Source organism: Anolis carolinensis, chromosome 4 (assembly GCF_035594765.1).
Source record: "Anolis carolinensis isolate JA03-04 chromosome 4, rAnoCar3.1.pri, whole genome shotgun sequence".
Taxonomy (NCBI): Eukaryota; Metazoa; Chordata; class Lepidosauria; order Squamata; family Dactyloidae; genus Anolis; species Anolis carolinensis.
This window is the reverse complement of record NC_085844.1, coordinates 150,889,853-151,178,210: the sequence shown is the minus strand read 5'-3', so window position 1 is coordinate 151,178,210 and position 288,358 is coordinate 150,889,853. Positions and strand designations below refer to the sequence as shown.

General features: G+C 40.5%; 4 protein-coding genes, 1 long non-coding RNA gene and 1 other non-coding gene across 13 annotated transcripts; 3 read left to right on the top strand and 3 right to left on the bottom strand.

The window, feature by feature from the left end:
- Positions 1-25,099: 25,099 nt before the first annotated feature.
- gfi1 (growth factor independent 1 transcriptional repressor) lies at positions 25,100-70,905 on the bottom strand. 3 transcript variants are annotated; one of them, XM_062977992.1, is made up of 8 exons: positions 69,731-70,905; positions 55,978-56,142; positions 46,522-46,772; positions 43,114-43,329; positions 32,038-32,441; positions 30,053-30,190; positions 28,347-28,512; positions 25,100-25,792 (listed from the first exon to the last, which is right to left on the bottom strand). In XM_062977992.1, exons 3-8 carry the CDS (start codon positions 46,631-46,633, stop codon positions 25,614-25,616), a joined length of 1,215 nt encoding a protein of 404 aa, XP_062834062.1. In that variant the 5' UTR covers positions 46,634-46,772; positions 55,978-56,142; positions 69,731-70,905; the 3' UTR covers positions 25,100-25,613. The 3 variants fall into 3 exon arrangements, with proteins under 3 accessions (XP_062834062.1, XP_062834063.1, XP_062834061.1); XM_062977993.1 differs by lacking the exon at positions 55,978-56,142; XM_062977991.1 differs by lacking the exon at positions 69,731-70,905 and having other exon boundaries at positions 55,978-56,337.
- A 12,387-nt stretch (positions 70,906-83,292) lies between these two features.
- evi5 (ecotropic viral integration site 5) lies at positions 83,293-182,423 on the bottom strand. Of its 5 annotated transcripts, none has more exons than XM_008109238.3 (20): positions 182,324-182,423; positions 147,145-147,353; positions 139,310-139,499; positions 137,227-137,451; positions 128,597-128,671; positions 126,330-126,455; positions 125,565-125,708; positions 125,185-125,274; positions 124,988-125,085; positions 124,453-124,513; positions 121,813-121,866; positions 116,461-116,493; positions 115,782-115,928; positions 109,019-109,153; positions 107,842-107,982; positions 106,901-107,059; positions 104,093-104,239; positions 103,677-103,772; positions 98,515-98,610; positions 83,293-84,529 (listed from the first exon to the last, which is right to left on the bottom strand). In XM_008109238.3, the coding sequence occupies exons 1-20, from the start codon at positions 182,357-182,359 to the stop codon at positions 84,230-84,232; spliced, it is 2,562 nt and encodes an 853-aa protein (XP_008107445.2). In that variant the 5' UTR covers positions 182,360-182,423; the 3' UTR covers positions 83,293-84,229. The 5 variants fall into 5 exon arrangements, with proteins under 5 accessions (XP_008107445.2, XP_062834059.1, XP_008107447.2 ...); XM_062977989.1 differs by lacking the exon at positions 182,324-182,423 and adding an exon at positions 172,462-172,671; XM_008109240.3 differs by lacking the exon at positions 115,782-115,928.
- On the top strand, positions 94,808-127,781 carry LOC103278653 (uncharacterized). 2 transcript variants are annotated; one of them, XR_010005326.1, is made up of 4 exons: positions 94,808-95,626; positions 112,872-113,067; positions 113,481-113,687; positions 127,281-127,781. It is a non-coding gene; the product is annotated as an uncharacterized LOC103278653 (long non-coding RNA). The 2 variants fall into 2 exon arrangements; XR_010005325.1 differs by lacking the exon at positions 127,281-127,781 and having other exon boundaries at positions 113,481-113,918.
- Positions 182,424-186,965: 4,542 nt separating the features above from the next.
- rpl5 (ribosomal protein L5) lies at positions 186,966-202,153 on the top strand. The gene is made up of 8 exons (XM_003220082.4): positions 186,966-187,122; positions 190,034-190,103; positions 190,201-190,316; positions 192,993-193,127; positions 194,083-194,285; positions 197,677-197,854; positions 198,853-198,941; positions 201,995-202,153. The coding sequence occupies exons 1-8, from the start codon at positions 187,120-187,122 to the stop codon at positions 202,092-202,094; spliced, it is 894 nt and encodes a 297-aa protein (XP_003220130.1). The 5' UTR covers positions 186,966-187,119; the 3' UTR covers positions 202,095-202,153.
- LOC134299076 (small nucleolar RNA SNORD21) lies at positions 197,493-197,588 on the top strand. Its single transcript, XR_010006215.1, has one exon. It is a non-coding gene; the product is annotated as a small nucleolar RNA SNORD21 (small nucleolar RNA).
- Positions 202,154-208,735: 6,582 nt separating the features above from the next.
- dipk1a (divergent protein kinase domain 1A) lies at positions 208,736-237,809 on the bottom strand. Its single transcript, XM_008109237.2, has 5 exons — positions 237,402-237,809; positions 215,556-215,690; positions 213,822-213,929; positions 212,376-212,552; positions 208,736-210,057 (listed from the first exon to the last, which is right to left on the bottom strand). Exons 1-5 carry the CDS (start codon positions 237,453-237,455, stop codon positions 209,245-209,247), a joined length of 1,287 nt encoding a protein of 428 aa, XP_008107444.2. The 5' UTR covers positions 237,456-237,809; the 3' UTR covers positions 208,736-209,244.
- Between the last annotated feature and the right edge of the window lie 50,549 nt (positions 237,810-288,358).

Genomic DNA, 288,358 nt, shown 5'->3' with positions numbered 1-288,358 from the left:
CTACACGGTGCAGCTTATTTCCTAGTAAGCAGTTTTAAGACTTAAACTGGATAGTATGAGATTAAGAAATGGAAAGCAACAACAACAAAAAAGAAGATATTTGAGAGTCAACAGCATTTCTTTTGTCTTCTGTAGCTTCAGGTATATGGTTGCATATAGTAGCTTAGTTCTGCTATTGCAAAGCTTCTTGTGTTTGCAATATTTGCTCAAGAGGCAAATCCAGTACTTTGATTCCACTTGCACAAGCCATTGCTCAAGTTGCTCCACAATCCGTTGTAGAAAATGTTCTGCAACCTGTCCCACAAGCCATTAACACCAACTGTTTTTATTGCACATTACTTTTAATGGTATTCAATGAAGACATTTTTCCGAGGTACTTACAGTCTCTGAATCTGACGCTTAAGAAGTAATATATCTAAGTTTGAGGCTAATAACTGCGACATAGGTACAGTTGGATTGTATATAGGTATGTAATTAATTAATCATTAATAAGACTGAAATAGGAATTAATTTACAATCAAGACAGTAGATTTCCAAAACAGTTGAATTTTGTAGGGGAAGGTGGAGTGAAATAACAACAACAACAACAACAACAACAACAACAACAACAACAGGCATGATATGGAAGAAATATATGATGTGACTAACATTTATTTCATAGAAAGTTACACAAATAAATTTGGCTAGGGTGAAAGTGAGTATTGTTATGGATCCCAGTTTTACCCAGTTACCAGGAATGGTGCATATACCCCAGCTGTACAGGAGGGTTGGAATTGTGTGAGTAGAAATAACATTGTCATTTGCTGTGTCCTTATCATCACTGTCACCTGTCATCCCCACTGGAGTTTTTTAATCTATGGAGCTGCAGTAGTGGGTGGTGCAAATTATAATAGGTCTTATGTAGCAAAGAAGAAAGATAGAAAAGCGGGAAGGCCATGTGCCACTTCCTGGAAGCTTCTGGGCAAAGGGGCCGAGAAATGCCAGCTGTATAGATAATGCGACACAAGAAGAAAGATGATAAAGATGTAAAGCCTGGACAAGAAAAAGAGATAGGCAGAAGGAAAGGAGAAGAGAAACAGGAGAAGAAAAAAGAAAGGAAAGAATGTACAAAGTTGGAGAATATGAATTGTTAATAATTTGCAGGGTTACAAGTAGTATCGCATCCCATACATTTAATGGGTCAATTTAAAAGCATCTGAAAAAGTGGGATTAATCAGGATTGTCCCTGCTAAATCTAGACAGCTAGGGGAGTATGATATCTACTTTTGTTTTGCTGCAATGCAGCACCTTGAAGAAAAAACTTAAAATATTTAATACATTATTGTTTCTTATAGTACGTGTCATTACAACTCTGTTAGCCTTTCAGATAATATGGATCTTAACCTCTCTTGTGTTTCCCCAAACTCTCTCCCTTGTGATAGTGTGGTTAATAAGCTGTTTGGGTTGTGTGTGTGTGTGTTTAATGAAAGAAAACAAGGAACTCAGTTATCAATGGAGTCCAAACAAGTTAGATGCTGTTCACAGTTGGCAGCTATACTTTGACTTATCAGAAGCCCTTTTTATGGTAGACAGATGCTGAGCCTGTCAAGAGCTCATGCTTCAGGCAAAGAAGATGATAACGGTTTCCTAATCAGGATTTGCTACTGAGCAGGATTTCCTATAAACATTGTAGGCCAATAAACTTTGCCTGCACTGAGAGGGAAAGCACTGCTAAAGTAAAGAGGCATAGACATAAGCACAGGTCAAGTGTCACCACCAATCAGATATTGACTGTAACTGAATTGTGCTGTCCTCCCTCTCCATACACAAAAAGGGTATTTGCATGATGACTTGGATGAGTCACTGGCCAGAGTTCATTTGAGCATTATGCCATCAATTAGCTAGATTTCATCCCTGGAAAATGGAAAGTAGAAATTGCAAAAATGTTTGGTTTCAATCAGTAAACTAATAAATGGAAACAGCAGTTGATTCATTGTTGGAAAAGCCATTTTAACTCCTATGGTTGTAAGTTGAGAAGATAGTTGACTATTTTGTAAAAAAGATAATTGAACTATCAGTCTTTATTCACTTGAGCCACGTTGAGTCTCCCTTGTGGAGAGAAAAAGTGGGATATAAATAAACAAAACAACAACAACAACGGAAAATAACTCACAGCGAGGTCATAGAGATGGCAAATGGACAAACCATAAAGTGCAACCAATCTGAAGCCTATAAATATCTGGGCATACTACAGCTGGACAATTTCAAGCATGGTGATGCGAAAAATGTGGGCAGCAAAGAATATGTCCAAACAGTCAGAAAAAATTTGAAGAGCAAATTAAGTGGCAGAAATATGATCAAGGCTATCAAAACCTGGGCCATCCCCATCATCAGATACACTGCTGGAATTGTGAACTGGACGCAAACAGAGCTGGATGATTTGGACAGAAAAACAAGAAAAATGATGACAATCCACTGCTCATTGCACCCACATAGTGATGTCAACAGACTTTACCTGCCTAGAAAATCAGGAGGCAGAGGGCTTCTTCAAGTGAAACAAACAATAGAGGAAGATAAACATGTACTGGCAGATTATGTGAAAGACAATCAAGAACCAACATTGATGGAAGTTAATAGCAGAAAATTGCTTAAAGTGCAAAAGACAAAGAGTGAACACCATAAAAAAAATACAATGCTGAGCAGAAGACAAAACTGGCGAAAGAAGGCTCTCCATGGCTAGTTCCTGGAAAAAATTGAGAGCGAAATTGACAAGCCAAAAACATGGATGTGGCTCATAAATGGAACTTTGGAAAAGGAGTCTGAGGGTCTGATTCTTGCAGCCCAAGAACAAGCAGTTAGGACAAATGTCATCAAAGCCAAAATTGAAAAGTCGTCTATGGATTCCAAGTATTGGCTCTGCAAGGAAGCAGACGAAACGATGGATCACATACTCAGCTGCTGCAAGAAGATCACGCAGATGGACTACAAGCAAAGGCATAATACCATTGCTCATATGATCAATTGGAACTTGTGTCACAAATACCATCTGCCTGTGACAAAGAACTGGTGGGATCACAAGCCTGAAAAAGTTACAGAAAATGAACATGTCAAACTACTCTGGGATTTCCAAATTCAGACTGACAGTTTTTGAGCACAATACTCCTGACCACACAATTGTGTTAAAAAACGAAGTGTGGATCATCAATGTTGCAATCCCAGGTGACAACAAAAACGATGAGAATCAACTGGGAAAAGATCGAACTACAAAGACTCTGGCACAAGCCAGTAAAAGTGGTCCCAGTGGTGATCAGCACATTGGATGCAATGCCTAAAGAACTTGGCCAGCACTTAAAAACTATTGGTGCTGACAAAATTATCATCTGTCAGCTGTAAAAGGCAACCCTACTCGGATCTGCACGCATTGTTCGCCGATACATCATATAGTCCTAGACACTTGGGAAGTGTCCGACATGTGATCCAATACAACAGCCAGCATAGTGATCTTATTTGCTGTGTACTAATCTTGTTGTGTATCTAGTAGTAGTAGTAGTAGTAGTAGTAGTAGTAGTAGTAGTAGTAGTAATAGTTTATGACGGGGTAGTGGAGTGGCTCTGAGGAGGCATACATTCAAGCCCCCCTTTTAGACAACGTTTCCGACATGGTAATCATGAAGTTTGTGTAGCCAGGGCTATAGAGTTAGTGATCCAAAAGATCTAGCCCTACCATTTTACAAAGTAAGGCCATAGATGATAGATTCCAAAATGTATAGAATAGAAGAGAGGGGTTGAAGGGCAGAGCAATGTGGGCTCCCAAACTACCCTGCTATCATCAGGTGTGGTGGATGTAGGGCTCCCGTATCTCAGACATGGCTCTTAGGGTGTGACCCTTCTTTCCTAGTCTGAGTTTTGGAGAGAGTGAGAGCACTGCCTTGTGAAACATGTGGTGCATATATATTTCCTCATTACTTACAGCTGGTATTTTATTTTATTGAACAGCATACTTCGGGCGAATGTGGATGAGGCATGATGCCTCATGCATAATGGCACCATCAGGTGCCATTCTCTCATCTCATGTTTTGACTCTGAAATGTCAGGGCCTGGGATATTACAAACCTGCCAGCTGTCCCTTTATCGTTTCTCAGCCATCAATCAGATCAGCTTCCTTTTTCTGTAACTTGGGAAAAGAGTTCAAGAATAAAATCTGAATTATTTGCCCAACTACCATGGAAATCATCAGCTATTCCTGGCCCAAACTCTAAAATAAAGGATGGATACAAGTAAAATCAAACCTAACCAACCAACCAACCAATCAATCAATCAGTATAAGCTAGGCTTTCCCAAACCCATCTTCTCTAGATGCACTGGACAACAAACTCCATCATTGCCAGCCAGTGAGACCACAGGAAGGTGTCTAACTCTTCTGCAGGGCTGAGCTAAAAACAGCATTATCCAGCATCGCCAATAGTAAGGAATGCCTTGAGCTGTAGTCCATCAACATCCAGAGGGCTGCATGTTTCCTGTTCCTGGTATAAAGAATACTGAACTACATTGAACCAATGGTCTGACTCAATGTCCACAATGTATAGCAAACACATTGTGATTTTAGTTGATTTACAAGGAATGGTGGTTAAACCCATTTGAAATTGTGGCTGCAATTGCCTATTTGTTTGGGAACAACGTGTGTGTAATTCTCTCATTCTAAAGTCAATGCGCCTCTCCCATGTTAGCCAGACTGACCAAACTCCAGGAAGTTTGTGCAAAAAAGGTTCAGATTTGACAATCACAGCCTCAGCACGCTTTTGCCTCTAGCCTCCTGTGAAAGCTTAAATAAATAAACAGTCAATACTACCAGGCCAAAGAGCATCCAGTTCTTTCCAGGTGGATGCATTGAAAACATGATTTTCTGGTGCACACAGGCATCTTTAGAGGACTTCAGTGTCCAGATTTCCAGTAAAATGGCCACAGGCAAAGAAGCACTTAATCTACATTTTCCATTCATCTGGAATTCCCTAAAAAGCATACAGTACCTGGTTGTAGTAAGGGTATGTATAAAGGAAAAGCAGTTCTCATAAACTGCACTAGGGTTGCAACATCATGCACACCTACTTGAGAGTAAGTCCCATTACATTCATTAGGACCTCCTTTTGCATAGGATAGAAAGTAATCTTCTGACAAGGAAAAACCATATCCTCTACCATTTAGCTCTGATGGGCTTCTTCTGAATCCATATCTATAGAAGACTTGTAGGCATTTGCCTTCTATTGTATCAAGACTCTTCAAGTGGAGCCAATCATGTTGCACTCAGTGATTTTTAGAGCAGGGGTAGAGAACATGTGCTGACCATGTGGTTTAGCGAGACTAGATAATGCCAAAGAAGCATGTATGGTGCAGCCCAACAACTTGTGATGGCCCACATCTTCTCTATCCCAGCTGTAGAAGCTCAAAGATAAGTATTTTGCACCAACCACCTGCTATTTCTTTTTGACCATGTATACATATACACAGTCAGAGGTTGCCTATCCATTGTGGATCTGATGAGCAGTTAGCAGTTGATCACATAGTGACAACTGTCAGTTTAAACAACATCAATCACCTAGTCCTCATGGATGGCTGAATTGGATTCCTGTATGAATGATTGGGCCTAGAACATCACAGGTGAAAATGCTGACAATGTGAAGGGTAGAATTTAGAAAAGATACTGTTTTGGAATATAATTCTCACAATCCAATGTTGGACTAGTTGGAGAATTATATGTGTAGCATTTTAAAACCTGAAATTACACACACTTAATAACAATTGCGGTATGATTTCAGCTCTGGTCCAACAAGCAGTCCTGACTTCCTAATTTCATCAAAAAGAACAGAGAAGTATGTTTCTGCCCTTTGATGGATACATTTCCCAAATCAGTGAGATGGGAGACCAATCATACTAACACATTCTAAATTGATTTATTTATCAATTACATTTATAATTACATATCCCTTACCCAAAATTCTCAGGAACAGAAGTGATTTAGTTTTTTGGATTTTGATTTTTGGAACAACTGTATTTGTATATAAGTACACTAGCTGTGCCCGGCCACGCGTTGCTGTGGCGTTGTCTGGTGGTGTTGGTGAGAAATTGTTGAGGTAGTGGTGGTATTGAATGTCTGTTGTATGGTTGTCTTTATGTTTGGTATGCACACTGAAGTAGATTATATGGCAGTGTGGAGTCAAGATAATCCAGTTCAAAGCAGATCATATAAGATTCTAAATGGGTTATATAGCTGTGTGGAAGGGCCTTGAGTCTACACTGCCATATAATCCAGTTCAAATCTGATAATCTGTGGAAGAGGCCTAAGTGAAGCCTAACTGTGCCTGTCCCCTGGGCTGAGTAGGTTGCTAGGAGACCAAGTGGGCGGAGTGTAGCCTTCAAACTGGCAGCAATTGGATAAAAAACTATTATTCCTCTCCCTGTAATTAGGACTTTATTTTTCTTTTCTTTTTGTTGTATCAACCTAGAGCCATGAATGATGGGTTGTGTTGTCAAATTTCAAGGTTGGGGGGCCTGTAGTTTTGTTGTTTTGTCCGCTGCCCTGATGCCATCACTCTTATATATATATAGATTACAAGGTACATTGGAGCTCCTGGTGACGCAGCGGGTTAAATCGCTGATCTGCTGAACTTGCTGACCGAAAGGTTGGTAGTTCGAATCCAGGGAGTGGGGTGAGCTCCTGCTATTAGTTCCAGCTTCTGCCAACCTAGCAGTTTGAAAACATGTAAATGTGAGTAGATCAATAGGTACCATTCTGGCGGAAAGGTAATGGCGCTCCATGCAGTCATGCTGGCCACATCACCTTGAGGCATCTACAGACAACGCCAGCTCCTCGGCTTAGAAATGGAGATGAGCACCAACCCCCAGAGTCGGACATGACTAGACTTAATGTCAGGGGAAAACCTTTCCCTACCTTACATTAGAAGATATATTAGAAATGGGATCCAAAATTCATTTATGTTTCATATTCGCCTTATATACGTAGACTGAAAATAAATTTATACATAATATTTTCCATAATTTTGCACATGAAACAAAATTGTCTTCACTGAATCATCAGCAAGCAAAGGCACCACTATTTCAGACACACCATTTGAAGTATTTTGGAATTCAGAATTCCAGGAAAGAGATGGTCAACCTGTGTATCCTGCCTTTCTTCCCCTGAGTTCAAAGATGCATGGCTCTTCTCCTCCCCACTTAATCCCCACAACAATTTCTGAGGTAGGTCAGACTGAGGAAAAAAAAAAAGAATGATTGGTTGAAAGTCACCCCATCAGTTTCATTCCTCAGTGCAGACTTGAATCTCTCAGCTCCTGATCCAGCCCTCTACTCACTCCATCACAGTGCCAGGACCACAGCACTTGGATGATGCTGCAAAGATAAAGCACGTGGTTTGTTTTTGTTTTTTTAAGAAAATCTGAAAATGCCACGACATTCAAAGGAAGTCAAGAACTTCCACATGTAACACAAAGAGGAAAGAATTGAGCCATATTCGTAGGTGGTGCAACTCTTGATTTCAGAAGAATTACAGCAGTAACTGTGCACTTGGCTAATCTAACTGCAAGGACTTAACATGGGAGAACACACACATACCAGTGGGGAGGATTTAGTAAGGAAATAATAAGACTTCATTGATCTGAATAGTTTCCAAAAATTCTACACATTTACTTTGGAGGACACAAGGAATGAGGGGTAAGTCTGTGGTTCAGTGGAAACAAGAACAATACATTGCACATTGATAGCACTTCATAATCACCTTAGTTGTTGGGCTCCATTCCATACAATTTTGGGGTTTGTAATTTGATAGAGTATTTGAAAATCTCTACCAGAGAACTCTAGTGTTGTTGTTCAGGAAGAAGTCTAACTACAAGTCCTGGGATCCTGAAGGATGAAGCCATGATAGTTAAAATAGTATCAAATGGCTGTAACAGTGTATTGGGGAAATAGATATACAGATTATAGAAATGTGCAATAAATACAGTGTGCCTAAGTGAGCTGAGGGCTTGTTACATCATCATCATCATCAAACAACTCTGCAAACTACTATAGCAATGATTCCCAAAGTATGATTGCCCAGGTGTTTTGGGTTTCATCTCCAAAAACCATTATCTGACCATTGGCCAAGCTGATACTTCTGGATGTAGAAGTCCAAAATGCTAGGAGGACCTTCACTTGGAAGCCTCTGTGCTAGAGGAACAACAGAGCAGACTTATCTGATCTTTGTTTTATTTTTATCTTGCCTTTCTGTTAATTAATGTATGTTGTTATTTTATGTTATTTAATGTTGCTCATTGATGTGGGAAAACTTTTATGTATTTTATATGTTCTGTATTTCACTTTTATTGCCATGTAAGCCGCCCTGAGTCCTTTCTTGGGAGATGGTGGTGGGATATAAATAAAGTTATTATTATTATTTCTCCCAACACTGAGTTCCAAATTATCAAAAAAAAATCAGTTGAAAACACAATGTCTGATATCCTTCAATACAGAGCTTGTGAAATAGAAAACTGTGAGCTAATTTACAGGGTTTCTCAGGCCCCATTTACATTGCCATTATAACACAGATTGAAAAGGATTATATAGCAGTGTAGACTCATATAGTCCAGTTCAAACTGCATTATATGGCAGCACATATGGGATCCCAGTGCCAAAGTGTGCTACCATGGCCTTTTCATATCCTGGGGAAGGAGAAGAAACCTCAAGCATCCAGCTTCATTTCTCCTGACAGGGAGGAGACAAGTTATTGGCTTCCTGAGTCTGCTTGAGCCAAATAGCTTCCCCCTCCAGCCACTAAATGGCCAAGGGAGTGCATAATCTGCCTCGTATGGGAGCAAAATTGCAAACAAAGGTATTGAATACTGTACTTCCTTGCATAACAAGGTTAAAACCCCATACACTCATACCAGAATGCATTTGGTTAGTCCCATCTAAAGTAGACCCATCTAACCACTGTCTTAATGGTGCGTGAACACATAGCTAAATCCAGTTGACCCAGTGAGTTTACTCTAGTTGGGCCTAATAATAGGTTTTAGGTCATTAGAGGAAAGAGGTCCCAAATGCTTCTCTGAGTTTTGAAAGTGTGGCATTACAGTTGAGCAATAGAAGAGGAGTTCAACTCCCTTTTCAGAAGTTTAGGAATGGGCTGGATAGGGTTTTGCAAGGCCCTGCCTTCCAAACAGAGTCGCAGAATCAGCTTTGAGATACCAGCAACAGCAAAACTGGCATTTTGGAAGTATGGCGCCTTCTACACTGCCATATAAAATCCAGATTATGTGCCTTGAACTGGATTATATGGCAGTGTACACTCATATAATCCAGTTCAAAGCAGAAAGTTTAGGCTATCTGCTTTGATAGTATGGATAATATGACAGTGTAGAGAGGGGCCCTCACAGCTACGCTCATTTTCAGATCAGAGTGTCTCAACTTGGTGAAAAATACGAGGCTGTGCCAGACAATTGTGTTGGTTTTTGCTGTTCTAATGAGAGTGCAAAATCTGTTTATGTGTAAAACAGAAAGGCATACAGGCTGAAATCTCTTTGGACAACTGATCTGATTCCTTGGGCTCTGAAGTCACTGCCTAAGCAATCCCCAGATCAGCTAATGCTATTGATGAGCTTCCTCTTGAGTTAGCTCAACCAAAGTATGTGGATTCAAGCCACTTCATTCCTATTGATGGCAGGAAAGCTCAGCAGGCTTAAGCATACATATGGCTAGATTGGATGGGCCATATGAATGGATGATAATTCTTCATAGGACCTTTGCCATGGATTATGGGGTTAATCTTTCTGGTATTGTTATGTGACATGCTGCTTTTCAGACCACAACATTAACGTAATGAGTTTGAAGCATGAAGAAATGATCCCGCTAATAAGATAGACATAAATCCTTTCTCTACAATGGCACGGTGTGTTATGTTTACAGCTGGGAGTGACTCCCAGAGGGAAGGAGAGATGACTGAGAGGACTGTCAGTTACTGGAAAACAACTGAAGCGGTTGAGTTGAGGAGAATGGAGCAATCATTCTGCCTGCAATGGGTACAATTCAGGTTGAGTATGTGTGCATGTGGGTTCACCACAATATAACTGTACATGTCTGGCACTTATGTCATTCCACTTATACTACTGATATTGTTAAATTATCTTCTTAGGTTATACAGTCGGCCCTCAACGTTCACTAAGGTTAGAGGTGCAGGACCCCCAAAAAGTGGGAAAAAATATGATATTTTTGACCTAAGAAAACACTACTCTATGCTCAATGTCCACCAGTCAATTTTTGGAGATTTGATTTTCACAGATTTTATTATAATGTTCTCTCTAGGAATCTCTATATCCTCTAGTGCAATTTGATGGTCAACGTTTGGCAGAAGTTGGCCATAGAGTCCTAAAGGGGACCTATAAGTTCCTTAAGAGAATATTTTGCTCACATCTGAATGACATCTGAATGACACTATGTAACAAAATTTGAAACATTTTCTGTTTCTGATTTGGAAGTGTTATTTCCTGTTTATTTGTACAGAACTTACTTTGAAAGTTGTTGTTATTCTCCAGAAATTTTGTTTTTGCGACTGCCACAAACTATATTGAAGTAGTTGAGATTCGTATGTGATATTCATTGAGTAAGTATAACAAAATGTGATGCCGGATGTGCCGGAAAAACAAAGTTTTTGCAGTTTAATAAAGCTTTTCCGTGTTTTTATGATAGAACCAATTCGGAAATGACATTTATTGCCCAGGAACAAGAATTGTGTTACATAGTGTAAGCAAATCTGCAAAAGTCAAATTCACAAATATGGAGTACTGGCCGTATATGGGTTGTCGACCAAGGAAGCATGAGTTACTAATTAAATTTTTGGGGAGACCAAACTGGGTCAAATAGTTTGAGAAATGGAGACCTGCAGTGAACCATTGGTATTAAAAGAGCCCACCTTTTACCCCAGGATGTCCGCAAATATGTTTGTTGTGCAGACTCCTGGGCTCAAATCCAACTTTGATAGATAGCTGCCAACAAGCTGATAATAGCCTGTCGACTTTCCTCCCAGCTCAAGAACTTCATAAAGTGCCTCTGCAATTTCATGTGCAAATAGTAACTTTGCGATCCAACTGACTGAAAATGTTTGGTTTGCAGCAGATGTGTCGCGTGGTATATCTTTGAAACATTAGCTAAGGGAGTGATTTGGGAAAATAAAACTCTGGGTGGGGTATGTTTGCTTTGCAGAGCTGTTTGCTTTATGTTCATATCCTGAAATGATAGCCTGAGAGTTTTTACAATGAAAAATCTAATCTGAACTATGGCATGTACTCCAATTTGCTTTTAAATTCATTGTGTCCCCAAAGTATAGGAAACAAACATGCTAACTTATACTTAAACAGCAAATAAATTCTAACACTGTTGGGTTGCTGTGAGTTTTCTGGGCTTCTAGAACATGGCCCAGAAAACTCACAGCAACCCAGTGATTCTGGCCATGAAAGCCTTCCACAACACATCTAACATTGTTACTTGCTGTCCGCCAAGAGGTAAGTAGAACAGTATGCCCCAGTTTGGAGACAAATGCGGATACATAAATGCATATGTGCACACAGAATTCCTCAAATGTGTGTTAGGATTTTGTTTCCTTGAAATGAGGTTGGGTATTTCAATGATATATATCATACATAGGTATGTGTATATGTATGTGTACATGTGTAGAGAAGCATGCGCACACAAATATTCACACTGGAAGGTTTGGATCTGGAATCCTACATATCTTTATTTGGAAGTATGCTTTACCGTGCACAATGGATTTTACTCCAAAATGTAGGAGCATTGGTTTGCTATCCAAAACAATAATCCTGTGCACAATTTTTTGGATCACACTGCAGTAAATTAACTTTTAATAATAAAGAATGTCACACTAAAATAAATTAATTTTTCATAATAAAAGAGAATGTCTGTATGCATGTGTATATGTCTTCATGTCTGTCTGTAGGAGCCATAACTCACTAGGGCATCATACTAGATGCCTGAAAATTGACAGAATGATTTTGGTTATCATGTGCTGAGTTTAAAGCTGATGATTCAAACTGGTTTAGAGCTGGTGATTCAAAATCTGTCATTAAATAGAGCAGGGAGGGAAAGAAATGATAGCGAGGAGTGGAAGGACAGAGCTTGATAGAAACAATACAGCCTGATCCTCTCCCCCCCCCCCCCCCATGAACCTGATACTTTCAAATGCATAAAAGATAGTCAGTGTCAAAATACAATAATCTAGATCTCTTCTGCACACAATAATAGTGGTGGCTTCTATGTCAGTAATGCCTCTTGTAGCTGGGTGAAGATACTCTACTATAGGATACTCTACTCCGGCAGCTCAAAAATGGCCAAGCTGGAAGGACCATGTGGCTTAAAAGAAAGGTTTTTGGAAATCTTTTGAATGTTGTGATGGTGAAACAACTGTAAAAGCAAATTGTGATGTTGTAAGTCAGATTTATGAAATCATAACTGCTGAGCTGTTCCTTTCGGGGACTAAAACTCCCTTTTCCCTGTCACAGGCATTGCTGAGTGGCTGGCGAAATCTGGAGAGTGCAGTCCAAAAAAAATAACATTTTGCTCTGCAAGCTTGGCAAAAAACAAAACAGTAAATCGGATTTTTTTTGTACTATAGCTTTAAATGAAGCCCCAGGTGGTGCAATGGGTTAAACCCTTGTGCCGGCTGATTTGAAGGTTGGTTGCTGACCTGAAGGTTATCGGTTTGAATGCAGGGATAGCATGGGTGAGCTCCCTCTGTCAGCTCAAGCTCCACATGCAGGGACATAAGAGAAGCCTGTCACAAGGATGGTAAAACATCAAACATCCGGACATCCCCTGGGTGATGTCCTTGCAGACTGACAATTCTCTCACATCAGAAGCAATTTGCATTTTATCAAGTTGCTCCTAACATGAAAAAAAACCTATAGCTTTAAAAATGTCGAGATAAAAAGAAGCACATTTTTCATGAGCAGAATATTTCATTGTGTTGTTGAAGGCTTTCATAGCTGGAATCACTGGGTTGCTATGACTTTTCTGGAAGCAGCCAGGCTTTGAAGCTGCAAGGCTATTCAATGCTAATCAAGGTGGCCAATTGCAATATTCACTCTTGCCTCAAACAGACAAGACTTCTTTCTCCCACCCTGGACTTTCCATATATATATAAACCTCACTTGTCTAGTTTCCAAAAGACCTCACAACCTCTGAGGATGTCTGCCATAGATGTGGGTGAAATGTCAGGAGAGAATGCTTCTGGAACATGGCCATACAACCCGGAAAACTGTGAAATAATGCTTCAACATTGTAGATTGAAATTAATCCATTGGAAAATCTACTGGAATCAATCGGGAAGATTATTTTGTTGGATGATAAATAACCACATTGGGTGGAGGATTCTGGCAGTTGTTGTCCAATAAAGTAACACTCTAAGTATTCTCGGTTGCCATTGGTTTCAATTACTGTGTGCTTCTTGAAGCATGTTTTGAAAAATTGTCATCACAGTTTATGCTACTCTGTAATGCATGTGTATTTTTATTATGGATTTTTAAAAATCTATCACATTTCTGCCTGGTTTAAGCTGTGACACAACAAAGGGAAACAAACATTTCAAAGATGTTAAGTGTTCGGTAAACAAAAGGAGAGTTGCAAGATCAGATATGAAAACCACAAAGCCAACATTCCCCCAGCCAGATTGGTGTAGCGACAAGATACACTTCAGTCAAGGTTTGTCACCTACGGAGCCCAGGAAGCCTTCTTCAGGCCCACCACACCTGTGACAGTTTTCAGAAAAACCCATATCAGGATTTCACAAGGCATAAAAAAGCACCACAATAAAAATTCAACCTTCAAAATACATTGTTCCCGTGAATGCCGAACGTACCCCAGTGTCTCAGCACATTTCCTTAAGTCGTGGTCAGGACAGACCCAAGGTATTTTGATATCTGAGGCAGAAAAGCAAATCCCCCATTTCTCAACCATCAGCCTTCAGTCAGTAGGACCAGGAGCCCCCAGTGGCACAGTGGATTAAACCTGATGATTTGAAGGTTGGGTTGCTAACTTGAAGGTTTCCGGTTCAAATCCAACCCAAGGAAAGCACAGATGAACTCACTCTATCAGCTCCAGCTTCATGCAGGGACATTAGAGAGGCGTTTCCACAAGGATGGTTTAAAAAAAAAATCTGGGCGTCTCCCGGGCAACATTTTTGCAGATGACCAGTTCTCTCACACCAGAAGCAACTTGGAGTTTCTCAAGTTGCTCCTGACATTAAAAAAGTCAATAGGACCAGGCAAATATTTTATTTTATTTTTCTTGAGGCAAAGCTGAATGCACTATGAGATGGCATTCTCCGTCACAGATGAGCATTAGTTGAGGAGGCTTAGGTCAAACCATGTGGTTGAACTCCAACAGTTGGGAAGCTGAAATGTCTACTGCTCTTCCCCAAAATCTGCAACCTGAAACAGATTCCTGAAAAAGTATAACATAAAGTAATCTAATAGCCAGAATACCACCAAGCAGTTGCAGATGCATAACTACAGTAGTTACAGGGCAATGCAGTAAATTCTGACACAACCCCTTACCAAAAAGCAGCTGTTGTGATCGACAGGAATCTGTTTCTCCGTTGTTCAGAAAGCAGCTGATGTTTCCTTCCCCTCCTATAAGTGCAACAAGTATATGTGGGGACCTTGTCACAATTCCCCCTTCATACTGGAGATTGCTCGCTCAAGATATGGGGAGGGAATGTCTATCAACTGCTTCCTAAGCAAAAGCAGAACAGACCCCCATTGACTGAGCAGCTGCTGCCTGATAAGTGAGTGTTGGTGGACTTCCACTGACCCTATATGTCTCTTAAACTAGGGGCTTTGTAAGGATCACAAGTGCCATGCAGTTGCCAATGTATAAGTCAATATTATGCATTTGCAACTTCCCCACAGGATTACAGCCATGAATAATTGAACAATGAATGGTTTCCTACTCTTATATGACACCCCATGTTAACTGCCTGAGGCAGTCAATTGAGTCTACCAAATGTTACCTAATGGAAAGGCCAGTTCTCTTCCCCCTATAGAGACCTGAATCATCTTTCCTCATTTCAGTGTGAGACCCAGGTACAACCTAGCACACAATCAAGGAACTGGCTTCGAAGGAAAAAATACTTTTTCATCACATTGTCTGTGTAAGCAACCATATGAGCCTGTACTGTATATGCATGTGAAGAATTAAATGTGTATTAGTTGTTCATTTGCTTTGCATAGTCTATATAGTTTATTTTTACAGTGCACCTTTACCATAGAACCATCACCCTTTGAAAAAAAAAACACTGGCCAATATATATTTTGATACCTCAATAGACCTGTTTCTCGGTATATTTGACCTGCTAATTCCAAAAATGGCACCAATTTCACCCTATCCGCTCAATTTTTTTAGATACAGAACATATGCTATCTACAAGTTGTCATCTGCTCGTCCATAGAAAACCATGATATGGTTTATCTAGGAAAGTAGAGCTGATATGTCTGTCCAATGAATTTTTCTGAATCAGTGCCCCAAACAACCTCAGGGACAGACCTAAAACCAAGACCAAGAAAACAATGTTTTGGTTGGGCTGTCTAATTCACCATCAAAGATTTCGTAGTTAAGGAACATCCTTAGCCAGGATGGTACAGCAGGAGTGAATGTGGTAGAATGGTGTGTGCGTCTGACAGTATTCCAGTTCCCTTGTTCTGTGCTCAGATTCAAAGCTCTGCTCAGCTATGGAAACCTGCTGCATGACCTTGGGCAAGCCACACACTCTCAGTCTCAGGGGAAGTGAATTGCTAAGCCTCTCTGACTTCATCTTGCCAAGAAAATCCTGGAATTAGGTCTTGATTAGTTGGCGTCCATTTGAAGGCAAATAACAACACCAAAGGAACATAACTTCCCTTGAATTGAGCCCTCAGTTAATATTGAGCAGTGATTCCCAACCTGTGGTTCGTGGACCACCAGTGGTCCCCAAGAACTAAGATATGGTCCACGATCTCACTATTACTACACTGTTGCAACGAGATTGCCTGGTCTCGCAAATCCCTCTTATAGTGCCGAGGCAACGAGGATGTCAGGGGGGCGGGGGCTGACTACCCACGAAAGGTGCAACAACAAGTTTCCTGACTGCTGCTTCTCTTCCTCCCTCTCTCCCCCTGAGCGGAGCCATTCTATTTGGCACTGGGAAGCGGGGATGCCTTGATGTCTTTGTTTTCAGGCCTGTTCCTGGGGTTATTTGGGGTGCTGATTCAGAAAATTGCATTGGATGGACCACATCAGTTCTAGATTACTAAATATGGCTTTCTGTAGGCAAGCAGATGGCAACTACTGGATGGCATATGTTCTGTATCAAAAACTGGAGCTGATGTAGTCTATCCAATGCAATTTTCTGAATCAGCATCCCAAATAACCAAACCAAATCTAAAGTTGACCAAAAACTGATTCGTAACCCTTATGGTACTAGTGTTGGAGAGTGGTTTCTGGTCAAAGTGGTCCCTGATCAAAAAAAGATTGGGAACCACTGATCTTGTGAACTGATCTTCCAGTCAATTAATGTGACATTTTCATTAGTTAACAATAATCGTGAAAATATTACATTAAGCATTTTTTTTTCACCCAGCAGTGTTTCCGTTATTAGTCAAGCATTTAACACCATAATTCCTTGAGTGGAAAATTTTGCTTTGCCTTGATCTGAGTTTTCCCTCCTAAGTATGAAGAGTTGAGTGGGTTTTCTTTTCATCTTATTTCCTGTGTGACTTTCCATCCCATGCAATTTCTCTGAGTTGTGAGCCAATCTGTGGGGGCAGAACAGTTCAGTTGGTTCACTGTCAGGTGCCTGTGGAAGGGGCCTCATGAACATATCATTTCCTACAGGTTTAAGCAATCCCTAGATTGATTTTCTGGCCAGTAAAGATAACATGATTGCTTCGTCGTCCGTTACACCTCTTCTTTGATTCCTGTCAAACACCGATCTGCTTTAACATGTATTTCCTTCAAAGCTTCTTCCCCAATCTTGGGTTGCATCACACTGCTTCAAAGTGGATGGGACACAACCGTTGCCTTTCTCCTAGGCTTCCCCTTTGCCAATTCTTTGGAATCCAGCTCACTTGGAGTTTTCACATTGTTCTTCTACGGTCTTTTTCTCTCTAGCTACAGTCTAGTTTTATTATTGATCCTAATTGCTACAGTATGTATCGATAGTGTTGGAAACAATATGACTGGTTTGAGTAATTGTTTCTTAGGCTAATCAGCGGTTCTCAACCTGTGGGTCCCCAGTTGTTTTGGCCTTCAATTCCCAGAAATCCTAATAGCTGGTAAACTGACTGGAATTTCTGGGAGTTGTAGGCCATAACACCTGGAGGCCCACAGGTTGAGAACCGCTGGGCTAAATCCACACTACAGAATTATAACAGTTTGATACTGCATTAACTGCAGTAGCTCAATGTGATAGGACTATGGGATCAGTAGTTTTGTGAGATATTTACCTTCCTCTGTCTGAGAGTTCTGGTGCAACTATAAATCCCATGATTCCATAGAAATGAGCTAGATAGATCATAGAAATATAGATTTGGAGTGGGTTGGCAGAAGAAATATCAACATGATTTGCAAATGACACCACACTAATAGCAAAAAAATAAGAAGACTTTGAGTGATTCCTGAAGAAAGGATGAAAGCGCAAAGGTGGATTTACAGCTAATTTGAAATGTGGTGCTGGCAAATAAACAACACTACGGACTGTTGAAAAAACAAATACATGGGTCCTAGAGCAAATTAGGCCTGAATTCTCCGTAGATGCCGAGATCATTAAATCAGGATTGCAATATTTTGGACATACTGTTGGAAAATTTGACTCATTATAAAAGGCTGTAATGCCCGATAAAGTAGAAGCTAGTAGGCAAAGAAGACGCCTGCATTACAGATGGATAGACTTAATCAATGAAGCCATGTCCCCGAATCAACCAAACCTGAGCAGGGTTGTTGATGACAGCAACCACTGAAGGAGGTTTCCCAATGACAAGGCCATCCCATGTCACTCTGGGCAGGGGCTGGAAGGATGGGCACATGTAAGACCCCAGTCCTGTTGAACAGTCTGTGTTTATGGGAAAGGAATAGGAATACATAGGATTACTTATATTCCATATCAGTAAAATATTCATAACTGGAAGCAATTCAGTAATGCAATTGGAGCCCCAAGCGGCTCAATGGGTTAAACCCTTGTGCTGGCAGGACTGCTGACCAACAGGTCAGCAGTTCAAATCCAGGGAGAGCAGGGTGAGCTCCCTCTATCATCTCCAGCTGGCATGAGAGAAGCTTCCCACAAGGATGGTAAAACATCAAACATCCGGGCATCCCCTGGGCAACGTCCTTGCAAACGGCCAATTCTCTCACACCAAAACAACTTGCAGTTTCTTAAGTCGCTTCTGGTGTTGTAGATGACGGGAGAGATAACGCAAGAGTGATCCTTTGAGAGGCCAAAAAGTCTGGTTTATTATATTCAGCTGAGTCTCTGGAAGTGGAATCTCTTCCAAAAAGCAAACCAGAGCTCCGATCAAGGCGTTGACTTGCCTTTTATACATTTTCAGACAAAGAACATGCTTCTACATACATCTCGTCATTAGTACGTCACTTCACATGCTTACATACATGGGCACAATCAGCATTTTCCTATGTTAAGCACTCTTAAAAGCCTGTAGCAAGTTACAGACAGCAAAAGAGAGATCCATCAAGAGGCCACTTTTGACCTGTCAAGCTGTACTAGGAACCAATTCACACTGGAATGTATAGAAAACAGGCCCCCCTTCTCCCAGCTTGTCCTGTCAGCTTGTGCATCCCTAAAATCTAACACAGAGAGAGTCTGATTTTTCTACATTTCACTGCTTCTAATGTGCATACAATATATGTCTAAAAATCCATATTTTTCAGTTCCTCATCACTGGCATGAATAAAAAAGTAATGCAATCATATGGTCACTGGACAAGCATCCAAAAAGCAACTTGCCATATTAGATTCTTCTCCTTGTCAGTAAAATTCATGCTTCTGGAGAGGTTTCAGATAGCTCAGGTAGTCTGATGTTTGGATTCTCTGAGAAAACAAATGTAATTGATGTTGTTAAAAGGTCCAAAACCCTGTATCTGAAGGAGAGGAACTTAAAGGTGGTTCAGGCCTACATTTTTCTTCTCCTTTTATGCCAAAGACATAGTTAGCATAAACTTTTGTAGACTGTGGCTGTGAAATCTGCATCCGATGAAATAGACTCAGTCTACATAAGCTTGTTTTACCAATGAAATTCCTTAAGTCCCTACGATGCTACAATATCCCTTTACAACACTGCTATTAAGGTAAAGGTAAAGGTTTCCCCTTGACATTAAGTCTAGTTGAGTCCAACCCTGGGGGGTGGTGCTCATCTCCATTTCTAAGCCGAATAGTCAGTGTTGTCCATAGACATCTCCTAGGTCATGTGGCTAGCATGACTGCATTGAGTGCCATTACCTTCCCACCGGAACGGTACCTATGATCTACTCACATTTGCATGTTTTCAAACTGCTAGGTTGACAGAAGCTGGGGCTAATGATGGGAGCTCATCCCACTCTGTGGATTCGAACCATCGACCTCTTTGTCAGCACGTTCCACAGCTCAGTGGTTTAACCCACTGTGTCATCACCGGTATTAATTAGTGCTAATTGTGCTCACTTTGCTATTATGCCAGATCTTAAATTACTTTGTTATTTTTCTTTATTAAAATCATTATATTATGGGGGGTGGCTTTTTCTGCATTTTTATAATTTTTTATTTCAAGAAAGGCAATATACTTCTACTGCTGCTGCTACAATCATCCCCTTTGCTAAACTTTCCCTTTGAAAGTGAACAGACCTGAAACACTTTGCTTCAATTAATATTTAAGTTCATGAGCATGGACATTTTTGACATCTGTTACAAAACAGATTCAGGTTCAATTTACCTGATAAATTTACCTGTAAAATGTTACCATTTTACAGCAGCAATTTCCATCAACTTCATTACCCTCCCTGCCCTTGACCTTGTTTGCCCACTTTATAACAACATCCATGATTTGGGGTGATAATATCTTTAACCCAGGCAAACAAAATCAAGTTGGTTCCTCACTACAGATTACTGGATTTCGCAGCAAGGTGTGCAAATAACGCAGTGAGGGAAAAATAAACAAATAGTGTGTGTGTGTGTGTGTGTGTGTGTAAGCATTGTATCAACCAGGCAACAACAATCAACTGGCCACAATCAAAGCAATGGATATACTTTGTGACATCTTCCATTGTAATTTGTCCTGCTGGTTTACTATGGTCATTTCAAGGCAAATATAATGAGAAATACAAGAAGATAAGGTACATGAACATTTGATAATGCTATACTGAAGCTGTCATCATTCCTCAGCTACACTTGATGGGAATTGCAGGCCAAAACCATCTGGAACATTACACAATTCCCATTTTAGTGCCACTGTTGCTCCTCATTGCCTCCTCAATAGCCTTCTTCTCTCTCTTTGTCAACCCCACTAATCTAGCTTTAAGGAAAGAGTTCCCCTGTCCTTAATGGCAGCAAGGAGGTATTGGTGTTACAACTGGCAAGGGAAGGGTTTATGACTTCAGACATTTTTTTAAGTGCATAAAAACGCTTGAGTTGCAACAGAAATGATATAAAGATTCAAACCCATAAACTAACACATCCTTTCATTTATTTGGACTCTTGTTTTTAATTCATTGCTGTTGAAGATTGCAAAGAGGGGAACATTAGACCACTTATCCGTCCAGTGAGCTCCCCTTCCCCTCATTTTCTTCTGAAAGATTTGTACATGTAGCACCAAGTTAATCTTTGTTAGACAATGGGCTGTAAATGTCCCCATAGGAGGTGTGCCTCATATTTTTATTGATGCAGGCGTCTTCTCCTCTAGCTTAATGTTTGCTCTCCATATATTTTATATGTATTCAATCAACAGGTATGATAAAAATCCAGCAGAAGAAATTAGAGACAAGCTAGATTTAATACCAGGAGATTTGGCTCCATCTATGCCAGTGTTTCTCAACCTAGAGAACCCTGTGGGGGTCGCAAGGGGGGTGTCAGAGGTGTCTCCAAAGACTCTCCAGTGGTAGGGGAACCACATCTCCCCTAAACCATTGTCAATTCCTCCCGAATCCCTCCAGTATTTTCTGTTGGTCATTGAGGTTCTGTGAGGGAAGTTTGGGCCAATTCAATCATTGGTGGGGTTCAGAATGTTCTTTGATGGTAGGTAAACTATAAATCCCAGCAACTATGTCAAGGTCTATTTTCCACAAACTCCACCAGTGTTCACATTTGGACATATTGAATATTTGTGCCAAGTTTTGTCTGGATCCATCATTTTTGAGTCCACGGTGCTCTCTGGATGTAGGTGAACTACAACTCCAAAACTCAAGGTCAATTCCCACCAAACACTTCCAGTATTTTCTGTTGGTCATTGGAGTTCTGTGTGTCAAGTTTAGTTCAATTCCATCATTGGTTGAGTTAAGAATGTTCTTTGATGGTAGGTAAACTGTAAATCCCAGCAACTACAATTCCCAAATGATAAAATCAGTCCCCGCCATCCCCCACTCCCAGTATTCAAATTTGAGTGCCTCGGGTATTTGTGCCAAATTTGGTCCAGTGAATGAAAATACATCCTGTATATCAGATATTTACAATTTATAGCAGTAGCAAAATTACAGTTATGAAATAGCAACACAAATAATTTTATGTTTGAGGGTAACCACAACATGAGGAACTGTATTAAGGAGTCACAACATTTAAAAGATTGAGAACCAGTGATCTATCCAGAGGTCCCAGTCTCCATATGAGAACTGCGGTGTCACTGTATCTTATCTCTATGTTTAAGAAAGCAGTTGGGGCAAGACAGTGCTGCCGGGAAAGATAACTTCATTGGACTGGAATTCATTGGACTCTGCCCCACTTCTGCCCCAATCAGATTATATGAAAGTGCATTTCAGTAAATTTTACCCAAGGATTATCATGGATTTTGCACTGGGGTTGTAGAAAGAATTGGACTGAGATCAGGGAAAGCTAGGTTCAGCTACTCTCTTAAACTATGAAATTCATTCGGTGACATTGGCTCAATGAACCAAAAATAATATTTCAGTTGAACCTAGGTTGCCTCTAACCTGATGCCTTCCAGTTGGATTCAAATCATTATAATCTTTAGCCTGCATAGTTACTCCAACAGATCTGGAGGCAACAATTTAAGGCAGGTTGATTTAACCCAGAAGCAGGAATTGTACATCCTTCCAGTTGTTGTTGGTCTACAATAGCCAGGATTTCTTACTGTTATGTTGGCTAAGGGTGCTAGATTGTAGACAAATAACATCTGAAGAGTAGCACAATTCATATCCCAGCTTAACTAGCTTCCCTTGTTACTCTCAGCTCCAATACAGGTAGACTATTCACTCCACAGATGAGAAAATTAAAAGATGAATGAATAAATGAATGGGTGACATGATAGCCATGTTTAAATATGTTAAAAGAAGTCAAATGAAGAGGGAGCAAGTTTATTTTCTGCTGCTCCAGATAATAAGACTCAAAGCAGTGGCTTTGAACTATACTAGAGAAGAGATTCCACCTAAACATAAAGGAACTTACTTGACAAGAGCTGTTTGATAGTGGAATATGTGGCCTCAGAATGTAATGTAGTTTTAAATCAGATGGTCATCTGTCAAAAGTATTTTGATCGTATATTCCTGCATGGCAAAGGGTTGGATTGGCCGATGCTTCTGGTCTCTTCCAACTTCTATAAAATGTGGATACTTGCAAGGTAGAAAAATCATGAATATTCCTCTGGGACAGTGATTCCCAACCTTTGGGCCTCCAGATGTTTTGGACTACAACTCCCACACTTCTTAACAGTTGATAAGCTGGCTGGGATTTCTGGGAGTTGAAGTCAAAAATACCTGGAGGCCCAAAGGTTGGGAACCACTGCTCTAGGTGCTTTCCAAAATAAGATCATCATGCAAAAGATGTCTTCTTCTTTGTTGTTTCTTTCCTCACTTCGTCTGTTCTTCACTCCTTTGTATTTCAAATCAATCAGGTGAAATCCACCTTGCTTTTCAAAGTCCTGAATCATGATAGCACGGCACACTTGATAGGTAATTTAATCACCGCTGGCGTGAATGAACACAAGCTCAAATTAGCTCCTGAAAGGGTTAGTCTTACTAGGAGAGCTCTGCCTTTCCACTCTTATGTGGGCACAGAGCTTCACCAACTGGCTGGCTGGAGGCGCCATTAAAAATGCAGCAGGAGGAACAAAGGTGTGCACCACACCGTCTCCTGTTACCTTTTCCTTCAATTACTCCGGCAGACAAAAGGTATGGAGCCCACCTCATGAATAATGAGTCACGTAATATACACAATGCATTTTTAATGCAAGTAAAGTAATGACATTAAGAAAGGTATTGACAATCTTCAAATTTCACACCATAACAGCCTCAATAATTTGTTCTGATTCCTAGAGGGTTAGATGATTGAGATATTTGTCCTTTATTTTTCTGTTTAAAATGTCTTCTTTGAAACAGTTATTTTGGTTACTGTGTCTATAGTTCATATCATTGGGGCAAACCTACAAATGCCTTCCAGAGTTTTCATCCAAACTTCCTAGATAATTACCTGCATAGTAAAGAGGTGAACTTGAAATTAAGATATTGATTTGGTGGTGTTGTTGTTGATGGGGTGAGGTGGGGGTTGACTACTTATTCTATACCTCTAAATTAGTTCCATGTTTAGGTCTGTACAAAGAGCTGGACAAGTGCAAAGCTAAGTAAGCCAGAGTTTAGGGCAGTGTTTCTCAGCCTGGAGGTCGGGACCCCTGGGGGGGTCATGAGGGGGGTGTCAGAGGGGTCACCAAAGACCATCAGAAAATACATATTTCTGATGATCTTAGGAACCCCTTTGGCAGAGAAGGCTGGATGCTGGTGAACTACAACTCCAAAACTCAAGGTCAATGCCCACCAAACTATTCTAGTATTTTCCATTGGTCATGGGAGTTCTGTGAGGGAAATTTGGCCCAATTCTATTGTTGGTGGGGTTCAAGAGGCTCTTTGATTGTAGGTGAACTATAAATCTCAGCAACTACAACTCCCAAATATCAAAGTCTATTTTCCACAAACTCCACCAGTGTTCACATTTGGGCATATTGAGTATTCATGCCAAGTTTGGTCCAGATCCATCATTGTTTGAGTCCACAGTACTCTCTGGATGTAGGTGAACTACAACTCCAAAACTCAAGGTCAATGCCCACCAAACCCACCAGTATTTTCTGTTGGTCATGGAAGTTCTGTGTGCCAGATTTGGTTCAATTCCATCATTAGTGGAGTTCAGAATGCTCTTTGATTGTAAGTGAACTATAAATCCTACCACCTACAACTCCCAAATGACAAAATCAATTCCCTCTCAATCCCACCAGTATTCAAATTTGGGCGTATCAGGTATTTGTGCCAAATTTGGTCCAGTGAAGAAAAATACATCCTGCATATCAGATATTTAGATTACGATTCATAACAGTAGCAAAGTTACAGTTATGAAGTAGCAATGAAAATAATGTTATGGTTGGGGATCACCACAACATGAAGAACTATATTAAGGGGTTGTGGCATTAGGAAGGTTGAGAATCACTGGTTTAGGGGCTCTGATTATGAAAAGCTCTATACTCATGTTGTTGTTCTTTATTTGCATGAGAAGGAGAAGGTCCATTTTGCTAATGATCCATGCACAGGTGAATAATGTTCCAACCACTTTTTGTGGGGGACAAACCAGAAGAGATTAATTAGGTAAGTATACAGAACAATGTAGACGATGTAGAATAATGGCGAATATGTTAGTGCCTCCATATGACCCAATTGGTGCAAACAGGGGTAGCCTACCATTCTTTCCATAGCAGAAAATACTATTTGTTGTAACCTCTATATCCTTGAGGGAATGAGTCCATTGGTTTGCGGCTCTGGTTTCCAAATAAATCCATTTTAGTACTATACTACCAGTTTGAGTAATGCTTTCTGTATAAATAAATACTACTCATGAACATGTTCTATACTTTATTAATTTAAAACATATTTCCAATAAATATTCATCAGTGAACATAAGAACACACAGAAAAACTAAATAAAAGAATGTACAGTCTTTGTTGTTCCTCCCTCCCCATGAGGTATGCAAGGAATTAGTTAAGGCAAATCCACAGGGAGAGAGGACTTTCTGGTTTGCAGGCACCAGGTAGCCTTATCCATACAGTGTCTTTGGGATTTCAAGCTGGTGGGGAGTATATTATTTTCCCTCAATGTTTTAAAGGGAGGGAAAAAGAGAAGAGGGTTCATCCTGCCTTTCATCAACCATGACGTTCTCCTTTCATCCCAAGACTTATTGGGTTAAGTTCTATCAAAACCTGGCCAACATGCTGTGATGTCCCATTTAGTGAAAGTATGGCCGGAAGTGTGTCAAACATCCAGAGAGTTGATGAAAGGAAAGGGCAACCAACCAGGAAAAAGGGAAAATGTATTGACATAGTGTTTCTGTTGATTTCCCGATTCCATGTAGCTCTCACTTCAAGCCATGTTGTGTCTCCCGATGTCTCCGCAAATCCACCTTTCTCTGGAAGCCTTTACCACAGAGATCACAGCCAAAGGGCTTAAATCCAGTGTGTTTCCGACTGTGAGTGATGAGGTTGGAGCTCTGACTGAAAGCTTTGCCACACACCTGACACTTGTGAGGCTTCTCACCTGAGAATAAGGATAAGAAGATAATCCCATTACACAAGATAACTTCACCGGTGAACTTGCCTGAATTGAAGAAGAGAAGGTGCGCTATAAGCTCTGAGGATCCCATGTGGGGTAACTGGGCATAGATGCCCAGAGAAGACAACATCATAAAGAGATATCCTCAACTAACATGATCCTGGGATGTAGATTTGATGCCTCCTAAGCCAATAACATTATTTTCTGTATTTCATAAAAGTCTTATTAGCACAAGTCTTCCTCAACAAAATCCTTACAAAAATATGTCCTTGTTTTCTTAGCACTTCCCAAATTGATTTTGAATTTTTAAAAAATTTTATGTTTTATACACACTTCATACATATAATCCAAAAATAATTTTGTATACAATATTTTGAAAATATTTTTGCCTATGAAACAAAGTTTATCTATACTGAATTATCAGAAAGCAAAGGTATCTCTATCTCAACCACCCATGTGGACAATTTTGGATTTTGGAGCATTTTGGATATCAGATTTCTAGATAAGGGGTGCTCAACTCATAATGGCATATTGTTATAGCAACCCCATTAAAGAATGTCTAGATTTAGTCTCCACACTTAAAGTTGCATTGGATAATGTATGAAAGTGTTCACAATGAGGAAGGACAGGAAGAAAATTGTTATCCAGGTAAGTGTCCCAACTGCATTTCCACAGTTTGATTCTGCTTGGAACACTGGACACTGCATTGGACACTGTGAGCTAGCTTTGTCAACAACTGCATTTCCCTGCAGTACAATGTGTACCAGATAACACTGTTTCAAAAGCAGTCGTTTAGAAAGGCTTATATAACATATGAGCAACACATGATTCTCTACATTTTACTGGACTGCAGCTCCCACAATCCCTCAAATCTGGCTATGGTAGCTCGGTCTGATGGGAGTTGCAACCCAATAGCATCTGGAGGTCTCACCCAATCTCCATCTCTGGACTGTAGCTTTGAACCAATCATTTAACCGAATTGGAATATCTTTGCCATTTATCCTCACTGAAGTCAAGACAAGAGGATGCTGAACAGCTCTGTATCCCCAAGGAAAAATCAGAACATCTGCAGTAGTGCTTTTCTCATAAAAGTTTGACTCAACTTGTACATTTGCATTTTATTAACTTCCGCCTAGACCACAATTAAGATTTATGCCATGGTTCCTCGTCTGGCATCACTAAAAGCTATTTCATTAGAAAAGCTCAACAAACAAGAACGTTCCTGAGCAAACACAGAGGCTGACAGTTGGGGCCCAGGTTTTCCAACTCTCTTCGTGTTTAATCAAGAAGAAGATGCTATTGCAGCTGCCATTGTTATAAACTGCTAATATGGGATAAGTAGGTGTGTTACCGTTACCACCATCCCCAAGTCATAGATCTCGAATGCAAACTAGGGCTACAGAAGTAGACTTTGGACACATACAGAACAGCTTTTATGAGTAAAGACAGGAGAGTGACCCAGGTGTTTTGTCCTACAACTCCCAGAAATCCCATCCAGTTTGCCAGCTGTTAGGATTTCTGGGAGTTGAAGGCCAAAATATTTGGGGACCCACAGATTGAGAACCACTGTATTAAAGTAGTACTGAGTGCACTGTACGGATTCCAGTGACTAAGTAGATGCTTTTTGTAAACACACACTTAAGCATTGCAAATGGGCCAGGAGCACCAGATGATGCAAAGCTGAGAAGGGAGTCAAACTGATCATTGCCCAGACTGGTGACATCTAGGAACCCTACATGAGCTTTCAAGAAACGAATAGAAAGTATGTACCATATTGCATGTAATTTTTCAAAAAGCAAATTAAGTCCATATCCTTTTTCACACCCTTCTTATGTTCTATCTTTTATGAGTGGTGAATTGTTTGGATTACAAGTCTGGAAGCCATGGTTCAAATCCCTGCTCAGCCCTGGAAGTCCACTGGTGACTGTCGGCTTCCAGGGCTCGCTAATATTCAGAGGAAGTCTTGTTGTGTGTGCCTTCAAATTGTTGCTGACTTATGGTGATCCTAAGGCAAACGTATAATAGAATTTTACTGACAAGATTTGTTTGGAGGAGGTGGACTGCTCCTCTGAACAAATCCTGCCAAGAAAATGCTGTGACAGAATTGCCTTAGGGTCATCGTAAGTTGGAAACAATTTGAAGACACACCACAACAACTAGAACCTGTGCTATAGGAAAAGAAGATAATGTGGAAACATTGGTGGTCTTTAAAAATGAGAGTGAGGGGTGTAAAAAAGTCTCTCTGACAAATGTTGAAATTTCAAGTGCCATCACCCTCAGCTAGGAACAATGTGAGAGCTGGAGTTCAAAACATCTGGAGAGCATTAATTTGAGGAAAGCTGAAATGATGAACCTTGTTTCTCACCCCACTCTCTTGAACACCCCTACAATGTTCACCAATGACGCATGTGTCATGTTCTGTTTGGAGTTTGTACCAACAGAAGAAGCCATTAATCAGGTTACAGTGATACCTTTTTAACCCCAAAAGCAGGAAAGGAACATTACAATGATTAGGAGATATAAAGAATTCAGGACTCACCTGTATGGATAAATGTGTGCTTCTTCATGTCAGATTTTTGGTGGAATCTCTTCCCACAGTACTGACATGGATAAGGCCGGGTATCTGAGTGGATGAGAAGGTGTGTAGATAAGGTAGAGGATCTCTTGAAGCTTTTGCCACAGATCTTGCAGTCAAAGCTACGCTCCTACAGAAAGAAACCGGCTTTAGTTCACTGGACAAGGCACATGGATACCCAAAGGAGGATTCATTGCCTCCTTTCCCTCACCAAAACGTTTGCAACGTAAGAAAGGTGAATGGAAAGTCAACTGTTTAGACAACATATACAAATCACAACCGTGTTAAATATTTTCCAACCGTGCTAAAATTCCCTACAGATTTGAAAGCATGTGACAAACTAAGTAATCTGAAGAAGAATGAACTATGAGCTTTGGAAAATATATATTTTTAATTACCATCTCTGGAATCTCCAATCATAGATGTCCTCACTGCGAAAGAACATGCAAGTCAAAGATACAGTCGCCTATGGACCCACCGCCAAGACTCTACACTTGGAAGGCAATCATACTCGGCCACGAGTGATAGCCCATGATGACATCCAAAAGAGGGGTTTATTTAATGTTCTGAAACCAGTTAGACTGAAAGATTCTGGCCACCCACTGAGAAAATTTCTGTCACTTAGAAATGGAATCATGCTGCCCTCCAGATGCTATTGTACTGTAACAACCAACAGTCCCAGCTAGCATACTCAATGATAATAAAAAAAAACCTCTAGGTGTTTCAGTCTAACAGCATCTAGAGCAGGCATGGGCAAACTTTGGCTCTCCAGGTGTTTGGGACTTCAATTCCCACAATTCCTAACAGCCAAGTAACATGTTCACATTGCAACCCCCTTTTGGCTATAATTTACATGTACAGCTGAAATCAATAGGATTTCCCTGAGAAGAAATTATGCCAAGTAAATCCTTTTTAGAGTACCTTTATAAACTGGGGAAAAATAAGCTGTTATACCACTTACAGCCTTTGCAATTAGAAGGAAGTTTTAAAGAAATTGTGTTTGGGGTCTGTCATCATTTGACTTGCTACTGAGAAATGACTGGCTTTCTCATTGAGTTTTTATGGAGTTTACAATTCTACTATAAAGAGAATTTGCTGAGAGCTAAAACATAATGCTAGGGACTTCTTCCTCAAAAAGGCCATCAAAAACCACATGGTGGGTTTTCAAGGAAAGATTATTGCAAGCAACCTTCTCTCATCCTAAGACCACTAGATATATGTTGGGCTGCAAGCCACATTAATCCCAGATAAATTGGAAGTTTTAGACCATCACATCTGGAACCATGTTGGAAAAGACATTGAGGACCTCCATGCCAGAGATAAGAAACAACGTATTAATTGAAGTAGTTAGTTCACATGGACTCCCTCCATTTAACTAGACTGATGTAACTATTTTTCCAGTAACAACGTATTCTGGCTATGTGGAATTCTGTCACTGAATCATGGAAGGTGGGGGAAGGACTATAACATAGGAAATGTTGCTAGTTTGGATCTTTTGGATAACTACAGTCCAATCTGACTGCTAGTTGTGCAGCTGGGCTAAGCGGAGTGACTCCAGGCTTAGTCCCCAGGTATACATGATTATCTTCACATGTTCTCCATCCAAGGGATTCCTAAATTTGTGTGCCCATCCCATTCTAATCCTTGCTGTGCTCCTTCAGCATTCTCACCTGTGAGTGCACTGCTTTATGCTGCTCCAAGCTAACAGCATGGCCAAAGGTCTTGCCACACATTTCACAGGCGAAGGGCCTGGTGCCACTGTGTGAACGGCGAACGTGCACCTCCAGGCCATGTGGGGTGGAGAAGACCTGGAAAAGGACAGTGACAAAAAGCAATGTGGAGATTCAGGATTGAAAATTGCAGCAGGTTTTGAACTCAACATCTTGGAGAGGATGAGCACAGAGTTTGCTTTCTATTAGTTTAGTTCCACGTTGGTATTAACCCAAGCTATTTGGCTGACTGAGGTAGAGCAGCAAATTGTAATGCACACATACACACCCAATGAAGTCAATATGAGGTAGAAAATGCAAGAATCATCTCTTCCAATCCCAAACAGTAAAATTTCAGCAATAATGAAATATACAATAAGACCCATGTGATCATGAAGGATATATTCTCACCAGGAGAATGCTGAAGTGAAACCACAGATACAAATTAATACCATTCTATTACATCACTTCAGATCTCAGCATACCACATTGGAGGATGTTGAGATTCCTAGGGAGGTATCATCTCTAGAAGTCTGTTGCATCCTTCAACCCAGCTTTATGGTAATTTCCAGAAGATGTATACCATAGAATCACCTGGAGGAACTAGTAAATTCCTAGAAATATCATGGGTTTCATGATTATGACAATCTTCCTATATAAATAATATTCCTAGAAAACCATGAGTTACATGGTTTTGGCAGTCCTTTCTCTATAACTAATAATTTACTGACATGTCATGACAATCAAAATCTGCTTCCTAGGGCGTTACTTAATTGTGCTTAATGGTAGGGTCAGAGCTGACCTAGCTGTAGGAAACTACTAGAAATTGAAATGCTAAAGTAAAATGGGTCTCCTATTGATATACTCATTTTAGATGTTCTTTGAAGGTATTTTACTTGTCTTAGCATAATGATTGTATTCTTATATTAATCCTTGCGAGCTGTTCTTAATGCTGTGTACCCTCCTGTGGTTACATATCTTTTTAACTGACTAAAATTGAAGAACATATGAAATTATTCCATTTGAAAAAATGTAAACTATTTGTTTATCTCTTTAAAAGGTTAACAACATATTACTACAATATTCTCAAGCAATCAGCCAATTTCGTAAGCAGATGCATGTCCCTTAGTATCACCCCTTGGGGATGAAATAATGTGTGAAAATTATTGTCCTTCAACTTTGTCACACGCGCCACCAGAATCGGCCAGTCTTGCAGACGATTTTGTGGCGCCTGCCCAGAAGGCATGGGGACCTGTCGCCCTGCACCCTGCAACCATTGTGGTTTCCCCCACGTCATCACACAGGGTGAAGCGTCCAAAATCTGGCTCAACCCATCTTTCCTAATGGAGCCTCCCGTCGTCTGCTAGCAGCTTATTTTCAGTGGTGACAGGGCTTTTTTCCAGTACTGCTACAGTTTTACTAGGTTTGATGGGAGTTGTTGGGCTCCATGGCCAAGCTTACAAAACGCCAATACCGCCACCAAAAAGAAGTGTGTGTGAAGAGGTCCTTGTGTTCTGTTTGTAGGCTCCCCAAAAGTCATTTGAACAAAGCAAGGTGCTGCACTAGATAATAGGCCTTTGGTCTGACCCAACCTTTCTTATACGCTCAACCTGTGGGTCCCCAGATGTTTTGGCCTTCAACTCCCAGAAATTCTAACAGCTGGTAAACTCCTGGGGTTTCTGGGAGTTGTAGGCCAAAACACCTGGGGACCCACAGGTTGAGAATCACTGCGCTTAAGTGAGCCATTAAGGAGAACCATCTAAAGTATCACATTTCCCAAATTAGATCTTTCAAGCCAGACATCTTAGAATAGCCTTTTTGTTAACCAGCCTCTCCTTCGATCTGGCTTTGTTCCTCAGATATTACTACCCCAACCGAAACTGTTTCAAATGGACAGAGTACAAAATGCAAAGAATACAGAAGGACATCTAGAACACTCTTTGTACCTTGCTGCACTTGACACACTTGTAGGAACCACCGAGCAATAGAGGACGACAAAGGAGCTCCGATTCCAGTTTGATGCCACTTCCATTCTTCTCCTGGTGGAGTCCAGAGGAGGCCTCTACATAGATGCCAGGGGCTGCAGCTGGGCGCTCAAAGAGTCCAGAGGAACCAAAGTCCCCATAGAGTCCCAGTGCTGAGCTTCGTTCAGATCCAAAGAGACTGGGCTCAGATCTCCGCTCACAGAAGAGACCGAGGGATGTGCTCCTTTCCAGAGCTGGGCAAGGCCTGTAGTTTTGTACTAAATGCCTCAGCTCAGAGCTTCCCAGGCTACTCCATGCGTAGGGTTTCAAGGACACCGAGAAGGGGGATGCTTCATCTAAGGATGGGCAGATGGAGCGCTCAGAAGCTGTTAAGACACAAATTGAGCTTAGGTTGATTAACAGGATTCACGGTAAACATGAGTAATATAAAGCTCCTGGTCTGCATTTTGACAAAGCATGCTGAAAGAGTTGGAGACATTTAATTTCAGACTGAGTGGTCCTCAAGGTGCTACATGTCACATCACAATTTTGAAACATAGAACCACTCTTTCTTGTGTGTCTCCAGATATGTTGGACAGCAGGTACTCCAAGTCTGTTGGATTGAAGTTTCAGTCCAACATTTCTGGAAGACTCAAAATTTTGCAAGTTTAGCTTGCTATTTGAGTTAAACACAGAATATTCTTTCAGAATTACTGTGCTGGGGCAATAAATGCCCCGGAGACAACTGCCAAAAACGAACAAGCTTTCTTGTCATACATGTAAACAACTGAATCATGGCAATCTACTCCTTTCATAATATCTACAATGTTTTGCAAGATTTCATTATCATCCAATGTAAACAACTCTACATATTCATTTCATTGTTATGTTAAAAAAAACAGTTGCTTTCCACTATGCGATATCTGCTTCTCAAGTATTTCAAATTAAAGAATTATCCCCCTTAATTCTCCTTACTTCTGAGAAGCCTGGCAAATCATGACATTCTGTCATTTTTCAAGCCTCATCTCAAAACTTGCTTCCTGAACAAGTGATTTAACACTCTGTTGCTTGAAAACATTGAACTCACTTTGTAATAATCTGAGGCCCCTTCCACACATCTGAATAAAATCCCCAATTATCTGCTTCAAACTGGAATATATACAGTGTGGACTCAGATATGCCAGATCAAAGCAGATATTATGGAATTTTCTGCGTTGATATTTTGGGATATAGGGCTGCATGGAAAGGCCCTGAGAATTTGCAAAGTTGTCACTGTTTTCAGAAGCACCAGGCATTTTAGAGTCTTAAAACTTTCAGGGGAAAGGGTTATTAAAAAGTTATATAAAATAGCAAACTCAAGGGGTGTGTAAATTTTAAAAAATATTTTCAAGCTGTAGATGGTTGAATCTATGGATGCTGGATCAGTGGAAATTGAGGACCAACTGTATGTCTAATCTAAATTAAGTTCCACTGAGTTCAGAGAAGTTCACTTCCAGTTCCAATAAGAAAACTCCCAAGTATCCCCTTCCACTGACACAATGAAGTGTTAGTCGCTTAGAGACTTAGTGTTCATTCCTGGAGCCCAAGAATCATACAGATAAACTGTTTGGATTTGTGGGTTGCCTTGAGTTTTCCAGGCTATGTGGCCATGTGCCAAAAGCATTCTCTCCTGATGTTTCGCCTACATCCATGGCAAGCATCCTCTGAGGTTGTGTTTTGGATTTGGCTGAGATGCTCCCAATTAATGTCATTGTACATTTTCAGCTGCTTTTAAAATGTCCCATTTTCTCTTGCCTCCTTTTACATCCTTCACCATTGTACTTCAGTTGCTGCAAATAGAGTTCACATTAATTCAGCCAGAGGGAGCTGGTAGCAAAGGAGGGAAGGAATCATGCTTTTCCCAGGAGGCTCAAGCAAATGCAAAGCGCTGCTGCCTTTCCTAGCTTCTACATTCTTCCTCCATAGTAACGTTTGCCATCTTATTTGCAGCCTTATATTGTTTGGCCACATATGTCCCAGTTTGTACCTGTGAAATTTTAGAGGAACTGCAAGATGCTTTGAGTTAAAGCTATAGGATTAATGTGGAGTAATGATAGACCACAAAATTCCTATGTTGTTGTTTTTTTAAATTAGAATATTTATCAAGTATAGTTAATTGTGTTCTCCTTCCTCTTGATTCCATTTTTTCTCAGTTTCTGTTTGTTATATGTTTAGCAAGGAAACTTTAAAAAAACTGCAGCATAAAAACAATAATACAAAAACCGTCCCCAGTGGTGCAGTGGGTTAAACCCTTGTGCCAGCAGGACTGCTGACTAAAAAGTCGGTATTTCGAATCTAGGGAGTGGGGTGAGCTCCCATCTGTCAGCTCCAGCTTCCCATGTCAAGACATGAGAGAAGCCTCCCACAGGATGGTAAATCATCCAGGCATCCCCTGGGCAATGTCCTTGCTAACAGCCAATTCTCTCACACCAGAAGCAACCTGCAGTTTCTCAAGTCGCCCCGACACAAAAAAAAAGGAAAATGTGATCAAATATACATATCCTATATAAAAAATGACTGATACTTAACCTCTGAATCAGATAGAAAATCCCATTGCAATCATAAATACTTTATATGGAAACATGAGAAGAGGTTCACCACTTTTTTACCACTTTCTCTTACACAGATTTCTCTTTGTAATCTCATGCTAGAGGATTATCATGCCCACATTTGATCAGTCCTTCTCAAATGATCCACAAAGCCCCATTTTGACCATTTTTAACATGCAAAAGAATTGTGTGACATGAAGGCAACAGCTCCCAAGGGATGGGATGTTGAGCTTCCAGAAACAAACAAGGACATAAAAGTAGGAGCAAATGCTACCATAAAGTTGGATTTACCTCTACGTGGACCTTGTTCGGATGTTCTTCTAAAATAAAATCCTTTTTAAAATATTTTAATGTTGTTTTAAATTGTATAATTTACATGAATACTGAGTAAATTCATGGAGCAACTGTCTCATTCAAATAACCTACTTCACAATAGTAATATTAAATATCATTTAGGCTTTTTAATGTTGTGCCAAAAAGTCCTACATGTTGGCAAATCCTCAGCCACAGAGCTTGAGTATCTCTGAGCAAACTTGAAACCACAGAATGCCATTGGATGTTGCCATGGCAGTCAAAACAGAACATCACACTGTAGTTGTGTAGTGCGGAAAGGTCCCAGGGCAAGTGTTTTTCACTTTGCAGCATCTAACTTGGTCAACCAGGCTCGATAAAGAAAAGGCAGTGTGACAATGCTAATATCCTCCACTCTCACCACAGTGTAGCGCCTGTCAGCGATTTCCACTTCTGACCAAAACTGAACATACAAACAACAAAGAAGCCTACACAAAAAGTTATTTCTAACCCCATTCCTTTCAAATGTTTCTTTTATCTGATGGGCTTATACTTATGTAATGTCTCCTAAAATATGGGAGGGGAGGGCAGCCCAGGGTTTAGCTCTGCAGTGCCGATCCAGAAGCAATGGTAGGCAATGAAAGGTGGATTGCAATGCCCACACTCCCCAGTTATTAGTTGTGCTGACTAGACCTGATGGGAGTTGATGTCTAACCCTGGGATAGGATGAAGGCAAGCAAAAAATGACTTGAAATAGATATACATACATTGGAAAGCTTGCATATGGAAAGTCCCAAAGGTCCATGTTTCTCGTCTTCCCTCTTCATATCCCTTAGTAGTATGCTATCCTCCAATCTGTCACCCTGAAGTTACATTGAACTATATCTTTTTAAGGTCATATATAATGAATTTTCCATTATTTTATTTATATCAAACATTCTCCACGATATGGGAATTTGTAAACAAATTGATCCTGTCTCCCAAACCAACTCATTTCCATGAGTAAGAGAGATTGAGGGAGACCTTGCCATCCAGCTCAAATCTAGAAAAGTACACACACACACACACACACACACACACACACTCCCAGAAGACCCCATAAACAAAAATCCAAAAAAGTTACATTTTTCAAGCTCTGCAATTTTGCAATGCTTTCTTCTGACAGTACAAACAGGTTTCCTATTCTTAATCTTAGCACAAGGTGTTTTAAAAATGCATAACACAGTCATAACATTGGAAGCACCCTTGGAATCTATAGCCACTTTTGGAGACTAATAGGTTCTCATCTATATATCTATCTATCTATCTATATCTATATATCATATTATCTATATATATATAAAAGAGTGATGGCATCACGGCGACCCACAAAACAACAAAACTACAGGCCCCCCAACCTCGAAATTTGACAACACAACCCATCATCCACGGCTCTAGGTTGATACAACAAAAAGAAAAGAAAAATAAAGTCCTAATTAGAGAGAGAGGCATAATTGCTTTTATCCAATTGCTGCCAGTTAGAAGGCTAAGCTCCTCCAACTTGGTCTCCTAGCAACCCAATAAAAATAATAAAAAACACTAAAAATAATTAAAAACACTAAAAAATTAATACAATAAAATACTATAATAACAGAAAATAACTAAAAAATATTACAAGAAAATAATAAAATATAATAAATAAAAAGATAACTTACAATAAAATTAATAAAAAAATACAAATGTCAAATAAAAATTACACAACAATTTTTAACCAATACCACCACCACTTTGCCACAGCAACGCGTGGCCGGGCACAGCTAGTCCATAATAAAAGTGAAAACCCGTATGTGTGTATGTGGCACAGGTGTCTGCTCACACAGACAGCCTCTGGCCTCCACAAACAGGCTCTAGTTCCCAGTGCTGAGGAGCCACCAAGTCACTCCCTTCCACTGACATTGCGGTTACAGCAAGCGCCATGAACATGTAGCCCAAACCTTGCCAATGTTCTCCCCAAACACTACGGCCCACCCCCCAAGGAATGCTTTCATTTGGGGACCATTTCATCCTAGATTGTGGATTTTCCTCCACCACAGGCAGCCATCTCAGGGTTCTCCATTGGTGTGGAATTTGCATGACCCCACCTACTGCCCTTCCCTTTCAAATCTGTCTGCATAACAAACACAGCACAGCTAGATTTACTGGAGGAGTTTGGGGAATTGACTCTACATGGTGGAAGTTGTAGTTCACCCTGCATCAAGTCAGAGCACTGTGACTCCTACTGGGGAATGTAGAGGAGTTATAGTTCACCTACACTCAGAACACACTATGAACCCAAACAATGATGGCTCTGGATCAAACTTGCCATGCATATTTGATATGCCCAAGATTTAAATACTGGTAGGTTTGGAGGGCAATTGGCCTGGACATTTGGGAGTTGTAGATACTGGGATTTATACTTCACCTGCAATGAATGAGCACTCCGAACCCCACCGATGATGGACAAGGACCAAACTTGGCACACGGAGCCCCACATAACCAACAAAACATATTGGACAAGTTTGGAAAAAGGGGAGTTATAGTTCACCTGCATCCAGAGAAACAGTGATCCCCACTGACAATGGACTTGTACAGAGAAGCCTCATGACCAACTGAACATACTGCAGGGGTTTGTGGGAATGGGCCTTGATTCTGGGAGTTATAGTTCACCCACATCCAAAGAGCACTGAACCCAGCCAGCAACGGATCTGGACCACACTTGGTACACAGAACCAAAATGGCCAACTTCAACAGACAAGACTTCTTTTTCCCACCCTGGACATTCCACAGATATATAAACCACACTTGCCTAATTTCCCGCAGACCTCACAACCTTTGAGGATGCCTGCCATAGATGTGGGCAAAACGTCAGGAGAGAATGCTTCTGGAACATGGTCATACAGCCTGGAAAACTCACAGCAACCCAGTGATTCTGGCCATGAAAGCCTTCAATGACACATGTTTTAGCTATTAGTCATCTATGTTGTTGCTGCCCAATGTTCTGAGAATCACAAGCCACTGACATAGTAGTGATCATTTTCTGCTCTGTACTATTTGCTTTTTATTGCAAGGCTAACAGAACAAATACAACTGAATGAAAAAAATGGTATGTATTTTATTGACATGGTCCGCAAACAATGAGCAAAAACATCCTGATGGTGCAAATGCCTTCACAAACCTATATGGTTGGCACACATGGAATACCAATACCTATTGTACCTCTTACTCTGCATAATTAGCAGTAAGACCCATTATATTTAAGGAGGTAGAAAGGGAGACAGAATGCATTAGCCTGTTGAACTATTATTATGTAAAGGTGTTGCAGAAGGCTTTCATGGCTGGAATCACTGTGAGTTTTCTGGGCAGTATGGCCATTATTTAAAGAGTTTGGGGAAGGAAGATGACATTGGAAATTTTACACACACACACATGATTTTAGCCAGCTGGTTTCCTCCTTCTTTCTGCCACAGAGATTTCTTACATTTTTATAGTATGGTTCTTGGAGGCTGCCAAGAAATACCAGGTGGCATCCGCTATGTTTCAGAGAAAGGAACTGGTAAAACCACCTAAGAAAACCCTAAGAGATTTATGGGCTCTCCATAAGTGACAGGCAACGTGAAGGCAATATACAAGCCAGGTCTATGTTTGGGGTGGCAAATCTACCATGAAGGGCAAACATGGGAAGCAGCAACGTTCTACTTCTATGAAAAGGGTTCAATATCTCACTTTTGACCATACTAAAAAAATGGGAACCAAAGGAAAATATGTCATGGGGAGGAATGGGACGATCCTGTAGCTACAGGCCTGCCCCCAGTTTAGTTCATCAGGCTCTCTGCTACGTTGCCTTCTCTGGTTGTTAGTCTGCAGTGCCTTTCATGTTCCTTGATTTGTGTTTGAGCAATGCTGCCTTTGGTGGTACTTATGTAGACTTCTTGTCCACAGCTGTATGGTATACGGTAGGCTTCTCCAGAGCGAGAGGAACCCTCTTGTCCTTTGCTGACCGTAGCATTTGTTGATTTTTCTTAGCGGGTCAGTAGTCATTTGTAGGTTGAGTTTCTGTATCAGATTCCCTATGTGGTCAGTTGTTCCCTTGATGTATGGTAAGGACACTTTTCCTCCGGGTGGATCTTTGTCTTTGCTCTCCTGGCTTATTATTGGCCTTGCAACTCTTCTGATGTCTATGGTGGAGTCTCCATTAGCCTGTAGAGCCCAGTTTAGGTGGTTCAGTTCCTCTTGGAGGAGGTGCGGTTTGCAGATTCTTTGTGCACAGCTTTGATTGTGCTTCTTTTTTGACTTGGGTGATGGTTGGGGTTTTTATGTAGGTATCTATCCCTGTGTGTAGGTGGGTTTTCTGTAAACTGTCATGCCGAATTGTTGATTGGCAACAATTAGGACATCTAGAAGTGGAAGTTTTCCTGCATTTTCTTTTTCCATGGTGAATTGGATGTTTGGGTGGATGCTGTTGAGGTGGTCCAGGAACTTGTTGGGTTCTTCTACATGACTCCACATGGTGAAGGTGTCATCCACAAATCTGAACCATATAGTGGGCTTTTTGTTGCTGTTTCCAGGAATTGTTTTTCAAAGTGTTCCATATAGAAATTTGCTATGACTGTCCAGACTGAGAGGATTCCCCATGGCTGCTCTATCTTTCTGTTCATAGAATTCATTGTCCCACTCAAAGTAGCTTTTGATGTGGCAATTATTTGTGGTGAGGAAGGAATTATGTTTGAAGGAATGAAGAAAAGAAGGAAGGAAGGATTTATTTCTTGGTGGAAGGAGGGAAGGAAAACAAAGAAGAAATTCTTTGGGTGCTGTGAGTCTTCTGGGCTGTATGGCCATGTACTAGAAGCATTCTCTCCTGATGTTTTGCCCACATCTAGGGCAGGCATCCTCAGAGGTTGTGAGGTCTGTTGGAAACTAGGCAAGTGCATTTTATATATCTCTGGAAAGTCCAGGGTGGGAGAAAGAACTCTTGTCTGTTTGAGGCAGGTGTGAATGTTGCAATTGGCTACCTTGATCAGCATTGAATAGCCTATCAGCTTCAATGCCTGGCTGCTTCCTGCCTGGGAGAATCCTTTGTTGGGAGGTGTTAGCTGGCCCTGATTGATTCATGTCTGGAATTCCCCTGTTTTCAGAGTGTTGTTCTTTATTTACTTTTCTGATTTTAGATTTTTTTTAAAAAATACTGCTAGCCAGATTTTGTTCATTTTCATAGTTTCCTCCTTACTGTTGAAATTGCCAACGTGCTTGTGTAGTCTGACATGGCAGGTTGTTAGAGTGGTCCAGCATTTCTGTGTTCTCCATTAATATGCTGTGCCCAGCATATTATTTGAGCAGCCAGGCCTTGAAACTGAAAGGCATTGCTAATCACGGTGTCCAACTGCAACATTCACACCTGCCTCAAACAGACAAGAGTTTTGAACCTTCCACAGATATATAAAACCCACTTGCCTAGTTTCCAACAGACCTCACAACCTCTGAGGATGCCTGCCATGGATGCTGGCGAAACGTCAGGAGAGAATGCTTCTGGAACATGGCCATACAACCCGGAAAACTCTCAGCAATCCAGTGATTCCGGCCATGTCAACAACACAAAGAAGGACCCTTTCTTACTTGAGGAAAGGAAGTGTCTGGGAATTTGACTCAACAAAACCTGCAGTTGGGGTGATTCCACCATATATATAACAGACTACCAAAAAGGGACGAAAGAGAAGGAAAAAAAGAGATCGAAAGGGAAGAAAGAAACAAAACCGCGGGTGAACGACTCTTCCTCGTTTCCTCCCGGCTGCGCCCACATCAAAAGCCAAGGGAGGTGGTCAAAGGAGGAGCGTCGCTAGTGTAGAAGTCCGTCAGCAGGAGAGCCTCCGGTGGCCCCGGATCCCAAGGGGAGAAAGCGGTCCCCTTCGCCCACCGAGGCGTTTTACTACAGCCTCTCCTCCCCAGAGGACAAACCCAAAAGAATGGGACCATGACCCTTATGGAAGCGGACTCGTGGTGCGATGATTGTGTCCTAAACTGGACGGTCAAGGGAGGAAGCATCTGCATATCCTCGCTCACGTTTCCACAGCACTGATCTACGGCTCTCAAACTGCACTCAGTCTAAAGTGTAAACGCAGCCATAATGCCGAGTCGATATATATATTTAATTTAAGCACACCCTCTTTTGCAGAACTTTGATACACCAGAGGCGCCGGCTCTCCCAAGTGTTGCTGTTTCTTTCCCCCTCCTTCATTTTTTTCGTTTCCTGGAAGGAGCCCCGTTTTCACCCCTTTATCTCACCAAAAGAGTTTTCGAGTTCTCTCGGCTAATCCGAATCTGGTCCCCGTTGGTTACCGCGGGTAAATTAAATCCGGGTGCACACACAGCTACCACACTTTTCAGTGTTTTAAAAAATTAAAACATGACAAAAATCGTTTAGGTTTAATTATGAACTAAGGTTTAATTAAGTCCTAAATCCAGCCTCCCCGAATGCCTCCTATACTGGCAGTTCCCAAGTTAGCTACAAGAGAGGTTCTGTAGGTTTGTTCTTAAGGTGGAATAAATACATTATGTAAATGTAACTCCATCCAAATGTGTGTGTGTGTCTATGCATGTATACACACACACATATATACACAATTCCTCATGCTATCCAACGCTTATATCTATGTGTGTGTATGTATATATAACCTTTGGATAGTATGAGGAATTATAAACGCACCCCTGTGGTATTTCTTTTGCTGCCTGTTCCCCTGTTCGGAGGATTTCACCTCACTTTATGTCCCTGTGATAACTGGAGTTAGAAAAATCTGGCTTGTTGTGGAAACAAGGATTGATGATAAAACTTCAGTGGAGACACCTTTTCCCCATGATAGCAACTCTTCCAGGAGTGAATTTCCTTTCCTATGAGTAGATGTCTCTCACTCCTGTTGTCTCACCCCTGTTCTTAACTATGAGTCGTTTGTCAATCGGATGTTTGTAACTTGTAAATCGGATGCTTATAACTCCTTTGTTGAGAGGTGTCAGCCCTGATTGTTTCATGTCTGGAATTCCTCCGTTTTCAGAGCGTTGTTCTTTATTTACTGTCCTGATTTTCCTGTTTTCAGAGTGTTGTTCTTTATTTTACTGTCCTCTAAAATCAGGACAGTAAATAAAGAACAACACTCTGAAAACAGGAATTCCAGACATGAAACAATCAGGGCCAGCTAACACCTCCCAGCAAAGGATTCCCTCAGGCAGGAACCAGCCAGGCTTTGAATCTGCAAGGTCATTAAATGCTAATCAAGGTGATCAATTGCAACATTACACTTGCCGCCAACAGACAAGAGGTCTTTCTCCCAACCTGGACCTTCCACAGATATATAAACCCCATTTGCCTAGTTTCCAACAGACCTCACACCTCGGAGACTCCCTGCCATAGATGTAGGTGAAACGTCAGGAGAGAATGCTTCTGGTACATGGCCATATAGCTCAGAAAACTCGCAGCATCCCAGTAATTCCGGACATGAAAGCTTTCGACAACACATTCCGGCTGTATATGATCGGGCTTAGAGGCCCAGGGTCCCTTCCACACAGCCATATAACCCAGAATATCAAAGCAGAAAATCCCACAATATCGGCTTTGAATTGGGTTATCTGAATCCGCACTCAGATAATGTGGGATTTTCTGCCTTGATATTCTGGGATATAGGGCTGTGTGGAAAGGACCCTAGAGGAGCCAGAGTTGTATTTTCCCCATTGTTGTTAACTAGTACCTACACCATGAAAGAACTAACATAAAATTCTTTGGGAAGTATACTTCTTCTGTATGGAAAAAGTCTTGCGGTTTCCATTGGTAGCATGGTGTAGAAATTGAGAGTCCTTCTATATTGCTATATAATATCCGGATTATCTGTGGATATGGTAGTGTAGACTCATATAATCAGGATTATATGGCAGTGTAGAAGGGGGCTGAGATAAACTGGGATAAGAAGGGCAGTCTAGCTCCAGCTGAAATCATTTCAGCCTAGAGAGGGAACCTTTCCATTTTCAGGAAGGAGTAGATGTTGAAACCTTGGGGGCAGAGTCAATGCAGCTTGACAACCAGAGGAACGCAAAGCTCAATGCTATATGGACTGAAGCAGGGCAGTTGGAGGGGCGGCAACCTGCCTCCCTCCCCGTTTCCCACGGGCCGTTCCTGTGTTACCTGGCGAGGCGGAGGGCGAGGGCGGCCTCCAGAAGTCCTCCATCTCGGCGGCTCTGTCGCAGAGGCTGCCCTCGCAGCTGGGGGGCGCCGAGGAGGAGGAGGAAGAGGAGGAGGAGGAGGAGGAAGCGGAGTCAGTCCCGTCGGGGGCCTGCGAGTCCGGCGAGAAGCGGCCCACGGGGGGCTCACCCTCCGGCATCTCCACGGGAGCCTTCGCCTCTGTCCGGAAAGGAGAAAAAGACTGTCAGATCCCCGCACTTTTCCCCGATTCCACAGCAGCATCCACACTGGGGATTTCACCTCCTCTATGAAATCCTGGCGTCTGGAGTTGAGTGATGCTCAAAGAATAACAACCACAGGACTGCGCCGTGAAAGGAGTCACTCATTTTCCAGTGCAGATAATAGATATGAAGGCTCAAAGGCGTACACGTGTTCAGAAAATCCATGGAATCTGTTAGGGATGCAGACCCATGCATGCTGTCTCTTTTTAATAATAAGCAGCAGCAGCAACAACACACACACACACACACATTTTGGTGCCTCAGATGTTAGCCCTGTTTCTGGGTAAGGTAAAAGTAAAGGTTTCCCCCTGACATCTAGTCGTGTCCGACTCCAGGGTTGGTGCTCATCTCCATTTTTAAACTGAAGAGCCGGCTTTGTCCGTAGACGCCTCCAAGGTCATGTGGCCAGCATGACTGCACAGAGCGCCGTTACCTTCCCGTCATAGCGGTACATTTACATGTTTTCGAACTGCTAGGTAGGCAGAAGCTGGGGCTAACAGCGGAAGCTCACCCCACTCTCCGGATTCGAACCACCAACCTGACCTTTCGGACAGCAAATTCAGCTGTTTCTGGGTATTGCGATTATTACTATTATTATGACTGCTATTATTATTATTCTGGCCATGTTATTACTGCTATTACTGCTATTATACAGGTTATTATTATTATACTCAAATGTTAGACCTGTTTCTGGATATATTTGACCTGCAGATTCCAAATAATGGCACCAGTTTCCCCCATCAGCTCCACTTATTACTACTATGATTACTATTACTATTGTTGCTATTATTATTAGTACTATTATTATGACACATTTTGGTGCCTCAAATGTTGGCCCTGTTTCTGGGTAGATTTGTTTCTGGCTCAAAAAAGGGAACCCGTTTCCCCCCTATCAGCTCTGCTTTTTCAGGGACAGAACATATATATGCCCATCTACCCATCTTCATCTGCCCGCCCATAGACAACTGTGATAACCATATCTGAGAAGCTAGAGCTGATGCGGTCTATCCAGTGCAATTTTCTGAATCAGCACTTCCAAATAACAGCAGGAACAGGCCTTAAAAACAAAGACATTAATGTGTTTTCTTTTAAAATGACTGTGTAATAATAATAATAATAATAATAATAATAATAATAATAATTTCTCATTAATTTTCGTATTGTGTAATAATAACAATAATAATTTCGTATTATAATAATATGAAATCCAGCATGTCTATCTTGTTTGCTCTGTCATACAATGTCGTTGTGTCAATAATAATAATAATAATAATAATAATAATAATAATAGCAACAGCATTGAGTCATGGCATTTTACAAACTGGACTCATTCTATAACGGAGAGACACCCTTGACATAGACTTTCGGAAGAACCACTGAGTCGCTGGGAATCCAAGCACCCGTCAGGAACTTGCACCTGCTTTGAGTCTCTTTTAAGAGGAAAACAAAGCGGAATATAAACAATAATAACAACAATGTTTCTTGTTGTCTTGGTATTTACGCATGGTCCCATTTCTTTGGAATCAACAGGTCAAATATACCCAGAAACAGGACTAATATTTGAGGCACCAAAATGTGTGTTGGCCAGTATAAAAATAATAGTAATGGTAATAGCAATAATACTAATAATAGTACCGGTAGTAGTAGCAATAGTAGTAATAATAGTAAGTACAGGTGAAAGGGGGAAACTGGTGCCGTTTTTTGGAATCAGCAGGTCAAATATACCCAAAAAACAGGGCTAACATTTCAGGCACCAAAATGTGTGTTGGTCAACATATAATAGTAGTAATAGTAATAATAATAATAATAATGATAATAATAATAATAATAATAATAATAATAATAATAATAATAATAATAATACCTTATAGGGGGAACTAGTGCAATTTCTTTGGAATCGGCAGGTCAAATATATCCAGAAACAGAGCTAACATTTCAGGCACCAAAATATGTGCTGAGCAGTAAACTCATAATAATAGCAATAATAATAATAGCAATAAAAATAATAATAAGTATTGCTGATTAGAGTTAAACGGGTGCCATTTTTTGGAATCAGTTCAAATATACCCAGAAACAGGGCTAACATTTGAGGCACCAAAATGTGTGTTGGCCAGTTTATAATAATTATTATTTGTTGTTGTTGTTGTTGTTAGAGTTGATGGGGGAACTAATGCCATTTTGGGGGATCAGCAGGTCAAATATACACAGAAACAGGGCTAACATTTGAGGCACCAAAAATGTGTGCTGATTAGTATGCTCATAATAATAATAATAATAATAATAATAATAATAATAATAACAACAACAACAACAATAGCGCATCATCCGAAAATACATCACACAGTCCTAAACACTTGGGAAGTGTTCGACTTGTGATTTTGTGATACGAAATCCAGCATGTCTATCTTGTTTGCTGTGTCATAAAATAATAATAATAATAATAATAATAATAATAATAATAATAATGCGTTGAGACCCAGGAACATTTGTTGATGTTCCATAGAGCTGAGAGGGTGAAATCGGTGTCATTTTTTTTAAATCGGCAGGTCAAATATACCCAGAAACAGGGCTAATATTTGAGTATATTATAATGGCCAGAATAATAATAATAATAATAATAATAATAATAATAATAATAATAATAATAATAATCACACAGTCCTAGACACTTGGGAAGTGTTCGACTTGTGATTTTGTGATATGAAATCCAGTATATCTATCTTGTTTGCTGTGTCATAATAATAATAATAATAATAATAATAATAATTAGAGCTGATAGGGGGAAACTGGTGCCATTTTTTGAAATCAGCACGTCAAATATACCCGGTAACAGGGCTAACATTTGAGGCACCAAAATGCACGTTGTGCAGTTGCCCAGTATAATAATCGTAGTAGTAGTAGTAGTAGTAGTAATAGAACGTGGTTCCTGCTGCTTCTTCTTCCTTGGTGTCATCCGATGAGCCATTGAAGGCATGTCAAAAGACAATCATTCCCCGGTATAGACGCACCCACCCCAATGACAGCACTTTGGGAGTCATCTTAAACAGCCGGGAGGGGGCTCCTCGAGGTGCCCACTGGGTGCGATGCCCCTTCCTGTCTGTCACCCAAGAGCCTTTCCTTCGTTCCTTACCTGCGCAGATCTGGGCCAAGACGCTCTCGAGGCTGAGGCTGTCGTGGTCGGGCCCCCGGGGCTGGTGGTAGCTGTGCGCCTTCTTGCTCTTGACCAGGAAGGAGCGGGGCATGGTGCCTGCCGACGGGGGAAGCAGAAGCAAGCCAAGGAGGCGGAGGTGTCTCAGGCTTCTCCCTTCAGGCTCCTGGGCGACGCGGAGCGGCCTCCCGGACAGCGACTCCCTTTAAACCCCTCCTCCGGCTGGAAGGCAGCTGCAGGGACAGAAGAACGGGCACGCCATTGGCCCAGGCGCGGGGAGGGGGCGGGGCCTGGAGAAGGGGCGGGGCCTCCGCCAGGTGGCATCCCCGCAGGTGAATCCCTGCCCTCTCTCCCTTTCTTTGGCAAGTTATATTCTTATTGTTGTTGTGCTGTCGAAGATGTGGGCGAAACGTCAGGAGAGAATGCTTCTGGAACATGACCATACTGCTCGGAACACTCACAGCAACCCAGTTATTGTTATTATTACTATTATGATCGTTTTCTCAGTAGTGCATTTATACTGTGCAGTCTGACACCACTTTATATCACCCACTCACAGATATTTGTTTCTTTCCGGGCTGTATGGCCATGTTCCATAAGCATTCTCTCCCGACGACGTTTCACCCACATCGCATAATAATAATAATAATAATAATAATAATAATAATAATAATAATAATAACAACAACAACAACAACAACAACAACAACTTTATTTTTATACCCCGCCCCATCTCCCCGAAGGGACTCGGGGCGGCTTACATGGGGCCTTGCCAGATACAACAATATAATAACAACAACAAAACAATAAAACAAATATCCCAACAATAAAAACATCAGCATCAATAAAACAGTAATTAAATCAAATAAGAAACTAATACACAGATCTAGGCCAAAGTGCAGAATATTCCAAAATGGGGAGAGATAGTTTCACAGCTAAAATGGACAATAAAGTGCAATGTAATAATGGCAAAGCATCAATGATGGAGCTATTGTAGAATGGGCAGATAAATCATAAGAGAAGCCTCCCCACAAGGATGGTAAAAACATCCTGGGCAACGCCCTTGCAGACGGCCAATTCTCACACCAGAAGTGACTTGCAATTTCTCAAGTCGCTCCTGACACACACACACGTCTATGACAGGTATCATCAGAGGTGTGAGGTCTGTTGGAAACTAGGCATGTGAGGTTTATATATCTCTGGAAAGTGCAGGTTGGGAGAAATAACACTTGTCTGTTAGAGGCAAGTGTGAATGTTGCAACTGGCCACCTTGAATGGCCTTGCAGATTCAAAGCCTGGCTGTGTGCTTTCTACACAGAGAAGCCATTGAAATCCACAAGCATGGAGACAATTTCAACAGAAAGGAGGAATCCATGAAAACGGACAAAATCTGGCTACCAGTATTTAAAATATCTCTAAAATCAGTCCAGGTTGAGAGAGAAAAACCTCTTGCCTGTTGGAGACAAGTGTGAATGTTGCAACTGGTCACCTTGAGTATCATTGAATGGCCTTGCAGATTCAAAGCCTGGCTGCTTCCTGCCTGAGGGAATCTTTTGTTGGGAGGTGTTATGATTGTTAACCACCTTGAGTCCTTGTGGGGGAGAAAGAAAAGAAATATGGAGAGGAAGGAGATGATGATGATGATGATGATGATGATGATGATGATGATGATGATGATGATGATGATGATATCCTGTAGTTTAATACTATGGAATCCTGGCCGTTGTAATTTCACAAACCTTCTGTGCTGAAGAGTGCTGGTGTTGTAACAAAATGACAAATCCTAGGATCCCATAATATTGAAGATAATTATCATTATCTTCATCATCACCATCTTTATGTCGAACTGTATTTAATTGCAAATCTTAGGCCCCTTCTTCCACACAGCTCAATAAAATCCCATATTTTCTGCTTTGAACTGGAATATATGGCAGTGTGGACTCAGATAGCCCATTTCAAAGCAGATAATGTGGGATTTTCTGCCTTGATATTCTGGGTTATATGGCTGTGTGGAAGGGCCCTTAGATGCGCCTTGGATCTTCCTTGACTAAAAGCCCTTCCAGACAGGCCCTATATCCCAGGTTTTCTGCTTTAAACTGCTATAAGTCCGCACTGCCATGTAATCTGGGATAAATAGAACCTAGAATCAGATCCCGGGATATAGGGCCTGTCTGGAAGGGCCCTAAGCAAATCCTATGAAATCCATGGGATCGCCTTAAGTCAACAGGCGAAGGCATGCAAATACAAACAGTGGCGATGTCTGGGTTGCTGTGTTTTCTGGGCTGTATGGCCATGTTCCAGAAGCATTCTCTCCTGACGTTTCGCCAACATCTATGGCAGGCATCCTCAGAGGTTGTGAGGTCTGTTGGAAACTAGGCGAGTGGGGTTTATATTTCTGTGGAAGGTCCAGGGTGGGAGAAAGAACTCTTGTCTGTTGGAAGTGTGACTGTTGCAATTGATCATCTTGATTCACAGCAACCCAGTGATTCCGGCCATGAAAACCTTCGACAACACATTGAACAGGAATACTACTACGACAGATATGACATGAGCCCGAAATGTAGATTTTCCAAAAACGGGGAAAAGACAGAAGTTGCTCCTACGTTGTAGAACTAACGCGGTTTGACACCACTTTGAATGACAGGGCTCAATGCTGTGGAATCGTGGAAGTTTGATGAGACTCCGTCCTTCTTTGGCAGAGAAGGCTAAGGACTTTTTAAAGTCACAACTCTCAGGAGTCTATAACATTGAGCCAGGGAATTTAAAGTCGGGTTATTGCATAGTGTAGACGCGCCTTGAAAGAAGCATTGAGTCCCAAGTTTACAGAGAAAGGTGATATATGTATACAGTTGATGGGAGTGGAGAATAATATATACATGACCATATATACATAACATATACATATGTTGATGTCGTCACTGTCATGTGCGAGAATTGGCCTTGTACGGAGACATTGCCCAGGGGACGCTGGAAGGCTTCTCTCATGTCCCCGCAAGCTAGAGCTGACAGACGAGAGCTCACCCCGTCTCATGGATTCGAACCACCAACCTTCAGGTCAGCAACCCAACCTTCAAGTCAGCAGTTCAGCCGGCACAATTGAGCCACCGTGGCTCACAACTGCAACCGTGTCATTAAAAATCAAGTAGGCTGCAATGTAAGTCAAATACATCATCCAGGAAAAAAGTTCCTCTGAACTCATTGGGGTTTCCTTCTGAATCAACAAGTTTGGGTTGACCCCGTCAATCAAAGGCTGGGGGCGGTACCTTAAGGGCACTTCCTCTAATTTAGTATTTCAAATTCGACATTCGGCGACCTGCCCTGCATTCGAGTCATCGAATATAGATTTATTTTTTTCGTGTCAGGAGCGACTTGACTAACTGCAAGGAGACCCCGGTGGCTGGAGCAGTGAGCTAAACCCTTGTGCCGGCAGGACTGCTGACTTGAAGGTTGGGTTACTGACTTGGAGGTTGCCCGTTCGAATCCAACCCGGGGAGAGCGCAGATGAGCTCCCTCTATCGGCTCCAGCTCCATGCGGGGACACGAGAGAAGCCTTCCACAAGGATGGTAAAAACCAAGAAGTCTATATGGGGACCCCCAATCGCAGCATTGCTCAAACACGAAACAAGGAACATGAAAGGCACTGCAGACTAACTCAACCAGAGAAGTCAGCCAGAGCAGAGCACTTGATGAACCAACCTGGACACAGCGTATTATTGGAGAACACAGAAATGCTGGACCACTCTAACAACCACCATGTCAGACTACACAGAGAAGCCACTGAAATCCATAAGCACGTGGGCAATTTCAACAGAAAGGGGAGAAAAAACAAGAAAATGCACAAAAACTGGCTAGCAGTATTTAAAAACTCTAAAATCAGGACAATAAATATAGAACACCACTCAGAAGACAGGGAACTCCAGACAAGAAACTGTCAGGGTCAGCTAATCCAACAAAGGATTCCCTCAGGCAGGAATCAGCTAGGCTTTGAAGCTGCAAGGCCTTTCAATGCTAATCATGGTAATTAATTGCAACATTCACACTTCCAAGAGACAAGTTCTTTCTCCCACCCTGGACCTTCCACAGATATTTAAACCTCCCTTGTTTAGTTTCCAACAGACCTCACAACCTCTGAGGATGCCTACCATAGATGTGGGCGAAACGTCAGGAGAGAATGCTTCTGGAACATGGCCATACCGCCCGGAAAATTCGCAGCACCCCAGATAGTTAGATATATAGATATATATACAGGTTTTACTTGCATTTTGTGCACACACTCAATGCAAGCAAAAGCACACGATTTTTAAAATACCTAATTTGTATTTAGGAAGGAGAATGAGAAAGTCATAGAATCATAGAGTTGGAAGAGACCTGGTGGGCCATACAGTCCAACCCCCTGCCAAGAAGCAGGAAAATCGCACTCAAAGCACCCCGACAGATAGCCATTCAGCCTCTGCCCATGATGTTCCAGCATCACGATCTAAAATCGCATTGCACTGCCGGTTTTACTGTAAGGCGCCCTTCCAAAGGAATGGAAAAAGCGGGATTCCGTATAATGTACGCTTTATATAGGCAATCTTCTCTGCTGGAAAGGAAGGAATTCAAAAAGAAGATGTGGAAGATACAGCTGGATGATATCCCATGTGTTTCCATGCTTCTAGGGATGATCGGGGAAGAGAGGATTATGGAAGGATTGGAAGGTCCAAATACCACTAAATCGGATGAGAGATGCCCTTCCCATAGATAATAATAATAATAATAATAATAATAATAATAATAATAATAATAATAATAATAATAATAATATCCTAAGCAGACTAATATGAATTGCTATGGAAAGAGGAAGAAACTAGCCAGGACTGAAAAGACAAATGACTGCTGTTAATACTTAAATCAGGCATGGGCAAACCGGCTGTTAGGAATTGTGGGAGTTGAAGTCCAAAACACCTGGAGGGCCTAAGTTTGCCCATGCCGAAATTAAATGGTAAGATTGTTTGGAGACATTCAAGATGTATAACATAGAACCTGCTTCCCTAATACAGCCATATAACCCAGAATATCCAGGCAGAAAACCCCACAAGATCTGCTTTGAACTGGGTTATCTGAGTCCACACTGTCATATATTCCAGTTCAAAGCAGATAATGTGGGATTTTATTCAGCTGTGTCGAAGGGGCCTCTGTTGTTGAGCTCCAAAGAGAGTAGATGGGGTATCTATTGATTTATGGGGCTCCCCACCTCTTTATTGATTCCTGGCAAAATGGGATCGGGCTGGATGGCCTTTTGGGGTCTCTTCCAACTGTATGGGTGCCCCTATAACTGTTGACTTCATGACATTTAACATCACTTGAACTGTCACAGCTCAATGCCATGGGATCCTGTGATTTATAGTTCAGCAAAGCTCTTCTTTGTAGTTCTTCTGTGCCAAGGAGTGCTGAGGCCTCAAGTCTCAGGACTGCACATCATTGAGGCCCCTTCCACACAGCTGAATGCCATCTCACATTATCTGCTTTGATCTGGAATATATGGCAGTGTTGACTCAGATAAACCAGTTCAAAGCAGATTTTGTGGGATTTTCTGACTTGATATTCTGGGTTATATGGCTGTGTGGAAGGGCCCTGAGACTGGATCTATACTGCCTTATATCCCAGGATCTGATCCCAGATTATCTGCTTTGAACTGGATTATCTAAGCCTACACTGCTAGATAGTCTAACAGATAATCTAGGATCAGATTCTGGGATATAGGGAGTGTTGATCCAGCTTGAGTGGTTTAGGCAGTGTCAAGGCACTTTATGATTCTCTAGCAAAGAATTTGAAAGGTCTCAAGAATCTACAAACCAATAGACCACAGGCTGGATCTACACTGCCAAATAAAATCCAGATAATCTGCTTTGAACTGGATTATATGGCACCATAGACTCATAGGCCCCTTATAAAATCCAGATTTTCTTCTTTAAACTGGGTGATATGGTAGTGCTATGGCAGTGCAGACTCATATAATCCAGTTCAAAGCAGATAATCTGAATTATCTGCTTTGATAATCTGGATTACAGGGCAGTGTAGAAAGGACCATATAATCCAGTTATATAATCTGGGTTATATGGCAGTGTAGATCCAGCCTTAGAATGGCGCCATAGCAGTTAAAGTGGTATCAGACTGTTATAATTATGTGTCTGGAAGCTTTCATTAGGGACCTCTTACTACACTGTATAATCTGAGGGTCTGAGGCCCCTTCCACACAGCTGAATAAACTCCCACATTACCTGCTTTGAAGTGAAATGTATGGCAATGTGGACTCAGATAACACAGTTCAAAGCAGATATTGTGGGATTTTCTGCATTGATATTCTGGGTTATATGGCAGTGTAGAAGGGCCCTAAGGGCCCTTCTACAGGGCTATATAATCCAATTCAAAGTAAATAATCTGGATTTTATATGTCAGTGTAGAAAGGACCTTGCATTGCTTTGTTTCAGGAATCATGGGAGTTGCAGTTTTAGATGGTCTTCTCTGCCAAAGAGTACTGGTGCCTCATCAAACTACAACACTCCTCATTCCTTGTACATTTATAGTGTTGTGTTTTATTTCCCTTTTGGCAAAAAGGGTGTTATATATAAATGTATTATTATAATAATTATTAGTATTATTATAATTATTATTATCATCATCATCATCATACATCAACATCAACTGCTAAAACCAGAGGTGGATTATGTATGGCCCAAAGGGGGGAACAGGGATGTGCACTGTAATGTCTGGACACTAGTCACAGGAAATCCTATCATAGAGAAACAGGACTTCAGTCTGAACACTCTTTTTCTATAGGCTTAGATTTATGGAGAAACTGGGGCAGCCTACCAACCTTCCCACTCCAAATAATATCATATATTCAGGATCTCTCTTCAACTTTCCCACTCCAGGGCTATGCAGAGAAAGTTCAAGGTAGGTGAAGGCTGCCTTCTCTTTTCAGTGCAATGTTTACTATTTAATATCCTTTTCCTACCTGTTAGATCCCAAATGTTCCCATCCTTTTCCTTGGATGGAAAAGTAGCAGGAGGGATGAAAAGTGACTTTTGTGTTTGTGTTTGGAGCAAATCCAGACACCAAATGCTCTTCTACACTGGAGAAGTGATGCAGTTGGACAGCACCTTAACTGCCTCAAGGCCAGGGGATTCTGAAAGTTATGATTTGACAAGGCCTTTAGCCTAGGGCCCCCTTCTACACAGCTGAATAAAACCCCACATTATCTGCTTTGAACTGGGATATATGGCAGTGTGGACTCAGATAACCCTGTCCAAAGCACACATTGTGATATTTTTTGCCTTGATATTCTGAGTTATATGGCTGTGTGGAAGGGCTGCTACTTTGCCAAACTGCAACTCCCAGGGTGCCCTAGCAGAGAGCCATGGAAATGAAAGTGGTATTGAGCTGCATTAATTGTCCAGTGCAGATACATCCCAAAGTCTGTTCTCCATTGTAATTCCTTTAACATCATGCCAGCCCAGTTTCTCTCTGGCTCTCTCTCAAAAAAACACACAGTCATCGTTTTCAGGGCCAAAGCTGGAGCTTTGAGATAAGAAGCCTGTGAGAAAACGGTTTCCCCAGCCCATCTGGTGTGATCTCTGTAGTGGAAGTGTATGACACACAAGAGGGATTTGTAGTTCCATGCGTACAAAAGCAAAGAGGAGGAAGAATCACCCCACAAAGGAAAGGAGACAACAACCTCCCCTTTGCAGAGTTTCTTCTGAAAAGACATCTTCATCAAACAGTTTAGGTTTTGTGTTGTCGAAGGCTTTCATGGCCAGAATCACTGAGTAGCTGTGAGTTTTACGGGATGTTTGGCCATGTTCCAGAAGCATTCTCTCCTGACGTATTGCCCGCATCTATGGCAGGCATTCCCGGAGGTTGTGAGGTTTGTTGAAAACTAAGCGAGGTTTATATATCTGTGTAATGTACTGGGTGGGAGAATGAACTCTTATCTTTTGGAGGCAAGTGAGAATGTTGCAATTAATCACCTTGATTAGTATTGAAAAGCCTTGCATCTTCAAAGCCTGGAGGAATCCTTTGTTGGGATGTGTTAGCTGGCCCTGATTGTTTCATGTCTGTTTTCAGAGTGTTGTTCTTTATTTACTGTCCAGATTTAAGAGTTTTTTAAATACTAGTAGCCAGATTTGGTTCATTTTCATGGTTTCCTCCTTTCTGTTGAAATTGTCCCCATGCTTGTGGATTTCAATGGCTTCTCTGTGTAGTCTGACATGGTAGTTGTTAGAGTGGTCCAGCATTTCTGTGTTCCCAAATAATATGCTATGTCCAGGTTGATGCAATACTAATCAAGGTGAGCAATTGCAACATCCACACTTGCCTCCAACAGGCAAGAGTTCTTTCTCCTACCCAGTACATTACACAGATATATAAACCTCCCTTGCCTAGTTTCCAACAGACCTCACAACTTCTGAGGATGTCTGCCATAGATGTGGGCAAAACGTCAGGAGAAAATGCTTCTGGAACATGCCCATATAGCCCAGAAAACTGACAACAACTCAGGGCTGTTGTATGTCTTTCGGGCTGTGTGGCCGTGTTCCAGAAGTATTCTCTCCTGACGTTTCGCCCACATCTATGGCAGGCATCCTCAGGGGTTGTGAGGTATGGATAAACTAAGTAAGGAAAGGAAAGAATATATATCTGTGTAGAGTCCAGGGTGTGGCAAGAGTCCTTTGTCACTGGGAGCCAGCATTAATGTTTCATTAATGACAACAACTCAGTTTAGGTGTTGTCAGACTGCATTGATTCTACAGTGCAAATGCACCCTACCCTTCTCACTGGAGAGCTTCCATAGCTTGGGGTCAAAGAGTTGTCATCCACCACCAGTATCATGTTGATAATAATAATAATAATAATAATAATAATAATGATAGGGGTGGTTGACAATGAAGCCCCCAAATATATTTTCCTCTCTAGGGAAAAGGAACCGCACCTTGGGGGCTTTCCTTTGTCTCAGGCATAAATCAAATAGCTATTATTTTGAAAAGTTTTGACTCATGCTTGAGGGGGGAGAGAGAAAGGGGAAATAATAAGAATATTAATAACTCGCTGTGGTCTGGAGCCCCTTCTCCTTCTTCAGGGCGACGTGTGTTTAGCAAAACAGACTCTGAATCAAAGAAGCCAAGAAAGTGGGAAGGAAGCGCCCAGTTCGCCTCTTTCTGGGCCCGGCGCTCAACTTCTTCAGAAACCCGGTTTCTTAAGTATTGGGATGGAAACTTGCTCCAAATTTTCCCCAGAGCTTTGGGAAAGTGAGTCGTGTTGGACTACAACGGCTGCGGGATTCTGGACGTTGTAGTGCCAAACCAATTGCTTTCCAAGCCCTGTCTCTTCCCTCCCTGACCCTGTCCTTGGAGTTCAATAGGATGAGTGGAGGGCAGAGGGAAAGAGAGGCGCTGGGCTTACCATAGGGAAGGCAGGATCCGGTCTCTGTCCCTCTCCCTTTCCTGTCCTTCTTGGAGGGGACACTCAGCCCTTCCCCTCTCCTCCTCTTCTGGTCTCTGAAGCATCGTTTGTCTCCGAGCCGGACTTTTTTTCTTGCTTTCTAAACTCCCCTTCTGAGCTCAGCCCCTGAAACCACAAGATCCACTTCCTGAGCGTTAAGAAGCTGCTCTGGGGCTCGTGCTCCTGCGACGCCACCAATGTTACCTTTTTCTTTTCTTTCTCCAATCTCCCCAGCTGCTTGTCCGGTTTTTACCTGCTCCCTCTCCTCCAGGTATCCTTACAATCATAGAGGTGGAAGAGACCACACAGGGTGTCTAGTCCAACCCCCTGACATGAAGGAAAAGCACAATCAAAGCACCCTCAACAGATGGCTATACAGCCTCTATATCAGGCATGGGCAAACTTCGGCCCTCCCGGTGTTTTGGACTCCAACTCCCACAATTCCTAACAGCCTACCGGCTCTTAAATCTGGACAGTGAATAAAGAACAACACCGTGAAAACAGACATGAAACAATCAGGGCCAGCTAACACCTCCCAACAAAGGATTCCTCCAGGCTTTGAAGATGCAAAGCTTTTCAATACTAATCAAGGTGATTAAACACCGGGAGGGCCAAAGTTTGCCCATACCTGCCCTATATGGTTCAGATTTGTGGATGACACCTTCACCATTTGGAGCCATGGAGAAGAAGACCTCAACAAGTTCCTGGACCACCTCAACAGCATCCACCCAAACATCCAATTCACCATGTAAAAAGAAAATGAAGGGAAACTGCCATTTCTAAATGTCCTAGTCATCCGCAAACCCAATCAACAATTGGGCCACACAGTCTACAAAAACCTACAAACCCAGATAGATACCTACATCAAAGTCACCCAAGTCACAAAAAAAAAGAAGCACAATCAATTGAGATAATGTGTATTTTCCACAAGAGACCACCCTAGATTGATTCTAACACAACATATGCAGCTTGTGAAGCTTTTTAAACAAACATATTACTGAAAATATATAATCAAGTCCCTTTATATTTCACAAATGTATTTTTAAAAGATATTTTCCAGTGTTGTAAATGTAAAAACTCCAATGTCATCCAAGTAAAAGAAAGAAACCCTGGCAGACAGAGCAAAAAGAATCTGTGAAGTCCACCTCCTCCAAGTTGAACTGAACCACCCCAACTGGGATTTACAGGCCAATGGAGACTCCACCACAGACATCAGAAGGCCAAGAACAAGCCAGGAGAGCAAAGACAAAGATCCACCCAGAGGAAAAGTGTTCTTACCATAAATCAAGGGAAACACTTCAGCATAGGAGAGCTGAAGAAGAAACACAACCTACAAACTATCTACAGACCCACTAAGAAAATCCAATGAATGCTACATTCAGCAAAGGACAAGAGGGGTCTTCTCACCCTTGCAGAGTCTACCATATACCAAGCAGCTGTGGACAAGTTTACATAAGGACCACCAAACAGCATTGCCCAAACAGGAATCAAGGAACACGAAAGACACTGCAGACTAATTCAACCAGAGAAGTCAGCCATAGTCAGCACTTGATGAACCAACCAGGACACAGCATATTATTTGAGAACACAGAAATGCCCCATGTCAGACTACACAGAGAAGCCATTGAAATCCACAAGCATGTGGACAATTTCAACACAAAGGAATAAACCATGAAAATGAACAAAATCTGGCTACCAATATTTTAAAAATGCTAAAATCAGGGCAGTAAATAAAGAACGCCACTCTGAAAACAGAGGAATACCAATCAGCTAACACCTTCCAACAAAGGATTCCCCCAGGCAGAAAGTAGCCAGCCTTTGAAGCTGCAAGGCTATTCAATGCTAATCAAGGTGGCCAAGTGAAACATTCACACTTGCCTCAAGCAGACAAGAGTTCTTTCTCCCACCCTGGACATTCCACAGATATATAAACCCCATTGCCTAATTTCCCATAGGCCTCACAATCTCTGAGGATTCCTGCCATAGATGTGGGTGAAACCTCAGGAAAGAATACTTCTGGAACATGAATTCATTTTGTTGGACTTCATTTTGTTAGTTTTGGCCCAGCTCTCTAATCTGGTGTATCTCTCTCTTACTCAAGTCAAGTTCTTTCCTAAACATCTCACATCAACCAAGGCTAGTGGTAGTCATATTTCAAATTCTTTCACCTTAACAGCATAGGAAAGTGACTTGTTTGGACTAGTTCCCCAAATCCCCTCAATAACATGGTCACTATTCTGGTCCAGTTGTCAATCTGGACTAGAGTCCATCCATTAACTCAGAGAAGGGTTGGTTTACCAAGTCCTGGTTGATGTTGTGGATCAAGTCTAGTTGGAATTCACTATTGGATGAAGGCTGCTCAAAATGACCTTCTCCAACTTCTGTTCTGCTGTCCCATTCTCACATCACTTTCAGCTTTGGCCAGCAGAAAGTTCCTCAGATCCAATCAGTGCTAAATATATATACAACACCCACTCTAGCAATATTCCAAATATCCTTGAGAACTGGTTGGCATGTTGTTTCACTGATTTCTTTTATCATTTCTTGCTTTGTTGCTGTTATGTGTCCTCAAGTCAACTTCAGCTCATGGTGACTCTATCCCAGGATTTTCTTGGCAAGCTTTCTTCAGAGGAAGTTTGGCTTTGCCTGCCTTTTAGGCTGACAGAGAGCGGGACTGGTTCAGGATCATCCAGTGGGTTTCCATGGATAAGCAGGAATCTGAACCTTGGTCTCCAGGAATTCTACTCCAGCATTCAAACTATTATGTCAAGATGTCCCTTTATCAGTCTCCTCTATTTATTTGTTTAAACCAGATTCCCTTAACCAGGTGCACTACAACTCCATATGTGCAGTCCGAAACAAACTTCTCCAGGTTCTGGAAAAGACTAATTTTGACGTCATCTTATATATGCTTCAAAGCCAAAGGCAGTCCCTCCAAATTTTTGAAACTTGCAGTTTTTCTTTCCTAAGAAGAAAGATGACGACTTACAAAAAAAACCCCACTTAAGAACAAACCTACAGAACCTATCTTGTTCATAACTCAAGGACTGCCTGTAAACAGAAGAAAACACTGTGACAGGCGTGAAGGCCTTGACTCAAAGACATATAGAATCATAGAATAACAACAACCATGCCTCTTACCCTGTACTGTTTCGCTTAACACACAATTTCTCAAAACTAGACATAGGCTTCTGGCTACTGAAATTTTGCTTTGTTTACTTTTTTGATGTCTCCACCACCTGGGAAGTTTAAGGCTCTAGCAATTTTTCTCTGGACTTGCCAAAGTTGGCCAATCTACCTTCAAACTTAGTCATTTCTCACTTGCAATAGGGCCACAATCCACAGTTTGGTTCCATAATGATGGACTAATTCCCAAGTAAAACAATGTAACACGGAAGAGGTGGGCAATTGTGTCATTTTAATTCTTTTAAATAGTGTGCTGCAGCCATGCTCTCATTGTTGATCTGCAACCAAATAACCAAGCCTTGCTTGCAGGCTGTTTTTCCAGTCCCTAGCAAGTCCAACAGTGATATGTTTTTTCCTGTGGAGGTGATGCTTGCCATAGCTTTGTTGGCACTGATGGAAAAGTCCCATGACATCACTCTCAGACATGTCACCTGTTTTTTTGCACTTTTGACAACTCTGCTTTGAATCCCCCATGCATTTCCATTTCATTGTGTGATATACAGTAGATTCTCAGTTAATTGGAATTCAAGCAATTGAAACTCTTCAGCAACTGGCACAAATTGAAAATAATAATACTTTAAATAAAAATTAAAATAAAACAAATTTTGGCAGAAATATTACATTAAATTGAGTTTGTCTTTATTTTCTTTTAATTACTGTATTTTAACATTAACATTAAGTCAATACAGAGTTTATGGCATGACATAGTATGGGATATAGTATTTGTTAGGCCTATTTTAATAGTAACTCTCAAGCAACCAGAAACTAAATTTGTCAGGCACCTACCAATCCCCATGGGTGCCAGTTAACTAAGACTCTACTGTATAGATAGGAAAGGTAGTAACACCACCACCAATCTCATTCAGAGGTTATCTGCACTGATTGCCTTTAGTGCTTGAGAAGAGACCAGGTGCCACATCCAACAAGCAAACAACTCCACCGTTTAGCCTTTCAATGAGTAACAACCAGTTTTGGACAATGACTTTCTCTTGGCAGGTTTTATATGGAAAGACCCACTCAACCCACACAGCCTTTTAAAGTAGTATCATGGCTGTTTTGTTGTTTTATTGTTGTATGCCTTCAAGTTGTTTCTGACTTATGGCAACACTAAGGTGACCCATCATAGTATTTTCTGAGCAGATAATGCATGATTGGTCCAGTGGGATTTTTTCATGGTAAAGCAAGGATTTAAGTCCAGCCTTCGTTCAAACCACTCTAGTAGCAACATGCAACACAACAAGGATACAAACACAGGGAACAAGCCTTGCAGGTATAACTCCCAGAATCCCTTGTCTACTCTGTTGAGCTATAGTCCAAGCTTCAGAAACACAATCAAAGGTTCTAATAATGTCACCAGTGACACCATGAAGGATGAGATTATTAGGGGTTACTAGTCATGGGGATCGATATATTCCTTCCATTACATCATTAAAAAGCATTAAAAGGATGTTATTTTACTGGTGTCCTGCCTGCTGGCCAAGTGACTATATGAAAAGAAAAGTGGACCAGACCAGCCTATTGTCTGCCGCAGCATGACTCTTCTTATACACTCATATTTTGCCTAGGGTTCATCCTCATAAAGTGATAGAAAGCACCCTCTTTTTACATTCTGTGTGGAGACAAACAGGCCAATCTCTACCCCAAAGGAGGGAAGAGTGAAGCCTGTGGACTATTATGCAACCTTTATTTATTTATTTATTTATTTATTTATTTATTTATTTATTTATTTATTTATTTACAGCATTTATATTCCGCCCCTCTCACCCCGAAGGGGACTCAGGGTGGATCACATTACACATATAGGCAAACATTCAATGCCTTTTAACATCGAACAAAGACAAGACAAACATAAGCTCCAAGCGGGCCTCGAACTCATGACCTCCTGGTCAGAGTGATTCATTGCAGCTGGTTGCAGCTGACTTGCTCTCCCGCCTGCGCCACAGCGCAGTTTGCACCTTCCAAAGCTGCCACAATTAATATTTTTCCAAATTGCTTTTCAGCTCCAAATGTGGTAGTTTGGATTCCCTTGCCCTTTCCTATTTCCTTTACCATGTGAAAACTGACCATTTTAGTTGAAACCCAGAATTGGAAGCATCATTACATTACTTCTGTAATTTTACAAACACTAGGATGGGGATGAAGGAACCTGATTTAGAGGTATTTTAATACTGGTAGCCAGATTTTGTTCATTTTCCTGGTTTCATCCTTTCTGTTGAAATTGTCCACATGCTTGTGGATTTCAATGCTTTCCAGGTGAACCAATCTGGACACAGCATATTATTTGAGAACACAGAAATGCTGGACCACTCTAACAACCACCATGTCAGACTAGACAGAGAAGCCACTGAAATCTACAAGCATGTGGACAATTTCAACAGAAAGGAGGATACCATGAAAATAAACAAAATCTGGCTGCCAGTATTAAAAAAAATCTAAAATCAGGACAGTAAATAAAGAACAACACTCTGAAAACAGGGGAAATCCAGACAGGAAACAATCTGAGCCAGCTAACACCTCCCAACAAAGGATTCCTTCAGGCAGGCAGCACCCAGGCTTTGAAGCTGCAAGGCTTTTCAATTCTAATCAAGGTGATTAATTACAACATTCACATTTGCCTCAGGCAGAGAATTCTTTATCACACCCTGAGCCTTCCTCAGATATATAAATCTCACTTTCAGCAGAGATTTCCAGCAGACCTCACAACCTTTGAGGATGCCTCATGCCTGCCATAGATGTGGGTGAAACGTCAGGAGAGAATGATTCTGGAACATGGACGTATAGCCTGGAAATCTCACAGCAACTCTTGGAATGGATTGATGGATGCATGATATGGCAAAGATGCTCTACTCTGGGTGCAGCTAGAATGAATGCAGTTTGATGCCACTTGAGCTGTGTTATGGCTCCAGGGCCGTGGCCAGAAAAAAAATTTGGGAGGGGTTTTGAAAATTTCGGGCGGGGGGTTTGAACCCCTAGCACCCCCCCCCCCCTTACAAACCTGGAGGGACTCTTAATGTTTTGCATCTCATAGATTTAGCATGGGGATTTGGTTAACCAGTTAAAAATCACGAGTAAACCAGGTTTTTTTATAACCTGAAAAATTTCGGGGTGAGTTTGAACCCCTAAAAAAACCCACGCTACAGGCCTGCATGGCTCCATGCTATGAAATCCTGGAAACTTTTGGCCGGATATACACTGCCTTATATCCCAGGATCTGATCCCAGATTGCCTTCTTATCCCAGATCAATTTGCAGTGGAGACTCAACTAATCCAGATAAAAGCAGATAATTTGGGATCAGATCCTGGGATATAGGACAGTGTAGATCCGGCCTCAGTTTGACAAGACCTTGAACCTTCTCTGGCCTGGAGAACTGGTGCCTTACCAAATCACAAAACCCAGGATGCCATAGCATGGAGTCCAAGTGTTGTCAACCCGCATCCATTCTACAGTAGAGATGCAGCTCTAACTCCAGAGCAGGCATGGGCATATTTGGGCCCTCCAGGTATTTTAGACTTCAACTCTCAGCATTCCTAACAGCCGGTAGGGAATTGAAGTCCAAACACCTGGAGGGCCCAAGTTTGTCCATGCCTGCTCCAGAGGAACCGTGGCCTCACCCAGCCGCTGCCTGATGTCTTGTTGTGGAAACTCTTGTGGGGAGAAACACGCCCAGTGGCTGGGCTGAAAATACCTTGCCAATCCCCCCCCCAGCCCCCGCCCCTCCAGTCTCTGGTCTTGCTCATTTCCCTTGGGATTTAGGTAAGGCTTAAATTTGGAAAAGGTGGGTGGATGGAGCCCTTGCCCTGCCCCTCCAGATTTCCAGATCTCCAGAGCAGATTTCGCATCCGCCACAGAGAAGGGGGCTCGGGTGAGTCGAGGGGAGAAAAGCAGAGTCCATGCAGGGGAAAAAAGAAACGAAAAAGAGAAGGAGCCCACTGGCTTTGTCTCTTTCTGCGTCCCCCCCCCCCCTTTCCTCCTGCCCTTCCGGGGCTTCGGTGGGGAGCGCAATTTGCTCAATCTCCAAAGGTGCCTGCGGTTTGGGCAGCCCGGCCAAAGTCAGCAAGGCGCTGGAAGCCGAGGAGCCTTGCAAGGGCTGTGGCAGCGGTATCGTTATGACTACCCCCGATTTAGCAGAGCTTTGGTTAACTCCACGCATGAAATCACACCGTCTGTAAAATTAGACGTCGCAAAACCACCGGCCTCGCAGACGCACACACAGGCCTCGCCTCTCTTTTGCTCTCTCCCAGCAGGATGAGTTGGAGGACATAGGCAAGAATGGTCTCCACCCAGAGGCACCCGTCCTTAACCTAGGGCGTATCCACACCGGAGGATTAATGCTTGATGCCACCTCAATCTTTGTTCAAAGACCTCCAAAGAAAGAGAGTCCAGCATCCTATACTGCAGTCAGTTCTGATAGTTGCTGGAATGGTCCAGCATTTCTGTGTTCTCAAATAATATCCTGTGTCAGAAATGCTGGACCATTCCAACAACTATCATGTCAGACTAACCATGAAACCATGAAAATGAACAAAATCTGGCTACTAGTATTAAAAAACTCTAAAATCAAAACAGTAGATGGGAACCAACACTCTGAGGGCTAATGACTGAACAAAGGATGCCCCCGGCAAGAGACAAAAATCTTTCCAATGCTAATTAGGGTGATTAACTGAAACATTAATGCTGGCTTCCCAGTGACAAAGGACTCTTGCCACACCCTGGACTCTACACAGATATATATTATTTTCTTTCCTTACTTAGTTTATCCATACCTCACAACCTCTGAGGATGCCTGCCATAGATGTGGGTGAAACGTCAGGAGAGAATACTTCTGGAACATGGCCACACAGACCGAAAGACATACAACAACCCTGTGATCCCGGCAATGAAACCTTCGACAACACTTTCACTATTTATTTGTTAATGTATATATTTGCTAATATAAAATATATATGTGTGTGTGTGTGTGAGGCAAAGATGAAGTACTTTGGCCACATCATGAGAAGACAGGAAAGCTTGGAGAAGAGAATGATGCTGGGGGAAATGGAAGGAAAAAGGGAGAGAGGCTAACCAAGGGCAAGATGGATGGACCGTATCCTTGAAGTGACTGGCTTGACCTTGAAGGAGCTGGGGGTTGCCACCACCAACAGGGAGCTCTGGCGTGGGCTGGTCCATGAGGTCACAAGAAGCGACTGAATGAATAAACAACAATATATTTGCTAACCTGTATTCTATATGTTGATTTCCCAGTTTGACTGTACCCATTTGGTGTGGGAGAGGTTATAGACATGTGCCATCATGAAGAGTACAGTAGTTCCATAATGCAAAATAATTTAGAAATCAGGCTCCATTGATAAGCTTCAGTGGACACTCAAGACAGATAAACTTCAGTGTACACTCATGGGGATTTAGTTAATCAGTTAAAATTCATGAGTAAACCAGGTTTTTTTTTAAACAACTGAAACATTTTGGGAGAGGGGTTAACCCCTAAACCCCCCCCCCCCCCCACCCCTTGGCTACAGCCCTGTGATTGTACTGAGCATGTTCAGACTCAGGATTCCATTTTGTATTCAGTGCGATGGACTTCAATGTGTTAAGTTTACATCAGACCTCAGTGGAGGTGGATGCATGTTTCTGTTTGGACTTCAGTAGAGAAGTATGACTTATGGACTTCAGTGAGTACAACTATACCTAAAGATTATGGACTATTGATTAATACACTCAATACACAGAGAGAACTACATCCTATCTATAACTGAACTTTAATAAGAAATGTGCCTGTATGGCAGTGGTTCTCAACCAGAGGTCACCAGATGTTTTTGGCCTACAACTTCCAGAAATCCCAGCCAGTTTACCAGCTGTTAGGATTTCTGGGTATTGAAGGGCAAAAACATCTGGGAACTGCAGGTTCAGAACCACTGCAGTATGGTGAATTAATACAAGATGTTTGTGAGTAAACAAGATATGTTATTTTTTAAAGAATACTTTGTTTTTTAAATCACTAAATGCATATTTTAACTAAGAGGTTTCAAGGGAGTGTATATCTTTTGGGCAGCTTCAAGGAAACAACTATCCTCTGCTAACCAAATCTATTTTTATAGATTTGTCCTTGGCAGTTTGAAGACATGGTTCTTCAGTTTAACAGCTGAGTTACCTGTGTGCCATTACATGAATGCTTATGAATATCACTTCTTCAAAGGGTTGGCTTCTAACAAGGTCATGATTTTCTTGACTAGTGGTTTTCAAAAGGTGGTCTCCACATGTTTATGGAGATTCACATTTGCCAAATGGACGTGACATCATTTTTCCTTTTCAATAAGGTTATCATTAAAAGTAGATGAACATAGCACTGAACAAAACATGCAGAATAATCACAGGAATTATAATTTTACAAGGTCTTTATCATTCTGTCCAATAGTGCTGGTGCTTCACCAGACTAGGCTCCCAGTATTCCATAGCACTGAACCATAAAGATTAAAAGAAAATGTGTATAAAGTCATATGGAGATGGTATACCATACCGGTTAAATTACACCAGATCCATAAGAAGCACAGTAGCTACTGCTGGAGATGTAATGTGCATAAAGGGACATATTTTCATTTATGGTGGGAATGTCCCCAGTTGAAGAATTTTTGGAACAAGATATTTAAGGAAATTGGTAATGTTATAGGACTCAATATCGCCCTGGATGCTAGGTTAGCATTACTAATAGATGCCACAAAGTTGAATTTAGAAATGGAAAAGAAATAATTGGTGATTATTTTACTTGCAGTGGCAAGGCTTATAACTGTAAGAATTAGAATATAGTAATTGTATGGACCGTATCTTTAAATGACAAATTATCAATGGAAACAAGAGTACTTAGAGGAGAAATTAAAAGATCAGAATTTGATTCATATTGATTGGTTTTCATCAACCTCGTTGGAAGGAAAACTGGATATGATATTTGTTTATGTATTTATGGCGAAGGAAATGATACTTGTTCAGACCTAGGTGATAGGTCAGGTCAGTAGTTCCTGACCTTTTTTTGACCAGGGGCCACTTGACCAGGGTCCACTTTGATCAGGGACCACTCTCCAACATTAGTACCGAAAGGGTTACTAATCAGTTTTTGGTCAACTTTACATTCAATTTGATTATTTGGAGTGCCAATTCAGAAAATTGCATTGCATAGACCACACTAGATCTAGTTTCTGATACAGAACATATGCCATCCAATAGTTGCCATCTGCTTGCCCACAGAAAACCATATTTAATCATCTAGAACTGATGTGGTCTATCCAATGCTATTTTCTGAATCAGCACACCAAATAACCTCAGGAACAGGCCTAAAAACGAAGACACCAAGGTGCCTCCGCTTCCAGGGGCCACATGGAATTGCTCCATTCAGAGGGAGGGAGGGAGGGAGGGAGGGAGGGAGGAGAAACAGCAGTCAGGAGGCTTGTTTTTGAGCCTTTAATGTGTAGTCAGCCTCTCCCCTCCCAACATCCCCGTTACCTCTGCACTATGAGAAGGTTTCCTGAGACCAGTTGCTCTCATTGCAATGTGTGGCAATGGTGAGGCCGGTGAGGCCGTGGATCGTGTTTTTGTTCTTGGGGACTACTAGTGGTCCATAGACCACAAGTTGAGAACCACTGATCTAAGTGTTTGTAAAATACATAGAAATATGTGTTTTCTGATGGTCTTTGGTTACCCCTCTGACACCCCCTCCGGACCTCCTCCCAAGGGTCCTGACCCCCAGATTAAGAAATGTTGGTATAGAGCCTAAGTAACCCAAAGGTACCAGTTTCATTCTGATCTTGGAAGCTAAGTAGGGTCAGCCGTTTAATGGGAAGCCAGCAAAGAATACCATATGATGTAGGTGACATTTCAGAGGAATGAGCTGGCAAAACCACCTCTTGGGTAATCATCATGTTTAAAAAGTATTAAATTCTTGAAGGAACAGAGCACATAAGAAAGAGGTAGGGAACACATGGACCTCCAAATGTTGCTGAATTACAGTTTCTATCACCCCTCCATCAAAGTCCATGCTGGCTGGAGGATTCTAGAGGTTATATTTTCCCTGCAACAATTTTCCAAGTTTTAAAGTATGTATTCCCATGGGTGTGTATCTTAATAACTGTATTGTTCTAACTATTTCAATTTTAGCAGACCTTTGGTCAACTCTATGAAGGAAGTTATCCTCAATGCTTGTGGTCTGAGGTGGATATAAGCTACCTTCCTGTGTCTACTTCAGGCATCCTGTTGTATTCTCTAGAGTTTTTTTTTTACCACACCTGAAGAAAGATGTTTGTAAAATAGCAGAAAAGATGCAGAATGGGGCAACCTAAATCATCAAAGTGCTGGAGCAATTCCTTAGTGAGAAAAAGTTGCCATTCCTGTATTATATCAAGTAAAGACTTCATAGATAAAATATAGGGTGTTTGAAAAAGAATTCCCTATTCACCATTTAATGTGAACTAAATTCAATGTAAATGGTGAATAGGGAGTTCTTTTTCAAACACCCTGTATTGCATCCAATCAGTCTTAAAAGTGAGAAAAGAAACAAATGAATGCAAAAATCTTCTCGGAGGAAAGAAGTCAGCAAAGATGGAGATTGCAGAGGTATATAGAATTATGTAAGGTGCAAAAGGAACAGATAGGAAGATATTTTTATTCCTCTCTTCTTAAAAGCCAAATAATTCTTTACTGAAACTAAACAGTGAGAGATTCAAGATAAAGAAAAGGAAGTCCCTCTTCAGCCACTATGTTGTTAACTTGTTGAATTCTTCATCACAAGAAGCAATAATGACTACCAACTTGTATGGTTTTAAAAGGGGGTTGAATCCATTAATAGATTGCAAAATATTATCTCTGGCATTTGAGAGTGTAGAAAGAAGAGAGAACGCAAACAGGAGGATGACATGGGCTTCCTAGAGATAGAATAATAGAATCATAGAGTTGGAAGAGACCTCATGGATCATCCAGTCCAACCACCTGCCAAGAAGCAGAAAAATCGCATTCAAAGCACCCCCGACAGATGGCCATCCAGCCTCTGCTTAAAAGCCTCCAAAGAAGGAGCCTCCACCACAGTCCAGGGGAGAGAGTTCCACTGCTGAACAGCTCTCACAGTGAGAAAGTTCTTCCTAATGTTCAGGTGAAATCTCCTTTCCTGTAGTTTGAAGCCATTGTTCCGTGTCCTATTCTCTAGGGCAGCAGAAAACAAGCTTGCTCCCTCCTCCCTATGACTTCCCCTCACATATTTGTACATGGCCATCATGTCTCCTCTCAGCCTTCTCTTCTGCAGGCTAAACATGCCCAGCTCCTTAAGCCACTCCTCATAGGGCTTGTTCTCCAGACCTTTGATCATTTTAGTTGCCCTCCTCTGAATACATTTCAGCTTGTCAACAGCTCCCTTCAATTGTTGTGCCCAGAATTGGACACAGTATTCCAGGTGTGGTCTGACCAAGACAGAATAGAGGGGTAGCATGACTTCCCTGGATCTAGACATTAAACTGTTGATGCAGGACAAAACCCTATTGGTTTTTTTTGCTGCCACATCACATTGTAGGCTCATGTTCACCTTCCTATCCATGAGGACTCCAAAATCTTTTTCACACGTACTGCTGCTGAGTCAGGCATCCCTGTTCCTTATGTTTGCACTTCGTTTTTTCTACCTACATGGAGTATCTTGCATTTGTCCCTGTTGCACTTCATTTTGTTAGTTTCGGCTCATCTCTCTAATTTGTTGAAATATCTGACTAGCTATTACGGGAACAGAATGTTGGACTTGGTAGATCTTTGGTCTGGTCCAGAGTACAGCTTTAAAAACATTCTTACATGGCTAAATAGCACTTACAACTGGGATTATTACCATAAAAACAAATTAATATATAGAATGCTTCTGAAACATGGCCATGCAGCCTGGAAAACTCACAGCAATCCAGTGATTCCAGCCATGAAAGCCTTTGAAAACACAATATAGAGACAGTCCTTTGGAATCGAGATAAGGGGGGGGGGGAGGATAGGCCAAACTGTATAGGAGCATTTATTCTTAGTCCTTATATGCTTGTTTTTAACAATAATATTGGTTTGTATGGTCAAAAAACCCATGATAGAATTGTGACAAAATACCTGTATAGTTCTTTTCATGTCTGCATGATAGCAATGAAGCCATCAGTTCAAAGCAATGGACTAAAATCAGTCCTCAGCATAGATTCTGAGCAGTCAAGAATCCATTATCTATCAGAGTTCGGGAAAGTTACTTTTTGGGATGAACCTTGCTTAGTTTCCATGACCAGACAGGACCTGGTGCCTTTAGGATATCTAGACCTAGATTTTGGCCATGCCATATCACTGGGCCAAATCCTGGAGTTGGCCTAATGGAAGTTTGCCACCTCCTGGTTGCATCTGTAGGAAGCTCACGCAGGTGATACTTGAGGCCATACACTTCTGGTTTGCCTTCTCCTGAAACAGCAGTTACTGAATTAAAGCAATGTAATTAAGAAAGGAAAAAATAGAACTTTAGAGAGAGTTTTTTTTAAAAAAGTTGCAAACCTTTAAGTCTAGAGTAAGATGGCATCAAAGAAGAATCTTGTCAAGCACATCAGACACATCAAGCCGGTCCTTGTGAAGAGGGCTGCGGTGAAAGTGAAGGTTGCTGAAGCTGTAGAAGAAGATGTCAAGGTAGAATTCTAAGAAGTGGAATAGGCACTTGGATTTATTATGACACTGCTAGGAAACAAGAGTGTTTGTGGATACGAAGAATTCTAGAACTTGAACCACAAGGGAATGACTTAACAATTTGAGCAATAACAAATGTTCTTATGCTTGACCATGGATCTAGGGGACAGACCTTAAGCATTGTATCTGACTAAAACAATGGCCCATATAATAGACTTTAAAGTCTCTAAAGTTCATATTCTATGGAATATAGTCAACGACTCTATACCCTCTTGCTTTGCAAACTGCTGCTTCCACTCTGGTACTTTAAAATATAACAAATCAGCTATTTCATAAGTGTTAGAGAGCACAGTTGCAGTATTCTGATGAAGGTCATTCCTTATTTTTTATAGGTGAACACTGTTACTAAGATATGTAGCAAATTAAAAAATCAGTGGCTTCAAACTGTCACAGTTGAAAAATCTACCAATTTTGCCTTCTTTCCCTCCATGTTTTTCCTCATTTTTTTCTTCTCTATTCTCTGCCATTAGATTGCCGTTGTTTTTGGCTGAAGTTTATATACTGGGATTATGTTCACGGTGGTGCAATGGGTTGTGCCGGCTGAAATGCTGACCTGAAGGTTGGGTTGCTGACCTGAAAGGTTGCTAGTTCAAATCTGTGAGACGGGGTGAGCTCCTGTCTGTCAGCTCTAGCTTGCAGGAACATGAGAGAAGCCTCCCAGCATCCCCTGGGCAATGTCTCTGTACACGGCCAATTCTCTTACATCAGAAGTGACTTGCATTATGTTCTCATGTCACTTTTGACATAATAAAAATTATATTTTAATGTTCCATTTCTAATTAACAACTCAGAGAACATTGTTATCAAGCATAATAATCAATACTATTAAGAAGCTATGAGTGGAATCCCCTATCAGAGTTGTGTCTATAAATGAATTGATAGCTAGATTTGTTTATTGATTAGTCCTCAATCATACCAATGGTAAAAGACAAAAGACAAGTATACAATGGTGCAGCGGGTTAACCGCTGAGCTGCTGAACTTGGTGACTGAAAGGTCGGCAGTTCGTATCCGGGAAGCGGTGTGAACTCCTGCTATTAGCCCCAGCTTCTGCCAACCTAGCAGTTCGAAAACATGCAAATGTGAGTAGATCAATAGGTACTGCTCCTGCGGGAAGGTAACAGCGCTCCATGCAGTCATGCTGGCCACATGACCTAGGAGGTGTCTATAGAAAATGCTGACTCTTCGGCTTAGAAATGGAGATGAGCACCAACCCCCAGAGTTGGACATGACTAGACTTAGGGGACACCTTTACCTTTACCTTATCCTAACACTCCTGTAACAATTAGTTAAACTACATTTAAGCACTTAAAACCTGATTAAATAATATGTTTGCTAAAACTGGATTAGATTAAATTACAAAATTATTTTAAATAAATTCATAGCCATATATGCAAGAATTGGAATTGGGTAATTTTGCTACATCCATACTCAGTAGAGGGCTACTGCTACATTCTCGTGCTGCAGAGCCAACAAGTACCTGATGCACATTGCACACTGATATGCACCACACAGCATTGTACATTGTAATACACATATAAATAAGTATACATATTTTGACTATTATATATACAGGTTAATGGATGGATTAATATGCATTGGTCCTGGTGCTCATTGGGCACCCTTGCTAAGATAAATCTTCTCAATTCACTAACAAAGTTTCTTAACACTTCTGCTACTTAACTAAGTAGACATAAAGTGACATTAAATAAAAGGCGATACAGTATTTTGGTGCTTTCTAGCATTAGAAGTTTACAAAAATCATATTATATGATGGCCATCTCTTCTATTTGCCTTTAACATTTGAACTTATTGGTCTGTCTACTTTCATGAAGGTTTCATTTATCTGCTGTAACTGAAAGTAATGGTAAAAACCTATTTATTTGAATCATATGTTGCACTTACATAGATACAAATGTTAAAGCTAACAAGAGAAATAACATCTGTGAATTACAGTGCAATCCTATACATGTCTGTTCAGAAATAAGCCCAATTGAATTCTCTGCACTTGTTGCCCAGGTAAGACATAAAATTGTACTGTTGAGCAATTTTCTGCCATTGACAGGTCTCATTCTAAGATTCCCACAAAGTGAGTATTTCATCGACTCCACTAAGTAGATAAAGCAAACAGGACTTACTATATGTGTCAACATTTGACAGTAAACCACCCTGTTTCTTCACAACTGGCTTATCTTTGTCACAGTTCTGCAGACAACAAAACCATGTTGGAAAGAGATTTTTCACTTGTGTAAGGTGATTTATAGATACCATTTCACAGAACACTGTCTGAATTGCTACTGCTACTGACTTAAAAAAAAAGTTTCCTAGTTTCTAGGATGCAGAGTTTTAACTCAACAGATTATTTGATTAAAGGGTTTCATCATTATCTGTCCGGATGCTGCTTTTGTTTCACTCCAAGGCAGAGAAATAGAATTTTGCGTAAGCTGAGTTAACTGTTTTGCTTTCCACGTTTTGGAAACAGACCAAGCAAAAAGCTTTGCATTGCAATCTACGCTCACACACATGTTTTAGAAAAGGAATCCAAGGTAAAGAGAAAAGGTTTTTTCAACTGTCAGAAGTGGAGTTTAATAATATTAGTAATATATTAGGTAAAGGTAAAGGTTGTTCCCTGACATTAAGTCCAGTCGTGTCTGACTCTGGGGGTTGGTGCTCATCTCCATTTCTAAGCTGAAGAGCCAGCGTTGTCCATCGATACCTCCAAGGTCATGTGGCCGGCATGACTGCATGGAGTGCCGTTACCTTCCTGCTGGAAAAATACCTATTGATCTACTCACATTTGCATGATTTCGAACTGCTAGGTTGGCAGAAGCTGGGGCTAACAGTGGGAGCTCACCCTACTGTTAGCAGTTTAGCAGTTCAGCAGTTTAACCCGCTGCACCATCGAGGGCTCCTTAGTAATATATTAGTAATATCATTTATAGGACTACAAGAAATTGGAAGAAAGTGGTCATAGATCCATGAATTCACACTCATTTGAATCGTCCTCTCTCTTCATACACACTACCTACTTCAAAATCTGTGACTAGAATTGAAATCACAAGACTAGTTGCATGATTCCAAGAGTATTTTAGACTTATTTTCCTGAATTGTTCCTCTTCATCTCATGTCCTAATTCATGGCAAGCTTTTATTAATTTAGGGAAAATTAATTTTAAAACAACAGAACATTTTGCTTCCTGAAGGTCATGAAGAACATATGTTCCTCTGCTCCATATCACAACAGCTTTGCAGAGGCACAAGTGGATAAATGCAGCAAAAAATGTCACTTGCAACAGCAACTATGTGTGTGTACTTGAGTGGGTTTTTTTAAAAATGGTGCTGCTAACATTTGGGTAGTCCTGAATACTGAGAAGGCACCAATTCTTATCTTATATTGGAAGGTTAGCAAGTTCAGGATCAGTTGGGGAACTGCCAAAGAATAGCGGGTGCCATAGATCACTGTATCACAAGCTATCTAATGTTTGAGAGTGGCATTGCCCTACACTGCAATGGGCCAGTACCATATTTATGCCCTTTGACTACTGGCTACAATGGCTCCTTTTTTTCCTGACAACTTGCCAGGGACAGGCAGCAATGGCTTGTGGACTGGCACTAGTCTGTGAACTGCCACTTTGACCAGCGCCTCTATAGGCTATATTTTACAGAAGGATAATGGTCAACTGTTTTTTGGATTTTAAGAAAAATGATTAAATTTGTGGGGTTGCTTTAAGTTAACAGGCAACATGAAGTTAACAGGCACACATGCACATAGAATGTTCAGATACCTATTCTGTTTCTAATTTGGTGTGTTAGGCACCAGATCCGATCAGTCTTTGGAAACTAATCAGGGTCAGCCCTGGCCATTATTATTATTGTTATTATTTAATACACAACAAGACTAGTACACAGCAAACAAGATCACTATGCTGGCTGTTGTATTGGATAACACGTTGGACACTTCCCAAGTGTGTAGGACTATGTGATGTATCAGCTAATAATGCATACAGATCTGAGTTGGGTGGCCTTTTGCAGCTGACAGATGGTCATTTTGTCAGTGCCAATGGTTTTCAAGTGCTGACCAAGGTCTTTAGGCACTGCACCCAGTGTGCTAATCACTACTGGGACCACCTTGACTGGCTTGTGCCAGAATCTTTGCAGTTCGATCTTTATATCCTTGTATCATGCCAGCTTTTCCAGTTGCTTCCCGTTGTTTCTGCTGTCACCTTGGATTGCAACATCAACAATCCATACTTTGTTTTTTAACACAATTGTGAGGTCAGGAGTATTGTACTCCAAAACTCTGTCAGTCTGGATTTGGAAGTCTCAGAGTAGTTTTATGTGTTCATTTTGTAACCTTTTCAGGCTTGTGATCCCACCAGCTTTTTGTCACAGGCAGATGGTATTTGTGGCACAAGTTCCAATGGATCATCCGAGCAACGGTATTGTGTCTCTGGTTGTAGTCCGTCTGCCTGATCTTCTTGCAGCAGCTGAGTGTGTGATCCATGGTTTCGTCTGCTTCTTTGCAGAGTGACACAAATGGTAGAGGAATAGAAACATGTACTGGCAGATTATGTGAAAGACAGTCAAGAATCAACATTGATGGAAGTCAGTAGTAGAAAGCTGCTTAAAGTGCAAAAGACAAAGAGTGAATACTGTAGAAATACAATGCAGAGCAGAAGAGAAAACTGGCAAAAGAAGGCTCTCCATGGACAGTTCCTGGGAAAAATTGAGAGCAAAATTGACAAGGAAAAAATGGATGTGGCTCACAAATGGAACTTTGAAGAAGGAGTCTGAGGGTCTGATTCTTGTAGCCCAAGAACAAGCAATTAGAAAAAAGGCCATCAAAGCCAGAATTGAAAAGCCAACGACAGATCCCATGTGTAGACTCTGCAAGGAAGCAGACAAAACAATGGGTCATATTATTATTATTATTATTATTATTATTATTATTATTATTATTATTATTATTATTATGTTTATTTTTACCATGCTTTTTCTCTCCATAAGGAGACTTTTGTGCTTGGATGGGAGACCACCAATGAACAGCAGATGCTGTAAACTACATTTTAGACCTCTTCTACACTGCCCTATATTTCAGGACCTGATCCGTGATTATCTGCTTTGATCTGGATTATATGAGTCTGCACTGCTACATAACCTGGGATAAGCAGATAATCTGGGATCAGATCCTGGGATATAAGGGCAGTGTAGAAGTGTCCTTAGAGGAAGGAAGGCTTTTAAACAGAGGCTGGATGGCCATCTTTCGGGAGTGCTTTGAATGCGATTTTCCTGCTTCTTGACAGGAGGTTGGACTGGATGGCCCATGAGGTCTCTTCCAAGTCTATGATTATATGGTTTTAAGAGGAGAGTCCATCTCTGAATATTCCTTGCCTAAGAAAACCCTGTGAAATTCATGAGTCACCATAAATCAACAAGTGACTTGAAGATGCACACATACACACGTTTAAAGAACCACTACTGAAGAAACTGCAACTGTGCAAGTACTCAACACACCCTCACTCCCCCACCCACAGCCTCACACCTTGGTTATTACCAGAAAGGAGGAAATTAAGAAAAGTTTCAGTTTTTTCATCTGTTCCAAGAGATATAGAACTATTTATCTACCATGTTGACAGTAACATGCTGTGCCTTTCCCTACCTAAAATCACTTGAAGTGTCTGGCCATGGTGAGAGAAAAAGCATAATGACATTAATAATGTAAAGTATACATTTTGAGAATTCCTAATTTTGAGCACTGAAGTCTGGTTTTGTTGTTGTATTGTTTGTAGCTGCTGAAAAAGAGTCTCTTCCCTCTGAAATGTGCAGAGCCATTTGTTGAGCCATTAGTTCCTCACAGCACAGCAATTTGATAGAGCAGCTGCTTTCCCTCATCTAGATTCATTTTGGAAGAGTGGAATGCTAAAAGGGTGGGTTTCCAGAGAACACACTGCAGGTGGATTGACTTAATGAAAAAGGTTACGGCTCTGAGTTTGCAAGACTTGAGCAAGCCATTGATGACCATGGACCGCATCAGATAGCTTTAGGGCTCCGTTTCCATGCGCTGCAGAGTTCAGTTCCATAGAAGCCATTACATGACATAAAGGCACTTTCGGTAGGGCTTAACTTAGGAGTGAAAGGCCAATAGCAAGGGGGCTGAATGCACTTCTTTGGGAAGGAAGTTCCAGAGTCGAAGGGCAGCCACCGAGAAGGCCATCTCTTTCGTTCTCACCAACTGAGCTTGAGATGGAGGTGGAACCAAGAGAAGGGCCTCTCCTGAACATCTTGAGGCCCGGGCAGGTTTGTACAAGGGGATGCGGTCAGCCAAATAGCCTGGACTTGAACCATCTAGGGCTTTAAATAACCAGCACTTTGAATTGTGCATAGAAACAGACTGGCAACCATTGGAGCTGCCTCAATAGGGGGGTTGAACACTCCCTGTAGCCCACCCCAGTTAGCAACTTGGCTACAGCTCTTTGAACCAGCTGAAGTTTCCGAGCACTCCTCAAAGGCAGCCCCATGTAGTAGTAGTAGTAGTAGTAGTAGTAGTAGTAGTAATAGTAATAATAATAATAATAATAATAATACATCTTTATTTATATCCTGCTTTTCTCTCACAAAGGGATCCAAAGCGGCTTCCAACATGTTAAAATGCAATAAAATACAAAACAAAATCATCAACTGTCAAAGACCCAAATATAAAAACATAATAAGCAATCAATAAAATATAAACAGCATTTTAAAATGACATATAACTGTGGTGTCTTGTCAAATCTTATTGCACTTCATATTGCCTGGTGAAGATTAACCTTCTCGTCACTTCAGCCTAAATTTCTTCACTGAAGGCTTGCTTGAATGGGAAGGTCTTCAGCTGTTGCTTGAATGCTGTTAGGGAGGGTATCATTTTGATTTCCCTGGGGAGGATATTCCAAAGCCTTGGGGCAGCTGCCGAAAAGGCCCTCTCTCTCATCGCCGCCAACCACTTTTAGGATGGTGAAGGAAGTGAGAGTAGGGCCTCCATGATGATTTGAGGGTTACAGTAATCCAGGTGGGATATAACTAAGGCATGCACCACTATGGCCAGATCTGGATTCTCAAGGAATGGGCACAGTTGGCATACAAGTTTTAATTGTGCAAAGGCCATCTTGGCCACCACCGACACCTGGACATCCAGGTTTAGTGCCAAGTCCAGGAAGACCCCCAAACTATGGACCCATGTGTTTAGGGGGAGTGAGACCCCATCCAGCATAGGCTGGATGCCTATTCCTGCCTTCCGACTGACCAGGAGTACCTATGTCTTGTGTGGATTAAGTTTCAATCTGTTTGTCCTCATCTATCACAGGTGTTACGCGACTCCAAACGACTTAAAATGGGGAAAGATGGGCAGAAGATGAGGAAAGGATGTGAGATGGCTGGCCATCCCAGAAGATGGGAAAAGATGGTAGGGAGCGAAGGAGGACGTTCCTTCCACTTTCCCCTGCTTTCCTCCCACCTGCCTGATGAGGTCCTAAGACTCATGTAGTTGTCATAACACAACTTGGTGACAAATAACAACCACTTCTGTGTGCATTAGACAGAGTAGCTAATAACAAGAAATGCTGGAACCTGTAGTCCAAGAACATCCAGAAGGCAAGAAATCCCTGAATAGTTGTGTGGGTGGATTGACTATCTTAACCCAGAGTTGGCAATTGTGGTGCTAGTTTGGTGGCTTTTAAAAACTGTGCACTGTGTCCTTAAATTATTCATTCAGTCGCTCTTAATTCTTTTTGTTCCGTGGTGCAGTTGCATTACAAACGACACACCTTGCTTAATCAAGTAAATGTTCAAATAGAGTGCTCATTTTGACCAAATACAACAACAATTTTGGGTGGAAAAGTTCATAGGAGGTGTAATCTATCATTTCCTCTCTGCCTTTTTTTCTTATTGAACACCTCCCCTTGCATTTTTTGGGTGGGGAGTCCAACGAAGTTAAAATATGTGTTTGACTCAATGCCACAAAAGATTTGATAGGCAAATGGTTTACTAGGAAAGAATTGAGCATCGCCCTACTGTGGGAACTCCTTCTCGGGATTGTAGCCTAAAACAGAAGTGGGTAGGCCTCTCATATCATTTGACCCTCACTCAGGGAAAACAAACTTCAACATATGGCTCTTCACCCACCAGGTCTCATTCACGAGCACCTGCACAACATGGCAGTTACTGCAAGATCATTACGTTGCTCTGTTCAGGGTGTTTTATGGCTAACCTGCCAACTGAATTTCTCATGCCACTGAATGAAGAGCTTTGCTTTTGCGAAGGCCTGCAGCTGGTGCTGCCAACGACAGGCAGGCAAATACTTTCTAGACAACCTCTGCTGCCCAACACCAGGTGCAGTGGTTGCCAGCTGCTTATATCTGGATTCCCACTGGGGACGGTAGTGCAGATGCAATCTACAAAGAAAGTGAGAAATAGAACTCAAAAAACTCTTTTTCCCTCCTTGGGAGAAACTGCATTTTATATTTGAATAGTACAACATCTATTCCACAGCCTGGTAATATCCTGTTCTTTTTCTGAGAAATGCAATTTCATGATTCCTGTACACTGATAAAAATAGTCAACCAAAAACGAAGTGTTCAGGCAGCTCTGAAAGACTGTTTAAGAATTTCCTGGACACCATCTATTTATGTGAACAAATCGTCCAAACAAATCTATTCCTCCTGCTATGACAGAATGTAATTGTTCAGTAAGTCAAGAGCTTTGGCCATTCAAGCAGAAGTAATCAAAATATACAATTCAAAAAGAGCGATTGGGATGCACGCCAATCTTCTGCATATTTACATGTATTCCACTGAATTCAATGGGCCTTACTCTGAAGCCAATGCAATTCAGTCGCACATCTTGGGTAGTTAAAATGTTATAAGTGAATGAAGTGTTCCCATTATTTCTAACAATGTTTAAAATGTACGTTGTTGTCATTACTTAATAATAATAGTAGTAATAATAATAATAATAATAATAATAATAATAATAATAATAATAATAATACCGGTGGTGATTGGCACATTGGGTGCTGTGCCAAAAGATCTCAGCCGGCATTTGGAAACAATAGACATTGACAAAATTACAATCTGCCAACTGCAAAAGGCCACCCTACTGGGATCTGCACGCATCATCCGAAAATACATCACACAGTTCTAGACACTTGGGAAGTGTTCGACTTGTGATTTTGTGATACGAAATCCAGCATATCTATCTTGTTTGCTGTGTCATACAATAATAATAATCTTTATTTATATTCCTCCCTGTCTCCTCAGAGGGACTCTGGATGGATTCCAAACATAAAAGGCAAACATTCAATGACTGAACATAATAACAATACACCCATAATAACAAAAATTGAATGCCCAACATATAAAAACAAATTAGCCGGGCATAGCAAGTTCAATATAAAACAATACATTGAACATCGAACAGAAGCATTCCCAGTTCCTTGGGGGCAAATATCATTGATCATTGCTCAAGGTGTCTATTGAGCTGGTGGGCTGAACAGAGCACAGATACGGATGGTAGCTATTAATCAGAGGTATAATGGTAGCATTACCATCTCCTCCTCCTCCTCCTCATAAGCCAGTGAGCAAAGGTACGTCTTCAGCTGTCTCTTGGAGGTGGGAAGGGAGGGGGCCATCTTTAACTCCTGAGGCAGGGAGTTCCAGAGGTGGGGGCAGCCATGGAGAAGGTCCTTTCTCTCATTCCCACCAGCCATGTTTGGGACAGGGGTGGGACCGAGAACAGGGCCCCCTCCATTGACTGCAGTGCTTGAGTTGGTCTATAGTGGGAGATGCGGTTCGTCAAATAGCCTGGACCCAAACCATTGAAGGCTTTAAAGGTAAGAACCAGCACTTTGTATTTAGCCTGGAAGCAGACCGGCAGCCAGTGGAGTTGCTGCAGCATGGGAGTGGTTCTCTCCCCGAATAGCGTTCCAGTAACCTGGCTGCTGATCTCTGGACCATTTGAAGCTTGCTGTATTGCTTGCTCTTTTTAATTCCCCTTTCTTCTAATTAATTCTTAGAACTGATAAAAGGAAAATATGTTTTTAACAAGTATTTTTAAAATTTAAATCTTACAGAAATGATAGAAGAAACAGGAAAATATAAATAAGACTCAACAGCAAGACACGTATTCCCTATTCCTTCAAACAGTACTGAAAATTATGTTTAAAAAATCAGGTACTGCTGTGTCCAAAAATAACAATTTCGTTTTGTAAATGTTTCTTGGTAGATCTTCGGGTTCTTTTATATCGTCATCTACATATGCAATAAATGAGTATCAAGTGGTCCAGAACTCTGCATTATCAATATTTTAGAGTTATTTTCCCATTAGCACATATTGCTATATTGCGAGAGGAAGTCTCTTTGCTGTTTTTCTTTGCTGTTACAGCTTTACTTCCTTTTAAGTTGCCAATAATAGCTTACTTATAATGTTAAAGACATTCGCTGTTGTCTACAAATATAGAAACCGACAGCAATCTTTCATAAAATAGTAATACATTGATTTGTGTGACTTCCTTTCTCTTTCTTGTCCTCCATTTCTTCATCTATTATTTATCAGAAGCTTCTTTTGGTCACCCCCTTCCTCCATCTCCAACCTATTGGCACCATGGTGCTATTTCTCTTGTTAAGCTGGTTTTTTTTTATTTTGAAATTGTTCCATCAATTCTTCCTTCCTTATTCCATATCCACAGTTGTCCTATCTTCTAGTTCTATTTCTTCCACATAGTCTTTGTTGCATCTTTTGGGGAGGGGGGGGGGAGTGAGATCCTTTTGATCCTTTGACCTTATCTTCCTTCCTTCCCTTTCTTTCTAGAGTTTTTGAATACATGCCCTTCCAATCTCACCTTCTTCTTTTTACTTCTCCCATTGATTCTTTCCAAATTCATATTCAGTTTAGACAAACCAGAACACAAGTTTCCAATGATCTACTTCAAATGAAATCTGAGGCCTCATGACCCAATTATACAAGTCTAAACCCAATTGCTAGCCACAATTGGAGTACATCCACTGAATCAAATGTGGAAAAGTAAGACCACATTGGTGTAAACCTAGAATAAGACCCAGTGTTCTCATTCTAAATCTTTCATTAGCTCACCTTTCTCTCCTCCTTCCCTAATTTCCACAGGAGGAATATTTCACTTCCGCAGAGTGAAATATGATATTCTGTGTTAGTCTTCTTCATTGATTTTTTATTCCTTTACCCTCTTTCCTTCCATTTGGGGCCACTTTTTGTCTCTTTCAAATAAAGCAGAGAGCTCTTTGACTAAGTTGGTCTGCCAAAACTATGTCTTTAATACCGGGGACCACATTAAGGTAAAGATAAAGGCTTTCCTCTGGCGTTAAGTCTAGTCGTGTCTGACTCTAGAAGTTGGTTGGTGCTCATCTCAGTTTCTAAGCCAAAGAGCCGCTGTTGTTTGCAGACACCTCCAAGGTCATGTGGCCGGCATGACTGCATGGAGCAGGAGTGGTACTTATTGATCTACTCACATTTGCATGTTTGTGACTGCTAGGTTGGCAGAAGCTGCGGCTAACAGTGGGAGCTCACCCCGCTCCCAGGATTCGAACCACCAATCTTTTGGTCAGCAAGTTCAGCAGCTCAGTTAACCCACTCACATTACTGTAACACAATTTTGGTTTCTGGGTTGTAAATGTCATTTCCTAATTGGTTCTATCATCAAAAACATGGAAAAGGTTTATTAAACTTCAAAAACCTTGTTTTTGTGGGACACACTGCAGCACATTTTGCTATAGGTTTTCAATGAATATCTGATAGAGTTTTAACCAATTCAACATTGTTTGTGGCAGACACAAAAATGAAGTTTCTGAAGAAAAATAAATACTGAAAAGGTAAATACCACACAATTAAACAGGAAATAACACTTTCAAACAAGGAACAGATTTTTTTCAAATTTTGTTATATAGTGTAATCCTATTTTGTTCCATTTTTTAAAAAAAAATTCTGAACTTTATTCCACTCTCCTCCTGTGCTAAGTCTTGTTTTTAGTTAATTAATGTATTTGAAATCAGTTTTCTTAGGTGCGATTCAAGTTTTGTTTTATTATAGTCAGTCCTCCACATTCGCTGGGCTTGGCTAATGGCACAGGACCCATGCAAAAGTGAAAAACTACAAATAATAAAATTGCTATAGCGTTACCAGAGAGAATATTTCTCTAGGAATATCTAGTTTCTCTAGTGTGACTTTGTGGTTAACTTCTGCCAAATTATACTAGCATGACTCTAGGATCAACTTCTGGGAAAAGTTGACTCTAGAGTCATATTGAATGATCTAGAGATTCCTAAAGTGAATATTTAATCAAATATGCAAATAATGAAATGCACAAAAATCAAATCTGCAAACGTGGAGGAGCTACTATATAATTTTTACACATTAAATACTCTAATGGTTTTGGTTTTCTTCGTTCAGCCATGAAGCAGATGATTTCTTTTATTTTCTGCTTCATGTTTCAGCAACTGATTTGTCCTACATTCACTAACTTCATAATCTTTTATTTATTCTTTAATTTGGAGTGGAATTCGGGCTGCCTGACAGATGTTGCTGAATTGTAATTTCCAGGATGTGTCACCTATACTGGTTCAGGTTCTTGGGAATTGGTATCCACATCTGAAGGGCTGGACAACTCTCATCTCTGCCTTAAACCTTTTGCTATTCCTTGCAACCACTCTCCTCAATTTCCTTGCTGCTCCTCATTTACCTCCTTTCTGGCTAACCAGGACTGACTACAACACAGCTTGAGTAAAAAGGAAACTGCCAAAAATAAAGGTAATCTGTGCATGGCACAGTAGGAGAACCCGAGCAAGGTCAAAGAAAGTAAAATTCCAGAAAAGCTGAGAGAAGAGAAGTAAAGTGGAGGGGAATTCTGGGAATATCTAATTTCTCTAGCGATAATGTCTGAGGGGGATGTCCCGTCTAGCATTATTGCCCCCGGTGGCGCAATGGATTAAATCCTTGTGCCGGCAAGACTTCTGACTTGAAGGTTAGGTTGCTGACCTGAAAGTTGCCAGTTCAATTCCAGGGAGAGCACAGGTGAGCTCCCTCTGTCAGCTCCAGCTCCCCATGCAGGGACATGACAGAAGCCTCCCACAAGGATGGTAAAACATCAAAACATCTGGGCATCCCCTGGGCAACATCCTTGCAGATGGCCAATTCTCTCATACCAGAAGTGACTTGCAGTTTCTCAAGTCGCTCCTGACACGAAAAAAGTACATAAGGATTTAGTAAAAACCTTATTAGATTTATTTATCACTGAAATTTTTATATCACCCCTCAACGGACGTTCTTAGAGAAGTAATGTTGCTCAAGCTGTAGCCAAACACTTAACTGTTCAACATTGGTTAAATCATGAAAAATATTTATTATACAGTTACATATACACAAAGTTAAAATATCAGTCAATAGTGTCATTTGGAACAGATTTTAGTAAGTCATGAACCTGTGGGTCATTTGGTAAGCAAAAAGTCTTTAACCGAGAACTAGTGTTTTGCCACTTCCAGAACTTACTTGCTTATACAGAATTTCATTTTTCTTTGAAAATACAAAGACCAGTCATATTGCTACATTCATATCTCCCATACAAAAGTAAATATATAATTTTATGTTGGGGCAGAGATATATAAATATATACAAAATAGACATTATTTGTAGTTAATATACTTTGATCAGGTTCATGAGCAACACATCAAAAGCAAATGCACACAAAAGTTGACAAAAGTTTTTTTTAATCCTTTAGAACCAAGTGTGACAATTATTGTATAAAATAGCACGAGCAAAGGCTTTAGATTGGGACCTTTGGTGGTCTCCTGTAATAGAAGTTAATTTAATTAAAAATAAGACACTCTAGAAATCCAGATATATGCTATATCTGATATATTCATCTTGCATACTCTCATGTTGGTCACAATGTGCTTATGTAAAAAGGACACATTTACTCACAGATCATTAAAATATTGCACAAGAACAGCTTCTTCTGAAAAGTAAGATTCCCTCTTGTTTACAAATTGCATTATGGTTCTTGAGTAGGGAAGACATGATGAGTGCTGATTTTCTAGCATGAGAAGCATACAGAAAATAGTAATTAATACTGTTAAATTTGTCATCCATCCAATCCCTTCCCAGTCTACTCTATGGCAACAAGACACTGGGAGAAAGATTTGGCAGACGCAGATGCAGATAGTAAGATGCAAGACACAGTCAGTCCAAGAGCTGAATGCTAATTCGCTTGACCATGGAATAAAGCCACTAGAGGATGGAGGACAATTTCATCCACAGCATTCACACAGCAGTAGAATAAGGCTCCACTCTTTTTTGGTTGTTTTTCTTCTCGGTGATTGTGCTTGATGCTTCAGCATTTTCCGTATCACTGTCACTACTGTTTACTGCCGTTGGATCCAAGTCCATTTGACCAGTCCTTTTGTGCAAGTGAAAGGGAGCCCTCGGACCTGCAATGTGGTTTGATATCAAGTCTTCATCCGATGAATGCAACGAATCATCATCTAACAAGTGGTTGACAATATGGATCGCATCAAAGGTGTGTGGGGCTGAAAAGGTTTTCTGTCCTTTTAGGCATCTGATCTGTTAAATGAAAAGCAGCAAGACACATGTAGGATTTAGAAATAAGAATACTTGCATTAGTCAACCAATCACTAAATGAGTAAATTCATTCAACATCCATACTCCACAAATTTGATTTGGAGGGATATGAAGCAGATGCACACTACTATAGGCAGCAAACTAAGCATTGGCTACATTGGAATAACAACGAACCATGAACAAAATGCTTCAGATATATTTTGGATGTCTGTGATCAAGATTATGAGAATTGGGTTTTGACAACTGGGTTGATCCGGCAAAATGCACTGCAGTGATTCAGATAGAATCACGTAGATGTAATATGATGAAAGATATTACCAGTTTTGGAACTTACAGCATAAATATCGATTAAGGAATAGATAGATACACACACGCACACACACACACACGTGTGCGTATGCACACACATGAAACTTATTACATTATAATGGTAGATGACATTATAAAAAATGCTTAGTGGTAAAGATATAAAGCAGCACTGTAGAGCTTTCTAAGACCAAATGGCTAACTTGTCTCCAACAAGAATTCTGTTGCAGCTTTTTTTAATGCATAAGCAACAATGCAAACAGCTATTTAAATTCCAAGATCCATGGTCACATGCTCAGTCTCACATGCACAGTGCATAAGTAACATGTTAAAGTTTTACTGAAGGGCTACTGAGAACATGCTCAAGTTGTTAACATGCTCAAGTTGTCAGGGGTGGGCAACTTTTGCGGGGTGTTTGAAGAACACATTTTCCAGAAGAAAGGAAGGGAGGGAGGGAGGGAGGGAGGGGCTGCACTTTCTCGACTCTTGTGTTAAGACTACACAAACTCTAAAGTAGCATGGCCCTATCTTTTGCATGACATTTCTGTATACTCATGTTGAAATCATGTATTTAGGTATGAGTTCAGTTTTAAGATGCTTTCTGAAGTAGCATACCTTACAGTGTGCTGTATCTCACAATTATTTCTGACAAAACTAGGAACCATCTCAAAAGTTAATATTATACGTATAAATATCTACAAGCGGAACTCTAGCACTTTACCCAGCTCAAATTACATAGTATATTGAAAACAGCTACCAGGGCTCTTCCATTTTGACATTTCTCACCTTCGGCATTTGCCAACCAACTTGGAACTCTTTCAAAGTTAACCATCAACACATCTACAACCAAATATCCTGAAGTGATGGACATGCTATTTTTAAATATTTAAAGCTGACTAATGGAGTCAAAATATGTTTCCACTTTTATTTAGAAGGAGTCTTCCGAAACCTAATTGTAGCAGATAGCTTGTTACTCCAGGATACCTGATGCTATCTCATGTTGGAGACTAACAGGGTTTTTCCTGCCAGTGTGCCAGCATCATATTTGTGGTTATCAGCTACAACTGTTTCTTTCTTTCTGAGTTGTAAACCTGAATCTGAAAATACTGCTTGAAATAAGTTTATGACAGTACTGGCTTATCCTCAACTTGCCAGGCAATGATTGAAATTTGTACAAATTTGTAACAATTTTTTCTCTCTCTTGAAAGCTAGCTGCAGACTTGCAGCCAATGGATCTTGGCCTAGCACTGCTCCACAGATCACAACTTTAAGTGTTGTGTTACAGAATTGCACAGTACTCTTCATTCAAGAGACTGTGCACTTCTGAAGATGGAGCAAAATCGTCACCTTCTTTATTCTCAGGATTGGAAATTAGCCTGAAAGTTGTAGTGCTACAGCATGATCATAGCAGAGCCAAAGGTGGTGGGAAGGCACTTGTTAATTGTGCATTAAGATACTGTGTTCCAATATCTTATTGGGCACGATATGAATCAATGAATTTAAAAAATGATTAGGAGATTCCCGAGCATTATTTTCAAATAGTTAACCAAGGTTTAACAAACAGAGAACCACTGCACTTCAGCAGGAGTGAGGAACATCTAACCTCTAGATCAGTGGTTCTCAACCTATGGCTCCCCAGGTGTTTTGTCCCACAATTCCCAGAAATCCCAGCCAGTTTACCAGTTGTTAGGATTTCTGGGAGTTGAAGGCCAAAACATCTGGGGACCCCACAGGTTGAGAACCACTGCTCTAGATGTTTTATATTAGAAGTCCTACAATTCCCTACTATTAGCTGCACCAAGTAGTGCTGAGGGGAACTACAGACCAACATTTCTGAAAGCCAAAGATTCTTTCAATTAACATTAAATGCAAAGTAGACAAAAGGAGAACATTTTCATTTAAAACAGGGAGAGACAAGATAATAATCAACTTCCAGGCAGTTGCAGGAAGAATGAACATCCCTGATATTGATTTAAACCCTCATGGCCCAACTGTTGGAGAACCACAGGGTCAAAACAAGGGGATGGAGAACTACCAAAATTTCCTGGCTTTTACCCTAAGCTTCAGTCTTACCTCAGCACAATCTTTCCTGCTGTCTAAGTATCTCATAAAACAGAAGTGCCATTTCTCAGGCAACTGTGATAGAAAAAATATCGAAGGGTTTTGGTTCAGTTGGGGGAAAAGAACCCCCTTTCAAAGACAAAACTGAAACAAGTCATGATATTGTATTTATTTTTATTGGAAAGAATTATGCATTGTGACTTGACTAGAGGAGACCTTTTAAAAGGCTACTGCCTGAGGTGGGAGGGGTGTGTCTTGTTACAAAACAAGAATAAATCAGAATCCCTCCTTTTCTTTCTAAATAGGCATGTAATTAGGTCAAACAATAATGAGGCAAAATGTGTTGTCAAAACAGATCTCCAACCCAGAATGTCTAGGTAATCAAAGAACTGAACTGCTCCCAAAGGATGTCCAGCTAACCTTTGTTTATAAAGGAGAGTTCTCTACCCTGTCCTCTAAATTGGCAGTCTGTTTAGATCATGGTATTAGACTCTATTAAAAGTTAAATATAAAAAAGATAGATGCCAGAGCAAGATGCTTCCTGTTGCTCCAACTACCTCCCATGGTTTCCAGAGTTAGCAAATGCAAGGTTGTCTCCTCCATTATTGATCTCGTCTCCTTTTGAAAACTTGAAGTGACCCAAATTATCAAATATGCCCAACTTTATATACTCCTTCGACTTGAGATTAAATATTTTCAAACACAAATCAGCCATGCTTTTAAAAAGAGTGAAATTCATACCGTGTTTTTCACAACGTGCTCTCTTACCTGTTGTGGACTGTCAGCCCCAAGAATAAGCAAAAGGAAAGACAGCAGAAAACATTTAGAGGTTTTAATGTCCTAAATGAGCCATATTCAAACTGAAGTAGTACAATAAAATGCAAGTATTAGCTCCTATTAATGTCAAGGAAAATACATTATTTTAGAAAAAAAATCCTTGTTTATTAAGCTTGTTCCAGCTTAATAAAGTCGCTGAAGAAAATTAGCTTCCTGAATGCTAAACCTACACAAGCATAGAGCAGGATCTCAAGAAAAAAGTTACTTCTATACTCCAAATACCAGATATTTCAAAGCTGAACCTCTCTAATCTAAATTGCTTGGGACCAGAGGTGTTTCAGAATTCAGATTTTTTTTCCTTCAGTTTTGGAATACCTCTATTTGTGCGCTCTCTCTCTCTCTCTCGCTCTCTCTCTCTCTCTCTCTCTCTCTCTCTCTCTCTCTCTCTCTCTCACACACACACACACACACACACACACACACACACACACACACAAATACAGGTATTCCAAAAGATGACCCTGACACTGATTTTAACCCACATTAACAATTGCAAGGGTCATGTAAGCCGGGAGATGGGATGGGGGACCACCAACCGGATGCAGTCTCACCCTTGTATGTACAAAACAGCTTAGCAAAAATATTTTCTTGGGAAAAATATGGATAAGATGCTGAAACAGGCGTGGACAGAAGGATTAACCCTCCCCATGCCCTGAACCTCACCCTCTATCACCTACACACACTTTGGTGCTGTGGAAGCTTTTGCCTCAAAGTCTGGAGAGAAAAGGTTAAAAACAGAGACTTCTGAATTCATTTCTTGGGTCACAAGAAGATGGATGATCCGCAGGTCTAATATTTATGGAATTCCCTGTTTTTATAATGCAAACTATTTATAAGATGTTTTTGTATGGTTCTCAAGTATGAATGGCACACAAATGGGACCCAGTAACTATCTGCATATATCCTGCAAGTCAATTGTGGAATCGCTATCCATAAATATTAAACACATTTGCATATTTGGAAGAGGTTTCAATACACGGTATGTAAATAATACCTCTGTCACAGTAGTTTTGCCCAATTTACATGCTATACAGAAGTGGCTCCCAAAGTAGGATCCTCAAGAATTCCCAGCCAGCTAGTTTGATAGACTCTTATGGACCTTTTCATACATGCTACCGGAATCATTGGATATCGCTGCGGACTGTAGTGATTGTGGGGAACTCTTGCCCATACCCCACTCTGTCCCAGCTTTCCCCCTGCCTCATCACACGGGGGGGAAGCCTTCTTGAGACGGATCACCCCATCTTTCCTAATGGCCACCAGAAATTTTTCTGCCACCAAACATTTTTCAGAGGTGGCGGCAGTTCAGCCACGGAGCCCAGAAGTACTTCTCTCAGGTGTGATGGAAGCCATCAGGTTCCGTGGCTGAATTCCTGTCGCCGAAAAATAGGCAGTGTGATGAGGTCCATAGATTCTGGGAGTTGTAGTCCAGTAGCTGAGCAGCCAGGTTTAGGGGCTATCCTGTTCCATGAATTTGAGTACAAGTTCTGAAGTTATTGATGCTTTTCATTCTGAATATTAAAACAAGTTTAGCTACATTCTAGGCGGGTTTTTTTAAGCCATGCTGAGGCCAGGAGAGGGTGGCAGCTTTATCGCTTATCAAGAGCTACACAGACAAAAGGAAACAAGATGTTAAGACCAAGCTGCTGCCTTGCAAGCCTGACCAAGATTAAAACTAGTCACACCAGAACGTTTCAGAAAGTCAGAACAGGAAACCAATCACTTGATCAGAGAGGGTCATGACTTTCTGATAGCTGCACTATTACCATATAATCAAAAGTTTTGAAATCTTAATAGAAAGTATGTGATTGAAATGATAGCAAGGAATCTGAAAAATGGGTTTCCAGTTTGTGCTTGGAAGAAGCTAATTCAACTACAAATCTGACTGGTTTCTTGAAATGTGTATTATATGTATATTATATGCTTTAAAGGTTTTGGGGTTTTTTTTGTTTTGTTTTTGCTAAATTTGAGAAGTTTGAAATGAGAAAGAAGTTCAAAGGCGATCTACTTGTTTGATCATCAAACAAGATAGATCCAGAAGAAAGATGAAATAAAGAAAGGAAATAAGGAAGGTAGATTATCACAACAGGCCACCATTCAATGTTTTTCACCAAAGTTTTTTCAATTAAGGGCTGGAGTTCGGATTACATGTGAACTAAAATGTTGGTATGATGCATTTTCCACTAATGCTGTTGTGTCTCATAACTCAATAAGGAAACCAGCCCTCTAACAGTATTTGGTACTTTACATCTTAAACAAAAAAGTTTTCTACCAGGTTAAGGCAAAAAACTTCAACGGGAAGGAAACCAAGAATCATCATCATCATCATCATCATCATCATCATCATTTAATTACTTATTAATCGCCCTCCATCCACGATGCTCTAGGCGATTTACAAGATAAAATTGTAAAGGATAAAAATACATACATACAAATATTAATAAAATTAACATAGATTAAAAGCTCTAGTAAACAGCCAAATGAGCAAAGGAACTCTAAATTCATGACTATAAGCTTCATCATGTTTTACTCATACACAATACTTTTTCATACTTGTTTGCTTGCTTTACTAGCTATAAAATAGAAAGTAAAATATGGGATGAGACAAAACTTATCACAGAACACACTGCTAACGCCTCAATTTTCAAAGCTATCTAGCCTGCACAGTAGCCCCGGTTCTCAAAAACATCCCAAGCCATACCATACACAGTGGAGGTGCCATACTCATTTAAACAGGGGGTCCACAAAGCTGCTGTGTTAGATTGGATGCTTTCTAACCACATGACCTCAGAAGCACTATCTTATCACATCACAGTTTCCTTGGACTGACCACAACCATTGAAATCAGGCTCCACCAGCAGAGATGCTGACTATCTGACAAGAACTAGCAAAAACAGCAAGTTTTAGTTGCCCAAGAACTTTGCTGACTTGTGGAGGACAAATCAGGGGGTCTTGTCTCACTGTGTTTGCAAGATACCGTACGAGGAAAACACATGATTTACTGCCATGTAAGCCTTAACCACACGTTGAAAAGCTCACTTTAAATCTGAGAGCTACCATACTTCCTTTCAGTGTCAAACAGAAGGTTATGAAGTAGAAGGGGTTTACAATCTATTCAACTTCATCTACACTAAGGTACTCCACATATTTGTAAATCACGTTTTCTCTGAGCAGAGTAAACTACACATTCTTTTTATTTATTTGGGGGTGGGAATCTAATTCTTAATCTTTCAAGCAAAGCTTTTAAATCCTTATCTTAGATTATCACGCTTGAGTGCACTTCAGTATATTGAAAAACCTTGACTTATGAAATCCGGACATGTCCTGTGAGCTGATGAGCTCAAGGCCATGCAGAAGGATGAATATGGCAAATGCTTTAGTAGCTGCACACATTAGAAAATGCAGGCAGCCCCTGGGTTACAAAAAATTCACTTATATATGGCTCATAGTTAAGAACTGGGGTGAGACAACAGGAATTGAGAAAAATCTATCCATAGAAAGGGAAATTCACTCCTGGAAGAGTTAGCATGGGGAAAAGGCTTTAGCACAACTCCTTGTTTCCTCAAGTCACATTTTTCAAAACCCTGTTATCACAGGGACAGAAAGTGATGTGAAATCTTCTGAACAGGGACACAGACCACCAAACAAATACTCTACAGGGGTGTTGATCCCTCCCTATGCTATTCAAAGCTGAGAAAGAGCCTAGTCTCCAAACAGGGTATTATTACCTGACTTTGTATAGTATGTGTCTGTTTAGCACATTTCCCTGGTTTTGAATGTTTTGTGAACTCCTGTATATTATCCACTTAACAGATGCGGGCCCATGGACCGTAATAAATTTTATACAACATTAAAGTGCACCAGTTCCAACTTAAGAACAAACCTACAGAATCTATCTTATTTGTAACTTGGGGACTGTCTGTACAGGTTGAGCATCCCTCTGAAAACCTTAAAAATCCAAAACTGCCTATATGAATGACTGAGATAGTGCTACTTTTGCTTTCGATGGTTCAATGTACATAAACTGGTTCATGCACAAAATTATTACAAATGTTGTATAAAAGACCTTCAGTATATGTGTTTTTGATGTCATCAACCACTGTATACCTCTGACCATTTGGGCTTCACCCCTATTTACCAGCTTTAAATTTCTCATAAGGCTGATCAACAGCCCAACTGTTACAGTTCTGGACCAAGAGCAGTGTGCGGACAACTCTGGACAATAGTTTCGTCACACACAAGCAGCACTTTCTTTAGGCTGCTCTATGTTGAGTGTATTATCATGGTCTAATTGTGATATAAAAATAAGATGTGTCAGCTGGGCTAAATCCGCACTACCTAAGATAGAATGGGCAACTATGGGGTGATGAGGATGGTCTGGACCATTGCCTGATGTTCTCCACAGAAGTGATGCAACATCACTTTCCGGCTGGTATTCTGTCTGATTGTTTTTAGCATTTTCCCTTTTTAACAGTTTTGAGGAGCTTGGGGAGCATGGGAGGGGTTGGAGGATCCACCACCACACATACCACATTTGAAGTTGGATTTGGTGGCCCAAAACTTACATTTGGGTGGAGTTTGGGTGCTTAGAAATGTGCTTTGGGGAGGGCACTTAGGGGTTCTCAAGAGCACACTGCCCACCCTTGCTCTAGAGCAGTGGTTCTCAACCTGAGGTCCCCAGATGTTTTCGGCCTACAACTCCCAGAAATCCCAGCTAGTTTACCAGCTGTTAGGATTTCTGGAAGTTGAAGGCCAAAAACAACTGGGGACCCCAGGTTGAGAATCACTGCTCTAGAGACTACATTTTGCCTAAAGGCAAAGTGCTTACCCCAGATAAGCCCTTTGTCTATATAGTATGAATTATTTAGTCAACTGCAATTACTTAGTGTTTATAATTTCATTTATATGAGCAGGATTGTTTAAAAGCACAGCATTTGATTTCTACCTTTTGTCAATCTTCATTAACTCTATCTTATATCAGTTGCACTACAGAATGAGCTGGAGACAGTTCCAGCACACATACTAGAATCTCTTGTAGGTTGCACCAGGTTGTTAGGAAAGAAACATCAAATATATAACAGCAGAAGGTGCACAAAGATAAGAGCAACGAGTGTTTCATGATGAAAAAAGGAAGTACAGTTGTTTGATCAAAATGTTTTTATCTGAATGATTTTTGTGAGTATTTGTTGTATGGGCATCACCCAATATATTCTAGATATCCCATGAGTATTGTTTTTATATAGCTTAATTAAGAAGCTCTTCTTTTTTTCTGGAAAAAAACCCTGACCAGGTACAGGATTTGTTTATATCCAAGCTTCCTATCTTTCTGTAAGCTTCCAGGGAGTAAAGGGAGCAAGATATACGAGAACATTAAAAGAAAAAAGGTTTCTTTTCGGGATGAGCGTGATAAACTGTTTTATACAAGACAGTGAAAACAACCCCCAATTAAAAGTATTATATTGTTGATGGGGAAAGAAACTACATGCATCATCGTCACCGGGATAGTCAATAACATAGGAAATTTAGGGCCCTTCCAGACAGGCCTTATATCCCAGGATCTGATCCCAGCCAGGTTTTTTGCTTTAACCTGGATTATATGAGTCCCCACTGCCAGATAATCTGGGATAAACAGAAAACCTGGGATCAGATCCTGGGATATAAGGCCTGTTTGGAAGAGCCTTTAGTTCCTTTTAATTCACTATCAAGAATCAATCTCATAAAAATATCGTAACAAATAAAGCCAATTTAAGTACATCCAAATGTGTGTGTGTGTGTGTGTTTGTGTACATATACAGGCAGTCCTCAAGTTACAAACATCCAACATACAAATTACTCATAGATAAACAGGGCTGAAACAACAGGAAGTGAGAGAAATCTATCATTAGGAAGGGAAACTCACACCGGGAAGTTATCATGGGGAAAAGGTGTCTCTGCTGAAGCTTTCTCACCAATCCTTTTTTTCCACAACAAGCCAATGTTTCCAAAACCCAATTCTCAGGGGGATAGAAAGTAAGGTGAAATCTTTTGAACAGCAGCACAGATGGCAAAACAAACACCCAAGGGGTGTTCATCCTTCCGTCAGTAATTTTAGATATTCCAATTTAAAGTGAAAATATATGTATGAAAACTTTCAAAATGCTGTATCTGTTTCTAATCAACATTTTTATCAAGTTTGAACACAATTATAAATTTTATTCTGTAGTTTCATTTGTTTTTACTCCATGTAATTATCTTTAATAGTTTTTGAATTATTTTTTTAAAAACCTGAAAGTAGTCATATCACTGCTCTCTTGCTCTTCCCCTTTCAGAGCTCTCTCTTACATCCACTTTCTTGCTCCTCCAACGGGTATAAAAGGAAGGTATGAAAGTAGCTGTGGGTCATTCCTTACTGTGCAATTGTCTGCTAGCTTGAGTTGCTGTTCTGAGACTTAAAGCCTTGTTAGTTGCTGTTAGTGTTTCCTTTCATCCACCTGACTCCAGAAGATGCCTAAACATCTATCAAATCAACTGAATGTTTTTGAGTTCATGGCAAAAAAAAAGAAAAAGCCAAACATTGAAGACCAAGAGGCAGCAGGTTGAGAACCATCGCAGCAGCTGGTACTGATGAAGACCCCAGAACATGCACACCTGGACTACAGCTGAAAACTGAGGAAACAGTGAAAACTGAGGTGTCTACTACTGGTTCATATAATCCAAGCCCTGCCAACAAAACCATGGAACAGGAGCAAAGATAAGAAGCTGTGTCATTGTTAGACCTTGGACTTTATATGAACAAGTGTTTCTGATGACCAAGTAAAAGCTCAATGAGTTCAAAATCCACTGACTCCATTGCCAGGTTATGTATTTTCTGTGGATAAGAAGAGAGACCTAAGTTTTCAACCCAAATAGTTCACCAGATTTCCCTGGCTAGCATACTCATTTCATTTCATGTACAAGGTGCACTCTGTAAGTACTGTGTGGTGTTTGGAGAAGGAGTTGGGGGGTAAAGGTGGTCATCAGAAACTTGGTGCATTGGTTTCTAAACCATTTGTGCTATGGAAAGATGCAATACAAGTCTTCAAGTATTAACCAGGGCTGGCCCTATTTAGCTTTCAAATTTAGACAGGAGGATACACAAACAATTCTGTGTATTTTAACTAAAGAAATTTTCAAAGATAACAGAAAGTATAGTCCATGAGCACTTGAGCAACCTGCTTCTGTGGCATTTGTCCACTCCTGCACTACAGTAAAAAGCTTGCTTTGTTAACCTTCTGGGAGAAAGGCATTATATATAAGGTGTTCAAGCATCTTACCCTTCTTGTACAGAATGGCCATAAGGTCAAAATAACAGTATCAATATAATGAAACCACTTGGATACAATGCAACATGAACTTTCACAGACAGGCAGATCCAAAGTTTTCCTGAAGCCGGACAAGTGGGAACCCTATTTCTTGCTTCTGCGTCCATCAAAATAGTTTGTGGTCCGTTAGTGTAGTCTGTGGGCAGGTTTATCAATTCTAACCTTATGTACCACTCCTGTAATCTACACAACACATTTGTTCCTTGCAACATCCAACAGGAAGCCAAGCAAATGCTTGGGAATACAAAACACACAAAGGAACAGCTCAAAAAGGCATACACTTAAGACAATCAAGGTGGATTATAAATCATTCATGACCTGGGAAAGAACACAAGCCAAAGAGTAAATGTTACCATGGTCAACAATCTCTTGTAACCTGGGTTAGATGGGTCATCTAGATATTTTTGTAACTGACCCCTTCAAGATCCAATTTAAAGTGATGGTGGTTCTATTGTATCTTCCTGAAAAGAGCATTCTTTCCATCCAGGATCAAAAGCAGCAGTAAAGCAAATGCAAGAAAACTTCACATCAAATGGTAAGGACACATAGAAGATCTGCTTGGTGCTAATTTTTTTGCAATGCTTCATGAACAACAAATCCAGTTGTGGATGTGATTTCATACAGCATGCAATTACCAAGAAGAATTTTGTATTTAGCTAAAGAGCAAATGCTCATCAACAGGTCAACTTTTTTAGAAAATAATATACTGGCATTCTAATTTGTGCTATACTATGTAGGAAATTGAACTCTTGCAGCCTTGAAAGTGTTTTGGAGCTTTTGAATTCAGTGTTGCAAAGGCAGGCAAAAGAACCATGCTTGAGCCTGTAAACCAGTGGTTCTCAACCTGTGGGTCCCCTGATGTTTTGGCCTTCAACTCCCAAAAATTCTAACAACTGATAAACTGACTGGAATTTCTGTGAGTTGTAGGCCAAAACATCTGGGGACCCACAGGTTGAGAACCACTGCTAGACATTTCTAGCTCTCCTCTGGGTGTCCCTGCAGACTCTTACTACCTTGAAATTCCAATCATCTTTACCCTTAGATGGGAAATACTTGATGATGACCAGCGTTGCAATTAATTACTAGTCCAGGAACTTTCAGGCACTGGCTATTGTGCACCCTTTGAGATGCAAAATTAACGTAATTTATTCATATAGGCTTTCTGACTGATGTTTAATAGAAAATTCTAACTGCTGTACTCATTGTTTTATTTCTGTAACTATTGTAATTTGCTAGATGACTTGGAAGGAAATGAAATGTAGAAACATCATTTCTCCCATTTTAATAAAAGTTGTCACAGTCGGTATCTGAGTGAAAGCAGGAAGCACTGTCCAAAAGTTTAAAAATGCTCCAGTTACCTAATTTCTGTAACAGTTTCTGATAGATGGCATGAAAGAGATGGATCATAGCACCAGGCTCAAAACCACCTTGAATAATTCAGTTTCAGTGTTTTCCTCAGCTCCTGTGATTTCAAGCTTCAGAAGATAACCCATATACAGATGTGAGGGACGAAATTCTCAGAATCTAAAAATATATGCTGAATTTCTATATAGTACACTAAAACAATAGGACCTACTATATTTTGGTTATTAAATATTCCTAGTAAAAATAATGTGAAACTGCCTGTTTAGAATATTCTTAAGACCACAAAGGAATCCACTATTATTCTTATTCTCACACACTTCTCTTTCTATTTTTGAGATTGCTATCTAAATACCCCCATTCCCACAAACCAAATAAAAGGTTTGGGGACACATGAGCATGCAATCTGTAGGTACTACTTAATTTTACTTAATGTTAAACTGATTTGCAAATGGCCGCTCTACATGCAAAGACCAAGATTCTAGTATTTTATCAATATAGCTATGCTGATGAAACCAGTGGCAAGAAATGTTTCCTGTGCAGCAGCAGTGAGGAAGAAGAAAAATAGCACTGTGGTTCTCAACCTGAGGTCCCCAGATGGTTTTGGCTTACATCTCCCAAAAATCCCAGTCAGTTTACCAGCTGTTAGGATTTCTGGGAGTTGAATGCCAAAACGAAATGGGGACCCCAGGTTGAGAACCACTGAAATAGCGGATGGCAAAAAAAGAAGGTGGACAGCTCCAGTTTGTTTACTCTATAGGGTCTGATGTCATGACAAGTTGAATCCTGGAGACAAAGCTCTGAAGTCATAGATGCAATTGTCTAAGACCCACCAAGTGCCTTGGCTCTAAGGAACCTGCCTGAAGCCAGAAATTAAATGAATAGGTGGCTCAAGAGTGACTCTCTCCTTTCATTGCTGTGCCCCCATTAACATATAACGAGTCAAATCCCATTACTAACTCTTTTGGGAGCAGTTTGCCGTAACAGGATCCTTGTCAAAGAAAGTAGGCTTTTACCTGCCCATAGGTGGAAAACAATATGCATGCAGATATACATTGCAACACCTATTCCATTCTGGGCAATAAAAAGCAAGCAGACTGAGAAGTCAGACTGAGACAAACAAACTCCTTTTGGATCCATATCCCAGTCTTCACTCTATGCCCAGAGTTCCCAATCCAGCAAGCGATATGTAAGTCATCCGTGTAAATTGTTTGTGTGCAAAAATGCTTGGCTGGAATATAAATGTTTAATGAAAGATGTCTTGATATTGATTTCTCTCAAGTGAGTTTAGTGATTGTTAAAGGTGCTGGAACGATTACTGGCAGTACTGTTGATAAAGGCAAAGAAGGGTTCTCTACTTTTATAATCTTAAGATATGGTCTCTAGAGAAGTTCCACGTATCCCAGATTCCTTACTAGTTTCTTGTATTTTTCACAGAAGAGGTAGAAATACAGTTTCAAAAGAAATGCATTCTATTGCATTCAATTTCTGAGGAAAACTATATATGATATATGCATACTAAAATAATCATAATTCTTGAACAAGAAAAACTGACAGCCTTTATGCAAGTCTGGAATGCAAGTGTAACCTTCAGCATTGTAATAAAAATCCTTATCCTTATATCACTTCTAAGATCTTAATTTTAAATAGGGCTATAATATTAGAGCAATGAAAAACATTTAATCAACTACAAATTAACCACGGAGATGTGTAAAATTATTTTAAACATAAGCACTTGTATGAACTTTGCTTGCACAGAGAAGCAAACACACACAAAGATGAAATGTCTAGAAAGCCCACCCCTACCATGGTATGGTTGATACAGTTATATCTTTTAACAGTTCTGTCTTAACAATGAATGTAGGAGAGTGTGGTTGAGCCAAATGGCCCAGTGTAGTTTTCTACTGATCTTGAAAATTAGTCTTTCATACACTACAGAGAATTGCCAGGGTTATTAATGTTTGATCAGAAAGAATAAATACAGTAAAATGTATAAACGCAAAATAAACATAAACATAATACTGGAAAGATATGCATTTATCAAAATATGTTTTTACTTACCTCATGTTTAAGTTCTGCTATCTGATCTTTCAATTCTCTAATATACTGACTAGAGTCAGAATTATTAAGCTGCCCCTGAAATTTCCCTTCTTCTTTCTGCTCAGAAAAGAAAAGAGAACATTCAATCAACTGCTCCAGCTCTAATGTTGTAATTCTTACTATTCATATTGTTTCAGTACACTAGATCCAGAGATTTCCATGGAGACTTTATGGATCACATATTTATTGTCAGATCTGACTTAAAAACCAGCTTATATTTTCTCTCAATTTTGGAGTTGCCTCCTGAAGGCAAATTGCTTTGGTATATAGGGGTCATTTCACTACTTAGGTATCTAAAGGGCTATCAAAATTTTTTCATTAAGCACATTCTCAAAGCAAGTAGCAAAAAAATTCAGCATTTGTCTTCCTACTATGAGAAAGCCTTTAAACCTGCATTTTTGAAGACTGTTGGCAATCAATTTTTTTGTTCAAAATACAACCCAATCCTCCCAGTACGCCTTAAATTAAGAAAAAGCTAATTCTGTGCAAACTTCAGTGCAAATATTTATTTGCAGAAAATATTGTAGTCCAGGACTTATTCTTTGCAAACAAAATAGTGTTTTATGTGCAGATGATGATGACAATAACAGGAGAATTTTGTCCAGGATACTCATCATCAGAGTTTCTCAATACAGTCAGTCCCCAAGTTATGAACAAGATCGGTTCTGTAGGTTTGTTCTATAGTCAAATGTGTATACAAGTTAGAACAAATATATTTTTAAGCATAACTCTAGCTAAATATATATATTAGCTTTAAATAGCATAGGGATGAACACCACTGTGGTGTTTGTTTTGCTGTCAGAAGATTTCGCCTTACTTTCTGTCCCTATGAAAATTGGATTTTGAAACATTTTGCTTGGTGATAAAGCTTCAGTGAAAACCCCTTTTTTCCATGATAACTCTTCCTGGAATAAATTTCCCTAGATTTTTCTCAGTTCCTGTTGTCTCACCCCATTCTTAACTATTAATCAATTGTAAGTCGGGTGTCTGTAACCAGGGGATTGCCTGTGATAAAAATTTTTCCACAATACCAATGAAAACTTAAAGTAAATGAACAATATTCTGCAAACAGAAATTTCTACACTCTCCTGCAGTAAATTTCTTGAACTCCATGATTATTGCTTCAGAGGGAATTTGCTACCAATAATTCCAATCATAGAATGCAACAACTGGACCAAGTAGAGTTTAGTTTCAATGCAGGGAAACAATAGAAACATTTGGTAATGAGCCCTTTAAGACAGGGACAGGCAACATGTGACCCTGCAATCTTTTTTGCTGTTCCCAAATAATGATGGTTTTAGCACCATGCTACTTTTGTCCATCCTACCTAAGTTTATCTGAAGACACACCTTGTTCTACAGGGAAAAATGATTACAGGAAATGCAATTCTGTAAAGTAAGTTGATTCTTCCTATACAAATTTTTAGGCTTTGTCATTTCAAGGTAATGAAAGGGGAAAAATAAAATTCTGTTTGCCACTGCATTGCGAAATTTCAGCAGCACTAAGCATGTGTACATATAACCCTCATAATTGGAAGGATGGCACAATGGATATCTAGCTTTGTCAGAGTTGCTGATATTTGCCTTAGGAGCTGCGATCTTGTAAATCGCCTAGAGCATCGTGGATGGAGGGCGATTAATAAGTAATTAAATGATGATGATGTTGTAAGTTGTACCTCAGGTGAGAGACCACTGCAGTGAGAGTTTTGAACACTGTCACTCATTTAAACTACTCCTGAGCGTGTGTCTGACTACGTACATGGCAGCCCTAATAGCTGGAAAAGTCAACAACAGGAGACCAAGTTCAACATGTGGCACCTCTACTTTAAAAGATCAGGTATTCAACAAGTCCATAATTCTAATGAGGAGGGCATGGAATAAGGACTGTATATTTTCATCCCAAGATCCAGCCTCACCAAATCCCTCAAAATACGTGAATAAGGACACAGGTGAAAAGTAGAATGGAATGAATGGCAAACAGGAGAAAGTGGACAAGAATGGAAAATAGACCACTTGAGGAGGGTGAGGATGAGAAATACTTTATTTCCCAAACCATTAATCCTGTGTGAACACTAAGCACACTAATGTGGTCTAAAGAAATCAATTGCCAGTCATTTCAAATAACAATAGCAATATACAAAACCAAAATATAAAATGCAGGCTGATGGGATGGGTAACCTTTAGGTCTAAAGGGCCTAATATGTCTATTGACGCATGCCTTCCTTCCTTAATCTAACAGAAAGAGTAAGGGGGAGGAACAAATCTAACAACCAAAACTATCAAAATGTACGAATGATGTCATGCTGATGGGCAATTTTGAGCTTTTTACAGAAGTATCTGTCAACACCAGGAATATATCTTGGTTGCCTCTTATTTTATCCTCCAAAATTATCCTTCGGATAATTCAATATTAAAGTCGTGGTATGTTCTGGTACGTTTAAGAACAGCTACATTGGGATAGCCTGCCTCTTGTCCAGACTTTTTTTATTAGTTTGTGCTACAAGGCAATAAGAATATTTTTTTTACTGAATACTAAATTAGGTTTATTCATCAGGGCAATAGTGGGGGTTGTGTGGCCTTTGGGTGACCGAGGTGATTCATTCTAAGCTTTCAGAAAACACATCAGACTGCAAAAATACAAAAAATGGTTTCCTGTAATTGCGAAAATGGAAATTCTCTCTTTAGAACTTCAGGACACTAGATGTTAGTAGAAAATCTTACAGATATTAAAAGAAAGGTGATGTGAGGTTTAAAGGCAGCCTTATTTTCTTGGAATATGAAATTATTCTACGAATAGACTGTTTTGTTAATAAAATGAATTCTAGAGACCATTGACAAGTTTTTTTCTGCAGCATTTACAACATTTAAAAGACTGACACAAAACCGCAAGGTAAATGACTTATGCTAAGTTCAACACTTCCCACTTTAAAACGCAATCAATCGGAATTAGGCAATTATGTTTTTGCGTGTACATACACAATTGCAAAATTTTATATATTGTATCATTTTATCTATATTTGTTGTTGTCAGCTGCCTTCAGCTTATGACCAATTTATCTTTTAAGCAATCCATGGTATCTTCAGAACTCTTCTCCAGCACCACATTTTAAATGAGTTGATTTTCTTCCTATCCACTTTTTCAACTGCCAGCTATCGCAATTATACACAGAAATGAGAAATACGACAGCATGGACCATCCTAACTACAGACCCTGTCCATTAACTCACAGAAGTCACAGCTTATTTGCTGAAAAACAAACACTGCTGATTCCCTTGATTGTGTTCCAAAACTGTTATTTGATCTAGGAACTTGTATATAAAGTAATTTCAGTAGTAATGTGGGTGTAGTAGTCAAGCCCACTTTACATGCTTAATACTGCTAGGCATTTCACAGAAAGCTGAATGGTTTAAGATAACTGCCATAACCCCATTTTGACCCAGGAGTAGAACTTGTGGATTTCCAGATAAAGAAGAGAATCTGCTGAACTGTTACTCCACTGAACCTTTACTGATCTTAAAATATGGAGTTATGAAACTATTTCTCAAGTTTTCTCCACTGTCTAAGCAAAAAGTTGTCTTGTTTGGATGAACAAGGCCAATTCAAAATGACTTCAAATAAATTTGGAAGCTATGCTGAAGAGTCTTAGATTTGTTGTGCTTAGTAATACCAGCTAGAACACTGGCAGGACAGAAGTGGACCTCATGACTTTTTTCAGAATTTTTGCAGAAAAATAGACAAACAGAAAGCACTGTGGCTTCTTCTCAAAGAAAAACCATATGCACGGTTTAAGTCAATGATATAAAAATGCTAAATAAAGCACTGCCTTAAGACACGGTTAGACAAACATTTGCCCCTTTAGCACGCACTACTAGTCTACTCCTAGAAGTCTACTTCTTTCTGCAAATGGGATGAGTCACCACAACATAAACTATGCAACACAATGGATGTTGCAACATTCAAAAGTAGAAGTTGTATTTGCATTGTTTTAAGTTACTGGAGTTTGAATGCAAAACTGCCATAATTCAAATCCTTGGTTGAGAGTTAGCAAAAATGTTCATAAAGAGCATCAAAAGTGAGATAACTGTGAGATAACTAATTGTATCTCACTGTTGGTCCTCTGACCACTGCAGAGAACTAGCACAGTGTAGTGCTTTAAGCATTGGACTACACCTCTGGAGATAAGGCTTTGATTTCCTGCTCGACCACCAAACCTCATTGGGTAAGACTGGGCAAGCCAGACACTTCAAACCTAAACCTAACTCCATAAGTCAGAAACCATGTGAAGGTACACAACAACAGTGGATAGGTGGCATTACAACTGGACAGGAGATATGAACAATAAGCTGTCAGGATTGTTATCCTACATCTTGCATTGAGCAGATAACACAACCCAACCCCCCCCCACCCTACCCCAATTATTTGTGTCTTGGTTTTTAGGCCTGTTCCTGGAGTCATGTGGGGTGCTGATTCAGAAATTCAATGTGCCTTCAACTAGGCTGGACATCTGACGGAGTCCCTACCTCCACCCATATCCAGCCATTGCACTTTACCACTGGCCCATGTTACTGTGCCCGCAATATATGACACAACCATAGTGTGTGTCAGTCTTTGGTTACTGGTTAGGCTGCTGTCGCGCTATGTTATGATTTTATACATTTTTATGCATAAATGTTATGATAATTGAATTGTATCTTGTTGTTGTTTTATTTTATTGTATATTACTGGGCTTGGTCCCCATGTAAGCCGCACCGAGTCCCCTCAGGGAGATGGGGCAAGATATAAGAATAAAGTTGTTGTTGTTGTTATTAAAATTGCATCGGCTAGACAGCATCAGCTCTTAGATACAGTTAACATGGCTTTCTATGGGTGAGCAGATGGTGACTGATAGATAGCCTATGCTGTATATCTCAAAAACTAGAGTGGATAGAGGAAAATTGGCACCATTTTTGGAATCAGTAGGTCAAATTTACCCAGAAACAGGGCTAATATCTAAGGAACCAAAATGTGTGTTGGTCGGTGTAATTGAACTATATCATCTCTAACATCTGTTCCAACTCATAGTTCTATGACTACTTTAGAAATGAACTAATAAGAGCTACTCCATTATGTACCAAACCATTCTTACTTGGATTTCTAGTTCTGCAATATGTTGTTGGAGTTCTGCTACAGCTGCGATGCTGTCTGCCTCTCGGAGTCTTACAGCCATCACTTCTTCCTTATTCTGGAAATAAGGAAACAGGAAAAGTTCACAAAACAAAATGTCTGGTTCCTCAGCAGTTAGAAGTGATAACTTGTGCTTCCAATATGCACAACAAATGATTGATTCCAGGAGATTTTCCCAGGAACAGAGTTTTCTGGGCATGTTCTTCAAAATGTTGTGATGGGATATACAATAAAAACATTTTAAAAAATCAAATGCTTTGTCAGCATAATAGTCCTCCTGAAAAAATGTATCAGGTGAAACCAACAACTATGGATTGTTAACTCTGAAAAATCTACATAGAAAACATTGGTTACATTTTATTTTTCTAAATGATGTACCTTGCACTCAATCTCTGCTTGTTTTCGCTTTGATTCAGTTAGCTGAGCTAGAAGTCCTTTGTTTTGTGTAGAGAGATGCTGGACCTTCCCTTGAAGCTTGCTGATCTCTTGTTCAGCTCTCCTCAAATGATTACTATTTATCTGGCTCTGATATGGAGAGAAAAGGGAACATGTTATTCTTCCATCCAATACTTTTGTGGCAGCAAATACTTTTAAATCAGCACAACTCTCGTGGTTAAATTTTCTTGGCATCGCAGTCATACCAAGACATAAATATTTTCTTGCTGCCAATACTATGCATCCATCAAGCATAATGTATTTAGATGTTGAAGAGTTGTAGCACTTTTCTAGGAAAACACCTCCTATAGTTTCACTTATATGCACTGTACAAGGTGTATTCTGCCAAACATATTTATCAGTGATGGCTGATCTTATGACCAAGGCAGTTTACAGACAGTAGTCCTTAAAAAGTGATTTATTAAGCTCTTCCTTGTGTAAGATTTGCAGAGCTGCATTAAAACAAATGATGAAGACTCATAGTCATCTTACCAGAAAATTATGCCTTTGCCACTGAGAACTAAACAACACAGGAAATGGTGGACATTCGGTAATAGATGCCCAAATAAGCTAAACAAAAGTGGCTTCATATCTCTGTTTCTGGGTGCAACAACACAAATAATGAACATAGTCTGATACTACCTTAACCACCATGGCTCAATGCTATAAAATCCAAGGAGTTTGGTGAGGCACCAGCAGTGATTGCCAGAGAAGGCTAAAGTCCTTGGAAAATTACAACTCTCAGAATTCCATAGCATTGTGCAATAACAGTTAACGCAATATCAAACTGTATTCATTCAACAGTCTGTGCCTCTATCTGCCAATTGACCTAAATACATACATTGCTAGGAGACTTGTATCTTCAAGTCAGCTATGTATCCAAGCTATGTTTGTTCCTGCATGGCAGGGGATTGGACTAGATGGCTCTTGTGCTCTTGCCATGATTCTATCTGAAGGTAACTCCATAATAGCTTTCCCAAAGTGATGGCACATCTCACTGTCTGCAGACAGTACTGGTCACCTATTTCATCTGATCATTATAAATTATACATTGCAGAAAAGTTTGGGATGTGAACATGAGTTACTTAGTTCATTTACTGAAAGTAATCTTGAAGGAGACACTAGTGATCTCCTTAATCAAGCTTTGGATCCATTTGCTATAGCAGGAAAAAGTCACCAAATAAAAGAGTTAAGCTCATTTAGAATTAAGTCTTCCGAGTTTTTTAATGCAATATTTTTATCTGTAGTGCTATAGGTAAAAAATCTATTTGCATTCAATATTAAGTGGTGTTACATGTCATTTGTGTGATCACACTACACCCCCTGCTGACTGAAAGCATTAGGGAAAGTAAAGATATCTCGCTGTGAAAACATATACAGTGATATATTGGTCAAGAGCATTATTTTCAGTAGAGAATTTGAGTTTTCTGTGCAGCTAATATGGTGTTTTGCACAGAAAACAGACTGTTTGCATAAAAAAGCTACATGTTTTCCCCTGCAGAATACTTTTTGTGCAATATTTTGCTACGCTTAAATATGGGGAGACTATTGTGGAGAACTACACAAACACACACACACAAACATATATAAACATCTGACTTACAAATGATTCACAGTTAAGAATGGGGGTGAGACAATAGGAATGAGAGAAATCTACTTCTAGTAAGGGAAATTCACCCCTAGAAGAGTTATCATTGGGAGTTATCAAGGTGTCTTCACTGAAGCTTTCTCACCAATCCTTGTTTCCACAACAAGAGAAGCTTTTCAAAAACCAGTTATCACAGGGACAGAAAATGAGGTAAAGTCTTCTGAACTAGGGCACACACAGTAAAAAAAAAACACCACAGGGGTGTTAACCCATAGATATATCTGGAGTTACCCTTCAAATAATTACCTGTCCTGACTTATTTACAAATACAACTTAAGAACAATGTAACTTGGGGACTGCATATACATACACACACGCGCACGCATACACACACACACACTGTATATTCTGGGCAGAAACTTACTTTAATGATTACACAGACCAACATCAAGAAAAATTCTTGGTGTCTTGGTTTTTAGACCTGTTCCTAGGGTTATTCAGAAAGGTGCATTGGATAGACCACAACTAGACCACAGCTCTAGTTTCTTAGATATGGTTATCATGATTTCCTATGGGCAAGCATGGTGACTGGTTGACGGCTTATGTTCTGTATCACAACAACTATAGAGAATAGAGGAAAACTGGTGCCATTTTTGAAATCAGCAGATCAAATACACCCAGAAACAGGTCTAATATTAAAGGCAGCAAAGTGTGTGTTGGCCAGTGTTATCGTAAAAGAGGGTGAAGTTATCAAGGATTTCCATCCGTACTATCATCAACACAACTACTTCATTCCAAATACTTCAAGGTACTTTAAAGGGGCTTTATTCCATTTTAACATCTTGATGAAGTAAGTTAGGTTGAAAAATTGTGGCAGGCCCAAGATCAAACCCGAAGCTTCAGAAATGTGTGGATCTTTCCTATTACAGTGGCAACTTCCAGATATATTATCAAGTCCAGGGAATTCTCCCTTCCACAGGCCCTATATCCCAGGAACTGATCCCAGGTTTTCTGCTTTAAACTGGATTATATGAGTCCACACTGCTAGATAATCTGGGATAAACAGAAAACCTGGGATCTAATTCTGGGATATAAGGTCTGTCTGGAAAGGCCATCAATGAAGCTCTGACACACAGTACCCTTTAAGAAACTAGTGCTCTTACCTGTGTTTCCATTTCCATCATCCTCTGTTTTACCTCTTTCAACTCTGCTTGACTTTCTGCTTCTCGGAGTCTGACTGTCATTAGTTCATCCTGCAGCTCACTCACAGCGTTCTTTTTGGGTGTTTCTTTCCATCTTCCTGTAGTGCGAACTAGATGGCGCTAAAAACATTGCTAAATTTTAATACACATTCTGTCTTGAAAATTTTAAAAAATCTTCAATTGAGATTAAGCAAGGATCAAACAATACTGGATACAAGCAGAGTTGCAGGAATAGGAACACAATGCTTAGAGCAGTGGTTCTCAACCTGTGGGTCCCCAGATGTTTTGGCCTTCAACTCCCAGAAATCCTAACAGCTAGAAAACTGGCTGGGATTTCTGAGAGTTGTAGGCCAAAACACCTGGGGACCCACAGGTTGAGAACCACTGGCTTAGAGCAAGAAGCTTTCAGCCATAAATATGATCATATGGACAAAAGCCTGTCAATGTATGGAATAGTCTCAATAACATTTTAAAATTTTGCTCATCCACAGAAACATCTATTATGTGCTGATCTTTTTTACATTACATACAAAGATGTCTAATTTAAGACAACATTATAGATAAGAGCAATTCCAAAAGCAGTCTCACTGAACTACTCAACTGACATTACTTCTACATAACCAAGCATATGAGATGGCTGTAATTATTTCTTATTTATTTATTTATTTATTTATTCGGTTTAGGGATCCACACATCTCCCAAGAAGTTTATGACCATCTCAACTGCAGAAACAAGTTTTTAAAAAGTATTTGCTAAAAACCAGCTATCAAAATGAATACTTGTGATTTCTGAATCTACACCTAGCATACTTGTGATTCTATTCCTCTGCATGGATTCCAGCCTTGCCCACTACTAATCCAAACCTTTACTGATAAACAAATTCTCTGGTTACTTAGCCTTACCTGCCAATGTTCCTCCAAATCTTTAACTTGTTGTCTAAGTTCTTTGAGACCCACCAGAGCTTCTGCCTCTCTTAGCTTCACTGCAATTAGTTCTTCTTGAAGCCTAGCAATATTATTTTCATCAGGAAAAGAACTATTCTTCTGCAATAAAATAAGTTTTCAAGAAGGTGAGACAGCACATAACAGGAAAAGAACTCAAGAACAATAGGACATATTTTGAGGGACACACATACAAACTATCTGAGGCACCACAAAATGTTCTGCATTTTCATAACACTGAGTATTTCAATTGGTAACAATGCCAGCTAATTCCATTTCAGTTCCAGGTTGTAATGCGATAAAATGTGGAAAAGTGAAAGAGAAGCAGGTGACTACTTCTGCAAGGCACTGGACACTTAAATGCAGGACAATAATTATTTGGAAAAGTAGGTATTACGACTCACAAAAAACTCATGTGAATAAAAATTTGTTGAGTTGCTTGTCAGAAGTTTGAAAGTGCAGAGGACAACTGAACCACTCTGAGACAGAAATTTCTACTGCAGAAATTCTCATGCATCCACCAATGGTACTACTGAATCTCAATATTAGGGGAAAGGTGGAATATGTAAAAGGTAAAAGTTTTCCCTTGACATTAACTCTAGTTGTGTCCGACTCTGAGGGCTGGGGCTCATCTCCATTTCGAAGATGAAGAGTTGTCATTGTCCATAGGCACCTCCAAGGTCATGTGGCCAGAATGACTCCATGAAGCGCAGTTATCTTCCTGCTGGAACAGTACCTATTGATCTGCTCACATTTGCATGTTTTCAAACTGCTAGGTTGGCAGAAGCTGGGGCTAACAGCGGGAGTTCACCACGCTTCCCGGATTCAAAACGCCAACCTTTTGGTCAGCAAGTTCAGCATCTCAGTGGTTTAACCTGCTGAGCCATCAAGGGCTCCTTAGAATATGTATTATTAATAAATTCATAATAATACTTCGGATGTTGAAAGAAGTAAACAAGAGGAGACCTTTCATATATTCTATTTCCAAACAGTTTAATCATTGCAAAAACCATTCTTGTGTTGGCAAAGCATAAACTCTACTTATCATTAAGCAAAAGCTCTATGGGATATTTTATGCTAAGTTCAAGAGACCCAGGAAGCTCAGCTTTATTGAACAAAATATTCTGGTTCCACTTGCCTTTTCCATCTCAAGAACTTTATCTTGCATTTCTTTCAAAGCACACTGGGATTCGGCTTCACTGAGCCTCGCCTGTACTAGCTCTTTTTCCAACCGCAGCACGAAATCTTCACTATAGCGGGAACTGCACTTGTGCTGTAGATCAAGAAAATCCAACATCAATATTAAGAGAGAGATCAAGTGATTGCCTAATGAACTAATGAGCATTATATTAATATAATAAAACATAAAGCTATACTCAACAGTAACCACATATGATTTTTTAAAAATCAAGAAAGACTGGATTGGTAATTGGACAACTTCCTGAATGCTTTAGCTCTGGTGACAGACTAGGGAAGGATAGCTAGGCCATTGTATTGGAAGTGTGTGGACAAGGTTTCCATCAAAAGCTACTCAGCTATAATTTTCCAGATGTGCATTTATGCAGGCATATGATAGGTGAATCACAGAGATTACAGAGGACAAAGCCTTGAACTGTAGATATATTGGCCTATGTACTGAAAGCAAGGTAACAAGCAGGAAAAAGATGGATTTCTGGCTTGGAGAAACACAGGCTTCTTTCCTGCAGTACATGCTTAGAGCATCATCCAAACAAACAAAACAGGATTTACTCGTATTGGGAAGCAGGTACCCAAAGACAATAACTTGCACTGAATGGCTTGTGACAGTGATTTTTACAATATCCCACACACCTGAGGTTTAAATAGGACATTAGATTGTTTTGAAAGCTGTGGGAAGCACACCTCCGGTTATCCCAAGCTTTGTTTTAGTCACTCGGTTAGTCAGAATGTTCTGCATTTCGTGGCGCCACAAGAAATTGGTCTCTGTTGACAAACTGCACCTAAACCTGAAGGTATGACAGAGGTATTTTAAGACCTACATATTTTTACTTCTTCAGCTAGCCGTTAAGTCATTGTGTTTTTCCAAGTCCAAAGTTCGTGAGTCACCCCCAGTCTGCTGCGGTGAGTAATGAAAGGCCAGCCTTGCTCTCCCGGGGCATCTTTATTTGGCACAGCATTTACAACTACCCCTCCAAAGTACCACCCATGGCAAAGAAATATCACCCATGGTGAGGTTACTCATTACAGTTAACAGATTTATGTCTGTGGTAATTTGTTACTAAGGGTCTAATTCAGAAGTTGAGGCAATGCACTCTACTTCAGTTGGCATGATAACTTGCAGAAATCTTAGCCAACGCTGAAAGTTGCAACCAACAACATCTGGAAGGCTTAAAGCTAACTAAGTTTATGGGAGTTGGGTTGCTATTTCCAACTAACAGTCACCCATATTTTCTACCAGTAAAATTTAGGATCCCCCCCCCCAATCCCTGCAATTGGCAGCCATTGAATTAAGAGTGGAGAATCATACAACAGTATTGTAAAAGTGTCTTTCACTATAAAATAGCAGACAGATACTTGAATAGCAGGAAGATACTTGAATTGCCACAGACATGTATTCCTTATAAAAGCTATTATGACCCCTGCAATTACTTTTTGTAAGAACACTTTTCCTGTACATAATTTCATAGATGTTGCCAAATTACTGTACAATCGTTAAAGGCAGCTCCAATCGCTGTCTAGCCCTCCCTTAATTTGGTCTTTTCTACATCACTCTATGCCTCTTCAAAGCTATTATTGTTGTACTCTAAGAATCATAGAGTTGGAAGAGACCTTGTGGGCCATCCAGTCCAACTCCATTCTGCCAAGAAGCAGGAAAATCACATTTATAGTACCCCCGATAGATGGCCATCCAGACTCTGTTTAAAAGCCTCTACCACTGTCTGTGGCAGAGAGTTCCACTGCTGAACAGCTCTCACAGTGAGAAAGTTCTTCCTAATGTTCAGGTGAAATCTCCTTTCCTGTAGTTTGAAGCCATTGTTCCGCGTCCTAGTCTCCAGGGCAGCAGAAAACAAGCTTGCTCCCTCCTCCCTATGACTTCCCCTCACATATTTATACATGGCTATCATGTCTCCCCTCAGCCTTCTCTTCTGCAGGCTAAACATGACCAGTTCTTTAAGCCGCTCCTCATAGGATTTGTTCTCCAGCCCCTTGATCATTTTAGTTGCCCTCCTCTGGAGACTTTCCAGCTTGTCAACATCTCCCTTCAATTGCGGTGCCCAGAATTGGACACAGTATTCTAGATGTGGTCTGACCAAGGTAGAATAGAGGGGGAGCATGACTCCTCTGGATCTAGACACTAGATGGGCTTTTTTAGCAGCCGCATCACATTGTTGGCCCATGTTTAACTTGTTGTCCACGAGTACTCCAAGATCTTTTTCACACGTTCAGCTGTCGAGCTAGGCATCCCACATTCTGTATTTTTACATTTCATTGTTTCTGCCCTAAGTGGAGTATTTTGCATTTGTCTCTGCTGAACTTCATTTTGTTAGTTTTGTTACATCTCTCTAAACTGTTAAGATCATTTTGAATTCCGCTCCTCTTTTGAATTCCAAACTCACCTTTTCCCATATACCTCTGCTACAATATTTGGAAGCAGATTCTTTCTAGGTAACTAAAGAACTCAGAGAAATACAGCTATTTAATATGAATTTAAATCTCTAGGGACTAATATCTACTATGCTTTAAGATGGCATATATTTAACTCATATTTTTAAAATCAATAGTATATTTCCTAGGGAATACTTAACATCACTTATGATTATGCTTTTATTTCAATTAAACTATTCTAAAAATATGATATAACATAAAGATATTTGTAGTGCAGAAACATAACATCAAAACATCATGTTCTTCTTCAGGCATCTGGAATTTCCACTGAAGTAAAATTTCAGCGAAACCTAACAACAATTTCAAGTGAAGATAGTTAAGGTAAAAAATAGACCAGTGGAAACTAACCTTAATTTGGTGCACAGTAAAAAGTAGAGTGTCTAACATCAATTTCTGTTTTAAAATGTTCTAGTGTCTGTGGCTGTTAAGCAGGAGACACCTGAATATGTGCAGACATCTGATTTTAAAATGTTTTCTATAGCTCACTGTTCCCTCTTGTGGTGTCTGCCCTCCATTTTTCACTACAAGAGCCAATGTAATGTAGTGGTTTGGGTGTTAGAATAAGATTATGGAGACCAGGGTTCAGCCATGGAAATCTGCTGGGTGATGTTGGGCAAGTCACGCTCTTTCAGCCTCTAACAAAGGCAAAACATGTTGGAGTCTACTTCTCTGGAGTAGAAGAAGAGGCTAGATGACCATCTGTTGGGGGTGCTTTGACTGTGTGTTCATGCCTGGCAGGGGGTTGGACTGGATAACCCTTGTGGTCTCTCTTCCAATTCTATGACTTCATTTTATCACCTCAACCCAAACTGTTTTTCAATTTTCTATACCCTCAGCCCTCTAAGGACACAGTGAATTGTCCAAGGCCATCCAATTTTACTCATAGATGACAACTAAATATACGTCACCTAATCCCTATATCCTTCATCACACAATTCTGAGCATTTCAAAAATAATCAAAATGTAACTGGAATGAAAGTGAAACACAAAGTACAGAAGGTTTGGCTTCACTGGTATTAAAACCTCTAACAGACCCCCACCCCCAAGCACATTGCCGATTTGAATCCTCCTAATGATAAAATCTCATTCTCTTTCCATCAGAAACAGACTGGATACGTTCACTGATGGGTATATTTTCTCATCTATAGAAAGACATTTAATGTAATGTAATTACAAGGCAGCATTTTTTCTTTTTTGCAACCACAAGGGACTTTTTAGCACCAGAATCATATTTGCTGCAGAATTTAAACAAAAATACAACTAAAATTAAACATTTTACAACACTGCCACATGAAAGATTACAAACAAAATGTCTGCATTTCTTGCTACCCGCTATCTATATTTAGGGGCGAAACAACGAATCAACCAAATCCATTGCCCTTTACCACTGCATAAGAAGGAAATTTCCTTGCAAGGACGACTACAGCACGAACAGTGATCTGCTCTGGATAGCTGTATAGGAGCTTGAACAAAGAATGGCAGTCAGCTCTATCCCAATTGAGGAGAGAACAGATTCCATTTGCTTGCAGAACCTGATACATGGTAAGACAGTTCTGCGGGACTTTCATGATCTCTATGTATTCCCTAGACTAGTTAATATGTAGGGATTTGGAATCCATATCCGTTATGAATACATAACACTAGTTACACATTTGGAACTGCAGTCATGAATTTTATTTATTTATTTATTTATTTATTTATTGTTTACCTTATTTCTACCATGCCTTTCTCTACCCTGAAGGGGACTCAAGGCGGCTTACATATGGCAACCATTAGATGCCATAAAATACATACAAACAGAGACTTAAAACCAATTAAATTTAAAATTAATGCATATTAAACATTTAAAACATTACATTCAATATTAAAATCACAATTCTACTTAATGTTTGTAACTTTTTAATGTTGCAGAAACAATTGTTTTGCCTTATATGAATTGCTTTCTATCTCTTTAGGTCTGGACATTGGAATAGAAACTACATTCTATATCTATGTACTCTTCTAGAGACAAAGGACAGTCCATTTGCATCCAGTGAACGACACAGGAATCCCAGTGAGGTCAGAAAATACCCCAGGAATCACTCGATGCAACAAAGTAGAAGCCACTTCATTTCTGAATTAGCTCCAGTCCTATCACTTCTGTATTAAGCTATAGGGGAAGAGTAAGTGCCATTAAAATTAAAACCTATAGTTAGACCTCTATATTTGTGGCTTTAATTTTTGCAGATCTCTAAATCTCCCAGTACAACTCTGTGGTCAACTTCCACCAGACATTGTCCATAGAAGTTGACTAGAAGTTGACCATGGAAGTGCACTGGAAAACCCAGCGATTCCTAGGGAGGTGTCCTTGCGTAGAAAAAAAATAATCACTTTTTTCCCAATGTTCATGGGGATCCTGTACCCCTAACACCAGCAAATGTAGGAGGAAATATTTATGGATCACAATTAATTTCTCTTTTTCTTACAGTCTTTAGAGGAAAACAACAGAATTTTAGACAGCAGCAATAATGAAATCAGAAAAGTACAAACAAAAGCTCAGTGAATAAAGGCAAAACAAAAGATTGGCTAAAGTGACAATTACAGGGACACTGACTCAGCATTGAATAGGGCTGAAACCACTAGTATTTCTGTATTTCATGTTGCTACCAAATTGTGTGATATTAGATTTTCTCAGAAATCAACCACATCAACTCCAGTTGAGACTTAGCAAATAAGGAATGCTGTTTAATGGTGACAAAATTAAAATTCCATATTGACAAGTATTTCCACTAGATGGTGCCCTAATCCAGAACAACCAGAACATCTAACTTCCCATCATCACATTAAACTCCAACTAATCCTCATTAATATTACTCATTCCCAATATTCTATATGATATTGAAGTGAGCATCTTGAAATAGGTATTATGGCACTACTTATAAAATTTAACATCAACACAGGGCTTTAGTGGCATTAGATCCAAACACCAAAGCTCTGGGTGGGAAGGGAATTATACATGCTGAAAGATATTTTTAGATCGAGGATATGTGCTGCAGTCTCCTTTCCCATTGTTAATTGCTACGGAGAAGAGTTCATACTGCACACCTTTTAAAATAACACTAACGCCAAGGATGCTGATTCACATTTTACAGCCTAGATGTTTCTTTGCTAGTCAACTGCTGATGTTTTTGCTATTAGATTTTAATTTAAAAAACAAATCAAGTGACCTGTAAAATACCAGAACGAACCACTGAGGGTGATCCCCCCCCCCCCGAAATTAGTATAGCAACAATGATGATTAACAATACGCAAATTCTTCAAGAATCCATCCTTTGATTTGTTCTAGTTCTTAAAGTGTCAAGCTTTATTGACACTTTATTGACAAGCTGTATATCACGACACGTCAGTGTGTCGGCTGCAGAATGCAGGTGTGTTGCGCAAACATAATGAGAGATATCTTAGTCTATGAAAAATAAGCAATAACTCATTTATTAAAAATATAAATGAAAGGTTTTCATGATATATACTGTATTCCACTACATTTTGATATTACAGTTTCTGTATGTGTCTGTATCTCTTATAAGGGGTTGGTTTAAACCAGTGGTTTTCAACCTGTGGGTCCCCAGGTGTTTTGGCCTACAGCTCCCAGAAATCCCAGCCAGTTTACCAACTGTTAGGATTTCTGGAAGTTGAGGGCCAAAACATCTGGGGACCCACAGGTTGAGAACCACTGGTTCAAACTCTGGTTTGCCAGTAAAACTGAATTACTGGGTTGTGAAATGATGCATATTTAAAAAATGTCATCAACATGAAATGTTTGCAAAGCTCTGACCTAGAGATTCCTAGGCCCCTTTCTACTCTTCCCTCTAATCCAGATTATCAAAGTAGATAATCCACATTATCTGCTTTGAACTGGATTAGATAAATCTACACTGCCATATAATCCAGTTCAAAGCAGATAATCTGGATTTTATATGGCAGTGTAGATAGGGGCTTAGAAAAGTGTTTTTTCAGGTAAAAAAAACAAGCAAAGTTTTAAAAATTGACTGTTCTTCCATTTCATGGGGGTCCTGCATCCCAACCCCTCGCCTTGAATGTGGAGGCTCTACTGTATAAAAATTCAGCTCATACATAGTGATCTACTTTTTAAGTAACACAGACAGCATAAAAAAGCAACATATTCAGAGAAACAGAAGACAGATCATGCTATGATTAACAGAAGGAAAGCACAAGTGAAAGAAAAAGGTGAGCGATTAACGTGCTACCAGGTGCCTTACCCTTTGTTGCTGCTGCTGGAGCTCTCTGACGGTATTCTCAGCATGCTCCAGTTTAGTAACAGCCTCATCACTCTGCTGTTTGATAGTGGCCAGCTCCCGTTTTATGAGGTAGTTTTCCTCAGCCTCCTGGGCCCTTGTCACTTGTCCCTTAGGACATAATTTTCTTTTTAAATCAAATGGAGGACCGATCCAGGGAAGACCGAGAGTTTTACATATTTATACTGCCATATGGTTAAATTCTTGCAAATCATCACAAAATTGTTACAGGCATTATATAAATTTAGTGAAGTAAAGTTCTGCAGTATCACATTCCATTAAATTTTTTAGTATTCCTAAGGACAATTGTGACCTTACATTAGGTAGAACTTTTGTCCATGCATTTATGACTCCATTGTGCATGCGGATCCATCGCAGCTTTGTAGCGTTTTACTGAATTAGTGATGCCACAGAATTAGAACCCAGCAATTACTAAGCATTTCAAGTATCATTAGGAGTAACGTGCAGGTATATATCTAAATATTATTCTACATAGAGCTGCTATTGTCAAGTCATTCAGTCAGCAAGGGTAGCCAACTTCAGTTTGAAAATGCATGAAGTTAAGCATGCATTAAAAACAGAAAGCTGTTTTTTTCCCCCGAGAGCAGGAAACAAATTAAGGTGAAAGACTAAAGAACTATACCTGTATCAATCTATCTGCCAAGGAAGCACTTTCCTACAAAAAGGAAAAAATCAGATAGGCGTAAGAGAAAAAAAAAGAAAACAAAGTGACAAAATCAAGAGTGAAGAATCATGCTCAAATTCTACCTACTTTCATACACAATATGAACATTTCAGCAGCAAAAAAGAAGGTTTGGTTTGGAAATGAGAACTTTCCATATTCAACTGTCTTAATGAAGGAAAAGCCATGTTAAGCTTTAGAAGGCAGTTTATTAGATGGAGAATTATACACAAAACTTGTTTGATTGATGTGTCATAACTGAAAGAAGGTATAATTTGAGCATACATAAAAAGTAAAGCTAATCACAACAGGCAGAATCATTTGGGCAAAAGTAGGCTTAAGAGACAGAGTCTGGTGATGTAAAGTGAGAAGTAGCTGAAACACACAACCTGATCCAATGCTATCAGGGATTTCTATTAGCTCAAGCTCTCTCTGCCCAGATTTTGGAGCAGAAAGGAACTTTTAGACTAGTGGTTCTCAAACCATGGGTCCCCAGGTGTTTTGACCTTCAACTCCCAGAAATCCCAGCCAGTTTACCAGCTGTTAGTATTTCTGGGAGTTGAAGGTCAAAACATTTGGGGACCCACAGGTTGAGAACCACAGCTTTAGACCAACATAAGCATTCAGGCAGCTAGGGTTACTTTCAAGTTACAAGCATAATGGCCACCCCACTTTCCTGACTAGACTTATAAATCCATACAACCATAAAAAAACTGGGGAACAGTTGTACAGGACAAGCCAAACACTCTTTCAGGGATCAAGGACAGTTAAGGCAAAAATGAAATCTTATCAACAAAGTAAAGAAACAGCAAACCCTGCTAGCCATTCACTTATGCTGCCTTGAAGGCACAAGCAAGTAGTTGGCAAGCTCTCCTCCTCACTCTGTATTGTATACATTTGAATCCAGAAGCTGAATTCATGGATTGTGAGCCCATGGATATGGTTCTAAGACACTTGCGGATACCATAATGACATAGTAAAATGGTGTCCCATATTCCCGTCTGTCAGCCCCAGCTTTCCATGCAGAGACATGAGAAAAGCCTCCCACAGGATGGTAACACATCCAGGCATTCCCTGGGCAACATTTCTGTAGACGGCTGATTCTCCCACACCAAAATAACTTGCAGTATATTCTCAATTCGCTTCTGACAAGATAATAAATAATGTTCAAAATTGGATTTTCTTTGGGGGATGAGTATTTTCAAGCTGTGGACATGGATGCAGAATCCATGAATATGGAGGGACGGCTTTCTAGAAGTCTGTCAGCAAGTATCTTGATGACAATGTAGTGATCAGTAGGAGCAGCATGGATTTGCCAAAACTAAATCCTGCCAAATTAAACTTGACCCCCCCCCCCATCATGTTTAATAGATAGTGGGAATTTTTGGTGCCATTTATCTGGGTTTCAACAAAGCATTGAATAAAGTTCTCACATAACATGTTCATCAGCAAACTGATCATATGTAAGAACATATGGGAACACTGTCAAATTGATCCATTATTGGTTGGCAAACTGTACTGAAAAAGTCACCATCAATGACTCAACTTCAAACTGGTGAAAGGTCTTCAGTGCAATAGATCTGTCACAGCACCATTACTCTTCAATACTTTTAGCAGTGATTTCTATGAAGGGGTGGAGAGAATCTTTGCAGATGATACCGAATGAGGAAAGGTGGCTAACACATTGGAAAATAGGAACAAAATTCAAAAAGGACATCGATGAAGTAGAACATTGGGCAGAAATTAATCAAATAAAATTTAACGGAGACATATACAAAATTCTGCATTTAAGCCACATAGGATGGGGAAATTTGGTACCTGGTTCAGCACAACCACATGCATAAACAGCCCTGGTATTAGTGTTGATCATAATCTAAACATGAGTGAGCAATATTATGAAATGAAGGTGTATAGTATTTTAGTCTGGATTAATAATACTGTTGTTTCCAAGTTGAAGGAAGTAATCATCTCATTATGTGCTCATTTGAACTATGATTTTCCATTCTGGGTGCCGTATTTTAGACAAGATGGAGCAGGTTTAGAGAAGGACAATAAAGAAATATGGAGAACAAAGCATATGAAGTTACGCTGAAGGACCTGGGATCGTTCAGCTTGGTAAAGAGAAGACTGATAGGTGACATAAATGCACATTTTAAATAGCTCAAGGGCTGTCATAGAGAGCAGGAAGCAAGTCTGTTCTTTGCCTCCTGAGAAAGTAGGATCAGGTCTAATGGTTTGAATATTTTTGTGTCAGGAGTGACTTGAGAAACTGCAAGTCGCTTCTGGTGTGAGAGAATTGGCTGTCTGCAGGGACGTTGCCCAGGAGACACCTGGATGTTTTGATGTTTTACCATCCTTGTGGGAGGCTTCTCTCATGCCCCTGCATGGGGAGCTGGAGCTGACAGAGGGAGCTCACCCGCTCTCAGATTCGAACCGCCGACACAAGGGTTTAACCCCCTGCACCACTGGGGGTTCCTGGTTTGAAATTAAAGCATAGATTTTGATTCAAAATTAGAAAGAACTTCTTAAGAGTAAGAGTGGCTTGGCATTGGGCTCTCTTTCTCTGAGCATCTTCAGAAAGAATCAAGACAATTACATGCTGGAGACACATAACTGAGCATGGAGTTTGGACTCAATGACCCATAAGGCATCTTCCAACTCTATAATTCTATTTATATTTTGGAAATCAAGAGTACTACAGGAAATCATAGAAGTATCTGGCTCAATCTGCATTAAGAATATAGTACACAATCCTCTCTGAGTATTTGAAGAACTCTATCTCTTCCTGGGAGGAAGAAACTCAAAAGAGAACCATCAATCTCTCCAGCAATTTTTTTTCCTCAAAGAAATAAAAACAGAGTAAATTCCTAGGGAAAAAAAGAAGAAGTTACAGTGGTTGTAGTTAGAGCAGGGGTTCTCAACGTGGGGTCCCCAAATGTTTTTGCCTTCAGCTCTTAGAAATCCTAACAGCTGGAAAACTGGCTAGGATTTCTGGGAGTTGTAGGCCAAAAACATCTGGGGACCCCAGATTGAGAACCATTGAGTTGGAAGAAATAATAGCAAGTGAAGACACAGAAATGTGCTAGACTAGCATACACCTTCTCCAGCTTTCCATCATGGTATGCGATCATATACTATAGTGGTTGTCAACCTGTGGGGCCCCAGATGTTTTGGCCTACAACTCACAGAAATCCCAGCCAGTTTACCAGCTGTTAGGATTTCTGGGAGTTGAAGGCCAAAACATCTCGGGACTCACAGGTTGATAACCACTGATATAAGCAAAGGGCCAGACTCTTTCCTTGGGAAAAAGTCAAGAGTGTTTCTAGAGTGAGGGGAACAAGTCATGTCCCCATCAGTGAAGACAAGGGTATTGGGAAATATTTCCAACTTGTTAGGAATGTTGAGGTTTCTCAAAGAAATATCAAATACCAATATAACCAGGTATGAGCATATTTAAATTTTGGATCAAATGCAGCTTCAACATGTATGCAAATCAATACATTCTACAGAAGCATGTAAAAGTAGCACTTGGTTTTGATGCTTGTTTGGTTTTTTTTTTTTAAAGCAAATACCTGGTACCAAACACTTTCGATATTATTCATATCAATATCACAGCAGCAGGTATTCTAAACAACATTAAAATACGCAGGGTATTCTCCAACTTGGTTGTTTAAGGTGTTTTTGCATTCAGTATTGAAGAGCCTAATTGACAACATTTTGTCGCTTTGGAGGCTGTTCAGTTCTGGGAGCTTTGTATTCAGTCTTCCTCTACTCCTTTTGTTCTCAACCTGTGGGTCCCCAGATGTTTTGGCTTTCAATTCCCAGAAATCCTAACAGCTAGTAAACTGGCTGGGATTTCTGGGAGTTATAGACCAAAACACCTGGGGACCCACAGGTTGAGAACTCTACTCAGCCCCATATATCCTTTCATTCTTAAGAAAACAGAAGATATGGTGCAGTGGCTCTGGGTACCAAGCAAAAGGCAACAGACAAAGCTTTTGTTGGATTTTGTTCAAAAAACATTGAGGATTCATCTTATCACTGTTGAGAAAATATCATATTATTTCTTTTGAGAAAATGTGGATATTTGGAACTTCGTAGAACTAAGAGAAACCAGAAAGCTCTGCATTTGCACATCCTGAGCACGACTGTGGATAATACTGTCTTTTGGAGGTCACTCATCCATAGAGTCACTATGCCCTATGTTTTTATCCAATGACAGCACATAACAACAAGAACCAAAGCTTCACCACAGTAAAGCTTCTCTCAAGTCCCATCTATACTGACCATTTAATTCAGTTTTAAATCACTATTAAAGAAAGTGGTTTTGTTGTGCAGATAAATTACACAGGAAATCCTGAAACCAGTTTGAGCCCCGGATGGTAAAAACACAAACCACAGATCTTTCTTTTGCGCACTTTTTGTAGGAGATGGTTTTCTGGCTGCTGCCACAGCTTGAAGCTGACTTTGAACTGCATTAAATGGTCAGAACAGGTCGGGGTTTGGTCTCCTTGGGAATCAATATGGTATATGCTAAGTCTCTTCTTTCATCTACCACCATCTTATATGGTTATCTGATCTAGCCTAAATTAAAAATAAGGTCCTTCACGTTTTAGTGATTTTGTCTGATCAAAGGCTTGAATCAAAGCAGAACATTACTGAACAGAACAAAATTGCAAGTCAGATCTGTGTCTGGGTTTAAATTTAATAAAAAAAGTAGAAAATGAAAGCAAGCTTTCTGAAGGGATTTCACACTTTAGAAGGCAGTGTTCAACTATGCAGAGCGCATAATAATTTCATCTAACTAATAATTCCACAGAGCATTATATGCCTATGTGGAGAACCAAAATAAGATGGAAATGCAACTCACAAAACTGTGATGCTTTGCTAATTAGCCTCTGGTTAATGCATAATGGGAACAAACTGGCTTTTATCCAAGCTTTCTTTGAACATGGAGATTGCCTGAGGATGCTGACCTTTTCATCCAAAGTTCACTATGTACATTGACCACTTTCCCTCTGTGTATTTTCATCACTTCAAGAGATCATGCACCAATAAAACTGCTATCCCTTAAAGAGGACAGAATTCTCAGGCAGAAGTTGCAGGTGAATGACAAACTGACATAATTAAAAATTCTGAGTTGTATAATTATGTTTCCAAAATTACGAGGAATCATCATGACACCTATATAAGTTAATAATGTAGTTGTCATATTATTCACGTTAGTGTTGTTACTGAGAATTGCACTACTAAATATAAAATATTTGACTGAAAATAGTGACTGAACTGAGGACAGACATCTAGAACACTTACTTTTTCTAGTGTTTCAATTCGCTGTTTTAAGAGTCTGTTTTCTGTTCGTAATCTCTGAAAAGGAAGCAAAACTATAAAAAGCAACTGTCTGAGAAATTAAGCGGAAAATGTAATATTTTTGTTATGTGTTTCCATAGGCTTGTGCGCACTGACACTACAATATGTCTGTTCTGGATAATCACCGAAGGTCAAGGCCAAAATCTACCATTTTACTCAATGATAATAAATATTATAAAATTATCATTGTTGATGAGCATATGAAATATTGCTTTAAGGAATTCATGGATATCACATAGCCTTTCAAAAATTGTTGGAAAAACGAAGAACCCAGCCACTCTAATCAGCATGGCCAATGGTGAAGAATGCTGGATTTTTCAGTCCACCAGCTTATGGAAGTCTGCATGACCCCTACCTATTTCGATGAAATATCAAATGTTACTGGTTAAGTCTTTGAGAAGAGAATTTTTAAAGTTTTGTTCCAGGGAATGAGCTTATTTTAATTTTGATAATCATCAATTCTAAATTTTAAGACTAGCCATTCTGCTTCTCCTATCTAACTATCTATCTACAGTAGAATTTGTTCTCTTCTGGGCATATCTATTTCACAGGATTATGTTTTGTTCATATGATCTTAAGAAAACAAATAGGCTAAACTCTAGCAAAAAATTGATTGAAGCATCAAAAGTCTGTCACATAGCTTTTAATACATTCTTGCAACACACAATAATAACAATACTCCCAAGATCACTGTTTGGGCAACGTTCACATTTAGACAGTTCAGAATGTGAAATTCAGAGAAAAGGGATAAGTGGCAAGTGGGGAGCTTTTGTAATTCAATTGGTTCCAATGATCAACTGAAATACATTACTTTTAAGGCTTTTAAATATGAAGGTGTTTAAGATCAGTTAAGGGGGTGCTGTGGTTTTTAACTTTGAATGTGTTTTAACTGGTTTTAACTGGGAATTTTTAAATACTGGTTATATTTAATCTTGTTTTAATGTGCATATATTTGTGTATTTTTAAATTGTTCAGCCACTTTGTGTTCCCTTCGGGGGAGATAAAGCGGGGTATAAGTAAATATAATAAATAATAATCATGTGTTGTCGAAGGCTTTAATGGCCAGAATCACTGGGTTGCTGTGAGTTTTCTGGGCTGTATGGCCATGTTCCAGAAGGATTTTCTCCTGACATTTTGCCCACATCTATGGCAGGTACAACTTTTGAGGATACCTGCCATAGATGTGGGTGAAACATCAGGAGACAATGCTTCTGGAACATGGCCATACAGCCTGGAAATCTTACAGGAACTCAATAAATAATAATAATAATAATAATAATAATAATAATAATAATAATAATAATAACAATAACAACAACAACAACAACAACAACAACAACAACAACCACTATTTTTGCAGGAAAGTTGGTGTCAAGACGGCACAAGCTAGTATGCTTATCTTGCTTTACAATACTGCTTTCTATACCACTTTCAAAGTACCATATTAGCTTCCCATAACAAATGACTACTTACCATTGAAATCTAACAGAGGAGGTCTATTTATTTATGCATTCAAAGCAAGAGACATTGTTTTTCTCCTTTGCTATCCCACTGATCTAATGAGGATAGTAAGGCTAAAAGATGAGGGTGGTAAGGCTTTAAAATGATTGGTACAAGGCTTCTTAGCTAAGTTGGGATTGAAATCCAGATTCTCCTACCAAAAGTCCAGTGTTTCAATGGGTGGAGAGCGGTAGTTTAAAATCCAATCACTAACCCTCAGCAGAAGCTCTCATAACCATTACTTTTCTAAATAACATCATTTATTAATTTCTCTCACAACAAATGTCATTTGAATTAACTGAAAGTCTCCACCAGGGGTCCTCAAACTTTTTAAGCCGAGGGCCGGTCCACAATCCTTCAGACTGTTGAGGGGCCGGATTATAATTTGAAAAAAAAAATACAAACGAATTCCGATGCACACTGCACATGTCTTATTTGTAGTGCAAAAACAACAACAACAACAACAATGAAAGAACAATACAATATTTAAAAATAAAAATAATTTTAACCAACATACATTTATCAGGATTTCAATGGGACGTGTGCTCCTGCTTCTGGCCAATGAGATAGTCAAGTTAATTAGGGTTGTTTTTGTTGTTGTTTGCCTTCAAGTCATTTCAGACTTTGGGCGAGCCTAAGTCTAAAATGTATTTATTTATTATTTATTTATTTACTACATTTATTTACTACATTTGTATCACACCCTTCTCACCTCAAAGGGGACTCAGAGTGGCTTACAAATTATATGTACATACAATATATTATATTATTAGTATAGCACAATATTAGCATTATATATTACTATATTGAACTATACTACTATACTGTAATATTAGTAATATTATATGTAATATAGAATATATAATTAATATTATTATATGGTATTATTATTAGTGTTATATTGCATTACATTATAATATTATTATCAATATTATATGTATATACAATATATTATATTATAAAACTGAGGGCGGGGGCCAGGTAAATGACCTCGGAGGGCCGCATCCGGCCCCCGGGCCTTAGTTTGGGGACCCCTGGTCTCCGCTATCTTTGAAGAAACCCCAAAGCCTCTCCACTGCTTACCTTAATTTCAACTTGTTCTTCCATTTCCTTTGTTTTTATAGTAGTATATTCTTTTTCTAACCTGAAGGGTAAAAGCCATTACAAACATTTTTAGCGATTCAGGACTTCATATTAACTGCTGCCATTCATTCCTACAACTGCAACCTAAACTGGTAGCTTTCTCTACTTGATTAAACAGATTTTCTTCTCCCTTTACTCTGAAATTGGTAGTGCCTGATTCCCTGCTATTTCTTATTGACCGAACCTTTTTCTTCACATGTGATGTGTTCCCCACAGAAACACACCGACACCAAATGCCTCTCTCATACACATGCATGCCATGGTATAATAGGACCATACAATTCCCTCTTGAGATGCATGGTAGTCCTTGAATATGAATGTGGTTGGACCAGTAAGAATGTGGCTTGGCTAATGTGTTTCAAGTAGTTTTGTTGCAATGTGCTATTCTAATTTCTAATTTGTCTTACATTTCACTGTATACTGTCTCAAACCATTTAGCTTTGGGGTGACTAAACCATTTAAAAAAAAAACTTACTTCTTCATTTTTTTCGCATTGTATTTGACCTGGTAAGCAACTTGGATTAACTTGTCTGGCCCGCCATCAAACTGATGTGGAACAACCTTCTGAAAGTGCTAAAAACCAAATCAGAGCACACCATCACAAGTGATTAGAACTGGCATTATACTCAAACTTTCCAAAGTTTTGGTATATTAATGTAACATTTTGCCTACCTGCAACATTCCTTCCATGTCAAGCTGCATTAATTCTGCTTGATTCATCTGGAGCAGTGCTAAGCCAACCCGAAAAACAATCTCTAAACCCTACAAAGAAGGCTTGTGTTTTATTTTAGGTAGGCATTTATAGGTATGGAAACATTTTATAAATAAGACTGATAAGTGATGTCACTTTTCTTTGCAGGTATAATGAAAATGGTATAATTAAAGTATAATACAAAGCATTCTATTATAAATGGGTACCTGGGCAGGTTTTATCTGAAGCATAAAAATAGCAAATGTAACCCAAGCAAGCACTATAATATATGTTAGAAGTGGTTCCTTTGACACATATAACTCTTGACTGAATGAAAAAATGGAAACAGGCAATATCTTACCTCAGACATAAATATATCAAATATTCTTGTTGCAGCAGATAGTGGGAAAGATGTGAGAAAAATTGTTAAGAACCAGGAGGATGCATACATGGAAGTATGAAAACTCTGGGCTTGAAAATGCACATAAAGCTCTGGCAGCTGTTCCTGAAAGATTGATACAAAAAGTACCTGATTATATAGTTGCTGTAGTTAAAACTTTTAGAACAACATCCTATGAAATGTCCCCAAAAGTGACATCTATCTTTACACTAAATAAAGAAATTAAGAAATCCAACTATGTCGACCATATGACAAAGAAGCTGTCATAAGAATCAAGTGGCTCTCATGCAAAGTGGTATACTGCCTGGATCAATTTCTGATAACTGGTTGTAAACCATTTTAATGATCAAATAAGGAGAAAGAAGTAGAAAGGAACATAAAGATCTATGTATCTATCCTGGCTTTCACCCAATATGGAATTCACATTTTGAGCTAAGCAGCAACTGGAGATGAAACATTAGTCTCTTCTTCCTATGTTCTGGAAATGGGCATGGGCAAACTTTGGCCGTCCAGGTGTTTTGAAATTGTGGGTGTTAGAGTCCAAAATACCTGGAGGGCCAAAGTTTGCCCATGCCTGCTCTGGAGCCATCTTTCTTATGCAAAGGATCTAATTATGACTTCCCACCAAACCTTCCTTATCCACACCTCACAACTTTGAAACCTAGAGAGAAAAACTATAACTTACTAACTCATATCATACAAGAGATATTCAGAACTCAGATATACCTGTATCATGCATTCAAACTGATACATGCAAAGGCCCAGCTCAGCCATACTTGGTTTGAAGAGTTCCCGAAGTCGATAATCTTGCATTAACTTGACAAACACACAAAATGCTTCCTCCTCTGGCATCTGTTTCAAAGGAGATTGCAATCAAAATTTTGTAGTTGTTTGCCACTACACCATGAAAGTTCCCAAGAAAACATAGGTGCAGAAATACAAGTATATACCTGGAGGGGACAGAGGTAGATGAGAAGTTGCTAAATCTTTAACAACCCATTTAAAGTTGTGGAATATTTACACCTTAAAAACCTGCTGTTTTGAATGCTTCCTGGTTTGATGGCTTTGTGGCTCTTTTATTATGCTAGTAGTACTACTTTTCAGTAAAGGTAAAGGTTTTCCCCTGACATTAAGTCTAGTCATGTCCAACTCTGGGGGCTGGTGCTCATCTCCATTTCTAAGCCGAAGAGCCGGCGTTGTCCATAGACACCTCCAAGATCATGTGGTCGGAATGACTGCATGGAGCGCCATTCAAGCAGCCATCAAAAAATGCTATCGACCTTACACACAATGTGGGAATTTGGAATAGAAGGAGATATTGCAAGAAAAAGATGTGGAAGCTACCATATTATAAATAAGAAATAATTTAATATTTGAGATTTGTGATTACAATAGATTGATTTAGAGAGCTGGGATAATCCTTTGAGTATCTAGGTTAGCTGATGAATACGACTTATGCTGTGCTATTTGATAAAGATTACTAATGCTTCATTGGCTTTTTGTAAACAAATAAGTATATGTTTTGGTAAGCTTTGATTTTGACTATTAGTAGGTACATCCTATATAGAGGATAGATTTGTGATGAAAGAGGTATAATCTGATTATATGTTTAAATAATTGCTGAAACAAAGATTTTGCCTTATTGTATATTTTCTTTTTGTTCTTCTGTCACTTCAGATGGGCTGGAGTGACATCTCTGGCCCATCCCCTGTTTAGATATCAGCCAGTATGCCAACGCCTTAAATGAAGAAATTGTTTTCTAAGATCTACAGGGATATTCGCAGGAACGCCTCAGCAAGCGAGTCCAAAAATGGCAGACTAAAACCTGGAACCTCAAGCCATGGCTGATACCAAATGAGAGGCAGAAGACTGGGCAACTTGGAAGGCGCTGAATAGACTGTGCTTTGGCACCACCAGATACAGAGCCAATCTTCAGAAATGGGGCCACAAAGTGGAGTCCACTACATGCGAGTGTGGAGAAGAGCAAACCAAAGACCATTTACTACAATGCGGACCTCCTTATAGCAACACCAGAGGCACTCCAAATGCCCAGCTACTGGTCAAAGGACATTTAGTATAATGCCAAGTTTTAAATTTCGTTTGTTTTTAAATACATTATAACTGTACCCTGGGTTCACGTCTGATACAATAAATAAATTTTTGTTCTTTCTTTGGTTTTCCTTTGTGTTCTCTCTTTTTCTGGTTTGCTGTTTTTCCTTTTTATCATCACGTGTTGGCATTGTTCTATATTATGTGTTTTGAAAACTCTAAATAATTTCTTGAAACAAATGAACAACAAACAAAAGGAATCTAAGTTATTATATGTTGACCCTTTGCTTCCTAAAAGGGAAATCTCTAGACAATGTCAACATTTTCTTTCCAGGGGAAACTACACTTATTTTGCGGAGTTGTTCCAGAAGCTAGGAACAGAACTTAATTCTTCCAAATAGAGAAAAGTCCCATAGGATTCTTTGGAATCTCCCTCCTCCTCTCCATCTGGACAGTTTCAAAGTACAGTAGAATCTCGCTTATCCAACATAAACAGGCTGGCAGAATGTTGGATAAATGAAAATGTTGGATAAGGAGGAATTAAAGAAAAGCCTATTAAATGTCAAATTACATTATGATTTTACAAATTAAACACCAAAACATGTTTTAGAACAAATCGACAGAAAAAGCAGTTCAATTCACAGTAATTTCATGTTGGAATCACTGTATTTACAAATTTAGCACCAAAACATCTCAATGTATTGAAAACACTGACTACAAAAACATTGACTACTAAAAAATTAACTACAAATAAAGATAGAACAGCATAAAATGAGCTTACAGTAACAACACTATCAGAAGTCAAATCTGTAAAAAATTAAGTTCTTGCTGCCTAGAGAAAGAACTATGGATCTGGGCGGGAGGCAGACTGCGTTGGATAATCCAGAACATTGTAAGCAAAGGTTGGATAAGCGAGACTCTACTGTACCACATTGTTTGCTTACCTGCATAAGAAGCAATCCAACAATAAAAGCACTTCCTTGGCAATAGCCAACCTCACGATCCACTAAAGAGTATGCCTAGAAGAAAACAGAAAAGAGAGTAAGACACCAAAAGTAGAATCAATAATATAATAATACATTAATTTCCAAAAGGGATGAAAATAGGGATAAAAATACACAGCAAATGAAAGCAGTCCAACAATTTTGCTCCCTGAGAATGTCAGGTGTCACTATTTTTAACACAGGTTTATAGCTCTTTTTGCTGCATAGATGCCACTCAAAATTTCAAAGGATACCTACGTGGTTTGGATGCACAATGTTTGAAGTTATTTAAGATAAGGTTTATGAGTCTTTATTTCGATCCCAGTCCACAAATACCGAATTGTATAAAACACATAATGGAAACTGGCTCAGACTGTATTTATTTCTATAGGTTTCAGAACTCTGCTTTTACAAACACAAAATTATGACTGCAACGCCATATTCAAAAGTTGTATCAAATTAAGTTAACAAGACTGGTCTGAAGAGTTTCTTGCTATTGGTCCCAATGTTATAGAAATCTGACTGGGATGATGGAGATGAGATGGAAGTAGTAGTGGCACAAGGAGTAATTAAAGGAAATTGGATTTTAATTTCACATAATGTCAAAGCAGGACACAATGGTAAAAGACCATCCAGAAAAAGTGTGCAAAGTAATAGGCAAATATGACAGCTAGCAGAAAGAAGGAGGCAAGGGGGCAGCTGGAATAAGGAGAAGAGTAATAAGCAGCATAAGAGCCAATACACTCACCTAAGTCTCTTCTATTAAATGTCTGGTGTTTAGGTGAACTAGTCAAAGCTTGTGAGAAGGGATCCAAAGAGATGCTTAGAGTTTCACCCTTTTGTTAGGCTTAATGCATTTCTAAGCTAATGTGGATATGTGGGCCAGATTTATGATGCCTAAATCCTAGCTTAATAGGATTCAGGCATGGTGTCATGTTGTGCATCATACTGTTGCACTGCATTGCACTGTATTGGAGCCTGTTGAGAATGTTGGTATTTTGTGATATGATCTCACATAATATAGTGAGGGAACTGAACAGAAACAGTGGTACACCATTCTGCATGTAACTTGTATTTTGAACAGGGGGAAAAAAACATCACTTATGTACAAGTTTTATTATTATAAATTTTTCCCTTAACATTAAGTCTAGTTGAGTCCTATTCTGGGGGTTGGTGCTCAGCTCCATTTCTAAGCTGAAGAGCCAGTATTGTCCATAGACGCCTCCAAGGTCATGTGGCTGGCATGACTGCCTGGTGCTCCATTACCTTCCCGCCGGAGCAGTACATATTGATCTACTCACATTTGCATGTTTTCGAACTGCTAGGTTGGCAGAAGCTGGGGCTAACAGCAGGAGCTCACCCCACTCCCCAGATTTGAACAGCCGACCTTTCGGTCAGCAAGTTCAACAGTTCAGTGGTTTAACCCACTGTGCCACCGGGGCTTCACAAGTTTTATTACGAAGACCAAAACTAGTGTTCAGTCCAAACATGCCTATTATTACTATAACACTGTTCACCAGTAAATCATGTTCTTTGCCTACAGAAGGCCCCAGTTCTTAATTGTGCCATATCCAGTGAGAGCTCTGCACTGCAGAATTAATACAGCTTGAAATTACTTTGTCACTGCTCAATGCTATGAAATCCTGGGAGTTGTAGTTTGATTAGGCATTGTCACTACAATGTCTGTAATTCCATAGCAATGAGCCACAGCATTTAGAGTAGTGGCAAACTACATTAATACTACAGTGCAGATTTACCCCAAGAGTCACTACCAGTCCATAATCACTAATTGTATCAGTAGTTGGGTGTAAAATAAGACCTCTTCTTGCTTGCCACCTAATTATATTTTTCGTTTATTTGGAGATTATTAATGAATTTAATTACATACTTTTTCACAATAACACCAGGGTCTTTGAAGCATTTTGTTAAAGTTTGCAACAGTTTTCTACTTATTTGTTAAAATACAATCCTATGCACATACAAGAGGCAACTGTTGGCCCTCTGTACCCACAGATTCTGCGTTCACAGATTCAACCAAGAATGGTTTGATTTTTCAAAAAATCCAAACAGCAAACCTTGATTTTGCCATTTTACATAGAGGATACCATTTGACTACATCATTGTATACAGTAGAGTCTCACTTATCCAAGCTAAACGGGCCAGCAGAAGCTTGGATAAGCTAATATGTTGGATAATAAGGAGGGATTAAGGAAAAGCCTATTAAACATTAAATTAGGTTATGATTTTACAAATTAAGCACCAAAACATCATGTTATACAACAAATTTGACAGAAAAAGTAGTTCAATACGTGGTAATCTTATGTTGTAATTACTGTATTTATAAATTTAGCACCAAAATATCACGATATATTGAAAACATTGACTACAAAAATGGCTTGGATAATCCAGAGGCTTGGATAAGCGAGGCTTGGATAAGTGAGACTCTACTGTAATAGGACTGGAGCATGCACAGATTTTTATATTCATGGTGGTTCTGGAACCAAACCAAAGCAAATAACAAGGATTCATTGTAACCACTTTGGAAATGCCCCCCTACTTTGTTTACTTTTAATTCTGGTGCTTTCAGATTTATTTGCTGGTTTGTTTGATATGGGAGTCCCCGGTGGCACAGCGGATTAAACCGCTGAGCGGCTGAACTTGCTGAGCGAAAGATCGGTGGTTCGAATCCAGGGAGCGGGTGAGTTCCTGCTATTAGCCCCAGCTTCTGCCAACCTAGCAGTTTGAAAACATGCAAATGTGAGTAGATCAATAAGTACCGCTCTGGCAGGAAGGTAATGGCGCTCTATGCAGTCATGCTGGCCACATGACCTTGGAGGTGTCTACGGACAACGCTGACTGTTCAGCTTAGAAATGGAGATGAGCACCAACCGCCAGAGTCGGACACAACTAGACTTAATGTCAGAGGGAAACCTTTACCTTTACCTTGTTTGATATGGATCCCACTTTTCTCTCAAAATGGACTCAAAGTGACAGATAATTTGGACTTCAGCTTCCAGAATCCCTGTTTGTCATCTTGGTTAGGGATTCTGGGAGTTGAAGTTGAGAATATCCAGAGGGGAAAAAGCTGAAGAACTACAGACCCAGATATATATTTAAATACATTTGATATGTTTAGTGCATACAAGTTAGAACAATGTCAAAATAACAGGTGTAACAAATTAAAAATGGAAGTACAAGCAGTCCCTGAGTTACAAACATAATAATAATAATAACAACAGCAACTTTATTTTTATACCCTGCCTTCATCTCCCCGCAGGGACTCGGGAGTGGCTAACATGGGGCCAAGCCCAGATAATCACAATAAAACAGGATAAAATACATACAGAACAAAATAAGCATCATCAATGAAAAAAAATTAAACAGTATAAAACACCAATTTAAATAGTAATGTAGTGATTAAATAAAACCACCATAAAGAGCAAAACAGCAATTAATAACATAGTTAAGCACAGCAGGAAGTGAGAGAAATCTACCTCTACGAAGTAAAATTCACTCCTGGAAGAGTTACCATGGGGAAAATGTGTCTCCAATGATGCTCTATCACAAATCCTTGCTTCCACAACAAGCCACATTTTTCAAAATCAAATTATGACAGGGACAGAAAGTGAGAAGAAATCTTCTGAACAGGGGCACAGACAGCAAAACAAAACCACTGTGGTGTTAACTGTTCCCTATAGTCTCCAAAGCTACACACACGCACGCACGCACGCGCACGCACACACACACGGCTGGAGTTACACTTAAAATGTACCTGTTCCGACTTACATATAAATTCAACTTAAAAACAAACCTACAGATCTTGTTCATAACTTGGGGACTCCCATGTATTTAAATTACCAGTATGTATATACTCTGAAGATCACCAGTTTGAAGCATTCAATACAGATATAATCATCCATGCATTTGCTGCCATGCTTCTTTTCAAAAGGAAAGAGATGAGCAGGGCATGTTTGAGTGCATTTTATGGAGTGAAGTCAATTGACAGTGTGCATGACCTCATTCTCTCAGCTGGCTTAGATGCAAACAGCAGATGTATCCAACCTGAAACAATGGGCTAATTCTCCACTCAGTATCAGAAGTTCAAAGAGAAACCATCAGACCATTTTCAATCCCTAAGAATAGCTTCATATGGTTCTTGTTATCTTGAGCCTTCAAGTCATTTCCAACTTCTAAGGCAACTTATCATATGGTTTTCTTGGCAAAAATTCTCCAGAGGCTGAAAGTGTATGAGTTGTCTAAAGTCATCCAGTGGGTTTCTATGGCAGAGCAGGGATTTGAATCCCCATCTCCAGAATCATAGTCCAGCGCTCAAACCACTTACATTAGTTCTCATCATTTTATACAGCAGATTCCAGTATTTCACTTGTGGAATTATCTTACTAGAACCATGTAATATTCCAGAATATCATGGATCTCTAAGAAAATATGTTCAATTTCTGAAGATGCTTGACTGGCAAAGTGAGTTGAAGTGTCTGCAGGTAGCAACTAAAGAAGGCAGAATGGAAACTCTAGTAAAAGACCACTGTCCTTGTTTATCCAGCCAACTCTCAACTACTGTTACTGTCTACCTGCTGCTCGAAAGAAAACCAGATGCTTCTTGGTTTAGCCGGGGCCACTGACAGCTTGCATTCTCTTCTTGGATCTGATATAACAAAGTCAGGTGTCTGTTGCCCATTTTTGGTCAAAAATATTTGGCTTCTTGTGCTCCTTCTATTTTTATCAGTTTTATACTTATTTATGCAATGCTTTTAATATGAAATAAATAAATAAAGGTGTCTGTCTACTTGCTAACTTGACTAGCTACCCTGTTTTCCCAATAATAACATCATCTGAAAATAAAACCTAGTAGAGGTTTTGCTGAATTGCTAAATACAAGGCCTTCCCTGAAAGTAAGACCTAGCAAAGCTTTTGTTTGGAAGCATGCCTGCCAAACAGAACACCAGAACATGCAGGATTGGTAAATGTACGTTCCATATATTGTTGTACATGGAAATAATGGTAGTAACAAGAAATTCTTGATAGGATTCAGTTTGTCTGGTTATAACAACTACTACTATACAGTATATAATAAAGGTTCATTTTTTGTTCAACAATAAATGTGAATTCTTCTTTATGGAAAAATAAGACATCCCCTGAAAATATGACCTAGAGCATCTTTGGGAGCAAACATTAATATAAGACACTGTCTTATTTTCGGGGAAACACGGTATGTCTCAACTTCTACACATTGCTTTACTTGTTATATCTTTAAGAAAAGGAGACAAATGTCTTCCTCTTTCTTTTCCCAATTTGCACTTTCCATTGTCATTCTGTCAAGCTTTGTGATGTTACAAATCACTCATTTCCTTCTACTGCCTATGTAATATTGCAAAATATCATTGATCTCAAAAAAAAATGTGTTCAGTTTCTGAAGATACTTGAATGGCAAAGAAAGCTGAAGTGACTGCAGGTAGCAACTAATCTTCTAACTGACATGTCAGGGGTGGAAGGGATGAGGCACTACAGACCAGAAGCATAGAGGGATGACTACATTAGATTTGCTGCAAAACAGGTAACAGGTAAAAGGCTATTGCTTTGATTTTCTTTAAGAGAAAGGCGTTTAATATAGTAACAATGGCTATAAACTACTCCACTTTGATTTTAATTATAAATAATCCCATCGGTAGTCGACAAGGTGCTGCACTTTTTGTGGCAAGGTGCTGAACTCTGAGACACACACTTCATTTAAACTGTTGAAGAAATGAATGGAAAAATGCCAGAGAAGTGGCTGTGACTCATCAATGCTTGGTCACCCTTCCTCTTTCTCTGTTTCTTTTCCATGGCCACTGAAAAAATTGTCCAAATCCCTTCTATTGTGTCAGATTTATGCTGTTTGGATGCTGCTGTTTGCCATCTCCTAATTTAAAATATGCTGAATTCCACAGCATAAAGCTGAAACAATTATGTGCTATACACAGATGCAGCACCTACAAATTATATTCTTACGACTTTCAAAAAGGAATAGGAACAGTGTGAAAAATAAGTATGCACTATCACTAAGATGCAGCCCCCATGAAATTCTTAGGACTTTCAGTAAGAAGTAGGGAAAAGTTTGTGCTGTCAAAATTGTTTTTGAAGGAAATGTGTTGTTGTGTGCCTTCAAGTCATTTCTTTGTGGTAACCCTAACACTACAAGCTTTCTTGGGCTGGGAGCGTGTGACATGGAACTGAACCCTGATCGTCATCCAATATACAAACCACTACACCATGAAGGCCTCATTATGCTAGACCAGTGGTTCTCAACCTGGGTGTCCCCAGATGTTTTGGCTTTCAACTCCCAGAAATCCTAACAGCTGGTAAACTGGCTGGGATTCCTGGGAGTTATAGGCCAAAACACCTTGGGCCCATAGGCTGAGAACTACTGTGCTAGAAGGAAATAGGTAAGCAAAAATCATCGGTCCTTATGTAGCTGAAACAAAACCTTTTAAATGTCCCTGTATGTATATGGTTGTGTGTGGAAGTGCATGTGCCTATCTACATATGGCAGGATTCCTAGGAGTTGGAGTTTTGATAAAGAAAATGTCACCATCAGAAGCTCATAAATAAACTCTGATGGAGAAAAGAACTATAGCTGAATAAGAGCAGGATCATTTTGCTAAGCATTATTTATAATCTCATCAAACCACAAAATCTAGGATTGTCTGGGAAGCTTTGAAGTTTAAGTTACAGAGGGGTGTGAGAATATAACCTTCTCAGCCAGCAGTAGGGTTGCCAGGTGTCTATTATAAAATACGTCCTTTACTTAAGGGTCAAAAAGCCTGACCCTTATAGAACTGTTCCTTATTTGTCTGCAGATTGAGGGTTGCAAAGCTTTTCCTTTGACAGAGAATGAAGCAAAGGACCTCGCATTGTGGGATAAAGACATAAAGACAGAAATGTGTGCCTTATGTAATTTATGAATATAGAAAATATTTTAATTTATTTTCAGAGAAATACATGGCTAAGTTAGCTGAAATGAGTACAGAAGAGTCTCGCTTATCCAACATAAACGGGCTGGCAGAATGTTGGATAAAATGAAAATGTTGGATAACAAGGAAGGATTAAAGGAAAAGCTCCGCGTTGCTGAAAAACAGCTGTTTTTCTATACCGCAACGCACAGCGGGCCTCTTCAAGTTCCGGGTGCTTGCCAGGAGGGACGAGAGTTTTCCCTCCCGGCAAACAACCAGCCCTTAGAGAGACTCACTGCGCGTTGCTGCCTAGAAAAACAGTTTTTCTAGGAAGCAACACACAGCAGGCCTCTCCAAGCGCAGGCCGCGTCTTGTCCCTCCCAGCAAGCATCCGGCACTTGGAGAGGCCAGCTGTGCATTGCTGCCTAGAAAAACAGCTGTTTCTCAGCAATGTGCAGCGGGCCTCTCCAAGTGCCGGGCATCCGCATCGGATAATACAGAGTGTCGGATAAGCAGAGGTCGGAAAACCAAGACTCTACGGTACATTCAGTTGGTATTTAGGGAGAGCATAACCTTGCCATTAGCTTCTTTGTTACTCTCAACCCTCCATGTCATGAATTTCAACTGTCAATCTTTGCTATTTTGAAAACCTGGCAGGACTAGCAGCCAGTAGGCATCTCAGGTAATTGTGGTTGGGGGAGTCATAAAAGAGAAGCAATTTGTTATTTAACATTACACTATGTAACAACATTTGAAAAATTTGATGTTCCTGGTTTGAAAGTTTCCCTTTTTGTGTGGTACTTACTTTGAAAGTAGTAGTTACAATTCGGAAACTTTGTTTTTGTGGCTGCCACAAACTATGTTAAATTGGTTGAGACTCTATGAGATATTCACTGAAAAGCTATAGCAAAATGTGTTACAGGATGTCCTGGAAAAACAAAGTTTTGCAGTTAAATATACTTTTTCCATGTTTTTATAATAGAAACCATTAGGAAATTACATTTATAACCCAGGAACAAAAATCAAGTTATAGTGTTATTATTCTATTTAAATGTATGAACAGGGAGCAGTGCTTTGGGGATTTTCTGCCTCAGATATCAAAATAATGTGATTGAGTTTGATAATATCTATCTTGGCAGACAATGCTGGGTTTGCAAATACTGCTCAGCCTTAAGCAGCAAAATGCCTTAGGCTAGCAATGCAAAATGTCACAATATAGATTGTAGAAATCTCTGCAGCAGACATCTATAAGTTCATGGCTTTGTACACTGCATTATCTGAATAATAAAATACTCTTATAAGTTCATAAAGCAACAGAAACAACAAATAACCTAGGCAAGCACAAATAATTATTTGACCATTCACAGATCTAGAACCAGAATCTATATGCTTCTCCTGCTATCGTTGGATTACAGCACACATCATTAATTCAGAAAATGAGAATAATTCAGCACTCCACTGACAACTGTAGAAGCTCAAAACATGAAGAAAGACATCCTTTTTTATGCATCCAATTTCCCACACTCAGAAATTTATGTTATCAAATACAGATTTTATGTTTAAGTATCATGGCCAAAAACAAAACAAAGTACGGTAAGGACTAAATATTTGTTTACCATTTAAAGGTACGTGCCAGTAACTTACCTTCATTACATTAAATAAAACCTCTTGTCCAAGGCTGTCCTTTTCTTTAAAAAAATCATGTTCGGGATACGTTCTAGCAATGTCCCTTCTTATAAGCTTTTCACAAGGTGAAGTCATTTTCAAGAGTTCGGAATATTGATCCTTAATTGGCATATTTTGTGCTGAGCACAAAAGCTGCCAAACTATTGCTCGGAAGTGATGAGGTATCCCTTTTCGAACAAGTTCCTAGAACATTGAAAGAAAACCGTCATTTCTTTTCTTTTTTTCTCAGTATGATATTGATAAAGTATGGGGAGTGGGAAAGGGTACAAGAATGAGTGCAAGGTGAGGACACTATTGTCTTTGTCTTTCATTATCTAATACAAAAAAGATTTCTATGATGTGTTGTTGAAGGCTTTAATGGTCGGAATCACTGGGTTGCTGTGAGTTTACCAGGCTGTATGGCTATGTTCCAGAAGCATTCTCTCCTGACGTTTCACCCACATCTATGACAAGAATCCTCAGAGGTATCCTCACAACCTCTAAGGATTATTTATCATGTCAGCAGTGAACTGAGGGTACGGTTGTAATGTATTTAAAAGTACAAAGTTAAAAATTTGGCATTTTACTAATTACTTGGCATTATACTAAATCTCTGAGGATGCCTGCCATAGATGTGGGTGAAATGTCAGGAGAAAATGCTTCTGAAACATGGTCATACAGAAAACTCACAGCAACCTGGTTTCTATGGTGTTTTAAAAAAAATCTTACCCAATCTAAAACAGAAGAGTAGAGCGGGTGTGAAGTGTACTGAAGCAAAAAAGATAGAAAAGTTAAGAAATGGAAAATAGAAAGCTCTATGTAACACTTCCTACTCTGCCTCTGCTTGACACATTTCTTCAAATTTGGGAGAGTCTGGCAATTGTAAAAGCGTAGTCAATCTATCCATCTGTGCCAGAGTCATCATTTTTGTAATCCATAAATCTTCAGTGGAAATTTCTTCTTGTTTCCAATATTAAGCATACATGATCCTTGTTGCAGTCAACATATATAAAATGTTTCTATTTTTGACAATACTACATTTGTAAATTCCAACAGAAATGCTTCTGGCTCTAGTAGTAGAGTTTCATTTATTTTCAAAAATAAAGCATCATAATTTCATTCTATTCTCTAAAATTCTTATCTGTAATATATGGATAAATAAAATGTGCAGGATAAAACAAAATTATAAAGGATATTCATTGATTTCTCTAGTGCAGAGATTTAACACAACATTACTCCACTTAAGATTCTGCTATGTAGCCTTAACCACTTATTTAAATCACGAATGTGACTCAAAATGTCAGTTAGCTTGCTTTAAGCACTTTTTTCGTGTCAGGAGCGACTTGAGAAACTGCAAGTCACTTCTGGTGTGAGAGAATTGGTAATCTGCAAGGATGCTGCCCAGGGGATGCCAGGATGTCTGATATTTTACCATTCTGTGGGAGGCTTCTGATGTCCCAGCATGGAGCTGGAGTTGACATCTCGCTCTCCCCGGATTCGAACCGCTGGCCTGTCAGTCAGCAGTCCTGCCGGCACAAGGGTTTTATCCACTTCACTATTGGGGGCTCGCTTTAAGTACTAAAAAAAGTGTAATAATAAATTGCCAAGATGACATTTACCTGTAGGTACATGCATATTGAGAAGCCAAAAAATGCAAATTATTTCTTCTCATCTCCAGTTGAGTTTTTGGAGTTTAGCTTCAGCTATTACTATTATTAATTTTTTTATTTCTCCCTCGCTTTTCTCCCAACTGAGACTCAAAGCGGCGAACAATCACAAAACGAAAAACATTACCAAGCATAAAAATAAGCATAATGATCACACCACAAACATATCTAATAAAAAATTACAAAACTGGCGACAACACAATAAATAGACAACACAACACAGTTTAAACATTCAATAAGTTTTTAAAAAACCTCATCTGATATCCATTCAGCTACATTACAACTGATTACAAGAGGATCCTTTGTTTATTTCTGGATTCCAAAAAGATGATACAGGAGTTCTAATGCCAACACTGAAAACCGATATTGAGTCTGATCGCTACAAGTCAACAAACCTTAACTTGTTTCTCTTTCTTTTTGCGCACATCTTCCCACTCATTGACAATTCTCCCCCAAAGGATCCAGGTATCTTCTTCTAGATGGCTGAGGTTGCTAGAAGCTGATGAACTAGATACGAGTGAGGAGCCACTGTTCCTTCGTGAGCCATTTACGGATCGCAAAGACTTGCTGTCAGTCTCCAACAATCTGCAGGACATACACAAACCCGTTTGAGTTTTTTGATCAGCCAAAATTTTCATTATAAAACTTAGAACGCAAACACAGAGCAAAATCTCCAATGTCAGCTTGTACAACCAATTTTATCACCGCTTGACTATACATAGTGGAGAGTATAGTAAGAACCTTGCTTGTTATTCACATTTATTTTTTCAAAATGGGAAAATATTTAATAGACCTTGTGGGTTTATATCTTTATCAAAGTGAAATTACAGAGACAAAAATCCACAGAGATAAATATGCCAACTGAAACAAACTGGATGTACTTATTTCTTTGACAGGTAGAAAGCTATGGGAAGACTTTATAGGATATGTCTTTGTTAGTCTATTATTTAATCTATATCCCCACCTTTCCCTTGGCCTAGGAACCAAAGGAGTATAGAGTAACTTAAAGCATGCATTCAGTTAAAAACATGTTAAATAATAAATATTATTATGGTGAAAAGGTCAGTATGTAATGATGGTATACACTTAGAGATATGATTTATCTGTTAGGTGTGAATGATTGCGAAGTATCAAATTGAATTATCCATGATATAATCACAGAACATTTACAAGTATTATGTTTAATTCCTCCCTGCACCTCAAGCCAGGCAAACTTCAAAAATGGAAGAGGGGATATTTGCCAAAAAAGGTTCCTTTCTGCTGGTCCTTTCATTGAATGGTCTCCTCAACCTATATTTACACTAACATTAGGACATCTATACACATAATAAAAGTGAAAAATGTATATGTGTGTATGCGGAGGTGTTCTGTTTTCCCTCCAGAATGGACATCCCAGAGTTCCTTAATTTGCATGACCTCACCCACTGCCTCTACCTTAACCCTTTCCTACACAGTTATTTATTTATTATTTATTTACAGCATTTATATTCCACCCTTCTCACCCCGAAGGGGACTCAGGGTGAATCACATTGCACACATAAAGGCAAACATTCAATGCCATAACATAGAACAGAGACAGAGACAAGACGCAGGCACGGGCTGGCCTCGAACTCATGACCTCTTGGTCAGAGTGATTTGTTGCAGCTGGCTTGCTTTCCAGCCTGCGCCACAGCCCGGCCTACACAGTTACACAGTTAACAGAGGAATTGATCAGCAATTGAACATACTGGAGAGGTTTGGGGAGAATTCACCATGATTTACAAGAGTTGTACTTGACCTACATCCAGAGAGCACTGTTAACCTAACCAACGATGGATCTGGACCAAACTTGCAATGGATGATGGGACTTGCAGTACCTTCACTGATACTGCAACCCCCATCAACAGTGGACTGGGACCAAACTTGGCACAGAGAAGCCCCATGGCCAACTGAACATAATGCAGAGGTCTAGGGGAATAGACCTTGATTCTGGGAGTTGCAATCCACCTGCAACCAGCAACACTGTGACCCCCACCAACAATATACTGGGACCAAACTTGGCACAGAGAAGCCCCTTGACCAACTGAACATACAGCAGGAGTTTAGGGGACTGGACCTTCATTTTGGGAGTTGTAGTTCATCTGCATCCAAAAAACACTGAATCCAGCTAATGTCCAATCTGGACCAAACTTGGCACACAGACCCAATATGGCCAACTGCGAATACTGGCAGGGTTTGGGGGTGATTGCCCTGGAAATCTAGAAGTTGGTAGTTCACCCTTACCCAGACAGCATTAAATCCAGCCAATGGCGGATCTGGACCAAACTTCAGTGATATTACCTAACATCCCAAAACAAACAATGCCATCTTCTAGTAACCCAGGCACCGCAAGGTCCCCAAGCTAGTTTAGGAATATAGTACAGTCCCCATGCCCACAGGATGGGTAGGGGCAGAAAAATGATAGATAAAAGATATCTATGGTAGAACACCCTTGTTAAAAGGCTAATATAAATTGCTGTTATTTTATCAAAGAGGGCACTTCAGAATTTTTTCGTTATTCCAGCAAGGCTCCATGGTCAACTTCTGTGGAAGCTGAACACAGAATCGCATTGGAGGATCTAGAGCAATATGTCTCACCCTGTGGGTCCCCAGGTGTTTTGGCCTACAACTCCCAGAAATCCCAGTCAGTTTACCAGCTGTTAGGATTTTTGGGAGTTGAAGGTCAAAACTTCTGGAGACCCACAGGTTGAGAACCACTGATCTAGAGATTTCCTAGAGAGGTGTTCCCTCTAGAAATCTTTAGTCTTTCAGAATGGATTCAAGATGTTGACCACAGACCACAGATTCAAGATGTTGGCCACAGAGTCAGACTGGAGGACCTACAGATTTCTAGAGAGAATATTTTATCACCAAATCTTTGAACAATAAAATCCACAAAGTCAAACCCACAAATGTGGATGGCCAACTATACTGTCCATCCTCTACCTACTTCCTCCACACACATTTATAAGCAACTTCTCACTCTGTATACCTACATTACAAATTAACAGGAAATTTAACTGCAACAAGAATGGTTAAAGTTGTATATACAGTAGAGTCTCACTTATCCAAGCTTCACTTATCCAAGTTTCTGGATTATCCAAGCCATTTTGTAGTCAGTGTTTTCAATATATTGTGCTATTTTGGTGCTAAATTCGTAAATACAGTAATTACAACATAACATTACTGAGTATTGAACTACATTTTCTGTCAAATTTGTTGTATAACATGATGTTTTGGTGCTTAATTTGTAAAATCATAACCTAATTTGATGTTGAATAGGCTTTTCCTTAATCCCTCCTTATTATCCAAGATATTTGTTTATCCAAGCTTCTGCCGGCCTGTTTGGCTTGGATAAGTGAGACTCTACTGTATTATATATGTACCTGAAATCAAATGGAAAGATTTGCAATAAAAGGGAAGCACGATTTAAGTCAAAAAAATTCAGAGCTACAGCTCCTCAAAAGACAATCCCCTATATATTCTCTCATTCCAATATTCCTTAATTTTAAGAATCAGAATCTAATTGAAGATCAAGAAGCATATTCTGTGTAGTTTACAAAGCAAAATTCCACTGCTTCAAAAACTGATAAAGAGCAGAAAACCTTTTCACTACAAGCTTCGCAATAAACAAGTTCAAACTCCAGTGAAGATCAGAAAATGTAAGCCCTTAAAACAAATACGTAACATTGCACATCTTGTAAATTTGGGCTATAGAGAACATTTGCACTGTAAAATAATTCCTATAATTCTATGATGGGACTCTTACCTTGGTGAACTCATCATTCGTTAATTCAGGTCCTGGAATTTTTAATAACCATCCACAGTTAAGCAGAAAACAAGCAGCTTCTTTCCATCAATGATTTACCTTCCACAAATAGGATTCTTTGTTTGTTAGGACTGAACCATTCCAGTATATCTTGGAGGGGAACATAACCCATCCTTTAACCCAGGAGCACTACAAAATTCAAGATTTTGTAATTTTTGTCAGAGTAAGTTTCATTACTTCCTTTTTTAATGCTTCTGCTCTGTCAAGACTTGGACATATACCCAGGTCAAAGTCCTCCTTGCCACACCAAGACGTGTAATTTGAATCTTTTATAACTCCAAAGAGCAGTTCAGCTCACATGTTCAGACTTCCAAGAGAGTGAGTTTTTAAGAGAGCTTTGGTCTAAAAAGGAATTTATATTAAGATACAGCATCTGAAATGCTTTGGACCAGAAGTGCTCACAATTGAAGGGTTTTTTTCAGATTAGTATATACCGTATATATTCGAGTATAAGTCGAGATTTTCCAGCCCCCTTTTAGGACTGAAAACGGCCCTCTCAGACTATACTCGAGTGAGGGTCCTGGCTGGCTTATATTCAGGTCAGTTTATACTCAAGTATATAGGTCTGTGTAGTCCAACCTTTCGTTGCCGAAGTATAGGAATGTGAGGGCCAGAGACATTCCAGAAAGAAACGAATTCTTAAAAACTTAAAGCAGTAAGAAGGGAAAACATTTTTTTCCAAATGTTAAATTAAAATATTTTTCCAGTAAGAAAGGCAAGGGCCAACAAAATGAATTGGTGGGCCGCATACGGCCCACGGCCCGGACCACACTGATATAGGTAATCAGAGTTGGACAGTCTTATCTTATTAAAGTCTTGTTATTATCTTAAATTACAGTTTTATGTAAATATTCAAAAACATTTAACCTACTGATGCCTCAACTAATGTAATTTTATTGGTATCTATTTTTAGATGCACTTTTCACACAAAGACTGAAGTTAATTTTATACATAATATTTTGAACAATTTTGGGCATGAAACGAAGTTTGTGTGAACTGAGCTATTTGAAAGCTAAGGTTTCAGCTACCCTAGTGGACAATATCTGTTTTTTGAGTATTCATAATTTTGGAAATCTGAGTAAAGGATACACAACATGTACATTTAAAAACGCAAATCACATCTGAGAAGTAAATTTTCCATTCCAAGGATGTCATCACTCTTATACTAAAAGAGGACAAGGTGGAAACAGGCTGAAACATGTTGCTTGGAGAAAATGAATGGTGGGCAGAAGAACAAGGCAATAAACTAACTCTTAGAAAACGGTTTGGAAGAAAGATGACGTTTTAAGCATGGAAAAAGAACTCAACCTATGGAAACTAAATTTTGTAATTTTTGTCAGAGTAAGTTTCATTACTTCCTTTTTTAATGCTTCTGCTCTGTCAAGACTTGGACATATACCCAGGTCAAAGTCCTCCTTGCCACACCAAGACGTGTAAAAAAAAAAAAAGATTAGCATTACCTTCTTGAATTAAGTGGTGGCCAATGACAAGAATATGTAGCTATAAAATTAAAAACCAGTATTAAAGTAATTTTCCAAGAGAGAAAGACATTACAAATATGTTGGAGACTGTGAAGACGGAGAGGAGATGACAAACCAGCAGCAAAACTGTCACCTGAAAGAAAGGTTCATATTCCCCTCCATAAGCAAAAATTATGTGTTTGGAAAGGGCAAAAATCCTGATTGCATAGAAAAATCCCTTGAGTTTATCAGGTCTTATTCACAGTTTTACAGAAACAGGTTAAGAATCAATGTGACCTGTGTGAACAGCTTAGAAAAGCATTATTAAAACTTACTATCATTTAACAAACAGGATAAAAGAACCTTATTTTTCAGTTGAATTCCTAGTCCTATTCAGCATAACGGATCCCTTACAGACAAAACAATGGAATTTGAACTGCTCATCACAAAATGCCTCTCATTCAACTTCTTACGTAGCTTCCTCTTTTTTTGAAAAATAGCTGAAAATCAATCTATTCAGTTAAGGCTTTGAAAACAGTTTGGGGCCCTAATTCCTCAGCACAGACAACTGAACATACTGTGTTGTGTAGGAGGTACTAAAAACACACCATCTTTGCCTTATGCTTAAAGCAACATAGAGAAAGAGATCACCTAAATGAGATCTAATCTAGATGACTGCAGCAATAATAGTCAAAAAGTGCAACATTGTTCTTGTTTCATTTGACCTAAATTAACTCTGAAGTGCAAGTTAAACACACTGGGCAATCAGATATTTGCTAAGCTTTATGGATTTTATCCCCGTTTCAGGAGAGACTTGAAAAACTGCAAGTCGCTTCTAATGTGAGAGAATTGGCCATCTGCAAGGACATTGCCCAGGGGATTCCCGGATGTTTGATGTTTTACCATCCTCTGGGAGGCTTCTCTCATGTCCTCAGATGGGGAGCTGGAGCTGAAAGAGGGAGCTCACACGCTCTCCCCAGATTTGAACTGCCAACCTGTTGGTCAGCAGTCCTGCCGGCACAAGAGTTTAACTCATTGCGTTACCAGGGGTTCCAGCTTTATGATGTACCAAATGAACAGATGTTTAAAAAATAGAGGGCTACTATTCTTAGTTTTGTAAATGGCACTACAAAAAAATCTACAGTATATATAAATTATATATGTCTGTTGGTTTGTTTGCCTAGTCACAAAAGGCTGTTACTAGGTAAAGTGGCTATATGTGGTATCACTTGGAATGAAAGGTGATGTGCATGTGGGGAAGAGAGGAAGAAAGAGAAAAAGAAGGGAAAGGAAGAGGGAGGGAGAAGGAAGAAAGAAAAAGGAAGAAAGGAAGAAAGGAAGGAAGGAAGGAAGAGAAAAGAAAGGAGAAAGGCACAAGGAAAGCCGGGTATGTACACTAATAATGTAATGTAGAATACCAAAATAAAACATTACTCATGCCAAGTCAAAAACATTGGTCAAACCAACTGTACTGAACATAACGTACAATACAAAAAACAAATACCTTAAATCTTCTACAACCTTGTTTTTAGGATACAACAGAATTTGTTTTGCTTCAAGCAAACTGAGAAAGCAGGAAGCAGAAAAGCTGCACTGTAGTCCTCAGAGTAGAGTTATTATATTCTCCTGAGAAAGCAGCTCCACAATCATAGAATCATAAAGTTGAAAGAGATCACATGGGCCATCCAGTCCAACCTCCTGCCCAGAAGCAGGAAAATTGCATTCAAAGCACCCCTGACAGATGGCCATCCAGCATCTGCTTAAAAGCCTCCAAAGAAGGAGCCTCCTCCACAACCCAGGGCTGAGAGTTCCACTGCTGAACAGTTCTTACAGTTAGGAAGTTCTTCCTAATGTTCAAGTAGAATCTCCTTTCCTGTAATTTGAAGACGTTGTTCCTCCCCCTAATCTCTAGGACATGAGAAAACAAGCTTGCTCCCTATGACTTCCCCTCACATATTTATACATAGCTATCATGTCTCCTCTCAGCCTTCTCTTCTGCAGGCTAAACATGCCCAGCTCTTTCAGCTGCTCCTCATGGGGCTTGTTCTCTAGACTTTTGATCATTTTAGTCGCCCTCCTCTGGACACATTCCAGCTTGTCAGCATGTCCCTTCAATTGCGGTGCCCAGAATTGGACACAGTGTTCCAGGTGTGGTCTGACCAAGGCAGAATGGAGGGGTAGCATGACTTCCCTGGATCTAAACACTATACTCCTATTTATGCAGGCCAAAATCCCATGGGCTTATTTTGCCGCCGCATCACATTGTTGGTTCATGTTTAAGTTGTTGTCCAGAGGACTCTAAGATCTTTTTTACATGTTCTTACTGCTTTCGAGCCAGGGATCCCACAAGCTTTTGCTATAAGAGAACTGCAACTTGCTTTGCTCAAGAGGAGCATGAAACTCAACCAGAATGAAGAAAATCAGTCCAGTCTTGGGTTTTGAAATAAGATGGAAAGACAGTGATTTAAACAAAACAATATGTTTCACAGCCTTGAAGGTAGCTAGTTCTGATTTTTCTGGAAAGTACATGAATGTTCTCCTGTTGCTGCTTAATCCGAGCCACCCGCCGCCACAATCGTCCGTGTCACAGGTTGTCACAACCCACGCACCTGGCAACAGATGGGTCTGACAGAATGGTTGCACCCCAGGCGACTGGCTCTCTTCCAATCTGAGCTTATCACCACCTAACACACGCAATTATATGTGCATGAGCAAGGGCCAGACAAATCAACTGCACGTCATGCACACACACAGATCGCCAGAGTTGGCTAATGCTTCCAGAACACTGAAAAATGCCAACAATTCTTTTACTGCTTGGAAAGACAATTTGCTTCTGGCTATGTTAAAGTCTGTTGGGGTTCCACAATCCATTCCTCTCCTTCCTGCTTCTCTCTTCAACTCCGAAAGGAAATTTGTCACCTACCTGTTTTGCTCTTCCAATTTAGCCAGTAGCTCTAACTCATCAGGACTCAGTTCTGCCGAAGACAACACTGGAGTGGAGACTGTGGTAGAGGAGGATGTAGTGTGTAATGAGGCGGATGGACTTGCCACCTGACTGGCCATTTGACTGACAGTATTCTTCACCCATGAGAGAGTAGAAGTCAGCTTCCCTGTAACCTTGTCTGTCGCCACCTGAGGAAAGAAAAAGAACAGGCAAACGTCCTTTAACATCACTCGGGTCGAAGCAGCAAGCGTTGTCACAACTACTCACATAGAGATCTCCATTACACCAGCAAGGCTTTATTTTCAGCTCAAATGGAATATCTTCAATTCATGTTTTTTTCCATTTCTCTTTTCTGTTTCTAATGCCATTGGCAGTATATGATCAGCTTGTATTCTGTGCATGATGACCTAAAACAGTGATTTCCAAACTTTGGTCTACCAGTTGTTTTGGACTTCAACTCCCAGAAGCCTTATCCAGTTTGCTCAACGGTCAGCATTCCGGGAGTTGCAATCCAAAATATCTGGAGGACCAAAGTTTGGGAACTATTAGTAAAGTGAGGGAAGAGAAAACAAATTGAAAGTTATTAAGCACACAGAGGACAGCTCAGATACCCTCTGATGTTCCAATAAACCTATAAAATGATATCATTAGAGAAAGGTGGGGGGAAAATTGAGTTCTAGAAATCCCATTTTAAATTAGCTGCTATGTCAACCTTGCAAATTATGTCCACAAGCATTGCCAGCCTCACAGCGAGCTCAAATATACCCGTTTGTAGTACTGTGACTAGACAGGAAACAAAAGAGAACTAGCTCTGTTGTGTCTGCAATTTTGTTTGAGCACTATGCAAGCACAAAGATAGCTGCACAAGCAATTGTGTGTTCCCAGGAGTTGCATAAGTGCGGTCGCGTGCACAGCCAATATTTCCATAAGCAGATGCACACAGCCCTTTCTCTCTCACCTCTGACTTGGTAGGTGGAGAAACAATTGATCACCATGCAAAGAATGATGGCAAAGCCTTAGCGTCTTGCACAATTCAGTGAAATTAACATGTATTTATACTGTGCCAAAAGTTCATAGTCTTTTGGCCTTCACATTTCCCATAGCCTCTCCTCAAACTCACCTGGGGTGATTTTCTTGCTAGACGTGAGGGAGTGCCTGTTTACAGGACGGCAATCAAGGAATGAGATCTTAAATGATTAATGGTGTTCCCACACAGACCTCAACGTGTGTCAAAGTGGACAGCACATTCAAAAACATACTGTTTGCAAAAGGAAAGGGAACAAAGGGTCATTTAACATGACTTCTACATTAGGCTGCAGGCAAAATTGGATGCAAAATTGTTTCACTGCATGGTGTGTACCTCTCCTCTGACTTTGTTTCTGTAGGCCTCTAAATTCAATGCTCACTTCAGATTTTAACTACACTCAACATTAAACTGCATACTTAACACTGCCCCTTTTATTTTAAAGACTACATGATTAAACAGAACTAGTTTTCCCTGCCGCTTCAGGCAAAAGAAGAAGGGAAAGGGAGGAAGGAGAGAGATCCATTATGGCTGTCTCCCCACTCTACGGTTTTCCATTTCTGGGGTTATTCATGAATATGTGCCACCAATGAAGACAGTAGCGCTGTTGCTTTCTCCCTTGTTCACCTACTTTGGGCACCACAGAAGGAAGGATTGGCGCCCTCAAGGCTATCTAGTAGAAACCTACATCTGTATCTCTAGCCTCTATAGTAGAGCTTTCCAGACATTTCTTCTTGATGACACACGTTTTAGAAACACATCATTTTGTGACACAGTAATTCAGTTCTACTAGCAAACTGGAGGTCAAACCAACTCCATACACTATATATGAACACATACATACATTGTAACAACGACATATCTAATGCAAACCTTTCATTTATATTTTTAAAAGAAATTATTTATTTTTTATTTCACATAGATTGAGGTTTCTTGTTACTTTCGTGCGACACAACTACATAATGCAACCAACACACTAACAGGTCACAACACACAGTTTGGAAAGCTCTGCTCTATAGATTCTACTTCAGGCAAAACAATCAAATTTACCCCAGGTATTTTACAGTCAATCTTCTGTATCCAACAATTCTGCATCTGCAGCTTGTAAATATATCATCTCCACAAAATTTTCAAAAGAAAACTTGACTTTGCCATCGACAGGGACTTGAGCAACCACAACTTTTAGTATCCACAGGGGAGCCCTTGGTGGCACAATGGGTCTAAACCCTTGTGCTAGCAGGACTCTGACTGAAAAGTCAAAGGTTCAAATCCAGGGATTGGGGTGAACTGCTGCCTGTCAGCACCAACTTCTCATGTGGGGACATAAGAGAAGCCTCCCACAGGATGGTAAAATATCCAAGCATCCCCTGCGCAACGTCCTTGCAGACAGCCAATTCTCTCACAAGTTTCTCAAGTCGCTCCTGACACAAATAAATAAGTAAATAAGTATCCAAGGGGTATGTGAATGTGGGTGTCATGAAACCAAACCTCAGCAAATTTCACAAAGCAACAGTTTTCCTGGACACACTGCAGTAAGGCAGGTCTTTGTTTCTGCTCCCCAAAGAAAACTTTTGCTCTCAGAAGCTTTACTTTTACAAAAGTGAAAGTCAGCAATACCAGAGGTCTGTTTAATAGCTTCTCCAATTTGACTAAATCTGAAAGCAGGAGAAGTAAACAAGTCTGATTTCAATGTCCCCCTTACCCAAAGCAATGGAATTTGAAGGGGGGGAAAGAATAGCTAAAGCTCCTTCCTCTTTTTACTCACACGTTTCCATAGAGCTTGAGTAAAATGTTTGGTCTGAGCCATGCATTTTCAATTAGGTATAGACTGCTTCAGTTTGAAATATCTTTTATGCTTCTGCTGAATTGTCACTATATACTTTGATCTGCCAGAATGTGGTAGCATTTTGCTCATGAAACATAATCTGCATGTTTACAGTGCAGGAAATTCTATTATCAAGGTAGGTTTGGCACTTCTAGTCCATCTCAATACTGAGCAGAAATATAGCCAAATTTCAAACAGTTGAGTCAAGCATTTCCCTCCATAGAGATGCCCTCCTGATATCAGAGCCAACTGAAAGAAAAGTACCTTCCATGAAATAGCACAGGAAATAGATTTTGTTTCAGCTCCCTACCCTAACACATCCCTTTTGTTTGTTATAAAACACAGCCTCCCTGCTTGAGATGTGATCCTAGCACAAATGTCAACAAGATTAGTAGCCCCCCCTTATTTTTTGCTCAAGATAGTAAAATGGAACGCTTGCAGATGAAGACAGGCAAGTACAAGCCTGTCATCTATGTCCTGCACAAATGTGCAAGCTGGGACTTTGGTATGAGACAGCTTTGTACCATGCATTCCAATTACCAGGAGATAATTGGCAAATAGGAACTAAGCTAATTCCCACCTTTGTAAGCAGCAATGCCTATAAATATATGGCATAGTTTCTTGCAAAGGAAAGTATTAGTCTCTCTGTGAGAGATATATACACACATGTATGTACAGTAGAGTCTCACTTACTTAAAGGTAAAGGTTTCCCCTGACGTTAAGTCCAGTCGTGTTCGACTCTGGGGGTTGGTGTTCATCTCCATTTCTAAGCCAAAGAGTCGGCATTGTCCATAGACACCTCCAAGGTCATGTGGCCAGCATGACTGCATGGAGTGCCGTTATCTTCCCGCTGGAGCGGTACCTATTGATCTACTCACATTGGCATGTTTTTGAACTGCTAGGTTGGCAGGAGCTGGGGCTAACAGTGGGCGCTCATTCAATTCCCAGGATTTGAACCTGGGACCTTTTGGTCCGCAAGTTCAGCAGCTCAGCGCTTTAACACACTGTGCCATCAGGGGCCCCAGAGTCTTACTTATCCAACATTAATGGGCCAGCAGAAAGTTGAATAAGCGAAAATGTTGGATAATGAGGGATTAAGGAAAAGCCTATTAAACATTTGATGTTTTAAATTGCCTTGATTTAAACAAGTCTACCCTGAACACACAGAAACACACACACACAAGTACCCTCCATTGTAAGCAGTAACGCAAGGTAATACAGTAGAGTCTCACTTATCCAAGCTATATGGGCTGGCAGAAGCTTGGATAAGCGAATATCTTGGATAATAAGGAGGGATTGAGGAAAAGCCTATTAAACATCAAATTAGGTTATGATTTTACAAATTAAGCACCAAAACTTCATGTTATACAACAAATTTGACAGAAAAAGTAGTTCAATACGCAGTAATGTTATGTTGTAATTACTGTATTTACGAATTTAGCACCAAAATATCACAATATATTGAAAACATTGACTACAAAAATGGCTTGGATTATCCAGAGGCTTGGATAAGTGAGGCTTGGATAAGTGAGACTGTACTGTATAAAACAATTTAAATCAGCAAAACAAAATAGGCCGTTTTAAAAACAGATCTTTTGATACTTTTTATAATATTTTCTAAATAATGTCATAAACCTGACGATAGCTTACAACTAGAGTATTATTTACTTTATGCAGGAGAGGAATCCACTGCTTAAGGACCGTGGCCTGCAGAATGTGACTTAACTATGATGATGTAGCTCAGCCATCCGAGTTACATCTAATGATGCTACCATCCAAAACCCATCAATAGGGAAGGATTAACATCCCTGTGATGTTAGTTTTGCTGTCTGTGTTCCTGTTCAGCAGATTTCACCTCACTTTCTGTCCCTGTGATAATTGGATTTTGAAAAATTTGGCTTGATGTGGAAACAAGAATTGGTAATAAAGCTTCAGTAGAGACACTTTTGCCCCATGGTACCTCTTCGAGGAGTAAATTTCCCTTCCTAGGAATAGATTTGTCTCACTTCCTGTTGTCTTATCCCATTCTCAACTATCAGTTGTTTGTAACTCGGGGACTGCCTGGACTTCGAAACAAAGTGAGCCATGGGCTCACTGAGAACAGCCAGCTGGAAAGATGCTGTGAGGTCTGTTGCAACTGCTTGTCTTAGGGCATACCATGAACGCTATAAACCTGCAGGCATCATTTCCCAATGTTCAGCGACTCAGAAAATCTTTGTTTGGGACGCTACCAGCATGAAGGGGAAAGTTTTGGGAGTCATGTTTGGTCACTGATAACCCCATAAATTCCCAGCATTATGAGACTGTTAAGTCTACATTACGATTGTATAACTACAGAACAAGATGAGGCCCATGCATGCCACCTATAGCACAGGCAGGCTTTCGAACAGGCGTTATATCCAGTACCTCTGTTCTAAGATACTTTTCCTGAAAGTACTGCCAGCACAGATCTTTCTGGTTGTTTTGCTAATTTATTTACATACCAGTGCACACATTTCTTCAAAATATTTTGGTTATCACTCTCCAATTCTGGCCACCGCAATTGAAGAGAGATGTTGACAAGCTGGAATGTGTCCAGAGGAGGGCGACTAAAATGATCAAGGGTCTGGAGAACAAGCCCTATGAGGAGCAGCTGAAAGAGCTGGGCATATTTAGCCTGCAGAAGAGAAGGCTGAGAGGAGACATGATGGCCATGTATAAATATGTGAGGTGAAGTCATAGGGAGGAGGGAGCAAACTTGTTTTCTGCTGCCCTGGAGACGGGGACGCTGAACAACGCTACAAATTTCAGGAAAGGAAATTCCACCTGAATATCAGGAAGAACTTCCTCACTGCGAGAGCTGTTCAGCAGTGGAACTCTCTGCCCAGGAGTGCGGCGGAGGCTCCTTCTTTGGAGGCTTTTAAGCAGACGCTGGATGGCCTTCCCCATTTCGGCACATTCTGCACTTTGCCTGGGTTCTATGAATTAGTCTCCTGTTTTAATATTGTATGCTTCATGTCGATTTTAACTACAGTAGAGTCTCACTTATCCAAGCTAAACGGGCCGGCAGAAGCTTGGATAAGCGAATATCTTGGATAACAAGGAGGAATTAAGGAAAAGCCTATTAAACATCAAATTAGGTTATGATTTTACAAATTAAGCACCAAAACTTCATGTTATACAACAAATTTGACAGAAAAAGTAGTTCAATACGCAGTAATGTTATGTTGTAACTACTATATTTACGAATTTAGCTCCAAAATATCACGATATATTGAAAACATTGACTACAAAAATGGCTTGGATTATCCAGAGGCTTGGATAAGCGAGGCTTGGATTAATGAGACTCTACTGTATTGTTTTTACTGATATTGATGTTTTTATTGGGATAATTGTTTTATTGCTGTGTTATTGGTTTGATTGTTTTATCAGGCAAAGCCCCATGTAAGCCGCCCCGAGTTCCTTCGGGGAGATGGGGCGAGGTATAAAAATAAAGTTATTATCTGTCGGGGGTGCTTTGAATGCGATTTTCCTGCTTCTTGGCAGGGGGTTGGACTAGATGGCCCGTGAGGTCTCTTCCAACTTTATGATTTTATGATTCTATTAAGCAATTTCATAGTTGTCCTTCAAAACATCTGAATTAGAACACACATAGGCATTCTAATTTATGCATGCACCTCACTGGGTATTACATTTCTCACTTTCCCTGTCCTATAAAGGAAAATAGCAAGGCTCCATAATCCTGTCCTTCTACGTATTATTAAATCTGATGTATGATAGATCCCTTCATGACTTAATGAGGTTAATGGGATCCGCACATCAAAATTCACTTTCCACTAGAATGTAGGCAAAAATGTGTTTGATCCAAACAGAGACAGAGGAACTGAGCAGATATAAAGGAGAGGAAGCATGTCTTACAGGAAAAAGTACCATAGAGATTTCCCTGCAGGTAAGCCAGTAAAGTCAGATAATGTTCAAGTCTTTCAAGGAGTTCTAAAATTTTCTTCTCTTCAGGGCACACAGAAAAATTTACGTGTTTGCTACTGAGCTATGAATAAGAACTCATGCTTACCACAGACAGAGATGAAAGAAGCGCTTATATAAGTCACAGTAAACCCCATCTCTCACAAATAGAGCTCTAGCTATGGCAGTCAATGGATCAATCACTTAAACTAATCTTCCCTGCCTGCCAGGTTACATGGCTTTCAAGTGGTACACCACAGAATCCAGCCTACAGTTTATACTACCATATATACTTGTGTATAAGTCAACTTCATGAACTTTATGAATTCTGGTTTGATCCATGGATAAGTACTACACATGGCTATGAAAATTATTTCCCCACCGTGGCATTCAACAAGACCAGAAGCAGTGCCATGGGAGAGAGAATGGATTGGTGCATCTTTTAGATTTTCCCAAGATGGACTAAGCATTCTTTCACCACTCAGAGAAGGCGGTGGCTCCTTTTTGACCAGTATTTACACTGACCCATGGATGAGTTGATCCAGTTGTTTTGGTTTAACTAAAATTTCTAGACTTATACATAAGTATATAGGGCAATCCTGTAACAAGGAGCTTGTAATATTTCTCAAAGAATTGGCCACTGCCAATTCATTGAATTCTATGAATAAATACACTTATCAAATCATAAAAAATATATGAATCTGAAAATCCATTGGACAAAATATGCATTCAGCCACAAGAACCACTGACTTTCATTGACTTCATGTCCCCAGTGCCATACATCACTGCAGTTTAATTCTAACCAGTTTATTCTATTATAATAATAAGAGGGTGTGTATGTCTTAAAATAAAACTTTGCTTAAGGAACCAGCATGACTTGAGCGTGGGACAACTTTGGAGGCCACAAGTCAAATGCCTACTTGGCCATGAAAATTCACTGGGTGACCTTGGACATGTCAATTCTCAGCCCCAGAAAAACATATGACAGGGTTGCCTTAGGGTCGCCATAGGTCAGAAACTATTTAAAGCCATGTGTGCCAGTGTGATGAAGTGGTTAGAATAATGGATACCAAGAGACTGGAACCCAATAGCTTGTCAGCCATGGAAACTTAGTAGGTGGCCTTGGATCGGTCACAATCTCTTGGACCCAGTGGAAGATAAGGGCAAGCCTTCATTGATTAAATTTTGCCAAGAAAACGCTATGATAGTGGATTGCTCTAAGAATATAGAAGCTAAATACTTGAAATCTGGTGTGCGTATTAACAGGACCCTAAGGATCAATATCTAGGGATGTTAAGTATCCCTTAACCTAAAATCTAAAATGGTCCAAAATCCAAAATGCTCCAGGTGAGTGGCTGAAATGGTGACACAAATCTGAAAAAAAACTTAAATCCAAAGCATTTCAAATAGGACATTTGAATTAATGTAGATATGTCCATGTTTCTGAAATCTGCAGTGTCATCATTAGTCATTGGATTATTAACTACGGTCATTATATTTTGAAAATGAAAAGGAGTAGCCAATGGGATAAAATTACAGAGCTGCTATCTACTCTTACTGTATGATTACTCTCCTCATAGTTTGGGAACTGTAGACCCCTCCCTCAAGGGACTCTATTGGTGTACCATGGATGCCAGTCTGCTTGGTTATCAATATCCATGACTTTTATTAGCCACAGTAGACAGACACATGTGTTTCCAATCGACAGACATGTCACTTTCCTTGAAGGCTTCACTGTGTCAAATTAAGGATGAAAACTACTTGAATGAAGCCATGTACTCTCAATACCTGCAAATATTAAGTTCCAGTAAACTGTGTTGTCATCCTGAAACATCAATGCCACATATAATTGAGATCTTTGCCAGACAAGTATAAACTAGACACCTATTGCTTCATGGGGAGAAATTCCTGAGGAAATGGAATACTAAAACCCTAAATGAAAGTTTTAGACTTCATAATATTATAATATTTGCATGAAATAAACATTACTGGGAACTTTTTGTTATGAAGAGCAGGAAAAAGATAAAAGAAGTAATTTTATTGCAATCCAGGATGTGAGAATTCATTAGCAATCAGTTCTCCAATTAAGAGAGACAATATTAAAGATTTCCTTTTAAAGAAGCAAGCTAAGTAAGTTCAGAGAGTTTTATACAAAATTATGGGCATGCTTGATAGTCTACATATCCTGGATTACTTGCTAAAGACATGAAGGTATCAGTCCTCTCTGTAATTAATTCATCAAAATAAGATTCAGTACCATACTAATGTCATTTGGCCAACATCCGAATCCCTTCTGGGTCAAGAAACCCACTGGGTGATCTTGGACATTTCAAACTTTCTCAGCTTCCCTCTACTCATGTGTCTATGGGTAATAAACTTTATTAAAAAGACCCTGCAATCTATTTAAAAACCATTCAACCTATTTAAATGGTCAACTGCTACTCCTGGAAGCTTGATCAGGAAAAGGACAGTTTGAGGAATCTACAAGGTCAAGAGTTACATAAACAACCCATGTTTGTATGCGCCTTCTTTGTCCGTCCACCCTGGATCTAAAAATATGAAACATAACTTTTAAAAGCACCATGTTGTAATAGGCAAGACATTGATATTTTATCAATGGACACATTTTTAATGAGAATTCCATTTACTTTGTCTTTATCTACAAATGCAGTCCCTCTTACTTGAATGAACAGGGTGAGAAGGAATTTCATATAAACAAAGACAGCAGAAAAGTCTATCTTAGGTTCTGTTGAACCAGAGGCATTGCTACTCCTGGAACAATAATTCTTCTGCCCATCACTTTCATTGACCATATATGCCACAGAAGCTGGCCAGAACCTACAAAAATGAATGGGAGTGACTATGATCCATGGGCCATGTGACTGCTGCCCCAACTTAGAGGGACTTTATTTCAAATTCGTATTGAAATCCTCATGCTGCAAAATTGAGACCTGGCATGACTTAAATCCACATACATTCTGATAAAACTGTGAGTTTAGGCTTGCTAGCTGTCCTCTTTTGTACACAAACTTCAATATTTAGGGACCAAGCATCTTGTCCCTTATCTGTGCAACATGAGCAGCTCCAAAGCCCCTATTTGTGATGTGCATGGGAAGTGTAAGCATGAGCCACACATACAACAGATACCTGCAACATTCGGTACAATGACAACCTGGAATTACATTCCAAATGCTGAGAGCAGGGGTCTGACTGGTTTAAACATGGCTTATTCCTGCTCTTCCTATTCTTGGCTCTCCAAGGTAAGGTGAGTTGCAACTCCTCCACCAGTTAAATTCATTATCTCACGTGACATTTCAAGATTTTTTCTTTCTTTCTGTAAGCCTCCTTCACTTGTTCTGACCAGTTGGCAATGGGATGATCTACACTGCTGTTTTGAAAAGCAGTAACCTTTGTCAATGTCCGATGGGCTGCATGACAGAGAGGGAGGATATCTGTTTTCAACTGCAAAGCCTTTAAACTTATAAAATGTTGTTGGAGTAATTAGGAAAACGAGAGAAAGCTCCTTTGTTAAAAAGCTATGACAATATAACAGCACTCCATGCAGTCATGCTGGCCACATGACCTTAGAGGTGTCTATGGACAACGCCGGCTCTTCGGCTTAGAAATGGAGATGAGCACCAACCCCCAGAGTCAGACATGACTGGACTTAACGTCAGGGGGAAACCTTTTTATGACAATATAAGAAGCAGAGGATATGTTGTCAGACAATTGTAATCTGAAACTACAGATAACAACGAAATACTATTGAATTAGATTATAGTCTCAGCATACGTCTAAGTCATTAGGGGACTTAGAGGTTCTTACACAGGTATCCTCTATAGTAGTGGTTCCCCACCTTTGGTCCTCCAGTTGTTTTGGACTTCAACTCCCAGAAATCCCAGCCAGCTTGCCAGCTGTTGGGAATTGTGAGAGCTGAAGTCCAAAACAGCTGGAAGACCAAAGGTTGAGAACCACTGCTCTATAGGAATTTTCTAGTCTCTCTGACACAATTCTATGGCAACTTCCAGGGGAAATATTTCCTAGAATCTCTTGGAGGACCCAGGAAACTTCTAGAGGGACCATCATTCTCCCCCCCTCCCCAGGTATAGGTAAGTCAAACCACAGATATGGAATCCACATTACAAGGGATCTTACTGTACTACGAAAAAAATTTCTCAATTCTAAGTCTACTTATACATCTGATTGAGATTCGGCATAATGGTTGCAGAATGTAATGCTCCAGATATGTCTCATCACACGTCTATTATTCAGGACAGCTGTGAAACTGGAGGTGGACAACTCACGTGACCAAGAAGCTGCCCATCTCAGCGGGAGGAAAAAAACAAGGTCATTGTCAATCTAAAAGAATGGTTTTCCCACTGACTCCCAAGTTCAAGTTCCAGTAAAGACAGGCCACTGCTTGACCACTTCAGTTACCATTCTTCCTCTTCACTAGTGAACACCTGCAACAATAGACTGACCTTTGGGGACCAACAGCTAGCTACTTGGAAGCTGGAGGTGAACAGTCTACAAGGGACAGTTTGTTTAATGCTCTGCCATCAAGAAGGTAGTCATGCGTACAACCCTGAATTTCACTATATATGGTACCATCGGGACTCCAATCCTTCAGTGTTAATAAGGCTTCAATAGTTTTAGTTTCTGTATGATGTACACCTGTTCTAATGCAGGAGAATGTTGTCCTCATGATATTGCTAAACCACAACCACAGCATTCTTCAGCACTGTCTAGGGCTGCTCAGATTTGTAGTCAACAACTTCTGGAAAACCACATGATTCCCACCCATGTTTTAATATCTTTGTTGTTGTTGGGTTTTGTTTTGTTTTTTACCACAAACCTAAAAAATAGTAAGTAATATATAAGACTAATTTCAGACCAGTTATGTTTTTCTAAGGTTTGATAGGGGTTTCAAGTATTTTTTTTCTTCTTGTCTGGTTAGGTTAATTAAAATTGCAAGGATGTATACAGTATGATTGAATTTGCAACTCTATATCGGTTCCTTTTTCTTTTTTTAAAATTACTTTCACCATAATCTGAATGTTGCAATTCCATGTACTGGAAAAACTCATAAACCATTTGCATTGTAAAATGAACATCCAGTCACAATTCCTTTTAAAATGCCCTGCAAGTTTGCCACCATCTACATATGCAGAAGGGAGCAAAAGTTACTTTGGTTTCCCTGTTGCTATCTCTGGGTGATGATTTAGGCTGGATCTACACTGTCCTATATCCGAAGATCTGATCCCAGATTATCTGTTTAACCCAGATTATCTGGCAGTGTAGACTCATATAATCCAACTCAAAGCAGATTATCTGGGCTCAGATCCTAGGATATAGGGCAGTGTACAAGGGGCCATAGTCTCCTCATGGATTTATATCATGCACATAACCATGGATGGAGCTAGATACACCTCTATTGTTTTTAATTTAAAATTCTAATGAAAGAAGCAGCCATTAGAACAGGATTGAAAATGTGTGGCCTCCAGATGTTGCTGGACTACAAATTCCATCCCTCTCCATGAGCCATGCCAACATCTGGAGTGTCACACAGTCCCCACTTCTATTTTAGGAGACTCACCTAAGAGAGATTCACAATGCTCTCCACATTTATGAGCAAACAAATATACTGGTTTTAATAGAATATGGCCTCCAAGTAGTCCCAATTTCCTATCAAAAACATTGCTAGTAATACCACCCATTCCTCTACTTTCAGAGAATGTATTATTGACATCCAGTTTGTAGCATGTATCAATCTAAAAGGAAGTGGGAATCTACATCAGTAATTTGGGATGAAGATGATTTGCCCATACTGAAACAAGCAAAAGACAATTTATGAAGACTCCAGCATTCTTTGGATTTCAGCCTTGCTTCTAGCCCTGTGTTGACAAAATGTTTGTTGGCTCCCAAATCAATCCATCACTTTTGTTATTACAGATTAAACCTGGGATAAGAATGATCCTTTTTTAATCTGATTTTCCCTGTAATCCAGGTTTTTGTGGTCCTTTTAATGTGCAGTTTATATCCAGTTTATTTTCAGCTTCTGATCTCTAAGGAACCATCTTTTTTCTCTCTTTCTAGCCTCAAAACATGTGCATATATGCATCGCTGCATACTATTAGCTTTAGGTGTGGCGGTTTGTGCACTAGATGACAGCTCTAGAGACCAGGGTGCCCACTCAGCCTGGAAACACACTGAGTGATTTTGGGCAAGTCATACTGTCTTCCGCTCCAGAGGAATAGAACCCAATGATATATTTATCTCAAGGTTGCCATAAGTTGGAAATGAAGGTATACGAAACATATGTGCCTCATGTTCCTCAGCAAGAAAAAATGGGAGACAGATACTAATGTGCTACCTCTTTGGGGAAATTCATGAGGAATGGATTAGCTGACTTGGGCTGAGTCACGTATTGCTGCTTACAGTACACCAGCTTTCAAGCCTTCCACTGCAACATTTTGTGAGGTCTTTACATGGCTGCTTTCCATATCAAGTGTTCAAAGGGTGACTGCAGGCCAGGAAATCTCAGGAAATCTCATAATGTTGGGCTGCTGGATGAAAATACAGATCTCCCCTTTCTGCTTTTGTTCATTAAAGTTAGAGAGAAAGTTTTGACCTTAGAGAAACGCCCACTGAAATTAGTAGGGTTTAACTCCCAGTAGATACGTAGAGAAGTGTACGGCTTAAAGCAGAGATAATGCCGTGATTAAAATGCAAATAGACATGTTGCAATAATCAATTTGACAAGATACAGCAAGATTTCCACAGAACCCATATCCACAGGTATCCACACCTGGAGAAAAATGGTTTCTCTAGAAATTTGCTAGGTTCTCCAGAATGGGTTTATGGTAGAGAAATGCAAAAGAAATGCAAAGATACAGAATGGGAGATGCCTGGCTCAACAGGTGTACGTGTGAAGAAAATCTTGCAGTCCTCGTGGACAACAACTTAAATATGAGCCAACAATGTGTTGTGGAGGCTAAAAAAGCCAATGGGATTTTGGCCTGCATAAATAGGAGTATAGTGTCCAGGGAAGTCATGCTACACCTCTATCCCGCCTTGGTCAGACCACACCTGGAATACTGTGTCCATTTCTGGGCACCACAATTGAAGGGAGATGTTGACAAGCTGGAAGGTGTCCAGAGGAGGGTGACTGAAATGGTCAAGGGTCTGGAAAACAAGCCCTATGAGAAGCAGCTGAAAGAGCTGGACATGTTTAACCTGTAGAAGAGAAGGTTGAGAGGAGACATGATGAGGGCCATGTATATATATGTGAGGAGAAATCATAGGGAGGAGGGAGTAAGCTTGTTTTCTGCTGCCCTGGAGACTAGGACGCGGAACAATGGATTCAAACTTCAGAGAAGGAGATTCCACCTGAACATTAGGAAGAACTTCTTCACTGCGAGAGCTGTTCAGCAGTGGAACTGTCTTCCCCAGAGTGTGGAGGAGACTCCTTCTTTGGAGGCTTTCAAGCAGAGGCTGGATGGCCATCTGGCGGGGGTGCTTTGAATGCGATTTTCCTGCTTCTTGGCAGGGGGTTGGACTGGATGGCCCATGAGGTCCCTTCCAACTCTACGATTCTATGATTCTAGGGGTCCCCAAACTAAGGCCTGTGGGCTGGATGCAGCCCTCCAAGATCATTTACGAGACCCCTGCCCTAAACTTTAGACTTAGGGTCACCCTGAATCTAAAACAACTTGACGGCACACAACAACAATCCTAATTCACATGACTAACCTATCAGCCAAAAGCAGTTGTTGTTGTTGTTATTATTATTATTATTATTATTATTATTATTATTATTATTATTATTATTCAGTCATGTTGGTTTAAATTGCTCTTCATTTTAAATATTATATTGTTCTTTCATGTCTTTTTGCACTACAAGTAACATACATGGGAATTCATTCATGTTTTTTCAAACTATAGTCCGCTCCCCCAACAGTCTGAGGGACTGTGAACCAGCCCTCAGTTTCAAAGCTTTGAGGACTCTGGTCTATGATATATGTTCCCTGGGAGTTACCAGCCTGGAGGATCTCTAGCAACTTTATACTGGAACTAAGAGCCAGGGAATTCTATGGCATTTTGTTGTACAGTATCTATGCTTTGGATAACTTCGGCCAGCCAGAAGGGTATTCCCCACTGATGTGGAGTACAATTGTATTCAAATCTGTACATATAAGTATAAACATAAATAACAAACTTTTCTGGAAAAGGTACACACCCACATGCAATAGATTTTTCAAAAAAAAATCCCAGGAGCTAAAGCACATAGCCATGACAACAGTGGATTTCATGGCAATGTGAGATCTGTATGCACACTGCTGGCATGCCTGTTTACTCTGATCTTACACCTTCTTGTAGCTCACAAATTCAGGCTGGAAACATTAGTGAGACATGCCAGGGGCTGTCCTGGATCAAAAATAAACTGAAGTAGTTTCAGGAAAGGCTCGGAACAAACTGTTATGTAGGTTCTGACCTTCTGCAGTTCCTCTTCTCTCTAGTTTCTGTTTTTGGTTACTGTGCAAGTGTGCAATGCAATCCTGCTCTTCTATATGGTTCCTGTCAATCACCATTTGTGGAGAAAAGCATGAAGCTTCTAAACATAAATATTGAGAAAATGAAGATATGGAAATTGGGTCAAAAGGAAAATAATTGAAGATATTGCCTATTCAGTCTCCCAAACACTAAGAGGAATTTCTCTGGCATGAATCAAGGCTCCAGTTATGAGAAATGTCAAAACAGTGACAAATCAAAAGGAAATCTTCATGCAAATTCAACAGAATGCAGCAGAATGGAAACAAAACTGAGCTACCTTAGAGACAAAATACATTTCATGATGCCATGCTTAACCCCTTGGTGTCTTCATTTAGATGTATGCAAAGGAACAAACTGCTTCTTTGAAGACCAACAAAAAGCATGGAATATATGTGTGTAACCTTTCATAGAATCATAGAGTTGGAAGAGACCTCGTGGGCCATCCAGTCCAACCCCCTGCCAAGAAACAGGAAAATCAGATTCAAAGCACTCTCCACATTCCCATATCATTTTCTCAGTCCTCCCCTCTTCCAGCTACTATCTGGAGGCAAGGGGAATGAGATACATGATACTTATAGTTGTGCACCCCATATAACCCCTTGCAATGCAGCAGTTGAGAATAACAAAATAGCGTGAGACTAATAATCTTATCAGATGGGTGGGGGGAAAGTGGAGGAAAGCAGAGGGAACCTTCTCCTTCATTCCCTACCATCTTCCCCGATCCCACGTCCTTTCTCCATCTTCTGCCCATCTCTCCCTGTTTTAAGCCACTTGGAGTTGGATGATACTCAGCTCTGGAAGATGGCTTTAGGGCTCTATTTCCATGTATGATGGAAACAAAACCCCACAAATCCCACCGGAAGTGCTCTTACACCGTGGGGTTCTGTTTCTGCAGAGCATGAAAACAGAGCCCTAGTGCCATCTGATGAAGTCCTAAGAAGATGGAGCAGACCTGTACTTTGAGTGTAGGACTATGGGTGTGTCTACACCGTTTGACACTACTGGAACTTCCACAGCTCAATGCAATGGAATCCTGGGCATTGCAGTTTGCAAAGTGTTTGTCTTTCTCTGCCAAAAAAAATGCTGGTGCTTCACCAAACAACAACCGCCATGATTCCATAGCATTGAGCCATGGCAGGTAAAGTGATGTCGAACTGCATTAAATCTACACTGTAGATGTACCTTAAGATTCTGGGAGACCGGGCTTGCATTCCTATCTTAGCCATGAATACTGATTGGGAGAACTTGGGCAAGCCACACTCTCTCAGCCTCATAGGAAGGCTGATAAACTTGGCAAACCTTTTCTGAATAAATCTTGCTAAGAAAACTCTAGGAAATGGCCACCATGAGTTGGCATTGATTTGCAAGGATTGATCGTAGCAACAAGTAAGGAAAAGAGCTAAAACACCTTCAATCAAATTACAGTAGAGTCTCACTTATCCAAGCCTCGCTTATCCAAGCTTCTGGATTATCCAAGCCATTTTTGGAGTCAATGTTTTCAATATATCATGATATTTTGGTGCTAAATTCGTAAATACAGTAATTACAACATAACATTACTGCGTATTGAACTACTTTTTCTGTCAAATTTGTTGTATAACATGATGTTTTGGTGCTTAATTTGTAAAATCATAACCTAATTTGATGTTTAATAGGCTTTTCCTTAATACCTCCTTATTATCCAAGATATTCGCTTATCCAAGCTTCTGCCGGCCCGTTTAGCTTGGATAAGTGAGACTCTACTGTACTAGTCCTCTATCCAATCACATTTAGTATAAGGGGGGAGTAGAGTAAAATGAGTTCTAAATCTCATGGAAATGTAATGTACAATCTATTCCTTACTGTGTTTTGCAGCCTCTGGGAGTGAATTAGAACATCTTAGATAACGCTTCTCACCCAGTGAACAAGCTTTGTTCAGCTAGAGCAAGATTTGTTTTTCTCCTCAAGGTCAGTCTCCCCCGTCTTTTCAAAACAAACCTGCACAAAATGAGATTAGAGTCTCCCTTCATTCCATTTGCTAGTTCATAGGGAGATTCTGCATTCCTCTTTGTGCAGCTCTTTCCCATACATACACTAATGCACAACATCATATCTATTAGAAGTGGGAATAGGTTGCGTGAATGCTTATATCCCTGTATTTACATTCTCACTCCAACCCACAGATTTTGAAATATGCTATGAAGTTGGTGCTGCTTTTCAGGTATGCTGTGCAGACCACCAGCATTTGAGAATCCTTAACTGATTCAAATTATAAGGCAAAGTAGACACTGGAAAAAAGAGATCTAAAGAGTAGGCAAACAGGCAAGTAATAAAGACAGAAGACAGAAAAGGGAACAGGGTATGGCATAAAGCCACTTTGAGTCTCCTTTCTGGAGAGAAAATGTGGAGTATAAATCAAGATACTAATAATACGCTGCTGTGAGTTTTCCAGATTGTATGGTCATGTTCCAGAAGCATTCTCTTCTGACGTTTCACCCACATCTATGGCAGGCATCCTTAGAGGTTGCGAGGTCTGTTGGAAACTAGGCAAGTGAGGTTAATATATCTGTGGAATGTTCAGGGTGGGAGAAAGAACTCTTGCCTGTTGGAGGCAAGTGTGAATGTTTCAGTTGGCCACCTTAATTAGTATTGAATGGCCTTTCAGCTTCAAAGCCTGGCTGCTACTGTCTGGGGGAATTCTTTATTGGGAGGTGTTAGCTGGCCCTGATGGTTTCATGTCTGGAATTCTATTTTCTGAGTGTTGTTCTTTATTTGCTGTCTTGATTTTAGAGTTTTTGAAATACTGGTAGCCAGACTTTGTTCGTTTTTATTGTTTCTTCCCTTCTGTTGAGATTGTCCATATGTTTGTGGATTTCAGTGGCTTCTCTGTGCAGTCTGACATGGTGGTTGTTAGAGTGGTCCAGCATTTCTATGTTCTCAAATAATATGCTGTGTCCAGGTTGGTTCATCATTGTTTACAGGCATGAAACAATTAGAGACAGTTAACACCTCCCAAGAAAGCACCCCCCCCCCCCATAGAATCATAGAGTTGAAAGAGACCTCATGGGCAATCCAGTCCAACCCCCTGCAAGAAGCAGGGAAAACTCATTCAAAGCACCTCCAGGCAGGAAACAGCCATGCTTTGAAGCTGCAAGGCCATTTAATGCTTATCGAGGTGGCCAGTTGCAACATTCATACTTGCCTCAGGCAGACAAGAGTTCTTTCTCCCACCCTGGTCATACCACAGATATAGAAACCCCACTTGCCTCATTTCCAACAGACCTCGCAACCTCTGAGGATGCCTGCCATAGATGTGGGTGACTCGTCAGGAGAGAATGCTTCTGAAACAGCCTATAAAACTCACAGCAACCCAGTGATTCCAGCCATGAAAGCCATCAACAGCACATGATGATGATGATGATGATGATGATGAAATAGGAGTTGAAAAAGGAGAGTCAGCCATAGAAAGAGAATACAGTAGTAAGGCCTAACAGAGAGAATGGCTCAGTCGGAACATATTTGGAAATGGCCAGAGAGAGAGAGAGGATTTAAAAAAAAATAAAATTAACTAGTTAAAAATCTTATCAAATTGTTTTTCTGTAATTAATACCATAAAGTGGCCTTCTTGAATTAGTAACAATGAATGAGCAGCCATCAGCCTGACGTGAAAAAAATCTACGTCAAAATATCAGAACTACTTTGAGCTAATTTATTCTCTTAACATCATCTCTACCTTAAGCTAATTTCTTCTCTTATCAAAGTTGCCACAAGCTCTTCTGGGATGAATTTTCAGGAAACACGAACTCCTTCCTATAGGCAAACTAATCTTCCTGGAAAGCTGTCCTTGGATAACTTGCAGCATGCCAAATGTAAGAACAGCTGACAAAAGCTTTCTTTAAAAAAAATACAAAAGTCTTTTACAGGAAGTCAGCATTTTCTCTATTCCTTGGTATGATGACACTATTGTTATGCAAGCTCGACAAAACACATTTTGTTTATTAGAAGGGGGGAAACAGTCAGTGCGAAAGTCCAAGTTTCATGTTAAAGGGAAGAAACAATAGTACACAACCCAAGGTTCATGCTGAACGGCTAAACAAAGACCCAGAAAAGCTAGAATAGATAAATCAAGGTTTCTGGCACCTGTACAGAGATAAGTCTTCCTAAAAACAGCCAGCATACAAGAATTAAAAAGACAAAACAATTTTGGAATGAAGCTCTCCAATAGTATTTAACCTTAAACCAGCCAAATGAGGTGTTTCACTTTCCCAGAAATGTGTTTTCTCACAGGATTCAAATAGAACACACAACACACAAGACACAACTAGGAAGAACCACACAAAGGATTCCCTCAGGCAGGAAGCAGCCAGACTTTGAAGTGACAAAGCCATTCAATGCTAATCAAGGTGGCCAGTTGCAACATTCACACATGCTTCAAACAGACAAGAGTTCTTTCTCCCACTCTGGACCTTCGCATGCCTAGTTTCCAACAGACCTCACAACTTCTGAGGATGCCTGCCACAGATGTGGGTGAAACATCAGGAGAGAATGTTTCTGGAAAATGGCTCTACAGCCTGGAAAACTCACAGCAACCCAACCACACTAAAGTTTAAAACATTAGTTAAACTATCTAAAGACTGGTAAACAATGGCAGGAATCCTGTTGGCTAGTTCCAACTAGAACACATCCAATCAATCAATCACTGAATAGTGAGTCAACACATAGAGATCTGACAGCTGAATATGCTTGCTGCATTTAAAACAGCATTAAATACCAGTTGCTTCTGGCAAGCCAACATAGCCAATTTTAAAATTATAACTTTCAAATAATACAATTGTCCCTCCACATTTAAGGTTTGGACTTTCGCAGATTTGATTGTTCATGGATTTGATTTAAAAGGAACTTTCTAGGAATCACAAGATCCGCCAATGCAGTTTTATGGTCAGTTTCCTACAGAAGTTGACCATAGGGCAATACTGAAACAGCTGGAAATTCCTAGCGATGTGTTATCTCATGTAAGAAACCTGCAATGGCTTTATTTGTGTTTTTTCATTTGCACAGGGGTCCTCTACCCCTAACCCTAGTGAATGAAGAGGACTGACTATAGAGTGCTTGTTCTAAAATGCATTGCTCTTACATGTCTTTTTAAATCGATGTTATGAATTCTGAACTTTTTTTCGTGTCAGAAGTGACTTGAGAACATACTGCAAGTCGCATCTGGTGTGAGAGAATTGGCCGTCTACAAAGACGTTGCCCACGCGACGCCTGGATGTGTTGCTGGGAGGCTTGTCTCATATCCCTGCAAATTAGAGCTGACAGACGGGAGCTCACCCCATCTCACAGATTCGAACCAGCAACCTTCAGGTCAGCAACCCAACCTTCAGGTCAGCAGTTCAGCTGGCACAAGGGTTTAACCCATTGCCCCATCACGGCTCCCATTCTGAACTGATGTTATGCATTGCATTTTTCTCTGTTATTGTTCCACACCTTGATCAATAGGGAGAGGTAGGATGATGGTGATGACGACAACGATCAATATCAACTGGCCAATCCAAACCTGGGGTGTCAAACACATTTTCATTGAGGGCCACATTGAGGTTGCCTTCAAAGGGCATTGAATCCATGGATGGATAGAGCTATAAAGAGGGCCAACTGCTATTGAACATTAGATAACAAATTGATTCTCCATCCAGAAATATTCCTATGGGCACAGGACATTTTTATATACTATCACATACGGCAGATTTTCTCACCGGAGTCAAAACATATCCCAGATTAAGGCACTGAATGGAAGTGTCCTTACCTACCCAGCTAATGGTTAAACAAAGCTAGGCATCAAGGACTATCTTTCAGGTAGCAACTTCAATTTCAATTTAACAGATGGATGCTCTGTTGAGTTAAGGTCACCTTAGTTCATAGAAATCAATGCACAATTTCTCATCCTTTACAGATACAGAATCCAGATAAAGTAGGTATTTTATCACTGGCTGTGTGGCTGAATGCTACAAGACCATGGGAGTTGTCAGAATACACTCCAGGCCTTGGAAAACTACAGTTCCCAAGATATAACATGAGCCATAGCAGTTAAAGTGATGTCAAACTACATTAATTCTACATAGTAAATGTAAATATCTCCCTACATGGTGATATAATTCATGCACATCAATAGATTCATCAACACAGAACACTGTTATGGGAGTGAAAGGTAGCATTTCTCATGCTGCTACCTAAAGGAAAGCGTAGCTTTTTGGTTAGTGGTGGAGAACATAGCTATTGCAAACTAGGTCAAAGCATATCTAGTCCTTGAGGAAAACACAAGAGGCTCACCACAAGGTGAGTAAACCAAGCAAGGTCAAAAGGACTAAAACAGCAGCTCAGACATTTTTAACTCTTTGTCTGAGCCTGTTCCCTTCTGGATTTTTCTCCTCATCCCAACCACCTGTTTAGCAGGAGAAAATGCAAAATCCATGGGATCAAGCATTTGTGTCTATGGCTGTGGACCACACTAAAAACATACCCACCTTGGAGTGGTAAACATAGGGGAAATTTTAGAAGGAAACAAATACTCCCTCTCTAAATCTGGTGATGCATCTACACTGTAGAATTAATGCAGCCTGACACCACTTTAACTGTTGTGGCTCAATGCTATAGAAAAGGGGGGGGGGTAGTTTTATATATATTGTGTAAAATAATATAGTATAATATAATAATATATAATAATATGATATTGCATATTATATGTTACAAATATTACTAGTAATATTGCAGTATAATGTGTTATTTTTGATATAGATGTGGATTTGTTTTTGAAATTTGGGGGGCTGGTTATTTTTGTCTTTGTTCAGCTTCTCACAGTATTGAATGTTTGGCGATATCTGTTGTAAACTGCCCTGTGTCCTTTCGGGGAGATAAGGTGTGATACAAATAAAATGTTATTATTATTTATTATTATTACAAGGTATTTTGCCTTCTCTGACAAAGAGTGCTGGTGCAGTGGTGCCTCTCTAAACTACAGCCTCCATGATTCTACAGCATTGAGCCAGGGAAGTTAAAGTGGGTTTAGACTACATTAATTCTACAGTGAAGATGCACCCATAGAAGCCTGGGTTAATGATGAGGGAAGTCCCAGACACCAATAAGAACAGAGGTTGGGAAACACTGATCTCAGGATGCACATGAACTGTAGGTTTGATTCTGTTTGTTTACACTTTAACTACCATGGCTCACTGCTAAGGAATCTTGGGAGTTATAGTTTAAGCATGAGCACTTTGTGTGCAGAAACTGCAAAAGACCTTATAAAACTACAATCCCTATGACGCCACAGCATTGAGGCATGGCAGTTAAAATGATGTCAATCTATGCTGTCGAAGGCTTTCATAGCCAGAATCACTGGGTTGCTGTGAGTTTTCCTTTGTTGGGAGGTGTTAGCTAGCCCTGATTACTTTCTGTCTGGAATTCTCCTTTTTAAGCATTGTTCTTTATTTACTGTTCTGATTTTAGAGTTGTTCAATACTGGTAGCCAGACTTTATTCATTTTCATGGTTTCCTCCTTTCTGTTGAAATTGTCCACATGCTTGTGGATTTCAATGGCTTCTCTGTATAGTCTGACATGGTCCTTGTTAGAGTGGTCCAGCATTTCTCTGTTCTCCAATAATACACTGTGGCCAGCTCTGCTCTGGCTGATGTCTCTGGTTGAGTTAGTCTGCAGTGCCTTTCATGTTCCCTGATTCGTGTCTGGGCAATGCTGCATTTAGTGGTCCCTATGTAGACTTGTCCACAGCTGCATGGTGTACAATGGACTCCTGCAGAGGTGAGAGGATCCCTCTTGTTCTTTGCTCAACTGAGCATTTGTTGGATCTTCTTAGTGGGTCTGTAGATAGTTTGTAGGTTGTGTATCTTCATCAGCTTCCTTATGCAGTCAGTGTTTCCCTTGACATATGGCAGGAACACTTTTCGTTTGAGTGGATCTTTGTCTTTCCTCTCCTGGCTTGTTCTTGGCCTTGCAGCTCTTCTGATGTCTGTGGTGGAGTCTCCATTGGCCTGTAGAGCCCAGCTGACTTCAACCAGAGAAGTCAACCATAGCAGAGCACTTGATGAACAACCTGGACACAGCATACTATTTGAGAACACAGAAGTGCTGGACCACTCTAACCGCCACATCAAGTTACAGAGAAGCCACTGAAATCCACAAGCATGTGAACAATTTCAACAGAAAGGAGGAAATCATGAAAATGAACAAAATCAGGCTACCAGTATATAAAAATTCTAAAACCAGGACAGTAAACAAAGAAAACAGGGGAATTCCAGACAGAAAACAGTCAAGGCCAGCTTACTTAGGCGATCCCTAGTTATGATGAATCCTCCAAATGTAGTGTCTTGACGGTGGGTACGTGGGTGACTGTGGAGTCCTATTTTTGACTGGCATTTTCTTCCACAGTGAGGACATTGGATTCCAGATAGAAGTCAGTCCTGGTAAAGGTTGGCTTGATGTGCCTTCTCCCTTTCGCCCTTCTTTCGTGCTTCTTCGAATTCCACTGACAACAGGGCCAGCTAACACCTCCAAACAAAGGATCCCTCCAGGCAGGAAACAGCCAGGCTTTGAATCTGCAAGGCCATGCAATGCAAATCAAGGTGGCCAATTGCGACATTAAGACTTGCTTCAAACAGACAAGAGTTCTTTCTCCCACCATGGACCTTCCGCAGATATATAAACCTCACTTGACTAGTTTCCAACAGACCTCACAACCTCTGAGGATGTGTGCCATAGATGTGGGAGAAACGACGGGAGGGAATGCTTCTGGAACATGGCCACACAGCCCGGAAAACTCACAACAACCTGATGCTAATCTATAGTGTAGATCAGGTATGGGCAAAACGGCTGCGGGGGAAAAGGAAGGGGCCTGAGGCTGTTAGGAATGGTGGGAGTTGGAGTCCAGAGCACCTGGAGGGATCCAGTTTGCCCATGCCTGGAGTAGATGCACCCTAAACCCCTTCCAGTCCTTAAAAATAAACACAGGAGTGGAAAGACTTGGCACTAGGAAGGTCAGTCACGTCCTTTTGCTGGTCCTGTCTATGGAAACCCAGTGACGCCATCGCCTGAAGGGGTAAACCCACGCAGCCTGGGCACTCCCCACTCGCTCCCTTCCCCGCCCCAGAGGAAATCCGGTGGATCCCAAGTGGGAGGAGGAGGCAGGAAGTCGGGGGAGATCCCAGAGGAGCTCGCGTGGGATCCTGGCCAGGAGAGGAAAGAAAGACCACATTTCCCTGGCTGCACAAGGCCCGAAAAAGCAGCGACGTCCTTCTTTGTAACTCCGAGGTTGCTAGGCTGGCTCTGTTGCAACAAAGGCTTCGAACTACAAGAAAGAGATTCAGATATTCCACCTGAACATTAGGAAGAACTTCCTCACTGTGAGAGCTGTTCAGCAGTGGAACTCTCTGCCGCGGAGTGTGGTGGAGGCTCCTTCTTTGGAGGCTGGATGTCCATCTGTCGGGGGTGCTTTGAACGCGATTTTCCTGCTTCTTGGCAGGAGGTTGGACTGGATGGCCCACAACTCTATGATTCTATGGAATGCTGGGGTTTGTGGTTCGGATCTCTCCAGCCGAGAAGGGCAAAACGCCAATCCCAGGCTTCTCCCGCGCAGTTAAACCGGAATCATAACGCGGTAACAGTATAGTGTGGGAGGGAGGTTGCATCTGCACTGTAGAACGAATGCAGTTTGACCTCACTGTGGGGACATACGAGTTTTGTTTGGTGATCTCCCCCCTCCCCCAAGAGGAGCAGAGAAGGCAAAAGATTTGTAAAACTACATTTAATAGAATCGAGGTATAGAATCGCATTGATTCTAGTGTAGATGCAGCCTAAAATGGGGAGGGGTCTCTTTTCTTCCACCCACAAAGACGTGGGATGTGATATGGAGGGGAGGAGAAAAAGAGAGAGAAACACATACACAAAAACACAGACTCCTGAATTGCTCACCTTGGAAGCTTTGATCGGGGAGGGGAGATGCAAGCATGGGTTGTTTTTGCAGCCTCGGCTGCTGCTGTTTGCTGCTGTTGTTGCTGCTGCTGCCTTCCTCCTCTTCTTCTGTTTCTTCTCCTCCTCCTCCTCCTCGTCGGATCTCCTCCCCGCCTTTCTCCTCTTCTTCCCTCCCTTCCTTCCCTGGCTCTCCCTCCGCCCCGCCCGCGGCGCTGCTCAAGAACCCGAACTGTAGACGAACACCCGCGCGCAGGCGCAGAACGACGCTCCCCGCTTCCAGGCAATGCTTCTCCTCTCCTCTCCCCCTCCCCTCCCGCTCCGCTCCGCTCAATGAAGCCGGCCTGTCCCGCCTCCCTCGCACGTCCCCAAGCCTTTTCACGCCTGCTGGGTCAGCTTCTCCTGCAAAGGAGAAAAGCTGATCCATTCTCATCGTCCCTTTCCTTCACAGGCCAAGGAACTGGCTTCACTCCCCTTGAGAGGCATAGGGTGTCTCAGCAGTGCAGAGTTCTTGCAGTTTTGGTTGCTGTGTGTTTTCCGGGCTGTATGGCCATGTTCCATGACTTTTCACCCACATCTATGGCAGGCATTCTCAGAGGTTGTGGGGTCTGTTGGAGGCCAGTGTGAATGTTTCAATTGGCCGCCCTGATTAGCATTGAATAACCGTTCACCTTCAAGGTCTGGCTGCTTCCTGCCTGAGGGAATCCTTTGTTAGGAGGTGCTGTCATGTTTTGGAAAGATATATATCTGTGTTAACTAGAAAATCAAATGCATGAAGCCAATTGGCTGATTTTGCAAGGACCTGGGTAATTGGTTTGTAACTGTTGTTATCCTGCTGCTGGAGAACCAGTTTGAACAGGTTTCTCTGTGTGTGTGTGTGAGTCTACTGAGTACTGGCTGGAAAATAAGATGGCTCTGTACTCAGAGACTATTTCGGAGGCCTTGTTTGCCACTGATCTTCACTGAAGCAGATTTATGGACTAAGAAAGGATTTCCTATAACTGCTGATTTCTGTAAGCAATCAGGATTATTGTAAATACCATTGTTCTGTTGATCTCTTGGATTTCCTTTTCTGTGTTATTTGTTCTGCAAAGCTGAGTGGTGCATCATTCAGCAGGGTGTCTCTGGGCCCACGGGCACACGTAAGAGCTACTATCTATCTACAATCCGCAACAGGTGTTAGCTGGCCCTGATTGATTCATGTCTGGAATTCCTCAGTTTTCTGAGTGTTGCTCTTTATTTGCTGTCCTGATTTTAGAGTTTTTTAATACTGGTAGCCAGATTTTGTTCATTTCATGGTTTCCGCCTTTCTATTGAAATTGTCCACATGCTTGTGGATTTCAATGGCTTACTTGTGTAGTCTGACATGGTCCTTGTTAGAGTGGTCCAGCATTTCTCTGTTCTCCAATAATAAGCTGTGTCCAAGTTGACTCATCTGCAGGAGTCTACCATATACCATGCAGCTGTGGACAAGTCTACATAAAGACCACCAAAGACAGCATTGCCCAAAAAGGAATCAAGGAACATGAAAAGCACTGCAGACTAACCCAGCCAGAGAAGTCAGCCATAGCAGAGCACTTGATGAACCAACCTGTACACAGCATATCATTTGAGAACACAGAAATGCTGGACCACTCTAACAACCACCACGTCAAGTTACACAGAGAAGCCATTGAAATCCACAAGCATGTGGACAATTTCAACAGAAAGGAGGAAACCATGAAAATGAAAACATCTGGACAGCAGTTTTAAAAAGCTGTACAGGACATACTATAGGAACATGGAATGTGAATCAGGACAGCAAATAAGAACAACACTCAGAAAACAGGAGAATTCAAGTCAGAAAACAGGGCCAGTTCACACCTCCCAAATAAAGGATTCCCAAGGCAAGAAGCAGCCAGGCTTTGAAGCTGAAAGGCCTTTCAGTGCTAATTGCAACATTCACACTTGCCTCAAACAGACAAGAGTTTCTTCTCCCACGCTTTACCTTCCACAGATATATAAACCCCACTTGCCTAGGTTCCAACAGACCTCACAACCTCTGAGGATGCCTGCCATAGATGTGGGTGTAACATCAGGAGAGAATGCTTCTGGAACATGGCCATACAGCCCAGAAAACTCGCAGCAACCGAGTTATTCTGGCGATGAAAGCCTTTGACAACACATTGATCCACCACCACCATCATCCCTTTGCTGCACAGGCCAAGGAACTGGCTTGACTTTCCATTAGAGATATAGGGTGTCTCAGGACTGTAGAATTCTTGCAGTTTGACACCACTTTGACTGCCGTGGCTCAATACTATGGGATCATGAGAATTGTAGTTTCACTACATCTTTAGCCTCCTACAGAGTGGGGTTTCACCAATTTATCACCCACAAGGCCTCATAGCATGGAGACATTTCAGTTAAAGCAAGGACAAATGGTATTCATTTCACAGTACAGGTGCCCCCTTGATCAAGGAGAAAGCAACGTCTCTGCTGGTATTTTCTTTCCCTCACTTGTCCTACTGGTTTTTCCTCAGTGGCCACCCTGCTCTTGCTAGGAACAAAGGAATGTTTTCGCAGATCACTTTACCCTTGGCCATTTCACACTGCTGGCCTCTTTTTTGAGGTCTAAAAGGAGGACCCTGGGGGCATGCAATGGCCACTCAAAATACCCATGCAGATCACAACAGGCCATTCTTTACTTTGGCTATGAAGAGCTACTGATCCTGACACCTGGGATTTGTAGTTCAGTTAGGTCCAGGATCTGTTTGGCGGAGCAGTCTGAAGGCCCCTCCCTAAACTTCAAAATTCTGCAGGAGGCAAGAACTGGATTTAAAGTGGATCCATGCTCTCGTGTGATGAGGTCCCAAATATAGGAAGGACCCAGCTTGGTTAGTTTCTATGAGACCTGCATCATATATCTCTAGTAAACAAACTTGGCAGGGGGAATCCCAATTAATTCTCAGTCATCCGACCTTTCAGCTGCTGTTAAAACATCCCAGTTTCTCTCTCCTTCTTCCACTTCCCCTCTTTGGCCTCCAGCTTCCTTCTATTGCTGCAAACCAAGTTCAAAGTGCAAAAGGAGCCACCAGTGGCACAATGGGTTAAACCCTTGTGCCGGCAGGACTGCTGACTGAAAGGTTGGTAGTTTGAATCCGGGGAGCGGGATGAACTCCCATATGTCAGATCTAGCTTCCCATGTGGGGACATGAGAGAAGCCTCCCACAGGATAGTAAAACATCAAACCATCTCGGTAGCCCTGGGTAACGTCCTCTCAGACGACCAATTCTTTCACACCAGAAGTGACTTGCAGTTTCTCAAGTCACTCCTGACACAAAAAAAATCTTCAATTAATTTGAAAGAGAAATACAAGAATCTGGTTCCTTCCCAGTAGGCATAGGCAAGCCAATTGCTCACCCCCCCCCCCCAGCTTATGTGTACATCATAATAACTGTTACTATCATTATAATACCGTGATGCTGTTTGGCCATTTGTCTTGATTTTCATTTGTCAATGGATGTTGCAGTCAGACTTCAATTGTAAACCCCATTGTCTCACCATAGCACCATCTTTCTGTGGTGGGATTGAATGTTCCTACATAGAGCCAGATAAAATGCACTAAACAGTTACTGGGAAACCAGAGTGGTGTGGATTGCCAGTGGCAAAGAATCCAAGAAACAACGGCAATGGAACCATAGTTAACACTTGTTAGTACTTTGCAAAACAAGGCATAATAAACTCACTTTGAATACCTTTCAGGTTGGAGGGTACTCAATGAGTTACTGGGGTACAGCAAAAAAAAAAAAACAACTACGAGCACCACTGTGGCTAATGACATAATTGAACTCAAGCTGAAAGGATGTTCAGCTGATGACATGAAAGGTGAAAGGAAAGTCCAAAGCCTTACAGCACATACTATAGGAACATGGCATTTGAAAGCATGCATCACAGAAAGCTAGACGTAGGAAATCAAGAAATGGAATACTTAAAACACTGCAATATTCAAAGTGGAAAGGATTGGGACTTTAACTGCAGAATGCTTTATTCAGAAATGAAAATCTGAAAAATAGGGTGTCATTAATAGTGAGGGGAGATGTAGCAAAAACAATTAAAGGATAATATGCAAAGTCTGCCTGGATCATATTAATACAGAGTTTAATTAATACATCCTCCAGATGTTTTTGGACTCCAGCTCCCACAATTCCTAACAGCTGGTAAAATGACTGGGATTTCTGGGAGCTGAAGTCCAAAACAGCTGGAAATCACAGTGAGAAACACTGTATAAATAAGACTTCGGGGAAAACCCTTCAATATACCCATAATCTAAATTCATGCTCTAATTACAGAATCAAAGGATTCTGCTCTGTTTCCTCTTTGGCATAGGATTAGCATCTACATGTGTTAATCCTATACAATACCAAAGATTACGGATAGGATTAACATTCAGATTACACCATAATACTTGCAAAAAAGTAAAACTTGGAATCATTACTGGAAAAAGTGAAAGATGAAAGTGCAAAGGTTTACAGATTGACATTAAGAAAACAAAATAACGACCACAGATTATTTACATATCTGTAAACAATGAAGCACTGAATAGTTTGAGATTTTCCATATCTTTCCTCTGTCATTAATCTGCATTGAGATTTCTACCAAGAAATCAGAAGATTAAGACTTGGAAGGACAGTTGTGGATTGTATATGCAGAGGCGGTCCAACCGCCAGGCAATCTAGACATTTGCCTGTGGCGCCATCGTCCCGGGGGCGCCATCGAGGCCCCCGGGAGGGTGGCACCACCCCCGCCTCCTTCACCTTCGGGACGGGCCTTCCTGCCGCGGCTTGGGCCTTGTGGCCTAGGCCTTGTCGCCATGCAGCCCACGCAGCCTGCCCCCACCATGCGTCCTGTGTGGCCTGGCCCTTCCTGCCGCATGGCCTGGCCCTTCCCACCGTGGCCTGGGCCTTCCCACCGTGGCCTGGGCCTCGCTGCCATGCAGCCTGGCCTCGCCATGTGCACCGCTCCCCGTGCCACGGGGGGGGGGGGGGGGGCAAAAATTACCTTTACCTACTACATTAAAATACCTAAGTATGGTCCTGTGTATATGCCATCATATTTCCCATTTCTATGTATGGTTGTGAAAGCTCAACACTAATGAAAGCTGACAGGAATAAAATCAACTCATTTGAAATGTGCTGGAGTTCTCAGAAACCATGGACTACTGAAAATATAAATAAGGGTTTTTTTTAGAACAGATCAAGCCTGATTTCTCTCTAGGCAGGAAGATGGCTAAACTGAGGTTGCCGTAACTTGGCCATATAATGAGAAGACATAACTCACTAAAAACACAATGCTTGGTAAGATGGAAGGCAGTATTAAAAGAAGACGACGATTGCAGATGGATAGATTTATTCAAGGAAACCACACCAAGACCTGATCAGTTATTGATTTCTTATTCATAAGGTTACCTTAAGTTGAAGCTGACTTGATATCAGTTAACAATGAAGATAGAAGGCAGTAGGAAAAGAGGAAAATTGCATTTGACGTGGATAGACTCAATCAAAGAAGTCATGGCCCTGAGTTTGCAAGACCTGATTAAAGCTGATAGTGACACAGTGTCTTGGAGTACAGTTGCCAATGATAAAGTGTCTTCCTCTCATTCATAGTGGAGGTCAACTTGAAGGTTGTTAAAGGTTGTTAACAACCCAATCCCACTGTGTTTAATGGGACTCGTTCTCAGGGAGCTAGAAGTGCAGTCTTCTGAGAAAATATCTGTAGGCTCTGTTTCCACGCATGTTGGGGGGTAAGAATGAAAGGGAATTGCTCAAGCCAATATGCCCAAGATTGGACTGTAATGTTCTGTGTCTGAAAATATAGGTGTTGCCTCAAAATGAAACAAAATAGAAACAAATATATTTGATGGAGGTATATGAATGTTTAACCACATGCCGGGATAAGGAACCTTTTCAAACAAAGTCCCTAGAAAGGATCCTTTGAGGCATGTAGAGATGTTTCAGCGTATTTCTGGCATCTCAAATAACTTTGAGTTCAGGAGTCAAAAACTGCTGAAGCCAAGCCAAATCCAGATCCTGCAGGGTTGCTCTTTGGCCTTCCAGTCCAGAATCCAAACATGTGTACAGAGGAAATAACTTCTACAACAAAATTTGCTTACAGACCTTTTTCTGAATATGGAATTTAACCTCATTATTTGCCAGCTGTTTTCTTTAACTAGACATATGGGTACATTTATTTTGACCAGCGCATCACAAAATCTGGTAGTAAAGGTAAAGGTTTTCCGCCTCTGGGGGGTGGTGCTCATCTCCATTTCTAAGCCGAAGAGTTGGCATTGTCCGGAGACACCTCCAAAGTCATGTGGCCGGCTGGCATGACTGCATGGAGCGTCGTTACCTTCCCGCTGGAGCGGTACCTATTGACCTACTCACATTTGCATGTTTCTGAACTACTAGGTTGGCAGAAGCTGGGGCTAATAGCAGGAGCTCACCCTCCATCCCAGATCTGAACCGCCAACCGTTCGGTCAGCAAGTTCAGCAGCTCAGCGGTTTAACTTGCTGCACCACCAGAGGCCCCTGCTACATTCTCTCTTACTCTTGCTCCGCCCCCCCCCCCCCCCATCTAATTAAAAAAATAAAATCTGAATGAATCTGCTCTAAAGAAATATAGACACTATACAAGGTAAACCACATATTCTCAATGGAAGAATATTCTAAAACAGTACTTCTTATGCTATCTGATATAAGGGATTTTTGTGCCCATTGCCTAAAAAATTTCTTCTTTCCAGGAAACTCCATGGACAAATAGTTTAGGCTTGTAGGCTGGTACTGGCCTACGGACCACCACTTTCAGTAGCTCCACCCTGTAACATTGCTGTTTTCCAGTGGTATCTGAATTTGTTCCATTGTGACACTAAATGAAGCACAAACTTGCTTTTGTAATGACATTTGGCTCACACTTTCAATTTTATTAGAGTAGTAGCGCCAGGTTGCCGGAAACACATTGGCTTCGGCATCTAGTTTTTGTGTGATACGCAAACAGTAATATCTACATAAAATCTGCAAGCAGTTATTACTGACTCTATAACAAAGGCTTTTACAGGATTCTCATCCAACAACTTTTGCTTGCGTTTACAGCAGTAGCATAAGTTTCTCTCTTACAAAATGGAATCTTTTTTTTGCTTTAATTCATAGTTTGCTACCTAAAGAGAAAACAAGAAGTTCCAGATTCTAATAACCTGAATATCCCATTCTAATTAATCATATTCTTAACTTCAGAATATTATCCAAATAGCCTTATAGTCCTAACTTCAGAATATTATCCAAATAGCCCTATGCTGATGGCGATGATGATAACGAGGAAGGTGCCACAGCTAAATCTTTTTTCAAAATTAGGAACTGACAAGCCAGTCTTAGCTTCATTTCAGCAGTAGCCAGCAATGAAAGGACCAAGGCATTGACATCCCCGGCCCATGCCCTGTTCGGATATCAGCCAGCATGCCAACGCGTTAAACCAAGAAATAGTTTTCTAAGATCTACAGAGATACTCGCAGGAACACCTCAGCAAGTGAGACTCCAAAAGTGGCAGGCTAAAACCTGGAACCTCAATCAGTGGCTGACACCGGATGAAAGACTCCTGGGCACACAGTAGACTGGGTGACTCAGAAGGCGCTGAACAGACTGCGCTCTGGCACCATGACCTTAAAAAATGGGGCTACAAAGTGGAGTCCACAACATGTGAGTGTGGAGAAGAGCAAACCACAGACCACCTATTACAATGCAGCCTGAGCCCTGCCACATGAACAATGGAGGACCTTCTTACAGCAACACCAGAGACACTCCAAGTGGCCAGCTACTGGTCAAAGTACATTTAGTATAATGCCAAGTTGTTGTTTTTTAACATTGTGTTTTCAAATACATTACAACTTGTACCCTTGGTTCGCTTCTGATACGATAAATAGTAGCAGGTGAGAAGTAACGATGTTGGGGGTTTTATCTGAGATACACACTTTCATGAGCTGCTATCCACTTGGATCAGATGCATCAAGATAATTCGGTCCTAGCTCATAAAAACCTATGCCATAATACATTTATTAGTCTTCAGGGTACTACTAGTCTTTCTGTTGTTTAAGCTACAAGCAGAGTGCTTTATCTAGAGACTATTATATCTGATTAATGTCTTAGTAATGCAAACTTTAAGCAAATCAATCAACTCTAGGTGGCTACTCAATAAGAATTGATCATAATCAGAGCACACACATGCTTTATATAGAGGGTTGTCAAGTGTGGAAGACGAATAGTGTACTCATGTCCCTTTAACAGTAGCTTGATTTACAGCACAGATGTGGGATCCCTTTTGTCCTCCAGATACTTTGGTCTAAAGACCCACACAACACAGGCAAAGGTAACTGAATTTTCATCCAAAACATCTCAATGGCCAAGTTTTGCAATACCTGGTCTACAAAAATCAGAAGGTAAAGTTTCCAAAATATGACCCCTTGCTAATGGTTTCACTAAGTTGTTGTTAAAAACATAGGAGCACCAAATCTATTAAAATGCAACTTCAATTGAAAGCACATATAGTTACAAAGCCGTTTTGGTTCTGGCATAGTACTTTAAGCATTGACCAAACTCTGGAAAACAGGGTTTGAATCCCTTCTCAGCTATGCAAACCTGCTGGGCGACTTTGGATAAGTCACATTCTCTCAGCCTCAGAAGAAGGCAAAGTTCCTCTGAACAAATCCCACCATAATACATTAACCTTAGGTTTGCCTTGAGCTGGAAATAACAAATATAACTGCAGCAAGAAACCAACTACAAGAGGTTTTGCTTCAAATGCAATGCCTTTTGTGATTAAATGGCACGCTCAAATGGTAGTTGTTTGTTTTCAGTTCAATACATGTATTGATGAAAAGCAAGGGCTGGAAAAATTACATTTTTAAAAGAACTTTTACTTAATAAAGAGATTTGATTAAGACAATCGTTTTTACTAAAAGCCTGAAAACATGCTTCTTGTTGTTAACTGCTAAAAATTGTTCCACTTCAAGAGAGTTTAAATATTTCCATTTAAGATACTGTGTACCATGTGACCAACTGTGACAATATAAACTAGGTTCTCTCCTCTGCCAAAACACTGTCATTCTTGATTATTTTAAGAAAGCTCTGTAGTGTTCTTTCACTCCACCACCAGATAAGTACACAATAGAAAGGCCTAAGGACAACTTAAGTACTGGCAGACAACAACAGAAGATATTTATTCTAAGCATCTCTACTATTTAGGTTACACAAAGTGACACTGAAGATTAACAATATCTATAACAGTAGAGTCTCGCTTATCCAACATAAATAGGCCGGCAGAACGTTGGATAAGCAAAAATTTTGGATAATAAAGAAGGAGTAAGGAAAAACCTATTAAACATCAAATTACGTTATGATTTTACAAATCAAGCACCAAAACATCATGTTTTACAACAAATCCTGTTTGGGAGCATGGCTGCACTTGTGTTGTTGTTGGGCATGTTGGCCCGCTGCGTAGAGAAACAGCTGTGGATCCAGGCAGGACACAAACTACGTTGGATAATACAGAATGTTGGATGAGTGAAGGTTGGATAGGCGAGACTCTACTGTATGTAAACCTATGTAGGCGATTTTCCATTCAGACCCAATTTTTCACAAGACAAATAAGTTTAAAGTTATGCCAATATTAGTATCAGCAGTGAATGTATTTTTTTTTACCACTACAGATGATTTTATACAGTTTTAGAATTAGTGTTGCCATTTCTGTCTGGCAGCTGTAACACTAGTGGAGGAACTCTCCATTTCAAGCTAAAGGCTTCAGCAAGGAAAGTTATTATTAAGAAAATTGATGTATTTACCTCCTTTAAACTCCGGCGCCTGGAGATAGTACCCATTCTAGAGACAAGCTTTTCTCTGGGCTAGGGAATGAAACCTACAGTCCTTTTAAAAAACAAAACACACAAGAGTAAACGGGATCTGACTTACATTTATAGTTACCCTAAAGAGGCGGAGCTAGTGATTTTGACTAGAGGTGCTGCTATACTACAGAATGAATGCAGTTTGACATCACTTTGACTGCCATGGCTCAATGGTATGGAGCCCTGGGACTTGTAGTTTGGTGAGGCACCAGCCCTCTTTGGCAGAGGAGGTTAAAGACCTTGTAAAATTGCAATTCCCAGAATTAATTCTACAGTGTGGATGCACACTTATTCTTGCAACATTGTCATTATATCTAACACCCGCTTCTTTTAGGAAATGTTGGTGCTTGAGACAAGTGACTTGGTGGCATTCCCTCCTGATCTATGCATATAAGATGACCAGAATGGCATCTGAATGTTATTGTAGCCCTGATTATGAGACTTTTTTTGTGTCAGGAACAACTTGAGAAACTGCAAGTCACTTCTGGTGTGAGAGAATTGGCCGTCTGCAAGGACGTTGCCCAGGGGATGCTTGGATATTTGATGTTTTTGCCATGCTTGTGTGGGAGGCTTCTCTCATGTCCCCGCATGGAGATGAAAAATGTTAGTTTGTGAATAAATTCCTCTAAATGTTGTTTTAAATAGACAGGTGTAAAAAGATATATATATGAGGTAGTGTAGTACAGTAGTTTGAGTGTGGGTTAGGATTGAAATTACAGTTCTGCTATGGGAACCCTCTGGGTAACTTTAGGCAAGTCACACTTTCTCAGCCCTAGAAAATGGTAATGGGAAACTTCCTCTGATTAAATCTTGCCAAGTAAACTCTGTGATAGGTTTGCCTTAGGGTTGCTACAATTCAGAAATGGCTTGAAGGTATACAACAACAACTAAGTAGATATTTGACTGCTTTCTTGTGTGATCTTTTTGCTTTTTAGTTGGACAAAATGTGATAGCCTGATGTGTGATTCTTAAGGGATTATGGGTCAGATGGTATTCCCTTACTGTAGGATGGCCATTTGCCAAAGCGAACAGGATTCTGTGTCTTTAATAGTGAGGTAGATTGAGGAAAGTGTTAGCAGATGTTGCTTATCCTACAAGCAGCAACTGCTGAAGTATCTTCTTCTGCACTCCTATTAAAGGCCCCATCTACACGGCCATATAATCCAGTTTCTGAATCTAGATTATCTACTTTAAACTGGATTAAATGGCCGTGTATATGGGGCCAAAGATGTAGGGTCCTCTTCTGCATCAGGCTAATATTCCACCCCAAACAGACCTGTATGCAGTTCTTGTTTCTGCCCCTACAATGGAAATTGCATTAGAGCAATTTAAAGCAGTTGTGGTTAGTGAGATCCAGGTCGCGGATAGCAAAACCCAAAGCGCAGATACCGAGTCTTGTTAAGCGGGTGGCAGGTACCGGGAGCAGGCCGCCTGTGGATGCGTGTGCCTGGTGAGACAAAGAAGCTAACCCAATGTTCCCAATCAAGAAATCTCACCAAGTTGAAGAAGGCACCAAGGTAATTTATTCAAATCTGTTGAAATGCATGCCAGCTTGCAGGAAGCCGCAGAAGAAAGCTGAGATCCTTGGCAATAATTAAAAAAACCTGATGTTTTATATAGTTTAACCTTTTGTTTTTCCCGCGCCCGTCCTGCCCCCGGGGGGGCTGGCTTTGCCCTGATTGGCAGAGCCGCCCCGACATCATAAACAGCTGGGAGGGATTCCCTCCAGGAGGCGAGATGGCGGTCCTGCTGACCAATCAAAGAGCGTTCCTCGCTTCCAATGTAGATTCCTGCTCTCCAATGATTGGCAAGGGCCCGGGAAATGGTATCAGACAAAGAAGACATAGTTTTCTGAATGGATAACAGTGTCCCAACAAAGAGGGGCCCTCAGGTCCCATGAGTTCTATTGCTGTAATGATTGTCTTTATGAGCCCTGACCACGTGGGTCTGGCAACTCTGCACCAGTGTCCATTGTGTTTCAAAGCAGCATATTGTCCAAAGTGATGAGATTACAGGATCCGTGATTGGGAAAAGGGGAAATGTCATTGTGGAAAGCGGCTCAAGTCATCCCAATATCAGGGAAGAAAATGCCAGGTGATAGAAGTCTTTTCATATGTTCATGTGGCTGCACAAAGAACAGGTGGCCTGACTCCAAGGCCTGTTGTTGCTTGCATAGCCAGTTTTATGGGTCACAGATGATGAGTGATGGAGTCTTTTGTAAGCAGGTAATGACCAGGAGAAAAGTTGAATTCATACTGTGGCTGAGCTCTTAATTCAAATTGTTCTTATCTCAAAGCGAATTTAACCATTGAAATGGCATTAATCCATTCGCCACTGAACCATCCCTAATTTCTTTTGTTGCGTGTTTTTAAATAAAAAATGAGCTTTATGAATAACAAATAATGTATAAATGAGCATAGATATGGAATGGCTCTTAACCCCAAACACTCTTAAGTTGGGACACTCTTAAATCAAGGTTCCACTGTACATGCAAATTAATCAAAACTTTATTTGTATCCTGCCCCCTCTCCCCGTGGGGACTCAGGGTAGCTAACAACATGAAATAATAAACAAAGCAAATGGGCAACATACAATCAATCATAAAATAAATCATCATAAAGTCAATGAAACACAATTACACAAAACAAATACAGTTTCTTCCAAAATTCAAAAACCTTTTTGTCACAAGCATTTTGGATAAGGGATACTCAACCTATAACACCTTCCGTCATCTCTGTATTAATAAGCAAGTGTGTAAGGACATTTCTTAATCTGTGCTCTTAAATCCTAATCAGTGCTGCCCATCGGGGCTGCATCTATAGTGCAAAATCAATGCAGTTAATGTGGCTTCTAAAGATACTGGTATGCCAGATGTAGACTTTGTGAAGGCTGGAAAAATACATAAATATTGCAAGAAAGACAAACTCTAATGATATAATTAAGCTGTGGTTATGGCTTTTACCACGAACCCCAGTGGCGAAGTGTGTTAAAGCACTGAGCTGCTGAACTTGCAGACCGAAAGGTCCCAGGTTCAAATCCCTGGAGCGGAGTGAGCGCCCGCTGTTAGCTCTAGCTTCTGCCAACCTAGCAGTTCAAAAACATGCCAATGTGAGTAGATCAATAGGTACCGCTCCAGCGGGAAGGTAACGGTGTTCCATGCAGTCATGCCGGCCACATGACCTTGGAGGTGTCTACAGACAACGGCGGCTTTTCGGCTTAGAAATGGAGATGAGCACCAACCCCCAGAGTCAGACATGACTGGACTTAACATCAGGGGAAACCTTTACCTTTACCTTATGGCTTTTACCAACGTTAGTGAGATTATGTATTAGATACGTGTTGGTAGAATAATAATTTTTTCTTGTTTTTTTTCCCTTTCCTCTCCTATATTTTTGAATGTATATTATTTTGTTGTAATATAGATTTCTGGTGTTATTATTATTTATATTTATTTACTCAATTTATATCCCGCCTCTCTCCATATATATTGGGGAAAATATAATGAAGTTTGACACCACTTTCACTGCTGTTGAATCAAGCAAGCTGTAGTTTTCCTAGGTCCTTAGCCATCTCTGCCAAAGAATGCTGAGGCCTACCCAAACCGTAGATCCCAAGATTCCATAGCAGTGAGTGAGGACAATGGAAGGTGCCAATCTGCATTAATTTTTGCAGTCTGGATGATGCTGATGGGTGTGATCTCAGGATACATCTACACTAGGCATGGGCAAACTTTGGCCCTCCAGATGTTTTGTATTCCAGCTCCCACTATTCCTAACAGCCTACTGGCTGGGTTGCTGTAAGTTTTTTCGGACAGTATGGCCATGTTCCAGAAGCATTCTCTCCTGATGTTTCGTCCACATCTATGGCAGGCATCCTCAGAGGTTGTGATCTCTGTTGCAAATTAGTCAAGAACTCTTGTCTACCTTATCCAAGTGTGAATGTTCCAATTGGCCAGCTTGATTAGCATTGAATAGCCTTTCAGCTTCAAAGCCTGGCTGCTTCCTGCCTGGGGGAATCCTTTGTTGGGAGGTGTTAGCTGGCCCTGATTGTTTCTTGTCTGGAATTCCCGTTTTCTGAGTGTTGTTCTTTATTTACTCTCTTGATTTTAGAGGGTTTTTTTTAAATACTGGTAGCCAGATTTTGTTCATTTTCATGGTTTTCTCCTTTCTTTTGAAATTGTCCACGTCTGTGGATTTCAATGGCTTCTCTGTGTAGTCTGGCATGGTGGTTGTTAGAGTGGTCCAACATTCCTGCGTTCTCAAATAATAGGTGGGTTTATCAAGTGCTCTTGAACCAGCTGTTAGGAATTGTGGGAGTTGGAGGGCCGAAGTTTGCCCATGCCTGATCTACACGGTAGAATGAATGCAGTTTGATACCGCTTTAACTGCTAGAGCTCATTGCTGGGGAACAGGTGGACCCTCAACCAATTGAACACCGCTAGGAAATGCCACTCTGATTCCCAGCTGGGCAGAAATGACGTCACATTTTCTGCCCCACCTCGGGGGCGACGATGCATTTTGATAATGACGTCACCAGGCGCCCTCCCAGCCTCCAGAGGGCAGCCTCCTGTTCCGTCGGAGTCCCTCTTGCTGCAGTCGCCACAGACTCCGCCTCTGATGCCGTGTGACGAGTTGCGCATGCGCGCGGGCCTCGGCCTTTTCCCCCAGTGTTACGGGCGGCGGACGTTTCGCTGATCGGCCCCGGGCCTAAAGCGAAAGGGGACAGAACCGAGAACCATGGTTAGTACCCGTCCCAAACGGGCCGCGGGGGACGGGGAGGGACCGGGGGCATTTCCCTGGAGCCCGGCGGCCCCTTCGCTCGCCCCCAGGAGGCCGGATGGCTTCGGATTGGGAAGAAGGCCCGGCTGCGGAAGCAGCTTCCAGCGTGGCCTAATGGCTGCCTTAGCCTTGCTAGGAAAGGGGCAGTGGCCTCAACTCTTCCGGGCCCTTTTTCACGGTTCGAAGGGGAAGAAAGGCCTTTTCGGGGCCACATCTACAACGTAGAATTAATGCAGTTTGACACTACCTTCATAGCCCCGGCTCAGTGGCACGGAACCATGGGATTTGTAGTTTGCATTCTTTGGCAGGGAAGGCTAAAGTCCTTGTGACACTCAGATTCCAGTTATTCTATACCATTCAGACATGGCAGTGGAAGTAATATCAGACTGCATTCATTTTTCAATGTAGATGTGTCCCATGACTTTTCGGCAGGGAAGGCCAAAGGCCTTGGGACACTTCAATGATTCTTTACCATTGAGCCATATCAGTGAACGTGGCGTCAAACTGGATCAATTCTGCAGTGTAGCTGCACCTAAGAGCACGGCAAGGAACTCCTAATTGGGACATTCTCTCAAGCAAGGTCTCTCTTCTCTCGGCGGACTCTCCCAATGCCTTGATCTGTTTAGTGGCAGTCTCTTCCAGCCATTTTGGGGACTGTTTCACACATGACAGTTTGACACTTATTTCTTGGAGTTAACGCATTCTCCTACTATAAATACAGCCTGTCAGGAAACAGTACAGTGGTCCCTTATTATCTTCCAAGACTCCTCCCCCCCCTCCCTTGGATGCTCAAGTCCCATTATATGCAATGACATAATTAAATTGTGTGTTATATGCAGTGGGAAAATCCAGGTTTGCTTTTTTGGGATTTTAAAAAAGATTTTAAAATTGTGGATTTTCATAGACATGGATATGGAGGGCTAAACGTATTGCCTTTTCAGGTATATCTGTCATAAGTAGGTGGCCATTAGGAAGTAAGGATATGTTCAGCTACTTTTCTCAGTTTCAAAGATGGATTTAGCTTGATGCAGTATCTGGCCATACAGAGGTAATTGAACTGCGGTTCTCCATTCTGCACCATAAACATTGCTGGCCAAAGCGAATGGGAGTTGCAGTCCCAATAGCAAACTTTGCTCAGTCCTGGTAAAACATGTGACAGTGTCTGATTCTTTTAAATAATAGATTACACTATGCAACAAAGTTTAAAACTTTTTCTGTTCCTGATTTGAAAGTCTTATTTCCTGTTTACTTGTGTGGTATTTACTTTGAAAGTAGTTGTTATAATTCAGAAACTTTATTTTTGTGGCTGCCACAACTATGGACCCTTCCATTCAGGCCCTGTATCCCAGGATCTGTTCCCAGGTTTTCTTCTTTAAACTGGATTATAAGAGTCCACATTGCCACATAATCTGGGATAAACAGAAAACCTGGGATCACACCCTGGGATAGAGGGCCTGTCTGGAAGGGCCCTAAGTTGAATATCTCAATGAGATACTCATTAAAAGACCATGGCAAAATGTGTTCCAGAAAACATTTTCCATGTTTTTATGAAAGAACCAATTAGGAAATGACATTTATAACCTAGGAACAAAAATCATGTTCCATAGTGTTATTGTTTCTTCTTTATTTAAATAGGTTGTGGACTTGTCCAGAACAAAATGCCAGTCATGCCAGCAATAATGTCTTCAGCATTGTGCTAAATTTTAAGAGGGAGGGTCTGTCGTATAGTTGCAAAGTAATTGTGGTGTGATATGACAACCTTAAAACTTTCTTTCAAGTGGGAGGATGAAATGTTTTGGAAGCCAGAACAAGGTGGAAAAAATATTAGTAAAAACTTGTTCTTCATCCTTTGTGAATGGACAGCCCTTTGGACTTCTAAAACTTAGTACTAATTATACTTACTTCCATCACAGACAATTTATGTGATCCATTTGTAATTATTCACTGCATGTGCTTATTGCTATATTGTGGTAAAATGACAAATAGAACTGCAGAAAAATGTCACAAAATGTGTGACTTGTACCCCCCAAATGGAAATAATATTTCCTTACCAACATAATATACAGGCACAGCCCCCAAATTACAAACATCTGACTTACAAATGACTCATGGTTAAGAACGGGGGCAGGACAACAGGAAGTGAGAGAGTTCTACTCCTAGGAGGGGAAATTAATTATAATAATCATAACAACAACAACCATCTGTCAGCTGCAAAAGGCCACTCTACCCAAATATGTACGTATTATTAGCCGATACATCTCACAGTCTTAGATGCTTGGGAAGTGTCCGACATGTGATCCAATACAACAGCCATCATAATGGTCTTGTTTACTATGTGCTGATCTTGTTGTGTATCAAATAATAATAATAATAATAATCTTTATTTATACCCCACCACCATCTCCCAGAGAGACGCAGGGTGGCTCACAAAGCATTTTTTTTACTCCTGAAATTCATTCCTGAAAGAGTTATCATGGGAAAAAGTATCTCCACTGAACCTTTCTCATCAATCCTTGTTTTCTCAACAAGCCAAATTTTTCAAAATCCAATTTTCACAGGGACAGAAAGTGAGAAGAAATCTTCTGAATAGGGGCACAGACAGTAAAACAAATGCCATGGGATCCAAAACTTTATATATATGGCTGAAGTTACACTTATAAAGTGTACCTATTCTGACTTAAGTATGAATTAAACTTAAGAACAGACTTACTGAACCAGTCTTGTTTGTAACTTGGGGACTGCCTGTACATTGAAATTCTCAAGCAGCTTTTCCATCCGTCCCTTTATAACCTTCAACATCTTTAATATCTTAGCCATTTCTACTTTCTCACACCTTTTGATATTAATGCTTTTATATTCCTTTTGTTTTAAGGGGTTTGTCAAAGTTGTTAAGAATAAGGCCTACTTCAAGAGATACCAGGTCAAATTTCGAAGAAGGAGAGGTATGTTCACTTTCTTTATGCATGTTGAATGAATTAAATAGATGAAGGCTTGTATCTGCAGTTTCTGAATACATGACCTGTCACTTTTCTTTTCTAGAGGGAAAGACTGATTACTATGCTCGTAAGCGTTTGGTAATTCAAGATAAAAACAAGTACAACACTCCTAAATATAGGATGATTGTACGCGTTACCAACAGAGATATCATTTGCCAGGTAAAGTTACTTTCCCATTCTTTTTATTTAATGTTTGGCAAAAAGTCAACACAATAGGATAGCCTGTGTTTTTGTGGCTGTACTCTTATGTTTCTGGGGAAGTGATATTGTAAGCGATATGTGAAAGTATCTTTAATATCGTTCCAGGGGGGAAAGCCTTTAGAATAAGCATTCTGTCATTAGAACAGGCTTAAAATATTTTTGAACCACCTCAAACTTTTTGGTTTGTATAGAATGTTATTAAAGTGAAATGAGTGGATTTTTTTTCTTACACATTCAGATTTCCCAGTTTTTTGCCATTTGTAAAGAATTGGAGCCAAATTGATCCCATTCTCAGTGATGTGTGTGTATGTGCATGCAATATCAAATCAATCTGTATATTTTAATTTAAAAGAACAAACCAATGGAAAATGTTGAAATAAGGAGTTGAAATTAATCCTTTACAAATCTTTATGTGGCTTTTTAGAACTGTTTTTTTAATTATCCACCCCTAATTTGTGTTTTGCATGGAAATGGTCTAGAAACATGTACATAGATGACAAATTGTCTTAGATGTTATATGTGGTACAGATTGAGGCTGCTGTCTGCTAATCATGAATGCCTTTAGAGCAGGTATAGAGAATGTATGAATGTACAGATGTTGGACTTTGGCTCCCATCATGGCCAATCAACATAGCTAAGTGTATGGGATTAAGAAAGTTGCAGGCTGAGAAATCTGGAGGGCCACATGGTGTCTACCCATGTTTAGCGGGATGCTTTGCAGATTTGTCCATCTTATTTAATTAATCACATTTGCAAATGAGTACTAACAGTTGCAATTTTTCAAAAGAGCTAATAGTTAATTTTCCAAATTTACATTTCCATTGAACAAAATAGGGGTAGGCACCCTGGGCTACACTTCCTATTTAATAGTACTGCTTCTTCCTTTCATCTAGTTATAGTCTACTACTTATGGTCCAAAACATCTGTAAGGCTACAAGTTGCCTACCTTTGGAATAACCTATAAAGTTAGTGTTAAAGCATTGTGTTGCTAAATTCAGTAAGGGCTAACGCAAAATTTGAGTACTACCTCAATTAATTGATGTGATTGATCTTGAAAACTATCAGTTTTTCATTTTATCCAGTGATCACTTTATTAAACATATTTGGCAATGTGAGATAAGAATGCAACAATTCTAAAAATAATTTCAGTTGCGTTCAATAGCTTGCTATAGATTGGGGTGGGAAAACCCTACTCCTTGTTCTGCATCTAGCCTCCCCCCATTTTGTCCCCAAATGTTTTCACTCCACCCCCATCCAAGTTATAGAAAGTAGTTTGCTGCATTTTTGTGTATCAAGTTTTATGTAGAGGGAGAGGCCTTTTTCCTACTGGAAATGCCCTACAATTTGATGGGCTGTTGGGGAAAAAGGCCTATCATGGGCCTGAAATTTTCCCCTCTCTTTGCAGTACTCCAGGGAACATTTTGAGTCACAGAAAATTTAAAAAAAATCCGGGATCTGCAGCCCTTCAGTATGACCCTGTAGCCCAGTGGTTCTTAACCTGTGGGTCCCCAGATGTTTTGGCCTTCATCTCTCAGAAATTCTAACAGCTGGTAAACTGACTGGGATTTCTGGGAGTTGTAGGCCAAAACACCTGGGGACCCACCAGTTGAGAACCACTGCTTTACCCCTCTACTGAAGATCCTCTTTCTTGAAAACCACATATGATAAATAAATCTTTGGCAGAATTCTATCTGTCAGCTGAAAGAATGGAGCTGTCAGTTTTTCACATCTCAACAGCATTAAGTACCTGTAGCTGTCAGCCCAACTGAACGTGGCCCTTCACTGACAGTCCACTAGATGTGGAGGAAGATGTGGAAGGGAGAACAGCCAGCTAGATAGAAAAGTCAGATTCCAGAGAAATGCTCACCAGTTGATCCCTGACTGGCTTTGGGTCTTGGAAAGTCAAGTCCAAAGTATCTGATAGATTCAAGTTGGTAGCCTGGTTTAAAGTGTGCTTGTAAGTTACATGTTACAACAAGAAAACCAGAATGTACCTAAATGTGTATTGCTATTGGATTTCCATTTTTCTTCATGGGAATGCTTTGGAAAAGCATTGTCTTTGTCTAGTAAAACATATGGTAACTATCAGGCGTGTGTCATGTGGTTTTGAGGAATCAACTACCTCCAAGAAGAAACTTGAGTAGCAAGCTAGGTCGTCCTGCTTGATGCTTGCACTAGCATTTTTTTAGCCAGTTGAATATAATTTGAGGCAATCACAACTGCCTACAAATGTTTATCATTTAGCAGGCCAGTGGTCCTTCAAAGCTGAGCACGTCTTCATGTGCACCTCCTTTGTGAAGATGTACTTTAATTTGATGCGTTCACAGTGTATAAAGGAGCTAGATGACAAAGCGGGTATTCAGCCGGTGAAACGAGAAATTTCCCAACAGAAGTATCTTAGAATTCTTTCTTATTCAGGAAGGAAGCTGTTTTTGCTGAGCAGAGCAGAACACATACAGACGTAACATTTACATACACTGGAGTGGTCAAGGGAAGCTTGTAGTTTGGGAAAAAAAAGTCTACAGTAGTTGGCTTTGGGTGGATTTCAGGTATAGGTACTGCTTTCTTTCATCGGATCCAATGTGACAATAAATCACTTAGATGACTTTCTCTAATACTTATTTTCATTGCCAGATTGCATATGCCAGAATTGAAGGCGACATGATTGTCTGTGCTGCATATGCTCACGAGCTGCCAAAATATGGTGTGAAAGTAGGCTTGACCAACTATGCTGCTGCCTATTGCACGGGCTTGCTGCTGGCTCGCAGGGTATGTATTTCTGCAAGATTGGGATACATTTTGCCTCCCTGTTTGGACACAGGTTGAGAGACAATGTATTTGAAAGATAGTATACCTTGATATGAGTATGCCTGATTTTTGAGATTCATCAAAAGGGTTTCTTTCTGTTCCACCGTCTTCATGGTCATATGTTGAGAGGGCATAAGATAAGGCTTTCTTGGTCCCTCCCTTGATGAGAATATGATAATGGTTACTCATAGTCTGTAGAACTTCTTTCTGCTGAAAGCCTGGGGCTTCTGCCAAGAGTCAAAGTATCAGTTCTATTAATACAGGATATACATCTATAACTAACTCTTGCAAAAAGGATTTTTAATTGGTAAGTCTAATATTTTAAAGAAACCCACAAACAAACATTTACAGTATATACTCAAGTATAAGCCAAGTTCTTCAGCCCTTTTTAGGGCTGAAAAAGCCCTCTTCGGCCTATACTCGAATGAGGGTTCTGGTCGGCTTATATTCGGGTCGGCTTATACTCAAGTATATATGATAATCAAAGTTGAACAGTCTTATCTTAAATTACAGTTTATGTAAATATTCCAAAACTTTCAACCTACTGATGCGTCAATTAATGTAATTCTATTGGTATCTTTATTTTTGAAAATTATCAGTACCTGCTGCATTTCCGACCCTTGTATTATACTCAAGTCAATACATTTTCTCAGTTTTTTTGTGGTAAAATTAGGTGCCTTGGCTTATATTTGGGTCAGCTTATATTCGAGTATATGTGGCAAGTTGATCAATATTCCTATGAGTATATTGCTTATGAGATAATACCTTTCTTGAAATGTTCCTGTAACTGTGCTTCACAGGGAAATTACAAACTGCTGATCTTTAGTTCATATGACCTGTGGGGCATTTCATTCAGATGCTGTTCTCATTGTTCAAGTCTGATAGAGTAAATTAAATGTGTATTCTTCATTTGCAGCTTCTCAACAAATTTGGCCTTGACAAGGTCTACGAAGGCCAAGTTGAAGTGACCGGTGATGAGTATAATGTTGAAAGTGTGGATGGGCAACCTGGTGCCTTTACATGCTACCTGGATGCTGGTCTTGCTCGAACTACAACTGGGAACAAGGTCTTTGGTGCTCTAAAAGGAGCCGTGGATGGCGGCCTCTCAATTCCACACAGGTAACGTATCAGTTTTCTAGACTGATAGAAGTTGGGGTAGACAACCTGGTGTCCTTTTAAGTTTTGAACTACACGTCTCAGAACAAGCTATGTTGTGTAGGGCAAAGTATTGGAGTGTGGTGGAGTTCCTTCTCTTGAGGTTTTTAAGCAGAGGCTAGATGGCCATCTATTGCGAGTGCTTTGATTCTATGTTCCTTTGTGGCAGAAGGTTAGACTGGATGGCCCTTATGGTCTCTTCCAACTGTGATTCTGTTATCTATATATATAAAAGAGTGATGGCATCAGGGCAGTGGACAAAGCAACAAAACTACAGGCCCCCCAACCTTGAAATTTGACAACACAACCCATCACACATGCCTTAGGGTTGATACAACAAAAAGAAAAGAAAAATAAAGTCCTAATTAGAGGGAGAGCAATAATTGTTTTTATCCAATTGCTGCCAGTTTAGAGGGCTAATCTCTGCCCACTTCGTTGCCTAGCAACCAAGGGACAGCCAGGTTTCAGTTAGGGGACAGGCAAATTTAGGCCTCACTTAGACTTCTTCCACAGATTATCTAATTTGCACTGGATTATATGGCAGTGTAGACTCAAGGCCCTTCCACATAGCTATATAACCCATTTATAATCTTATATTATCTGCTTTGCACTGGATTATCTTGACTCCACACTACCATATAATCCACTTCAGTGTGCATTTTATACAGCTGTGTAGAAGGGGCCTCATATAATCCAGTTCTGAGCAGATAATATAAGATTATCAATATACAGTAGACTCTCACTTATCCAACATAAACAGGCCAGCAGGATAAGTAAATATATTGGATAATAAGAAGGGATTCAGGAAAAGCTGATTAAACATCAAATTAGGTAATCATTATACAAATTAAGCACCAAAACATCATATTATACAACAAATTTGACAGAAAAGGTAGTTCCACGCGCAGTAATGCTATGTAGTAATTACAGTAGAGTCTCACTTATCCAACACTCGCTTATCCAACGTTCTGGATTATCCAACGCATTTTTGTAGTCAATGTTTTCAATATATCATGATATTTTGGTGCTAAATTAATAAATACAGTAATTACTACATAGCATTACTGCGTATTGAACTACTTTTTCTGCCAAATTTGTTGTCTAACATGATGTTTTGGTGTTTCATTTGTAAAATCATAACCTCATTTGATATTTAATAGGCTTTTCCTTAACGCCTCCTTATTATCCAATATATTCGCTTATCCAACATTTTGCCAGCCCACTTATGTTGGATAAGTAAGACTTTACCGTACTGTATTTACAAATTTACCAGTAAAATATCACAATGAATTTAAAACACTGACTACAAAAACATTGATTATGAAAAGGCAGACTGCGTTGGATAATCCAGAACATTGTATAAGCGAATGTTGGATAAGTGAGATTCTACTTTGATATGAAATAATTTCTAGGATAGAATAATGCAGAACAATATAATCTCTAAAACCAGGACAGTAATAAAGAAATAAAGAAAGTAAATAAAGCAAGGAAATTGGAAATTCCACAAAGGAAACAATCAGGGCCAGCTAACACCTCCCAAGAAAGGATTCTTCCAGAAAGGAAGCTGAGAAGGCAGTGAAGCACTATGTATTACCAAAGTCATTATTATTACTATCATTACTATCATTACTATTATTATTATTATTATTATTATTATTATTATTATTATTATTATTATTATTGTGTTGCGGTCAACCGTGAAAATGAATACAATCTGGCTCCAAGTATTCAAAAACACTAAAATCAGAATATATAAAAATTTATGTGGTATAATAAAACAGAACAATACAATCTCTAAAATCAGAACACTAAATAAAGAACAACACTCTGAAAACAGGGGAATTCCACACAGGAAACAATCAGGGCCAGCTAACACCTCCCAACAAAGTATTCTCATCATCAAAGTCTGGCCAATCCTCTGTTTTCTCAGGGCCACAGAAAGTAGAAGTACATAAAATATCGCAAACAACACCACTCTGAAAACAAGGCAATTCCAGACAGGAAAGAATCAGGGCCAGCTAACACCTCCCAACAAAAAAATCACTCAGGGAGGAAACAGCTAGGCTTTAAATCTGCAAGGCCATTGCATCCTAATCATTTTTCCTAATTGCAGCATTCATACTTGCCTCCAACAGGCAAAAATCAAACAAAAAAAAATCAGAAATATTGTATATTCACAACCTTTAGGAAATAATATCCCCTGATGGCACAGCATGTTAAAGCGCTGAGCTGCTGAACTTCTGGACCGAAAGGCCGCAGGTTTGAATTGGGGGAGCGGAGAGAGCCCCCACTGTTAGCCCCAGCTTCTGCCAACCCAGAAGTTCAAAAACATGTAAATGTGAGTGCATCAATAGGTACTGCGCCGGCGGGAAGGTAACGTCGCTCCATGCAGTCATCCCACATGACCTTGGAGGAGTCTACGGACAACGCTGGCACTTCGGCTTAGAAATGGAGATGAGCACCAACCCCCAGAATCAGACATGACTGGACTTAATGTCTGGGGAAAACGTTTACCCTTTACCTTAACTACCACCAATTTCTCAATACTTTATTTCCCATACCACCATTCTTCGCCACAGCAACGCGTGGCCGGGCACAGCTAGTACTATCTAAAGTGCATCAGGCTTCCCCTACAGTTTAGCACATTTGTTTCGAAATTGGCATCTGTTTTCTTGGCTTAGTTAGGTTTCTAACTGTTGGGCTTAATCTTTTGTGGGAAGTGTTTTACTGTTAAAACTGTTATTATTTTGTAGAAATGAGAAAATATTTTCCCTTTCTTTTATCCGCTGGTTTGGCTATGTGATCTGAATTCAAGGGCTTTTCCCTGAGTTACTGTAAATAGCCTGAAAGCATCTGATCATGTCTGAAACACAATATACCAAGTTTTACTGTGTTTAGCTTTATTTTACTTTCCTTTTAATAAACACATATGGTGAACTTGGAACTTATTTATATTAAAGGAAACTTTTTGCGTGAATAAGATGCTTTCTGTGAGCATCTGGTTGTACAGTGATTTGCCATATTTTATTGTTAAATCATATATTGTTTTGACTATCAGAACATTTTGACAAATATTATCCAGAATAGTAGATTAGCTTTTCTGCTACCCCACAAGCAGTAGTCTTAGAATTCTCAAATAACCCACCTTTTCCTTTTGTCTTCAATTGGGCTACTATGTGATGATATCTCACTGTCTGAACATACTGTAGTTGGTCCTCGGCATGTGTATGATGCATCTCACTGTTTCAAGACGGGACTGATGGTAGCTAAAGCTCTTGAAATCCAGCTCTGTCTGCCCCAGATCGTATCAGAATTTACTCAAAAGGGTCTGTAATGTTCCACTCCTGTTTCGTAGTACCAAGCGCTTCCCTGGTTATGACTCGGAGAGCAAAGAATTCAATGCCGAAGTCCACCGCAAGCACATCATGGGTCAAAACGTTGCAGATTATATGCGCTACTTGATGGAGGAGGATGAAGATGCTTATAAAAAACAGTTCTCTCAATACATAAAGAACAACGTGACATCTGACATGGTACGTTGGTGGTTCATTCATTACTGTTTGCAACATAGTTTCATAGGAAAAATACTAACAAGTAGTCTTGGGAGTTTGTCTATATTTTCTAAACCTTATGAATCTTGCAGATCCATAAACCCCGGTTGTTCAGTAAGCATATGATCTATACAGGACTTAACTGTTCACACCTCCTCATTTGCAAATATACTTCAGAATGTGATCAGTTTCCTGGTTTCTTGGAGTTCCTTTCTTGGTTCAGTGGACAAATATTTCCTGTGTTGTTCTTTCCTGCGGAAATTCTTCTCCTATGGAAAGGGCTCCCACTCCTCAAATTCATGAATAATTTTAATAGTAGTTTTGGGTTGGGGGCAATGGTTGCAGAAAGGATTTTTTAGATAGATCAAGACAACTCGGTGGAATTCCTTGTATCTTCCTTATATCTGGAAGGTAATGAATGCTAAATCCAGCCAGCAACTAGCCCTTCAGGACACAGGAACAAAAGGCTAAGGAGTACTGATCTGCAAGACTGCTTAAACCGGCCTAGCACTTTAGTTAGCGATAATTTGTTAGCATATTGAATGTGATTGCAATTGCTTCTTGCCTTTTCCAGAGAAAATTGATTCATAGTGTTAAGCCATTTGTCTTTAGAGCCTGGAATCCCTGTAAAAATGCCCCTTGATAGTTTTTAGTCTAGTTCACATTTATAGATTGCTGATAGCCATATGAAAGTATTGCAGGAAAAAAACTCACAGACAGATCTGTAACCAAGCTTGGCTTGCTTCAGCAGGACTAAGTGGCATGATGCCATCAGTGGGTGATTTCAGTTTCCAATTAAACAGTTGCATAAAGTGAATTTGCTTTAAGTTAATCTAATTTTAGGTCTCTTGTTTTTAAAAATGTTAAAATTTCATTTTGCTTGTTACGTTGTTTTGATTAGTTTTACACCAATTTTTTTACATTAATCAGACAATATTGTACATTAAATATAAACTGATTTTTAAATATTCTTGTCTCAGATGGAGGAAATGTACAAAAAAGCCCATGCTACAATACGCGAGAATCCAGTCCATGAAAAGAAACCCAAGAGGGAAGTCAAAAAGAAGAGGTGAGATGGCTTTCATTCTTTTATGCTACATATAGGAAAGATAATTGGGAGCCATACTGGAATGGGTGAAGGCTATGTCATGGATTTGTCTGCTGTTGGTAGAACATCAGTGCTTACCCATGCCAGTTTTAGGGCCAGATACACAAACACACATGTATGCGCGCGCGCACACACACACACACACCTGGACATCTGCAAGCCTAGCATGACAGCAGACTGATAAGAAAGGACTTGGCTTGCGAAAAGAACGATAATGAGAACTGGTTTAAACCGCCTGGGAGGCTGGCATACAAACTTTAATGAACTTGAGCAGGGAGGGTAGAAATATCAGGGTTTTCACGCATGTTTTTTATTAGCTATTTTGCTGAGCTGTAGCAACCAGACATTGAAGTTGTTATTTTCATGGATTGTTGTGAGTGATTTCAGTTGCCAGAGGGGTTCTGCAAACCCTCACAGACTAACAAACTGAAGCTTAATATGGATATTAAAAAGTACTGTGGATTTGGAAATTGTTATTTTGACTGGAGGTTTAAACCTAATCCTCAATGGGATCATATTTCCCCTGAAGGCAAGGGGTTCTATAGGTGCTCCTGCAATCATTGACATGGACATGGGCGCCATTGGCTGTAATTGGTGCTTTTTATCAACTTAAGATGCTGGCATTTTTAACTGAGATGTACCAACAATTATGGCAAGATCATCTTTTTAGAAGATGTCAACATCTAAAGTTGGTAAAAAGCATCCATATAAGCCAATGGCAGCCATGCTTCTGTGTCGATGACTCCAGGAGCACGCCTTGATTTCTGTAGTGTTTTCTTTGTAGCTGGTTCAGAAATGGAAGTTGTTACTGAATGTAGTAGGTAGAGTGATTGTGGGAAATTGTGCCATACTACATCTGTTTATTGTGTACATTAGCTGTCTGTTCGTTCCCAAGCCCAAGTTTTAGAGTTCTGGTTTTGGCTTTTAAAAGCTGAAATGACCAGATTTCAATGAACTGGCTTGAGCGTTAAAATTGGCTTCAGAGGCTAGGAAGGGCTATTCAACTAGAGATAAAACTTTATCAGTTCTTGTCTCACACCTTTGGCATCTCCTCTCCATGGAGACATATGGCCTCATCTCTGTTAGCTACCTTTTTGTAAATCGAAGCATTTATTCCCATCTGTAATAATAATAATAATAATAATAATAATAATAATAATAATAATAATAATAATAATAATTCGGTACTTAACATTTTTTGGATAATGTGTGTTGTAAGTGCACATTTCCGAAGTCTTTTCAACCATCCTGTGAAGCCAGTGTACTTGAAAGACAGGGTTAAAACTCCTTAAGCAGTAGAAATTTCCTTACAGAATATATTTATCAAAAAGTGCTGTGCCTGTGAGACCAAAATGGCTCTTCTGAATATATTTACATGGGAAATGATGTAATCTGCCTTAGGGGGACACAGAAAGAAAATGCTCCTTGCCTTATGTTAGGAACTAAGACTTCCAAGCGCAGTATGGCATGAAGTTCAAAAATCGCCTTCTATGTTAAAAACTGGGGCAAGCAAGGATTACATCCAGACTGCAAGGGCTCTCCTGTGGCTGTCCTGGATGGCTTGACTCTGATGGGTCACTGCAGGCCTTAATTATTCATGGAGCTGAATCTTTAAAAGATGCATGCAGCCTGTGACTCTTAAGATTCTGCTCCAATTCAAAGATAAAAACAGTAACGACCCATCAACTTCCTTTCCCATGTGTCTGAAAGAATGTTATCTGTTGATACAGTGAAGTGAATAAATGTGTTTAATGCTAGTTCTTAAGCAGTTAATTCAGTAACAAAATCATTGGTTCAACTCTTAGGCTGTTTCACTTATCAGTCAGACCTTATTGCTTCATATTGTGCTGTTTTCTACTGAAATGTTCAGTTCCTAGAGAATTTGGGATTTGGATCAAGTAGGTGTTATTTGCTTTAGAATGCATTAGATATCACATCATGATATGTGAATTACCTTGCATCTTCCTTTTGAACATTTAGGAGGCATTCCCAGAGTTGTTTATAAGTTCCAGAGTAAGAATTGACAAAGTCAATGTGAAAGTTCTTGAACAGACTAGCCAGTTTGATCTCAGCTTGTTACATCTAATGACATTTGAATAATGGGATAGAGAGTCTTAGGACCATAGAGTTGAAAGGGGCCTCGTGTGTGATCAGGTTCAAGCCACCTCTCCAGGCCTCCCTCCACTTTTGGACCAAGTAGCCTTTAGTGTTTGCAGGGTTGAGGCATTGCCATCCTATCTGATTTACTAAGCAAGACTGTTGATTTGTCACCTTGAAGGTTATTTGGGGTGGTTGGGCTGGGTAATCAATATTTTCATGAATAAATTCTTCTTGGTAGAGCAAATTCCCACTTACCCAACAGGTTACATATTGAAACACTGTTGGAAAGGTTGGAAAGTGGAACCCCGGTTTCTAAAATTTGCAGATGCAAGATTAAACACTAGATGGTGCTGAGTCAACTGAAATGGGGGATTAAAAAGCAGCAGCAATTGTTGAAAGAACGAAGAGTCAAAAGTATGGAACATGGCTATGATTCAGATCTGTTGAAGGAGGTGAACATCCAAAAACCAAATTTTGAGAAGGGTGTGTGTGCCTATCTTGACATTTTACCATACAGCAGTGGTTCCCAACCTGTAGATCCCCTGGTATTTGGCCTACAATTCCCAGAAATCCCAGCCAGTTTACCAGCTGTTAGGATTTCTGGGAGTTGAAGGCCAAAACATCCGGGTTCTTGGTTGAGAACCCACTGGCTTAGAACTTCCATCAGATGACTCCTCCTAGGCTAGTGCATATACTATTGCAGTAGGGTGCTAACTTAAAGAATAGCACTTTGTCATCTAACAACTTGAAATGTTAAGGTGATCAGTATCTGTGCATATATTTTAAAAATAATTATTCATAGGGATGTTTATTAGCTGCTGTGAGTATCGCTTTTAGTTTTTAAAAAGTGAATAAAAGCTAACTACCACAAAGGATCTGTACATCAGTGAGAGTAACACAAATTTATTTTGCAGGTGGAATCGTCCGAAGTTGTCCCTTGCCCAGAAGAAAGACCGTGTGGCTCAGAAGAAGGCTAGTTTCCTTCGGGCCCAGGAACGTGTGGCTGATAGTTAAGATGCCTTCCTTGATTTTCTATGAAGATTTTGGAAAACAAAATAAACTTATTGAACCAATGTTGTCATCCTTGACTTCTACTGACAGTGAATTGTAGCTGCTCTGGATAAGTGAACTACTCTAGGCTCACATCTCCCCCTTTCATCTTGTGTAAAAATTACAAATGTAATGATGGAGTTAGTTTCCTTGTGCCAATGCAGTGCCCTGCAGACATTCATCTAAAACAGGGATCCTCAAACCTTTTAAACAGAGGGTTCACAGTCCACCAGACTGTTGGGGCCAGACTATGATTTGAAGAAGAAAAAAATTTCTACGCACATTGCGCATATCTTATTTGTGGTGGAATACATGAAAGAACAATACAGTATTTAAAATGAACCATTTTAACCAACAACCTAACCAGTATTTCAATGGGAAGTGTGGGTCTGCTTTTGGCTGATGAGATAGTCAAATTAATTAGGGCCTTTGTTGAGTGCCTTCATGTCATTTCAAACTTAGGGCGACCCTGAGTAAAGTTTGAGGCAGGGGCTGGGTAAAGGACCTTGGAGGGACGCATCTGGCCCATGGGTCTTAGTTTGTCGATCCCTAATCTACAAACCAATATCTAAAAAGATCTGTCAGTTGGAAACTAGTACGCTTCTGTGGGTATGGGCTCGTGCCTATTGGGGAAATAGAGTACATGTGAACAAAAGTATTTTTTACAGCACCGATGGCAAGAGAAGTGGTCTGTCATGCTACTCTCGTTCTAATTACAAATCTATAGGGTTGTGTTGAGATGCCATAAGGAATTCTGTAGTATGTATTTGACAAGGGGAATCTTCTCCCAGATACTGGAGTCACTGTAATGTTACGTATTCATTTTCTCACTATAATGCACAAACAATAATGGCTGGACGTATTTTACTCCCATGGAACATCTTTCTTTCCCGAAGGTAATTCCCAAAAGGGGGAAGTTAACCAGACTAAGTGGAACTGTAATGTATTATATACTATTAGTGAGGAATCTTCAGTGCAGTCCTTTCTTGTGCTGCTTATAATACTGAAGGTGCAGCTAATTTCCTGATAGTGAATGGCTTTGGAACCTTACAGTAATGGACAAAATGGGACAATGTAGAGTTTGAAGGGCCTGGAAAGGCCCCCTAGTTCCAACAACCTGTACCTCAATTCCAGAATTGGAAGCAGTTCTATGAATCTTAATGCCAATATATATAGGGAGAAGGGTGCATAAGAAACAAAGATATATAATGTACAGCATTTTTACCAGTGGGGTATATGGTGAAATTGTGTATAGTTGGCATTCTGCATACATGGAGACAACCAATCACGACTCAATATATGGGGGGGAAATCTAGAAGTCAAATCTTGTTTTTGTGGTGCTGACAATCCTGCTATAGGTTCCTACTATTTCATAGATCTTCAGAATCTCAGGTGCTCGTTTGTATTATGCCATTGGGAATAATGAGATTTGAGGATTCATAGATTTTGATATCCTTGAACCAAATCCCAGCAGATATCAAGGACCGCTGTTAATTTTATACTTAATACTTATTTTTGTCAAGCAGAATCATTAATAGCAAAGTGTAGCGCAACACATTCAGCCAGACTGCATATGAGCTATCTGGGACCGCTTTCCATTTGGAAACTGATGCCCTCACTGTGGAAGAACATGTGGGACAAGAAGAGGGCCCTACAATCATCATCTATGTACACTTGGAAGGCCATCATACTCAAACATGAGGGATTGCTTAAGTATGGGCTATTCCACGTGATTTGCATAATTTTCTGGCTAATTCCATGTAGTGTCAGTAGGGGACACTATAGGCTAATCATTAACTGATAATTCTTTCAAAAAATGAAGCTAGGAAGCATATGGTTTCAACACAATTTATCCCAGTTGATATTCCCCATTGCAAAAGTTCCAACTTCTTAACATCAGATTCTGACAGAAGCGCAAGGTAATGTGAGCCTATGTCTTACTCATCTTTGTTTTTTTTGTTTTTTTTCGTGTCAGGAGCAACCGGAGTTGCTTCTGGAGTGAGAGAATTGGCTGTCTGCAAGGACATTGCCCAGGGGACGCCCGGATGTTTTGATGTTTTACCATCCTTGTGGGAGGCTTCTCTCATGTCCCCGCATGGAGCTGGAGCTGATAGAGGGAGCTCATCCACGCTCTCCCCGGGTGGGATTCGAACCTGGCAGCTTTCAGGTCAGCAACCCAACCTTCAAGTCGAGAGGCTTTTATCCCCTAGGCCACCGGGAGCTCCACTCATCTTTGTTGAAGGAATATGAAAATATAAATTAACTACGTTGTGTTTGAAAGAATCAACAGATGCAAGTATACAGCAGCAGCAATCAATGCGCTGCTTAGCTTCATGCTCCCATACCAGTTGTTTTTTGCCATTTCTAACAGCTTACGTTTACAGTTCAATTTTGCTTGCATTCCTAAGAGAATGGAGATGGGTTCTCTTCTACTCTGCTGCCAATTTTCATTTAACAAACACAATTACCAGAAAGGGGAAATAGTTCCAGTTTATTGTAAACAATTCATATTCAAAATGAAAACTCCTGAAGATGGTTTTACAGCAATCAAAATGAAATACAGTACAAACTGCATTGAACAAGTTATTCCAAAATTATTTCAAATGTCTAGAAATATTTGGCTCAATATTTTTCCCCTCGATGGAGCAATTGCAGTAATGATGTTGACATTCAGGTTTACCTGGCATAGGCATACCTAGTAAGATATAGGTTTGTTAGTGGCTGAAAATATTGAATACTGTCCCATAAAAGAGCATCTGTCAATTTTAAAACAAAGCAGACATTGTGCAAGAATATTGTTAGTAAAATATTTACACAAGGCAAAAATGCGCAAAATCCTAGAGCAAATTATTAATGCTTCACGCATGGTACAGAGAACAAAGAATTTTGCTTTGTAAGTGCATGTTCATTGTTTGAAAAAGGGGGCTTATTTTTATTTATTTATATACATACAAAGAATCGTGATTTTAAAAAACCCAAAGACAACCTTAACAGACATCTTCCTCATTTTCCCCCTCCTGTGAAGTATAAATGAAGGATGGAGAACGTTAGTTACTGTCACTCATAGCGTGCACCAATGTTCCACATAAGCACTCCCACGCAATGACAAAAATGTCACTGGAAGAGACAAAACTGTCTGTATTGAACGATGGAGCAAAGGCAGTCCATTTGTGACCAAAGTTGCAACATTTTCACAGTTGGAGACTTCACTGCGTTGCTTGGAAAATGCACAAAATAATGAAACTGGTCACCATTTCTTTTCTCCTTTAAAGTGCCCTTAGGCACATACCTTCACTCTTTCATGAGTAAAGTTAGAACTGAGAAACTACTATTAGGAAATCTTGCTTCAAAGGCCAGCTCACCATAAAGTCTTAGAAATTTATACATTACACATTTGAAAATAAGTAGTGTTTGGAAAGTTACTTTGTGAAAAGATTGTTCCAATTACTCAAAACTATTTTTAAAAGAGTGACTGGCCCATTCATTGCTTTCTGTTACTTTCATTGCTTTTTAGAAAAATTCAGGCAAAAAAAAAAATTGGTCTAAAACAGAGAACTTCTCCCCCCCCCCCCCAAAAAAAAAAAAAACAAGTGAAGGGTACATGTTACTTTGCTGTACTTAGAAAAAGTAAAATAACTACTTAATGCTTATTTTATGGGGTCAATTGTTATTTTCGACAGCCAGTGGTGTAGTGGTCTGAATGTTGCACTAGGACTCAAGGAAATCAGTTTGAATCTGCTTAGCCATGGAAACCTACTGGTTTACGTTAGGCAAGTCACACTCAGTCTGAGAGGAAGGCGAGAACAAAACCCTCTCTGAACAAATTCAGCCAAGAGAATTCTGTGCTAGGTTCACCTTTGGTCTGCCCTAACTTACAAATGACTTGAAGGGACACAACAAGTGCTAGCTCCAAAATAGCATCTTAACAGGTAATAGCTGAGACCCTGTATTACTAATGCGTAACTTGTCCTGAACTGATCCCCAAACCTATCTTAGCAAACAGCTCATCTAATGATAGAGGTTTGTTCTGCCAGCACTCAGAGCCACAGCAGGATGATGTTTCCAGCCTTTTCCTTTCCCCCCCAAAAATTCTGCAGTGCAAAATGGGATTGCAACAGGGTCTGGCTCCTGGTTTTCATAGCAAGCATCAGTTTCTGGTGGGAAGGGGCTGGAAATGTCATCCTGTTGCACCTTGATCACCCGTTAAACCCATCTCCTTCACTCCCTGGAGTTGGAGGTGGGATTTGGGGACATTTCCAATTGTGGCAGTTCTTGTAATTTATAAGCAGTTGCTTGGATTCTACCAAACTAGCTTCTAGTAGTGATGGATTTTCAAGTTTTTAAAAATATATAATGAATCAATACATAAAAAATATAATGAATCAATAGTATAACTGAATGCAGGGCATTACTTTTCTGTAATTAGGTTACTAATCTGTAACTAGAATACAAGAGGCCAGTCAGAATTGTTACTTATAATAGGTTAGAATAACAGAATTAGAATCCTAGAGTTGGAAGAGACCATAAGGGCCAGTCAGTCCAATCCCCTGCCATTCAGGAATTCAGAGTCAAACCACTCCCGATAGATGGAATCCAGTCTCTGTTTAAAACCCCCAGAGGAGACATTACTACACCCCCAAGCAGCATATTCCACTGTTAAACAACTCTTACTATCAGGAAGTTCTTCCTAACGTTTAGGTGGAATCTCATTTCCTGTAGTTTGAATCCATTGCTCTTTGTCTTACTTCCTCTCTAGAGCAGCAGCAAACAAGCTTGCCCCCTCCTCAATATTTAAACATGGCTATCATTATCAGATTACTGCTAAGCATTGCAAATATTATCTAGATTTTCAAACTGATGCATGAAATATATAATCCACGAGACCATAACAGTTAGTTGGATTGGGTTCTACATGAATGAACTGGGATTCAACAACGCTGCCTGAATTGCTTATGAACACAGTTGGGCAAATTCCAACTAATATTAAGCATATTTGTTCATTTGCTATCAGTAATCACATCCCTATGGTAATCACGGGAATGAGGCCTGAATTTCTACAACGACCTGGGAGATATTCTCATTGAACTGTATTGGAATTACCTCTGAATAAACATGCATAGAACTGGGCTGCTGGGTGTACTTAGTTTTGGTCACATTCTGCCCTATGGTTTTAAATATTTTACAATCAAGCAACAGCTGTAACTGGATTCCCAGTTGTATTAAAGTTATGATTCTCGCTGCCCCATGTAGAAAACATCAGCTTAAGTGCCCTCATCTAACTGTTTAGTCTTTTGAGCATAAATTTGCTTACATTAAGACCCAGATGGACATTGTTGCTCCGTATACTTATGCATCTTTAAGTATTGCTGCTACCATTATGTATGTGAGGGCAACATGCTTCACTTAAAATACTTAACCACTAGCATGATAAAAAATCTACTTTTAACAAGAAATTTTCAGCAAATTAAGTAACATTCAGTGTACGCATGAGGTAAATGTGTATACAAATGTAAAAATGTAACAAAAAGGTCGTAGTTCCAAAAAACGTCCAGTTCAAAACATTTTGAATTGTCACACTGCTTTTCTTTCTTAAAAATCACAAATGTGCAAATTCTGCCATGCTAAGGTTAGTAAACACCCTCCCTTCCCCCCAAATATTCATTTAATTTACAAACAGTCGCTTGGATTCTACCATGCTAGCTTCTAGTAGTGATTGGTTTTCAGGCTTCTTTTTTTTTTTTGTAAATTCTTTTCAATTAAAAGAACAAACAAACCTCAGGTAATTGTTAGTAGCACCACTTACTAGTTGAAGAGTGGTGGGATAAGAAAAGAAAGTGTGGAAAATACAACACTGGAAACTTTGCACGGCGATTTTTCGAAACAGCAGGCCTCTTCAGGCCATTACAGGCAATCCCTAAGTTACGAACAAGATAGGTTCTGTAGGTTTGTTATTAAGGTACATTTTAAGTGTAATTTCATATAGATATATGTGTAGGTATATGTGTATGTGTGTATGTATGTGCATACACACACACACACACACACATATATATACATATATGTAATCTTCTGAACAGGGGCACACACAGCAAAACGAACACCACAGGGGTGTTAACCCTTCCCTATGCTATCCAAAGCATGTATATGTATGTGTATGTGTATGTATGTATGTATACACACACACACACACACACACACACACACACACATATATATATGCATGTGTGTGCCTGCTTTGGATAGTACAGGGAAGGGTTGACACCCCTGTGGCATTCGGTTTGCTGTGTGTGCTCCTGTTCAAAAGACTTCACCTCATTTTCTGTCCCTGTGAGAATTGCATTTTGAAAAAATGGCTTGTTATGGAAACAAGGATTGGTGATAACGCTTCAGTGGATACACCTTTACCCTATGTTAACTCTTCCAGGAGTGAATTTCCCTTAGATTTCTCTCCCTTCCTGTTTTCTCGCCCCCATTCTTAACTATGAGTCATTTGTAAGCCGGACGTTAGTAACTCGGGGACTGCCTATACTGAATGCAGGTGGGGCATGTATTTGAGTACTCTTCCATTTCAAACAGACACCCTGCCTAACAAAACAGGGGCCACATTGATCTATAACTCTTTATTTGAACTACTAGATTTTCTACGTGCAAAGAATGTGGGTTTTTTTCCCTTCCAAAGGATGAGCCGCTCCAAGTTGATCTCTCACTTGCCTTCCAAAGTGGGACAGACCTCCTGGGAGTGTACCAAGTGCTTTCTGTGAAATGTGCAAGTTTGGCTCAGAAAACTAAGTTCATATTGACTGTGTTCCCAAAGATCCAAGATGCCCTTCTCCAAATATCTTGAGTAAGGGCAAGAGGAGCACACAGAATCTCTACTCTTCCCCAAATGGGAGTGTTATATAGCCATATGGCTTCAGTAGTCTCTGCCAGGCAGATATTTAGAGAACATATATCATTTTCCAACTGGAAAAAAAATCACTGGCGGCAGTGTTTGAAGGAGGACTGATGAAAGATGGACGCTAAATAAAGAACATTTTAGATCTCAAAGCTACTTTTCACACAAAGTGGACAACTCCTACAGCAGCAATGGTGTCGCCTTGCGAGACAAAGAAACTTAAGAATCATTTGTATGAGATATTTTCTTCCACAGTAGAGTTTTCAGGTTGTTAAGTATTAAGGAATGCTCCATTTCCATCTGGTTTGCTGAAACTTTCAAAGCAATGCACGAGTACAGTTGCTTTTCTAACTCTTCATGTATTTCCAGCGGAGCCCCACGAAGCAAGTAGTCTTTAAGCAACTGGCACACCTTGGCTAGGTTTGGCTGAATGATGTCTGTCGTACATTTCATTTTACTTTGGTCACATACAGTTCTACAGTCTGATCCATACACACAATCCAGATCAGACTCACAGTGACGATCTTTAATGAGTTCTTTTAAATTCATTTCCGGCACTATTTTCCGCATATCCACCATTTTTAAGTCATATTTATCATTGTAACCCAAGTTTTTGGCACTAGTTTCACACATAAGAAAGTTCCCATATGGTCCGTGGAAAATGTCTTCCACAAATTCTAGAAGCCCTATGGCTATTTTTGCCTTTCGAGGCCATGACGGAGTAAACCACTGATCTATGCTTCTTCTGAAGCCGGAGGGAAGAAAAAGTTCTATGACCCATGGAAGGCTTATTCCAAAGAGAGAGGTATATTCCACTTTTTCCATCACATAAAGATCCCCACAAAATCCCAGCAGTTTGGGAGTATGCTCTTTATCCTGGAGAATTACCATGAGCAGAAACTCATTCAGCTGAAGAAGTGCCCATGCTGATTTCGCTTCTGGCAAAGAAACTCGGCCATCTTTGTTCCCATCAGCAACAGACAAGATGAGATTAACCAACTCAGGAAGATTTCCTTGCTCACCTAGTTTTTCCTAGAAAGAAGGATGAATACATAGTCAAATACTGTACTGTATGTGCTCAGTTTTTAAAAAATATTGACTGGGATCTTTTTGGGAGCTTACATCTTCTTAAGTGGACCTACATATGCAGGTATTAGAACTGTGCAGTTGTATAATATGTATTTTTTATTTATTTACTACATTTATACCCCACCTTTCTCAACCTCCCAGAAGGTTGAGAAAGGCCGAAACTTGGGGTTCCAAGCTCAGTGATGAGTCCCGGAGAACTCCCAAACTGCGAACCTGCGTCTTCAGGGGGAGTGAAACCCTATACACTGTTAGGCCTTGCGACTGACCAGGAGCACCTCTGTCTTGTCTGGATTCAATTTCAATTTTTTTCCCTCATCCAGACTGTCACAGCTGCCAAGCACAGGTTCAGGACCTGAACAGCTTCCTTAGTAGCCGGTGGAAAGGAGTGATAGAGTTGAACGTCATCTGTGTACAGATGACATCGAACTCCAAAACTCCGGATGATTTCTCTCACAGGCTTCATGTAGATGTTAAACAACATGGGAGGCAGTATAGAACCCTGTGGGACCTCTCAGAACAATGGCTGTGTGGCCGTGCAGGTGTCTCCCAACAACACCTTCTGGGAACGGCCCTCCAGGAAGGACCGGAGCCACTGCAAAACCGTACCTCCAAGACCCATTCCCATGAGGCATCTGAGAAGTATACCATGGTCTACGGTAATGAAGGCTGATAATATTCATTGGTGTCTGATACTCAATGGGACCAACATGCAGCAGTCCCAATGCTCATTAGTTCCTAATGCACATTGGACATTCAGACTTGTGTCCCATAACGTATCTTTATAATTCAGCACAGTGGTTTTATAGCACCTCTGCTACAGAGGTAGGCATGTGTGAAGTTACATAACATAACCGGTCCTATACAGTTCTGATGCTGAATTGATATTAGTGATTGAATTATACTGTTGCTACCAACTTTAGGAACTTTAAAAATCATGATATCCCTATAATTTGAAAGTTAATTATATGGTACTTAAGATATATCTTCTAACTCAGAGTTTCTCAAACTCTGCTCCTCCAGATGTTTTGGACTTCAGCCCCTACAATTCCTTACAGCTGGTAAGCTGGCTAGAATTTCTGGGAGCTGAAGTTCAAAACACCTGGAGGATCACAGTTTGAGAAACACTGTTCTAACTCAAATTAGTGTCAGACGAACACTAATTTGTGACTGAAAATAAGAGAACATAACACTTGTTCCAATGACACCAATTATGCAACTACTGATGCAAAACAAATGTGAAAATCTCCAAGTTATAGAGAAAGGGATCATGGAATATTAGTCTGTGCATCGCAATGCCACAAGTTGGTCTTATGCTCACTCACTTTTAAAAATCATTGTAGAGGTCAGAATACTTTCCCGCATAAATGCCCAAATCCCTTCAAAATCTATTTCGTAAGGAGTGCCCCGCATAGCCATTTTCTCAAGGTCAGAGAGTAGGAGGATGAGTGGGCATGTATCCAGCAATTTTCCTGCAGTTGGACATGCTGAAAGGATATCCTCTGTAGAGACTTCATGAGGATCCCCAGAGGTCTCTGTAGATGCCTGTTGTTGTGAGTCTAACTCAGTGGTTCTTAACCTGTGGTCCCCATATGTTTTTGGCCTACAATTCCCAGAAATCTCAACCAGTTTACCAGCTGTTAGGATTTCTGGGAGTTGAAGGTCGAAATATCTGGGGACCCACAGGTCGATAACCACTGATGTAAGGTGTGCTGTACTGCTTATAAGGTGACTTTGGGGTAGTATCATTAGAAGACATAACTATGGAGATGTAGCTATGTGATAGATTAATGTATTTGGCCAATTTGCTCAAAACATTAAAGCCCAAACCTTCCAGAAGCCTAATATCCAAGACTGCAGAATCTCTGGGTCTCCTTTTTACTTTCAGTAAATCAGAACTGCGGTACATAAAGAGGAGATAAACCTTTCCCTCTTGACCGAAAATCACTCACCAATGCAAATGACAAGGAGTTCTCCTCCTGCCCACAACCATTGCTATTTGTAGTACAAGCAGTTCACGTTTGGGTCAGATTCACGGCAGGGGAAAGAAGATTGAATTCAAGTGAAAACCTTTCTAACATAGTATTTTAAAAAATTAAAAGGCCTTGATGCTGCTTCAAGCAAAGCCCTTGATCAAGTACAGTACTTCAAAGCAATGCCTACAGGAAATATTATAGATTCATGCATATTATGAGTTCTTTTAGCTAAGCAGCTAGCACTGGGGATTGGACATGGTAAAGGGAAAGAGGACAGAAGATACTCACTTTAAAAAGGCCATAGACCATCTCCTTGAACTTCTGAACAGTAGTTCCTCTTGTTGGTTTATCAAACAGAATAGTTTCCTTTCTAGGTTCTAGCTCAGTTCTGAGATCAATGTGAGCAATTTCTTCCATCTGGCATTTGATAACACCTTGGAGATTTCCCCAAGCTCCTAAATACATCTGTAGAAGATAAAAGATATGAATTCTGTTGAGGACTTCCGTCTTTGTAAAGGGACCTACATTTTCAGAAATTAGAATTAGGCATTTCCATACTGCTTGCATGCAAAAAGGGATTTTTGTTAAGTTACTACATACGGGAGTCATGAAGTGACCCATGTGCATGGGTCCCGATAGGATGCTCTTGCTAGTATTCTGTATCTTTGCAAAGGATAAACAAGAAATGCCATCTTTTCTGTTCTTTCCTTCCTGATGCCTCCCCACATATAATATAGATTGAAATGTTGAAACCTAAGGACAAAAATCTCCTGCAAGCCTCATTCTATGCTTCTTTAATCATTTGATGTCGGGGATCAGCAGGCCTTTCCTCCTCTTTATTTGCGCTTATGAACTACAACTATTTCTTCTTTTCCTGGAAACATGTTGCAGCCCTTGGCTCATGAACAAGCACCAGATATTAGACCACCACATTGAGTAACACTGATATAAAGTCCTAAAGCAGGTCAGTTTCAATCCTAGTATTATCTTTCTAATCTCATTGACATGTCTAACCTTCCATTGGTTCTGGAAGTTACTGAAACATAGGCAATTTTTTTGAAGCTTCCAATCCAAAATTTGCTAGACAATGTACAGATTGAAATGCACTTATCTAAGTAGGGAGTCCTCAAAAACCATTACCTTACTTTCTGTTAGACAGAAGGTGACTACTTGAGGTTTGGTCAATGTACTGGAGAAGGCACTATATTGTGTCTCCAAAATTTCAGAATTATTTTATTTATTGTGTCAGAAGCAAATTGAGGATACAATTATAATGTATTTAAAAACACAAACAAAGTTAAAAACATGGCATTATATTATATTTCCTTTGACCAGAAGCTGGCCATTTGGAGTGCCTCTGGTGTCATTGTGAAAAGGTCCTCCATTGTGCATGTGGCAGGGCTCAGATTGCATTGTAGTAAGGGGTCTGTGGTTTGCTCTTCTCACAAGTTGTGGACTCCACATTGTAGCACCTACACGCCTGAGGGGGACATGAGAGAAGCCTTCCCATAGGATAGTAACACATCTGGGTGTCCCCTGGGCAACGTCTTTGTAGACGGCTGATTCCGTCACACCAGAAGTGACTTGCAGTATGCAACCAGCCAACCAACCATTCAGAAGAGGCAGTTTCATACATACAAATCTCTGAAGGTTTCCATTGATTTAGAAATCTTTCAGTTTTTTTAAATCATTTCATGTTTTTAGAAACCTAACATTTATACAAAGAAGTCATACCTGATTGTTGGGTTTGGTTGACAAACATTTCCCAAAATACAGTGTTTGTCTTGTACAAAGGCTACTACATGCAGATCCGTCTATAACTCCAGTCTTGTACTTATCACACTGGGGGAAAAATCAGAGAAGATCATCATCTGAGAATCATTCCATTACAAGTGTTGATTAGTGTCCTAAGCTTAAACACAGATGGAAGTCCTGAAAGGGATTATTTTTCGCAAGGATATTTAGACTACATAGTATTGTTGTTGCCTTACGGTCATTTCCAAATTATGGTGACCCAACAGGGTTTGAATCCCTGCTTCGCCATGAAAAATCATTGGTACTCCTGAGTAAGTCACATACCTCAACCCCTAAAAAACTTGCCATAATTGGAAATGACTGGAAGGTACACAATAACAACCAGGCGAATCTATTATGGACTTTTTGTGGCAAGATTTATTCAGAAGGGATTTACCTCTGCCTTCCTATGTGGCTGATAGAATGTCACTGGCCCAAAGTCACACATTTAAATGGCCAAACAGAGGTCTCTCAAACCATTACACCGTACTGACTCTCTGCCTGCATACACACACACACATGTATACAGGTATAGTTTACATATATCCCTATATTTATTGGTCTGGATGGCATCAGTATCTGAACTAACTACCATGATTCTGGTTCGATGGGATACATAGATACAACACTTCAATCCCAGCAGCGGCCTTGCTTCAATACCCATTGCTGATAATTTTTACTTATTTACCACACACCAACTATTTTCTACTTTATAACATCTCATAAAACTCTAAACACCCATAGCTCACTCTGTGGCTTCATTTTGCCTCACAATTCCAAGAACATAATTCCATTTATATCTGGATCTGCCTTTAATCACCCACTGATTTCTTTATTCTGTTTTTGCACACCATTTCCAATCAGAGTATGAATGGTTTGGGTTTTTTTTTTATCTTTTGTGTTTTTCTTGATGTACGTGATAGCCCATGACAAAGACTATTTGTGAAGTTGTAGTATTTACATAATTGAAAAAGCAAAACAGAGGAAAAAAGTTGTCCCGAAACAAAGTTTAGGCCCTTTCCACACAGCTGAATAAATTCCCACAATTTTCTGCTTTGAACTGAAATTCATGGCAGTGTGGACTCAGATAACCCAGTTCAAAGAAAATATTATGGGATTTTCTGTGTTATGTGGCTATGTGGAAGAGGTGTATATCAATTCCCACTGATTAATGATCATGGCACTATTGTTATAATTGCAAATACTCTTCCTCCCCAAAAGCCACCTTAAACTCAAGGAAGCCCATGGTGCAACATACAGCACTATGCCTCAGGGATGGGGAAGTTTAACTGCATTGTCCTGCATCTCCGGGCCCTTCCACGCAGCCATATAACCCAGAATATCAAGGCAGAAAATCCCACTAGACCTGCTTTGAACTGGATTATCTGAGTCCACACTGCCATATGTTCCAGTTCGAAGTAGATTTTATTCAGCTGTGTTGAAGGGGCCTCAGATCTCCATTTCGCAGAACAGATTCCCTGAATTTAAGGTGGGTTCCCAAGGCTAATTTCCTTGTGTCTTTTCTGTTTATGTAGTTATGAATGCAATGTAGGATCTCAATCATCATATATCATTAAAGTTTATGATTCTCATCACAATAAATGTATACAAATATTAGAGATAAGATAAAAGAATGCCAACAAGATACTTTTAAGAGACCCTATTAATACTTACTATTATTTTCTTGCAGTCATGTCCTCTGCAAAGTTCTGTGTAAGAGGAATACTGAACATAAATAATCCAGCTGCCAATGAATACTCCAAGCCAAGAAAAGAAGAGATATTTCATCCGCATATAAGAGAGGCGGCCCTTAAGGTAGAAACAGACAAGAGAGCTGGTTTCAATCATGTATGGTGACATCTTGTTTATCCTAGTTCCACTGTGTTACCAACAAGGAAGCTTAAGTTCCTTTCCTCATTTCAGGGTGATTAATGGAGAAACGTGCTGATTTTGAAAGCTGCATAACTACAGATGCATTTACACTGCAGCATTAATGCAGTTTACACAACTTTAATTGACATGACTCAATGCTACGGAATAATGGAAGTTGCAATTTGGGGTTTTTTTTCATGTCAGGAGTGACAAGGTGGTTCTGGTGTGAGAGAATTGGCCATCTGCAAGGATGTTGCCCAGGGGATGCCCGGATGTTTTGATGTTTTTACCATCTCATGTCCCCATTGTAATTTGGTGAAGTACCAGCACTATTTGGCAGAGAAGATGAAAGACCTTATAAGACTGCAATTCATAGCATTGAGCCATGGTGTCAAACTGCATTAATTCTACAGTGCAGATGCACCCTACAAGTCCCCTTGCACTGTGCAAAAAAACCACCAACATACTGCAAGTTAAACCACCTCCACAGCAGAATATAAAAACTATAATGGCAATACAATAAAAGTGTAGGAAGCAAGAGATGAAATGTTTACCTGAGCAAAGTAGCAAGCATAACTTTTCCACTGGCAGGCACCATATACTATTTTCAATATTTTGCCAAAAGTCAGTGTAGATAGGGCTTCCTGCTTTCCAGCAACTGTATTTGTTGGTGTAGGGCAGGAATGGCATGGGTAGTGCTAGGCACTGGTGTGGTCTGGGGACACTATCTGTGATCATCCAGTGTAGTTATGCCATTGTCACAGAGCCAATCTGCCCTTGCCTTACAAGCATAAGTCACTTTATTACATGCTCACATTGTAGGTGTGCTTGTGTGATCTCAGTCAGCATTATCCCTTTGCTATACCACACTAGAAGCAGTAAAACAAGAGGAAAGTCAGGAGCTTAGTCTTAGTCCCGACAAGTTTAGTTCTCCCACAACAGTTCAGTCGGCACATCAAAACCAATTATTACAGTCTCATGGTTGGTCCTGCTCTTATTGCAGCTCTGCCTGGCTGAAAAGAAAGGAGGCTCTAAATGAATCCAACAAATATAACATGATCTGGGGAAACACTCAAAAGGTGCCAAATTTCCTCTCCAACGTTTGTCTGTGTAATGCCCTCGAATTCATCACAATGTAGTTCCACAACTGAATCATGGTTTGACTGATATTAGGGATAGTTAAACAAGTACTTTGATGAACTGTGGGAAACAGGCAGGGATAGAGATACTACTCTTTCCCCCAACTAGTTTATTCTTCTTGCAACGCAGCAACCAAACGTACAACTACAGCTGTGCCCAAAATGAAGCTTTCATTACACAACTAACTTGATATGTTAAGGGATATTAAAGGAATCAGACAGTCACTTTCACTTGCAGCCTTTCCTGATTTGCTGCTATTCTGTCTGTTGCCTAATTTCTACAGGGTGTGTACAGTACTGACAATGGAAAAACAGAATTGTTGCTCAATGTCATTTAATTAATAGCACTAGAAGCTGTCTGATTGGAAGCACTCTCATGAGAAAACAGACTTGGAGTATGACAGCAATGTCTTTCTCAACAGTCATTTTAAAACATACAATTGGGATTTTCTAATTTGGTCTTCGGAGGCCGTCGTAGTCTTGCTGATTTTGTGGCTGCTTCCACGACAACTAAAAGTCTTTCATCTGATTGCTTGTTTGTTTGTTGGTAAGGGAAGAAGAAAAATGTTCAAAGATCAAGAATTACAATCTAAGTGGATGTACTTGGAAATCTTATATTTTCAAATACGACAAGCTTGAAGGACATCAAAAAATCTTTCCAAATCAGAAAACATTATACTACTTCTTCAATTGTTTTCGAAACTGCCTTAAGTCCCTTCGGGGAGATAGGGTGGTATACAAATAAAGTTTATTATCAGGATGTTGTGGTTTAGACTACAATACACTATGTAAAAAAATTTGAAAAAAAATTCTGCATGGAGCGCCGTTACCTTCCCGCCGGAGCGGTACCTATTGATCTACTCACATTTGCATGTTGTCGAACTGCTAGATTGGCAGAAGCTGGGGCTAACAGTGGGAGCTCATCCCGCTTCCCGGATTCCGCCAGCAGGTTCAGTAGCTCAGTGGTTTAACCCACCACACAACCAGGATCTTATTCCTGTTTAATTGTGCAGTACTTACTTTGAAAGCAATTGTTATACTCCAGAAACTTCACTTTGTGGCTGCCACAATTGGCTCAGACTCAATGAGATATTCATCAAAATACTATAGCAAAATGTGTGGCAGGATGTCCCGCAAAACAAAGTTTTTGTAGCTTAATAAACCTTTTCCATGTTTTTGCAATAGAACCAATTAGGAAATGATATTTATAACCCAATAACAAAATTGTGTTACATAGTGTAATGGCACTAGGGGCCTAAGTCTTAAATGCAAATTTTTCACAGTACTATAACAAAAATAGCAGCTTCATGTGTGCTTGAGTGGATTAAATTCCAGTGGAAATACAGTGCAAGAGGAGAGAATGAAGAGACTAAACCTCCGTTCTTGTGCAATCTGGATTTGATCCATCAGTGAAACTGTACAATGGGAGATTTATCAGTTTTGTTTACTTTGACTCTGACATGTGACATCTTGAAAGTTAAAGAAGACCAAAAGGAAAAATTATGAAGGAATAAGTAGAAGATAACAGACCTTAATCACAGTATGTTTTAAACATGGTTTTACAATCAACTTCTTTTTGTTTTTTTAAAAAAAATAGAAATAGGATGAGCTGGCTTTGGAAGTCTGGCCAAGAAAATAAGCTGCTGCAGGATACAGCAGTCCCATAAATGGAATTCCAGGGGAGCATTCAGTGGACAGACAATCAGAATACAGTGAGCAGCAATTCCTAAGAAAACCCTTCCCCTGTGGGCCTCAAAGCACAATGGGCTTATTCATGAGTCTCACTGTTCACATCTCTGCTTTCAAAGGTATCAGACACGACCAAAAGAAAACTGACTTTACTGCCTGTCTGGCATCTCAGGGTCTCTGAGAGTTTTCGCTGCTGAGAGAATCATAATATGGTGGTACATTCCTTGCCACAAGAAAAGGTCTCACCTGTTTCAGTATGACCCCTTCTAAGCTGCAGGAATGAAAGTTGTAGGTGTTCAAAGTCTGGTATAGAAACAACACTTAACTCATTGGATCAGGGTCACTTTTTATTTGGAGAGAGGGAGAGAACACTGCTTTCTGGCAGATATTCCTTGCAGAACAGTTGCAGCTAGGACTACATTTCAATAGCTCTACAGCAGTGGTTCCCAACCCATGGGCTGCGGCCCACTGTCCGCGAGACATGCAGGGACAAAAAAAAAAAATAATAATTCTCGGTGTCTTCATTTTTAGGCCTGTTCTCCTGGGGTTATTTGGGGTGATGATTCAGAAAATTGCATTGGACAGACCATGTCAGCTCTGGATTTTAAAATATGGTTTTCTGTAGGCAAGCAGATAATGACTATTGGATGACATATGTTCTATATCAGAAACTAGAGTTGATGTGGTCTATCCAATGCAATTTTCTGAATCAGCACCTCCAAATAACCAAACTGAATCTAAAGTTGACCAAAAACTGATTTGTAACCCTTTTGGTACTAATGTTGGAGTGTGGTCCCTGGTCAAAAAAAGGTTGGGAATCACTGCTCTACAGTAGTGTTTCTCAACATATGGGTCCCCAGGTGTTTTGGCCTACAACTCCCAAAAATCCCAGCCAGTTTATAGGCTGTTAGGATTTTGTGGAGTTGAAGACCAAAACATCTGGGGACCCACAGGTTGAGAACCACTGCTCACAGGGTGCAGTGTTATTGCTTTGAACTCCCATCTGAAACTGTTACCCACTGAAATAGGGTGGGTAAGGGTTCACATTTGTTTGTGTTCCACATCTTTAAGAAATGCCAAATAGTTCCTTCCGGGATTTATGAAGGTACAATTAAAAGGCTTTTAGGATGACTAAATAGACAAGTTTTCGATTGTGTCTTGAACAATAGTTGAGTTTACCAAAAGTTAATCATGCCACGTCTGGTCAAAAGAACAAATCATTCCTTAAGGTGATTTAAGATCTCATCATGTTGGCATCTGTTCATCCCTCATTGCCCAGGCATTCAAAACTTCAAGAGATTACTTGCAAGTCGTATTTTGAGATAGCACTCAAGATGTTGCTGTAGTTACATGCCGTTCTACCCTCAAGCAGCTGTTCTTCAGTTATCTTAAGAATCTTACCCAACTTCTTACTAACTAAGCAAAATTGTGACCTGAATGTGTAGGAAAAGATTTTTCGGATACATTTCACTAGGGGGAAGAAAAAGCCAACAGCTTTGATGTGAGATATTCGACAAAGCTGAAAGGCAAGGAACTGAGAAGACCTCTAACCACCAGGGAATGTAAGCATGTTAACTACAGAAATAAAATGCAAATCAAAGTTATGAGACAGCCATTTTAATGGGGAACAAAGTTTATAAGGTCCAAATAAAGCAGCATTTCATCACTTTGCAGCAGCATTCTTACTACAAATTTTTCATAGCTTGGAAATAACGTGTTCGTTTTAACACAGTTATGTTAATTTGTTTATTTTGCTGCTAACAACTGCCCAGCAACATTAGTGTGTCATCTAAATTCAATGAGGACTGAAATTATGGGGGAAAACAGGCATACTATTTAGTGAGGGTTGAGTCATAAATCATGATGCTTGTGCATTGAATGCTAGTGAAAGGAAGGAAAAGGGGTAATTTTATTCGGTTCAAGTGCTGGCTTGTTAGATGCTGATGAAGGAAGCAGAGCAGGAAAGGAACATATTATTATTATTATTATTATTATTATTATTATTATTATTATTATATGTATTTTCATCCTGCTTTTTCTCTGTCAAAGAAGACTCAAACCCATGCAAACTGAGCACAGGAGCATATAAGATGGAGAAAGCAAAGTGAGGAAATATAATCCAGTGTCTGAATTTAGATTATCTGATTTGAACTAGATTATATGAGTCTACACGGCCATAAAATCCAGTTCAAAGCAGATAATCTGGGATCAGAAACTGGATTACATGGCAGAGTAGAAGGGCCTGGGCATAAAGCAATAATGAAGGGGAAAGACTGTCAAAGACAGAGATGGAATCATTAAAGAGAAATGGAAACCCTAAAGGCGATAGGGCCAGGAAAAATGTGGGTTAGAGAGAGGAGGAAAGGAAAAGTGAAGTAAAACCTGTAATTTGCCAGCCAATCTACAAGAGAAATCCACAGCTCTTTCCTTTCCTAAACAGCCCTTGCTAACTAAATTGCAATGCTACTGCGGGAGCTAAAAAAACAGAACCATGACCTTATGCCATAATGATGTGCTGTCAAAGGAGCATGAAGAAAATGTGCTACTTGGGCTCCACAATGTCAACTAAATATATGCATTTCTGTCAGTTCTAAGATTTCTCTAAAAAGCATTAACTCATGCAACAATTAATTCAATTACTTAATATTTTTTCAAACTATACTCAATGTAATGAATTGTGGATCTTTGTTCTTTAGCTGTCTAATGAATGAGACATTTTGTACTAATGTTTCAGGACTGGAGTATTTTTGTCCCAGCACAAATGTAGTATGCGATAGATAACTTCTCAAGTAACTAATACTCAATTTTCATCTCTCTTTCTCCAGAGAGTCATGGCATTCCTAAAGAAACAAACACACATTCCCATTTTACTGTCTGTATGGTCACATAAAATAGGCATGATGAAAGCTTGTGACTTGCCAGCTCAGTAAACGGTGCTGGAGATCTAATCTCATGTTTCCCCATTCAGATTCAACGCCAGCTGGTTGTAGCTGGGAAAGAAGACAGCAAAGAAATGACATGGACCCTCAAGGCAACAGAGCTGGAGAGAGAAGCTTGGTGCCAGACAGACAACCAATTGTAATACATTTTATTTAGTTTATTTTACGAAGCACTTAATGAACTCAAGTAATGTTTATTGAAGAATACCTTCTAACTAATATAATTACTATATATGCTCATATGTCTAAGTGAACCTCGTGTATAAATAGAGGGCAGGTTTTGGGACCAAAATTATGTTGATAAGATCCATGGATAAGTCAAGACCAGACTCTATGCCACAGTGGAGAAAATAGAGGGGACTGGTACTTTTTTGAAATATTTTTGGGACGGACGGATCTCTTACCTTTCTCTACTTTACTCAAAGAAGGGGTGGTCCCTTTTAAAATAAGAGTTAAGGGACATGAGTCACTCTGGACCGTGGATAAGCTTACTCAAGTTTTTGTGTTGATTTTTCTATTAAAATGTCTAGGTGTGTGTGTCAGTGTGTATTAAAGGTAAAGGTTTTCCCCTGACATTAAGTCTAGTAGTGTCCAACTCTGGGGGTTCCTAGGCTGAAGAGCCGGCATTGTCCATAGATGCCTCCAAGGTCATGTGGCCAGCATGACTGCATGGAGCACTGTTATCTTCCTGTTGAAGCAGTACCTATTGATCGACTCACATTTGCATGTTTTCGAACTGCTAGGTTGGCAGAAACTGGGGCTAATGAGGAGAGCATCCTCAGATTCGAACTGCCAACCTTCCGATCAGCAAGTTCTGCAGCTTAGCAGTTTAACCCACTGAGCTACCACAACCCACACACACACTCACACACTCACACTCTCTCTCTCACACACACATGTATAGGTTTAAAGGGTAATTTGTAATAAATTTAATAATATTTAACTGTTTTACTCAAGAGAATTGAAAGGTAACAGAAACAGCGTGAACTTGAATCCCTTGGCCAATCTAAACAGGGTCACCCAGTCCAATTACTGCTGTCCACTACTTTAGTAAAATGCAGTCTAATTTTGGCTCATGCTTCTCTTCTCTTACTTGCAGTGGAACTGAATTTTGTCCCTAACTTAAGTAATGTTTATGGACATGGTGGCTCAAAGATTTAGTAGCTTTATTTTAGTATCCTGCCTCCATCTTCCTGAAGGTACTCGGGGTAGCTCACATGGGGAAACTCAACAACATAGTTAAAATGAGCATTTTAGTATTCATATAACATCATCATAAAAATATAAAACAAATAATAATATAACACAGTGTAAAATAGCAACAACAACCAGTGACCTAAAATAGTAAACAGTTTCTGGGCTTGGTAGGCGGGATAGTGAGAATCAGTTATGAGGGCAGGGCTGACTGATAAAGTGCAATGTCAGAAGGGAAAAGTTAGGGATAGGGAGCAATATACAATAAGTGAAGTATTATAATTCTGGGTAGGAAACAGTAATAGGATGCAAGGACTAGAATCTGGATCATAGCTGGGGCCAAGATTTTCTGGGGAATCATCTAATCAAAAGCACAGCATCAAGCATACCTGTTGGCTATGACAATTAGCTGTTGGGAGAGCGGGGGGAGAGATCCTCAGGATCCTTCATGCTCTGATTATGAACTTTGTGACATTTGGTTATCTACCATTTGGAGCAGAATATTGGGATGAAACGGATCAACATGTTTAGACAACTAAGATTACAACAGATTCCAGAGTCATTGAAAAGAAGCCAAATTTACTGTTTACATCTGTCTTACCAGTAACTACAACTGGGGAGAATATTTAACCCTGAGTTTTCACTTTAAAAAACAAACTAGATTGCTCCAATCACAGAATAGCTTTAAAGTACAGTAGAGTCTCACTTATCCAACATCCACTTATCCAACATTCTGGATTATCCAACATTCTGGATTATCCAATGCAGTTTCCCTCCTGCCCCGATCCACAGCTGTTTCTCTAGGCAGCAAGGATTGAACTTTTTATGGATTTAATTTCCAACAATGTTGCTACTGTAAGTTCATTTTATGCAATTTTATCTTTATTTGTAGTCAATTTGTTAGTAACCAATGTTTTTTTAAACAATGTTTTCAATATAGTGCGATGTTTTGGTGCTAAATTCATAAATACAGTAATTACTACATAATGTTACTGTCTTTTGGAGTACTTTTTCTGTCGATTTGTTGTAAAACGTGATGTTTTGGTGCTTAATTTGTAAAATCATAACATAATTTGATGTTTAATAGGCTTTTCCTTAATTCTTCCTTATTATTCAACATTTTCGCTTATCCAATGTTCTGCCAGCTCGTTTATGTTGGATAAGTGAGACTCTACTGTAATTCATAACAATCAAGAATGATCCGTTGATATTCTTTCCCCTTATGGCCCTAACAAATTCTGTTATCTATGGCATGTAAGAATGAACAATAACAAACTCCGGGCCAGTATGTACTGATAAATGATATACTGTTTATGAAACTATAAACTTGTGTAGCATATTGTTAATGCTGCTACTCCCAAGGCAAACGCCTGACCATAACTTCCTGCTTCCTGGACTTTAAACTTTTGCTCCAAAATAATAAACAACTAGGAAGTATCACAGAAAACAGCTGGCCAAAGTACTTCCGTTAGTCTGACCTTAAATGGATTAGGGGCTTCACCTTTAACAGTGCCACACTTACACAGAATTTAAATATTCAATATTAAAAGCTACAGTGTTGTGGTGGTTTGAGTGTTGGACTAGGATACTGGTAAACCAGGGATCCCTCATTCATCCATGGGTGACTTTGGGCAAGTCATACTCTCTCAGCCTCAGAGGAAGGCCAACCCTTCAGTAAGACATTCTGTCAAATGTATGTTGTGATAGGGTTGCCAAAAGTTAGAAATGATGTGAAGGCACACAACAACAACAATGTGGCACAGCGTATTGAAGCGCTGAGCTGCTGAACTTGTGGACTGAAAGGTCACAGGTTTGAATCTGGGGAGCGGAGTGACGCCTGCTGTTAGCCCCAGCTTCTGCCAACCTAGCAGTTCGAAAACATGCAAATGTGAGTAGATCAATAGGTACCGCTCCGGTGGGAAGGTAACAATGCTCCATGTAGACATGCCGGCCACATGACCTTGCAGGTGTCTACAGACAACACCAAGCACCAACCCCCAGAGTTGGACACAACTGGACTCAATGTTAGGGGAAAACCTTTACCGTTACCTTAACTTTAGATATTATAGAAAATTGTTCTAGTAACTGAGAGGATGCTATATGCAGAGTTATACACGCTGACTCTGCATCGGAAAGCTTGCAGCAGGTATGATATGACAACGACGACAAAAGAACAAGTACTTTTGTGATGAGTGCAGCATTAGGATAAAATTGCTTTAGAGCCGGCATATGCTTTTGCTTAACCCTTTCCCATTCCCACGAAACCACCTGGAAGTGAGCCAGAAAACACAAAGCAAAGAAAACAGATGACACCACCCAGCAAGCAGGCATTTACAGAGTCAATTCTGCTAAACAGTGTGAACTGCATGGTAATTAGTTATTCACCACGCAAGATGCATCTGAAGCAGCCCCATTTCTGGCACTGTTCAATCTGGACAGGATCCAGAGCGCATTGACACTAGTACTAGACTCTTGACAGAGAATGAGATGAATTGTTACACCGTTGCTTTGAATATTCTTGGATTACAAAGTAAAGGAGTTTTGTAATTTCATACATGGACAGCTGCACATCATTTGCCGGGGTTGGCCAAATTTGGGCTGCCCAAATTGTTTTCCTTTTGTTTTCCCAGCTTCATTAGCTTTGTTTTACTGCTAGGTATCACGGAAAGTTTACTTAGAGAAACACACACAATTCTGCCCCTCTCTCAACTATCTCCAAACTATCAGGGAAACAAAGCAGTTAGTGTTGACGTTCATTTTGAAAGAAAAGACAGTCAATGAGATAAATGTCCAAGAATTCTGTGATGGTTGCCAGGTGTAGTAAAAGCAAACAGATGGTGGTAGATGGGGACCTGCTTGTGCATTTGCCACTCAGTTGCTCGCTGTGGTAAAGGGAATAGTTTTTGCCTCGAGCAAGCAGCAAATTGCATAACTTATTTTTCAAGCAAAACATAGCTTGTATGCCTAGTTTTTATCACTGTATGTCTATTTACTGCATAAGGCATATCTCAAATAATTGTTCAATAATATTCCCAGCAATGAATACCATGGCAATTTGTCAAATAAGCAATATTTGTCAAGCTGTGGCTCCAGTATTTTGAAAGGACAGCCTGAGGTTCAAAATCCTGATTACATGGGAACCTTAACCTGCATTAGCCTTTAGCTCAGTGCCAAGGTCTCATTTGACTACACTCAAAGCAGAGAAAAAGAAATTCCCCAAAGGGAAGCAGTTTACCCTTATGGTTGGCTCTCTTGGTCTTTAAACACAGTTAAGATAGGGCCAAGATTATTTCTGAACCAGCTCTTCTACAAAGAACATAGAAAATGCCACCTATCATTAATGTACATGCATCATTTTTTGGGTGAAAAAAGACATACCATCATGTAATTGAACTTGTTAGCCATGTCCATTTAGAACATATGCCTTTTGTCTTCTGGGGGACAAAGTTCTTACAAACAGCTCTGAGTAATCACTTATGTTTGCCATATTTCATACTGTGTTCTTTTTGAAGATGCTCACCACAACAATAGCACTTTGTGCCAACTTGTTGTATTTTTGTTGTGTGCCTTCAAATTATTTTTGACTCATGGTGACCCCAAGATGAACTTCTTATGGGATTTTCTTAGCAAGATTTGTTCAGAGGGAGTATGCCTTTTCCTTTCTCTGGGGCTGAAAGAGTGTAACTTACCCAAAGTGGGTTTTATTTTCCATAGTTGAACAGGGATTCAAACCCTGGTCATTGGGTGCTTTGACATAGGCCAGAGTATAAAGAGGGTTTAAAAAACCTGTTACCTTCTGGAGAATCCCCATCTGGCTCCATTGTCCTAGAGAAATGGTTTCCAACCTGTGGTCCAAGCACCAATGGCCCCTAAGAACGAAAATATGGTCCACGGCCTCACTGTTACTACACGCTTGCAATGAGAGCAATTGGTCTTGTGAAACCCTCTTATAGTCCTTTTTTTGTGTCAGGAGCAACTTGAGTCGTTTCTGGAGTGAAAGAATTGGCTGTCTGCAAGGACGTTGCCCAGGAGACGCCCGGATGTTTTGATGTTTTTACCATCCTTGTGGGAGGCTTCGCTCATGTCCCCGCATGGAGCTGGAGCTGATAGAGGGAGCTCATCCGCACTCTCCCTGGGTGGGATTCGAACCTGGCAGCTTTCAGGTCAGCAACCCAGCCTTCAAGTCACAAGGCTTTAGTCCACTACGCCATCGGGGGCTCCTCTTATAGTGCTGAGGCAATGGGTATGTCTGGAGGGGAGAGGCTGACTACCAATGAAAGGCACAACAACAGGCCTCCTGACTACTGCTTCTCCTCCTCCCTCCCTCCCTCTCTCCCCTTGAGTGGAGCTGTTTCATGTGGAGCCTGGAAGCAGGGGCGCCTTGGTGTCTTCGTTTTTAGGCCTGTTCCTGGGGTTATTTGGGGTGCTGATTCAGAATATTGCATTAGATAGACCACACCAACTCTAGATTATTAAATATGGTTTTCTGTGGGCGAGCAGATGGCGACTACTGAATGGCATATGTTCTGTATCAGAAATTAGAGTTGATGTGGTCTATCTAATGCAATTTTTTGAATCAGCACCCAAATAATCAAACCGCATCTAAGATTGACCAAAAACTGATTTGTAACACTTTTGGTACCTCCAATTATAATTCACTTCAATGTGGATTAAAAGGCCTGTGTAGATGGAGCCATAGTTTAACCCTACACCACACTGCCACTTAGTTTTATAACTGACAGTTGTGTTTAGTTCAATATTGGCTATTTTTTTCTTTAACAGAAGAGACATATTTGAAATATAGGTTGCATTTATACTGTGAAATTATTACAGTTTGGCACTACTTTAACTACCATGCGCAATGGTATAGAATGCCGGGCATTGTCATTTGGTGAGCCACCAGCACTCTTTGAGCCCTTCCACACAGCGATATAATCTGGAATACCAAGGCAGATACTCCACAATATCTGCTTTTAACTGGAATATTTCAGGCCCATTCCACACAGTTGAATAAAATCCCACATTTGGCAGTGTGGACTCAGATAATCTAGTTCAAAACTGATATTGTGGGATTTTCTCTCTTGATATTCTGGATCTTATGGCTGCGTGGAAAGGCCCTTAGTCCACATTGCCATATAATCCAGTTCAATGTGGATTTTATACAGCTGTGTTGAAGGAATAAAAGTCAGAAAAAAAATTAAAAGCTTGTAAAACTACAATTCCTATGATTCCATAGTATTAAATATGGAAGTTAAATTGGTAACAAACTGCATTCATTCTACAGTGTGGATGAATCCTTAGTCTATCTAGTAAATATAAAATATAGACCTCAAAATGTCTGTTCTGTTAGAGAAAGCAGCTCCCCAATATTGTACCAAATGCAACTATCAGTTTAAAATTTAGAATATATTTCTTAAGTGTTTAAAAATGGAAGTATATGCAACAAGATCTGAAAGGAAAAGTAAGCGATTGCTACAATGGTTCTTTGAATTATTGGGCTTTTAGTATTATTTGTGGAGGAGAAACAAAGGTTCCAAAGATATCAGAAAAAAAGCTAGGTGAAGAGGGAACAATGGAGAGATTCAATTACGTGAGATTTCCATTGAGAAGAAAGGCTTAAAATGCATGCCTCGAATTGAAAAGCAAGCCATAATGCACAAAGGCATAAGTGGGGATTATAATTCACCACTGTGTCATGTTTCACCAAAAATAACCCTATTCATTTTTCATAGATGGCATTTGCTAATCATATTGTGCTGATGATAATAAAATCTATATGCTCAGTCATTTCATGATTAAATATCTACATTCCCTCCTGCCTGCACCACATGCAAATATACATGAACACACACTGGGTCAGAAGCATCTGATACAGAAACAAGATATAGTTCTTGCCCTGAAGCAGTCTATAGATCTGTTTCCATTAATGCTGTTTATTTTTAGGACAGGCTTTAAAAATATTGAAGTGTCTTGTCTTGATACAGAGAACAATGTTTGCTTGACCTTGCATGTAACCACAACATCCCATTTAATAGGGTACATGTACAACTCTTTTTAACCCATCCTACTCAGAATTAGCTTTACTGGTTGAGATTATTTGCTGATTTTGTTTTTATCATTATCTTGATTCCTTTGGAAATTGCACTGATGTTTTTAATCAAAAATATCAAAGATAATGTATACATGTGTGTATGTGTAAAGGTCTAGTCGTGTCCGACTCTGGGGGTTGGTGCTCATCTCCATTTCTAAGCTGAAGAGTTGGCATTGTCCGTAGATAGCTCCAAGGTCATGTGGCTGGCATGACTGCATGGGCGCCGTTACCTTCCTGCCGCCGTTACCTATTGATCTATCCACATTTGCATGTTTTCAAACTGCTAGGTTAGCAGAAATTTGTGCTAACAGCAGGAGCTCACCCCACCTCCCAGATTTGAACAGCTGACCTTTTGGTCAGCAAGTTCAGCAGCTCAGCGGTTTAATCCGCTGCGCCACCGGGGGCCTTTATGTATGTGTATGTGCCTTCAGGTTATTTGTTGACTTATGATGACCCCAGAAATTCCATAGGGTTTTCTAAGGCAAGATAGACTTCAACAATAGGAAAATCCTAAACCTCTCATAAAGCAATTAGTTTGCAGTAATCTAATGGCAACAGTGATTGGGTTAACAGGAGCACTCAGTCTGTGGACATTGCAAAGGATCCAAATAGCTTTCCTTGAATAAAATAGATGTCACTCAAACTAGTGCAAGGGATCCAAATCTGTTTCCTAAAGGTAGCATTTCCTGTAATTTGACCATCTAAATGCTGTTGCTGGGAAAATGCAATTATTTCATGATGTGTGACATTGACTACTATACAAATGTTATGAGTCAAAAATTAAATCATCCTATGACAAAGCAGCCTCCACTGAGCTGGCTGTTCCATGAGCCTATTGAATTATGTATTTCTAAGCGGCCACTTGCAACAACTCCAAAATTTGCCATTCACAATCTTTTCCCTTAATTCTAGACCTAAGGATGTGAAGGGAAAGAGATTCTCTCCACTTCTCCAGTGCTATAGACTTTGGGCTCTTCCAGATCAGTTCAAAGAATCATGACTTCTCAAAATATCACACCCTCCAAGTGTCCTGATTTGGCAGGTATAATCCTGGTTAATCCCCTGTTGTCCCATTTTCCCCGCTAAATTAAAATGTCTCAGTCTCTCTTCTCCTTGACTTTCCCCCTTTCTCCTCAGTCCACTTATTGCTACAGAGCAAGTTCAAAGTGCAAAGCCAGGGCCCTTCCACACTGTCCCTATATCCCAGGATCTGATCCCAGATTATCTGTTTATCCCAGGTTATCTGGCACTGGGGACTCATATTTGAGTTTAAAGCAGATATTCTGGGATCAGATGCTGGGATAAAAGACAATGTGGAAGGGCCCGTAGTTTGCACCAAATTCACTTTAACTTCAATAATTTAGATACTGCTTAATGCGGGGAGGCCAATTTAACTAATTTAGGTCACCATAAAAACATCCAGCAGTGTGTGGAAGAGTGAGGAAGTACTCCTTCAAGGACTTGGTGTCACAGTGGATGATGAAGTGGCAGCTCCCCCTGTAGCTGTAATCGAGCATACCCTCATGAAGCCAAAAGCTGGGAAATGTAAAAATTGCCTCTGTGTCTCTGTCTGTATGTTGTATGTCTAATGGCATTGAATGTTTGCCATGTATATGTACATTGTGATCCACCCTGAACCCCCTTCGGGGTGGGAAGCGTGGAATATAAATACTGTAAATACTGTAAATAAGTTCAATACTATGGAATCCTGTGAGTTGTGGTTTTACAATGTCTTACACCAAACTGCAAATTCCAGGATTGAGCCATATCACTCAAAGCGGTGTCAATCTGCATTCATTCTACAGTGTAGATCAGGCATGGGCAAACTTGGGCCCTCCTGTATTTTGGACTTCAACTCCCACAATTCCTAACAGGCTGTTAGGAATTGTGGGAGTTGAAGTCCAAAACACCTGGGGGGCCCAAGTTTGCCCATGCCTGGTGTAGATGCACTCTCAAGTGAGGGAAGGGAAGGGAACAAGAACTTGCCCTTCTCAGGTTGGATCTACACTGCCATAGAATCCAATTTCTGAATCCAGGTTACATGCAGTTCTGTGGTTTGAAGGGTACATTTTCTCTTCAATGAATTTTAGCAGGTTGTTTTAGTGCAAAAATATATTTTCACTGACACAAAACACTCCTAAAATGTTTAAAAGAGAAGGAACATATTATTCCAATATGTCTTGGAATTAAAAAGAAACCCATTTGAAAATGGGAATAAAACGTTGCAGCTGGTGCCAGGACTTGCTAGAAAATATTCTGAGATAACAGAAATATAACTTGGATTTAACGCCACTTCCCCCCCGGCTCCCCAATCCTCTCCTCAAGAACTACAGAAACAAATAATACAATTTAAATAATTCCAACAGACCTCATAACCTCTGAGATGCCTACCATAGATGTGGGCGAAACGCCAGGAGAGAATGCTTCTGGAACATGGCCATACAGCCCAGAAAATGCACAACAACCCAATTATTCAATTTATTTGTCACTTCTAGAGGAGTCCATTATCTCATCTCAATTTGTTAGAGTGTATGTACAGACCAGCAAATACAAATAGCGTATACATTTTATTCCCTTTGTGTCTTGACTCACTGTAACTTGATACTGCACTTTAAGAGCTTTTTACATACTTTTGAATAAGTGTTATTCAATATCATAGGTAAGAGGCCAAAAGGTTGGATGCAGTTGTGGATTTTATTCCCCTGTCTCAATTGCTATTTTTTTTTCTAAGGCAGGGATTCTTCACATCCATGAACCAGGTGGAAGAAAAAGCGATTTCCCCATTTTATTTCCTTCCTGTTACTTTGAAAATGGCATTTAAGTGCTTTTTTCTTCCTGGAGGGGCTCCAGGGCTTTCACCAGATTCTCAAAGGACCTGTGAGCCAAGAAAGCTAAGAGCCAATGGTTTAACATTTCTTCATTTCTTTTCCCCACCCTTTTTTGGAAAACCTCACATACGTAATACTGCTAGCAACATACAGGGCACCCTCATTTGCTGACATACCTATATGCAATCATGGAACAGACTAAAAACAGGGAAGTTGAAGAACAGGCATACAGGTGTTGCATATTTAGATTCCTCTATTTGTCAGAACACAAAATGTGGGATTTTATTCACCTGTGTGGAAGGGCCCATAGCTAAAGACAAAACTGTTTCTCAATCACATAAATTATTATTTGGAAGCTCCTAAAAGTTGTCTAAAAAGAATCTTTGAATCCAGTTTTGAAAGAAGCAATTTCAAACACTGAAAGCCATGCAGAACAACACTGTTTTGGCTTCTTCTTGGAAGCTCAAAAAAGATGAGGCTGATGTAACTTTCTTTGGTAGAGAGTTCCACATTTGAGGCATTACTACAGAGAAAGCCCTGTTACATTTGACCACTGAACCTAACGCCATGAAGTGTTGGAACACACAACAGGGTCTCCTTTGAGGACCTCAAATTTATAGCTGGAAGAACCTCTTAAGAGTAAAAGCTGTTCAGCAGTGCAATATGCTGCTTTGGAGTGGAGTCTCTTATCAGGAGATTTTCTAGTATTAGTTGGATGGTCATCTGTCAGGAGTGCTTTGATTATGTGGTAAGGAGTTGATGGCTCTTAAGGTCTTTTCCAACTCTATGATTCTATGTGTGGAGGCAATATTTCAGATGTTGAAGTCTCATATAGGATTGTTGTGCATTTTCTGGGCCATATGGCCATGTTCCAGAGGCATTGTCTCCTGACGTTTCGCCCACATCTTTGGCAGGCATCCTCTGAGGTTGTGAAGTAGATTGGAAAACTAAGCAAGGGAGGTTTATATATCTGTGGAAGGTCCAGGGTGGGAGAAAGAACTCTTGTCCGTTGGAGGCCAGTGTGAATGTTGAAGTTAATCACCTTGATTAGCATTGCAAGCTTCATTCCTGCCTGAGGGAATCCTTTGTTCTGAGGTGTTAGCTCCCCCTGATTGATTCATGTCTGTAATTCCTCATATAGGACTTTGAAGGCCAACACCAGGAGCATGAATTAAGTTGGGAAGCCAGTAGAGTTCTAACAGGACCTATGTTATATGGCATCTAAAATGTATACCTGATACCAGTATGGCAGCTACATTGTGCTGCTTCCAATAGTTTTCAAGGGCAGCCCCACAAAGAGTTGATTATGGTAGTTTCAACAAGAGGTCTAATCTAGGTTAACCCTCAAATAGTTCTAAGAAAGCGAACCATATATGTATGCATTTTATCTCCTCCACATTTTTATTGGCATGCTCAGCTGAAAGACATTGTGCAAAGCCAGTCACCCTCCACTTGTAGCCCCCGTTGCTGCTTCTGTCTTTTTTCTTGTCTCGGAAAATCCATTAGGCAAGAAAAATGGAAACACTGCGAAGGGCTTTCTAACTGCTAAAGTAATGCAGTGCCATCTGAAAACATCACATAGTTTTGATACAGAAAGATAGATGTGGCCTTCTTCAGTGTCTGCTCTATATCAGTGCTACTCAAAGTGGTGATTCCCCGGAGCTGTGCCACTCCTTGAGCCTTTGGCTGCTGGTCTCTGGTAAGTTTCCAGAAAAGAAACGATTTTAGCCAATGGATGGAAATATGTGCTGATCCTTGGAACATTGGGGAAAGACTGCTTGTCCTCCCCATCAGACAGCCTGAGAAGCACTGCTCTACGTAATCTAGCTGATCTAGCTGTGTACAAAAGAGTAAACAGTAAAAATACAGATAAATAAAGCAGAATATTGACAAAGTTACAAGGATGCAGAATAGAACAGGCAGCCTTGCTTTTCTTACTGCACGTACCAAGAGCCTTTCTTGGTGAATTAGCTCGATACATCAAGGATGTAGGCAAGGTATGGCCACGAAAGATGTTTTGAAAATTAGAAGTTTAAAAAGTTAGCTGGATTACAAGTCCACTAGGTTTGTTGCTTTTAGAAAAGTTTCTGATTACTGTTGAAAGGAACAACCTGTGGAATCCCTTTCCTTGAAGGTTTCTAATTCTGCATCTACACAGTAGAATTGACCTGGTTTAGCTCCACTTTAACTGCCATGGCTCAGAGCTATGGATTATTGGGATTTGTAATTTGGTGAGTCACCAGTATTCTTTGGCACTGAAGATTATAATTCAAAGGATTCCACAACACTGAGCCATTGAAGTTCAAGTGGTCTTAAACTGCATTCATTCTATAGTATAGTTCCCAAGCTTTTTTGGACTAGGGGCCACTTGACCAGGGACCACTTTGACCATGGACTACTCTCCAACATCAGTACCAGTTTTTGGTCAACTATAGATTCGGTTCGGTTATTTGGGGTTCTGATTCAGAAAATTGCATTGGATAGACCACATCAGCTCTAGTTTCTGATACAGAGGATATGCCATCCAGTAGTCACCATTTGCTCATGCATAGAAAACCATATTTAATAATCTAGAGCTGATGTGGTCTATCCAATGCAATTTTTTGAATCAGCACCCCAAATAATTCCAGGAACAGGCCTAAAAATGAAGATAACAAGAAAATTTTTTTTTGGTTGGGCTGTGTTATTATCTGTAGTAATAATGGTGAGGCTGCAGATCATATTTTAGTTCTTGCGGACTATTATTGGTCCACAGACCACAGGTTGGGAACCACTGGTATAGATGAACCCAAAAAAGCCCTAATCAAGCCATTGGGGGAATGGGTTTCTCAAGGAAATTATGTGGTTGTTGATTGACAGCAAATGCCACCACTCCTAGCCAGCATAGATAGTAATGAGGAATACTGGGAGCTGCAGTCTAGACATATCCGGAGGAGTACAGAATTCCTACCCCTGCTCTGCAGAATCCATTGCCCTGCGGACCGGAGACTGTTATATGGCACCTCTGAGGTTCTTTCTAATGCTGTCATTCAATAACCCTGGTAAACCAGTGTTGGCACATGCTGGCTCCTTACTCAGATTCCTAAAAGCACCGATTGGGTGGAAGTTCAGCAGGGCAAGTGCTGCGAAGTGGCAACGTGATACAAAGACTCTGAACAAAGCATAGGGATTCCTTCAGAGAGAATTATATTCTCTCTCTCTTTCTCAAACACACAGAAGCAAAAATGCAAGTGGTGCATCTGATATTGTTGTACTAACTCATCTGGAAGGTTAACACTTTCCTCACACCTGTCCTGCCTGTTAACCCAGCTCTCGAATCTTACCCGGCCACTGACTCAAGGCTACAGCTTGTCAGAACCAGTCATCTCCGGCAAGCAACTCAGCAAAGACAAATCTGGATTCAGGATGAACATGCAAGTCTGAGAAGTCGAGCAGAAACCCTTTTCAGGAGGGACCTCTGATGGAAGTGTGCCCAAATGAGCAGAAGTGCAAAGCAAGGAGGAGAGGGTGAAATAGGGAAAGAGTAATGCTGGCGGGGGGGGGGGGGGGGGGGAGAGTAGTGGAAGAAGCTCTATTCAGCTATATCTACACTATAGAGTGAGTGCAGTTTGACATCCCTCCAACAGCCATGGCTGAATGCTGTGCAAAACTGGGAGGTGTAGTTTCACAAGGTCTTTCACCTTCTCTGCCAAAGAGGTCCAAACGATGACAAAACTCAAGATTCTATCACTCTGAGTCAGGGTGGAGAAAGCAGCGTTGAACTGCATTCATTCAACATTTCTGTTGAAATTGTCCACATGCTTGTGGATTTCAATGGCTTCTTGATGAACCAGCCTGGATACAGAATATTATTTGGGAACACAGAAATGCTGGACCACTCTAACAACCACCATGCCAGACTACACAGAGAAGCCATTGAAATCCACAAGCACGTGGGCAATTTTAACATAAAGCAGGAAACCATGAAAATGAACAAAATCTGCTACCAGTATTTAAAAAACTCTAAAATCAGGACAATAAATAAAGAGCAACACTCTGAAAACAGGAGAATTCCAGACATGAAATAATCAGGGCCTGAAACAATTGTAATTATTTAAATTATATTATTTGTTTCTGTAATTCTTGAAGAGAGGATCGGGGAGCTGGGGGAAGGGGAGTGGCATTAAATCCAAATTATATTTCTGTTATCTCAGAATATTTTCTAGCAAGTCCTGGCACCAGCTGCAACGTTTTATCCCCATTTTCAAATGGGTTTCTTTGTAATTCCAAGACATATTGAAACAATATGTTCCTTCCCTTTTAAACATTTTAGGAGTATTTTGTGTCAGTGAAACTATACTTTTGCATTTAAAAAAACTGCTAAAATTCATTGAGGAGAAAATGTACCCTTCAAACCACAGGACTGTCTGTAATCTGGATTCAGAAACTGGATTCTATGGCAGTGTGGAGCCAACCTGAGAAGGGCAAGCTTTTGTTCCCTTCCCTCACTTGAGAGTGCATCTACACCAGGCATGGGCAAACTTCGGCCCTCCAGGTATTTTGGACTTCAACTCCCACAATTCCTAACAGCCCCAGCCAAAACACCTGGGGCCTTCCACACAGCCCTATATCCCAGAAGATCAGGGGCAGAAAATCCCACAGTATCTGCTTTGAACTGAGTCCCCACTGCCATATATTCCAGTTCAAAGCAGATATTGTGGGATATTGTGGGATTTTCTGCCATGAATTTCTGGGATAGAGGACTATAGTAGAGCCTCACTTATCCAAGTCTCGCTTATCCAAACTTCTGGATTATCCAAGCCATTTTTGTAATCAATGTTTTCAATATAGCATGATATTTTGGTGCTAAATTCGTAAATACAGTAATTACAACATAACATTACTGCGTATTGAACTACTTTTTCTGTCAAATTTGTTGTATAACATGATGTTTTGGTGCTTAATTTGTAAAATCATAACCTAATTTGATGTTTAATAGGCTTTTCCTTAATCCCTCATTATTATCCAAGATATTCGCTTATCCAAGCTTCTGCCGGCCCGTTTAGCTTGGATAAGTGAGACTCTACTGTATTTGCCCACTGTGGAAAGCAATGCAGTTTTCGCTGTCATAGCTGGAAACTTCTCTAGTTTGGTGAGACACAAGCTCTTTAGCTGTGAAGCAACTCCCAGGAGTCCACACTGCCCTATAATCCAATTCAAAGTGGAGAATCTGGTTACATGGCAGTGTAGATGGGGCCTGATTTAAGGATGTGTGCTAGGTATCTCCATCATCTCTGGATGCATCTACACCAGGCATGGGCAAACTTCGGCCTTCCAGGTGTTTTGGACTTCAACTCCCACAATTCCTAACAGCCTACTGGCTGTTAGGAATTGTGGGAGTTGAAGTCCAAAACACCTGGAAGGACAAAGTTTGCCCATGCCTGATATACATTGTAGAAAGGAATGCAGTTTTGGCTGCCATAGCTGAAAACTATTATAATTTGGTGAGACACAAGCACTCTTTGGCTGTGAAGCAAACTCCCAGGATTGCATAGCATTGAGCAATGGCAATTCAAGTGGGGCCGGGCTGCATTTCTCCTGACCCTGAGCTGATAGAGATACCTGAAGCCGGTGGCTGGAGCAGCAGCTAGAACACGAGAGCCCTGGAGCCTAGAAGAAGGCGCTGGAGTCAGAAAGGGAGCTCTTTCCGAAAGAGCCTGCTTGAGGGACGGCTGCCCCCTCCCTCCAAGGGACCCCCTCCCCTCTTCCGACCCGGCTCCCCCACCTACCTGGCCGTAGTAGGGCTTCCTGAGCCAGGCCCCGGCGAACAGCCTCCTGGCCATGGCAATGGCACATCCCCGCAGCGGGCTGCAGCAGCAGGAGCCGAGGAAGGAGAAGCCGGGGAGGGCAAGGCAAGGCAAGGCAAGGGGTCTGTCTCTCTGCCTCGGGGCCGGAGCCTGGGCGGGCAGAGAGGGGCTGCAAGGCGGGCTCCGGCTCCCTCCGGCCAGCTCCGCCTCCCTTGGCAACTGTCACACAAGCAGGGAGGGAGGGAGGGAGGGAAAGAAGGAAGGAAGAAGGAAGGAAGGAAGGAGGCCCTGTCTTCTCCTCTCCCCACTCGGAGGGGGAGTGAAGGCAGCCTGGAGAGGATGAAGCAAAAGGGCCCGGCACCGCTTCCCCTGCCCCCTCCTCCTCCTCCTCCTCCTCCTCGATTTAAAGGGGAGGGTTGTTCCGGTGCGGGAGGGAGGGAAACAGGCAGCCCGCCTCCTCTTCCACATCCCTCCCTCTTTCCCTCCCCGCAGCCTGAGCATCCCTTATCCGCAAAGCGCTCCCCAATTGTCCCCAAGGCTTGAGCCGAGCCAGTGGCACCCTTGCCTTTGAAAAGGGTTCAAGGGAGGCCAACTTTCAGTGGGCGCAACATACTGGACATGCGAGGTGCCGGCAAACATCCCACTTACAAATTCCTCATAGTGACCTATCCTAATGTCACTCCACTGGCTGCCAATTTAGTTTCCGGGCAAAGTGCAAGGTGTTGGTTTTGACTTGTAAAGCCCGACATGGCCTTCAGGATTGCCTTCTCAACAGGCCTGTTTAGGGTTCAACCCCCCCCCCCCCCCACCCCCGAAATTTTTCAGGTTATTAAAAAAAACCCTGGTTTACTCATGAATTTTAACTGGTTAATCAAATCCCCATGCTAAGTCTATGAGACGCAAAACATTAAGAGTCCCTCCAGGCACTATCTCAAACAGATATTGACAGGTCTGTAGCGGGGAGGGTGTGTGTGCTAGGGGTTCAACCCCCCCCCCCCCGAAGTTTTCAAAACCCCTCTCGATTTTTTTTTCTGGCTGCGGCCCTGCTTCTCAACATGGATTTATCAAAAAACAAATCATGCCATACTAATCTGATCTCTTTTTTCGATAGAGTTACAAACTGGCCCCTGGTGGTGGCTCAGTGTGTTAAAGCGCTGAGCTGCTGAACTTGCAGACTGAAAGGTCCCAGGTTCAAATCCCGGGAGCGGAATGAGCGCCCGCTGTTAGCCCCAGCTCCTGCCAACATAGCAGTTCGAAAACATGCAAATTAGAGTAGATCAATAGGTACTGGCAGGAAGGTAACGGTGCTCCATGTAGTCATGCCAGCCACATGACCTTGGAGGTGTCAACGGATAACGCCGGCTCTTCGACTTAGAAATGGAGATGAGCACCAACCCCCAGAGTTGGTCACGACTGGACTTAACATCAGGGGAAAACCTTTACCTTTACCTACAAGCTGGGTAGATGCAGGAAACGCCATGGATGTAGCATATCTGGATTTCAGTAAGGCCTTTGACAAGGTCCCCCATGACCATGACCTGGCAAACAAACTAGTGAAATGTGGGCTAGACAAAACTAGGGTTAGGTGGATCTGTAACTGGTTAAGCGAACTAATCCAAAGGGTGCTCACCAATACGTCTTCTGCATCTTGGAAAGAAGTGCCATAAGCAAGGTTCTGTCCTGGGCCCAGTTCTGTTCAACATCTTTATTAATGACTTAGATCAGCTTTTCTCAACCTGGGGGTCGGGACTCCTGGGGGTGGTCGCAAGGGGGTGTCAGAGGGGTCGTCAGGGCCATAGCCAGAAAAAAATGGGAGTGGAGGGGGTTTGAAACTTTTTTAAAGCCAATCATGAAGAATAGTTCCACAATGCATCCATCGATAAACTCCAGTGGACACTCATGGAGATTTGGTTAACTAGTTAAAATTCATGAGTAAAGCAGGTTTTTTTAAAACCTGAAAAATTTTGGGGGTTGGGGAGGGATTGAACCCCTAACCCCCCCCCCCCTTGGCTACAACCCTGGGGGTCACCAAAGACCATCGGAAAACACATATTTCTGATGGTCTTAGGAACCCCTTAGACAGAGAACACAAGATTTCTCCGCCTGTTCGGCCCAATTCTATCATTGGTAGGGTTCAAGGGGCTCTTTGATTGTAGGTGAACCATATATCCCAGCAACTACAATTCCCAAATGTCAAGGTCTATTCTCCCCAAACCCCACCAGTGTTAACATTTAGGTATATTGAGTTTTCATGCCAAGTTTGGTCCAGATCCATCATTGTTTGAGTCCATAGTGCTCTCTGGATGTAGGTGAACTACATCTCCAAAAAAGTCAACGTTCACCAAACCCTTCCAGTATTTTCTGTTGGTCATGGGAGTTCTGTGTTTGGTTCAATTCCATCGTTTGTGAAGTTCAGAACCCTCAGAAGTTCAGAACCCTCCTGGAAGAGTTATTATTATGGGGAAAATGCACGTCCCACCTGCTTTCAGAAGTATAGGGGCAGCAGAAAACAAACCTGCTTCCTCCTCCCTATGACTTCCCCTCACATATTTATACATGGCTATCATGTCTCTTTTCAGCCTTCTCTTCTGCAAGCTAAACATGCCCAGCCCTTTAAGCCGCACCTCATAGGGCTTGTTCTCCAGACCCTTGATCATTTTAGTAGCCCTCCTCTGGACACATTCCAGCTTGTCAATATCTCCCTTCGTAGAAGGATGCATTCTATACCAGATGACACCATTAAAGGGAATGACACCAAAGCAACTACCCATAAAACTCATGTGCACACTATTTGCAGAAATGTATCATTAAAAAAAACTTTCTGCAGAAATATGCATTTTTAAATAAAAATATCAGTCTAGTTAGATATTACCATGAAAACCATTTTTGTAACTCCACCTTACATGTCTCTACAAGGCTAAAACTATATTGATTTACTTTTTGAACCTTCTAATGCATATGTGTCCTGTCAAAGCTGTCATTATTACCCAATTTCATTGACACTTTGAATCATGTTGTTTTGTTTGCACTCACTACAAGAATGCACTGCTGTTTTTGCTGTTACTTTTTTTTAAAAAAAGATGCTGATTTTGTCAAATTTTGTGGTATTTTAACTACAATATTGTAGTATGGTCTGATACAAAAGGAGCTCCAGGGCTGACACCATAAGTTACTGTACTAGATAACACCTAGTGGCTTCACTGCCTATTATAGTACTGAAATGATGAGCAAAGCACTCTGCGGCCTAAATCCTTTTTTTAGTCCTGACTAGAATACTTTCACAGAGTCCACTATATTTATCTATATGTTAATGTAATAATTAATTGAATGGGTCTACTGTAGCTAGGACTAATGAACAGGACTTCAGCCTATGTCTGCTCTCAAGGAGTCCTGAAAGATATGGAGGGATAATATGTAACCACGAAAACCCTGTAAAACGGGATTGTCCACATGTCGATTCTATCTCTACAATCAGGTTAGAGTATGTGGCATAGAAAGTATGATTAGGATAAACAAACTTAAACCAGAAAAGTATCGTCAGCATGATTCAAATTTGCAAAGGTGTACTTGTCTCAACCTGTTCATCATTTGGTCTATGTGAACAAACTAGTTTAGTTGAGGAATATGTGTCTCAACTCTATCAGTTCCCATAGGAGAATCTCAGCTGTGGCTGTCAGTTTAAGAAGACAGACTACAAGCCAAGCCCAGACAGATTGCTTTAGAGCCAGTTTCAAATCTGAAGAGGCCTGGGTCAAAATGTTCATTGCCGGGCACATCTGCGGGTCCCACAGAAAGAGTGATTCGCATTTAGACCAGTGGTTCTCAAACCTGTGGGTCCCCAGGTGTTTTGGCCTACAATTCCCAGAAATCCCAGCCAGTTTGCCAGCTTTTAGGATTTCTGGGAGTTGAAGGCCAAAACATCTGGGGACCCACAGATTCAGAACCACTGATCTAGACCAAACAACTTTCAAGCTGTGTCTGATTTTTGGCAATCCCATCCTAGGGTTTTCTTGGCAAGATTGAAACCTTCCCACTGCATTCCTCTGAGGCTGAGAGAGTGTGGCTTGCCTAAGGTTTCCATGGCTGGGTGAGCAGGAATTCAGGAGATTACTATACAATGTTTGAAAAGTGTTCTGTTTTTGCAAAACCAATATCATAGGAAGCAGCAATGCTCCTGGATAACCCCTCTTCCAATGGCACTATCCTCCTGAAAGCACTTTCAAAAAGCTGATCTTGATTTCTGCATAGTGCACCAGTTCTTAGAAAACTTCTCTCAACTCATGTATTGCCCCTTGTTGGCCATGCCCAAGTTTTAAACTGGAAGAACTGCTCAATGTGAGTAATTCCCGCAAGAGTCTAGCTTTTCATGGCTTCATTACTGGGTGACTTTGCAGTTGCACAGTAACACACTTTTACATTTCCAAGTACACATTGATCACCCTACCTCCCAACATAAAATATGGATGACATAATAAAAACGATTTTTGTAATTATTTAACTTTTCCTTGATACTGCCTTTTCCAAGGGGGTGGTGTAGTTGTTAGTGCCAAACCTTATTTGGGAGTGCAGGAGTTAAAAGAAGCAGAAAACAACTTTGGCAGAAATGTATTAGAAGTCTTGCAAACAATAAAGAAATGCTTATACAACAAAGGAAGTACATAGTAGTATTTTTTCATGTCAGGAGCAAACTGACATGAAACTGCAAGACGTTTCTGGTGTGAAAGAATTTGCTGTCTGCAAGGGCGTTGCCCAAGGGATACCTGGATGTTTTACCATCTTATGGAAGGCTTCTCTCATGTCCCCACATGGGAAGCTGGAGCTGACAGATGGGAGCTCACCCCGCCTCCCAGTTTTGAACTGCCAACCTTTTGGTCAGCAGTCCTGCCGGCACAAGGGTTGTTGTCGTCATCATCATCATCATCTTTATTTATATACCATCCTCTCTTCCCAAAGGGACTCAGGGCGATGAACAACAAAGTCAGCAAACATTCAATGCCATACAAAAGAAACACATAAACAAATAACCATCCCACCCCAAACCCTCGCAGATCCATATTTAAACCAAAAATAAGACTCATTATAAAAAATAATAATAGTAATAAAAATAATAAAAAATAACATGTAACATTTACAATTCCGTAGTAATCCATCAAGAAAATGGAGGAGTCAGACCTTAGTAGCGGGAATAACATGCAAAATTGTGCAGTTACCTAGGCAAAAGTGGAAAGTAGGGCCTATGCAGCCAGAGGTCCTCTCCATCCACTTGCCAGAAGTTGAATGGCCTACAGCTTGGAGATGGAGAAATGAAGTGGGGGGAAATAACACCGACAACCGACAACAGTATGTGTGTGTTCTCACAGACCTACTGCAGCAGTGCTTATGATTTATCACACCACTGTCAACACTGGAAGAAAGTTCTTTATGGAGGCTATTCATGGGATTTTTCCCATGTATTGAAAAGGAATGGCCAAATAATGAGCTGAAATGAGATTCAGTTGACATTGTACGAAACATCATTTCGATTTGTTGTCAAGAAGCCATTAACACATGCTTCAACCCTCGTGCGATAATCTCCTCAGACCCTGGTCTCCTAGAGTCTTCATACAACCCTCAAACCCCTGTATCACCTACTGCCTTTTAATATTTCCCATTATTCCCATCCTGTGCAATATTGCGCCAGTTCATTATGGCTAGACTCAACTGTAGTGTGGACCCTCAGCATTCAGAGGGATTTAATCCAGACCCCCTGTGGTTTCCAAAATCCATGGATGCTCAGATCCCATTATATTCAACAGTATAGTAAAATGGCATCCTTTATATGAAATGGCGAGCAATTCAGATGAGTGCCAGAGAGCACCTGAGGATCCGTGAAATGGTGGGAGGCAACAGCTGAGTATGCCTATATATCAGCATAGTGCTTGGCACTTGGTAAAATTTAGGGCTTCCTTTTTTTTTCTCCCTGGAAATTTTCAAGAACCTTTGGATGCCGGACTGGTGGGTATGAAGGGCAAACTAAATAGTCTAATGGTTTTGTTGAAAGAAAGACCTAGGACAGGCGTCACTATCTATGGATCATTCTAAGATGATCAGTATTTGGTGGCTATCTTTGCCATGGCCATATCCACATTTGTGCATATATGACCCCTCTGCTACTTGGTATGCTTGCACCATTTTTTAGTTGACTTCTTCCTATCCCATCTCATGGTGTAACTATCAGTCAGTTGTCCAGGCCCAAGACAGTTTGCTGTCTGAGGGAAATACAGTGCTTTTCTCAGCTGAAAGAACTAGCTGCTGAATCTCATTTGAAACACTTGTGATGATAAGACAGCATCCTCTGTCGAATCTGAGACAGCTATGCAGCATATAGAGCTCTTACTTCCAACAGTGAGGAACACTCTTTATGTGTGTGTATGTGTGCCTTGCTATAGGAGTTGATCCAACCCCCTTCTTCTAATTGAGGGGGCAAAGGTCTTCCTAATATCACAGTAAGCCCTGCAATTATTCCTTATTATCATGTTAGTGATTCAGGGATAAGACAGCTATGAAGGCAACCATGTAGTTCTTCCTCTGCTATGCTTTGTTTCGCTCATAGCTATTCAATCTGAGTAGGTGTTCAGAGTAAATGGGTTTTAATTCTAAGGTGCAGGATAACTGACGTGAACCAGTCTAGCTTTCTCCTTTAGCCCAGCTGGCAGGAACTGGTTCTCCCTTCAAACATAACATATCTTTTATATTACAGTGATAGAAATCTGTATTCTTTTTGGCACTTGTGCTTTGACACCCATGCTATTTAATTGCGTTTGGATGCAGCCTCCTTCAGCTTTAAGGATTTAAAAGTGGATGGAGAGTCCTTCACCATAGCTATTTATATGCCGAATTATATACATTGGTTAAATCCTAATAGTCCATCATTCAGTCACTTCCACGGTTCCATGCGAGTCGCTGCTTTGCCTCCTTTTGTATGGATTGAGCGAATCTGCTGGACATCTGTCATCTACTCTTTCAAAGTAACTCTGAAGCAAATCCTAAATAGCTCCATTCTTCTAAAACCAGATGTGGGCTTTGCATTCACTCCAGCAATTCTCCGTTAATAATAGACGTTAGGATGATTAGTCACAATGTACAACAGAGAAAAACAATAAGCGGTTTATTGATGAGTGAATAGAATTACACTTTCATCCTCATATATGTCACAGTCCAAGCCTCTTACATCAGCAGTAAATACAGTCAAGCGAGTCGTTCATGACAGGCTTTATTTAACCATAAATGAATGAGCAACCCACCAATGCAGTTCTTCGCCTCATTTGTAAATCTGTCATTGAGGTTCAACAGGAAATGTAACTTCTAAAAACATTGCTATGTCAAAGGAAACCAGTTGTTTTCAGTGGAAGGTTTGTGCATATTTAAGATAAATGTAATTCCACCAGAGCTTGATGCATCAGAGCTTTTAATGCATCTTTAATGCAATGATGCATTAAAAGTAGCTGATTAGCTATAAAATAACATATAAAGTTACAAAAAATAGTGTAGTGAATACTATTTACTCCTTGTTCCCACAACATTGTTTTGTAATGGCTATCGCCATTTCAAAGTCATTTTTGTATTCCTTTGTGCTTGAAAAAAATGAAATTGTACCACACTGGAAAATGTTGTGAAGATGTAATACAGTATAACTAATATAATGTAATACAGTATAATAATATAATATAATAATTATATATTAAATATTCCATGTAATATTACTAATAAAATTAGTAATATTAGTAGTATTGTAAGCTGCCCTGAGTCCCCTTGGGTGAGAAGGGCGGGGTATAAATAATTGAAATAAATAAATAAATAAATAATATTGCAGTATAGTGGTACAGTACAATATAGTAATATATGAAACTAATATTGTGTTATGCTAATAATATAATATATTGTATTTACATATAACTTGTAAGTGGCTCTGAGTCCCCTTTGGGGTGAGAAGGGCGGGATATAAATGTCGTAATTAATACTACTACTACTACTACTAATAATAATAACTGCTTCAGGTATCAAGTAATTAGCAATATAGTGATTAACTCATATTATAATGAGTACTGGGAATAAATTATTATGAAAAAGTAACATTTCAAATGTGATTAAATCCTAGGAATTGTAGTTTTGCAGGTTCTTCAGCCTTCTTTGCCAAAGAGTGCTGGGGCCTGACCTAACCCAGAATCCCATAACAATGAGCCATGGCAATTAAAGTAGTATCAAACTGCATTGATTCTATAGTGTAGATCTATATCAAGATGGCTAAACCAGGGCTGCCATACCATGGACATATCATGAGACACCATGGCTCATTGAAGAGGATGGATATTTCTTCATAAAATGGTAGGTGGCAGGAAAAGAGGGAGACCACGTTACTGGTGGATTGATTCTGTTAAGGAAGTCCCAGCCCTGGGTTTGCAAGACCTTTTGGTAGTCTCTCATTCATAGGGTTGCCATAAGTCGAAGTCAACTTGATGAACTAATCCATCTAAAATACAGACATGTGCTTTTCATCTCAAGAACAGACAAGCATCTTGAGCTCTAAGGATTACCTAGGAAGGAATCCCACTGGAGCATTGCAGCACACCAAAATACCTAGCAGTTACTCTGGACCGTGCTCTGACTTACAAGCTGCTTGAGTATCAAGTAAAAAGTGGGTGCTATAAATAATATCATACGAAAGCTGACTGGCACAACCTGGGGATCATAACCAGATACAGTGAAGGCATCTGCTCTTGCGCTTTGCTTCTCTGCTGCTAAGTACACATGCCTAGTGTGGAATACATCTCATTATGTTAAAACAGTTGATATGGCTCTTAATGAGACATGCCACATTATCACAGGATGTCTATGCCCAACACCGCTGGAGAAATTATACTGTTTAGCCAGTATTGCACCACCTGATATCCGCTGGGAAGTAGCAGCCAGCAATGAAAGGACCAAGGCAGTGGCATCTCTGGGCCATCATCTGTTTGGATATCAGCCAGCATGCCAATGACTTAAATCAAGAAACAGCTTCCTAAGATCTACAGAGATACTTGCAGAAACACCTCAGCAAGCTAGAGTCCAAAAGTGGCAGATAAAATGTCGGAACCTCAGTAAGTGGCTGATATCAGATGAGAAACTCCTGCCTGGGCACACAGAAGACTGGGCAACTTGGAAGGTGCTGAACAGACTGCTCTGGGGCCATGAGATGCTGAGCCAATCTTAAGAAATGGGGCTACAAAGTGGGGTCCGTGACATGCAAGTGTGGAGAAGAGCAAACCACAGACCACTTACTACAATGCAGCCTGAGCACTGCCACATGCACAATGGAGGACCTTCTTACAGTGACATCTAAGGCAGTCAAAGCGGCCAGCTTCAGGTCAAAGGAAATTTAGCATAATGCCAAGTTTTTAACTTTGTTTTTTAGTTTTTTATACATTACTAGCTGTGCCCGGCCACACGTTGCTGTGGCAAAGTATGGTGGTATGGGAAATAAAGTATTGAGGAATTGGTGGTAGTTAAGGTAAAGGGTAAAGATTTTCCCCTGACATTAAGTCCATTATAAATGGGTTATATAGCTGTGTGGAAGGGCCTTGAGTCTACACTGCCATATAATCCAGTTCAAATCAGATAATCTGTATTTTATAGGCAGTGTGGAAGAGGCGTAAGTGAGGCCTAACTCTGCCTGTCCCCTGGGCTGAGTGGGTTGCTAGGAGACCAAGTGGGCAGAGTTTAGCCTTCTAACTGGCAGTAATTGGATAAAACAATTATTCTTCTCCCTCTAATTAGGACTTTATTTTTCTTTTCTTTTAGTTGTATGAACGTAGAGGCATGGATGAGGAGTTGTGCTGCCAAGTTTAGTGTTTCTGGGATGTGTAGTTTTGTTGTTTTGTCCTAGGCCGAAATTTCATTACCCTTTTATATATATAGATAACTGTAATCTCAATTTGTTTCTGACATGATAAATAAATAACTTGATGAACTAGCAAAACAATAGCTCATGCACGCATGCACCCTAATAATTTTTTGCTACACTTCTCATCAAAATTTGGTCATTGAACGTTCCCTTATCCAATTATTATTATGTATTATTTATTGTTATTATTTAATTATAAATAATCATAATCTTATTTATTATGATTATTTATACTAAATAGCACACAACAAAATAAACAAGTAAAAATTAAAGAGTGCAAAATTTGTGTGTATTTATCTAACTTTCCATTTAAAACTAACAAATGAATTATGCAAATTAGTTCTGTTTTCAAGTTCAGAAGAAACTAAAACCTTCTGTGCTTTTTCTCACTTGTCTCAGCTGGAATTTAAAGAACCGAGTAGTTCACCATGGGGAATGTCTGGTAGGTTCTATTTTGAGCTCTGAAGTTAATTTGCTGTGTAACATTAGAAGACTATGGTATAAGCTCCATATTCTAGAAATGTAGCACTGCCTCTATTTGTACGTGGTAGCTTTTTGCATTCCCATAATCTTTAGTTGTCATTTTGTTGATTTATTATAGTCTATATTATAGTCTGTATGAGACAGTGTGGTTGAATTTGAATGAAGGTATGGAATATTTATTGACATCCCTACTTCACTGGGAACACATTGGGACTGAATTTTACATAGGTTCCAAAGGCAAGAGTAGGTTTGTGAGTAAGTGTGACGTCAGAGAAGACAACATAGAAAGTAGGAAGGCTGAAAGGTAGAAGGAAGTCCTACCTAAATTACCATAATACATAGAAAGCAACACTTTACAACAAAGGTCTATGACATCAGTCTCCTTCTACACACTCTTAAAAAAGAGATTGGGAAGTAATTAATTCATGATATTATTAAAATAGGAGCCCCGGTGGCGAAGTGTGTTAAAGCACTGAGCTGCTGAACTTGCAGACCGAAAGGTCCCAGGTTCAAATCCTGGGAGTGGAGTGAGCACCCGCTGTTAGCTCCAGCTTCTGCCAACCTAGCAGTTTGAAAACATGCCAATGTGAGTAGATCAATAAGTACCGCTCCAGCGGGAAGGTAACGGCGCTCCATGCAGTCATACCGGCCACATGACCTTGGAGGTGAGGTGTCTACGGACAACGCCTGCTCTTCGGCTTAGAAATGGAGATGAGCACCAACCCCCAGAGTTAGACATGACTGGACTTAACATCAGGGGAAACCTTTGCCTTTACCTTTTATTATTAAAATTGATCTGTTTTGTTGCTCATTATATTTGGTTGATATAAAATACTTATTGGTAAGAAAGTGGTTAAAACTTGGGGGGAATTCCTGCAAAATTCCTCTAAAATTGAGTGATTTTAATCGAGCGATGTTTTAAATGTGATGTAATATGTAAGATCAAAGTTACTCTGTTTATTTTTGTCCTGCTACCATCAAAAAGTTCTTTTAGAGTATCCCCAAAGTAACTTGCTGCAGGAAACAATGCCAACTTGCAACTCATTGTTAACAAACTTTGTCCACTGTTGAGTATATCACATCCTCCAAAACGCAAAATTATCCATATGGATGGCTGAGATAGTGACACCTTTGCTTTTTGATGGTTCAGTGTGCACAAACAATGTTTTGTGCAGAAAGTTATTTACAATATTGTGTAGACATTTGAGGCGTATATGAAACAAATGAATTTTATGTTTAGACTTGGGTCCCATCTCCAAAATATCTTATTATGTACCCTATCTATCTATCTATCTATCTATCTATCTATCTATCTATCTATCTATCTATTTCACTTGTATGCTGCTTTTCTCACCCTGGATGGGAGACTCAAAGTGGTTTCCAAACATATTATGGCAAAATTCAATGCCTACACAACAATAATAAAATACAACTATCAATTGAATCATAAAAACGCAATAACATTAACATTAAAACATAGAGTTAAAAACATATTAATTTAAACATTAAAATCACATATTCCAAAAATCAAAGTCCAGGGCCGTTCCAATATCAATCTCTATTGCACGTAATCTCTGATCATTCCTTTTATTGCTTATTGCTGAAGGCCTGGTCCCATAGCCAAGTTTTTAACTTTCTTCTGAAGGCCAGAAGGGAGGGTGCTGATCTAATTTCATTGGGGAAGGAGTTTCACAGTCAAGGAGCCACAACTGAGAAGGCCCAGTCTCTCGTCCCCACCAGTCGTACCCATGAAGGAGGTGGGACTGAGAGCAGGGCCTCCCGGAACGATCTTAACTCCAAGGTGATTCATAGAGGAGATACTTTCAGACAGGTAAGCTGGGCCAGAACCGTTTAGGGCTTTATAGGCTACAGCCAGCACTTTGAATTGAGCTTGGAAGCAGACTTGCAAGCAGTGGAGCTGGCGTAACAGGGAGGTTGTGTGCTGGCTGCCGCCCATTGGACCACTTGAAGCTTCCAAACAGTCTTCAAAGCCAACCCACATACAGCGCACTGCAGTAATCTATGTGGAATGTAACCAGAGCGTGGCCTACCATGCCCAAGTCTGACTTCCCAATGTACGAGCAAACTGGCGCACAAGCTTTAGTTGTGCAAAAGCTCCCCTGGCCACTGCCGAAACCTGGGGAGATACATCTGTGCAGATACAGGTATTTCAAAATCTAAAACACATCTGGGCCCAAGCATTTTGGATAAAGGATATTCAACCTGACTTAGTTATAAGTAAACACACATAAGCTCAGGTTGCCAAGCCTATGCATGGATGGACTTCCACTGAAAAAAAGTACATGTGTTTGTTTTTAATGAAAAAGCTAGAGTTGGCATGCTGCACCTGATTTTCATTAAGAGATAGGCTGTCATTCAGATAAAAACCAATTTCCAGAGTGAACAAATAATGCAGCTGTAGCAGAAAGCTCTCTTAAGCAAATTGCTTGAATCTGAGTACTACTGTGAAGCCACCGAGTCCAAGAATTCTGCTGAATATACAGGGCCTTGCATTGATTAGGAGCGCTGTCTGAATACCGTCCGAGTGCAATTGCTGCTAGAATTCCTCAGGAGCAAAGTCATTGCAATTTTCTGAACAAAGCCAGGCACCCAGCAAAAATACTCCAGCAAGAGGAAAAGTAGAATCTTCCAGGGGGACATTTCTTTCCAATATCAGACTCCAGACAAACATTTCTCAAGTTGTTTTCTTCTGCTGATGCTTCTTTGCAAAAATTCTAATGGAGCATTTAGCAACAAGGAAGATAAATATGTTTTGAAATGATTATTTCTGTAAAATTATATTTTTGTTGTTCATTGCATGGAACCTTCAAATCAGGTCACTTTCAATCTCAAACACACAAAAATATTTTCCAAAACCAGATGTTTAAAAAGTTCAAAATAGATACACTCCCGGAAGAGATTAAAATCTCCATTGAGTACAAGTGATTTATCCTTTCTTAGGTGCAACACCCACAGAAACTACTGAATAAGCAGTTGCTAAGAGGAAGTTTGTGCCAGCATGGTTTAGTGGTCAGAGGATTAGACTATAGCTCTGGAGACCAGGGTCCGAGTGGATGGGAGACGGCCAATGAAGGCCAGGTGCTATAGATTATATTGCAGAGGAAGGGAGTAGTAAACTCAGCTCCGCAAATTCCTTGTTGAAGAAAACCCTGTGAAATTCATGGAGTCACTGTATGTCAGCAGGCGGGTTGTAGGCACACATAAGGGGAAGGAAGTAGATAAGGAGCCAAAAATATGTTTCTTTGAAACATTTTATGCCAGCTTGCTTGGAAAAAAGAATGATTCAGGGACGTTTACAGACAGGGCCAAAACCCGTGATAGGTTCTGGATTAGCCTGAGACATCCAAGCGACATCTCAGGCTAATCTGGAGAGCAAACCTGAATTTCTAGGGTTATTCTGAGTTAAAAAAACGCTTGCAAAAATCCAGACCTTTCCAGGATCTTTGCAGTTGTAAACCCTATGGGGATTGAGTCTCGAGATTGCCTTCCAGAAGCCCAAAGAACCAGGATGACACTGCCACTCTCCCCTCCCAAGCCCCCCATTTCCCCCCTAAACTTACCAAAGGGGCCTGGCTCTGTCTTCAGGCCTCTTGGACTAAGCTGATTAAGGGAGAAATGATCTACATAGTAGCTTCTGATTGACCCAGGACAGCATCCACCCATCCAGCTAACAAAAATTGTGGCCCACTGTGTGACCCAAATCATGAGAGGGACTAGGATTTAGTTGTCTGGAAGAACCCTCAATGTGCAGAAGGGAAGGGGCAGAAGGAGCAGGCATAAATTCTTAGATGGAAAAGCTACTAAGTTAATAGGGGTGATCCAGATTGAGTTTAAAGAAAACCCACAAAAATCAACAGGACTTAAGTTATTACAAAACTAAGGGCATTTCCAGACAGCCTCATAATCCGGGACAAATAAGTGAGGCAAAAAATAAATAAATGCTGTACCTGATAGCTAGTCCAAATATGGAGCTGTCAGTCTCAGTAAATGTTTCCCCAGCATCCTGACATGTTCATCTGGGCTGTGGCTGTGGTGCAGGCTGGAAAGCAAGCCAGCTGCAACAAATCACTCTGACCAAGAGGTCATGAGTTCGAGGCCAGCCCGTGCCTGCGTCTTTTCTCTGTTCTATGTTATGGCATTGAATGTTTGCCTTTATGTGTGCAATGTGATCTGCCCTGAGTCCCATTTGGGGTGAGAAAGGCGGAATATAAATGCTGTAAATAATAAATAAATAAATACATAAATCTGTAGCAGATTTTAGAAATCCGCAAGATGGACACAGGACATCTGCTGGAATTTTACTTTTTTAAAAAATTGACTCTCTGAGATGTGCTAGACCTCATAGGCACTGATGCGGATATCTGCATGTGCACACAAGTAGAATTCTTGTCATCATCTCCCCTCACTTTCCTGCTTCCTTTACTTTTTCCCTCTTGAATCCTGTTTCCCTTGGGGTCACTTGCCTGCTGTGTCAATTCAAGCTCTGTTTAAATTAATATCAGAACAAAGGAATGCTTGCAGAGAGTTCTCATGGGAATTCCTTTCCAATTGTGCTTCCATTTAGCCACCTATGTGTCCATGGCTCCCTTTATTTGCAGCCCTGATCAGCTGTTTTGGGATTATAAAATATACACATGTGCTGGACAGTCCTCACCAGCATATAGGAACATAGTCAAGTGTTTTCCTTGAGTGCAGGGATATACAATATTGTAAATATGCATATTCTTTGGCCGAAATTGAATTTTAAACGTACCCTTTTAACATGTCTTTTGGGACATTTTTTAGTGAGTCCAGCACTCATTTTCAGCAAATGCCATTTAGCCCCCACCTTTCATCCTGGTTTCTTCTGCATTTTAGGGCCTGTGTAGAAGGGCCCTAAGTCTTATTTATTTTAATTGGTCTTTTCTAGACACAGCCACATTAGGATTCAGTTCATATGAATAAGGGTAATTGTCAAAAGGTTAAGATACAAAGACAGAGTTCTTATATGCTTAAAGGTAAGCCATAGATTAATTTGCACATGTTCCCATAAACCCTATATGCCTATAAACCCTTAGTTTACTGCTAGTGACTGAAAGGTGTCTAAAATATGCCCCCCATAAAAAAAAACAGTAGGAGCATCAAGGTGAAAGGTATATTGTGCAATTGCCTTCCATCATATATGGAATTTTACTGTTATTCGTTTTATAGACCTCCTGTGTGTTCCCATAATTACGTATGTGTTTCGTCTTTTCTTTTTGAAGTCATGGTAGAAAAGATGGAACAGCTACTTTGTATGGCTAATGGCATTGTATGCTAGGAGTTCTCCATCTAGAACAGGTATGGGCAAACCCAAGCCCAAGGGCCGGATGTGTCAGGACCCAGGCTGCAGAGCACCAATAACCATGCACAGAGACCAGAATCTATCTAATATCTTTATTAAAGGAATATATAAAGTCAATAAAAACAAGTGAAGAATATAGTTCAGAAGTAGACCTTTCAGGAAAGGTCAAATATAGTCCAGGAAATCAATGTCCAATATGAGATATTAGAGTCCAAAGTTATAATCCAATAACCGAAACACACACTTTGCCGAGCAAAGTGTGGGGAAATGACAGGGTCCTTTAGTCCAATGGAGCTTGACAACAAGGCTGGAGAGCAAACTAGATTCTTGGCAAACAAGGCTTGATTCGAGGCAACAAGAAGCAAGAAACAAGAACAGGGTCCGTGGCGAAGTCCGTGGCGAGGTCCGGGGAACAAGGCAGGATTGGAACAAGAACAAAGTCAGTGGCAAGATCCTGGAAACAAGGAACTGGAGTAGCGTAGTCCACACACGATCTCACTCCTGAAGCTGACGAATTGACTCCGCAAGGATCTCCTTGCGGGTAAACACCTATATAGGATCTTGTTTTCCCGCCAAGGAACACTTTCCCTGGGGAACAAGAAGTGAAACCCATACTGTGTCCAGATGCATGACTCCTTAAGATTTCCCAAGGGAAACAGGCTTAATCAGCTAATTGTCTGGCAGCGATTCTGGCGCTTCGGCGCTTCGCCTCCCTAGCGCCTCTATCTCGATTATAATTATCCTTACGAGAGAACGGGGGAGAATTCTGCCCAAGGCTTGTTTGGCTGACTTCTGGAGGGCAAACATCCTGCAGGTGCAAGGGCTCAAATTCTGGCTGAAACGGTGGGAAACCAAAGTTTTCCTCTTCGTCTGCCACAATAGTACTTGGAAGGGGACTACATGGCCCATGAGACATCACAGGATGCAACCCCTGGGGCTCTTTTCTCAGGCCCTCCTTTTTCTCACCATCCTATCCCTCCTTCCTTCTTTCTTTCCTTCCTCCTTCCCTCCCTCCCTTCCTTACTTCCCTCTTTCTCCTTCCATCCTTCCTTCCCTCCCACCCTTTTGTATTACCTTCCCTCTTTCCTCCCGCCTTCCCTCTCTCCCTCTTTCTCCTTCCCTTTTGTCTTTCCTTCCTTCTTTCTTTCCTCCCTCCCTCCCCTTCCTCCCATCCTCCATTCCTTTCCACCCTTTCTTCCATCCATCCTTCTCTTACTCCCTTTCTTTCTTCTCTTTTTTCTTCCTCCTTTCCTCCTGGGGGATGTTTAGCTGGGAGAAGAGAAGGTAGAGTCCTTTTGGGAGATAGAGCGGTTATAAATAAATAAATAAATAAATAAATAAATAGAATTATTATAATTATATACACAACAAGATGAATACACAGATCACAATGCTGGCTGTTGTATTGGATCACATGTCGAACAAGTGTCTAGGACTATGTGAAGTATCGGCAAATAATGTGTGCAGATCCGAGTGGGGTGGCCTTTTGCAGCTGACAGATGGTAATTTTGTCAGGACCCATTGTTTTCAGGTGCTGGCCAAGGGCTTTGGGCACTGCACCCAGTGTGCCAATCACCATTGGGACCACCATGACTGGCTTGTGCTAGAGTCTTTGCAGTTCGATATGGGCAATATGGGGTCTCATGGATACACTTTTCCTCTTCTGTCCACCATCTCATCCTGAGCAAGACCAATCCTTTTGGGATCCAAATGTTTTCCGTCTTTCGTTCACTTTCTGCCTCCAAAAGAGAAGAGGGAGGAAAGGGCAGGGAGGGGACTTGGGGAGAACCCCCTCCCTCCCGGCCCACCCACCCTGCTCCGGCCTGCCATGTGGCCCCCAAGTTAGAAAGTTTGCCCATGCCTGATCTAGAAGCATCCTCAGAGTTTGTTCAATTGCATCAAGGAGATTTAGGTCATATCTACACTGCCATATAATCCAGTTTCTGAATCCAGATTATCTGATTTGAACTGGATTATATGGCAGTGGACTCATATAATCCAGTTCAAAGTAGATAATCTGGATTCAGAAACTGGATTATATGGCAATGTAGATGTAGCCTTAGTGCCACAGTTGTAGGGCAGGTATTACAAATGATGCTGGGAAGCTAATTAACTACAGCAGTTTGGACTATTTGTCCAGTATTGTCCACTGTAACTAAAAGTGGTTCTTTGGTGCCTGCACCTGATGTTTTAAATCTGGAATGGAGAGAGTTGTGTTGTTGACTTAACAGTGGTTCTCAACCTGTGGGTTCCCAGGTGTTTTGGCCTACAACTCCCAGAAATCCCAGCCAGTTTACTAGCTGTTAGGATTTCTGGGAGTTGAAGGCCAAAACATCTGGGGACCCACAGGTTGAGAACCACTGGCTTAAAACTTCCATCAGATGACTCCTCCTAGACCAATTTTTGAGATATGAACATATCTTGACTTGAAAGCAATTCAGCTTCTTCTGCTGTCTCCATTCTTCAGTCACTTAACTAGGATGTATGGTGTTTTAAATACCCCCTAGCACTCTTATGCACAAAATCTTTCCTCCCCGGGAACTGGTGTCATGGATCTGCAAATGGCTTCTCCTTTGCTTCACATTTTATCAGTCTGCCTCAAGGCACAGAATGAGAATGAATGTCACCAGCCAGCTGGCAGGCCAAACCATCTGTCTTTTGTTTTATCTGTGGAAAATCTCAAGCCGATTTTCAACTTGACTCTGAGCTTGCCTACATAGTGAATCAGCACTGATCTGAAATTGATCTCATTTTAACTATCTGCTGAATCGGGCATCTTGAAATGTATCTGGGAGTTAGTAAAAGTGTTAAGACACATGGGGTTTCAAAGTTCAATTTGTTCTTCATTAAAGAAAGGCAAATGTTTCTACTAAAATGGATCAAGATATTAAAATGTTTTAGAAGAGAAATGTTGCCCTTTTGCTCCACCATCCAGTTTGTCATCATGGCTGCTGGTCACAGCGTTTGTTCTGAAGAAGACCTCTTTACTGATACACAACTTCACTTATACAGGTTCATGTAAGGGTTATGATAAAGGTAAAGGTAAAGGTTTTCCCCTGACATTAAGTCTAGTCATGTCCAACTCTGGGGGTTGGTGCTCATCTCCGTTTCTAAGCTGAAGAGCCGGTGTAGTCCATAGACACCTCCAAGGTCATGTGGCCGACATGACAGCATGCAGCGCCGTTATGATATACGATGCCAAAATCTTACAACAAAGGTGGGCACATTGCAGGTTCAGGCAGCCCTTTTTGGATCCACAAAGACTTGGTGGGTCATATTGTAGCTGTCATGTAGGTTGACTAGAATGGACATTTAATCATTTTCAGAACATTTGGGGTAGGTTTTTGTGGCTTTGCCTTCTTTTGTTGTTGTTAATGCATTACCTCTTTTGGGGGTGGGGGGAGATGCATAAGTGGCTGTCACAGTTTTACTCTGCCTTAAGAAGGGAAAGTAAGACGCCTAACACACAGTTGCCCTTTTCTATGGCAGCAATACATTTAGTATAGTCTAATTTGACCCTAGGACATACCAGTGACATATCCTCCCTAATGAAGCTGGCACTTGCTAATGAAATCTCATGCCACAATAAATTTGCTAGTGCCACAAGACTGTTATGTCAGCTACAGTGGGCTCTAGAGGCCAGTTAAAACGATCGCCACATGTTCTTCAAATGCCACAAAAGCCAAAGATAATGCGAGGGAGAGGAAGAGAATATAAGCAATTGAGTATGTGTGCACGAGTAGTTTGTGCAGAAGTATGGATCTCATCCAATAGACAGGGAGACATTTGTTGCTTTCTACCTTCAAGCCATTTCAGAGTTGTGGTGACCCTAATGAGAACCTGTCATGGGATTTTCTAGGCAAGATTGGTTCAGCAAGTGTCTGTCATTGCTTTCCTCTGAGGTTGAGAATGTGTGACTAGCACAAGGTCACTAGATATTTCCATGGCTGAGATTTGAACCTTTTTCTCCCAGAGTCCTAATCTATCACCAAAACCACTACACCACCCTGGCTGAAGATGAAGAATACATCTACACTGTAGAATTAATATAGTCTGACACCACTTGAACTGCCATGGTTCGAGCCTATGGATCCGTGGGACTTGTAGTTTTACACTGTATTTAACCTTCTGTACCAAAGAATGCTGATGCTTTAGCTAAATACAAATCCTAGAATCCAGAACCATGGCAGTTTAAATGGTATTATATTGTATTATTTCTCTACTGCAGAGCTAGTTAGAATGGGTGGAGGGATTGTACTCTCCAGGGTTATGTTCTCCAACAGAACTTCCTCCATTGTCTTTTAAAAATCACCAAAGTTTTCATTTCAATACAACTGCAACAATATTATTTTTATCACAGGCTGGATTAGATGAGCAACCGGGTGTTGAAATGCTAACAGTCTTGTCTTAAATAGAAGCAGATCCAGGAAGCTGCAGTTTTTATTGGTATAGCAGGAAACGAGAAGGAGGTTTTGCTCTAGGACATATATCTACAAGCTCCTTTAGTAGGCAGAAAGAAGCCCCCTTTGGCCCAGTGGGTTAAACCCTTGTGCCAGTAGTTTGCCAGTAAAATCTAATTACTGTATCGTGAAATGATGCATGTCTAAAATCTGTGTGACCAACATGAAAGGTTTGCTGTGAAAGCTCTGCGACAGAGCACTAGTTTGCTACATAAGAATATATACAGTTGCCTTATATGTATGTATGCTTATACAGAAGTGGTCTAGCTGTATTAATAGGAACCCCTGGTGGCACAGTGGGTCAAACCCTTGTGCCGGCAGGACTGATGACTTGAAGGCTGGGTTGCTGACCTGAAGGTTGCTGGTTCAAATTCAACCTGGGGAGAACGTGGATGAGCTCCCTCTATCAGCACCAGCTCCATGCAGGGACATGAGAGAAGTCTCCCATAAAGATAGTAAAAACATGAAAACATCTGGGTGTCCCCTGGGCAACATACTTGCAGATGGCCAATTCTCTCACACCAGAAGCATCTTGTTTCTCAAGTTGCTCCTGACACGAAAAAAGTAGGGAGAAAATAACGGCGGGTGATTTGGGGGTTGGTGGGGACAGTTCTGTATGGGTTGGGAAAATAGTTCATTGACTCTTCTCTCTGCCATTTTCGTGCTTGTAATGCATGTCTTCCATTCCAAAAAAAATGTTTTTAATTTCAAGCAGCTATCAGTTTAAAATACATTAGTCTGATAGATTGGTCTGGTTGCAGAGGAGAAAATGGAGAGTGTCTCCTATATTCTAAGCTCTATATTCTTGAGTGTTTGTGGAATACCCTATATCTTTTTTCAGTGAGTCATGATATGTCAACACAAAAAGAGTATGTTTGGGTGGTCAGTTGGTAGATCCCATTTGGGGTAAACAGAGGTAACACTAAACTCTCACTGGGAGCAGGAAACAGGAGAAGTATACATTATGAACTAATCTTAACAATGATCATAACCTTCAATACAGTAGAATTCTTCTTGAGCTCAGAAAATATCCACACAGTCCAAATTCGTTTTTGAAAAATCCCTGGCAAACTATTATTCTTTCAACTATCATATTGATATTATTGATATGAGATGTTGTTGACTGAACAAATAGAGTTCGTTATGTTCTTTTAAAATAAGTTTGATGTTTGAAACAAAGCATAATGGAATTCATGCCATTTTAATATTTATTCTGCATTGCTTTGATCACATTGTATTCTGGAAAAAATTACACAAACAAACTAAACCTATTTTAAGATATTCATTGTTTGGTCCATTTCTGTCCCTTGTGAACTCCTGCCAGTTTTCTGGGCAGGTCTGTTTTGGTTCATTTCCAAGGTCTGTGAGCACCAAATTCTTCTTTCCAATGCTGTTCCAATGTTAAATAGATTGTGTAATCACTATTCTGGGAAATCATCTAATTTCAAAGGCAAAATAATCTGATTTGCCACATGGCAGGGCAACAAATCCTTTCTCCGTATTTTGATATATGTAGTGAAGTGCAAACCTCCATCTGTTTGCTACATCACAGTATGCTAAGAGTCCTGTCTTAACAAGATATATTTTGAAAAATGGGCTGTACACCTACACAAAGCCTTTACTCCCCCATCAGGGAAAACAAGCTAAAATATGGAACTTGCTTTCATGACATGGCAAAACCAGGATTTAAAGTCGGTGCAGGTTTGACATTACATGATCATAACTTCTGGTTTATATATCATGGGAACTTATCTAGGTTTTTGTTAGTTCACTTTTGTAAAGGGAGCGGTGAAGTTAGATAAAAAATACATATTAAATGTGTTGTTGAAGGCTTTTATGGCCAGAATAATTAGGTTGCTATGAGAGGATGCCTGCCATAGATGTGGGTGAAATGTCAGGAGATAATGCTTCTGGAACATGGCCATACAGCCTGGAAAACTCACAACAACCTAGTACATGCTAACATCTTGACTTAGGATTTAATTGCACAAAGCCACCCTCCCATACCATTCATGCAATCACTGATCCCAGCAACTTATTGGGACGATCATCCTGAGGATCACATGACCTCAGTTATCATGCAATGACTATGACCCCACCTACACTGCCATATAATGCAGTTTCAAACTACATTATATGGCAGTATAGATGGGGCCCCAGTGATCTCATGGCTGAAATTCCTGTTGGAGAGGGAAATCTGTCCTTTTACAATTGTGTAGCTATGTAAGTTTTTTGAAATATTTTTTTTCCTTTTAGTTAAAAATATTTTAATTGTAATTTTTGTGAGAGGGAGTAGGTGAAAGGAGGACATACTTGCTCCTTGGCATCACTTTTTTGCCAGTATGCCAGCTTGGCGATCATTGCGCAGGTAAACCCTGGGACTGTGCCTTTGAAGACTGTTTGGAAGCCAGGGTGCTCACTGGAGAGGCGCACAGGGAACATACAATCCCCCTGCTGCGTCTGCTCCACCGGCTGCCAATTTATTACTGAGCACAATTAAAAGAGCTGGCTTTAGCCTATAAAGCCCTAAATGGTTCTGTCCCAGCTTACCTGTCTAAATGCAGCTCCTCCTATGAACCATCCCGGGCGCTAAGATTTTCTGGGGAGACCTCACTACTGTGTTACCTCAAAAATAAGACAGTGTCTTATATTAATTTCTGCTCCCAAAGATGTGCTAGGTCTTATTTTCAGGGGATGTCTTATTTTTCCATGAAGAAGAATTCACATTTATTGTTGAAAAAAAAAAAGATTATATACTGTACAGTAGTTCTAATCACAAACCAGCATAACCAGACAAACTGTGAATCCTATCAAGAATTTCTTGTCACTACCATTATTTCCATGTACAACAATCTATGGTATGTACATTTACCGATCCTGCATGCTCTGGTGTTCTGTTTGGCGGGCATGCTTCCAAACTAAAACTTTGCTAGGTCTTAGTTTCGGGGAAGGCCTTATATTTAGCAATCCAGCAAAACCTCTACTAGGTCTTATTTTCAGGGGATGTCTTATTTTCAGGGAAACAGGGTATCAGTCCCACCCCCTTCGCAAGTATGGCCGGAGGGCGCGAGGGACAGGGCCTTCTAGGTGGTGGCTCCTCGTCTGTGGAACTCCCTTCCCGGTGGAATTAGATCAACCCTCTCTTTCCTATCCTTTAGAAAACAAGTTAAAACCTGGCTATAGAACCAAACATTTGGAAAGTAGAGCTGTATGTAGCTACCAAATTAATGACAATATGATTGGAACAACTTCTGGGTTATGATTTTTGGTCTATGTGTAATGTTTTAACAGCTAATTTATGTATTTATATGTTAGTGTTTTATGATTTTCATGATTTAATGCACGATGTATATTGTATTTTGTTTGTCATATGTTAACGAGGCATTGAATTATTGCCAATTTGGAACCCGCTCTGAGTTCCCTTCGGGGATGAGATAGAGCAAGGTAAAAATACAGTAAATAAAGAAAGAATACATAATTATTAGGGGCTTTTGATGCATTTTGCCCATCAGTACAACTGGACAATTTTGTCATGGCAGCAATTGCTTCTATGTGAGTTTGCCACCTCCGTGCAATGAAGTCTTTAGGGCCCTCTCACACTACACAATTCTAGCATTATGATTCCACTTTGCCACTGCATTCCTAAGTAGTCTTGGGGCTTGTAGTTGGCAAGGCATTATATCATTCAAATGTAGAATTCTGAGTATTGTTTCCAAAACTTGTCAATTTCATGATTGCCTATGTTGCCATGGCAGTTAAAATGGCTTCGTAACACTCTAATTGTCCACTGTGTAAGGGCTCTAATTAACACCTTGACTTTGTTACTTTCCTGCTTGTTAACATCCTGACCTTAGTGCAGAATGTGAACTAGCACTCTTATTCTGGGAAGGGTTCAAAAAAGAGTTGTTTCAGCAGAACCCAATGCAATATTTTAAAATTATGGGTTAAGTGAGCTGCTGTCTCCCAGTTGACGGCCATGACTCCTTTGACCAGGGATCATGCTGGCTGGGGCCGATGGCATTTTTGATTCCAACAATATGAGTGTGAGTCAGCACTGTTTCCCAATTATAGTCTTATGTGGTGAAACAGATAGCGTAGCAGTATGCAATGCCAAAAACTATAACCCCAAAGCAATTTGAACACTGTTAGCACAAAGAAGCAAGAACTGTGTAGACCAGCATTTCTTAACCTGGGTGTCAGGACCCCTGGGGGGGGGGGGTTGCAAGGCGGTTTCAGAGGGGTCGCAAAAGACCATCAGAAAACACATATTTCTGATGGTTTTAGAAACCCAAATCCCTTCAGTATTTTCTGTTGATCTTGGGGGTATTTGTGGGAAGTTTGGCCCAATTCTATCATTGGTGGGGTTCAGGGGGCATCTTGATTGTAGGTGAACTATAAATCCCAGCAACTACAACTCTCAAATGTCATGGTTTATTTTCTCCAAAATCCACCAGTGTTTAAATTCGGGCATATTGAATATTCGTGCCAAGTTTGGTCCAGTTCCATCATTGATGGGAGTCCACAGTGCTCTCTGGATGTAGATGAACTGCAACTCCAAAATTCAAGGTCAATGCCCACCAGACCCTTACAGTATTTTCTGTTGGTCATGGGAGTTCTGTGTGTCAAGTTTGGTTCAATTCCACCATTGATGGAGTTCAGAATGCTCTTTGATTGTAGGTTAACTATTAATCCCAGAAACTACAACTCTCAAATGACAAAATCAATCCCCTCCCGACCCCATCAGTATTCATATTTGTGCGTATCGGGTATTTGTGCCAAATTTGGTCCAGTGAATAAAAATACACCCTGCATGTCAGATATTTACATTATGATTCACGACAGTAGCAAAATTGCAGCTATGAAGTAGCAATGGAAATAATTTTATGTTTGGGTGTCACCACAACATGAGGAACTGTATTAAGGGGTTGTGGCATTAGGAAGGTTGAGAACCACTGGTGTAGGCTAACAGATTTATTGCTGCATCGAACAACTAAATATCACTTCAGGAGGGGCATGAAGTGCTATTTGACATAGATATGGATACAGATATGGATTTATAACAATATATGTCTACATCACCGGAAAACCTTCAATGGAAAACATTACATAAGATACTGGGAGTCTGTACCTCTCAGTGGAGTCCCTCGTCTTCTGCTTTGTGAAGACATTCTTCCAAAGATATTGGAAAAACTGTAAAGGTTTCAAAGAAGAGAAATGGAAACTATTGATTAAATGTAAAAAAACCCACTATATTATGAGGCAGTAGGACTCAATAAACAGCTGTTCAAAAGAAGGTGAAAAGGTGATTGGTTAATTGCTTACAAGGAGGAAAAGAAGAGATCTGTTAGTACACATCTCTTTAATTTACAAAACAAGGGACAGGAACATGCTCAAGAGTACTTACTTACTTAGCATGATTTATTTATCACATTTATATTTTATTCTTCCTTCCCAGAGTTTAGGGTGGAATGGTAGATGTGGAAAAATCTCAGGAAATATTTTCACATGTCTACGAGGTATTTATTTATTTATTTATTTACTTCATTTATATCCCCCTCATTTAGGCAAACATTCAATGCCTCAGTTATACAACTATTTAAAACATAACATAAAATCATTAAAACAATGGACATAAAACAATTTAAAACCAGTAACATTAAACATAACCAATCTAATACACAATTACCACATTGCAGAAATCCTTTAACAACGCTCCATGCAGTCATCCCGGTCACATGACCTTGGAGGGATCTACAGACAACTCCGGCTCTTCAGCTTAGAAATGGAGATGAGCATCAACCCCCAGAGTCGGACACGACTGGACTTAATATCAAGGGGAAACCTTTACCTTTGCCTTTACCAATCCTTAGTCATAATTCACCTGCTTCATTTCCAACCGTGTTGTGACAGGACATTAAGTTGTATTTTTCTCACTCTCTGAAAGCCTGTTTGAATAGCCAAATCTTAACTTGTTTCTAAATGCCAGGAGGGAAGTAGCCACTCTGATCTCGCTAGGAGGGGAGTTCCACAGCCAAGGGGCCACCATTGAGAAGGCCCTGTCCCTCGTCCCCACGAATCACGCTTGCAAAGAGGGTGAGACTAAGAGCAGGACCTCCCCAGCAGATCTTAATGCTCAAACTGGTTCATAAAGGGAGATGCGTTCGGATATGTAAGTTGGACTGGAGCTGTTTAGGGTTTTATAGGCTAGAGCCAGCACTTTGAATTGTGCTCGCTAGCAGACTGGGAGCCAGTGGAGCTGACACAATGGGGGTTGTATGCTCCTTGTACACCACTCCGGTAGGCAGCCTGGCTGCTGCTCGTTAGGCTACTTGAAGTTTCCGAGCAGTCTTCAAAGGCAACCCCACGTAGAGAGCATTGCAGTAGTCTATTCAAGATGTGATGAGAGCGTGGACCACAGTGGCCAAATCTGACTTCCCAAGGTATGGACGCAGCTGGTGCACAGGTTTTAGCAAGCAACTGGCATGCCCAGGGAGGTCTGTTATTCTTCAAAGCTAATGATATAACAGAAAGCTAATGATATAACAAAAATAAGGAAACCGTGAAAATTAACAAAATCTGGCTACCAGTATTAAAAAAACTCTTAAGATCAGAACAGTTAATAAAGAACAACACCCTGAAAATGGGAATTACAGGCACGAAACAACCAGGGCCCGCTAACACTTCCCAACAAAGGATTTCCCCAGGCAGGAAGAAGCCAGCCTTGAAGCTGCAAGGCTTTGCAATGCTAATCAAGGTGATTAATTGCAACATTCACATTTGCCTCCAACAGACAAGAGTTCTTTCTCCCACCCTGGACCTTCCACAGATAAATATAACCTCTCTTGCTTAGTTTTCCAATATACCTCACAACCTCTGAGGATGCCTGCCATAGATGTGGGTGAAACATCAGGAGAGAATGCTTCTGGAACATGGCCATACAGCCCAGAAAACGCACAGCAACTCACCGATTCCAGCCATGAAAGCTGGGTATGATATCTAATGATACCCGAGCCTAGCTTTTACCAAACTGAGGGCCAAAGCAGATAGTACTGTACCAGGAAAGCTCTATCATTACAAAGACCTCATCTACACTGATCATTTAATGCAGTTCAAAGCAAGCTTCAAACTGTGACAGCCAGACAACAAAGCATACAAAAGAAAGCTCTCAGTGCACATAGTTGCCCTGTGGTTTGTGTGATCACCATTTGGGACCCAAACTGATTACAGAATTTCCTGTGTAATCATCTGCACTGTGAAACCACTTTCTTCAATACTGGTTTGAAATTGCATTAAATGATTGGTGCAGTTGGTGCCAAAATGAGGTGATTGTCTCGGCATTAGATGCTGGGAAGAAGTGGAAATGGTGTTGAAGAAAAGAGGCATATGCCAGGCAGTTTTCCTTAGGCCCACTGTTACTTCTCGGATTTAGTGAAGGATGCTGCTTCTTTGCTGATGGAAGATTCATCTGCCTTTCTGAACACAGAACTGGCTAACTTATCTCACTTTATGCTATTTCTAGTCAATTTGCTCCTTGAGGAAACAGAGCCTTCTTCTACACTGCCGTATAAAATCCAGATTATCTTCTTTGAACTGGATTATATGGCAGTGTAGACTCATATAATCCAGTTCAAAGCAGATAATGTGGATTATCTACTCTGATAATCTGGATTATATGGCAGTGCAGAAGGGGCCTAAAACAGTTTTATTCAAGGAGTAAAATGACTAGAAATAGCATGGCATGAGATAACATGGGCTATTATCTCTTTTCTATATTTTTTTCTATTTAAAACAATACAATAACCTAAGGAAAGAGAGATGGTGAACCAAAGCACTGGATGAGAAAGTATCCCTTTGCACATGGCTTTTCCCCACCGTAAAAGCCCCAAACTCCAGATATATTTTAACTGGGACAGACTAGGGCTGCATCTATGCTGTAATACTAATGCAGTTTGACACCACTTTAACTGTCATAGCTCCGATGCTATGGAATCCTGGCATTTGTTATTTAGTGATGTACCCACACTTTCTTTTTAAGAAGGCTAAAGGCCTTGTAAGCCTATTACTCCCATGATTCACAGTTAACATGGTGTCAAACAGTATTACTTCTACAGTGTAAATGCACCCTATATATTTAATGGAAAGTTGGTCAGTTCCTTGACCATGTACAGGAAAGGAATGCCTTGACAAAATGGGAAAGATGAGGGTGGGGTGGGGTCAATGAAGTTGTGGGACAAGCTGTACCACATCAAGGTGTAGATGAGAGATTGTAATTTTAAGTTATTATTATTTATTGATTTCTATCCTGCTTTTCTCCCAGATTGGGACTCAAAGTCCTCTTCATGCTTTGCTAGCCTTCTACATGCAAGTTGGAATGAACTCATAATTTTTGTGGTGCAATGACTATGTTCATATTTTATGGTTTGTAATGTTTTTTGTTTATATGTTGTTTACCGCTTTGAGTTCCAATTACTCCCTTTCTTAATATGTTAACACTTGGGAGCTTTTTATGTGGGCTAGAATTCACAAACAACATGCCTCTTTCTATGGTGTGGAGTGGTACTGTCTGATATTTCATTCCATTGGATGTAGGCAAGATCTTGTAAACGAGGAGAAAAGATAAGTTAAAAAGTTCCTGAAGATACACCACTTTATGGAAGGGATCCTTAAAATGAAAAATTCTCATTCCTAGGAAGATATTTTCAATTTTAAATGCCCTCCGACAGCTTTTGCAAATACCTAATGCTTGCAAGAACCTAAGGTCATCTAATTTCATTCCATGCAGAGCTGTTCTGTTGATCTACTGTCAGAGAAATTCTGTTGTTCGTGAAAGAGTTCTGCCTGGTACATGTTCATTGTTCACTGACAACTTAATTGAACACAACATGCTTATAACAAACTCTGCCAGACTGATAGACAGGAACGCTTTGCTCTGTAAAATATAGATGAAGACTATGGCTGTAATCCGGGAATGGGCAAAGTGCAGCTCACTGGTCATATTTGGACTCCAAATCTCAATGTCCTGACTCCTGCTCCACCAAATTTTCCATTTTTGGTGTCCCAAAGGCACATGTTTATAAGAGTACCTTTTCCAAATATGAAGTGACTGGGTGGTAAGGGCGATGTGTACATTGTCACACACTTCACATTGTATTATGCTTGCAGATTAAGTCTTCTGGTTTTTGTTTGTCCACAGCCCTTCTACATTGTCTTATATCCCAGGATTTTATTTGACAGTGGAGACAGTGGGCGCTTCCAGACAACCTCATAATCTGGGAAAAATAAGTGGGACAGGACAAATAAATAGGGCAAGTTCAAACATGGAGCTGTTTGTCCCAGTAAATGCTCCCCCACTGTCCTGACACATTCATTTGCAGTGGATTTTAGAAATTTTTAGAAATCTACAAGATGGACAGGGGGACATCGGCCAGAAATTTACTTTTACTTTTTAAAAATCGATTCTTTGAGATGTGCTGGACCTCATAAGTGCTGATGCGAATATCTGAATGTGCACACAAGCAGATTTCTTGTCATTTTCTCTCCTCACCCTCCTGCTGCATTTACTTTTTCCCTCAACCTCATTTCCCATTGGGGTCACTTGCCTGCCATGCTGGTGCCCACTGTGTAAATTCAAGCTCTGTCTAATTTCATAAACATATGAACAAAAGAATGGCTGTCAAGAGTTTTCATGGGAATTGCTTTCCAATTCTGCTTCCATTTAGCCACCTGTGTGTCTGTGGTTCCACTTGTTTACAGCCCTCATCAGCTGTTTCGGGATTTTAAAATGTGCGCATGCACTTAAGGAGTCCACACCAGCATATAGGAATGAAGTCACACATTTTGCTTGAGTGCATGGATATATGGTCATGCGAATATGGACATTTTTCAGCTGAAATCTCCAGGATTGTAATCTAGCACTCAAACCACTACCCCACCCTGGCTCTTTTATTGTTGCATCCCTAGGCTGTGTAGGCACCTCACAACCACACTGGAGCCCCAGAATATAAGCAAGCAAGCTGTTTGTTGAAGATTATATGCAAGCAATAGCAAATCAAAGTTCAAAGTCTATAGAATGGGTTTAAATCCACAAGAACAAAGTACTTAAAAATCTTGAAGCAAGAGTCTATAAAAGTCACTCAAAGAACATAGTCCAAACCAGTTATCAAAGTAAGTCCCAAGAAAGGTATCAAGAATAGTGCACATAAGATATTAAGGATTAATCAAAGGCATGAGTTAAACTGGAACACAGGAACAAAACTCCAAGTTTAGTCCAAGGTACAAGGTCAATGCTGCAATACAAGGCAAGGATCTTGGGTGGAGCAGAAATCCAAACTGTAAGGTTACTGGAACATTCAACTGGATACACAGAAACCCCCAGAAACAAGAACAAGGCTGGAACTAGACTCAAGGTACAAAGCTGCAGGAAATAACATGGAATTCACAGGAGCACAAAGCAGAGATCTTCCTCTCTTGAATAAGCAAAGCTACCACCTCTGACTCTTTCAGAGAAAGCAGCCCTTCTTAAGTGAAACTCAAGGTCTCTTCCCGTGAGAAGTCTGCTCATTGTTTCATTTCAATAGCAATCATTTACTTCGTCTAACACATTCCCTTTCTCTCCTCTGCTGAGTTATCACCTTCCTTCTGTCAAGCTCATTAGCCTTATCACTTCCAGAATCAGAACTAGAATGTCCATCTGGCACCAGGAGATCCGACCTTGACTCCTTTGAGGAATGCGGCTCAAGCTGCCTGCTTGAAACCATTATGTCTCTGGTCCCAGAATCCACTGGGACAAACTCTGGCTGCATCTCAGGCCCAAACCCAGAGACCTCTGACAAGGCAGGTGCAGGGACAATCACAGGCTTGAACAGGCCCAACCTCAGGCTCACCTGATAGCTCAGATAGAGGCTGGGCTACAACATTTATCTAGCTACAAGTTGCTCCTCTAGATCAACTCACAAAAATCTGATCCAAGCATCCTTGCTGTAGATCCAGCCTTTCTAAACTATGTGTCATGACACATCAGTATGCCAGTTGCAGTATATCGGTATGTCATGTAATTGTAACAAGAAATGAAAAAATCTTGGAAATGTATGCCATTATCTTACAAATTATATATATATTTAAAAATATAAATGAAAGATTTTCATGATGTTATCGAAAGAAGGCCCCCCAAAAGTGAGGAACAGATACATTGCCCCACCGAGTTCTCTTTTGCACTTTCTACCAAACCCAGAAACCACACAGAGCCCCCCTCAGGAGCCTGGCTCCAAGTTTGCATAAGCACAACACATTTCCCTATACTTGCACTACAAGCAAGTATAGGGAAATGTGCAGTGCTTATGCAAACTTGGATCGGTGTTGACTGTCCTTCCTGCATTTCAATGGCCCCAAATGCAGCAGGAACTGCAAAGCTATTCACTCACCTTCTTCCTCCTGTGACACATCCCTGAAACCCATCAGGACACCAGTTGCCTCTGAATCACAGAGACCATCAGTGTGACTGTGAATCCCATTATTCCAGATTCAGTAACTGTACCCTGAGATAATCCCCTCAGAATACATTATCTCCCAGCTTTGACCAAATTCCATTCCAGACCCTTCCAGGTAGGTGGACACACAAGGCAGCTTCAAATTCAACCAATGACAATGTATTCTTGGTCATTCAGCGCCTGAGAATCAGGGACCTTTAAACTTCCTGCCAGTCTGTAGCCAGGCACAGATGAGCCTCCGCAACCATTAAAACTGCAGATCTTGAGAACTTCACCAATACACATCCATTCTTCATGTTTCGAAATGTGTGTAACTTTTGTATAAAATGTCGCTGGGCTAAAGAGATATGCTGGATTTGGGAACTTCCCCAAGTGTCCTCTCTGGCCAGAGCTGAATAAACTGATTTCTGTCTTCTATTCCTGCCTTCAATTCCTGTTGGGTCTTTCATTGAACTGATCGGGAGAGATCCTGAGATTTTGAACAATAATGAGATGTTGTCCCCACAAATTTCATTATTACAATTTATACATGTATCCATATTCCTTATCTATTAGAGGTTGGTTTAACCTCTAGTTTGCTAGTAAAATCTAATCACTGTGTCACAAAATGATGCACATCTAAAAATTGTGTCAACAACATGAAAGGTTTGGTTTGGAAAGCTCTGCTGTAGAGCAATGTTTGGTTTGCTACATAGGAATATATACAGTTGCCTTATATGTATGCTTATACAGAAGGGGCCCTGTTTACCTGTATTAACCATTGGGGTAGTAGATTTAGTAGAGACTTAGGGTGCATCTATAGTATTTTAACTGTCATGTCTCAATGCTATGGAATCCCGAGAGGTGTAGTTTGGGGAGACGCCCACCCTCTTTGGCAAAGAAGGCTCATGACCCTGTCAAACTACAACTACCAGTATTCCATAACATTGATACAGGGCAGTTAAAGTACTGTCAGTCTGCATTAATTCTACAGTTCATCCCTGTTCTACCTTTGTCTACATGAAAGAAAAGCTTTAAGATATAGATTTCTATGGACTTAATCACTGCAGTCTATTGTCTCGCAGCAACAGACGGAAACATACTGGTATGGAAATGATCATTATCACACTTCTCTGAAATTGTCCTTTGGTGCTGCTTTAGTGATCCGTGATCCTATGATCACTCTTCTAAACAACCTTGCTAACTATGCCTTTGTACCTGTGTATACCTTATCCAGTGCGTGCACAATTTCCAGTTAATTGTTTGATCACAATTGTGCAATGGCAAAATGATAAAAGTAGAAAAGAAGAAAAAAAGATGAATAAAAGAACTCTTACCCTGCCTAGGAAGAGTGGAGAGAAGGAAGTGGATGAGAATCATGCCCACCCATGCTGTGTGACTGCTGGATTATCACAGTTGCCATGGAAGGGTCCAATTGCACCAGAGACAATAATGGAGCAGCAGTGATATCTGGGCCATTTATGGATTTTTTTCAGTCAATGAAAAGAGACATCCCATTAATGATTAAGATGCAAAACAGGAGAGACACCACATTGTGTGGTAAGTATCATCCAAGTACACCAACATTCTGCTGTAATTGCAAATTATCAGCCTCAGCAAGACTGAACCTGGAAGTTACACATATCAAGCTATCCTACTGAGTTGTGGCCCTTTCCCTTAAAACTGCTGAGCAGTAGGAAATACTTTCAACACTCTTTTGTCCCTTCTGTTGAGGATTTCATTATTATTCATGATACATTTAGATAACTGATTTTTTTTGTGTAAAAATATGCTATATGTTGCTGCCACAATGTGACAGTTGCATTCTTCCCAAGAGGTTGGCTCATTTTATTCACCAATTACTTAATTCCCAGACACATAATTCAAAGCACCTCTGGGCTAATTTGGCACAGAAGAGGAAATAAATATAAAATATTAATAGAGTAATTACAAATTTATGAGGCACAGAGCTGCTCCATTACCTACCATAATCAGTATTAACGTTAAAATTACTAAGGAATTATATGGCAGAAAATGTGTCATTTAATACTTTAAGTGTCCATTTAATTCTTTTTAACAATTAGAAACAAAACCAACATAAATGCTATTGACAGGAAGAAATATTCCTCAGTTCTTCAGTATGCATTGCATATGTATATGGATGGATAAAAGTAAAACTTTCAGTTAGTTTGCTGAAGCATGTTAAAATCATTGCTGCCTTTAAAAAGCGTTCTTTAAAACTGATCTTTGCATTGTTACTTGTTAACAGTATTTCAAAAGAAGTTTGTCATTACTCTACAGTAACAATTTGTTGTTATTTGATATAGTCACAATTTGTGTTACATTTTACAACGTTTGAAAATTGACTACTGTATTATTTGGGTTTTATCTAGTTACCATTTGTTAGATTAAAAAGGAGAAGGACTGAGAAGAGACTTGCATAAAACTTGGCTGGCAAAATGGTAGCCAAACTTCTCAAAAAAATGCCTGAAAGGCCCTTTTCAAATCAAATCCAGTGGTTTTGTGATACATTTTTGAAGTGTGGCCTGTTAAAGCAATGTGCCGACAGAGAACAGTAAAGCATAGGTAGCTACTGAGCATGTAATATTGGAAAGAGGGGAAGGTGTTGCCCCCGAAGAAGAATTCTGCCTCCTTGTAAAATTTGCATACAGTCCCCAAATTTCTAGCACCGTAAAGAAGACAATGAAAGCTATTCTTGCCCAGAAGTCTTCTATTTGCTGTGCCCACATTCCCTTTCTCACTTCTTCCTGTGTGCTTTCTAGTCCTTTCTGACATATGGTAACTCTAAGGACCTCATCACTTGGAAGTTTTCCTCCCACTGAAGCCATCAAACAACACAGGGCTATTTCCAGTTTCAAGATGGGTGTTCATGTGGGCAGTCTGTTAATGTTCTTCCTGTTTCCATTAGTGGCTTAAAGAAGGTGTGGGTCCCATTGAAACAGCAACACCGGCTCAGCTGGTGTTTTGGACTACAATTCCCACAATTCCCAACTGCAGAGAGTGAAGGAGAGAAAAGCGAGGGGTGGGGGAGGATTCCCCTTTGGAATGCAGCACAAGCTGACAAATCATGACACAGACAAATCATGGAAGGAAGAAATAAAGGTACCCTAAAAGGCTATTTTATTTTTTGGCAAAGTAGAAGCGTTATGAAGTAGCTTACAACCAAACCTTCCTGCTTGGGGAGCAAAAGGAAATGACGGAAATTGCCCAAAAATGTTTATTTTGACTCCTCTCCCAAATTGGGTGCTCCTAACCTGAGAGCAGCGAGTGCCACTTCATTAGAAATTTGGCAAAACATCCAGAGTTTTGAGAAAATCTATTTCCTTACCTCTTCCTGATACGTTGGGAAAAATTGCTGCCCTCAACGTTTAAAAGACTCAAAAAAACTGCACTTTAACCAAAATGAATGTAGTGGACCAGTGGAATACCAGATTTTGAGTATAGGACTCAGTGGAATTTAAGTTATGTGATGAAGTGATAAGAGGCTTAAAGGGAACAATCTCATGGAAAGGAAAGGATGCCTATCTCCTTTTGTGTAGGACAGGGATTCTCAACCTTCTAATGGTCATGACCCTTAATATAATTCCTCTTGTTGTGGTGACCTCCAACCATAAAATTATTATGTTGATACTTCATAACTGTAATTTAGCTACTGTTATGAATCATAATGTAAATATTTGATACACAGGATGTATTTTCATTCACTGGACCAAATTTGACACAAATACCCGATACGCCCAATAATTGTGGGGTTGCGTGGGATTGATTTTGTCATTTAGGAGTTGTACTTGCTGGGATTTATGGTTAACCTACAATCAAAGAGCATTCTGAACTCCACCAATGGAACTGAACCAAACTTGGCACACAGAACTCGTATGACCAACAGAAAATTCTGGAAGGGTTTTTGGTGGGCATTGACCTTGAGTTTTGGAGTTGCAGTTCACCTACATCCTGAGAGCATTGTGGGCTCAAATAATGATGGATCTGGACCAAACTTGGCACAAATGTTTTCTTATGGTCTTTGGCAACCCCTCTGACACCCACCTTGCGACCCCCCACAAGGGCCCCGACCCCCAGGTTGAGAAACACTGGTGTAGGGATTTCAGGGGAACGAGCCCATGGAAAATGGTGTCTCAAAAAGGATGTCTGGTTTAGAAAGTGTGCTGCCATCCTTGAAACCATTGAACTAGAAAGGGGAGGTGAGTAAATTCTGTCTTCTTTAACTATGGAATCCCATGAAATGCCACACAAAGAAGACAATTCCACCTACTCTCCTCTCTTGTGAGATAAAGTCCCAAAACAAACCTATCATAGGTTTTTCTGGGGCTGAGAGTGTGTGACTCACCAAAGGTAAACCCTTCCAAAATCAGACATACTGTCCAAGGTCAGTAGCTTTTGCCATTGGCCTTCCAAGTTTAGATTTCTGACAGCACAAAGGAAGGAAAAGGAGAAATGCCACAAGTAGTTCACAAAAAATTCTTAGATGCAGAAGATCCCAAGACCCCTTTTTCCCAAACATTTTTTTGGGGGGGGGGGGGGGGAATACTGATAAAGCCATGGTGTAGGGGAAAAATTATGTGTGTGTGTGGTCACCCCAGCAATGAAGCCCTGGTAAATTTTAAAGTGCAGTTCCCACAATTCAAACCTTGACAGCTGTGTTGATTCATATCAACAAACCGTTTACTACCTCCACCTAGAGAGGGTGTTTTGCAAAACTTGTAGCTCTTGATGGCCTATTCAAAACCTAGCCACCACAAAATAGTGCTGGATGATCAAAACAATACATGTTTGCTTGGAAAATTCATTCTTTTCCCCGTATTTTTATTACAGTGAGCTCTGTAACTACATTAATAAGTAACAGAAAGACTAGGGTTGTGTGTGGCCTTTGACTTTAAGGACAAGTTGAACCATTACATGATGTTCCCACCTTCTATTCTGGCTAGCATAAGACTAACAAAACTTGACCATGGTAGGTCCCTTACATGAACTTTCCCTATCAATCCTTCATAAAATTGCTTTGTGATGAGACACATTTTGTTATCACACTCTTCTCTGGGTATCTGAGATACTGTTTATTTTTTACTTCTTGCAAAACACCATTCCTTCCCTGAAACTGGCCCCTGATTCTAATGGGTGCTTCAAGGTATTTTTAAATATTTTGAAACAAGTTTTAAAAATCAGGAGTAAGAATCATGAGGTTGTTGAATTGTAACTCCCATCAGCCCTAAGTCATTGGATTTTAGGCTCTGCTGTCTTAAACAGGGCCTACATATAACAATGTATAATTCTTGATAGTTTAAACATTTATATTATATTATACATTATTACTATATTTGGAAACGTAATACTTTAGCATTTTGTTTTTATGCAAAATTCAAAGAGTAATGACTGCAAACAGGATACAGTTTTTGGCAATGTAGCTGCAGCTAAACTATAAAGATAATCAGGCTTGACATGTTTAAATTTACATGTACATTTAGGTAGACAGGATCTAAATAAGAGACTGTAATTTATTCTGGCAGAAATAAGCTCATAAATACCCCTGTAATTTTAAACAAAGCCTGACCCACTTTTAGCTTTTTTCCCCTCCAGATATTTTATTGATCTTAATTTTAAATGCTGTTATTTTTAAACATTGTTATGACTAACTGTGTTTCAATGACATAATGTCCAAAATTTTACAAATTGAGACCAGGAGCCATGGGGCCAAGCAACATCAGAGTGTGGTCAGGATGTTATGAATTAGGTGGAAAATGTAAATTTGAGAGGCTTCAACGGTTTGGTTTCGCCTAAGCCTTCTAGGAAGTGCAAAAGTCTGGTTTCTCTTCTCCATGCTTCTCTTCTCTGTCTTGCTGAGCTGAGTGCAAACTACCTGTACACTTTAAATTCAGTTCACAGCAGTAAAAAAAATGAATGGAGGATAAAGGGAAGAGGAGATAGAGAGCATTTCTGGCCCAGCTTACTTGTCTGAATGTTTCTCCTTCTATGAACCATCTTGGAGATTAAGATCTTTTGGGGAGACCCTACTCTCGGTCCCACCTCCTTCGCAAGCACGGTTGGTGGGGATGAGAGATGGGGCCTTCTCAGTGGTGGCCCCTTGGTGGTGGAACTCACTTCCCAGTGATATTTGATCACCTTTTCCCTCCTAGCCTTCAGAAAGAAAGTAAAAACATGGGTATGGGACCATAATACTGTAGTGCTATAAACAAATGTAGAATCTTTGCAATGACAACTGGAATGACTCTGGATTATGACCTCAGACTGTGTGGTTTTAATGTTTGGTGTAATGCTTAGCTGTCTTAATTTTCTGGTTTCTAACGTAAATGTTTATTTAATTGCATATAGTTTTAATAGCATTGAACTGTTGCCACTGTGTGAGGCTGCTCTGAGTCCCCCTTTGAGTTGAGAAGGGCGGGGCTTAAATGTGGTCAATCTAATCTAATCTAATCTAATCTAAATCTAATCTATCTAATCTAAATCTAATCTATCTAATCTAAATCTAATCTATCTAATCTAAATCTAATCTAAATCTAAATCTAAATCCATAATAAAAGCGAAAACCCGTATGTGTGTATGTGGCACGCGTGTCCGCTCACACAGACAGACAGACAGACAGACAGACAGACAGCCTCCGGCCTCCACAAACAGGCTACACTTCCCATTCCTGAAAAGCTAGCAAGTCACTCCTTTGCACTGACATTGCGGTTACAGCGAGCACCATGATCATGTAGCCCAACCCCTGCCAATGTCCTCCCCAAACACTACAAACCACCACCCAAGGAATGCTTTCATTTGGGGACAATTTCTTACACCACAGGCAGGCATCCCAAGGTTCTCCATTGCTGTGGAATTTGCATGACCCCGCCTACTTCCCTTCCCTTTCAAATCTGTCTGCAAAACAAACAACACAATTGAGCTGCAACTAAACTTACTGCAGGAGTTTGGGAGAGTGAAGTTGTAGTTTAGCCTGCATCAAGTCAAAGCATTGTGACTCCTACTGGGGAATTTATAGGAGTTATAGTTCACCTACACCCATAAACCCAAACAATGATGGGTCTGGACCACATTTACCATCTATACCTGATATGCCCAGATTTGACTACTGGTGGGTTTGGAGGGGAATTGCCCTGGACATTTGGGAGTAGTAGGTACTGGGATTTATAGTTCACCTGCAATGAATAAGTACTTTGAACCCCACCAATGATGTACCAGGACCAAACTTGCCACACAGAGCCCCCATAACCAATACAACCTATGGGACAAGTTGGGGGGAAAGAAAGTTATAGTTCACCTGCATCCAGAGAAACAGTGACCCTCACCGACAATGCACCACGACCACACTTTGCACAGAGAACCCTCATGACCAACGGAACATACTGCAGGTATTATTGGCAAGCCAGGCAATGACCACCCAATGACATATCTGGACCACACTTGGTACACAGATCCAAAATGGCCAACTTTTCATACTGGCAGGATTTCGGGAGGATTGAGCCACACTTCTAGGAATGGTAGTTCACTCACTCCAAACACAATACATAACATTGAAAGACAAATAACCCCATTCTCAAATGACCCGGGCACCGCCGGGTCCCCAAGCTAGTAAATAAATACATTTGAAAAAGGCGGGACAACATTGGATTGATTGTCCTGGCCGAATTGTGATAGTTGGAGGGTATGCAGTGAGGAAAGGATTATAAGAGGCCTCCTGGACCAAAGATTTGACAAGAGACTTTGATGGACTATGAATCTCAGTAAGATGGGGATTTGTAATCCAAGGAGTATTTTATACATTTCATTGCATCTTGTGAATCTAGTACAGTGGTTCCCAACCTTCCTAATGCTGCCACCCCTTAATACAGTTGCTACTTCATAACTGTCATTTTGCTACTGTTATGAATCATAATGTAAATATCTGATATGCAGGATGTGTTTTCATTCACTGGACCAAATTTGGTACAAATACCCAATACACCCAAATTTGAATACTGGTGGGGTTGGGAGGGGATTGATTTTGTCATTTGGGAGTTATAGTTGCTGGGATTTATAGTTCACTTACAATAGAGCATTCTAAACTTCATCAATGATGGAACTGAACCACAGAACTCCCATGACCAACAGAATATACTGGAAAAGTTTGTTGGGCATCAACCCTGAGTTATGGAGTTGTAGTTCACCTACATCCAGAGAGCACTGTGGACTCAAACAAAGATGGATCTAGACCAAACTTGGCTCAAATACTCAATATGCCCAAATTTGAACACTGATGGAGTTTGAGGGAAATAGACCTTGGCATTAGCAAGTTCTAGTTGCTGGGATTTATAGTTCACCTACAATCAGAAAGCCCTTGAACACCACCAACGAAAGAATTGAGTCAATCTTCTCACACAAAATCCCCATGACCAACAGAAAATACTGGTCTTTGGCAACCCCTCTGACACGCGCCTCACGACATCCCCCAGAGGGGTCCTGACCCCTGGGTTGAGAAACACTGATCTAGTATGTATAGGATTGTGCATTGCACATGAGCTAACTCAGGGGTCCTCAAACTTTTTAAGCAGGTGGCCAGTTCACAGTCCCTCAGGCTGTTGGGGGACCAGACTATAGTTTGAAAAAAAAAAACCATTAATCAATTCCTATGCTCACTGTACATGAAGAACAATTTTAACCAACATAAACGTACCTGTATTTCAATGGGAAATGTGGGTCTGCTTTTGACTGATGAGATATTAAAGTTTATTAGAATTGTTGTTGTGTGCCTTCAAGTCGTTTTAGACTTAGGGTGACCCTAAAATCCTCATCACACTAGAGCATGAATCCACTTTAAATCTGGTTTCTGCCTCCTGCAGAATTCTGGGGTTTGTAGTTTGGTGAGGCCCAGAACATGTCTGGCTGAGCTTTTTAAATCCCCCTCCTTAAAATGGATTTTAAAGTGGGTCCACGCTCTACTGTGATGAGGTCCTAACATAAAGTTTTGGGTAAATGACTTTGGAGGGCTGCATCCAGCTCACAGGCCTTAGTTTGGGGACCCCTGAGCTAAGTAATTAGCCACTAAGGCATTGTATATTTTTTGCTGTTGTTATTTGCCATCTACCTTGATTCACGACAACTCTAGGAATGAGACATCTTCAAGATCCCTGATTCTCAGCTGCTCTGCTCTGATCTTGCAGACTCAGGTTGTGGCTTCCTGGATTAAATCAATCCAACAAATGCAGCGTCTCACTTTCCCCACTGCCCTCCACTTTATCAAGCATTATTGTCTTTTCTAATGAATTAACTCATGACATATCCAAAGTCCAACTGGCTCAGTTTAGTCACATTGCTTCGAGGGAGAGTTCAGGCTTATTTTGCTCTCATTTGTCTGCCTTTTTTGGCAGTCCACTGTGTTTGTGAAACACAGAGTGCATTTTCTTCCTGTCAGGCTTCTTCGTTGTTTTTGTCATTCATAACCATACTATGATATGGGTGAGTCCAACTCTGATATTCAATTTTGCATCTTTATACTTGATTGTCTTACCTAATTCCTTCATAGCTGCCCTTCCAAATCTTCTGATTTCTTAACTATAGTTAGTTAATGACTGAGCCAAAGTTTGAGAAAACTTTAACTATTTAAATATCTTCATTACCCACTTCCAAGTCTTGTAAGTCATCTGCGGTCATTATTTTTGTCTTTTTAGTATTGACTTCAACCTTGCTTTTACACTTTCTTCCTCTACTTTCACCGGCAGTCATTGCAAGTCTTTGGTTTTCTTGTGTGCAAATAATATGACACTGCATTTATATTTGTTGTTCTCTGACACTGGACAATTGACTGTCAATTCATATGTGTGGAATAAACAACCTCTGAATGAACAAAGCTGAGCAAATTACTGAAACAAATCTGCTAAGATGCCATATAGTCAAGGTTGAGAGATCCCTAATACTCTTGCACCTCAGAGCATGTGCAAATTTCAGCTTATGTCTAGAAAGCACCACAGTTAACAGAGTTGCTTCAGACACCAGTTCTCAAGACCCAGGCCCCTTCTACGCTGCCATATATCACAGGATCTGATCCCAGATTATCTGATTTAAACTGGATTATATGAGTCTCCCCTGCCAGGATAATCTGGAATAAGCAGACAATCTGGGATCAGATCCTGGGATGTAAGGACAGTGTGGAAGGGGCCCCAATACTCCTTGATGGAAAATGATATTTTGATGGATGGAAACACAACATATCAAGGAAATAATTGTTATTGGTGACAATAAACAGGACCCAGAAGTACTTTAATACTGTAGGCATGCTGTTGACTTTGGGAAAAATGCTCAGAACAATATCAAAATGGAGAATAAAACCAGGGGCCCAGATGAGAAAGTGTAGTAATGGATTACTTCAAATACTCACGTACTGGCAGGATAACTATGTGCTTAGATCACTGTGATCGAGGTGACCACCCTCCCCCCCAGGACTTTGTAAAAGATAGTTCAAAAATCAAGACTTTATGTTCTATATTCCATATATTTATAGTAGAAGGTGATTGAGACTTTTTACTGGAGTTTACTGTGGATTATCCCTGCACTCTGAGGCAAGAGATAACAACTTCATGAATTGTAAAATCATGCTGCTAAAACTCCACTTTTATGAATTTCCATGCTGGGTTCTCCAGATGTTATGAACTTCGTTCTTATCAAATATTTCTGATTGTTTATATCATTCATGATTCCCCTTTATGCAATCTAACTCACTTTTATGGATTCTCCCTTATTTCCATGAAATCTATCTATCTGCCTATATGTATTTGTACTCTTTGGGATCCCCGAAAAATATGTATTTCTCCCAGCATGGTTTATATTCCAACTTTATTTTATTTTTCATTTTATTTCATATAATTGTCAAATCATGAAATCAAATAGGAAATATTTTGAACTCAACATGAACCCCATTTCCTATGACCCAGGCTTCCTTTCCCAAAAACAAAAGGATAATCTGCCACCGCTAAATCCAATCAAATTCAAATTGCATGGACAATATAGGGCTTGAGTCGCCGAATTCGGAGTGTTGACCTAAAGGTGATTCGCCCCAAGGCAAACATTGTCATATCTCACCCAAAGGAAAAACCAGGACACCTCAGGAAGGCGCCCTGCAGAGCCTGTCAATATGGCTCATCACCACCCATCTTTGCTTCCACCTCTGACACCCCAAGGCATATCTAAAATCTGTATACGTGACAGAAACCCGGACACCCTTGATTGCTGCCATTAATAAATTAAGCACCCTTTAAGAAATCGGTCTAGCAGGACTTAATCCGATAGTTCCTGCCCTGTCACCTCATTGTTTCAATAACTCCCGCCTTCTCTTTCCTGATTGGCCCGAGTAGAGACAAAAGGCAGCTTCCTATTGGGCCAACGGAGCAAGGCGGGAAACGAAAGCCCGCCTCGTTCAACCTTCTAGCCTATCAATGATCAGATGGGCGGGGGAGCAGGGCGGGAAATTCAAAGGGCTGTCAGACTGAAATTTTGTATAAATATGGCTTTATTTTGATTGTATGGTACCCTAGTAGACCGAATGATCGCTACTAGAGTCCTCTTCAGCTGAATTGCTCAATAAAGACTCCTTGGCGGATTTTCCTTCAACTTTGGCGGACCTTCTTCATTTCGGCTTCAGGTTGTATTGCGGCTCGTAATTCTCCTTTTGGCTCCGCCAAGGTCCGTTCTCTCAGGACCGGATCGGGTCTCTCCTTAAGGGCCCGATCCCCTAAAACGCGGTCGACAACATCACAACAAAGTGGACAATTTTCTGGATGATCTTCTCCTGGGACAAAAAACTTCAGACCTTCTGCTGGATGTGATCTGCAGGAGGTCCCATCCATTCCACCAATTTGCTTGTTGTCTTTACTTCTGGTGTATGATAAAAGAAAAGTGATTTTCTCTGTGGCTCACCCCCATATAGTACTGGAATGAGGATTTAAATGGGGCCTACTGGTGCCAGGGCATAAGACATTATCGCTCTCAAAGTGGGGAATGCCTTTCCTGTAGGCAACGTATTAATTTTCAGGACTAAATACATACAAACCAGATCAGACTTGTGCTTCTTTCCTTCCCATATCTGTTCAAAAACCTCACATTGACTGATCACAAAGGACTGATCGATGTACCTTTACATTACAGCTTCTGGGTCGGTACTCGAAATGGGGTAGCCATAATTGCCTCCACACCTACTTTCCTGAGAGTGTGTCTGTCTCCCTGCCTTCCCTCCCATCCACATGCCTCTTCCCCCAACTATGTGCCTGTCTTTCCTCCTGTCCCCCATGTGCCTGTCCCGCTGCTTTCCCTTAAAAACTTCATATGTAAAAAGGGGTTACGAGTTAAGTAACCTTAAGAATCCTTGCCCAATGTCACTGATTTCCTTTGGGAGGGTGGGGGGGGGACAGTCCTTGTGCAACTGCGCAAGTTCGTAACCTCCATCCCAATAGGAAAACAGAAAAATATTTTTCTGTTCCTGCTGAGCTGCATAATTCCTTATTTAAACAAGCAAACAAAATAGAAACAATAAGTGAAAATAGGCTCTGGTGCCACAAATGATAAATCCTACAAATTCATAGGATAAGCCATGGCAATTAAAGTGGTGTTAAACTGCTATAATTTTGAAGGGTAAATACTAGTATCCATGATGGTTTCCATGGCTGAATGTCCTTGTCCGACACTTAAACCACTTCTCAACACTGGTTTGCACCAACAAACAATAGCTGTTAATTAAATAACATGATTTGACAAATTCATGGTAGAGAAGGTGCTCAGTGCCTCCATGTTTCTGTACTGATTGCCAGGGAACATAACTGAAGTGGCCTTTTTGTGCTTACAGCCTGTTGGTAAGCTTTCCAGAGGCATTTGTTTGTGGAAAGAGAAAACTGGACTAGATAGCTCCTTGGCTTGAGCCACTTCAGACATGCATGTTAAATTTTAAGAATAGACACAGAAGATAATCACAGGTTATTTTTCCTTTACAGGACAGTTAAATAGCTGCTGGGAAAGGGAGAATCAATATTGAAGAGAATGAAACATTAATGGGTCATAAAAGCTTTCAGAATGAATCCGTAGGCTTTCAATTTGCTGGCACCGCTGTGGTTTTCAGTGTTTTACTAAACAATTGCTTTGGCTAAGAGACAACATTTAACAGCATTAGTTATACAAAACTTTAGTCCACTGAGAAACAAGCTAGATTGATTTGAACGGCATTATTATTTATAGTGTGCAATTCACACAGCATCAAGGTTTAATCTACAAAGCAATGATTGGACTTATCATAAATTAATAAATATTCTCTGTGTGATTCTTTTGGGCTTAAAAAATGAAAGAAAAAACTTTATTTTTACATTCAGCTCTGTTCCAATGATTAAAATAGGGTACATAATTCTCTATATAAGCTTATATTACATTGTGTTTTAAAACTGCAATTTCTAGATGTCCTAGTCATCTGCAAACCCAATCAACAATTGGGCCACACAGTTTACAGGAAGCCTACACACAGGGATAGATACCTACATAAAAACTCCAAGCCAGGATTTTGATTCGGGGGGTGGGTGGGGGGTGGGTGGGATTTTGATTGGGGGGGGCTGAGTCTAAGAGAGAGAGGGTCTACCCTAGCAAACCTTTTGTATCGTTATCCCAATACCCCCTTGCGTATGGGATATATTGAGCATGGTAATCAGATCATGATATGAATAAACATAACAGTTCAAATAATAAGTGCAAAGCCTTCTCACTGACCACACTGAGAATTTCAGGGAGGGGGGGGGGCTGAAGCCCCTGGCTACATGCCTGACTCCAACCACCACCCAAGTCAAAAATAAACACAATTAAAGTCCTGGCAGACCATGCAAAAAGAATTTGCAAACTCCACCTCCTCCAAGGGGAACTGAACCACCTCAGCTGGGCTCCACAGGCCAATGGAGACTCCACCACAGACATCAGAAGAGCTGCAAGGCCAAGAAAAAGCCAGGAGAGTCAAGACAAAGATCCACCCAGAGGAAGGGTGTTCTTCCCATACATCAAGAGAACCACTGACCACATAGGGAAGCTGATGAAGAAACACAACCTACAAACTATTTACAGACCCACTAAGAAAATTCAACAAATGCTGCATTCAGCAAAGGACAAGAGGGATCCTCTCACTTCTGCAGGAGTCTACTGTATACCATGCAGCTGTGGACACATCTATATAGGGACCACCCAATGCAGCATTGCCCAAACACAAATCAAGGAACATTAAAGGCAGTGTAGATTAACTCAACCAGAGAAGTCAGCCATAGCAGAACACTTGATGAACCAACCTGGACACAGCGTATTATTGGAGAACACAGAAATGCTGGACCATCTCAGACTACACAGAGAAGCCACTGAAATCCACAAGCATGTGAACAATTTCAACAGAAAGGAGGAAACCATGAAAATGAACAAAATCTGGCTACCAGTATTAAAACACCTCTAAAATCAGGGCAGTAAATAAAGATCAACACTCAGAAAAAAGAGGAATTCCAGATAAGAAGCAATCAGTGTCAGCTAACACCTCTGCTTGGCTCGAAAGCAGTATGTGTGAAAAAGATCTTGGAGTCCTTGTGGACAACAAGTTAAACATGAGCCTACAATGTGATACGGTGGCAAAAAAGCCAATGGGATTTTGCCTGCATAAATAGGAGTCTAGTGTCTAAATCCAGGGAAGTCATGCTACCCCTCTACTCTGCCTTGGTCAGGCTACACCTAGAATTGTGTGTCCTAATCTGGGCACCACAATTGAAGGGAGATGTTGACAAACTGGAATGTGTCCAGAGGAAGGTGACTAAAATAATCAAGGGTCTGGAAAACAAGTCCTATGAGGAGTGGCTTAAAGAGCTGGGCATGTTTAGCCTGCAGAAGAGAAGGCAGAGAGGAGACACAATGGCCATGTATAAATATGTGGGGGGAAGTCATAGGGAGGAGGGAACAAGCTTGTTTTCTGCTGCCCTGGAGACTAGGACACGGAACAATGGCTTCAAACTACAGGAAAGGAGATTCCACCTGAACATCAGGAAGAACTTCCTCACTGTGAGAGCTGTTCAGCAGTGGAACTCTCTGCCCCAGAGTGTGGTGGAGGCTCCTTCTTTGGAGGCTTTTATGTAGAGGCTGGATGGCCATCTGTCGGGGGTGCTTTGAATATGATTTTCCTGCTTCTTGGCACGGGGTTGGACTGGATGGCCCGTGAGGTCTCTTCCAACTCTATGATTCTATGATTTCCCCAGGTAAGAAGCAGCCAGGCTTTGAAGTTGCAAGGCTATTTAATGCTAATCAAGGTGGCCAATTGCAACATTCTCACTTGTTTCAGTCAAGAGTTATTTCTCCCACTTTGGAACTTCCACAGATATATAAACCCCACTTGCCTAGTTTCCAACAGTCCTCACAAGGATGCCTGTCATAGATGTGGGCAAAACATCAGGCGAAAATGCTTCTGGAACATGGCCATACAGCCCAGAAAACTCACAGCAACCCAGTAAAAACAGATTGATTCTCATTCATTCGAGCACAATCTATGTTGCAATGTGTTTGAGGCAATGGTCAGATAAAGATGAGAGACGATTGTATCATTATTCTGAGGAAAGCTATCACATCAGATGGCAGATCTTGGGAGGGGAGTACAAGTTGTTGGAGGGACATAATATTATTATGTTCAATGTGGAATGCCTCATACTCCTTTATACTAACCTGCTGGTTTCAAATGTGGTAGAGGGCGTTCTTCCATTGCCTATGTTGATTCTACTGCCAGTCTACCTAGTTTTTGTTCATCAAAAGAAACAGTATTAACATAGCAGGGATAACATTCATTGGTAGAATTGTCTTCAGTCCACAGGTAGATAACCTTTCCTATTGAGTCTTGCATTCTCCTTCTTAAATGCACTACCCCATTCTCCTTCAAATTATATGACACATTTAGCATGTTTTTAGAAGAGGTGTTCCCTGAACTACCAAAAGATCTCTGTTCCTTATAAAACATTATTTTCCCCAATTCTGTATCTTGGATATACAGGCTTGCTTCACATAAGAAAGCCTCTGCCAACAAAGCTGCCTTACTATGCCCAGTCAGCATCCTTATTCTCTTTGTTCTCTGGCTAGCTTCAAGATTTTATCAGCACTGTCATTGGGAAGATAGTGAAGGAAGACTGGACAAACATAGACGTGCAAGTGTTGAATTGCAGCAGGATGTCTGCAGCAAGAAAAAGAGTATATTTTTCTCTAAATTATGCTTTGCTCATGTAAATGTATGAAGGTTTTATTAATTCATCAACATACTCTCATGATTAATTGAATAAGGCCAGCCTTAAGTCTAACTTCAAGAAGGATTGTTTTAAGTAAACATGCATAAGATTGTTACTTCCAGTGAGTTCAGGGAGCTTGAATGGGCCTTAAGAAGTATTGCTAATAACAAGGCAGCAGGAGACGACGGGATCCCAGCTGAGCTGTTTAAAATCTTGAAAGATGATGCTGTCAAGGTGATGTATGCCATATGCCAGTAAATATGGAAAACTCAAGAATGGCCATCAGATTGGAAAAAAATCAATTTATATCCCCATACCCAAAAAGGGAAATGCTAAAGAATGCTCAAACTTCCGTACAGTGGCACTTATTTCCCATGCCAGTAAGGTAATGCTCAAGATCCTGCAAGTAAGACTTCAGCAATACATGGAGCGAGAGTTGCCAGATGTACAAGTTGGGTTTAGAAAAGGCAGAGGAATGAGAGACCAAATTGCCAATATCCGCTGAACCACAACTCTAATAAATTCCTCCAAAGATCTCCAGCAAATTATGATTAATTCTCCCCAAAACTTTCTAGTATGTTCAGTTGCTGATCAATTCCTCTGTTTGCTGTGTGCCATAGAAAAGAAAAGGAAAGGGTTAAGGGAGAGGCAATGGGCAGAGCCAAGCAAATTCTACACCAATTGAGAGAGTCAGAAACACTGGGATGTCTGTGGTGGAGGAAAAACAGAAAATCTAGGATGAAATTGTCCCCATATGAAAGCCTTTACTTGGGTGGTGGGCAGTATGGTGTTTGTGGAGGATATTGGCAGGGCTCTTGGACATGTTCTTGGCACTCTATAACCTGTAATGTCATTGGAGGGAGGGCCATTGGTGTCTCCTGAGTAGTGGGAGCTATAGCTATTTGTGGAAGTGGGAGCTTGTCTGTGTAGATGGACACCCCAGCCAAACTTTTATTGTGTGTATAGATGTGTATACATGTCACAAAAGAAGAGGGAAGGGGTCAAAGAAATAGAAAAATAAATATCAATTACAATTAATATTAGTTAAAAGAAACACACACACATATATGATCATGCATTGAGAAAGTGTGTGCAGCTTATTGCTGGTTAGTACCAACTAAAGTCACGATTCAATCTATTGTTCAACAGTGAGTCAACATGTAGTTAAATCAAATGCATCCAATTAGTCTATTGTAGTTAGGAACTAGATGATTTCGACGTTCCCTTGTAACAAAATAATTTTGTGCACTGGATCCAAATATAGCAATAATAGCCTCCAAAACAATCAATATATATATTAGAATTTATATATATATATATATATATATATATATATATATATATATATATTCTAATTGCTTCTAATAGTTACATATGGATTACTCTGTATGCATGGTTAGATAGATAAAACACAGTTTGAAGCAATAGTATCTTTAGGAATCTAGAATACATGGAAAACTGGAAACACCATCGTATCTCAGACTCAGCCTACAGCTAGACATAATCTTTGAACAGAGTTTTCAGAAATAACATTTTGTTCTTTTATTTGGTTCTTTGAGTATACAAATCAGCCCCACTAGTGATAATTCAAAGGCATCTAACAGATATCCAGACTTCCCCTTCTACCATTCCCTTGCCTTGGGGTTTTTATAGCCTAATTATGCAGACATTCGAGTGCTGCATTTCACACTTCCATAGCCAAGCCTTTACTTTATGCATTTGATGGTGGTGTGCCAGCAGCTTTAGCTGAATAGTTTAGTAATATCTTTATACAGTCACTGTTTCTATCTTTCTGACCCACATTGCATCAGTTCTTATGCTGTTTGCATGCAACATTCGGCACAGCAATTATACCAAAACCGTTGTCCTTATTTCTGAATGTGGGCTTCCCATAAGCATCTCATTGGTCACTGTCAGCACCAAATGGTGGTTTAGATAGGCCTTTGATCTGATTGAATTGGGCTCTCTTTGCCTTGCTCAAGTCCCTTTACAATTGCCTTGCACGTATCTATCTCCAATAGAAAAGAAAAAAACAAACGCATCATGGTTAGAAAAAAAGAGAGCATGAAGCCTCCCACAAGGATGGTAAAAACATCAAACACATCCGGGCATCCCCTGGGCAACGTCCTTGCAGATGGCCAATTCTCTCACACCAGAAGCAACTTACAGTTTCTCAAGTCACTCCTGACATTAAAAAAAAGTCAGAAATGACTTGAAGACATAGAAGAACAGTAGTACTGCAGCACACTGAAGCATGAGAGCTGAGTCTGTACTTGATTTGCTAGTTAAATATAGAGCAATACAACAGCCAAGCAAAATACAGAGACCAATTCAATCTGAAGACCCCCTTGATGGATTGGCACCTTGCCGTGGTGAGGGGGCTTGCATGTTCCAGTTAACCTGAGGGCACAACCACTGGAGTCACGCACTCCCAGGAGTGGCTACAGGGGAGGATCCAGACCAAGAACAATCCGAAGACCCAAAGACCTCAACGGCGGAGCACGCAGAGGATAACATGGTACATGTTACAATGGCTGTGAAGGCGGAAGAAGGCTGCAACAGACTGAGAAGCCACTCTCGTTGTGTTAATCACACCACTGCTGGGAACTCACTCTGTGAAGACTGTGTGTTGACCGGCCGTGCACCGACCTCCACACATTAAAAAAAAATCACGCACAGGCGTCTTCCAAGAAAAATACAACAGAGAGGGAAGACCATCATCCTCAAACTACGAGGGATCGCCTAAGTAAGTAAGTAAGAAGGTGAAGAACCCACTATAACTCTTCTATTTTACCATCCTTGTGGGAGGCTTCTCTCATGTCCCCGCATGGAGCTGGAGCTGATAGAGGGAGCTCATCGGTGCTCTCCCCGGATGGGATTCGAACCTGGCAGCCTCCAGGTCAGCAACCCAACCTTCAAGTCACAGGGCTTTAACCCACTATGCCACCAGGGGCTCCTCCATTTCTGACTTATGATAAC

Excerpts from the sequence above, each read along its gene's own strand:
- gfi1 (XM_062977992.1), bottom strand. The coding sequence starts at position 46,633 with ATGCCCCGCTCCTTCCTGGTCAAGAGCAAGAAGGCGCACAGCTACCAC. Across the intron at positions 43,330-46,521 it reads CTTGGCCCAGATCTGCGCAG|AGGCGAAGGCTCCCGTGGAG; the intron begins GTAAGGAACGAA and ends CTTTCCGGACAG. Across the intron at positions 32,442-43,113 it reads CTCGCCCTCCGCCTCGCCAG|CTTCTGAGCGCTCCATCTGC; the intron begins GTAACACAGGAA and ends GTGTCTTAACAG.
- evi5 (XM_008109238.3), bottom strand. The coding sequence starts at position 182,359 with ATGGGTACTATCTCCAGGCGCCGGAGTTTAAAGGAG. Across the intron at positions 103,773-104,092 it reads AAGCAGAGATTGAGTGCAAG|AATAAGGAAGAAGTGATGGC; the intron begins GTACATCATTTA and ends CCTTATTTCCAG. Across the intron at positions 98,611-103,676 it reads TTGCAGAACTAGAAATCCAA|AAAGAAGAAGGGAAATTTCA; the intron begins GTAAGAATGGTT and ends TTTTCTGAGCAG.
- rpl5 (XM_003220082.4), top strand. Across the intron at positions 190,104-190,200 it reads CAAATTTCGAAGAAGGAGAG|AGGGAAAGACTGATTACTAT; the intron begins GTATGTTCACTT and ends TTTCTTTTCTAG. Across the intron at positions 198,942-201,994 it reads AGGGAAGTCAAAAAGAAGAG|GTGGAATCGTCCGAAGTTGT; the intron begins GTGAGATGGCTT and ends TTTATTTTGCAG.
- dipk1a (XM_008109237.2), bottom strand. The coding sequence starts at position 237,455 with ATGGCCAGGAGGCTGTTCGCCGGGGCCTGGCTCAGGAAGCCCTACTAC. Across the intron at positions 213,930-215,555 it reads ATGACTGCAAGAAAATAATA|TGTGATAAGTACAAGACTGG; the intron begins GTAAGTATTAAT and ends TTTTTCCCCCAG. Across the intron at positions 212,553-213,821 it reads CAACCAAACCCAACAATCAG|ATGTATTTAGGAGCTTGGGG; the intron begins GTATGACTTCTT and ends TATCTTCTACAG.